The sequence below is a fragment of the Melanotaenia boesemani genome, chromosome 6, assembly GCF_017639745.1.
Source record: "Melanotaenia boesemani isolate fMelBoe1 chromosome 6, fMelBoe1.pri, whole genome shotgun sequence".
Classification (NCBI taxonomy): domain Eukaryota; kingdom Metazoa; phylum Chordata; class Actinopteri; order Atheriniformes; family Melanotaeniidae; genus Melanotaenia; species Melanotaenia boesemani.
Window position 1 is genome coordinate 29135636 of NC_055687.1, and position 288358 is coordinate 29423993.

At 38.3% G+C, this 288358-nt stretch overlaps 5 protein-coding genes and 1 long non-coding RNA gene across 12 annotated transcripts; 2 read left to right on the plus strand and 4 right to left on the minus strand.

Moving 5' to 3' along the window:
* Positions 1–18808: 18808 nt before the first annotated feature.
* Positions 18809–86156, plus strand: LOC121642044 (zinc finger protein 236-like). 3 transcript variants are annotated; one of them, XM_041988511.1, is made up of 32 exons: positions 18809–18907; positions 19963–20102; positions 24043–24207; positions 24290–24468; positions 26448–26578; positions 27524–27696; positions 36942–37064; positions 41844–42017; positions 42849–43026; positions 43140–43412; positions 43958–44161; positions 44388–44517; positions 46806–47066; positions 47492–47724; positions 48922–49023; positions 50748–50890; positions 51458–51561; positions 53542–53693; positions 54275–54451; positions 57389–57689; positions 59671–59774; positions 62233–62670; positions 64038–64174; positions 66104–66353; positions 66466–66657; positions 67636–67794; positions 70997–71154; positions 71327–71455; positions 71594–71788; positions 76166–76295; positions 81517–81690; positions 85607–86156. In XM_041988511.1, the coding sequence occupies exons 1-32, from the start codon at positions 18856–18858 to the stop codon at positions 85726–85728; spliced, it is 5583 nt and encodes a 1860-aa protein (XP_041844445.1). In that variant the 5' UTR covers positions 18809–18855; the 3' UTR covers positions 85729–86156. The 3 variants fall into 3 exon arrangements, with proteins under 3 accessions (XP_041844445.1, XP_041844448.1, XP_041844446.1); XM_041988514.1 differs by having other exon boundaries at positions 66122–66353; XM_041988512.1 differs by having other exon boundaries at positions 50748–50887.
* A 5076-nt stretch (positions 86157–91232) lies between these two features.
* LOC121641385 (myelin basic protein-like) lies at positions 91233–112564 on the minus strand. Of its 4 annotated transcripts, XM_041987488.1 has the most exons (7): positions 112304–112564; positions 100424–100528; positions 100195–100221; positions 99688–99717; positions 98140–98211; positions 97956–97974; positions 91233–92711 (listed from the first exon to the last, which is right to left on the minus strand). In XM_041987488.1, exons 1-6 carry the CDS (start codon positions 112421–112423, stop codon positions 97972–97974), a joined length of 357 nt encoding a protein of 118 aa, XP_041843422.1. In that variant the 5' UTR covers positions 112424–112564; the 3' UTR covers positions 91233–92711; positions 97956–97971. The 4 variants fall into 4 exon arrangements, with proteins under 4 accessions (XP_041843422.1, XP_041843421.1, XP_041843425.1 ...); XM_041987487.1 differs by lacking the exon at positions 97956–97974; XM_041987491.1 differs by lacking the exon at positions 99688–99717 and having other exon boundaries at positions 98140–98202; positions 112304–112436.
* On the minus strand, positions 112560–174966 carry LOC121641384 (myelin basic protein-like). Of its 2 annotated transcripts, none has more exons than XM_041987486.1 (4): positions 174716–174966; positions 156904–156962; positions 139608–139677; positions 112560–112864 (listed from the first exon to the last, which is right to left on the minus strand). In XM_041987486.1, the coding sequence occupies exons 2-4, from the start codon at positions 156946–156948 to the stop codon at positions 112566–112568; spliced, it is 414 nt and encodes a 137-aa protein (XP_041843420.1). In that variant the 5' UTR covers positions 156949–156962; positions 174716–174966; the 3' UTR covers positions 112560–112565. The 2 variants fall into 2 exon arrangements, with proteins under 2 accessions (XP_041843420.1, XP_041843419.1); XM_041987485.1 differs by lacking the exon at positions 174716–174966 and adding an exon at positions 168483–168540.
* Positions 174967–195346: 20380 nt separating this feature from the next.
* Positions 195347–196036, minus strand: LOC121641064. Its single transcript, XR_006010640.1, has 3 exons — positions 195849–196036; positions 195624–195776; positions 195347–195552 (listed from the first exon to the last, which is right to left on the minus strand). It is a non-coding gene; the product is annotated as an uncharacterized LOC121641064 (long non-coding RNA).
* Positions 196037–218677: 22641 nt separating this feature from the next.
* On the plus strand, positions 218678–233808 carry LOC121641923 (galanin receptor type 1-like). The gene is made up of 3 exons (XM_041988308.1): positions 218678–219615; positions 219703–219768; positions 233062–233808. Exons 1-3 carry the CDS (start codon positions 218950–218952, stop codon positions 233380–233382), a joined length of 1053 nt encoding a protein of 350 aa, XP_041844242.1. The 5' UTR covers positions 218678–218949; the 3' UTR covers positions 233383–233808.
* Positions 233809–262542: 28734 nt separating this feature from the next.
* On the minus strand, positions 262543–276757 carry depdc1b (DEP domain containing 1B). The gene is made up of 11 exons (XM_041989277.1): positions 276598–276757; positions 274634–274899; positions 273716–273860; positions 271988–272115; positions 271762–271892; positions 271620–271667; positions 270510–270650; positions 270195–270361; positions 269018–269194; positions 265420–265602; positions 262543–263587 (listed from the first exon to the last, which is right to left on the minus strand). Exons 1-11 carry the CDS (start codon positions 276664–276666, stop codon positions 263426–263428), a joined length of 1617 nt encoding a protein of 538 aa, XP_041845211.1. The 5' UTR covers positions 276667–276757; the 3' UTR covers positions 262543–263425.
* Positions 276758–288358: the final 11601 nt, after the last annotated feature.

Here is a 288358-nt window from a genome sequence, read left to right on the forward strand (position 1 = left end):
GGCTCTTGTCTACAGTAAGGATCTCTTACTTCAGTATTCATTTTGATCTTTTTGACACACGTGTAAAGTTTTCTGACTTCTCCTTCCACATTTACTGTAATCTGCCCATTAAGAGACATATAAACACCCTCTAAAGTACTGAAACCTCCCTCTGTGGTAGCTCTGACACAGTAGGTGTCTCCAGGACCACATTTTTCCATGATCACACACAAACACACACAGTGAAACACTCAGAAAATGAAAACAATGTCAGTTAGAGGGCCGTCCTTTTCCAGGAAAACTACCTTTCCTTGTGCACTAAATTGTTTAGATTTTGACTGCAAAGAATTTATCTTAAAATTACTTCCATGGAATATATTTTCTTTGTATTTAAATTGGACTCATACTGTTTATTGACCTTTTATGAGCACATTTTCAATATATCCTCTCAACACTTTATCTTTATTTGAAGTTGCGAAGCTGCAAATGGTTGTTTTGATGCTCACAAAACAGACATTTTGCATTGCCTTCCACTTATCTTGATCTTGCTAATTATATCCAAGGCATGTGTGTAGATGTGCTTATGTGTGCGCCACAGTGTGTTTGACTTTTCTACTCATGCCACAGACAGCTGTTGTTTGTATTGCCCCCTGAGTGCTGTTACTGACTTTGCAATTAGCCCTGTCTAGTTTTACTTTACTGAAGCGATGAGTACGGATGTTGGAGAAGGAGCCTGAAAAAAACAAAACAAAAAGCAAAAAAACCCCAACACAACAACAACAGCAGCATCCCACTGCACAACACCCACCCCCATTGGCAATCCTCTGTGCAAAGCAGAACTCAGATCAGCCACATACTGGCTGCACACAGCCTTTGACAATAGCTCCAACATAGAAGCTGTGTTCAAAACGGCTGACACCTCTACGTGTCAGCTTGTTTTTTTGGCTAAGTGGTTAAAAAGAAAGAAAAGGAAATTATACCTGGGGTATGTTTGGGAGTGATCTCACCAAATGACATCAATCATGGAGATTTAGGATATGTAACCTGCTTACGCTGAGAAACCTGTTGCCAACAGTGGAAAACTTGTCAACAACTTTACTCGAATTATTGCTACAAACAATGACAAAGCTTGAAGTTGTTCTTGAGTGTTTAGCAATAACTTTACTCTTATCTTGAATGTAGAAACTTAGAAAAACAACAACACAGGCTTCATATAGGAAGGTGAAGGAGGAACTCATAGCAAGGCATGCTTTTTTTTTCTTGCCAAGAGGGGGGGATGGGTTGCTTTTAGATTGTCCCTCCTCCCTCTTTCTCTGTCTTTTTTTTTTCACTCTCATCTTTGTTCAAGGGCTGCCTGGCCCGAACAAGCAACCCATGAACAGTGACCTACAAGAAATGAGTCAAAAGTGGCAAGAGAAATGCTTCAGCATCTGTGAGACACTATATATTATTACTGTGTGGATTGCATGTGTGTGAGTAAGTGAGAGACTATATGTGTGTGTGCATAGGAAAGAGTGGGAGTGGTGTCGGGGTAGTTGAAGTTAATAGGCAAAAATGAATGAAAAAAAAAAAAAAACTAACTAATTGAGCTTAGACTTTACAAAACTGGCTTTTTCTCAATAAACATAAAGAAATCCTCCATCCATTTATTCCGCTTTTGCCAAATCCTCTCTTGATGAAATGAAAGATAAAAAGAAACATTATCATCCTGTTCATCATGTATTTTTTTCCATCTCCCCTTCACCGTCGTAGCAGCTCTGGAGATTGTCTTGGTTTAATGACCACTGATGACGCACAAACACAATTTCCAACTCCATCTATATGCTGTGGGTAGGCAGGGACACACAAAGCTCCTCTCTGAAAAACTCTCTCAGTGTCTCCCTCACAAAGCCCTCATGCCTCTCATTTGTAAATCACTTAAAAGCATGACAAATGCGCATTGGAAGTTTCAGAGCGTCTCTCTCTTGAAAGCGTTTGTAAGTCTCTCATTCACTCCCACTTCTCTGATACACAACCGCATTGTGCTATCTAGACATATAGCTTGGTGTTACACGCACAACCATTGAGGCTTAATTGTTATCAGCTTGGAAATGTAGCAGAATTATTTACTGTAATGAAAAGGAGATTTGCAGTGTGTGTGTGAACCTTATCTTTGTTTGCAGAGAGTAATGAGATATGCAGAAAGTAATGGAGGCAGGTCAGTGCCATTTGGATGATTACAGTAACCATACAGAAAGCAGTTTTTGTAGTTGTGAAATGATTTGAGTGCAGGGAGAATGTAAGGCTGAAATCCAAAACAAAAGGAGTCTTGTCCCACAGCACTAATCCCACAGGAACATTTCTGCCACAGACTGAGAATTACTGTGTTTTTCAATCATGTGATGGCCCATCAAGCAGGGGGTTTACTGCATTTTCTTGTGTGATTGGGTCTGAATGTAATCTAAGTTGATATGCAGTGGTTAGGATTTATATTGCCACAACATTATTTTTTCACAGTTTAAGCACTGAATAAAACTGTATACCAGCATGTAAACACTTTATCTCTTTTAAATAAAAATTCAAGGGGGATACAGGATCATTACCTGGGTCATAATCCACCACTTGGAAGATTTCAGATGGGTCAGTAAGAGGTCAAGACAAAAAGTTTTAAACCTTTATGAAAAGATTAGTATGACTACTCTTAAAACAAATCATATTAGTGTTTTTATATATTGAAATTCTTTAATAATATTTAATATTGTAGCACAATGATTTGAAATACATAATATGTGTGAATAATGTGTTCATACTTGACAAAAACATAATACATACAGCTAAATTATTTGTTGTGCAAGCAGTTCTATTGTTGCAGTATATTAATAAATGAGTGAATGAATCAATAAAAAGTCATTATGCATAACAATAATTATTGTGGAGAGTAACTGTGTAAGACTTATACTTGGTGGGACTGACTTTTTAGAATGCTGCTTATTGCAGGGAGCTGAAGAAACGTCTGTTTAAAGATATTCTCTCTGTGTTATGTATAGATATGCATAGGTATAGATACATATGTATAGGCACTACAGCGGTTGATGGTTCATATATAAAATCAGTGGTGCTTTTTTGATCATCAATCAATAAGATTGGTAGATTCCTAAAGTTAAAAAAGCCATCAGCATTTCCCCAAGTCAAATCTTTTTCAGGAGTCAGATTATGAGTGCAACTGCATGCATTTATTCTGACGTGTTTTTAAAAACGTTTTATTTTCCATTAAAATGCCAAACAAGAAAAACATTCATCGTATTCTTTTCCAGAAAGTAATTTCAGCTTGAAATGCTCTAGATTAAACTTTTGTAGATTATTTACAATATTAGGTAAATGTTTTCTTTCTACTTTTTACTTATTTCATTTAAATTTTGTTCCTCATTCAGCTGTACTCTGTCAGCATGTAAATGAAACCACACACACTGACGTCAGCACGCATAAATGGATGTATGATACATCACGGAAAAAGGTTCATGGGAGATGTAGTGATAGTACTGCTGAGACAAATATCTGCTTCATTAATCATCTGTCAAACTGACCTGTCAGTTTTCATCCATCCAAAATGAATTTTGACCACATTTAGCAAGTTGGTGGATATTTAGAGCCCTGGTGACATACAGCTGTGCATATTATTCTACATCTCTATTTCTACTACATTTCTTACTATATTAAACCTACATTCTGCATTTTTTTCAGATATTATATATATATATATATATATATATATATATATATATATATATATATATATATATATATATATATATATATATATATTTACCAAGTCCTTTAAATGACATATTGTTGTACCATTTCATTTTATACATTTAGGATGTAACTTTGCTCAAAGTTGTTTTATATACAATATATATATATGTGTATATATATATACATATATATATATATATAAATTGTTGTACATAAAATTAGACAGTATTACTTTATAAAGGCACACTCTTTACAAGAAATAGGGAAAATACACTATATCCATTCTTGGCAAATGGCCAGTTTTTTTACTTTCTATGACAATCAGTGAGTTTTTGACCAATGTGAGTGTTTCACTTGTGTAAATGTAATACTGATATATTTAAATATAGTATGTTTTTTTCAGTCAGTTTAACTTTAGGTTACATGTCAGCTGTGAAATATAAAATGTGTAGTATTGCAGTTTTCAGTTAGAGTCAGTAGAGCCTTTCTTTATCAGTTTGTTCAATTTACAATTTACAAAAATACAGCCGCAATAAATAAGGAAAATACTGATGGAACAGGCATGTAAACTGTAAAGCCAATACCAGAAAAAGAAATCCATCCATCCATCCATCATCCGTCCGTCCGTCCATCCGTCCGTCCATCCATCCGTCCATCCGTCCATCCATCTATCTATCCATCCATTTTTTTATCCATTTATTACAGTGCAGATTGATGAGGAGGGCTGGAACATATTCCATCAGTTACTAGCCAAGAGGCCGTGTACACCCTGGATAGGTCGCACATTTGTCACCAGACAAAAATATGTCTATTACAAAAATCATCCATTTCTCCTCAGTATCATTGTGTAATGTGTTTAAACAGCATAACCATGAAACAAATCAGTTTATTTGACTGTGACAGCAAACTGGTACTTTCAGTTCCAGTCTGTTGATTCATGATGTCTCATATTTAAAAATAAAAAAAGAGAACTCAGCAAAGCATGTAGATAATATAAAAATAAGTAATGTTAATCACCATTTAAAACTTTTATTGAAAACTGATTTTCAGTGTCTTTATTGACCAACTTCTTACAATCAAAAAAATTTCACAAATCTATCATTTGATGCTAGCAACACACAATATAACGGGACATGGCATGTTATTCACTGTTACCTTTTAATGAAACATTTTAATAATGAAAACTGAGGATACTAACTGTTGTGAGTACAGCAATTCAACAAAAATGTCTGTAGTAATCTTTTCTAATTTAAACAAACAGATCATGTTTTTCATAACTTCCCGGAAACGGTCATTTTACCTGATAGCAGGACTTTCAGAGTGTATATAACTTTAAAGTTGTGATAGACAGTTGAGATTGATATCACAGGGGGTCAACTTTAACACTCAAGTTGTTTTTTCATGTTTTAATTGCGAAACTAAGCTCATTGCAACAAGTGATAACCTGTTTATCACAGTTATCTGCTCATCTTCACTCATCATTTAAGCTCTATTTCAGTGCAAAACATCCCTGGGATGACCCTGGAGGCTTTTGTTTCACGTGAAAATGTGCTAACCACAAATGTTTTACGACTGATGTGATGCTTTACAGATTTAAAATTCCAGAAAAGCTGGCAACGTGCTGGGAACAGAAGCTGTGAGTTACTCGTAATTTTCAGACACCTAGCCTACTTGGTGAATTCCAAACATTCAGCCAGGGAAAAAAACAAAACACAAACTGTAGGAAGAATAAAAGTTTATTTTTTAACTTCTGGAAACTTTTCCAGTGTATTTCCATTTTCAGAACTACAAAACAAAGTATATCTTCTAGGAAACATTTATTTATTTTTTTATAAAACTTTATTTGAAACTTCTAATGATAAAATTAGACTAAATAAAATGCATAATATAATAAGGATTAAAGCTCTGGATAACAACCATGAAGCAAAATCACTAGAAGCAGCTAATATTAGCTCAACAAGCTAACAGTGTATCAGATTTAGCAATTTGATAACGTGGTAGCTGGCTACATACACTAAGTGCAGGGCTGCACAACAGAGCCACAATTTCATTATACCTCTTCCTTACTAAATGAGAGTAACAAAGTTGCATAATGCATTTATTTTACATTAAAATATTGTTATTGTTTTGACAACTAGCTGTTAGAAAAGCAAGACAAATTTAAACATGTTGTGACATGATTAAACATGCACTTTTAGAACAATGAACTGTCAACAGTCACTGATGTATGGCTGTCTGCCCACAAACTAGGCAGTTATTACAGACGCAAGATGAAATTTTGGTGGGAACACTGGCCAAGCTGACTCCTTCTCAGCAAAACTTATCCTCTGACGATTTTCTCACAGGTAGCAGAGCATCTATGCTGTATGGCTGTCACAGGAATCTAAACACAGGGGGCTGCTGTGTTTTTGTTGTTAGAAGTATTTGCTGCTTTCACAAGTTATGTTTTACTCGCAAAAATAATGTAAATACTGTCTGAGTTGCTGCGTTTCACACAAACATGTTCTCCGTGTTTTGTATATTTCTAATGCTGACACAATCACAAAGAAAATCTTCAATATTTGGTTATCACTTGACTTTACCTTTTATATCTAGTCTGTTAAGAGTACAGTTGATGCCTGAGGTTAAACATCACTCTACTAATCCATTTTGATTCATGTCTTTGTTCAGTTTCTTGTCTATGACCATAGTAACAAAGTTGCTACCAAGCAATTGTTGCCATCCTAGCATAGAAACCTTGACAAAAGTATAACACATTGCCCATAGAGGAAACATTTTCTAGAGCCATTTATTACTGAATGCTACTCCCTCTGCACATTAGTGTGTTTTATTCTCATGAGCCATCAGACCATGCAGTTGCTTTCACATCACATTTTTTGTGTCATCGCTGTCTGTATGCTACATTTAAAACAGAAACTATTATTGGTTTATATATAGAGCTTGAAAGCTTGCAGGAAATGAAAATAACTTGGTCAGAGTTGTAAACTGTCTAAAAGGGAGGAGTAGCTCTTTTCCAACACACCTGACAATTTAAATGGATACAGCGATCACATCTTCATGATTCACTCGTAAATATGCCGTAATGAAAAATTAATGAGGTATACTTTGTCAATGGCTGAATTATTTATCCATGCACCAGGTTTCAACACCTCCATTAAGCGTCTGGTCACTCCCTGCAGTGTTGTGTAACTGCTGCAGGAGCATTTCACAGCACATCAAAGTTTACAGTTCTCGTCCTCTTCTCACTTTATTTCTGCACTTCGATGTTTTTGTCCTCTCAAACGGGCGTACGTAACACACATGAGGACACCTCGGCTAATGCAACGCCACACTTGTGTCTTTGTGTGAGACCCCTGCCTCGTCCCCATTGTTATGTTAATTACCTGTTTGCTCTGTTTTGCAGGGGCTTGCCATCCATCAAAGCTTCTTCCCGCTTTTCATCTCACACAGTGCATCTCTACCTGTAATTAGGTTTGGATGAGGGAGAAGATGGATTTTGTTAGCACTGTGTGGAGGGGAAAGAAGACATTATGTAGTTTCCATGGCTGTTCTGGGACCAGCCTTTAATGGTGTCTAATTGATCTGAGCTGTCACAGGGCCATGGCTCCATGTGGTGGGAGGCTGATTATCCTTATTTACCATCCCCAGTGCATGAGCGTTAGCTCAGCATTCTGGCTTTGACGTTGGGATGAGGTGGCCGCATGCATGTTGCATACAGGTGGCCACACGTATCTGTGTAGATAAATGTGCCTGCAAGCTGTTCTTACTCTGCAAGAAATGGGGGATGGGATCCTGTCTGTGCTTATATTTATATGAGCTCTAAATTTAAGCATCACAGTGTGTGTGTTGGGATATGCATATTTCTACATATAGAAAGGACAGAGAAAGCTGTGCTGTTGGAATAAGTTAACATCCAGATGTGGTGAAGCTGTTAGTAAATCAATACAGACGGTGGCTCTTGAGCAGGTGATGAGCATTCTGTCATAATACAAAAAGGATGGAGATGGATTAATATTTAAGAGTAATCTAGGCTGAGCAGATGGGTGTTTATATGAGTTTATATCGAGGACGAACAAACAAATGAAGAGATGCTGTATCAGTCAAAACAACATGAAATCATAGCCGGAGGAAAGAAAACCTTTGAAACCTGATGGTTAAAGGTTTTTAAGTAACAGCCCTAGTGATTGATACATTACATCTGACATAATCTTTAACGTTATTTGGAATTCATATAATCTGCTTTGTTCTAAGAGCCACAACGTCTTTTTTAAATATAATTAGAAAAATGTCAGTATCTACAGGTGTGGTGTTTAACTATAGTAAGGTCAGATTGTACTACCGTGGTTATTTTAACTAAGTTCTCTAAATGTAATAAGTTTTACACTATAGTCTGCATTAATTTCCACAAACAGAAATGAACTCTTTCAGGCTTCTTTTACATGATGAAGCTAAATTTAGAGAATGTGGTGGTCTATTTTTGGTTCTAAGAACAGATTGTTTTTCATTTAAATGTCTGACGGAGCTTAGAAATAAAGTAATATTTTGATATTTTAGCTGCATTTTGTGATGTGAAATTGTCTCATATTGATCATATTGATCACTGGCTTGAATCAAACTGAATATAAGATCATTGTCAGGGTTGAGGCATGGAGGTGAGGACCCAAGTGCAGGCCGATGAGGCAGGAGGCAGACTGGTGCAATAGTCTGGGTTTATTTTTCAGGAATTGAAGATGAACCAGACTACATGGACTAAACTTGGTGTGAACACTGCAATGGACTGGCACGATGAAAATGAAACCGAGGGGTATATATATACACAGAAGGACTAATGAGGAACAGGTGAAGTGGATGAGCAAATCAAATCAGGAGAGCTAACGAACAGGAAACAGAAAACAAAACAGAATACACAGGGGGAAACAGAAAAAAAGACATGAAAACAGAAGTAAGCATGACAAGACTGCAAAAATCTAAAAAAAAAACTCAGATGAATCAAGGCATAATTTGTAATACTGACAAATACCTTTTTACTGAATAGATATAATATTGATTTTTTTTTTTATTGTAATTTGGAGAGCTAATAAAATTAAACTTGTTGGTGGACTGCTCTGTATGAGCTGATATTAATTATTAACATGTCTTTTCCAAACCTAAATTTATTCTAAAAATCCGTTTTAGTGTGCAAAGACATACGCAAAACAATATTGCTGATTCGTGTAAATACAATATTAAACTCATAGTTGTCTGAGATTAATTGATTCACTCATTTTCTACACCAACTTTATCCTGTTCGGGTCACTGGAGCCAGTTCCAGCTGTCGCTGGTCAACACAAAGACAAACAACCGTGCTGACAGCCTGGGAATCGTAATGTGTTTTTACAAGCACTAATTATTAAATAGTTTATTGTTTTATAGGTAGCAGATCTCTGTAACGCTTCACAGCACATGAGTCATTTATTTGCATAAAGTGAGTCAAGAATGAATGAGAAATATCCTGACTGTTCTCATCTGCTCTATTTTTCTAATAAATCCAATCCAGGATCATACAGTAGATCATGATTATTTATTCAAGAACCAACAGGGAGAAACACTACAAGTGAGTCATTACTTAATGATTAGTCCATCCCTGTATCGATCATACCCCCACTTTCTTTGTGAGTCGTACCTGTTTGAATCTGATCCATGCTGCACCAAACAGTAACTTTGCATTCATTCCTAATTGCTTTAACATAACTCACTACTTTTGTTTCTGCTTAAGTAAAACTGCATCTCGAGCAGTTATTCACTTATTACTTTTCACACACAGGCTGCACATAAAATGGTATCACTTGACTGTCATCAGTGATCATGAATTTGACTTTCTTCTTCAACGTGGGAGGAAGATAAAACACACAGCTGGATCAAGTCAGCTGGCAACAAAGAGCCATGTTTGACCCTTAATCCCGGTTTCTCACATCTGTTTTGCAGAAGTATAACGCGACAGTTATAGTCAACACAAATGACATATATTAGGACACGTACACTGAATATTCACTGGCCACTTTATTAGGTCCATCTTACCAGTAACAGTTAAAACCGCCTTCAGAACTTCATTCAATCTTCATGACATAGATTCGACAAGGTGTTTTGCTCCATATTGACATGACAGCATCACACAGTTGCAACTGCACATCCATGATGAGAATCTCCTGTTCCTCCACATCCCAAAGCCGCTCTGTTGGATTGAAAACTGGAGTGTGTGGAGGCCATTGGAGTATCATGAATTCATTGTCGTGTTCAAGCCAGTTGGAGATGATTTGAGTTTTGTGACATGATGCATTGTCCTGCTGGAAGTAGCCATCAGAAGATGGTTAGAATGTGGTCATAAAGGGATGGACATGGTCAGCAACAATACTTGGGTAGGCTGTGGCATTTAAATGATATTTTATTGGTACCAAGTGGCCAAAAGTGTGCCAAGAAAATATCCCCCCCACACCATTACACCACCAACAACCTGAATTGTAGATACAAGGCAGGACGGATCCATGCTTTTATACTGTAAATTCTAGCTCTACCATCTGAATGTGACGACTGAAATGGAGAACAGGCATTGTCTTTCCAATTTTCCTTTGTCCAAATATGGTGAATCTATGTGAATTGTAGCCTCAGTTTCCTGTTCTTAGCTGATAAAAGTGGCACCTGGTGTTGCCTTATGCTGCTGTAGTCCATCTGCTTCAAGGAGGGACAAGTTGTCCATCTGATGATGGGAGTCTGCATACTTTGGTAATAAGTCTGCTCATTCTCCTCTGACTTCTGATGTCAACAAGGCATCTTCATCCAGACAACTACTTGTCACTGGGTATTTTCTCTGTACTGAACAATTCTCTGTAAACCCTGTAGAAACAGTTGTGAAAATAATAGCAGATCAGTGGTTTATAAAATACTCAGACCAGCCCGTCTGGTATAAGCAACCATGCCAAGTTGAAAGTCGCTTAAATACCTTTTCTTCCTCATTCTGATGCTCAGTTTGAACTGTATCAAGTCATCTTGACAATGTCTACATGTCTAAATACACTGTGTTGCTGCTATGTGATTGATTAGCTATTTGATTGATTAGCGATCAGTTATACCCAATAAAGTGACTGTATGTTGCTTTATTAAAACACTTTTTCTCAACAAGTCAGATAATTTAACAATTATGCTACTAAATGTGGAGATAATTTCATAAACACTGCATAAAAACTTAATAACGGACAGTGAAGTTAATTGTGCAAGTATCACATGTGGTGCAACTTCTCTTGGATAAGAAATATGGGCTACCTATGTTTTATTCTGTTGTAATTAGTCATGATATGCTTGGTAATTAAAGATGACTTGCAGGGTAAGCCTGCTGCCCTTAACTCATTACAAATGCAAATTTGTTAGCTGCTGTTTGCTGGAATTTCTTTGGGAGGTTGCTGATAGGGTTATATACATTACATACATTAAGTGTAATGCTTGCAGGCTCTAATCATGTCATCTTTATTCATTTTCATCCTCTTTTAAATGATTCTGTTTAATTTGTGATCATCTTACATGACTGCCCTCATTACATTGCCAGCACTAAATCAAAGGTTCTCATAATTTAAGATAGAATATATAAACATAGATGTACATATGGAAAGAGCTGATTTAGAATATTTTTTTTTTCTTCTGTTTGCTTCCTCGTGTTTTGCACCGTGGGGACGTCCATGCTGCTACGCTGACCTTCAGCATGAAATAAAAAGTATCTGATGCCTCTGGTGTGTTTGGAAGGCCTTTCTCTTTTCCAAAGATGGACAGACATGCATTATTGATTACAAAAAAACACTCCTGCAATGCTATTTCATCTTTGGAGCACAGCTGACCATGAGCTGAGCTAGGCTTTATATTAAAAGTAGTTGAGATCTGCTTTGTGCCCGTGTGTGCACCTTTACGACTGACTGCTCGGTTTTGTTTGTGTAATCCCACGCCACGGCCCCACACCGCCTTTCCCCATCCTTCCTTGTAACAAGAAGAGGGAGGCTAAATAGTGGATAAGTGGATGCAACTCCCTAATCTTCTCCTCTTTCTGGTACACTACACTGCACAAGAGATGCAGTCCCATGTTATAACACTAACTTTGATGCATCTGGCTGCATTTATTTAAGAACTTCTAATACATATGAATATCTAACACTAATGTTTGTCTCATGCTAATGTTGAAAAAGATCTGTTTGGTTAAGTTCTTGAATTTATTATACTTGTTGACCTCTGCTGATCTGTTGAGCTGCAAACTTTCATGTTACAGTTTGAAATTTTCCCCCCAAAAAAGAATTAAAAAAAATCCTCTACATGCTGGCAAGCCTCCTGCTTCTTTAGTAAAGCTGAAAACTGGTCGTCCAGAGAGCGTTGCTGAGCGATGGCCTTACCTTCACGGTCCCCTGTGTTGAGGATGGTCGCAGGGGAGAACACCCGTGGCGACCATGGCTGTCAGTTGCTGTTACCATGATGCCAAAGAATGATCGGTTTCATGGATCCGGACAGCGCTCTGACAGCACAGGGGGAGACTTAGCCACACCTGGGAGAAGAAACGCTGGCAGGATGTGAAATGTTTCTGAACAAGGTTATACCAGGGGTCACAGCAAGAACTGACACTCGCTCCCTCCCTCCTCTCCAATCATCAAGGAATATGCAGCCAGGCCTTGTGATACATACAAAGAATATTGGGCCTGAATTTATCCTTTGTTTGAGGCTGACTTAGTCATTGTCTTCCTCTGCTTGAGATGGTGGTGTATTTGCAGACAACAATGTAGTGGTGTGAAAAGAGAATCAGCAAGAACACTGTTCAGACAATTGATGTTTGGCTTAATAGTCTGATGTCATTAAAGTGCACTGAAGCCATGACTGCTAAGAAATCAAGGAATAAATCTTTAATTGCACAGGAGTTTTTCACAGGATACCTCATCTGCAAAGTGCTGCAAACAAGCACCGCATTTCCAAGTCTGACTCATGTCTAGCCTCGTCTGTGGAAAAGCGCAGACAGTATCATTGATGTCAGTGCTGCTGGTGAGGTTTGTTAGCATGAATGACAAGGCAAGCGATGGGGCGCAACAACAACAGCAGCAGATCTCACTCACTTGCTTTTTCTCTCAGCGTGGTCTTCTCAACATGAGTTTAGCATGTCTCCTGGAGAGGCGGGCTTCCTGGCTATCCCACTCCCAGAGCTCATGACAATTTTAATGATTGATCTCTCTCCTCTTGACTGCGGTGAGAGGGAAGGCAGAACACTGCAGTGCAAAGAAAAAGGAAAGGGAGGAAAGAGGGGTGTGGGTTGTCCCACAAGGTCAGAGTGGTGTCCAGTCTTTTGTTTTCAGTGGTGAGATCAGCGGCCTATTCGGCTGCGATGGGACGCGCTAAATAACTGCCAGAGAACAGATGCTCAAACAAAATGAACATGCACTCAGATGGTTGCTTATTCGCTAGAAGCTAGGCTGCAGACTTTCCCTGTTTGAAATCAAAGAAACATAAAGAAGAGACTCAAGGCTTCCCACCTGTAGGCATAGCTTGGAGAAAAATGTTGCTGAGGCAGTCACTTTCACACTATGATTTTCATCCTGCAGCAGACATATCCACACAACAGATGGGCATCTGTTCATGGGCCTGATAACAGGTTTCAGATGCATCAGTGACTAAGAGATTTTCAAGACTATTATAAGTTGTTAAGGTACTAAACCACAAATAAAAAGTTAGATTTCTGGGTAAAATATGAACAAAAACACAATCTAATGATGTAAATGTTGTAACCCCATATTTTATTTACAACAGAACATAGAAAACATATAAAAATGCTGAAAGTGAGACATTTAAATAAAGATAGGACAGAGTCGTGTTTGCCACCTTAATTTCTCTCCTTTTAACAGCAGTCTGTAAACATCTGGGAAATGAAGACACCAGTTGCTGGAACTTTTGGAGGGGAATGTTGTCCCATTTGTAAATGATATAATCTATATGTTAGGATCTCAACAGTCCTGGTTCATATTAGATGCATTTTTTTTTATTAAGTAACTATTCTTTTCAGTAGGTGAAAGGTCTGGACTACAAACATACCAGTCTAGGATCTGGACTCTACCACTATGAAGCCATGCTGCTGTGATAGAAGCAGTATGCTGTGCAGCATTGTTTGAATGGGAGCACATCTTGCTCTATAACTACTATAACATCTACCCAGATATGCAGATGTTGGGTTTGAAAAGAGCACTCACAACAAACCGGATTTTATTCTTTTTTTGTCCGAATTGATAAGGGACTAACTCAAATGTTGCATTAAAAAAAAAAAATGTAACTATAGCTATTTGTCATGACATATGTGGTATCATTGCTGATTGACTTCCTTGACGCCCAAAATGTTTCATAGTAGGAAATGTTTGATAGCATCATTGCGTGCATTACTGTATATCAGCTGCAGAAACCTCGGGGAACTCTGTAAGTTTACTTGTGCATAATTATTAAAATCTTCATTGAAAGCTTTTGCTATTACTATTCTATCATAAGGGATTCTGTTTATGGTTAACTGAGTTATTGATTTCTTCTGGCAGGAGTCTTTTTATTTGTTAGTTTATTAATGTCTTCAGAGAGATTAAACACATCTCCCAGACTGTTTGATTGGTTCTGCCAGATAGACTATTCATGCCTTTTCTTAGTTTATTTATGTTTCTTCAAATCATCAAATCAAATTTTATTTATATAGAACTTTTCATACCAAAGAGCAGCACAATGTGCTTTACATAATAACAGCAATTAAATATCAAATTAAATTTATTAAAAAAAAAAACAAAAAAAAAAACATTAAATGTTTCTTAGACATTTCAAAATAATATTATCTGTATTTAATTTTGTATTGTGAGGCTTTTCAGGGCCAAGTCCTTGGTAGTGGTGATTGTTTTCTTTTAACTACATTTAACTGGATTTTTAATGTGTTTTTATTATTATAATTATTATTATTATTATTATTATAGTTACAAGTGATTCCACCAGAATACAACAGCAGATGTTTAAATCCTTTGATTGTATAAGTGTATCCCAGGTTTTGTTACAAATAATTGTATAATTGAGATAATTGTCTGTTGATTATTAAAATTTGTTCTAAAGAAAAATTTTTGCAGCTGTTTCTTTGTCAGTTTTCTAACAATCAGTGTCAGATTATTATCAGACAAACATGAATGTTTTCATATTTTATTAAGACTAATCTCCTTTTTACTATCTTTATAAATCCAGTTTATAACAAAATCCCCAAATAAGAAGGATTTCCCTGCAGAAGTTTTACTGTTTCAACAGTTCCTCTAAGTAATAATAGAAAGGAACATTAAATGATGGAGAATGTCCAACTTAATTTCAAAGCACTTGAGATAATGGACATTCTGTTCACCTGTGTCTTCTTTTACTTGTTTGAGTTACCCTAATTAAGCCCTGCATTTCTGTTGAGAGGACATTCGGGGCTTTGCAATGATTCATCATGTAATGGGTTTGCATGTTGGGAACTATTTTTTTTCAGTCAAAATGGCTCCTTCTTCACAACAATAGACTGATGATCGGTCTGTCAGTCTCCCGCTCCATTATTTCCTCATATGTGAATAAGACCACAAGACACTTGAACTCCTACACTTGGGAAAGGAACTCATTACCCACCCGGAGAAGACAGGGCACTCCACCCTTTTCCACATGAGGATATGGGGCTCTAATTTTGGAGGTGCTGATCTTCATCCCAACGACTTCACATTGGGCTGCAAACCAATCCAGTGAGAGTTGAAAATCATGGCATGATTAATCAAACAGGACTATATCATCTGCAAAAGCAGAGACCCAATCTTGAATCCACCAAACGGGACACGAATATGATTTACTACTACAACTGCAACCCAAGCACTTCTCGAGGGACAAGTCAAACACCTTCTCCAAGTCCACAAAACATGTGTTGACTGGTTAGGTAAACTTCCATGCACCCTCCAGGACCCTGTCATGAGTGTAGCACTAGATTCTGTTCAGAGACCTGGACCAAAACTGCTTCTCCTAAATTTGAGGTTCGACGGAACCTCCTCTCTACAAGCGCTGAACAGGCCACCAGGGGGTCTGATAAGTGTGATCCCTGTAGTTCATGGATGCCCAAAGTCGGTCCTCGAGGGCCGCTGTCCTACAGATTTTCCAATGTTTCCTGCTTCAACACACCTGACTCATACTTTTTCTAAAGTATTCCCTCTCCTTTTCCTTTTTGTCTATCTTCTCAATTACAAACATACTCAGGAATGTCAGTTGTTGTTGGAATATTATTATTCAGTTTCCTTCAGAGCCAGAAAGTCCAGATTAGAGTCATTGTGTAGATGTTGAATCTGCTCAGTCTTTGAAACAATACTCTGAATATTAAGATAACCCCCTAAAATTATATTCAGTTAGGAATTCACATTCTAGATTATATCTTCTTTGCCTGATTTGACAGTTTAAAGGTTCAATCCTTTCTTCTCCATATAACATGAAGAGTAGCTTTCTTGCGTCTCTCCTCATAAGAGTTGAGACTGTTGTGTTGATGCTCAGAGGACTGCAGGTCTTCGGTCCTGGGTCCTCTATGTTTAAACGCATTAAGTTCCTGCAGATCCACTTTTGAGTCTAAGAAAATTATGTGATGTCTCAGGTGGGGCACAGAGCATTGGATTTTGGATTCCTGTCAACACTGAATCCATTTCTACTGTTGGATATACATTCTTATCAGGGTAGAAGATTTAACCTGTATTACCTGTAGCTGGTATAGTATCCAGTACCCACATTTGTGCATCCTGTGTCCCCCAATCAATATAAGCAGAAACAGTACTGTATTTAAGCCATGTGTTTTTTTTCTTTGTCAAGACTACCTTTGGTTGTGCACAATGGGTTAGTTGTCAGAAATAAAAATAAATAAATAAAATAAATAGCCATAAAACAAAGGGAAAAATTCTGCTGTGTTCAGTACTGCAAAAGTTATTGAAAATGAATCCTGAGACTTTAAACAGTAAACTTATGTCCCAGTGGAAAACGCAAGAGCCATGAGAAGAACGGTCATGGGAAAACTAGTCTCTTCACTCCTTGTTTGAGATGTTGTCCTTAAAAATATAAAACACAAAACCAGGCATGGAGCCTAATAACCCACACCTGCTGCTGGCAGACTTCTGATGGTCCTTCTCTTTAGTCTGGAGGATGGGAAGTCCATTATTTCCTAGAATTTCACATTTCAATTCATTTGACTGCTGAACAGTTTCCCTCAGTATATTTTAAATTATTTGTGGTTTAGAGAAGACAGCAGCATTTCAGGATGGTAAGGTCAATTATGTTCTCCAATCATGTTTTCTGGAAGTTTTCCTGAGCCCATGCAATGACTTCCACTGCCTGTTTTTCATGCAGTGCTGCCCGAGAGCCTTCAGATTACAGACATCTGCTTCTTTGCAGCTGCGTCCCTTTGCACACAGAGATGCCTCCAGATTCTCTGAATCTTTTGATGCTATTGAGTACTATACCTAATGGAATATATATACATGTTTATTTACACTGAAGATCATTGATATGAAATTGTTTCAAAATTTGCAGATGTGTTCTTTTTAATCAAACTACTGAAACTCTGCCCATCTTTATTTTTGAGGAACTCTGCCTCTCTAAGGTGCTCTTTTCCTACTCAACCATGTTAATGAACTATTACAGGTTAACCCTAATTAGATGAAACATGTTGCTTCATTTGTTCCTCTTTAATACAATTTACTTTTCTAGCCTGTTCCAAGTTGATTGAGACATGGAAAATACCTAAAGGTCACTTTCAACATTAGGTATGTTTTCATTTACATTTCAAACATTGGCCTAGCTTTTAGTTAATTAATTAATTTACTTATTTTTTTGGAACTAGAGTTCATGTATCCCTCAATATTCTCATTAAGACACATCTTTCAGGAAGTTAAGGAAGTAATAGAACCAGCTTGGAAATCGGGAGCCTATCCCAGCTGCAATCAGAGGAGAGGCTGGGTACACAGTGGACATGTTGCCACTATCCTTGATTTTCCATCATTGTATATATATATATATATATATATATTGAAATGCTGCTGACAATACCAGCACCAGATGATAACTGACAAAGGCAAGCAAATGAGATAGAAGTCTTTAATGTTATCCAAGTCACCCAATGCATATTAGCATAGTTGTGAGCACCACCTGTACATCTTTTATTTTGAAGTATGTTAGATACGAGGAGTTCAACTACTTGCACAATCCCCCTTTATACATGACCTTTGGCACCTGGGATACACGCCAGCCACAACAACTCTGGGGAAAAGACAATGGACTGACTTATTGTTCAATTGCAAGACAGGATATTCTTCATGTAGTCTGAAAGACATTCATCCTTCACAAATATCTCAGTGAAACAACGTGTCCTTTGTGCATTTGTGATCACTAGCACAGTCCTAATTCATCAGCACATTGAGCCTGTTGGCAACTCCTGTATTATTGGTGCTAGGCTATTCATAACTCATTGCCTCCCTCTGCTGGTATCGATGGACAGTAAAGTCAATTTATAACATGCCACATCTGATTGATGTAGTTTTGAAAAAAAATCAACAAGATCTTGTCTGTACCCATTTTTTAGTTTAAGCAAATATTTTAAGATAATGTCAAACTTCTCAAAGTCTGATACTGTGTCATTGGTGAAGATGGCTTTAGCATGTTGTCAGTGATATGTATTTTATTTTAATACATTGTCACTGGTAATCGATGAGAAATATCATGTAGACCTACTCTGTGGCACCCTTTCTTCCTTGAACTGTTCCTGTATCTGAATTGTCTCGTTGCTGTTTATGGGCCAGTGCTTGCAATTATTACTTATTATTTTAAATAGTCTTTTTTTATGTATTTTTGTTTTTTATTTATTTTTATTTTTATTAATGACTACATTTTGCCCCACATTTCCTCATCAGAAATAGATATAAACTTTAGTGTCTAGAAGTACTAAATACTAGAAGTACATTGAACCAGACAGTAGATGTCTCCCTTGTCCGTGCAGATGTGTGTCTTCACGGGCTCGTTGCTTTCTACAGATGACCGAATCGCCATTTTGAAAAGCAAATCGTTCACAGCACACCCGTCTTGAGTACTGGAACTATGCCGCGGGGCCGGCCTCGCAAACTGAGAGTTAAAAGCAACGACGAAACAGGTAACAAGTACCAAAAGGCAAGGAATAAATAATACTGATTATGTGCTATCCAAATAACCTGGTATAATTTTGTCAAGCACCCCCGTAGCTTGAATATTAACACTTCAATGTAGTGTATATAGTCCCCGGATATGGTATTGCGGGTGGGCTTTGCTTTGTACGGCGAAGGAGTGATTGAGGCGGAATGATATTAATAACGTTTCGGTGGCTCTTCTTATTGGCTTCCAGTCTAAATTGGTGTCCATGCGGACAGGAGCGGTTCTGTAGTATACCGTTACTTAATGTTCGCCCTTTACACATAACGTTAGTTCAGGAGTAAATCGTTGTTAGCTTGTTGTTGCTAACTAGCATATTTTGCTACCGTTAGCTCTGTGGCTAACACGCTGAATTGTTTGCCATTGTTATTTTTGTTCGGAGAAGCATCGTAGCGAAGTAGTCTGTGCAAATAGAAATAGATGTGACAGGTGGATGAAGTTTACTTGGTCTTGAAGAGACATGACTTAAATATTTGTTGAAATGCCTTTATATTACATTTAGCCATCAATGTAGTGCAATATATAGCACGTATTTGAATATATTAGCGTTCTAATTTGAGTGGTACATTACCACGTGATTCCAGTGTTTGATGACAGCGAAGTGGACACAACCCAGTATCATGAAAAATAAATAAATTTAAGTACGACTGTATTCTTTAACCAAGCCCCAGTGTCCGAAGCACTGGCAGCGACTATGACAGCGGAGATGGGTGTGTGATAACCAGCTGTTGAAACACTAATATAAAGTTTTATCAGACGACATGAACTCAAATTCAGTCTGTTTTATATACATGAAACTGGATGCATTTCAGCATAATTGTATGCGTTCAGATCCTAATATGTGCAAACGCGTTTGTTCTAGACTTTAAAAAGGCAAAGATGCCAGTGAAAACAGCCTTGCCACCAAAGAGAGTGCTGCAAGATGCACCACATCATATCAGCTTCACGTATTCTCTGCAGCAGAAAGCCCCTTGAAACACATTAAGGCACTCATGCCTCACCTTTTGTACCTCTCATCAGATGCTGAACCCAGTGAAACTAAGGCAGAAAGTTTCAATGATGGAGAACTCAAGGATAAGAAGTGCACAATATGCTCCCAGATCTTCACCACAGACAGCCAGCTGCAGAAGCATCTCAGAGAACATGAGATCAATGATAAGGTAGGTATAACGCAGATGTGTCAGCAAAGCATCCCCAGTCTCCCATATCAGCATCTTTTCACACAATAAGCAGACGATGCTCAGGATATTTTATGAGTCTGTGGTGGCCAGTGCCCTTTTTTATGCTTTTGTGTGCTGGGGCAGCAGACTGAAGGCGGCTGACACCAACAGGGTCAATAAAATGATCTGTAAGGCCAGTCATGTTGTTGGTGCGGAGTTGGACTCTCTGAGAATGCTGTCCAAGCTAAGAACTATACTGGACAGTCCTTCCCACCCTCTCCACAACATGCTGGACAACCTCAAGAGAATGTTCCACAACAGACTCCATAACTCTGCACTGAACCAGAAATTCCAGGCATAACCATTAAATATTTATATATTATTTTTATATATTTATTTTTGTATTTCTGACTCTGATTCTGTGATTATCTGTCACCCGTATCCACCCAGGATAATCACAGTTTTATCATTAGTCTATTAAAAGCTCCAGGGCTTTCTCATGGTTGTCCTCATTATGCTGTGTAAAACAATTATATTCATAGTTATTTAGTAATTGTTGATTTTCCAAAATGTTTACTTGAATTAAATGTGGCTGAGCACAGATGCTTTTACATGTATTCAAGCCTTTACTGGAGCAGAAGGCTGGATCATTAAGGAAATTGACCTCTCAGAGATTACTTATGCAAAACGAAGGCGTGTTGTTTTGTGGAGATGAAGGAAACTTCGTCTGACACGTGAGTTTAAAGCAGATGAAGAATGGAAATAGGCCTGATGTGAAACCAGCTGTGGGGGATGATGTTTCAGCTACAGGCGAAGCAGGAGATACCCTGAAATTTCCACCTCAGCTTTAAAGCTACTTTAGATTAGATGTTGTTGTCTGTGTGGCAGGCTCAACTTCTGTCTCTTTTCAGTCACACTATTTAGATGCAGCTGCTTCCAAAATGTCTAGAACCAGCAGCTTGGTGGACATAGTCTATTTTTTCTCCATTACTATTTTTCTTTCATTCGACATTCAGCAGAAATGATTCCAGAATCTGTTTGTATAAAATTTCTCTCCCTCGCCCACATTTTTTGGAAATTGATCACATTAATAAGAGAATCCATCTATTCCTTCTGACATGCTGTGTATCTGTTGCTGTTGCAACCTGTGTTCGACCAATCAGAGTCATTAACTTGCAACTTGGGGCTTTAGTTATAGCCAAGAGGAATTCCTAAAGAAGTAAATGTAGTTGCTACATTGACAGATGATCAAAGAAACACAGTAAAAGCTTGATTTGACTGCAACAGGACTTTGGTTCTATGAACCTTCTTTACTTGATATGTTTGATTTATCTACCGCACATCAGACAGTGATGCTTCCTGCTCCGTAAGGGGGGATGTGTCTGCTACGCTTTTACATCAAGTGTTTCCCACCTCGGCCTATCTGTCACAGCTCTTTTAATTTGGTAAGAAGTTTGCATTTCCAACATTTCAGGTTTTGTCCCCGTTGAAGAGTTTTTCAGTCTTTTCTTTTTTATTTTTTAAAGTAGTACATAAAATGCTTGAAAAACATTTTTTCAAGCTCTGATAAAAGCCAGAGTACCACTGATGGGGTCATACTCTTTGAAGAAAGTAGCTGGAACAACTGAATGCATTTACTGAAACGTTATGAGCTGATGTAACTTGATGTCTTGCAGCCTGCAGCAGCCTGACGCATCATTTTGAGATCATGATTCAAATGAAATGCCACCGTTTAATGATCCTGATCTATGTTCCTTTGAAAGTCTGACCTTTTAGTTTGGATTTTCTTTTTAAGAACTCCAACTCTTAATCTGCTTAAATGTTTTTACTTTTCTTATTAAATTTAAGCTTTTTTTTTTTTTTTTTTGCTCACAATAAAGCAAAAAGTTTTCTGTAACTCTCCAAAACTGCATCTCTTAATCTCACTCTCACAACTTCAAAGAGCCCCAGGATACTGTGCAGAGCTCTTGTACACATGAAGTACAACTAAAACAAATTGCAACATCCCACTTAATCTAACGTGAGAGATGGCAGAGGCTGCTGCTCTTTCCTGTGCTGCACCTACTCTGCACACAGACTGATATTATCCATCCAGCTAGAGACGTTAGTTTGGTGGAAATTAGTTTGTTTTGGCCTTGCCACTCCTGGCTAGAGTTGTCCGTGTTCGTGTGTTACTCTCATATAGATTTATCCAAGATATTTGAATCTTTTAAAGCAGGTGCGCTGCACTTCCTGCCTCGGGGAAGACAGCTGCTGTGCTCTGCTGGCTCTCTTTTTCCATATTTATAAATTTTGTGTGTGAAATGTCGGCTCAAATTCTGAGCTTTGTGTTTGCTGAGAGTCTCCATGCTTACGACATGTTTGTGTTTCTGTGAGTGGTGGTGATGTTACAGTTTGTGTTTCTGCACACATGAGGGCGAACCCCAGTATCGTTTCTGTGTTTAGGAATTTACAAGCACAGAATTGGAAATGTGTGAAAATATTAATTCTGGTCAGCATCCAGTCGATCGGCGTGTCTCTAAATTGATTTAATTAATTATTGTTCTTGTTTAACTGCAGGTGTTTCTGCATTAATATCACCAGTCTGGTTTATAAACTCTCCTTCTAACAAGCAGTTTACTGGCCCTTTGGATTAATTACCTGATGCAGATCTTCTGAGACTAACATTTCACTGACTATCACAAGTCTGAATATTTGTCTGGTTACCTTTTACCCCAGTTTAGCCAAAGCAGCTCCAGTGCTTGTTCAGATTTGGTTTGGTTTTCCACAGTCAGAACCACCACAAAACCATGGCATTACATTACTTAAATGTCTTACCTTTCAAACTGATGTCTTCATATCATCAGTCTAGTTTACGAATGTTGTTTTAAACAACAGTCAGTGTTTATAAATGGTGCAACAAACAGGAATTATACAAGCTGTATTTATAAACACTAGCTGGTGATATTTGCACATGTAGCTGCAAAAGTGATTTATAAAATTCAGCTACGTGGCACCCGATGCTGCACAATGATAAACGTTCACAAACACGACTGCCTGTTAAACGTAAACAGCAGGAAAATAAGAGGAACTCTGAGTTTATGAGCTTCCGCCATTACTTCTACTTCAAGTCCAATCCAATATGTATTTTTGTCTTTTTATCTTGGATTGAGTAGACTAAACACTACAGTAGTTGTTGAATTTTTAGATATGGCTGAAGATGTTGCATAATGTGATTGGTCTGCATGTCCCCCCTCCAATCCCTGCTGTAAAAGTTTATCTGCTCTAGGCCACATAAAAGTTGGTTGAAGGGTGCCAGCTTTGTTAGCCAAACCTATAAAAAAAAACACTGGTTTTAAGTTCGCCTCTGACTCTATACCAGGACTGTAATGGTTTTAGTGGGGAAAAAAGTCCCTTAAAATCTTTTAAGTTAACTTTATTTTTTACCAACTGTTGAAAGCATATTTTTTTTTTATTTTTAATTTTTTTGGTGCATGCTTTCCATCACATGGCTAAAGGTCTTTGCTCCATTTAATAATGAAAAAAAAAGTTAAAAAGTAGGAAAAGTTTCCTCTTTCTAGCTTTAAAAAAATACAGAAAGATGAACCCTGTAGTTGTTGACCATTTCATTTTAAAGGACTCTGTACTTAGATAGATTTTTTCCAGGTTGAAGAGCCATATCCTCGGGGTATTTCAGTCTAAGACTCACAAGAGCCAGCTTTGTTCTCAGCTGTCACCAAATTTCAAAGTGCAATAGAAATTGATTTTGGAGTACCTTCTGCCTCATGAGGAATATTGTTTTTATGCCTCCTGCTAATGTCTCAGACTGTTTGGGTTTATTTTTCTACCCCCATCTTCTATCCTCCCTTCCCAGTAGAAATGGCAGTGAAAGTATCAGGCTGATTGAGGAGCAGACTTTTAGTGTGTCTACTCTGTTCTTTACCTTTTCCTTTCTTTGCAGCCTCATCGCTGTGACCAGTGCTCACAGACATTTAACGTGGAGTTCAACCTCACACTACACAAGTCAACACACACCACCTCCGACTTCACCTGCCCCGTTTGCAATAAAAAGTTCTCCCGCATCGCCAGCCTCAAATCCCATATTATGCTGCACGAGAAGGAAGAGGTAAACTTTCCTGTTCTGCTTTCATTGTGTTTAACAAATAACGTTTTATTTCCTCTTATGTATTTTGCTTCTTTTCATACAGAATCTCATCTGTCCAGAGTGTGGAGACGAGTTTGTGCTTCAGAGCCAACTGTCTCTGCACCTGGAAGAGCACCGGAAGGAGCTCTCGGGCATCAGCGTCTACACCTGCAAAACCTGCGGCAAGGAGTTCAAGACGTCTGCTCAAATCAAGGAGCACATGAAGAGCCACATCAAGATCAGGTGAGAGGCTGGTCTGTTGTTTTCGACTGAGTCCAGCAGCGTTTGTAACTGCACTTGTCATTAGTTTCCACTGCCATGTTTGAGTCACATGTAGAAGTTCTCATCAGAAAAAAAGTGACTTTAAAAAGCAAAAAAAAAAAGAAAACGATGTTTATTAATCAGGTTTTATGGCAACCACTTCATGAACTGCATCTGATCTGGCTGTTTCCAGTCTGAGTTGGCAAACAATCATTTCACATGACTGACTGACATCTTTTCATGTTTCATGATTCTACATTTTCCTCTGCAGGATGTTCAACACGGTTTTTATTTTTCTTTTCTTCTCTGTTTGCCTTCTTCTGCTGAACTATAGCTGCTCACTACAGTGTGTAGCTCATACTGCCACCATCTGGCGACACAGTAGGTGGTATTTATTTAGTAGTGACAATATACATTAATCAATAAATAAGTTAAAAGGAAACATACATTAGTCAGAAGGTTCAGTAGATTCTTTACCAGATATTAGCAAATATCCAGTAAAGAAAAAAAAATCCTAAATTTTGATTCACAAATTAAAAAATTCTACCTCATATGGAATAAACAGTAAAATCAGCAAAGCAATGATTTTGGATAAAAATACACCAACAGTGCCAGTTCTTCACACCACATTAGAATGAATAAAAGGATGACAGTAGCCTGACTAATGTTGCCTTCACACCTGGAGTGTGGGATTTGGGGATGATTTCAATTCTGGCTCCCATGTTTACAGACTTGAGCCTCCACGCTGGCTGCATAAAATAAAGGCATCAGGCACAGCTCAGGCTGGGCTGCGGATATATTGATTTTTGAAGTTGCAGTTGTACAGGCAGCTGCACTAGAAAGATTACTGGCACGACTACACCAGTGTGAAGCCGGTGTCACAGTGTGGACTTGAACTGATGTGATGCTCTGAAGTAAAAACAGTAGGACTGTAGAAGTGTGAGATAATATTCTGTGGCTGCTTGTGTTGTTGTCCAGTGTACTGTATAGTTGTAGGTTTTTAAAATAAAGCAGCTTTCACAGATCTGGTGTTATTGTCATGGAATCCGAAGGACATCTTTAATAGAAAAAGTTCTCCTCAGATGTTAAGTTAAATCATCCATTGCACACTGTTGTAATAAAAAGAATTACTGTGAAGTCCAGGTATTGTTGAGCATTTAAGCAACACAGTACAATGTATTTAGACTTGAATACCACCTGTTTCTCGCTGTCAGATTAGTTCAGACTTTTTATCAGCTCTGGAAATGCAAACAGAACATAAAAGTCCTCAAAGTTATGCAATCCACAGAGAGCTTTTCAGTTTTAACCACAACAGTTTGGTCTGAGCGTGGCTGATAACTACATGTGGACAGTCTGTCTGGGTGCTCAAGGAAACAAAGGTTAAAAAATTTCTACAATCCCACTTATTTTCAGGCAGGTTTTCAATAGCATTTAGCATGTAAGCGCTCAAGCAATCAAATCCAAGGACGTCCTGCTGTTTGCAAAACCTCAGTAGCTCATTATACCCATAACAGTAAAACCAAGGTTAAAAAAAATAAAAGGAGTCTTGCAGCAGCCATTTCAAAAGTGAATCTCCAGGTTATTTCATGCTTCATATCAGAACTACACTTTTGAAAATGGACTGTACTTCGAAGATATCTAGCCTTAGCTTATCGATTTCTGACTTTCATGTTTTTCTAATTGTTATTAATGGTGTTGGCTTGTGATCTTAAAATAAAAAAAATAAATAAATTGCCTTAAAACATTAGTGTTTTTGTGTACTATAACAGTTCTGGTTAAAATAAAGTTTGTGAATTCCTCAAGCACAAACGTTTGGTTTAAATGTAGAATATGTATCAATCATTAATCCAAAGGTAACAGAAGTACCAAAAAAAAGTAGAAGTAAAGATTTTAAAGTGATTTGCATGGTGGACGTTTATTAATAAGATAATTAGCATTTCTTGTGTTTACCTTCTCCCCAGGCCACTCTCCTCTAGTTCCAGAAACTACAAGAAAAACATAGACCGCAGTGGGTTTACAAACAGCTGCCATCACTGTGGGAAGGCTTTCAAAAAGCCCAGCCAGCTTGTTAGGCACATACGAATACACACAGGTGAGTAAGGACCTCTGAAATGGGATGTTGTGTTCAGGATGTGGGGATCTAATTCATGCACATTCATTTTTAGAGAAACAAATGACAATGTCAGAATCAAAAACAATATGGTACTGTGACATAAACCACTTGGTGGATTGGATCAATACTGGCACCAAGTTGAAACTGAAGGAGGGAGATTTTGCAGGTGGGTGATGAGTAATACTGCCAGAAGCAAGAAAGCTGCCAGTTTGACTCAAATGGAGGATTTTAGTGCTCTCTAAATTGAAATCTGGGCAATTCTACAAGCATGAGTCGCACATTTGTCCCTCTGATGTGGACTCTCTCCCTGACATCACCTTCTCCTGAGTGGCTGGCTCTGTTTTCCCCACCAAAACTGAAAAACTGTATACAACTCATCTCTCATCTGTCATGCAGAGGGGATGTGTGGGTAGCATCTAAATACGCTGTTTAAATTCTAATGCTCTCATGTTGCTCTGAGATTGTTCAGCTGTCTGGGTTGAGGGTAATGTAACCAGCAGCTTTTATCCACATGTTGATTACACATCATCCACATGTTAATTTGTTTGGCTGGCTTGCCGGTTGTATGACTAATGGGGGATGACGCTGATTCCACTGTGCTCTGAATCTCAATCATCCTGTAAGAGGAAGAGATGGGGAGTCGCTTCAGGGACCATACACACTCTCAAAGACACAAACACACTTGTTGTTCCACTTCAAACTTTTGAAGAGAGAGATTTTATTTGGTTTCTGCTTCATTTATTTTTAAAAGTTCCATCTGAGATTATGATGGTATTTGTGGTGTTGTGTGTAAAATTTAATATATTTATCTTGGTATTTCGGTAATATCTTCTCACATTGCTAAGTTTGTTTAAATCAAATGAAGCAGCAGAATGAGAGCAAAATGCAAACCTTCAGTCTAGTTGACTGTGTCCTTCCCTTTAGGTGAAAGACCTTATAAGTGCTCACACTGCAGCAAGGCTTTCAACCAGAAGGTGGTGCTGCAGACTCACATGGTGAGACACACTGGAGAGAAGCCTCATCTCTGCATGTTCTGCCCTGCATCCTTCTCACAGAAGGGGAACCTGCACTCCCATGTTCAAAGGGTTCATTCTGAGGTAACGTCACACTTTCCCAACTTCAGAACATTGTTCCTTTAATTCAGCCTCTCCTGTTTCTCATCTGTTTCCTTCTTACCACCGCCCATGTTTATGTGACATCTTGCTAGGGGGCGATGCCCTTGTGTTGTTTTCATCAATGTTCTTTTTATTCTTAAATCCATCCAAGAGCTGGCCGGCAATTCTTGTTCCATCTTGCATGTCCCTCCGTCATAACAGAGAAATCTCGGATGTATTGGGCTTGTCATGCCGCGCTTGCATTAACTGCAATAAGACTATTAATACAGTTAATTATATTAATTAGTTGCCTCCGGTAAAGCCTTATTTTTGACAGCCTTAGTTATAATGTTAAGTCACGTGAATAAGTGGAATGAAGTAAAACTGTACAGACACTGCAAGATGGACCAGTTTCCATCCTGGGCAACATGCTTGACGTGCATGCTCTACCCCAACAAGGATATGAGCCCTCGCTGCTTTTGTTGAATCTCAGTAACTCACAGGTCCAACGCCAATTCCTCCCCACTGCCCTTGCTCTATGTTGAGTTAAAATGCCCTTAAGTGATCAAGAGGTGGTGGTCATCTGGTCCTTTAAATGTGGCTTTGGGGGCCTTGATCCCAAAAAAGAACAGATTCTCTTTGGTTTTTATGTTATTTTAAAAGCATCATACTTTTTATGACCTGGAACTATAAACAGTTTTTGCCCGGCGGGTGTGTATTTTTTGAGCGCTCACACAAAAGTGGGTGAGCATGTTGCGCTGATTGTTGTTGAATTGAATTCTAACTCAGTGGTGTTCTGTAGGTTGAGGCAGGACAGAGCTACTGCTTCATCTACAAGCTCAGTTTGCTCATCTTAGCTAGCTAATCTCAAGCTAATTACTTGTTTGTTTCTTTTTTTTTTTTGGTTTATAAATACTTTTAGACATCCCCTTATATAGATGTGTTCTCAAATTCTTGTTATTATGAACATATAAACTCAAAATGGACCAAATAAAAAGGCCCATAAAGAAAAATTAAGGAATATAATATTATTGTATTAATCCCCAAATCAAAAATATATATTTTCTATATGAGAGGGAATGATTCATGATTTTAAAGAAAGTAAATACAGAAAAGAAACAAACATATTTTAATTAAAACAGTAATTGTAACACATCATAGTTTAAGGCTTTTTATTTCTGTGGGCATGAATGATCTCCTGTATCTGACCTTATTACAATGGAGCTGAAGAAGCCTCTGACTGAAGACCCTCTGTTTGATCACTATATTGTGTCGAGACAATTTTGTTTTATCTCTTTTGTTTCAGCTTTCTTTAAAATGCTAAAAATATTTGAATATGGCTTGCAATGTGAAGCAGAAAGCAGAAAAGCAGGAATAATAAGAATTACCTCAAGGCACACTACTGATTTGTTCACATGAATAGTTCAGTGTCTCATACAGAATGGAAGAGAGAGAAAAGGGAGCACGAAAGAAAGCCTAAGACACTGATGCGGCTTAGAGACGAACACGAAGAGAGGAGAGGGAGAGTACTAACAAATTACATCACTGTGTTTAGTTCAGGGAAACCTTCAAGTTGGTGAAAAACAACAAAATGCAGCCTAAAGTAAGAATAGGACAGTGGTTAAGTACCCCCTTATTTTGAAAATAATCCGGCCCCTGAACAGAGGAGGTAATTTTTTTTAAGCTGCCACTTGGCTGCATAAAAGAGGCAAACATCTGTGAGGCAGTAATTCCGCTTCTTACTGTTTTCCGGGTGGTCTTTGTACACTAACTGCCCCCACCCACCCACTGTAAATTACCAACCGTCAGGCTTACAGCTTCTTACTTTCAGTGCAACTCGACGCTTTATCATACTGTTTGACTCACATAAAGGAAATCAGGCAAAATTGTGCTTCTTTTTTCCCTCATTTGTTTTTGCCTGCTTTGTAACCATTTCAGGACAGCCTATTTTTTAAAAGCCCCTGTGATTTTTTCAACCTAATTAATTCCCAACTTTGGTCTTTTAACAATACTCTGTCAGCTCTTCCTTTAACTGTGCTTGTGAGGTCAAAGGAATAGCACAGTCCATCCATCCAAGTTTCCCATCAGATAAGAAACTCTATTGAATGAGGATGTTCATTTTGAACTAAGGCCTGTTAACAGGTTGGTAGCGGTGGTACTATCTCCTGCTTGATGGCCACTTTCAATAATGTGGCTAAAGGCTGAACTGATTCAGTTCCCTGTCAGCTGGATTGTAAAAGCAGCACAATGATCTCCAGGTGAGGTGCACTGGGTCTCCCATCAGCGAGTATGGCACAATGGCCACAGCTAGCACATTTTAACAAAAAAGCTAAAAGAGTATAAAGGACACTTTTGTGCCTGCACACCAAGCCCCACACTAATCTTGTTCACCATCCTGTGCCAGCTATGAATTGCATTAGCCAGATTTTTTTCTTATTTTTTTTTTTTTGGCTTCAGTGAGTGTACACCTTTTGAAAATTGGAGCCAAGGAAATCTAAAATGTTTGTCACCGTGATCTATTCAGCTCTGTATCCGTAAAAGCTGTTTTGTAGAGGCAAGGCAGTGCCTTTTATTTGTTTACTTTTTTTTTTTTTTTTGTTATTTTCCCTTTTCTGATTTAAATAAAATGTACAATATCAACTTGTTAAGCTGCTATACCAATAGACTAATAAAGATAAAGATGAAAGTGGTTATTATATATAGATACAGGAACATTTTTTAATAGAAATATTAGCTCCAAATTCACTGTGATGAGAACTAAACAGGTCAGGTGAAATCCACTCTGAAGGGGTCTACATTTGCTTTATTTTGTCTTGTCTTGTCATGTTTAAAAAATTTAAACAAAATGTCATAGAACAATTTTTTTCTGTGGCTCAGGTAATTAATTGGCATCTTTATTTAATTCTCATCTTTTTTGCTTGTTTTTTTACAAAACTAAAATTGAACAAGCTCAAGTGTGTTTGAACAGCAGGCATCATGATTTTTATTCCACTAAAAAATATTTACTAAAACCTGCTAATGGGACGAGGTGACTGGTTTCTGGAAGGGCAAACAGCAGAACCATGTGAATAACACATTTCTTTTTCACAAGTATGCTTCAACTCTCTTGCTCCAGATAGAATTTAAACTTGTGACATAGTGATTTAACTACTGCAATGTGCTCAGGCGTTATTAGCTTTAGTATTTCAGAGCATATTGAGGGGTCAGGCCATTAAAGCTGTTTCCTGCTCCTTCCAGGCATGTTAAGACAATTTACATTTTGTTTCTTAATTGCCTCTAAAACCTCAGTTGAAAACCGGCCATTCCTTGTAGTTTACTGCGTGTGAAGCAAATAAATAGTAAAAGGTCACCTAGATTACTTTCTGCTCTTAAGGTTGCTCTCTTTATCTTATGCTGGATCTTTTCTGCATCTTGTTTTGGCTTCTGCACTGCCTGAAACCATGGCAACCACGTCACAACCTTCCCCCAACGGTGTGGCTTGATTTCTACAATACTTGGCTCAAATGCCCTCTCACTGTCAGCATAGTCAGTACATCTTCTTAAAGAAGGTCATGCTGATGTGGTTGCAGTTTATTCTTTAGCCAGATATTCTTTAAACTAAAACAGCTGCTATAATAAAACAAATGCAGAGAATATGAAATACAAAGCTTTTTCTACAGTTTTTTTGCACAATATCCTTATTTATTGACTTTATTTAATAAGATTTAGATTAAGTTTTTATTTCTGACAATATATTTTATATTTGCTTTATTTCTTCCTATTGCATCAGCTTTCTCCATCTATCCTTAAAATTAATTTCTTTATTTACATTTTACAATTATTGTTTTACTTTAACTATTGTAGCTTTGTCTTTTAGATTTATTTAAAAAATATGTTATTTCCTCTTTGCATTTTCTTACTTTTTCCACAAGCACATTTAATAACCTGTTTTCCTTTTACACCTATCTACGTTTTAACATTTCATTGTACCTTTTTGCTGTAGTATGTGAAATATAAATTTCTTTCACATACTGTAGATTAAATATTCCATACTTTACTTTTGTTTGTATTTAAATTAGATTTAGTAATCATGGATCTTTTCTCACTGCACAAGGTAATTAGGATATTATCACAAAAACATTTTATAAGGCTCTGTCTTGACTATTTTACACAAGTATTTTTTTTTATTAAAAAAAAAGTACACGTCTTCTCAAAGCTTGGTTCGTGTTTTCTTTTTTGTTGAAAGTTTCTAACTGAAATGATCTAGAAGTATCGAAGTAGCAGCAATGACAAGACTTTGTGATAAATGCTACTGCTAAATGCTAGCTGTACATTTTTGCTAAAGCTCCTTAATGCAAAGAGATTATCTTCAGCCTTCCTTCCTTTTAATTTTCTCTGATAGCATGGAAGGTATTTAACCATCTTTTGTGGTATGAAAGAAAGTAATTCAGGTCCACAAATTAGGATTATTTTTTATACAGACCATTGATAAAGGATAATAAGTATGAGTAGCATGTCTCTCACTTTTGTGAAAAACGTTGATTAAAACAGTTCTTTTACATTAACAACACTGCTACAAGATGCTTCATACTGTATTACGGCTTATATGGTAATTTTATGTAATATAGCATTCATGAAACAACATAGGAATGTTTCAGGCAACGCATTAAATTTTTTTTTAAATTTATATATATATATTTTGGCATATCGTGTCTGTAGTTTCAGCACAGCAGATCCAAATCGGTGTAAGTGCAGATGTATTGTTGTTGCAGCACTGTGTTCTTGTCCTTGCACATTTCCTTTACCATCCCTCTTTAACTTCACAATGTTTGACAGCCTGGTCAAACATAGTCTGTAGCAGAAATTATTATTATTATTTTATTTTTGACCATTCGACCATACTCAGTGACTGTTTGAATTAAGTTTGTTCCTTAGTTTTCAAAACAACATACCTTTACTAGTGAAAAATATGAGTTGTATATTTCACATGATTACTTTGTTTAAATCTCACAAAACTTAATTCACTGAATCAGAAATTTAATTTTTAAAATTCATAAATCCTTAAGATTTCTCAAAACCTGCATCTCTTAATATGATACATATAGATGTCTGACATGCATGTAAATAATGCTATTTTAACACAACTAGCTACTGTGGTGCTACCTGAGTCAAATATGCTTTATTATTGTAAGATAGTTGCAATAATGTATGACTTGAAATTCCCCGAATTTGGCTTTATGTTTTATATATATTCTTGAATTTTTGACAAACTCCTTGAAATGCTTTCTTCAATTACACTTCACCTGACTGTGATTGTTGCTCTGTGCCTTTTAGTGTTGCTGTTTAGAACAACCATAAACACTTCAGTGGCTTTGGACTGCTCCTTCTAAGAGCTATTTTTCATGGAGTGCACCCTGGTCAAGTTTCTACGGACACTTCAGCTACAGAATCAGGTGGCAGAAATGATTTGTGGAGCTTTAGGTTCCAACAGTAATCATCCTACGTTGTTGACCAGCTGTCTTATTAACAGTTTTCTGAGGCCATTATATGGCTGAGTTAGGTGACTGTTTCTCTAACTCCTGGAAATCTAATGTGAGTCAGAGGTGAAAAACGAGCCAGGGTGTCGATTTCAAGATCTCTTTAGCTCGATTGTTGAACTTTTGTGTCTAGGGGTGATTTGGTGAAAATGGGTGCTGTTATATTCTCCTTTTAATTGATATCCTGTCCCTGAACTCATCATGTCATCTTGCATATTAAGCAGTTACATTTCAGTAGATGCTGTTTTAGTTTGAATTTAGACACACATCTCCTTAATGTGCCATTTTAAACTTTTTTTTTAACTTGCAATTGTCCGAAAATATCAAGAAAAGTTACATTTTAAGCTAATTTATAATGTTTAACAAACCTGATGTTTTCTCAAATTTCTAGAAATCCCTTAGTGTCTCTCGTGGAGTTCTGGCTCAACTTAAACTAAGATTAACAGCATCAGAACACAACCTCCTGTGCAAAATTTTCTCACAATGTCTTTTTCCATTGTGGCCATTTCCACTCATAAAATGGGCTGTTCTAATGTTCAGCCTTCTTTTCCAGTCCTTCTCCCCTCCAATTTTTGACAGTTTTTGTGTCCAACCACTCTCTCCTTACCATTTGCTTGGCTTTTTTGTCCACTCATTGCAACCCACTGCCACAAACCTACCATTAAGGCAATGATGACACCTGACTGAGTCTCTGCCTTCTCAGACCATCGCCCATCAAGCACATCCTTTTCTATCTCCTGAGTGCGCCCACGTTACTTTAAAATCTTACCCAGTTTCCTGTGAGCAATGTACCTTATACAATGTTCCACTTCACCATCTTATAGAAAACCAGAGAAACCTTTGTTTTTAAATGGTGTGCTCAAAAGCTTCCTTACAAATCCTGCATCCACAGTCACTTCAGGTTGATGTTGAGTTTGGAATAGACTCTGTTTTCAAGCTTTTGTCTCTTGCATCTCACTTACATACTATTGTGGGATTTTAAAGATGGAAACTTAACCTCAAAAATCTGAAAAACAAACAAACAAACAAAAAAACAAAAACAACAAACAAATAAAAAAAAAAACAAATGTCCTGGGAGTGTTCTCCCATGCAGAAAAGTCAACACAGCTTCCTTCCTATTTTAAATTCAGTGGCGGTCGTAGCTGCATTAAATTGATACGATTACAGAGATTGACAGGCTTCACAAACAAGGAAGGAAACTGCAGGCTTTGGCAAACATTTTGTCCTTTGAAATTTATAGTTAATATACATAAACATTACACTTGAGGTGTGACAGGAAATATAACTTTACTGCAGAGAAATTACATAAAATAATGTGTCAGAGCCACCAGGTAATCATATATTACAAAATAACCTTTTCTCCAACATATGAAACACAAAGTGCACACTCTTAATTTCAATGTTTTATTTTTTATGACATAATGTACAAAAAAATATGACATATTACATTGTCAGTAGGTAGTTGAACCACCTTTAGCCACAATTACCTTAAAATAATATGTTTTCTGGAGGTTTATTACACCGTTGATGAGGAATTTTTGAATGAATTTATCATTTGGGATGAACTTGCGGGGACTTCCCTTCAGACAGAGAATTGACTTTACCTGTAAATATCTGTAAAATGAGGACTTTAGAAATGGCCTCACATTTGATTGATTAACAGCAGACAGTAGATGATAGAGATGTTGAGGTTGGTGAACTGAAGCAAGATTTTTAAAAATGAAATCAGGAGACTGCTGATGTATTTATTCCTCTTTATACCACATATTAAAGATGCACTCTAAGATAAATATTTAGATCAGCTGTGTTATTTAGGAATCGTTACCAATTTCAGTTGTAAAGTACAGAAGCCAAGTTAAATCATAAATCAGATTTCTCTGTTGTTAACAAGTCATTCTGCCACCAAAGCCCTGCCCTTCTGAGCACAAAGAAGCATCTGTGATGCTTATGCACATCTGAAGCACCTGAACACATGGACTCTGACGCCTGGAAGCAAGTTGAGTGACGGCTCTCCCACAGTCATGCTCGACATCATCAATATGAGTCCAAAGCACAACTTTACAAAACCCAAGTACCTTAAATAAGTATATAACTTGTGTTTATCTGTTAACCCCTCTTTTTAACTGCTGACAAGGGGCATAATGCATTATTTATTTATCATTTTTTTTAATCAGATATATTAATTCTGTCTGTGTTGATCTTGTTTGTTGGCATGGTTCAAGCTGCTGTACAGCGGGCTAATTGCAATGCATCACCATTCATGAGATGCTTTGTATTGATCTTTTGTTAAATATGTGAAGGGGTGCAAATGAGCCTCCATGGATGCACACTTCCAGGTGGACTGTGATTTGTGAAGAGAATTGCACAGAAAAATGTTTTATGAATCTAATGTACCCTATTTCAGGCTTTTATGTGCCAGTGGGCTGTTAAGGCAGAGAGATATTAGGACTCTTTATTTTTTATAATTTGATACAAAGTCCTAAAATTTTCTGCACAAAATGTCCTGCATGAAATATCAGTGGCATGCTAAGGTCAAAATAACATACGAATATAACACAACATTTTTCTTGCAAACCATGAATTTACAGCTCTTTCCTTGCAAGCTAGTACCGGTTTAAGTACTTGGAGTGGGTGTGTCTAAATTAAAATCCGTCTTCCAGCTTCAAACTACCATGCAAACATAAATTTGGACATAAAATATATTAATAACCTTTGAAGCATACTATTACTACATGGCAGACCATACAACTTGGACTGACAGCTGGTACTGATCAGTTTTTTGGGACAGTCAGGATGTGAGTCATGTGTTAAACTAACTCAACATGATAAAACCTGAAGCTAAAAATCTCGCATATGATTTTTGGTTCTAATTTTTAATCATACAAAGCATTATTTAGTCACTTCTCCTAAACTATTGGCTGCTGTTGAGCAGTAAGTGCTTTGACCTCTTACTTCCAAAGTAAATCAAATGCAACATGGTTTGCTGGAGATAAAAGTTTAGAAAGGCTGAGTAAGTTTCCTTGGAGTTAGGAATGTGGAGAAGAAATCCACTGAAAATCTGAGCCACTTACTGAACGACATGTTTTTGGACACACACAAAGTACCAGAGTTTTGTATTTGCTGAGCTTTTGAGCTCGGCTTGACTTTAAACGCCTAAGTGTGAACTCTCAAATACAGAAAAAGTTCATTTTTAAGTGTGGCTCACACTATTTTACAAATGGTACCCAATTTCTTTGCCCAACTGGAACAAATCACAAGGAAATAATGTATTTTTGAAGTCATTAAAAAGCGCAAACAAGAGGTAAAGTTTAGCATTATTTACTGTTTTCCCTGAAATCTTTGTTCGCTTGGTTCATTTGGCCTCAGACACATGATATACAACTTTTCCTTTTTATGCAGGACTACTGAACTTTGGCAGATTTTCTCACTGAGATGCCCCCTAACGATGGCTGGTTTGGCATCCGTACTGTAGAGCGTCAGTGTGTTATCTAAATGAGTCAGAAGCATGGAGGGTTGGGAAGTTATGCAGTGTTACTGACGACAGACCAAATCAAAACACGCAAGGTGTACAATATCTGCCAATCTATGTGTTTTAAAGGAAATTCAGAATCCAGTACTCCGTAATCTTCTCAGTAGTTGATTTGTATTCTAACAGCAAAGAGGGCTGCGGCTCTGAATCCATATGTGGTAAAACAAATAAAATGTAGCTGATGTGTTTGTGTTCTATTACAGACCAAGGGGGTACCTCTGTTCCGATGCATGGACTGCAGTTGTGTATTTAAGAAGCTGGGGAGCCTGAATGCCCATATCAGCAAGATGCACATCTCTGTGATTGAGGTCCCCTCCAGCACTCCGGTAAGAGAGCAGCCTGAAGAAAAGGCAATAAAACAAGATTGTCACACGTTCTTGGTCTAACATCACCTCTGAGAATATTCAAGTGGCCCAGGTCTGTTGACACTGCTGGATAGAAATAATGAGGCACAAAAGGGTTCTAGCCACAGAATTAGATTCTTCAGTGTCTGGTTGTACACAGAGAGAAAAGAAGAAGTTATGGTACAAATATTTATGAAGCAATGCTTGTGATGGCAGCATTTTGGGGTCGTATTCACCATTTTGTAGCAACTGTTCCTCTTTTTACTGACATCTGGGACCAGAGAAGACCAGCTGCTGAACCTTTGAGAGAGAAATGAACTCATTCTTGTCTGATATAGGAATCATCTTTGCTATATTTTGCATTTCAAGAAGCTTTTCTGCCTTTTAGCATTAATGGTACCTTTCCAGATGGGACCATTGCCCCCCTGTACCATTAGAAATGCAGACTATTGAACTGCCCACAGATAAACCTTTAAACTAATGAAGTAAATAGGTCTCCATGATTTAAAGATTAAAAAAAGCAAACAAAACAAATGTTGACTCTCCTGATAATATAAAATTATTCCTCAATATCTCATTTTAAATGAGCTTTGGCCCGGGGAAGAGGGGCATCTGTTTCTGGATCATTTCTTCAAATACTCCTTAGCTTGGGTTTGAAAAGAGCTCCAATCTGCATTTATGAATTTCACAGCAAAGTTATTCACAGTCAGTGATTTTGAGTCAGTCAGGCGCTTTTTGAGCCCATGCAGTGATTTCCACAACTGAATTATACCTGTTTTTAATGCAGGGCTGCCTGAGGGCCTGAAGTTATGTAAAGCACTTTGAATAGTCTTGTACATGAAATGTGCTATACAAATAAATTTGCCTTATTGCACTGAAAGTTATAAGTTCTAAAGATGATGGAATATTTTCCGGAATAAAATTCTGGAATTGCTTTACAATTTGTAGATGCAGTTTTTACCAGATTTCCCATCTTTACTTCTGAGACACTCTTTCTCCCTAAGGTGCTCTTTTTTATATACCCAGTAATAATACTGCTTGCTACTTATTAGGCCCGAGCACCGAAGGCGGTGCGAAGGCCTGTTGTAATTGCTCCGTTTTTTCCTTATTCTTCTTCTTCTTATTATTCTTCTTCTCAAAAGTAAATCGCATGGTAGGGGACCTGAACATGCGTGAAAACGCGCCTAGTTTTGCGTACCCCCCCAAAGGAATGCGTAAATTTACGTATTTTGGGGTGCTCGGGACTGTTCGGGCAAAATTGAATGAGTGCGCCACCTATTTATGATGCCCCGCCACTGCACGTCATCAGTCTTTATAAAAATTGCTACATGTATTCTAAATGCTCGGGCGAACAAAAAACCCTCTTGGAGCAACAGCCTAAAACCAACAGGAAGTCGGCCATTTTGGGTCAAATTCGCCATTTTGGCGTTTTACTGAAATTTTCAAAATCTATCTCCTCCTAGAGATTTCATCATAACGCTACCAAAATAGCTCAGGATGTTCAGAAGGCATGTGTCTTTAAAAGTTATTGAAAGTTTTCTAATAGGAGAAAGGGCATGGAGGGGGTGGGGCCTCAATGTTTGACGTCTCGCCCTGAAGAACGAAAGTGATATAACTTCCACATAAAACAATATATCTGAACCAAAATGGCCATGTATGATGCCAGTCCCACCCTGAACACATCTACATGTCAATATTTGGGTTATGAATTGGCCACGCCCCCTGGCGACAGTAAATCATGGTTTTTACTCAGAGAGCCACTTATTTGAGGTTTTGAACACAACCAGGTCCAAACTGGGTGAGACAGCAGAAAACAAGTTGGTGATGACATCCAGTGAGAACTATTGCTCTACACTGCAGGGCGAGACCGTGGCGCCATGGCGAACTTTGATAAGACGCCATGACATCATAAATCACTATAAATCCCTCAATTCTGATCCAATCCCCATCAGACTTGCAGGGATTAATCAGGGTCCGGCCCTGAACAGATCCATATGACCAATTCCAGACAAGCCCTAAGCCCCGCCCACTTCCAACAGGAAGTGCTTTTTTTCAGACGCAGGGGTCCATCTCCTCAGGAATAAAACGTGCACACTTGAAAGTACTTCACAACAGGTCAAACCCTTTCATGATACCACAATAAAAATCTCAAGCTCCTTCGCCAAACGTAACCATGGCGAATAGCGGTCCGACGCCATCAAACAGGAAGTACTTGTAACTGACCCATTGTACTGCTGATCTACACCAAACCTGGCAGGGAGGAGCGCGGACCAGCCGAGAACTCAGCCACATTGACATATGTTGGAAAAATTGCAATATGGCTCTATAGCGCCACCTACAAATATTTAATTGATCATATCTGCCCACTACATTGACTGATATGGCTGAAATCCAGTATATTGATAGAACTTGGAAGGATGTACAAAAAAGCCTCTTGGACCTATATGATAACTTCAACAGGAAGTCGGCCATTTTGAAAAAAGTGTCATTTTTGCGGTCATCTTTGCATGTTTCTTTGCCTTGCATTTGAACGAACTCCTCCTACAGATTTTATCGTATTTACCTCAAACTCAGTCTGAACACTCCAGAGGCATGCGTGGTCAAAAGTTATTGAAAATTTTCTAATAGGAGGTGGCGTTCAGCGGCGGCGCCTCATCAAGTTTTGATGTTTCGCCAACAAGCACGGAATCTATTATTTCTGCAATACAACACTCATTCTGTACCAAACTGCATATATTTCTCTTCACTTCCATGCCGACCACATCTACAAGTCCTGATGTTGTCATCTGGACATTGCTCAACGCTGCATGGCGAGACCGTGGCGCCATGACAAGGTTGGATAAAACGCCATGACATCATTATTGAGTATAAATCCCTCAATTTTCATCCAATCAGCATCACACTTGCACTGATTAATCAGAGTCTGCTTCTTAACAGATATATGTAATTACTTCTGGTCTTGGCCTAAGCCCCGCCCACTTGAAACAGGAAGTGCCTTTTTCCTGCAGCAGGGTCCCTCTCGTCAGGGATTAACCTCACACACTCTACAGTGCTTCAGATCAGGTCAAACCCTTTCATGATATAAGAGAAAAAAAACCTCAAGATCCTTCCTCAAGCAAAACATGGCAAATGGCGTCCACCGCCATGAAACAGGAAGTACTTGTAACTGACCCAATGTACTCCTGATCTCGACCAAACTTGGCAGGGAGGACAGTGGTCAGGCCTGGAACTGATTCAAATACACATATGCTGGTAATATGGCTCTATAGCGCCCCCTATCAATATTTAGTCTATCAGCTCCACCCACTGCTTTGAACGACATAGTAAAATGTGGCATATTTATATAACATGCCAGGACAAACAAAAAAGCCAGTTCATGTCCTGATGTTCTCAACACCATAGCCCTGGGAAAAGGAAGTCCCACCATTTTAACCCTTTATCCTCTGTATAACTAATTCTAACTCATTAATATCATCCTTCATGAACTCATGGTTGAAAATATGACTGACTTCTTACAGCATCATGATTAAAATGGCTTCCTGTGATGGTTTAAATCATTCGCCATTATACAGGAAGTGGCACTAACCCTGCTGTCAGTTGACCAATTGAGCTAATATTTTCCTGTTCTCATTAGAGTTCCAATCTGAACATGGTTGTACATTAAAAGAACTTTACCACCACCTAGTGGCCACGTGGAATTTTCCTCTTGATGAAATCATGCTCCAGATTGTGGGAATTCAACACAGTTTGTAAGAAACAAGGTCATGAATGCTTCAGATGTCATCACTGGACAGGCTGACGTGCAAGTTGATCTTCTGATGAGGAAAATCACCTCTTGATGGAGATAAACTCTGGAAGAATGGGTATATGGCTGTGGGCAAGAGAGGCTGTGTTGCTGGAGGGAGGCTCTTGGCCGATGGGGCGGTGCAATAGGCCGAAGCGGCGCCAGAGGTGCGAGGGCCTCCAACGCTGCTTGCAGCTTTAATTTAAATTTGAGGTTGCATTTTTTTTCTCTGTATTAAACAAGGTTCGGCCCTCTGTTAGTACTCAGTTTCTGTAATTACTTTGGAGTTTTATCTAAGATAGCTGGAAATTTTAACTTGCACCCATTGGTTTACAATATTTCTGTATTTGTATATAATTCTCACCTTTGACATTACTTCATTCCTCAGGTGAATTTAGTTTATTTGAAATAAACAAAACAAAACAAAAAAAGGTTATCTTTCTCTTTACTTCTGGAAAGTGATGCTGTATGTTTTCCACTTGCATTTTAATGCTTCCATGTACCTCAGTGTCAAAACTTTAAAAGCTTTAACCATTGCCATGGAGTAGTCTAGCGTGCCTTTTGCCAAATTTGACATGACATATGGGCTTAATGGCAGCATTAAGCTAGCCAGGGTATGGTAGGAATAATTTAGCCTAGTGTGGTCTTTAGTAAATTATCATCCTGCTTTTTAATTTATTTAGTGATGTTAAATTATCTGCCACATATCCACATGCAGATTAACCCTGTATATGTAAACCTAACTCCTGTATACCTGTGGTTATTTGTCACCCAAGTCTAAAAGTGTCAGTGAGTCAGACGTGCACAGACATCTGACATTCTGTTCAGTAATACTCCATCCTTTGCTCATTTTTTGCTGTAGAGAGCACTTCATAAAGTCAGCCTTCAAATTCTGACCTTTTGTCACATTGCTCATCTATTATCATTATTTTTTTTTCACCTCTTCTCCCGCCATTACTTTGCCTGTTTCACTATAGGAGACAGAGACACCAGATCACACTGCAGGGGGTTCAGAAGGAGGCGAGGGGGTGACAGATGTCATCCAGCAGCTTCTAGAGCTATCAGAGCAGGTCAGTGGGGAGACAGCTCAGCCTCAGCCTCCAGAGCCAGCTATTACCATGGAAACTGCCATCAACCAGGACATCCTGCAGGTTAGTTAAAAAAAAAGAAATCACACATCCAAGATCATGATGATGCAGAAAGAAGAAAGAACGAAAGGGGACTCATTTTTATATTACTGGAAAAAAACAGTGGGCATACAGTGATGTGTCTTCATTATAACTGGGTGGGCGAAATAATGTCTTTATCTGTAGACAGTGGCGTCAAACAGATAAAAAATGGGTCAGTTTAGAACACAAAGTTAGTGGAGCCATTTAAGTTTAAATGATTTAAACTTTTCTACTTGACAAACCTTTCAAGTGCAAACAATTCTTCAGAAATGGAGATTAAAAGAGGTGTTTTCTATAAACTTCCTAAAAAAAAGCCTTTGAAAGGTTGCGTGTTGTAAAACCGATGAGATGCTCTGTCAGCCTGCTTTCCTCCGGTGAAAGTGTGGTAAAATTTTTCACTGTAATCGAAACACCTATTCAGAGGAAAGAGGACAATGTAATGAATTTCCACCAGAAAGCTTTATCAATGGGCATGTCAGCAGAGTTGAAACGGCCTCTTCTCGACAACATGACAGGATTTGATTACCACTGAGATTTGGATTTGGATCAAGGCTATTTTTTACAGGTTTCACACTATTTCAAGTCATGCTTGAAGTCCTTGAATTAAACAATGTTACATTTTTATGATTGGAGTTTATTTTCTTAAAAAAAAAGAAAATATATATATATACAATGTATTTGTGTGTATATATATATATACACACATATACATATATATATATTTTATTATTTTACATATTTATTTTATTATTATGTTATGTTATGTTTATTATTATATATACATATTTTTTGATGGGTTTATTATGTCTGCAGCAAGCTCTGGAGAACAGTGGGTTGAGTGTTGTCCAGCCACAGAGCGAAACCACATCCAATGAATCGCAGACTCACAACACTGAATGTGCTGCCGCAGAGAGCAAAAAAGTTCAGGGTCCAGACAAGCCAGTCAGGGAGAAGAAGAGGAGTATTTTCAAGAAACCCATACAAATGCCAGGTATAACATAAAGTTATTTGTTAGTATGAATAAATTAAGTTGGATTAAAGTGCATTTTAATCCAGTTTATTTATTTTAATATTCATAACAATAATTTTTACTTCCCCACCCAGGCTCCATCAGGGAGGAGGACGGCGTTCGCTGGCACGGCTGCCCGTACTGCTCCAAAGAGTTCAAGAAACCCAGTGACCTTGTTCGCCACATCCGCATCCATACCCATGAAAAGCCTTTCAAGTGCAAACAGTGCTTCAGAGCTTTCGCAGTAAAGAGTACCCTCACAGCACATATGAAAACGCACACTGGTATCAAGGCCTTTGAGTGTCGTTGTTGCCTGAAGAGCTTCTCCACTTCAGGCAGCATGAAAGTACACATGCGGCTGCACACAGGTGAGAAGCAAATCAGTAGAACAATAATTTCTCTTGATTGACTTTCTCCTCATGTAAAACTATACAGCTGTTCATCGTGACCAGTAAAAGTTTAAGTTAAAGGTCTTTATAAGCCTCTAGCATTGTGTTTAATTATTTTTTTTTTATGGAGGCTTTCATCATTTGGGATTTTATTGATATACATGAAAATACAGCAATGGTACTGCAGCTAGCTCTTATTTGCATTAATGTGCTTACAATATTTTTCCATATGCTTCTGCTTTGAGGTAATGTTTTTTTTTCCCCTGGGCATAAACATCTGCATCATTGTAATAAATTAAAACTGCAGCACTTTGATTTTGATGTGCATCTGCATTCATTTTCATCTTTAATGGCCGTCTGGTAGCACTCCCTATGTTAAACATGTACTGTAGCTCACAGCTAGACATGTTTGCAGCTGCATTTCTCACTAAGTGTTGTCTCTCAGTGTTGTTCGTACACTGTAATTCGGTCCAGTTTTCAATTACAGTATTACAAAAGTGCTGTTTTTCTGCTCCTTTTCTCAGGTGTACGTCCTTTCCCCTGCCCTCACTGTGACAAGATATTCCGCACATCAGGTCACAGGAAAACTCACATCGCCTCTCACTTTAAAAGCTTGCAGCAGAAGAAGCAGAAATTTCCACGGAAAACCAACAAAGGCAAAGTGTCCAAAAGCAACCTACCTTTGCATGACATCCCCTTACAGGAGCCCATCTTCATCACGGATTATGGTAAAAGCACTTGTTGACAATCACATGTATGAAAATATGGGGTGGTATCACACCTAAGATCAAGATAGTAAACAAGAACTTTTCTGTTTATATTGAGCTGGCGTGGAATTCATTTTGCCATTTAGCTGATATTGATGTTTCTTATCATGTGCACACAAAACGAAATATCTTTTCCCACACATTTCACAAGACCATCAGTCTGATGCCTGCATGTCACTTTGAACAGGTCTCGTCACATCCCAGAACTCCCGCCTGGCGTTTCAACACTACCTGGACGTTAGCAATGAGAGACCGTACAAGTGCCAATTCTGTAGCAAAGCCTACAAGAAATCAAGCCATCTAAAGCAGCATGTCAGGTAATATAGAGGTTTTTTTTTTGTTTGTTTTTTTTTCTTTTTTTAATCAATTGCAGTTTTAAAACTATACTGGTAGTAGAAGTAGGCATTCAAGGAACGAAAAAGGACCAATTATAGGGCCTTGTGGGACACCATCCATCACAGAAGATGCTTGTTCTGTTGATCAGGAATTACTTCAGCTGGACTACAGCTCTTATTTATTTATTTATTTATTTTTTTGAAAGGTCACAAACACTCAAATCTAACCCATAATAGAAAAACAGTTAAAGCCTGGTACACACATAACGATATTTGGACTGTTTTTGTCCTGATTTTGCCTCTTCCCGACCTCGGACGGCAAACACCCGATCACCGTGAGATTTCCCTATAATAATTTGGTCTGTCGTGTGTTACGAGCCGATTTGTCCTGATACTCCGCTCCGAAATGAGTCGTAGCCGACAATTTGGAACATTGAACCGATTTCTGAAGGACGCCGAGGATTCATGCATTGTGACTGCGTGGGTGGTACGTGGAACGTAATGTAGCCAATCAGAGAGCGAGCTGGCTGGGGAGCAAGATAGTAAATAAAGTCTGTGTTCACGCCGTCTCCAGTCTGTTATTTTTTTCAGTTCTGGCTTTTTCTGTTAACAATAGTCCTAAGACCACCATCATTCCCTCATCCTATATTTCCCCTTCCATGCTGCGTGTTTTTTGATTGTTACTATGATTCTTCTTCGTTTTTTGTCGGTTGTTGCTATGGTTCTTCTACGTTTCAACGTTTGTCCGGCTCGGAAGACTAGATTGTAGATGAGTCGCTGGACAGCATTTCGGAGCACACCACACACAGTACGATCAAAACAGATTTTTTTATCTTCACGTGTGAGGTCTCGACCAGATAAAAAATCTCACAAGATTAAAAAAAAATCGTTATGTGTGTACCAGGCTTAAGAACCAAGAAGGATATTCAGATTGATATGCAAACATCTAGCCGATGACATGAATTCATCAACAGAGGAGAAGAAGCATTGGGAAGAACTTCACTTTATATCAAGATTTCAAAAGAACTTTGTCAGTTCTGCTATATTTGCAGAACACAGATAGAATCAAAATGTAGTTTCTCTCTCATCTGCCACAGAATAATATTCTAATATAAAAATAAAAGACAAAAAATATAGAAAGAAATACAATTAACATTAGTGTACATTAAAAAGTTTTAACAATATAACACAATATGCTGTGTACATCAGTACTGAGCTAAAAATAGCCTGTATAAGGCAACGTGGAATATAAAAATATTAGGGCTTAATGCAAATTCCTTTTAACAATACAAATTTTTTTAATGGCCAATTAATGGCTGCGCCGTCTGCGTAGTTTCAGGAAGTAATGCAGAAAAACGTGGCTCTGAAGCAGAAATGGACACAGAATGGGTGTTTTACAGTTTAGCATCAAAATTCTGACAGATGGTCGTCTAAACAAGACGACGGTCATTTTATCTCCTGTCGAACTGACTTAATGTCGTAGTGTGTCGTGTGTCAGATACCACCTGGTGTATGAGCAAACAGCTGATTTGGCGCTCTCGTCCTCTAAAGACAGTCGGTGATGGACAGCATCCAGCGGAGACGTCCTGATAATTCTACCAGCAGCAACCTTTCAACAACTGATCTGGATAAACTAAAGAAGCTGAAAATGCTGCTAAAGCCCTGAAGGCAATTTATTCCTGTATTTATTTAGTATGCTTATTTCTAGATGAAGGTGAAGTGGTATGACTGAGAGCATGTGTGCGTTCATGTCTGAGTATTTATATAAAATCATTCAACCTGAATTAGGTAAATGGAGCAAGTAACCAGAGTGCCTTATTCTATAACTGCAGGTACAAAACTGCGAACAAGAAAATAGGATAAATGTCCTGTTGTGGGACATTTAACAGATCTGCAATTAGTATGTGATTTAATTGTGAGTTAACTCAGGACACTTGTGCAATTAATCGCAGTTAAATATTTTGAATAACCCACAGTTATAAAAAATACAATATAAAGCTGTAAGAAGTGCTGGAATTGCAGTGTCAAGTGTCAGTGATTAAAGTGGCTGGTGGGAAAGTGCTGCTATCGCAAACTGGCTGATGTTCTGAGATGGAAGGAGACTGGATAGGTGGTGCACTGCTGCTTGTTCTGCAGGCTATCTGGTGTTGAATTCTCCTTGAGGGAAGAGAGGGGGTTTCATTTGCTCATACTTGTCACTGGCTTGTGCTTGATGTTTCACTTAATCCCAAAACTATATTATTTATTGTTCTTTGACTTTTTAATTCTAGATCACATACAGGAGAAAGGCCATACAAGTGTGTGCAGTGCAGTCGTGGTTTTGCCTCCTCAGGAGTCCTCAAAGCTCACATCCGCACGCACTCGGGTCTAAAGGCATACAAGTGTCTGATTTGTGACACAACCTTCACCACCAGTGGCAGCCTGCGACGCCACATGACCACTCACAGTGATCTTCGTCCTTACATGTGCCCCTACTGCCAAAAGACTTTCAAGTCATCACCCAACTGCAGGAAGCACATGAAAACACACAGGTGTGGATTTTGCCTGTTTGCTTCATATTGTATTATGTTGTACACTTTAGAGCAGTGATTCCCAACATGGAGTCTCCAAAGAGCACAGGGGGTCCCTGAGGCTTTGAACATTTGACCCATTGTGATTAATGTAAGGGAAAAAGTAAGGATATATGTTGTTCATTTAACTTTGGCTTTATCGAAGGACAGGACCAGAATACATTATATATGGTGAGAATCTAATTTTTGAAAGCCCAAAACCAAGCATGGTTCCAGCACAGGGTGGAGCAGGGGGTCCATGGCATTTTAGTATATGCATGAAGGCTGTCCCCGAGGAAAAAAGGTTGGGAACCACTGCTTTAGAGAATCATCATTGTCCTTAAATATCATCAGTTAGAATTAATAGGTTAAGTCCTGTTTTTCACTCCCCTGTACTGTCAAACCAGGTATGAACTGGCCCAGCAGCTGCAACCCCAGTCAGCAGAGGACCCCTTAGGTGCAGGTGCTGTCGCCCATGACATGCCTGTGGAAATGGAGGAAGAGTCTCTCCAGCAAGGCCCTAATACCGCTGCAGAGCAGCAAAGCATGCTGGGACTGGGCCAGACAGAGGTTGTGAACGGAGGCCAGCAGGTGACACTGGAAGCACCTTTGACTGACCAACCACTAGTACAGGGAGAAGGTAAGAGCAACTCACTGTATGTTAGCAGTGGCAGTCGAAGGTGATGTGGAGCCCTAGGTAAACCTTGACTGTCGGGTCATTGTGTCACTTAGTAGCTGTTGAGGCCGTCTGCTGACTATTTCCGTTCTGTCTATGTCGCCTATATGAAATCCTGCTGCTGGGTTAGCTGTCTTAGCAGGATACATTGTTGTAGAGCATCTTGTAAGAGTGGCTAAAGCTGCTGAACTACCTTCTTTTTGTCTACTAAAAACTTGCTGCTTTCTTCAACAAGTATTGAACATTAGTGGAAGCCTCTTAAACCACTCTGCAGTAGGATTAACCTCTGTCCCAACCCTTCATTTAAAAGAAAAATATATGTCTGAGCACGCATCATGTCAAACTTCAGCGCATCAAGGACAGTAAGAGAATAACATGTAATCCCTCTATTATGAGCAGATCCTGCTCTCTCTAATAGAAATCATCTGAAAGTCATTGTGGATTAAATGACTGACCTCTGACAACTCCATAAATCTCATCATGAACTCCCTGTTGCTGGTTTGGAGTCATCTTTCTTAAAGGAACAGTACGTGGGATTAAATGACATCTATTGGCAAAAATGCTCCAAAAATACCATATCTCATCCTCCCCTTTCAAGCTTGTACAACGAACTTTAGTAGCTGGAAATGTTCTTTGCAGCCTGTTGCAAAATTCTGGACTATAAGGAAGTGAATCTAAAAATGTTTGTAGATATAAACGACTTCTGTCCTAAAAGCAAATGAAAAAGTCTTGGGTGACATTAAGTCTAAGGTTTACCAGCAGAGCTTCTGCAAAATGATGTTTGCAATATTTGCAAATGTACAAATATGTCTGTTAGAGAGCAAATATTGGAAATTCAAACTAGCCCTGCCTCTATCTCTGTTGCTACCTTGCTGCAGGTGCTTATTTTTACTCTGCTAGCTAGCATTGTGTCTTTAAAGTTGGATAAACCTAATTCTTTAAAAACTTTTTCAGTTACAAGGCAGAGCTTTTATGTAAACTGCATTTTTTTCTGCTTAATATCTTTCAGGGTATAAGAAGCACCTAACAGACATGTTAAATTTCATCAGAAGGGCTCTTTAGTTAATCTGCTAAAGAGCAGATTACATCTAATATTCCCATATTGTCCTTGAATAAATTAAACTAACCAACTCCTTTTCATCTTTGTTTTTGCACCAACAGACTCGTATGTGACCACCCAGCATGCTTTACCTCAGAACATCAGTCAGTTTGGAACACCAGCACTTCCCCAGCCTGCATTTGACCAGCAAGCTCTAACGCAAGGTACAAGCTTTCTGTCTTACGAATTTCACCATTTCTGGTATGCATTATATTTATTTATTTATTATTACTTCACAGCATTTTCAAACTTTATCAGTAACACTTAGCAACTACTGCTGCTAAAGAAGATGTCCTTGTGTTTTGTGTGTGCTGTCTTATTATGTGACATTGATAAAAGTGATACTACAAAATCTTTGTAGTATCTCATTATGTGCAAAAATGAAGGTGATTTGAGGCATGGGCATATAAAAGCTGTAGTACAATTATTGTAGATAACCTGCAATTTTTTTTTTAATGCAAGGATGAAAGAGCTGGATCTCTTTTCAACATGATCTAAAGAAATCGATTGCCCTAACGCTTTGCTAACAGAGTATTTTTCTGTCAGCATTGCCGACCCAGGGAAAGCACAGCTGTTAGTCTTTGGAAAAAGGTCAGATTCCCAACATTACCCATGATAACCCTAACAGATAAAATCTGCAAAAGCATCATTTGTTCCCCTCCCCTGCACAACTCTTACTGCAGTGTAGTCCTCTCAAACATATGCTATTCATTAGTGTCGTCAAACTTGCCAAGCTCCCTCCGGGCCAGCCGATTCTTGTTGTTTGCAGTATGCAGGGATTTGGGCAGCTGCTGCAGACAGCATAATAAACGGACATCAGACATGTGGGAGGCAATTCTATCTTATCTGTTCTCCCAAGAGCTGTTATAACCTTCATATCTGACTGGAACAGACCTGTGGTTTTATGTTTTTACAGAGGAAGCCTCGTGGCTTTGATTGTCATCAAGAGTTGATGACAATCAAACACAAAATTAAATGTATCTGGAGAAGGGGGCTCTCAAACATCAAATTATGCTTTAACCCTCAGTGGTGGGCTGTCAGGACTGAAGCGGTATTATGTATTGTGATTGAAGTGCCACAATTGATGTCACTGGTCTATTGGGGGCCTCTTGTGGTGTCACAGTATCATTTACTTACTCATTTGGTAAACGTATCCATGCCTGAATTCACAGGCACTCCTCATGTGTTTAATTTAAGGTCCACACAAAACTACCTGCCATTCAAAACCGTAAGATTATGCAGCAGTGAGTAAATATTCAGAATTAAAATAAATTTAAAATAAATTAAAAATTATTTAAAATGTAGCTTCAGTTGTATAACTGGAGTGTGCTAACTATTTGTTAAAATACACAACTAACAATATTGGCTTTTTTGGTTTATTGAGCATATGAAATGATGAAGCCCTGATTCCAGTGATCATGAACAGTGCAGTTTATTATGTGCGATATGTCCACATGATGGGTTACGGCACATTTTAGCTTTTTCATTTTTCTGTTTGATATATCAGCAGCATGTAAACATTTCAAAAGCTATAATCTCAATAAATTCCCTATGTGGTGTTTTTTCTTCTTTAAGGCTTAAAATAACCCTAACGTAATGTGCAGTCTGACCCTGTCAGTAGTATTATGCTCAGTGTTCAGTAATTTAAAATCTCTGAGTCATCCTCCTTGCTAGTAGTGCTGGAAAAAAACAGAAACAGGCACCTAAAACTACACAAGATTTTTTTTTCTTAGCAGTCTTTGTCATAATCTGGCATTATCCTAACACAAGTGAAAGTAAGAATCTAATTTAAAAGTAAGAATCCAAAATTTTACATTCAGTAATTGTCACCATTGGTTGAGTCTGAAAATATTCAAGGAGCTTATTATTCTCCTTTGGCTCCATTCAGGCTTCACCATCACTGACTCCAGCTACAATCAGTCCCAGTTCTCCACTGTCCAGCAGCTGCAGGATTCCAGCACCCTGGAGTCCCAGGCCCTGTCCTCCAGCTACCACCCCCCAAACCTGCTTCACGTTCCCACTGCCGAGGTGGTGAGTTCAGGGTCCTTCGGCAGCATATGTTTGCTTTCCTTTTTAAACAAAGCTCTGGGTTTTGAATTTGTTAAAAAGGTTTCTTCCTGATTTTTGTGCCTGTAATTGTGTCTTAAAGTTGGTGCATGATGAGGTGACAGTTGGCATACTAGAGTGCAGACTAGATTTTTCATATAGATTATAGATTAGCTGATCATTGTGAATCATAAATGAAAGTACAGTGCAGTTGTTTACTTGGTTTATTTGCTCATTCATGCAAAGATTTGTTGGATGAACTGGCTTAAGTAATGGGATTATTTTATTATTAATTCATTTTCTAAATTACACAATTATGTTATTTTTATAGAGAACATTGATATCACGTGTACGTCTGCATCTTAATTATCTGCATGAACTGTTAGCCTGCCTTGAAACTTTGTCTACTGATGCATTTTAATCTTTTTATTTAAATTTTTCTTTTTTTTTCTTTATTGTTTTGATATTTTTCGGTTTGCAGAATTATAGTGAATGCAGTCCTGTGTGTTTTTACAGTTTGTGTATTTTTCTGCTTTATCTTTGTTCATCAAGACGAATGGACTTCTTCAGCAGAGCAGTGAAAATGATCTCCAGCTGACAACAGAAACACCAGACTACCAGGAAGACAGTGAAGATAACACCAAGAGAGCTTACAGGTGTGTGTCGCTGTGGTTGTTTTGTGCTTATAGATCAAGAAATTGCCATCATCTCGCCTGTGTTTAGATTTAAACCCTGTCAAAGCATCACTACTGGTACTTGCAGCTCCCACCTCCTCTGGGTCGTCCTCTGTTGTAGTTTTTTCTTCTCCATTTATCAAAAGTACTTTCTTCCTTTTAGTCCTCGTCAGAACATTTGAAGTTTCACTTTGTCTGCATTAAGCTAAGTCCCTGTCTTTGCTCCATGCTGCCTTATGATGAGCGGAGCCTTGTTAAAATAAAAAAATATATATATACTCTAGGAAAGCTTAGATTGTAGTTTTGCTAACTCTAATAATTAAGTGATATCTGTTTTTCTGTTGTTTTAATTATATTTTTCAAGTTTAAACCCTTAGAACTGAGTTTTATTTGAAAACTGATATTCTAATGTTTTTTAAGGCTTAGAAATAAATAGTAGCATGCTCTGTTGCATGCATTAACCTCTGGAAATAGAGCTGTACTAACTGCAGTATTTGTAACTGAGTGACCTGATTTTCATATCACTCTTTTTTTAACCGTTTAAAACCTAACCCAAGGAAAAATGCAGACAAAATTATTTTTTTTTTTATCTGAAATCTTTACATAGCTCTTTTAACAAAATGTCATAAAATTATTAACAAAATAATTTTGTTTGTATATTTACAGCTTATTACTGTGTGATACATCAAATTTATTGTAGTGCAAAATATATCCACTAGGGGGCAGAAGACAAGTATCAGATTGTGTACAACAAGGTTTGGAGTAGTTTTTTCTTCTCCTTTTTACCATAGAGTGATGCAAAAGGTCTCACTAACTGTATGAGTCAAACATGATACATTATATTACAGTCATTTAGCTGACGCTTTTATCCAAAGCAGCTTGTGGTTAGGTAGTAGCATTAAGAGATGCTCTGCCAACTAACCAGACGCCTGACATGATACATACGGCATTAAAGGGTTAAAGGTGTAGCATGCAACAAAATCAAAGGTCAATGACAGAAAGATTTGTATATGATTAATATATATATATAATATAATATATAAAATATATATAGCATAATATATAATAATATATAATATTTTATATGATTAAAAACTGTTTCTATTGGCATTTAATCACTCTACTAATATAGCTGTTATGTCTTTATTCTCACAGAATGAGATGTTTATATCTGGCGTATTTCTGCTGTTTTCACTATGGTGTGACTAAAAGGACAGTTTTATGTGTGAAGTGAGAACCCTCTGAGCTTTAAAACTGCAGTATTGGCTTTGTTTAATAGGTGCTAGATCACCGTTTAGGATAAGTAATGTCTTATTGCACATTGAAGACAGTACACATGTACACAGTTTTGAAGTATTTACTTGCAGTTTTAGTTGCTGCACCTCAGGCCACAGGATCCATTCACAAATTAAAGCATGTTTATTTTTTTCTTTTAAAGAACTTAAAAGGACTGTTAGGGTTATATCCCTCTGTGCTGAAGTCGAGACACAGTGTACTACATAATAATTTGTTTGTTTTGACGCTTCAGTGTTACATTCATATGTGTACTTGCAAACAGGCTTAATGAACGGGATGTTAATCTCATCAACATATAAACAGCTCTGTATTCATGAACTCTGTAGCTGTAACTGGTTACCTACATATTACAGCAGGGGTCCTTGAGGTCCTTAAGGGCCGCAGTCCTGCAGATTTTAGATGTTTTGTTGTCAAGTGCTGCCCAAGCATGTTGACCCATTAATCTGGTTCAGGTGTTTTAGCTAAGAGAACATGGCATAAATGATGATACAGGCTGTTGTACATCTCAAGCTGTGTTCTGAGATGTAATAAAGATGAGATTTTTGTATGTATGTGTGTGCATATGTCCTCATATGTTTAAGTGTCTGTTTCACAAATCAGCTCAAGTTGCTACTCAGATTGGTAAGTAATAATCATTTATAATGTTGTTTTCTCCCTTTTTTTTAGGTGCAATTGGTGCAATAAAGGTTTCAAAAAGTCAAGCCATCTGAAGCAGCATATCAGATCCCACACTGGAGAGAAACCGTACAAGTGTCACCTCTGCGGACGAGCCTTTGTGTCAGCTGGAGTGCTAAAATCCCACCTCAATACTCATACAGGTGAGCTTACTTTATGTCAGTGTGTGCAGAGGCTGAGAGTTTCTAAAATATGTTCACAATACCTAAACTGTCCAGTCTCAAACTCTTTAATCACACTACATGTGGCTTGTGTTACTAAAACAGCATTCTGTTATTTATATGAATATGCAAATAGTTCATTTTACGTTTTGCCCAAGTTTGCTTTGTATTGTATTATTTCCCACAGTCTGGCTTGCTTTTCATTTGCATCACAATTACAAATGAAAAAGTTTTAAATGAAACTTGGAAACACTATTACACCATTGCTTTCGTGCACCAATCTGCACCATGTGCTGTAATTGAATATCTGAGCTAGAGCAGCGTAAAAAAAAAAAAAAATCCTTATTGCCTGTATGCTACTGGAAGTCACAGATTCAGAAAATGCAGCATTAAAAATGTATTTCCGGGGACTCACATTGCCAGCATGAGACCAGAAAGTTTTTTTTCTCATTAAAATTTGCAGTTTAATATCTCTCAGTTATTTCCTTCAAGGCTCTAAGTTCAACTTCTTGAAAACTGCAAACACCACATAAAACAGTTTCTATGTCTTCTCTCGCTGACAGGAGTGAAGCCCTTTAGGTGTGATGTTTGCGATGCCTCATTCACCACCAATGGAAGCCTGAGCCGCCACATGATTATCCACATCAAGTCTTTTAAATGTCCCATGTGCAACGAGAGCTTCCGAACCAGTCTGCTGTGTAAAAGGCATTTAAAGAAGGAGCACAGTATTGAAGAGCAAAGTAAGGAAGCTTGCTTATCTATCTATCTATCTATCTGTCTGTCTGTCTGTCTGTCTGTCTGTCTGTCTGTCTGTCTGTCTGTCTGTCTGTCTGTCTGTCTGTCCGCTTGCCTGTCTATCTGTCTGTCTGTCTATCCATCCATCCATCCATCATCCACCCACCCTCCTTCCTTCCTTCCTTCTTTCGCATTAGTTTCTCTACATTTCAAAACAGTTGTGAAGAAATTTCATTAAAACCTAAATTTATCATTACTTTAAGGGAAACTGTATTGTTGCAGTATAAAATAAAAAAAATAGGCAAATGTCATTAGAAATCAGCAGGGTTATTGTTTTGGACTGGAAGGAGCTTTTGTTAGATCAAAGTTGAAGAAGCCTCTGAACATATTTGTTGTTTTAAATGCAAAACCATCGTTACAGATAGAATCTATGAGGACAAACAAAAATGTTTTGGGTTATTTTTGACTGCCAGGTTTTGCTTTGATAACCTGCATCATGGAGATTTTTCAGTAATCTTGATTTATTTTCTCTGCATGCTCAGCATTTGTTTCTGCCTTTTCTCTTACTTTGGGGCTCATTCACTTTGTCAGTTAAACATATTGCAGTGACACTTTTATTGTTCCACTAAGGCCAGAAAAATCACAAATTAGTAATATTATGTTCTCATTTTGTGCAAACTTTCAGTCACTGCTTCAATACAAAGTCGTCCAAGGCTGCATCACTGTACATCTTTAATATGTGACGTGTCCACATAAAAGTCTCAATAACTACATATAGCAGTAAGGTTGTGAACTTTCCTAAATTTTCATAAACAAGATTTTATTCTGAAGTTTCATCTTAACTTTATTGAAAAGAACCAAACAAATAAAATGTACAAAATATTACTTAAACTTTGCTAACAGTCATATCTGAGTGTTAAAAGTATTTGATCAATTGAATTTGGAAAATACACTGCCCATAGGAAGACACACACTCTAATATTTTGTTGGTCCGCCTTTAGCTTTGATTACGGCATACATTTGCTGTGGCATCATTTAGATCAGCTTCTGAAATGTTACATTTATTTCTGTTCAAAGTTGGATTTACGAGAGTCAGACCACTGTCCAAAGCCTTCTCCAGCACATCCAAAGATTCTCAATGGGGTTCAGGTCTGGACACTCCGGTGGCCGATCCATGTGTGGAAATTATGTCTCATGCTCCCTGAACCACTCTCTCACAATTTGAGCCTGATGAATCCTGGCATTGTCTTGGGATAACCTGCTCATTTAGTATATTCAGGTATCAGCTGACCTCATTCTTTGGGCACATTACACTGCTTAACCTAGACCTGAACCTAGGCCTGAACCTAGACCTGACCAACTGCAGCAATCCCAGATCACTGCATTGCCCCTACAGGCTTGTACAGTAGGAACTAGGCATGATGGCTGCATTACTTCTTCTGCTGCTTCCATCACTCTGGAACAGGGTAAATCTGGACTCTTCAGACCACATGACCTCCTTCCATTGAGTCCAATCTGCAGGCTCTCTAGCAAAATGAAGCCATTTTTTTCTATTAGCCTCACTGACAAGTGGTTTTGTTAAGTCTTTAAGTTCCAAACCCTTACGATCCCTTCACATTGTGTGTGTGGACATATTTTTATTTTCACTTTTAAACATAACCCTGAGTTCTACTGTTTTTTTTGTTGTCTTTTTTTAAAAGGGGGGGGGGGGGTTACTATTTAAATTTCAGATTTCACCAAACATTTAAGTGAATACCAATCAAGATCATTCAAGACTTTTTTCTGACCACATTTTTCCTGGAGGATGATGGTTCCCCACTATCTACCTAACTACCTCCAGTTGTTAATGATGTGTTGGACAGTTCTTAACCCAGTTTTAGAAGTTTCTGCATCTCCTTATATGTTTTCTCTGCTTGACCCTTGATTAGCATCTTTTCCATGACCACAGGATGTGTCCTCAGACATATTTATTGAAGAAATATCTGTAGAAGCTACTCAGTGCATTAGTTAGAGTTAAATAACTTGTTGCCAGGTGTAAAATAATTCTTGTAGTAATTATCCAATGAGAGACTCTTACCTACTTTTATTTCCTTAGTTAAACCCGGGTGGTGACTTTTTTTTTTTTTTTGTTGTTGTTTTTGTTTTTTTTTTGTTTTTTTTTTTTTGGACATTGTATTTTGCTATTTTTGTTTGCTTATAATAATCTTGCTGTAACATTTACTCTTTAAATTCCGTTGCAAACATTTTCCTTAGTCAAAAATTCATGGTTTTATTAACAGCCCTTTTCATACTGCCTGTTTCAAGGTGGGTCTTGTATCTTCATTGGTCATTGGTGTTCTGTGTGTAAGTACAGATCATGAATAGTGTGTTAAAGTCGACACACTGTGCACACACCTCTTAAGAACTTAAGAACAGATGAATTGGTGTATGTTTACTAAACAAGGCAGCTCAGAGGAGCATGTCGCTTGTAAAGATGACAGTGTCCTCATGCAGCTAATTCTACCTGCTGCTGTGTATGCGAACTCCAGTGGGCTGTAGATTTGGCTTTATATTTAATAAAGTGTGAATGATTTTTTTTCTATCGTGGCTAGTACACCAGTTCCAAACCATAATACTACCACTGCCATATCATGCAGTTGGGAAAAAAAGTAATGTTGTGGGACATATTAATCCAGAAATATAGAAAATTCTCATGGGTTGAAAACATTTAAAGCACCACTGTGTGCATCCTGTGTAACATCATAGCTTTGATGTCTTCCTTGTTGTTTTATATTATAGAAAATAATACTTAAAATGGGAGCTTACTTACTTGGGATGAGTAAGCATGTGTTTTTTCTGGAATGTGTATTTTAAGGCATATATACCTTATTTGTACCTGACTTGCAGTAAGTGTAATCCAAATAGACATAATCATGTAAACTAACAGAGCCTGGTCATCACAGTTATAGATCTGGGTGGTCATGGCGGGGAAGAGGAAGAGGATGAAATGGAAGGTGATCAAAAAACATCAAAGCGGAGGGGTTTGGAGATCATCACTTTCACTGAAGAGCAGGCAGCAGAGCTAGCCAAGGATCCCGGTGAGGAGGCCTCAGTGTCGGAGCGCATCCTCGCCCAGTCCGCGGCCGAGAGGGATCGCATCAGTGAGATCAAAGACAAAGCCGTGGAGCTGGAAACAGAACCCAAATTTGCCAACTGCTGCAATTACTGCCCCAAGAGCTTCAAGAAACCCAGTGATCTTGTCAGGTAATTGTTACACCTGTTTACTGAACATGGTTGGGGAGAAATGTCTTAGGTTGAATTGATCTGAATGAGTGGGCTGGATATGCCTGGTAGTCCGACAGATGAATGTACAGAAATGGAGGTAATGAAACCCTGTGTCATCATACTACATTTTCTCTTACATGGTTATCAGAAGAATTACATCATGAAATGAAAGCCTTTAGGGAATAAGGGTGAAACAAAAGGGAATCAAGCAGGTTCACAGCTCAGCATCAGCTCCTGACTCTAAAGCAAACTCTTTAAACTTTAACTTTCAGAGTTTTTTTATTTCTTTCCTTCTTTCCTTTCGAATTACTGTTGTTTGGAATATATTTATGTTAGCTATTACACACAACTAACCAGCTTCTTAAGATCTTTTTCACAGTCTTTTGTCAAATTCAAGCTGTTTGTTGTCAACTTAAAATAGGAAAAGTTTGCATTTGAACAGTTGGGATGCAATTATATAAAGTATACATTCGAGAAGAGCAACAGAGGGCTCAGGACACCATTATTGATGTGCCACGTTTGATGTCACATATGAATGTATCTTTTCAACCAGAGAGCTGAATATGCATGTGCAACTACGTTAGGCATGGGGGTAAATCATTCACAATTCAATTGTGTCACTCAACTAGAAAGCAGCTGCACGTACTACTTTTGAATCAGGTTTTGCAGGAGATGGGTTGTCTTAAATTTAGTATGTAAATAAACTGTTAAACTCATACAGACAAAATTAGTTAGTCCATGAATGATGGATAGTCCTCATAAAGTTGAAAGGCTCTTGTAAATTATAGGAGAACTTTGTGGTTTATGAACATGCTGTATGTGCAGAGGGGTGTACTGTGAAGCAGAATAATTGACTTAGCCAGATTTTTTAACCTTAACTTGGTTAAAGAAACCATGGTAACATATACTAAACACGACTGCTCTTGAGCGGTTTATATTCACAGTTTTAGATTAAATCATTGCTGTAAAGCTAAATCAGACTGAAAAAATATTTAGATGTTGTATGACAAAATGATTCAACCCAAGTTGATGCCAAAGATTGTAACAAAATTTAAAATGCTTGATTGAGATTGAATATTTTTTGCATTGTACAATAACTAGCAAAAAAGTCAATAATTCAGCCTTATATAATTTAAAAGTGGATCAATTTATCACATTTAGATGTTAATGAAATGTCTGCATTTTAATAGGCAAATTGTACCACAATGCAATGCTTTTTCAAAGAAAACTTTTTAGCATTTCATATATATATATAATACTTGTATGTCTCCTTCTTTGGCCTGAGGCAACAGTCAATTATTATGACAAAAAGTCTGCATTGTTTTTTCCAGCTGTACAAGTCGACCAGTGTTTCTACATTACTACACATGCAGAAGACAAATGAATGAACATAAATTAAGTGTTGCTGGTTCATTCACTTTCTCCGTTAATATTGTAGATGCTGTTATATGCCAGACTTTTTATTTTAAAATAAACAATGCAAAAATCAGAAAATTCAATGAAGAAAAGCAGGAGTTTACATTTCCTCATTTGTTGTAGTGTTCAGTAAATAGCTTTGAAAATGTGAAGGAAAGCAAAGGTATCTCTCTAGAGAGCGCTCTGTTTTTGCTCGTGTAAAATCCCAAATGCTTATTCCAGAATTTAGCTTCAGGCTTTCCCTCCTCTAAACCACCGGATGCTCACCAGTGAGCCACATTTTTATCTCCTGAGTGGGAGTGAACTTGCAATTTCATGGGAGCTCAGTGAGAATCAGCACAGGAAGCAGGAAGAATGCTTTTATCTTCACGTGCTGGCAAAGCTGTAAATCATGCACTTTATTATTTTATTTAGCCTTTTTTTTTGTCTTGTAAAAAGATATTTTGACATGTACTCGCTGTCTGATTTGTTGCCCTTCTGAAATCTGCCGTTTGTCCTTGTGCTCCTTCAGATTTGACTCTTGACAATCTAATTGAATGTTTAGGCACATCAGGATCCACACGGGTGAAAGACCGTACAAGTGTGATGAATGTGGGAAGAGTTTCACAGTGAAATCAACCCTGGACTGCCATGTGAAAACACACACAGGTTAGTGCCGTATTACCTGATGCTGTAGCTTGATTTAATATGTGTTATTGTTGTTTTATTTATTTGCAAAGGTCCTTCTGGATGTGGAATTATGGTAGTGAGAAAAGAACAGCAGGTCTTGCTGAGTTTATCTTGGCTAACCAGTTTATGGATTTTCTTACAATGACCAAAAGTTGGCTTAGTTTTCATTCCAGGTTTATTTGGAGGATAGAATGTGTGTTAAAGATGGATTCAGATACTACTGTTTGCTCATGAGTTTGTCAGTAGATATCTAGAAGCTGTTTTGTTTTGTTTTGTTTTTTGTTTGACAACTGATAGCAAATAGTTAGCAACAAATGTTTGGTCCAGATATGGCCCACATCTGCGGTTTTGTTTGGGCCATATTTGGCCTTGACTTATGACGTTGACTTTAATGGGAGTGTGGCTGCCAAAACTCACACATGACCTTCAGATGTAGCCCACAAGAAAATAGCTGTAATCTTTGTCCAGGTCGGCTCCTCATATTTGGCCAAAAGTGCCAAAAGGAGCCCGGATTAAGTCCAAACTCGTCTGCTATCCGGGATTTGGCTACTTCTGCACAGGGGGGAGGAGCTAATTCATGACTTCTTATTGGACCAAAATGTCTCTCTTTGTGGGTTTTTCCACCTAAATAGTTTCCACTGCTGGTTTGGACCCAGTCCCCAACTTAGAAGCAGGTATTTCTATTTCAGCTGATGAAGCACTGGCTCCATCACTGAAAAGAGCTAATGTAGACTCAGGATGTATCGATTTCTTAATTTCACAATTAATCGCGATTAAACACCTCGAAAGCTTATGTGCATGTAACAAAAGTAAAGTTATTTGTTGTATTAAATGGGGAAGCCTCTAAATGTAAGGCTTGAAAACTGTCAGAATCTTCATGAATGAGGAGAATAAAGGGGTTTTTGGTGGATTATATCAGCAGCTGTGTCGAGGCGCTAAAATTAGCTTCTCTTGCCAAGACAATACCAAATTTGGATTTTTACAATAGAACCAGTAATAACTTTGTTTCTGGACACCCGATTATAAAATTCTAAATGTAAGACTTTAAAAACTATCAAAAGCTTAATAAACAAGGAGGATAAAGTGGTTTTTGGTGGATTCAGTTCACTACCGTGATAAGTCCCAAAATCATCTTCATCTTCTTCTGATAATGCCAGATGTGGATTTTTAATATGGCATGAGAAAATGCCATAGTATTTTCTCACGCTGATTAATATCTTTGCATTTACACATTCATTTTGATAGCCCTAATTAAAATTTAAAGTCCTATAAGGAGTGTTCATGAGATTTGTGTTGGGAAATTAAATAACGCAGAATACTTGTGGTAATAATAATATCTCTACGACAGTAATCATACCAAGAGAATCTGAAATTTTGACTTACCTAATGCAGACCTCTTTGCTGCCAAGTCATGGGGGTGTGGTTATGGAGGCCAACTATTGAGCTAAATAGTAATTAATTTGCTTATTTCCAGAGAGAACAGTAAGAACAGCAGCAGTGGAAGCACATAAGCTCAATATCCCTCCACTTTTCCTGCTGTCTGTTTTAATGTCATCAATAATGTTTGAACAGCATTCACTACATCATATTTTAAAAGCTGAATTTAAAAACAGCATTGCCAACTTCATTTATAAGAAGTGGTGGTTTGAATATTGTGAGCTGGTGTTTGTAGCTCTTGCTTGAAATTGCATGTACAAATCTTGTAAATACCGCTCTGTGTTTGGAAAAAGCCAGCCAGCGATCCAGAGAGTTTACAAATGCTGCTGTTCAAAAACACGCTCATCTGTGAAGATAAACTCTCGTTACTCTGTGGCCTTTCACAAAATTCAGAGGGAGGTTCAAACAGGAAGCAGCGCTGGACCTGTTTCAGTCAAAACCTTAAAATATCCACTCAAATTCTAAATTGTTCAAATGAGTCTTTTTAATTAATGCCATCATAAATAATTGTATCCTTGCTTGACTATGCAGAAAGAAAAGGTCATGGTAATTTCTGTTAGCATTTAAATCAGGGTTATTTGGCCTAATTTTGTCAATATATCAGACTCAGATTTGTTTGAGTTACTCCTCAGAATATATTTTTATTTCCATCGTCTTTCTGTGACGTGGATCTAATCATGCCGCAGCATTAGACTGTAAATAGAAAATGAATGAGATTGAAGTTGAAAATGGAGAATTATGAAAGAAAGCTTAGCTAAGTTAAATAGCATCTCTGCCCCCAACACAATAGGATGTGATTATCACTGAGCTTTGCTTGTGTGCTAGTGCTGTTACCGTACAAGAGATGGCTTGTAATTGTGTTTTTCATGTATTGGGACAATACTAACGGAGTGATATTACACATAAAAAATAAGAGACCCTCTAGAAGTAGGTTAGAAAATGGTTTGAAACGACAACAATATTCAGCTGATGGTTGATAACCCTTTTACTATCTTTGCAGGTCAGAAACTATTTAGCTGCCACATGTGCAACACCTCCTTCTCCACAAAGGGCAGCCTGAAGGTGCACATGCGCCTCCACACCGGCTCCAAGCCCTTCAAATGTCCCTTCTGCGATCTTCGCTTCAGAACTTCAGGCCACCGCAAAACACACATCCAGTGTCACCTCCGACCGAATTGTGACAGCCGCAAATCCAAGCGTTCTTCCTCGTCTGCCGGTCACATGAGACAGAGTCAAGACCTGAGCGGTGGGCAGACGGTGTCTTCGGGTCGGGGACAGCAGCCATCTGCTTCAGAGTCTCTTCAATCTGTGGGTCTGTTTCAAACGTCCAACTCTGACCCCAGCATTTACCTCCCACCCAATCTGACTGGGCAGTTTGACCAGAACTTACTGCAACCAGGACTTGTAAGTCAGGCCATCCTGCCTGCCTCCATGTCAGGTAGGGATTATGACGTCTTCATCTACAAATACACTCAGTGAAGTAAATGGTTTGCAGAGCTGTATAAGGAAACATTTTTAGCAAGATGAGAATGAGGAGTCTGTTATGAACCCAGTTAATGTGGTCATTTTGAGAGAAGGGAATTATCAGAAACGGTCAGCCTGAAGGCACGTAAGGTGAATTTTCCTGTAGTGACACAGCTGTGTAATAGATATTAACTGATCTTAATTTCAGACTGCTGATTAATACACTGAAACTTTAATATATTAATTTATTATGCTGCAGGGATTGCCATCATCCTTCATATTGGTAATTTGTTGGCTGGCAGTCAAGTGGCATCATCAGCTCTTGCTCAGGACAAGATGATTTACGTTTCAGTCTTATTAGGCCACTGCCAAGGGGATAAAAAAAGGCTTTATCATCATCAGCTGCCTTCCGTGTACCACCCTTTGATCAATTTCAGGACAAATCTTACTTTACATGGCACCAAAAATCAATCGAAGCACCTCCAAACATTCCTTATGATGTTTGTACTCAGCTCAGCTTGTGGTTTTTCAGGGAGCTAAATCTTCCTGGTATTAAAGACGTACTTTTAAGTTTCAGTTAACAGACTTTCACAGCAGCTGAACATTGAAGGGTTCTGTGCTGATGGAAATGTCACAAAGCCGTACCACCAAGAAGATTTTCAGACATCTAGAACTTCAAGATGTAACCTTTAAATGTCATTGTTGGCCTAAACCTCACAAGAAACGTTGTGCAAGTAAAGATAGCCACACTATTAGGTTTTTTTTTGTTGTTGTTGTTGTTTTTTTGTTTTTTTTTTGCATTACAAACAAAAGTGTTTGGACTGTGTACAAGGCTTGATAAAAATTTTACAGTTTGTAAAAGGAAAACTTCTCTATCTCCTTCCTGTCATCATTAGGTGAACGAGGGAATATAATTTTTTTATTGTGGTCTCTTGGTCTTATCAGTGCATGTAGTGTGTTTGAAGTCATGCTTCTAGCCTCTGCTGTCCTTCTCCTTACCACGGGCATCTCTCATCAGTCAAGTTTTATTTTAATGTTGTTCTGCTATGATTCAATTATCTGCTATGATTTGAATCGAAACACATTTTAAAACCTTGCATAAACTAGTATATTAGCTAAATATTAAATGTAATAAAAATAAACAGGGCTCTATGGAAACTATTTTGCTTGTTTTAACTTTATTACCTAAAAGCTTTAAAACTCAAGATAAAGATTTTAACAACTGTGCACCCCCTCTTATGTATCTAAATAAACTTGTGTGTGTGTGTGTGTGTGTGTGTGTGTGTGTGTGTGTGTGTGTGTGTGTGTGTGTGTGTGTGTGTGTGTGTGTGTGTGTTGCAGCTGCAGGGGACCTCACTGTGTCACTCCCTGACAGCCTGACAACCTTGGATGGCATCCACCTGCAGTTGACGCCAGTGTGTCCCAATGTCCAGATCTCTGGCATCGATACAAGCAACATCAACAACATCACGCTGCAGGTAACGCGCACACACCTGCCACTGAACCTTGTGTTTTCACACGTCTTATTGATCTGCTGTCAGAAAGGTTGGGCTCTGTGGCAGTCTCTGCTGTGGATTTCAGTGACTAAAGCATCATGATTAAACCTTAACATAAGAGCAGACAAACGCCCCATTGATGAAACAGATAGATTGATTTGTTAACAGAACAGTTGGATTTGGCTAAAATATTCATGAGATCCTCATCTAACTGAGTAATCCTCTCCTACTACGTATGTACTGTGTGTAGTATGTAATCTAAACAGTTTTATATTAACATATATATTGACTATATACCTTGACCTGGGTGGTTCCTGCGGTGGTGCCCTCTGTGGTTGTGGGTGGGCTGGCTTCCGGTGTGATTGGATCCCCAAGATATTGTTTCCTCTCAGCTGCGTCAAGCCAGATGTTTTCATTCTATCATTATTTTTATACGTACATTCGGTTCAGAGACAGTAATTAATGATGGGACTTCATGTCCGTACAGAATGTGCTATGGGTGGGTGGGTGGAGTGTACATGCACTTTTTGTACGAGTGTGAGTTTGTGTGGGATTGTGTGTGAACTATTATGAGGTGTGCCTTTTTATTTTTTGTTATATTCTTTGTTGTGTGAAGGCTTTTAAATTTTGTTTTTAATATGCATAATTTCTTTTTATTATGTACAGCACTTTGTGTTGGTTTGTGCATGAAAAGTACTCTGTAAATAAAATTGGATTTGATTTGATAATGGTCACATAATCATACTTGATTATTTCAATGTTTTTTACCTCTAAAACTTTTCCAAAATACATCCCCCCTGAATACAAGCAGGTGTTTTCTGTGAAAGCACCTTACCAACGTGGCTCTGTTAAATCCAGTGAAAAAGGTTGTTTAATTGTTTAATAGGTGCTAGAGCACAATTTGGGATAAGTAATGCCTTAAAAGGCACACAGAAGAAGACAGTACACATGTATACAGCCATACAGTACATATGTATGCAGCCATTGCTGCACCTGAGGCCACTGGATCCACTCTTAGATAAAAACATGTTAATGTTAGAAAGGATTTGGGCACTGATGGCCATTATTGTCTATGCCCATCTTTACCACTAGATGTCAGTAATGCACACACAGTGCACCTTTAAGAAGGGTTTTTCTAATTTTATCCAAAGGGAAAAAAATCTATTCATATTAGTATTTAAAACCATAACTAAGTACTTTATTGAAGCACTTTTGGCAGTAGTGACATCCTCAGGTCATCCCAGTAATGACCCCATTGACACACCTTTCCTTTGGAAGCTCAGTTGAGGGAGCATTGAAGCACAAACGTTTTGAAGTCTAGTTTTGTTTTTCTGCTTTGCATTTTCTTTGTTGAAAACTTCACATTAAAATATTTTCGCTTAATTTTAAGGATTTCAGTGTAAAAGTGTATATTACAGAATTAGAGAATGATGCTGCTGTTGCCATGTTTGAATATACGTGGTTGTATTGTGGTGATGCTTTATGTCTGGTGTCCTTTTACACACTTTTGGTAACCGTAGCCAGATCATTTCATTGGGATTTTGACTCTTCAGGTGCCATAAAAAGAATTCCATTGAGCTGTTCTGTTTATTTTACTAACAACTGACTTCTCTCTGACCTCTGTACCAGTTGAGTCCTGCACAAATTGTGACCTTTTGAAAGGTTCTTCTATCTCAACAAAAAGCCTCTGGGTTTCGTTCACACCGACCTTTGAGTTTGTTTCCTGTCTGACCAGAGTTAGTAGAGCAGCCAGATTTCTGAGTTTTTTTTTATTTTTAATTTTTTTATATATTTATTTTAAGATAAGTTTAGGTTATAAAACTTGAAGAAGTACACTTCTAAAAAAAATTAAGAGAACACTCTGTGAACACTCCTGTTCCACTTCATCTTTCTCTCTATTTTAATCTGAAGTGCCTCTTTCCTTCACAGATTGACCATACCCTCCTCCAGCAGACCTTACAGCAGGGTGGTCTCCTCTCTCAACCCCTGAGTGTGGACACCAGCCTTGTACCCCACTCAGGCAGCCAGCTCATGTCTACAACTGACCCCTCGGTGTCTGCCAACGTCATCATCCACCCTCTGACCAGCTTGGCCTTGCAGCCGTCTACGATCACCCCTCCGCAAGTCTCAATGGCTGGACTGTCAGAACAGGATACTACAGGTGCATGAGGCATCATTTGCCGGGGAGAAATATATAAATAAAAAAACAACCTTAATCGACACTCTTTGTTGCGAGTTGAGTAACCACCTCTGCTTGTCTGTGGCTTGTGCAGGCTCCCAGGACCTGAACCATGTCATGGGCAGCTCTGGGTTAGTGGCAGGAGGTAACAGCAGCCAGGAGATAACGCTGACCATCAACAATTCCAGCCTGACTCAAGCTCTTGCCCAGGTCCATGCCCAGGCTTCAGCTGCTGGTTCCACCACAGCTGCAGGAAACCATCAGGAGATTACTCTCACAATATCAGGTGCAGACAGCTGGATAAAAGTTGGCTGAACCTGTTTTTCTACCAGCTCAGAGTCCTACCACAGACCGTCAATAACAAACAAACATGAAAGAGAAATTCCCTCAAGGATCGTGATGTTTATTGATTCCTCACCCAGACAAACATGCTAGCAGGCAGAGATAGAAAGAACTCACAGCCCTGTATCTCTGTTTGAAGATGCTCACAAATCCAGATTTTAAGCCACAACTTTGGTGATTGTGAATGATGTGTCAAGTTTGTCCCTTCCACTGTATATCGGCTGGGGATATATGTTTTATTCTCTGTGCAGAGGAAAGTTTTCAAAGCCCACAATGTGGAGACAGATCATTCCTGCATGAGCAGCTGTGAATTACCTGTAGACACTTCCCAGACTCAGAAATCTGAGTCATTTGTCTTTCTCCTACAGAGGAAGGCTTTGAGAAATCATTTTTCTTTCATTTGCAAACTGATATTATCTATTTTTTTTCTTTGGTGATTGATTTTTAAGTAATTAAAAATCAGGAAGTCCATTCTGTCATAATGAGTGAATATTGCAAAATGTAGATTAAACATATAGATTCATTCCTCCAGACTCTGCCAGTTATTAAAGTTTTGACATTTTTATAAGTGATATTATAATCTACTGGATTTTAATTTGACTTTTGGATAAATAACTTCCTAAAACACATTAACCCAGACAATAGATGAAGAAAATTCTGTTATGAAGGTTTAAAGGACATTTTGTTTTTTATTTTTTGTGAGCAATAACAGTAACAGCAATAGTTATATTGTTAATAATACACCTATTTGAGCCCTGCAAGCACAATGCTTCCACACCTTTTTCTTATTCAGTAGGGGGCATGAAAATCTATTAAGAAGTCCTAAACTTACCTTGGTTGTTGTTGAAAACCTGAAAATAATATTTTATTTGGTCCACGTCTGACAGTCTCAAATATATATTTTCCTGAAAACTTTTTACAGGTCAAGACCTGCTCACCCAGCATAACAATCCCAATGGTGTAGAGATGAACGGGAGTATCCGACTGGCATCTCCACTAACGAGTCAGCCGGGCAACGCGACCCTGACCGTCACCAATGACCACCTTCTACCTCAAAGCCCCACCAATGCTGGAATGACAGGTTAGGACTATAATTGATCTGAATTTCTCTTGGACTAAATGTGTATCTACTTTTAGAGAGAGAGGAAAAGAAGAAAGTTTAGCATTTTCTCCTGATCATGTACTTTATTTGTTACACAGTCCCTGAAACAGCTGTTTGGCCTTCATGCAAGTAGCAGTGCCAGCTTTTGGTGTGAGGAGAAAAAAGCTAGATCTTTAAGTGATACTAGAGGGAATAGAGCAAGGATAGTCTCAAACCTCCATTTGCACTTCAGACATTTTCAAAGTTGCACAAAATAAAAGCTGTTTTGCTTCACTCACTGCCCGACATGCTCCTTTTCAGCTGCCTGGATTCTTCAAGCTTGCCCTACCTTCTGATACTTCTTTGACAAAACAAAGAATAATCTCAAAATGTTTGATCAAAATCTGTGGTTGCATTAAGAAAATAGACTCTTTTAGTAAAATCAGAAACTAATTGAACTCATAATGACTAGTAACATGAATAATATTAACAGTTATAGTATTCTTTATAGTAATTATAAACCTTGTAGAGGCTGGCAGGTAAATGTGTACGTACAATAGAAGAAGCATTGATAATAGCAGGTATAACAGTAACCTTAAACTTGGTTCCTTTGTTGGTTCAAAAGGACCTTACCTTGCCTCCTGGGTCAGGGATAGATCTCAGGATAAAACTAAAGCATTTATGGAGAGGCTCAAAGAGTCTGTCAATCAATGCCCTTTTCATGAAATAACATACTCAGATGCACGGTCCCAGCCTTCAAAGTCTATGTAGGAGGCCATTTTTATTTCTATTTTATTTTATTTGTTTATTTTTATTATTTAAAGCTATTTTAAGTTCCACAGATATTTTTTAAAAGAAGGCACCATATACCAGTCCATATGATGATTAGGGCTGTCCGAGTTAAGAGATTTTAATTAACAATTAAATTTTAATTTTAAACACTGATGTATTTAGTTCCTTCATATGCCTGCTAAGAAGTCATACATAAACACTTTATGAGTAATAACATTTATTAGCAGTAAAAACTGAAAAAAATAACAGTGCAGCTTCTGTTGGCATTCTCTGGCTTTGTAAACATAAAATGTCACTAGCTATTTTTAACAATAACTGGTGTGGATTTGCCTCACAAATAAAACAGTATTTTCTGGAACAAACTGCCTTTTAATTAATCGAGACAACAACTCTGTGAACAGCTGTCAGTTTGACAAAATATGGTGACAGATAATAATGTTTCTATTAGATTATGTGTCTAGCTATTGCAGTGAGAGCTAGTTAGTTGGGGAAAGCTAACTGTCTTTAGCTAACCAGTTAGCATTAGAAACCAGTTCATTTAATTTATTTTATTAAAGAGCCCCGTTAAACATTTTGCTTAGATACATGCTTAGATCAGGGATCTCCAATTCTAGTCCTTGTGAACTACTATCCTGCAAGTTTAGGAGGCTTTTGCACAAGCAAGAATGATGCTAACAAACCATAAAAACAGGTGTTTACTTGGGCATGATACTGCATTACAGTACGGTGCTATTATTAGGTTATTAGTAAGCTAGTTAGCCAAGTATGTTTGGCGTACTAATAAACGTTGTGTCTACAGTTTTAGCTTTTACTTTAATATATGTATTTATAATGGGAAGCACTGATAAATACTACTGCAACATTATCTGTAATAACCAGTAATAATAAATAAATTGCCATTAAAAAACCTTGATTAACTTTTAAATGTTGACATCTTGAATTTAAGGAACCAGAGATAGATCCCAAGATAAACATAAAGCACCGACGGATAAAGAGGTCCAATTTTACCAGTATTCCTCATAAATTTTACCCATATCTGTTAAGAATTGGGTAACTGAAGAAAGACATTTGAAACTTCTTTGGACAAAAATAATGTTTATCTCTGTCGTACCACCCAGCTGCAGCAGACGGCCTCCCTTCCGTAGTCTAATGGAGGTTTTACATCCTGTTAAAAGGGAGATTTGCCTCTTCACTGTCGCCTGTCACTCTGCATGCTGGAAAACCTGGATTGAACCAGAAATAAGATTCTATACTAGATCTTTTTTTTTTTAATCTGTGTCATGTGAACATAATTAATCAGTTTGATTTATTTAGATTAGAATAGGTTTGGACCATATCTTTTAAAGCATCTTGAGATGACTGTAATGAACTGGTGATCTACAAATAAGGCTGGATTTAAATGAACTCAATTGAAGATATATTTATTTAATGATAACGAAGTAAATGGCAATTTTTTTAATTTATTTATTTATTTTTACACACATAACAGCCTTTTTGTAATTAACCTTTTTTTTTTCTTCTTCTGTTTTTTGCAACCAAGTATCCCATATATGTATTCTATATCTATATGTGTGAAGTGCTAGAGCCCCTTTACTGGACATGCATCTACCAAAAGGATTTACATTTTTATTTTGGAAGCTCTAAATGTGATTTGGTCTCCTGGGCGTGGAGACTTGTAATGTGAGCAAAACTGATTTGCATTGTCAGAGAAGACTTCCTGGTATTTACATTGACCGATTCTTTTGTCAACTTCAGGCGTAATCAACTTTCTATTCTCGCCTCCTCTTTTCAATTACTTTTCTCTCTTAACTCAAAACATTTCCACTGCTTATTTAGAGACACTGGGAGCATTTCTTCTTTTGTTGATTAGAGAAAAGCTTTCCTAACACTCTGTATGCAAATGTGATATAACCTGCACTGTGGCAGAGAAGCTGAACTATACTGACTTATTTATTAGATCCAAATCAGAGTGTAACTTACCACTGATGTGTCAGGCGTTCCTCTGACGGGAACGTGTAGCTGTTTAGTTAGAGTGCAAAGCACCAAAAACGCTCTGATCACCATCTGGTTTCAGGCACATGAAGAAAATAAGCAGATATTTCCCATCACCAAAAGAATCCCTGTACTGCAGCCTGTACTGGTTTGACACTCAACCCACATTGCAGTTAACCTCATCAATCATTCCAGTTCAGCGTGGGATTATTTTAATCAACACAATCTGCAAAAATTAAAGAGCTTTTCATTGAAAATTTAGTTGGCAGATTTATTAGCCTAATACAGCTCAGTTAAGCCCAGAGAGAAAAAGAAATATTGTAAGTAATTAGACAGAATTAAAGCTCTCATGCATTTGAAAGGTTTCCAGCTCCCCACCAGTCTCCAGCTGCTGACATTATCTCTCTTCCATTTCCAGTCACAAGTCTGCCACCTACCACCACTCTGTCACACACCGCTGCATCCCAGAGCCTAGTGATGTCACCAGGGGGTGTGGCCAGCGATGGCAGTGTCACTCTAACCCTCGCCGATGCTCAAGGCATGCTGGATGGTGTTACTCTAAACCTCAATACACAGGTATCGTAAAACAGAAATTAACTATTTACCAGTTTTCACTCCCATGTAGCTATTATTTGAAATAGTTTCTGATCTTAAAATGCAGCATTAATGGATCTCAGACTTTGGTTCGGTAATAAACACATATATAGTTAATGTCAGCTGCTTCACCAGGATGCCGTTTGATCCTTAGGGTCAGTCATTTCCTGCAGTGCTGAATGAGTCTGGCATACCAGGACAACCAGTCAGCTCAGACCAGCAGGTCATACTGGTCAGCCACCATTCTCAACCCACAAATGGAGCATCTGATAACAGATATATTGTGAGTGTGTTTATATTTTATGCCTGATTGTTGTCAAAATCTTTGACTTCAATATATTTAGCTTTCTTTGAGACAACAACACACCATGTATGTAACAAAATAAACATGTTAACACTAATATTTATGTCTGTAATCCAGAATTCTGGTGATGGCCATAAAGGTGGGAAGGAGCCCCAGATGGAGGCCGATAGCCGGAATCAGTGTTTCTACTGTAATGAAGTTTGCCAGAACGCCAATTCACTGCGACGCCACTGCAGACAAGCTCATGGGAAGGACCGCTGCCATGTTTGCAGCGTCTGTAGAAAGGCCTTTAAACGAGCTACGCACCTCAAGGTTGGAACTTCTACGAGAACTGATAAACTGATTAAAAATGCTTTTAAATTCAAGCTATAGCTTGATATAGTTTAATGCTTACTTGCATGTACAAATGACGAGTCTCATGAAAGCAACATAGTATTTCAGCTAGAAAATGAGAGTTTTAGAGTCTGAGGAAAGAGATGTCATCTACAAAGTTTATTCTCACTGTTTGATTTAAGCATGGGAATGTTACCAAGTGGCATTTCAGACAGACTCTCAAACTGTCTCTCCTGACGACAAAACGCTGAAACCAAAAGGTGCTTTGCTGCCAAATTATGGAGGGGGGCATGTGTGCTTCTCTTCTGCAGAAACCCTCTTCATGTGGTGGAAACACTCGTTACCTGAAGTCATGCTACTACATAAATGCCAATGATTTTTGCTTCTGTATATGTGCTTCAACACCCTAAGCAGTTCCAGTTTTTTTATTAAGAATAATGATGCTGGGATTAGGTGGGTGTCAGAGTAAACACAACTGAGCTCCTTCTCTCCAGGTCCCCTGGCTACTCATTAGTCTCCCTTCAAAACTTGGATATGAGCTTTAGATTGATGAGAGATAAATTAGTAGAGGTGTTGTTTTTCATTTTGGTAAGAGTGTGGATAATAATTTGACAATTTTATTAAAGTCAGATTGAAAAATTAATGACTAACACTAACTTTAATTTTAGCTCTTTCTTTTTTGCTTGACAGGGAGTGATAGATTAGCTTTGAGAATATAAGCAGCCGGATAAATCACAGCCATGTCTGAGTACAAATGGTGTGGATGCCGTTGTAAAAATTAAGTTCACCCACTTTCAATTCTTAAATTCTTCTTATTTTATTATAGAAGTTTTTTATTTTTATTATGTTATGCTGAGGGATAGAGGGAGAAAGAGAGGAGCATGACATGTAGAAAAATGCCACACAGGGTTTCTGTACATGGGCATTGACTTACCTACTTTCAGTTTCAAGGTTTCATGTAACAGGACATCATAAGAAAGCTCTAAGTAAAATAAAAGCATTGTTAGATTAATAATATATAACGTATCAAATTGTGTCATTACTAATTAAATATAAAGTTAAGCCAAAATGCAAATGTGATGCATGAAAATCTTAATCCACCTTTTAATTATTCTTTAGGAATTAGGATAAGTAGCAGCAATTTACTGCTTATCAAATACACGTTAATGAATTGATCACCATGGAGTGTGAGTACCTCTATGGAAGCTACTGCTTTGGCAGCTTGCTGGTTTGAAGCATTTAAATGTAAAGAGGAAAGGCAAAAGCAAGCAACCGTTGCTGCCTATCAATCTGATAAGGGTTATAAAGTCATTTCTAGACTACTTGGAGTCCATCATTCTCTAGTGAAAAAGATTGTTCTTAAGTAGAAAACATTCAGACAGTTATCTTCCCAGGAGTGGATGCCTTAGCAAGTTCACCTCAAGGTCGGACTTTACAGTCCTCAGAGGAAAGACTCAGGAAATGCACTTAGACTGCAGGCTGCAGTTAGCATGTTAAAAGTTGAAGTTCATGACAGTGCAGTCGTTTCTCAGGAAGAAACCTCTCCTCTTTTAAAAGAACATGGCAAAGCGTAAGTTTGCAAAGTTACAGCTAAGAAAAAAAAAACAAAACTTCTGGAATAATTTATTTTGTGCATGCAGGAACAAAGTGGTGATGTTTGGCTGTAATGCAGCAGCATGTCAGCGGGTGAAAGAGGACGATTTCTGGACATTCACCGTTCTGTTAAATCTCTAAGAAATTCCCCACATTTTAGCTCTTGGTTTTTTTAAACTCTATCTGGTTATTTTCTTTAAAGAGCATCTCTGGTCTGAATGGGTTCAGTACTCCCTCCACAAGTGCAAAAACACGCTCTTGACTTTTTTTCTTAGACTTGATGCTGTGGCAGTGTTGTTGCCTGTTTTCCTGTCAACGCTCTTGTCTCTTTGTTTTGCACCTCTCTTTCCTGACTTAAATACAGCTTTATGATGCCAATTCAATATAAACATTAGTATTCTGGACTCAACTCAAAGCTCATTTAGATCAAGGACGCCATAATTATGATCTGAAAGGACATAAAAAAAGATGAACTAATGTTATTTTCCAAATTATTTTTTCATTCTAAGGCAATTATTTCTTCACATTTATTACCCTTGAGGCCACCCAGTAGGGCCTTTGAAACAACTGAAACCCAGTCTGTTATGAAACATGCACACAGCCCATCTTTATAAAGTATTTAGTTTAGAAAAGTCAAGCCAATATCACTTCACTTTTATTCTTCCCAAATCAGGATGTTACTTTCATAGCTCTAAATCAGAAAAAAAACTGGTGCTATAGTTGCACCAACTCTATGCTGGATTTGGTTATATTACCAGTTAGCACTGCAGTTAAAATCTACATTTACAGCTGAATTTTTAAAAAATCTTGTGCTGCTATGTTTAACAGAGTTTTAATAAAGCTTGTTACTGTTTATAAATTCCTCATGAAACAGCAAGTCTTTATCTGCCACATGTGCTGTCTAGATGTTCATACTTCCACTCTGCCAGCTGTTACCCAAAAACATCTGTTGAGCCTTGCTGAATCTTTCCACTTTATGCTTTTCAGTATTAACCATGAAACATGATGACGTTATTTTGTTCTTGCCACCTCAAGAACAAGAACAAAGATCTCTGTTCTGTATAAAAGCCTTTAGGCATTCATTTGCTGTGAAAATGAGACAAACGTTGTAATCTGTTATTGTTTATGTGAAGATTAACCGTCTCCTTGCACTGAAGCAGTCAATGAAAATTCAGATGAGAGTGGAAGGACGGTCTGACATGTGCTGGAAGAGATGCTGAAGTGACGTAAGATCTGTGCTTTGGAAGATTAATATCCGATGAAGAACCTGAGACACAAAAAACACTAATATATCTGAAATAAACCAGAGAAATCTAAAAACTACGAAATACCCAAAAAATAATTAAAATACAATAGAAGCAATTAAATGATTAAAGTGTTTAAAAGGCAATTAATGATTAAAATACAGATTAAAAAGGTAGATTACACTAAATTCAATTCATACACTAAGAGAAATTAAAAGGCTAAAATACATTAAAAGGAAATTACGAATTAGCCTTGGCTATAAATGTTATGGCGTGATACATGTTTATTGTATACACTTGTCCCTATCAAATAAATGAATAAAATAAAGACCAACAGAGACCACATAATTATCATACAAGATGAGGAGTAAAAGTGTGTTTTAAGATGTGATTTAAAAGTGTCCAGAGTGGGGGCCAGTTTGAGAAGCTCATTCCACAGTTTGGGTCCCAGTATTGAAAAAGCTTGATTGTCTCTGGTTTTCAGTCTGGCTTTTGGAACATTTTTGGAACACCTAGGAGGAGCTTATCTGCCCTTGCACTGACCCTGAACCAGTACTGGAACAACTCTAGATTAAAAGAGGTACGGGAGGTCTTTTCCTCTCTGTGTCAGCCGCAGGAACAGTGGCTAACGTTCCAGGAAATGTCAGCCTTGAACCTTTGGGGTGGAGTTTGCAGCACTGAACATTTCTAATTGGTCCAGAATTCCCAGTACTTTTTATTTTTATTTTTGCCAGCCTTTCCATCTCAGTCATCTCAGTTTCAGGATCCGCAGTAGTTCATAAAATCTTCGTAGCTGGATCACACCATGAGTTTCTACTTGGAAACCGTTCATTCAAACTCAGATGGTCATTTTTGCTGAATGTGGCGAATGAGTTCAGATTTAGACAAGAAAGAAGTGAAGCAATAAAACTTCAAATCTTTGACTCTGGTATTGCTCTGAGGCACAAATGAATATACTTAAAACTGTGTGGAAATGTGTAGCATTAGCAGATTTCACACTGACGCTAATGAGCACTTTCTGTGGCATAACTGGCAGCAGGTGCCTCTGGAAAAACCGCCTCGGGTCAGTCTGAAAGCTGTCAGCTAGTCTTCCATAAAACACATTCAGCTTCACACAACGTCATAGGAAGGCATTCCTGCCAGCAACCATCTCTCTCCGAAACAAGAACTGAAATGAATAATTTTTTAATGATAATTAATAATTTATACGAAAAAAGAAAAACGCTACAGCATCGTTATATAATTAATTCAATTCTTTCATTTCATTTCTTTGTCCTAAACCACTATCATACAGCATAAATGAAATAAATTGAACTTTTTATGAACTATTAATTATATGTTAGACTCTGACAAAGAATTGTAGCAACTACCCCAAATATTTTCCTTCTGTAGTTAAACTTTACATGGTCTGCTGCACTTCCCAAGCTCTTTACTATGAACACTAAACTGACACTGGGTTTGTTTGGTCTTTCAGACATTTCATGGCTGAATCCTGCTTTTCTTTTTTTTCTTTCCATAGGAGCATGAACGAGTGCACCAGCCGGGGCCGTCACCCAGCTCCCAGAAACCCCGGGTCTTCAGCTGTACCTCCTGCGTGAAGGCTTTCGCCAAACGCAGCCAGCTGGAGCGACACAACCGAACACACACAGGTAAGAGGATTATGGGACAATTTTCAGAGTTTTCACACAAGACAGATTTTGCACAGATTATTTCACAATTACTTTTTTTGTGTTGTTTTTTTTAGCTGAATCAAACACTCCATTTAGTTTCTGATAGTTTGGGCAGCAGTAAGATCTCAGATTGGATAAAATATTTTTATTCTTATTTTAACAAGTATAACAAGATTTAAAAGTGCCATCCAATCAATACCTCATATATGAAGTTAATATAAAATGACAAATAAAAGCAACATAAGAAAGGCAGCACCAGCAGAGACTCACACAGGTGTATATTCTGTTATTGCACTCATACCTTAGAAAGAAAGTTGCACATTAGATGTGTTTTTCAGTATTGATTGTGGTGACTGCAGTTGGATTTTCGTGGGCTTGGACTTGGGGTGTATTCACGGGTGTAGAGGTTGTAGACAAAGGGGCTCAACCCTGTAGGGAACCGGTGCTGATGGCTGTGGATGCGTGTGGACCAACTGTCCCCCTCTGACTGCGACTGGAAAGGAAGCTTCTGATCTGAGCATGCTGGGAAACTAGATCCTCACCAAAACAAGACCACTGCACTTTTTATCCCATTATTTCCAGGGCAGCTAGGTTGGCGTAATTCTGAGCATTAATTGTTTTCATTCAGCGTTAACTTGATTTGTTTGCAGTAGTAGGCAGTCTTTCTCTTCGTACACCTTCAGTTATGATACGCTAACAATATACTGACACACAAGCAATTCTCCACTCCCAGGTTACGCCGAAGATCTGTAATGAAGACCGTATCTAGGTCTGAGTGCACAAAAGCTCCTGGATGATTACTGAAAAATGAGAGTGTTATAGAAATATAGCAATTCTATTATTGTACGTGTAGCTTTGATTTGGTAGTATGACACTGTGTGCGGGGGTTTACATTGTATAGACGTGGATATAGAGCAGAGTTTAGATAATAATAGTGTAAAACTGACAGTGTGAAGGGACAGAAAGAGACAGCGACTGAGGGGGGGTAAGGGAAACAGGACTTGACAGAGCATCTAATTTGTGTGTTGTTGTATTTATCTTTAAAGTCACCTTGGGTCATTTTAACTTATGTAGTAAAACTATAAATCTGTCCATTCATTTCAGATAATGACTGTCTGAAAGATGAAGCATGATGAGGTCGTTGTTCTTTCCATTTTTACTGCTGTTTGATGATTAAATATTGCCAGCAGATGATTATATATTATATTGTGGGCAGAGGGCTTCAGACTGCCACATTTAGTCATTTTCTGAGGCAGTACAGATAAGTATTAGAAATTTATTACTTTATTAGGTCTGCCTTGCTAGTATCGGGTTGGACCCCCTTTTTCTTCAGAGCTTAGTGCCATAGATTCAACAAGGTGTTAGAAACATTCCTCAGAGATTTTGCTCCATATTGACATGACAGCGTCACACAGTTGCTGCAGATTTATGGGCTGTATCCATGATGAGAAGCTGTCGTTCCACCACATCCCAAAGATGCTCTGTTGGATTGAGATCTGGTGACTGTGGAGGCCGTTGGAGTCCAGTGAACTCATTGTCATGTTCTAGAAAGCAGTTGGAGATGATCTGAGCTTTGTGACATGGTACATTATCCTGCTGGAAGTAGCATCAGATGCTACACGGACAACAGACAACTGGATATTTTCTCTTCTTCAGACAATTCGCAGTAAATTCTAGAGATGGTTGTGAGTGAAAATCTCAGCAGATCAGTAGTTTCTGAAATACTTGCATCAGCCCGTCTGGTACCAGAAACCATGCCACGTTCAAAGTCACTTACTTTTTCTTCCTCATCTGATGCTGAGTTTGTTCTTCAGAAAGTCATCTTGACCATGTCTACATGCCTAAATACACAGAGTTGTTGCCATGATTAACTATATGTATTAACTAGGAAGTGAACCAGCTGATCCTGTTGACCAGAGAGTGTACAGCACATGAAAAGGAGGAACTGAGTGTGCGCATGTATGAAAACTCTTGACTTAAAATGGGCAAAGGCCCACTCCTTAAAGGTACTGCAAACAAAGGCTCAGCGCGCCACAAAATTACTTCAAAAAACTAGTTTGTCAGCTCAATGTAGAACATAAGAAATAACAAAACAGCAGCAACTTTGAATTCCAGCATCTCAGATCTCACACCTATTTGAAAGAAAATTAAGTCCTAATGAATCCAACTTCTAAAACAACACAGTATGTGCAGGTCATTTATGATCACACAGACACCAAACTCAAAATATAGTGGTTTTCTCAGCCTCTGTAACATTTCTACAGTAGTAAACTAAAATGTTTGGACCAAACTTAAAATGTCACCCACAGACACACCAAAATAACAAAAAATATCAACAGTATTATAATAAAGGGTGGGTGCGGGAGTTTCATTGCTACATGTGGAAAGTTAGTGTTAAACCTTGAAGTTAATTGGATGTTTTCTCCCACAGCAGCCATCATTAACTCATACATAACAAACATAAAGCGTCTGTGGAGCTTTTAATCTGAACGCTGCTCTCTGCGTGACAGCCAGCTGCCATCTTTGTTGTTTACATCGACTCTACTGGCACAAAGGACTGATTAACATCAGAAGAATGTCAATATGTCAATTCATAAAGCTGAGAAAAGAAGAATAAACTGTTAATTAATTTAACTGTGTTTACCAATGCTGACGATATGAATGATGTTTACCAACAGCAGCTGGTCACATCAGGAAAAGTAATTATCCATTCAGCTCACTATAGCAGCGATGACAGCTGGCGCAACTCTGTTAGCAAATATTAAAATATAAATAAGCTTTCAAAAACAGGCTTTTCTGTATATAATTCTAAATAAAGTTCTTATAGACATATTTTTTTTACAGAAACTAACTAGTGAGTATTTAACATTTTTCTTGATAGATTTGTTCATTTATACATCAAAAAATTTTGCCACCAAGGTTTTTTTTTAAATAAGTATTTAAAATATTTTTTGGGCAAACATGTATTTTATTTCATGTTGAATGCAAAAAGATCCATACTAGTATGGATTTTAATGGGCAGAAAGTAACTTTATATTTCCCACCATGAACATCTGTAACATGCACAGATGTTTTTGTAAATGAAAAGAGCATCAAAGAGAATTTAAAGAGTTTATTATGTTATACAACCTTACCGTTACCATGTGTAATTTGAAAAATACTATTCATTTTTATATACTGCAGTAGAGAAGTTTTAACCCCACCATAAATTCATAATTTCCTGTAAATAATCACAGTAATTATCTTTTTTTTTTTTCAGTATTGATGTCATCAGGAGGTAAAATGAACTCCCTAGCCTCCCTTTGGGATTCGCTAATTAAAGCATTCATACAAATGCAGCTAACAAGCAGCAGAAGACCTTGACTTTTTCATTTCCCTGTGAAATGCGGTAGCTTCCAATCCTGATTATAGGTCTTCAACACCTATAGAAATAATCTTACAGAACAGACATTTTTATCATTCTCAGAAATTCTCTCAAAACATGATTGTTTGTAGTTGTTTCCACATACGAGACTCAGATGTGGTTTAACAAGGTTCAGTAGCCTCAGGTTCCTTTTGAATATAGTTCTTTTGCAAGGTTATTTCTTACAGTTTGTAAGTGGAAAGAGTAGTTATTCATGTTTAATATTATCAGAAACAAAGTTAGAGAAGACTTTTGCTGTGTAAGTATGTATGGGTTGTCCTTTTTTTTTGTAAGAGTATATAAAGAAATTGTGGCTTGAGGGAATGAATGTTATTTATAAAAAAAATAGCCCATTACCCCAATAGCATCTGACAGCTTAAGGTTATACCATCCCTGCTGTTTTCTTTCAATAAGAACATGTGAGGAACACTCTTATATAAGCTGATAGCGATGAATCCCAGCAGCTGAACTTGCAGGATTTCAGTATAAGTAGGACACATTCAGTTATTTTATGTTTTCATGTTGTTTTGAGATCATTTGGAAATTATATTAAAAACAACTCTGACATCTTTTCTGGGCTTAAACTTGTTGAAGATGAGTTTGTAGGAAAACTGATGTGATGAGCCAATACTTTTAATTCTGTTTGGAAATCATAGATGCTATGTCCCTTAGGCTAAAGAGAAAAAAGGCTGCTTATTTATGTCTTTGTTTATCTATCTTTCTCTCTATCAGAGTAAAGCAATGATTATCAATCTTCAGTGCACATAAAGAAATCCATTAATGTTAATTGCATTAGAAATCACATCTGTGAGGACCCCATTAATGTTGCATGATAAACAATAGTGGTGCAAACACTCAGAGTAGGTAATTGGTTGGTGAAAAATAGCTGTGACTTCCTGCCCTTAAAACTTTACTAAGGTGATGTGAAGAAATTTGCATGAATAACAGTTGCCAAGCTTGCAGTGTCATTCCCAGTCGGACACATTGAGAGGAAAGCATGACAGCAGCAAAAAGAGTTATTTCTAAATTTTTATGCTAGATTTATGAAACAGTCCAAGAACCGACAGAGGAGAGAAAGGATGAATCAATATTCAGATGAGCCTCAAGTGCAGAATGTGACAAAGTTGAGAAGCTCCCAGAACTTTCTGTGCATAAATCTGCTTAATTATGTGTATTAGAATATAAACACTAAACATTAGAGCTTTGTTCATATATATATAGTAAATCTATACATTTCAAGAACTTGGAAATTCACTTATTACAGTAAACATCTGTTTACTGTAATATTACTGTAAGTGCAACATGTTGATGTGTCTGTTTGTGAATATGTGGAAACGGAGCAGGATCTGTTAAATAAGGTGAACACTACTGAGTATTTTGTGAACTTAGCACTGCTTTTGATCTCAAGGTATTCTGTAGATTGAATAGCATGAAGGTCTTTTTCCACAGGCTGCTGTTTTTGTGTTTGAAGCACCCGTGTCCTCATTTTCAGTGCTACTCTCAAGTGCTTCTTGTTGCTAGGTTACACAAGCTCTTTTGTGACGCAAACAATAAGTTTTATATACGTAAAAAAGAAATGAAAAAATTTCATCTGAAAAAAAATGTACAAGAATGTTTTTGAGTTTATGACCTTTCAAGATTTGTAATGAAACTGGATTCTGCTATCATATGCTTCTGTTAATGTTATGCTTTTATTTAAATCTCTTTCTGAAGTGATAACACCTTGATAATCATCTGTATAAAGTCGACATTTGACATTGCTGCAGATAAATTTAGCCGTGCTGTGTTGTTTTGCAGGTGAGAGGCCCTTTAAGTGCAATCAGTGTGACAAGGCCTTCAACCAGAAGAGCGCTCTGCAGGTCCACATGGTCAAACACACTGGAAAGAAACCCTTCAAGTGTGAGGTGTGCAGCATCAGGTTCACCCAGAAAAGCAACATGAAGCACCACATGAAGAGATCCCACGGCTACGGTGAGCATCTGGGTGGCATTGCACCAACACACACACAAACACCTGAACATGCGGGCAGCTGTTTGTGCAGCTGGGCGAGGAACGACAGTAAACAGTTGTCCCTTATCAGTCTGTGCATGGGATTTGCTTTCACCCAGGAACAACATTTACATGAGAATCCAGGGTTTGTTTTTCTGTTTTGTGATGTTTAATTCGTTTGTGTGTCATAGCCACACTTTCTAAATAACAGATGAAGATTAAAAAGTGTCCTTTAAGTGCTTCAGACTGCTGAGAGGCAGAACTGAGGCTTCTTCTCTTAAAAATTCCCAAATGTAGCTTCTGTTGCTCCTCTTTTTCGTGTAATTATCTGTTCAGAATGAGTCTTTTTATGTTCCAACACTCATCAATGATGCGTTCGGCTCCATCATGAGATATAATTTCTGGACAGCTGCTGACAGATCCACTGACTCAGAGTTTCTTCATGTGTTGACAAGTGCATCGAGTGTCTGTTGATTTATTACCTCTTCTCGAGAGCATCACAGTTAAGGTTGAGGCTCCACTGAAATCCAAGTGTGTGACTAACACGTAGTCATTACTACTGATTACGTTCAAGAAACCCACCTTGGAGTCAGACAGGTTCTGATTGAAGACGACTGCAGGATTGGAGCACTCGGATCCCGTTATGGATGAGTTGGTGTAAATGATATAGAGTTCCTGTTTTCTGGAGTGTTGCTGGAAATGAGGTCCAACCTCCACAAGCATTAAAGCAAGCTGAATTTGTTGTTTTTCCCCCAAATCTAAATCATGCATATGGACTTGCAAAGGTTAAATGGACTGTACTTATATAGCACTTTTCTAGTCATGTTGCTCACTCAGTGCTTTACATTACATGTCACATTCACCCATTCACACACACAGCACTTCTACTGTTATATACTAAGTTCTTTGTTCTATCCCACATATTCATCATATATGGGGTTCAGTGTCTTGCCCAAGGACACTTCAGCATGTAGTCAGAGGAAGCCTGGAATTAATCAACCAGCTTTCAGGTTGGCAGATGACTGCTCTTCCTCCTGAGCTACAGCCGCCCTCCATTATACAGTAATGTCTCATTGGTTAACAAATGTTTCGCAAGCTCACCAGTAGAAAAACCATCCAGTTTTAGATGCATCTCACATCCACATGGCATTTGTTTGTCCTGGTTGACACTTAACAGTCAGTCTGTTTTTGGGTTTCAGATGAGACACAGCATATGCAGACAGCAGTGAATGCTCCCAGAAGGGACAGAATAATGAAGTAGGAATGAAAAGGCAACCACAGGCTGGTTTTATTATTATGAAAGCCTGCTTTCTGCTGAGGCTCCCATACAAAGATTTCCATCAACATGGTTTTACAAGTAAAGGACAAAACAATAGAAGGCTTGTGTTAGATTGAGTGCCATAAAAATTTTATTCATATTCTTGGTTGTTGAAATATGTAGACAAATATTTTCTGGATTGCCACTAAACTTTGTACTATGCTAATACTTGGATGTTTTTTGGTTTAACATTTTCGTTTTTATCAAGCAGCTTCCCACAGTGTGCAAATAACAATGTGATTTATGTTTTTTCTTTGGCAAATCTTGGTCAACAGGTCCATCTTTATAGACTTGTACTCAAATGAACTATATAACCTACTTAAAAACAAACCAAATTAATTTGTTTGACCTTCAGATCATTGGTGTCCTCAATCTCATCTCTGAAAGCCCAATTTTCCCTGAAAAAAGCTGAAACTGACAGAGGTAACTGGGGCACATGCTGCTTTTTGTTCCCAGTGTGACACCGCTTTCAATGGTACACAGAAAAAACCCAGAGCCTTTGAACCAACGTCATCCTTCACACCACTGCTGTAACTGGGACTTTGTAGGTCTCAATTAAACTTCTACATGTCACAGTGAGGCAATTTGACTCCTACAACCGCACACTGACACACAACAAGTCCCATGCTCTTCGTCTCCGTGACAACCTGCCAGACAAAGCCAGAGCTTTCTGACACTGTGCAGATGTTTCCTTCCAGTGCGTCTTGTTAATTTTGGACTTCTATTCATCTTGGAACAGATTCAAGGCACTGAAAGGAGCTTCATAACACACCTGAGTCTCATTGTTTCTCTTTGCAGATGAGGTTTTGTTTAGTTCTTTTTTTCTCTATGAAACCCTTTTTTTTCTTTTAGTAATAGTAAAAACAAAAAGTATTGCTACTGAAATGAAGCCATCATTCAACAAGAAGATGATAAATAGATTAAAAGATTGTTATATTTAATCAGTTTGTACAAAGACAACTTTCTAAATGATTAAAATCTCTTTTTTGTTGTCTTTCTTATGTTTGTGGTTATTTTATGCTAGCAACAAGTAAAAAAAAGAGCCTTGCAGAGGCAGCATATTCAGGAATATGACCCAGACACTCCTCTTCCCAGCAACACTCTCCTGCTCTTCCTTGGGGATCCCAATGTGTCCCCAGGCCAGAAGTGAAGTATAATCTCCAGCAAGTCCTGGGTCTGCCCCAGCATGCCCCAGTAGGCTGTGCCCAGTGCGTCTCCAAGGGGAGGTGACCAGGAGGCATCCTAATCAGATAACTGAACTACCTCAGCTGACTCTTTTAGAGGAGCAACTCCAGTCCCGATCTCTCAGGCTTACAAAGAATACTTATTGTATCCACAGTCTTATACTTTCGGTCCCCCGGACTTAAACTTCTTACATTTAATTTACCTGATTATGAGACCTGATAAGGATCAGGTGATTTTTTTAAATGATGTCCTAATATGTAAAACCTCAGAACTGAAAGATGGTGTACTTACTTTCTTTTTCCTTCTTCGCCATTTACATCTAAATCAGGGGTGCCCAAGCCCAGTCTCCAAGAGCTCCTATCCTGAAACTTTCAGATGCATCCCTTCTCCAGCACACCTGAATCTAATGAATGTCTCGTTACCAGGCCTCTGCAGAGCTGAGTGACATGCGGATGAGGAAATGCAGTCTGTTGGAGAAGGGCTGCATCTAAAAATTGCAGAGTAGGATCAGGACTTGGGCACCCACGATCTAAATATTGTAAACACGTCCTTCTTTAAATTTCCTTCAGCTTATTTGTAATCTGATTTTCCTGTTCTTTAAATACATTTTGTTACATTTTAATAATAAAAAAATGTTCTAATGTTAAATCTAAACAAAATATTTTGGGGAAATATTAACTTCCTTCTGTTGGGAATAAGTTCTTCCCAGTATTTCATCTTTCACTTCACACAATGAGCTCATTCAAAAAAGTTGAATATTTGGACTCGCTTTATATTAATCCATGATAATAATCATTAATCTGTTCCTTTTTTTTGTCTTGCTTTAAAGTTTTTTGCTTCAATAGTAATTTTCTTTTTTTCATGTTGGAGCGTCTCTCTAATGCTGTAGCAACTTAATGAATATGAGTTTGTAGATTTTCACATTCAGAGCAAAAATAAACAGAGATAATTGAATGACTCCCACTGTGAAATTCAATCCAGTGTGTGGCCTGCAGCATCAGTGTACGAACCTTTCCGCATCTGCTCTGTTGTTTGTGCTCAAGTTATTTTAGGCTGAGTGGTCTGCATCATGTTTGGAAGTTAGAATGAGCGTGTTCCACATCAGCCAAGCCGTTCGTATGTGGTTGGTTTAATGGACATGGTAGTTTTTAGAAGAAGGGGAAATGGGAGAATGTGAGATATTAAAACTAATGTTGGAGGAGTGAGGAGCAGATGATTACTTTTTGACAGATGGTCTCATTATTATGACAGCCGATCTAGCAAATTGAATTCAGAAGGAGAGTGGCTGGTGCTGTTCTGTCAATAAGTGTTAATGGACCTGTCCTCTGTTTTAAAGAACTCTTTTTTTTTTTTACACAGAAACCCGCTTCTCATTTTACCTCTTTTACCCTCCAGGTCAAATCCATGACGTTCCCTTGGGCCAAGAAGAGCAAGTGGCCCAGGTTGAGGTGACACCAGAGCTTGACCTCGAGGTGGTCCCTGAATCAGCCGGAGACTGGCACAATGTCTTCCCCTGACAAGAGTCTACACGAGTCCCAAGAGTCTTTAAGCACTTATTAAATTTTGCAACTAAGCAGCAAAGCTTTGTCAAACATATTGTTAAAGAAGACGATCAGATTTTATGAATTTGCTCATCAAAGTCTTGAACTCCAGCTGCAGTCTTTTTCTGCTTATTAAATTGGCAGCAAAGGAAGGGGAGTCTGGTTCTCTGGATCTACTTAATGAATTTCATCTGCTCCTCTCTGCTGTCTGATTGTCATCAGTATGATAACCTCCAGAGAGCTTTGGCTCAATAAACCCATGCATCCACGGGGATTCTCCATACCAACATTAACCCTGTTGGAAAGAGGAAATAGTGGATGACAGGACTGAAGAAAAAAAAAAAACATCCAGAGAACCTGAGTCTTGTCTCTTTATGACAGCGGAGCTGCAGCCAGCTACACTGGTGTCATGGCTTCAGAAACTTTGTAGTAGCACAGATAGAGAGCTTTTTTTTCCCACTGGTTTGCAGGGAATTTGTCACTTTTTATAAATATTTATACTGTACATACTGAATCTGAAAATGAATTGTTATTTTTAGTTGATGGTTAAGTTAGATAATGACACTTAACATGTTGGTGAAGCTCAGTAGTGCCTATTGGGGAAACTGGTGTAGATTTAATGCTGTTCAAGTTCTTCACTAAAGATGTCAGCATTGCGTTTCCTGTTGTAATATCATTTGGACATCAACTTATTTACTGTAGTTCATTTTGTAAATATTGCAGTTAAATTGCATATATTTTCTGAAGAACCACCAGAACATTGATTGTTTGGATAAATGTAATTTTAGCAGAATGTTGCGTTTGTTACAAAGCCAAAATGATAAGCTGTCTTTTTTTTCCCTTCTTTTTGTAGTTGTATTTTTTATTTGTTATGATAAATTATAATTACATTTCTTTTGTACGAATCCTGCCTCCTATCTTTTGTTTGTTTAGCGACTCCAGAAGTAGTCAGATTTCCAACTTTGCTTTACAGTTTTGGATTACAATGGATGCACAGCCACTCTGGGTTTAGATCATTTCACTGTCTTTGTGTTACTGCAGCCACCATTGCTGTTATGCTGTAGCTCAGTGTTTCTCAATCCTGGTCCTCAGGGACCACTGCCCTGCTTGTTTTAGTTCTGTCCAGCTCCAGTACACCTGATTCAGATTAACTGAACTGCTTGTCAAGTTCTTTGCAAGCCTGCTAAAGAGCCAATCATTTGAGTCACGTGTCTTAAAGATGGACACCTCTAAATCATGCAGGGCAGTGGTCCCCGAGGACCAGGATTGAGAAACACTGCTGTAGCTAATTATGCAGTGTAGTAAATATTTTTTCAAAAGTTTAATCATTAAGATATACAGCTGAAACTCAAACAATTAGAATATTGCTAAAAACTTGTATTTAAAACATTTATTTCATTAATTCAACTTCAAAAGATAAACTAATACATAGACTCATATACAAAGTGAGATATTTCAAGCATTATGTGTTATAATTATAATGATTATGGCTTACAGCTTATTAAAACCCAAAAATTTAAATCTCAGAAAATTAGAATATTGTGAAAAGATTCATGTTGTCGCCTCTAAGTGCCACACTCAAATCAGCTAATTAATCCACAACGCCTGCAAATGACTCCTGAGCATTTAAATGGCCTCGACGTCTATTTCAGTAGAGTTCGCAATCATGGGGAAGGTTGCTGACCTGACAGTAGTGCAGAAAATCATCAATGACACCCTCCACAAGGAGGGAAAGCTTCAAAAGGTAATTATAAAAGAAGTTGGATGCTTTCAAAGTGCTGCATCAAAGAACATCAATAAAAAGTTGAGTGGAAGAGAAAAATATGAAAGAAAAAGATGCACAACCAGCAGAGATGACTGCAGCCTGGAGAGGGGGAGTTACACAAGGAGTTAGTGTTTCAAGAGCCACCACACATAGACGGATCCTGGTCATGGGCTCCAAAAGTAGCAGTCCTCTTACCAATCCGCTCCTGAACAAAATACGTCAGAAGCGTCTTATCTGGGCTCAAGAAAAAAAACTAACTGGTCTGTTGAGCAGTGGTTCAAAGTGCTTTTCTGATGAGCAAATTTTGCATCTCATGTGGAAATCAAGGTCCCAGAGTCTGGAGGAAGAACGGAGAGGCAACAATCCAAAACACTTAAAGTTTAACGTGAAGTTTCCACAGTCTGCGTTGATCTGGGGAACCATGTCATCTGCCGGTGTTGGTCCACTGTGCTTTGTTGGTCCAGAGTCAATGCAGCCATCTACCAGGAGATTTTAGAGCACGTTATGCTTCCTTCAGCAGAAAAGCTTTATGGAGATGATTTTAATTTCCAGCAGGACTTGGCACCTTCCCACACTGCTAAAAGAACCAGAACCTGGTTCAATGACCAAGGGATTACTGTGCTTGATTGGCCAGCAAACCCTCCTGACCTGAACCCGTAGAAAATCTATGGGGCATTGCCAAGAGAAAGATGAGGCACATGAGGCCGAGCAATGCAGGAGAGTTGAAGGCCGCTACTGAAGCATCCTGCTCTTCCGTTCCACCCCAGCAGAGCCACAGGCTGATAACATCCATGCCACACTGCTTGAAGCAGTAATTAATGCAAAAGGGGCTCAAACTAGGTACTGAGTTCAAATGCAAACTATACTCTTTAGATGGTCAACATTTCTGTATTCAAAAATATTTATTGATTTCATTTAATATTCTAATTTTCTGAGATATAGATTTTTGGGTTTTCATAAGCTGTAAGCTATAATCATCAAAATCACAACAAATAAACACTTGAAATATCTCACTTTGCTTGTAATGACTATATAATATATTAGTTTACCATTTTAAGTTAAATTGGTGAAATATATTACGTTTTGTGCAATATTCAGATTTTCTGAGTTTAACCTGTATATCAGTAATTTGCATCTCTTTTAACTCATGGTTTGCATCCTTACCCTCTCGTTAATCTGTCTGTTTCTCATATATAACTGCATGAAAAGTTGCTGAAGCTGCAGATCTGCCCATAAATGAATTTTGTGGCGGTTACTGATGTAACCCTATGTGTTATAAAACAGTGTTTCTGAATCTTGATCCTCAAGACTAAATGCCCTGAATGTTTAAGATTTATTCCTCCAACACACATGAATCAGAATGATGGAAGTCCTTGTCAAGTTTTTTTGTAAGCCATTCATTTCAGCTAAATGTGGTAAAATATGTAAACAACTAAAACTTGCAGGATACTGGGTCTTGAGGACACACTGCTTTAGAACACTGGAGTTGTGAATCAATCAGAAAGCAAGGTGTTTTTTTATGGCTTTGTTCTGTGACATGATGTGATACCTGCAGACATATGCTGGGACATTTGGGGAAGAGGAGCCAAGTTTGAGTTTCTGGTTCACAAGCTGTCACAGAGAATTTGAGTATGGAATGACATATAATATGCACTCACTGGCCACTTTATCAGGTCCACCTTGCTAGTAACAGGTTGGACCCTGATTCCTTCAGAGCTGCCTTAAATCTTCATGGCATGGATTCAAGAAAATAATGAAACATTCCTCAGAGATTTTGCTCCATATTGACATGATAGCATCACACAGTTGCTGCAGATTTGTTGGCTTTGCATCCACGATGAGAATTTCCTGTTTTACCACATCCCAAAGATTCTCTGTTAGACTGAGGTCTGGTGCCTGTGGAGGCCAGTTGGAGTACAGTGAACTCATTGTCATATTTAAAAAGCAGTTGGAGATGATCTGAGCTTTGGTCATAAAGGGATGGATGTGGTCAGCAGTAATACTAAGGAAGGCTGTGGTAGTTAAACTTCTCAACTGGTACTAAGGAGGCCAAAGTGTGCCAAGAAAATATCCCCCACACCGTTATACTACCAGCAGCCTAAGCATTAGAAGGAATGATGGATCCATGCTTTCATGTCATTGACACCAACATCTGACTCTACCACCTGAATGTTGCAACTGCAATAGACACTCATCAGATCTGACAACGTTCTTCCAATCTTCTGCTGTGAAATGTTGGTGTGCCAGTGTGACTTACAGCCTCAGTTTCCTGTGCTTAGCTGACAGGCGTGGCATCTGGTGTGGTCTGCTGTAGCTCACCTGCTCCAAGGTTTGATGTGTTGTGTGTTGTGTAATGGTATTGTGCATACCCTGGTGGTAACCAGTAGTTATTTAATTTATTGTTACCTTTTTATCATCTCCAACCAGTCTTCCCATTTTCCACTGACCTCTGACATCAACAATCACACATTTTGGTCCAGACAACTGCTGCTCACTGGATGTTTTTGAGTTGGTGTGATTAGCTGATTAGATATTTGTGGCAACAAGCATTTGAACAGGTGTATGTATTAAAGTGTACATATACCGTTACAGACATGCAAAGTTTTATGTACCATGATTGAAGCATATTTTTAGACTTAACCTCAGAGAGCTGATAATAACCCATGGAAGTTGTGCTTGTTGACCACTCTTTGCTGTCTTCTCAACCCCCAATCAGCTACCCTCCCTGTCTGGCTCTCCTCAAGGTTTCTTCTTGTTAAAAAGGAGTTTTCCTCTCTACGTTTGCCTTGTTCATGCTCAGGATGAGAAATCTGGTAAAACATTGAACTTGAATTAGATTTAATTCATCATTTATTAGATTTTATTTGTTATCGGAGTAACAGGCTGTAAAAGTGTCTGCACTCTTGCCAACATTTCACCTTTTATGCAATAGTTATATACTGTTAATTAGTGATCTTTGGGGAACCTTGGACTCATTCATTCTAGTATTTCTTCCTTGCTTCTAGTCTTCATGATGGCTGGCCTACATATCCCATTCACCTTTTGATTCTGTTTCCATTTATGTATCCTCCACTGAACTACCATCTCCTGTTTCTGTCTCAGATTTACTAGACACGTATAAGTCTATTTTTTTAAGAAGCTGTAATCTTCTTATTTTTATGTAATCCCGGTATTTACAAGATATCTAAGTATGCGGACTTGTGTTTGGTAAGAAAAAAACTCCCTTGTAATCCCCTTTTAGCAATACTATCATTCTTTTTGCCTTCTTAAATACCGTGTATATTTCTGGCAATGTTTAAAGTAGAATTTGCAGAAAAATATGTAGCAATACAAAACCCATTTATTTAGTGGAATGGAAATGTTTTGCACAGTAAAGATGAGATTAAAAAATCATTTCAATTGTATCCTCTCGTACAACAGGGTATAAAAATGTATGTACTCTGATTGCTTTAGGGGCTAGAATACTGAGTGCTTTATCTGCTCCAGTTGGAAAGGCTTGGCATGAATAATGATTACCTAATGAGTAGTCTGGCTCCATGAAAAGAAAAAAAAAAAAGAAAATTACATACTTTTGTAGTGATGCTTTTACCTGACCCAGTTATATCATCTCCCTTCACTGAAGGTTATTTTTTATTATTATTTTATTTTTCTAATGATGCATTATTTCTGCTGGCAAAGCCATGTTAGACAAAAATGACTCAAAACACAGAGAGTGAGTTTGGTTTATATATTTTTTTTTCTTCATTATTCTTTATTCTAAGTTAAGTGGCTGGTCATATCATATTACACATACAATGATGAGGAGGTTGTTTACATTCATTCATGGGATCCATTCAGCAATAAACACTACACAGCACTCACAAGGCTCAAGCACACACTAACACAAGGAGGGATGAATGCTACAGATCACAAATGCCTGCGTTTGGAAGATGGATAGAAACAGCACAACTGTTGGTGCTGACCTTTTCTGTTTCTGACTTTTTTCTATTTTTACATATAAATTGCACATTCTTAAAGACTTTGTAATGTGTCATTATAGTTAGTTAAAGAGCACCTTTTTGAAACTGTGTTTTTTTTCTTTATTATTCATCAGAAGAAAACACAGCACGTTGTTTTTGGTAGTCAGGAGGAAAGGCACTTGTTGACGAGGGTTTTGTGAACTGAATTTGCAGTATGTGCTCTGAGCATGCAATAGAAACAATGGCGACAATAAAGAGACCTACAGCAGACTAAACTAATGCACTGAGGACACGTCTGAATCTGCCATCATGCCTCAGATTCAGATCCTTTTTTAAAATGGTAAAATACACTACGAAATAATTTAGTTATACATGGAAAGGTAAATTAGTAATGTCACAATCTCAAGGATTGAAAAAGAAATCTTACTTTTGTTTTTTAGCACAAACTTCACAGCCAGCCTTATAAAGATGACAAACATAGAACATCACAATCATGACAGGACACGTCACTACAGCTACGACACAAGAGGTGAATGAAATAAACATTATGACCAAAATGGCTCTCGCGATAATTTAAAATATGTTAAACCTTACATAAAAGAATATTTGAGGAGGGGTGCATAAAATGCTAGAGGGAGTGACTCAGACAGTGTGACAAAACAGAAAACCACTCTTATGTAAAAACCAGAAGCGACTTGGTCTTTGCACCCAATCCACATGTGGCGATAACGGTCAAGTCAGTTGTACTTGCACCGGCCTTCACCTTCAGCTGCTCCAGGTCTGCTTCAGTTTAGCCATTATTGTTAGAAAACGTTCAAGGACACTACAGAAACTCAAGCTGGATATAAACAGAGAGCCATGGAGGGTGGGGGAGGAGGTCATTCAGGCTGCACATGTGAGCGGCTTCAGGATCAACTTCAGCAATCAGTTCACACTGGAGATAATGGCTGCAGACTTAGCATGATGCTTGCAGGAAGGGAGGGATGCAGGGGCAGATTGTGTCGCTATCTATCAGCCAAAGGAAAGGGGGCAGTAATATGGGGCAGGAGGGGGTTTAGCTAACATTAGGGTGTTAACAAAGGCAATTGGGAAAGTCAGTGTAAAGGGATGAGAAGATTTCTTCTTTTCTGGTCCTCTTTCCCCCCCCCTGTGCTCTTGAACATCTACCCTCTTGCTGTTGGAAGGGGTTGTAGAGGGGGACTTCAGCGTTTGGCTGGAGAAGCACTCCTGCTTCCCTACAAACAGAAACAAACACATCTGATCAGTGTGTGCAGGAGCTAACACTACTTTAGCCTTACAGAGTATTTGGTGGGTTGTGTGAAGTTGCAGCTGCAGAGGGCTCCCAGTTTGGAGATACAGGGAGCTGTGACAGGTGAACTAAGCTAACGGCTACCCAGAATGAAGAAAAGTGAATTTTCACCATCTAAAACAACTTCAAACTCAGCAACTTAAGTGAATATTTACTTTTGTGTCAGACTTTTAATTACCTTGTCACTATTTTATCAAACAAATGTCTGTGTTGCTACACATTATTGCAGCTATGATAGCCAAGCAATTTATCCGTCCTCTAATTTTCTCTTTTGAAAAGATTTAAAAGACTTTAAGCATGTATTTTTTATGCTTTTCAGTCAATGTTACTGTTTCATAGTTGAATGTTTGCATTATATTGACAAAAGTGCAAGTCACAGCTGTACAGCAGCAGGATGCATTGGGAAGCCACAAAGCTATATAGCAACACAAACGTTCCTCAGTTGAGAAAATGGTGACAAAGTAAACAAGCAACAATCCTTAGTGTTTTTGTTTTATGGTAAAAGAAAAATCCACTTTTTGTGCTCCTCCTCTCAGAAGCTGTTAGCTTAGCCTACCCATCTGATTTCTTTCCTGCTTCTCCAAACTGAGAGCTCTCTGTCTGCTGCAGGTTAGACACCGAGTTCACACAAACCCTTTAATTAAAACAGAATATCCAACAAATCTACTACAGTGATGTTTTTAAGACCGGACCATCGGACATTTCTGTGAAGGCTTTGTCTAAATTAAGACTAAGCTGATAAACTGATAATAACCTGATTGCAGTTAACCTGATCATGATGAGTCACTACCTATTTAGAAATGAGCTCTCTGAAGGCATTGTCACTTACCTTTTGGAGAGAACAGAGAAGACATTTCATCAGGTTTAATTTGCTCTTTCTTAAACTCTGATAGAGTTCTTAAGTTAAGTAACTCAACTATTCTGTCATCTGTTCTCTCAATGACTAATGAGACCAGAGCTTCACACTGAGAGAAGTCAGAGAAGTCATTTCATGTGTGAAATAAGCAGGTTAGTCTGATTCTGTGCATGCAGCTGTAGTAATCAATGGGCACAGATAACAACAAAAGAAGGTTTAATGCTACATCATGCTAAAATAATATGAAGCTAAATTACAACAGACTCAGTCAACAAGTAAAATATACTTAAAAACACAACAAAAGGTCCGAACTATAGAAAACACATGACCTTATTTAAAGAAATAACCTAATCCGGTTTTATTTTAAAGGATAAACGTTAGAGAAAATAAGGAAATTAATCTTGAAAACATTCTTTGCTATTTATCCTTTCTTTTAAAAAAGGTAATTTGGTATTTTATAGGCGGAGCTGTTCATCACCAAAAACCTTTATCAGTACTGATATTGAGGTGAAATAAATATCGACGTGTTAAATATTAATGACAGCAGTTATTTATAGTTAAAAATGTTTTTGAGTCAGACAAGATATTTACTTTAGCCCAGCTTTCCACAGGATTATAATTAAATGTAAAATCTGGTTGGATGCACTGCAGACTGATTAATTCCTGCCTTTAAAATGCTGCAGAGACCAGCTGCAGTTCATCAGTGTGGTTTATGCTGCTAGCTGAACAGTCACTAGGGGTAAGATAAATAGCCCTGAGTTGGCTTTCACTTCTAATGTCAAGTGCCTGCTTGACCTATAACCTACTCTGGGAATGGTGGCAAGTAGGGAGTTTGACAGTGATAACCTGCCACACAGTAATCCGAGTGTCCTAAGGTGAGCTCAAGGAGGAGGTAAACCTCAAAAGGGTGAAAGCTCACTTTATTTTAAGTTTCAGTCATGAAAATGAACCCTCAAAATCATTCTGACAACTTGGATTTTAACAGGATGAGTCAGAAAAGTTAGCACAGGGTAAACCGGCTTGTGGCGGCCAAGCTTTCACAGCAATGTTGCTTTTTAATCCATCAATGTCGGCTCTTCTGTTGTTGCTTGTTTAATGTTTGCGGTCGACTCAACAAGTTAGATTCCTCCTCAAATGTTTGTCCACAGCAAACGGGGTAAATGAAACACACACAGTGTTCTTTCGTTGCAGCTAATTGAACTAAAATACCACATTTCTGCTTCAAGTTGGGAGGAGAGGATGACTTTTTGCTGATTACACCTGCTTGATTCCACATCTTATCGTCATCATTTTTGGACTGTCACCTCACAACACTTTAAAGGAAGAACATTTAGTCTAAAAGACCAGCACAGGCTGATGACAAGCTTTGTAGTTGTAATTGTTCCCATCTGCTTTGTTATGATTACTGAGTGATAGCAAGATGCACCCATATACAGATCTTTGTTCCCTTTTCCCTCCTGATGTTTTGCAAGAAGTTTCCAAAAGTGGTTGCTAAAAGCCTAAATGTGACCAAATGGGTAAGAAGCTCTTAGAACAATAAAAACTATTTATTTTATGCTGCTGCAGTAGTTCAGTACACCTATCAATCAATGCTCTTGCAAATGATATCTAATTATATATTAAGTATATCTGACTATTAATTTCTACTATCACTTCTCTTTCACCACATTTGAGATGAATTGACTGTTTAAAATGGTAACATATATTTACGATTTGTGCTTCTTATTTGACAATTGTTCATTTAATATAAAAACACATGCTTATAATTTCCCTTTGGGGTATTTTTTCATGTGGAGTCTGAGTGTGACATCCTTCACTGAGGTTTTTCTTTTTTTAAATCCAGATATCACAGCCTCAATACAAATCTTCCATATTCATGAAATTTTATCATTTAATTTGGACTTTAAATAATTTTTCTCCCATATAATTCTCTTATTAACAACATATTTATCTTTTTCTTCCTGTGGGATTTTTTAGCATTTATATAAAAATGTTGAAGAAAGTTTTGGCCTCACAGGTCCTTTAAATTAACTTTTTATAAATGCAGTAATTTTTCTCTTTTTTCTCTTTTTTTTAAGCACTTGATCCACTCAGAATAAAAAAATGGCCCTTTTTTATTCATGTTTTGTCCTTAAGAGTTTAGTTTTATCACTAAGAAGTTACGCCCTTCCCACTCTCTCACACTGATCAAAAAGCAGGAAAAGTTGAAGATTCTGAAAGGCAAAAAGATTGTACTAAGGAGACAAATCTTTATAGGCTGCATAAGAAGTTAATCCATTGTGTGTAAAGCTTGTTACTTCTCACTGACTGAGCTTTTGTTCTAGTCATTTAAGATGGAAATCATTATTTGTACTAAAAGAGAAAAAACTTCAAACAAGCGTCAGTTTTTGCATTAAATCTAACACTAAAAGTATAAATGAACCATAGTATACATGGCTGTACTTCCATTACCATTTGGATCACTATGCTGTTTATATGCTGAAGAGACAGAAGGGATGGGCCACTAACGCTAGATTAATTAGCTAAATCAGAGAGATTCAAAACAAGCTTCCCAGAGGTCCATCACCTCCAAGTGTTTACTCTTGTAGCTTAGTGACAACAATCTACTACAAAGAAGATGCAGCCCCAGGGAAATTTGAAATTCTCTCCACCTCCAGTAATTGCTAAACTAACTAATCTATGTTACAGTCAGAGCGGCTGGCTGTTTAAAAGCTGATGGGAAAGAAAATATAAACTGCCAGAGCAAAAAAGCTGACACTCCTTTTATGACGTATAAAAACAAATCCGGCTTATAGTTTCTCTGTAAAATGGGAAGCCAAGATGTTATGAATGCAGCAGTGTGAAGAAATAATGATGCATTGAGAAATTGGCTGAATGTTTTATAGAGTTAATGTCCTGAAAGTTTCAGTGTGGAAGTTTGAAAACTTCAGATCATTTGGTCCTTCCAGGAGCACAGTCATAACTTCCATCTATGCCATATTCAGACAATATTTTTATGCTTTCGGTAAGCAAACAGATGGTGTTGGTTGATATTTTTAACTAACTTTTAAAGTTTCCAGCTCTTAAACTTCTTTTTTGTGGCCTTGAAATCCAGTATTGCCGTTCCTGACATACCTGACTTATTAGTGTTGTTAATGGAGCTTGCTAGCTGTCACATTTTATGCTAACTCAGGACTGTCATGCTTATTGTGCAGCAGTCAATGTATAAGCTGTCTATGAATAAATTCAAGTTCTCTCATGTCACATTTTAATTGTATATTGTAAAGGAAATTATCAGTTTTGTCTTGTATTAGTCTAAGCATGATATTTTTAGGCTAAATACAACATTTTCAAAAAGTGGCTTGCAAAAGTAATCACCCCCTCGGCATTTTATAATTTATTTTTATTTTCATTTTTATTTATTTATTTATCTACTTATTTATATATTGTATTACAGACTGTAATTTAGAGGAAACTTAGTGTAATTTTATGAAAAAATAAAAGAATAAAAAATTATCAGTTTAAACTAGTGAAATAAAGAGGAACAACTCAACTGTAGCATGTTAGCATGTGCTAATAATGTAAATATTAATGTTTTGTGAAGACAGATTAATTGACTGGAAATAGTTTAGCCCTGTATTCTCTCTTTTGACACAGTTTCTTCCTTATCCTCCTGTTATTACAAAAGAAAACCTTCATAGTTGTTCATATTTGACAGTTAGCTACTTTGCCAACAGCTAGCTTGTCTGTTTGGTGTCATATAGAAACCTATAAAAAGTTTGTGATAGATTAGGACAAGTCTCTTTGGGCTGCTGGATAATAAACTTAGTATTTGTTTTACACAACATATATAATTTTATATTTATGAACTCAATAAGTCAAGAAGCTTGCCTTTGACACTTTCTGTCATTTTTACTGAGGATGATTCTGTGACCTTACTTCTGGTCAAATTGTGGTCCCCATACTACTACTACATGTTACGAGTACATTGTAGCTTGTAAACATGTAGAATTAATTTATGTAGATGGGCACAAACACTGGCATAAAGACAGTTTCCCCCCCCAAATAAATAATGCACACTCCTTTTTGGTAATCAAGTACAGATTATTGGATCCAGGCCTGCTGGGCCCTCATCAGTACTGGTTCTACTATATTGAGCATGATTATATCAGTGCCGCCTTGAAGCTTGTTGCATGCAGGATGGTCAAGCTTGTGTCTGAAAGCCTCTTATTATTCTGCTGCTGGCTGCTGTAGCAATGAGATTATGATGTTTTCCAAGCGTATAAATGTTGAGTTAAACGCGAGTTTTTCCTCTTCCACATATCAGTTACTCACTCTGCTGCTGATATCATCACTGAGGCAGAAAAGAAAACAGGGGCAAGAATATGATTAGGAAAGAAATCCATTTTCTGTAGGGTTATATTTTCAGGAAACAGAAGCAGTGTGTGGAAACCACTGGAAAATAACTTGGAATTTCACAAGTAGTTAAAAAGAAATATGAATAAGATTTATATTTTACCATTTTGAAGATCCTAGTCAGGGTCCCTTTGCCATCCCCTGCACTGGCCTTCTTGCTTGACTTCTGTGGGCCCTGGTAAAGGGACAGAAAATGAAAGTATTTTAAAAGTGTTCTAGGTGTTCTTTAAGGGACTGACATGACTGACTTTTCTAAAGGGCACTGCGAATTAATTTTCAGTTCTGTCCAAAGTGGTGAAAAATTCCTCAGAATATGCTCAGGACTGATGTATCTGTCTGCTCTCGAATCACCTTTTAAGGTGGAGCTGTAGTAAATCCAGTTATACCCTCATTTTACACTATAATTGTGTCCAACTCCTGCAAGGTTTCCAGTATATTATGCATGAGTTCGAGACGCTACAATGCAGCATCAAAGGAAAGGTTTTCTTTTTGCATTTTTTTTTTTTTTGCATATATTTTTTTTAACCACAAGGGCAGTTTATCTGTTAGAGCAAAAGAGTTGGAAAAGCTTCCCTACAATATTTTGCTCCTGATAAAATAAAATGGCTATTATTACGATTTTGTGCACATCAACTTTTTCTTTTTTAATGTAAAAAAAAAATTTCAGTTCGGCTGCATTTCACAATGTCAGTTGGATTAACGAGTTTATATTCTGTAGTTAAAAGACATATAACTTTGTACTTTAAAATATTCCTTACGCACCAGTATTCTTGGTTTATTCTTGTAGAAAAGCAAGTAAGGTCTACGTGGTAATTACTGGAGTGGTGACAGGAGGCATACATTACTTTTTATTTTGTTAAAAAAAAATCCAATGAAAAAAAATAAAATAAAATACAACAATTAAATAACAGAAAAATGTAATAAAAAATTTCTGTAAAAATATTTTTTCACAAAAAAAACAATTAAACATGAAATAAAAACAACTCAATTAAAATAATTAAGCTATGTATAAAACTTATTTTTATGAGGAATGTTTGTATTTTAATAAAAAAAAGGCATTTTTGGAGCAGTAAAAGTCATCTAAAAAAGTATTGGAAAAAATAAATGATATTACAGAAGAATAGAGAATATTCCATCACTTTAAAATAATACTAACAGCCCCTCTCTCTTCCTTCTCTTCATGCCAATCATTTTTTTGCAGTCCCTTAGTGAAGTCTTTGCTCCACGTTTTTTCCACAGCCAGCCTTTTCCTGCCTCCCACACATATATGAGGATGTTAAATTAAGTGCTGATAACACTGAAGCGGAAGGCAGCGTCACTTCAGCCAGCCATAAAAGATCTTTTGAGACGAAAAGAGTGTGATGAAGCGGTGTGTAAGGTCAGTGTTATCATGAATGTACAATATATACGCATGATATGAATTTGTCAAAGTCACAAAATGGGCAAGATATACTTGAAAATGGACCGTAATCAGAAATGAGGGCTTTATCACTGATGTATGGGCAGATTATGGAGCCATAAGAGGTTGATGGAGAGCAAATGGAAGGAGAGTCAAGGGCGTCAAGGCAGTTTGAAAGGATGAGCTCACACGCTCCTTTGAGTTTAATTAGGCATGATAACCCTTTTTTGTTGGGTTTTTTAGAGAACCTACCAGGCCTATCTTGGCTGCTAGTCCTCTCCACTGGGGTTGCAGAGAAACAAGAGACATGGACATGATGTTGAAAAGAAAGAAGGGACAAAGAGAAATGTGTGTCTTACTCGGTGCAAAGGCAGGATGGGAAGGAGAGGAGGCAGGTGGGGGAGTCCATCCGATGGGAGGGGAGGAATCACAGGGTAGACAGAGAGGAGAGAGGAGGAAAGCAGACACTCACATTGGAAAGAGTATAAATATGAAATGAAATACCTGTAAACTCTGTGATGTGTTTATGTATATAATTCAGTACAGAGCTTATTAATGCGTCATCATGAAATCATTACCTGTGGAGCTCAGACATTCAAATAAACCATAAAACTTTAGTTCCAGGCAGTCTCACTGGATTATATCTTGCCAACAGTCTAAATAAATCAATTACTGCATAACATTTTAAGGTATTTTGTTGATCTTTATTATGTATGAATTCATTAAATCTTGTCATCTTAAACAATGCAAAGCACTCACCCTAGACTTGGGAGGGGCAGGGGACACCTGAAGAAGAGTTAACAGCAGAAAGTGAAGACATTTTGAAAGCAAGGGGACATCGAAAGACGTAATGAAGGAGCAAGAGACAAACATTGAAGAACAGTGGATGAAAAGAGCAAGCTGGCAGCATTGCTGAAGTGCTCTGAAACGTCTGAAACGAGGATCAGTGGGTGTTAGAGGGGTGTGGCTCAGTCTGAGCATTACTTACGATCGTGCGGAAGAAGTGGACCACGGCATTCTCTGCTCCACGCTTACGTGGGGAGGTTGCGGAGGCTTTCTGAGGGGCCGGAGACAGAGCACCCCTGAAGGAGCTCTGAGAAGAAAAGGAAAGGAGCAGCACACCCACATTTTATAATATATGCAATAAGGGCCTTAAAGTTATAAAGGTGACATACTTGCTTGGGTTATGTTTTATTTGAGCTTAAGGGACACCTTTGCAAATAAATATAAGTAAATTTGGAATAACAAGAGTCATTACTGCTATACAATCTTGCTAAGGATTGGCTGCTTGTCTGACATAGATGTTGACAATAATGAATATTTATGTATGTACCTGAAATACTAATATTTAGTTTAGTCAAATAATGTAATCCACTGCAAATAGAAATCTATGAACTGTTTGATCTAGGCTTTTTACTAGATAAACAACACTTTTAAGCCCATACAGTTTGCAGAGGGTATGCAGGATGAATATATGCAACAACACCATGCTTAGATGTTTTTTTCCTTTGAAGTTTAGCAGCTTTCACTCTGCCTCAACACATTTACAGAAGCCACTCAGCACTCCACTGCATTAATGCAAGAACTTCTTACTCTTGACAAGTTATGTCATAGAATCTGATTCACATGTTACCAGTCCACTGAATAGCTGTTATCACTTGTCTCTCCAGTAGATTTAGCCTGGAGGTGCCCTTTTCTGTCTCCTTGGAGACTCTATAGGCTGTTATCACTTCTAAGTATGGTAAAAATCTCTACACTTGGAGGCAGACAAGGTGGTGACAGCAACAGCTTCATGATTTCCCCAAGAAGATTCGTATTTGACTCCTGTAGACTGTTGTATAAGACTTATTTGACGTTTAACTTTGTTTTTCCAGTTCTGTTTGGTCAAATAGAAGGTTACATTTACACTTTGACCAATGATGCTGCTCATCACATGTGGAAGTGGGCTTCAGTTGTATAGTATTTACTAGCTTTAACTGTGGCAGTGTTAATAAGTGGTCCATTTAACAGGCTGATAACATAAAAAGCCAGTGGTCATAGTCGGAAGAGCAGCTCTGAATAGGAATTTTGCATTTATTCATTCAATCAGCAACATTAATAGCAAACCCATTTTTCAGACATTCCCCTGTTAACCTCCCACAGAAAACCTTTGACCACAACTCATTAAAAAAATCAAAATGGTACAAATGAGCGGTTAAAGCTGTCAGTATTTTCTTGTCAACGGGTTGATCTCAGCAGAAAAGAATAATTATTATCAAACACAAAGCCCAGTCCTTTAAAGTCAAACTCTACAGAGAGTATGTTAAGATGAATTTTTATGAAGGTTGACATTCTCTGACTTTTAGGCTGGAATAAAGGAAAGAAAAAAAAATCTATGAAATTTGCAAATAGCACAAAAATGCTTAGGATAGAAAATCTATCATAACCATCAACAACCTGCAGCCAGCAGCAGAACAAAGCAAGAACTCATTATTCTTGAATATTTTTAATTTTTTTCATGTCACCTTATTCATACATTTCTGTTGCCCTATTGATGGGGCAGGGAAAAGGTGTGTGTGTGTGTGTGTGTGTGTGTGTGTGGCCCAGGTATTTCCTATGCTGTGGGGACTGGTGAACAGTTCTTGCCTTAATTATGAGGACATAATAGTAAGAATTTGGGACATGTGGTGTTGTTAAGGTAAAGCTAGGTCTAGTTTGGAATAGTATATGGGTGAGTTTCCATGAAGTAATGGATACACTAGTGGGTGCATTTGTGTGAGCAAGGTTATGATTCTCATCCATTACTCCACCACCTCCTCACATCAAAGAACTTTATATTGAACAAAGGGGGGAAATTTTTTACTGCCATAACCATTACACAGTGTGACATCCGTGTAGCTTCACCTTTATAGGTGTTTTGAAAGTAGGCCCAGAAAAAAGATGATTCATACACAGAAAAAAAGCTTATTTACTCTTATTAGAACTATTTCAATTATTTCTTTGCCATTGGCGTCAGCAGGGTACTCCAACTCCTTGTCAGTTCAGTAGAGACCTCTGAATGATGTCCTCTTTTTGCATGGCTTTCTCTTTAGATATAAAAAATAATGGTAAATGGAGGCATACACAAAAGAATTTTTAAAAATATTGCAACTTCAGTGATTGCTCTTTCAAATTTGTTTTTAGGGAGACCAGAGGTAAAAGGAAGTGATAAGGGATAAAAGGGAGATTAAATAATTCAGAAGAAATGTTCCTGATAGTATCTCAATTGCAGCCAGTTGCACCTTTGATGTGAATGAATTTCTGATTTCTGTTCTCTCCTTCCACTCTTTTTTTTCCATCAGAGTAGACCGTAAAGATGATGCTAGATTATTAGGTCTTTGTTGGCTTATGGTATAATAGAAGAACTCATAGATGTTTCAGCACTTCATTTAGCAAGAAAACTAGGTAAATCTTGCTAAACTGTTTTATTATTTATTTTTAATTTATGCTCATATTACTAATATATATGTGGTTAATTTACCTAAAATAATATATTTAAAAGTGCAAATATTTTCTGTCATTTAAGGAAATCAAAGTTTTGCTGACAATAAAACTATTAGCAAACTAAGCTAATGTTGGTTTAGCTAGCTCTGCTGTGAAACACTTAGTGTTAGCAACTGGACATCAGATCAAACAATTATCATTTTTGATGTGTCTACCATTCATTGTCAAAAATTAATGTTGCTACTGTGCTGCTTATATTGGCTATGGCATGGCACGTTCTATAGAAAGTAAGTAAGTAAGTAAGTGAGAGCATTTCCGGTTACGTCTCTGGGTAGCGTTGTGGCGGTAGATTGCAGAACTACTGTAAAAATAGAACAAAGGAAGGAGATATTGCTTATAATCTGGACAACATGTAGTTTAGTAGTACAGTATAGTATAGTATAGTATAGTATAAACCAATATCTTAGTATAGTAGTAATATAAAAGTATGAGATGAAGCCAACTTATAAATTTCAGTAGCATGAGGGGTCGATAGCTGAACACTGCTGTGTTCCTTTGTGTACCTCATCAGCTAAATATGAATCGACAGTCAGTTTTCACACATTTCCTACTGACGATCAACTACGAAGAAGATGGGTTGTAAACATTAGAAGGGAAAACTTCATCATCGCACAGGACGTCAAAGACACCCGGCACCGTTCCGGTTTTATTTAATCGGAACAACTATTCTGTTGTTAAGAAAAAACTTTGTGTATGGGAGCGTACAGTTCATGACTACTGCATGGGTCTGGATCCTGCCTTTGTGGACAATGTCCTGGAGGAAAACCAGAGACTGCGAGAGGAAGGCAGCAGCTGGAGCAAATGGCCCTCTTACGTTGTGGGATACAACAATTTGTAGGTTCCAATGTCAACATTCAGTTTTTCACCAGGTATCTGAACTTGCTAGTTATTTTATACTTTTAGACCAGGTATATGTTGAGCCCTTCTAGTGAAATAAAAAAAAAATGTAACATGTGGCTACAGCACGCATTATTTTTTAATCCTATGTTACCAGAGGATATTATATATATATATATGGCAACTATATATAGTGCTGGGCAACGATTAAAATTTTTAATCGCAATTAATCGCATTTTAGCGCACAAAATGTCTCTTTCCTGTAAAAGAAGGCCTATGGCTATATTATCTATCTATCTATCTATCTATCTATCTATCTATCTATCTATCTATCTATCTATCTATCTATCTATCTATCTATCTATCTATCTATCTATCTATCTATCTATGAAAAATGTAAAGCAGCTGCAATAAATGTTTATTTTATAACATTGTGTGAGATGTAATATTTGAAAGCCCATATCAATAAACACTTGGGTAACTGGACTATCATTTTTTGGTCTTATCTAACTTTAATATCTCGTTTTTAATTTTCTCCTTTTCTGTTTCTGCTTATTAATATTTATTAATAATATTATTTTCTTGTTGCTGTTGCAATCAAAAAAGAACAAAAACAAAAATAAATAAATAAAAAATAAAACTGAAAATTATATGCCACCTAACCACCCTAAACGATGTTAGCTAACTTCATCCTAAAGTTAGCTAGCAGCTAATGGATTGAAGAATTTAACATCCAAATAGCTGAATTTCGTGTAAGTTGGACAAGCAAAGACTTTGATAAAAGGAATGAATGTTGAATGTTCTAGGATGATCATGGAAGAAGAACGTCATCGGTATTCAGAACATACGATTTTCATGCCCTTCACTTTAACACAAAGTGCTAGTTAATGATCGTTACCGGCCTCGACTGAGGTTAAAGGTCACAGTCTGACCAGAGGTCTGCTTCATTATGAATGATGCTTAATAATTAATCCCAAGCAAAGAAGAAGACTTTATGGCTGTGAATCTGAATATGATAAAATACTGTTTCAGACTTAACATTTAAATTTCCAGATGTGTGCTACAGCAGTAACAGGAGGCAACTTCAGTTTCCCACCTCCAGTAACTAATTTTCTTATAGTAATTTACAGCCCATCTGTGCATACAAGGTTGTAACATGAAGGAATTTTAGATAACAGCCCCTGAACTGTGCACGATGCTTAACATCCCTCACAGCTGGGCCTCTTATTTAAGCAGAGCAAAGAAGTAATGGAGGCTTTTTTTCAACCAGGAAATTGTGGGGCCGATGGATCTGGCTGACAAACATAGCAGCGATGGTGGCAGCAATGTCTGATCTTAGCAGGTGCAGCTTACCATCCCGTTTGGAAGAAAATATGTCTTTTGCAAATACACAAATCTGAAAAGGAGCCAGGTTAGAATTTATTAAAAAGAACAGATGCAGACAAAATATTTTTCTTGGGGACTATATACAAATTACTAGGAGGGTAAATAGTTCAAATATTAATATATGATTAATATTAATATTTATCTACATTTTATATATCATTTGCATCATACTGGTAATCATGCATGACCGGACAATTTGGACTGGTCTTTTTCTGCAGGTGCTGCTCATACAAGCACTTCTCAGTGTAAGGCTTTCTACTTGAGATGCACTCTGACAGCTGCAAATGCCGCAGCTGAGTGTCTGTCTCTAGTGTTGAGGCAGCAAAATGTTCTACAAAACACATTGTCTGGAAATTTCCGTTTACAATATAATGAAAATAGCTGAGAGCTCCTGGATGACTGTTGTGTTGCTGTCAATACTACGTACATTTGAACTTGATATTAGCAAGGAGCAGCAAACAGGCTTGAAGAAAGGGAAATAAAGCTACGACTGACACTGCGTATACTCCTTCAGCTCACTCAGTAAATACTCTGTAGTGTTTGCTGCTATGTTCGTCAGTTGTCTCACCACTTAAGGTTCTGGACAAATTCAGGTAGGGGACAGGGTGGAAAATCTCTGCATGAAACCTGGAGTGAATGTTGCAGATTTCTGCGCTGCAACATACCACTGATCTGGAGCATCTCTAGAGCATTTACAGGAGCACAGAACACTTGTGGGAAAAGGCTATGTAATGAAACTAAAGGCTGATAGGGGATGGACTGGCCATCTGGCATACCGGGCATTTTCCTGTTTGCCGACTTGGTTTTTTGAGCCGTCAGAGTTGTTTTATTGGTCTGACTGGTTCATAGAACTCAGTAGATCAGAGGCCCAACCAACAGTGGACTGGTATTGTGCTGAAATGAGCACCCTGCCATGATACAGACTCTACCATTCAGACATAGCAAGGGGTGCATATTCTGGCAGAGGGTTTTGCCAGAATATATCCCCCCCCCCCAGTAATTCTGTCCCTGCTGGGCCCAACATTATTTACTTTGATAATTGACTTGTGTTGTGAGTTTGGTGGATGTAGCTAATTTCCAGTCAGAAATAGTATACCATATAGTGCACCCTGGCTCCTAAGGTGGGAGGTTACATAAATCTAAACATTACTTTTAAGACAGTTTAATATATATATATATTTTTTTCTTTCATTAATATGAACAAGATGGTAGCAGTCGTCATTATTTAGTCCTTCTTAAGGATGGTGAAGATAATGAGTCTGTTCATCTCTTGTCAGTTTAGTAATGAATGCAAGGTTTCAGGGGTGCCCATTTCACACTTAAAAAAAAAAACAATTTAATAACTTGATGTGTGCACTAATGGGTGCTATCGTCACGTTGAGTTGATCTACTAATGGTGTGAGAGGAATGCAGCTTTGCTCTCAATTAAACACATTAGTAGTTGAGCGGGCCTTGGAAAACATGTTTGAGAGATCGAGCTGCAGTTTAGATGTACGCTTTAATACAGCTTGATACAATAGAGCAGTGACGTTGGTGAATAGCTGTACGTCAGTTTAAGTGGTGGGAGGGAGGGCAGGTTTGTGAAGCCTGTTATTAGCTGTTCTTTACGCCACATATTTTCCAATACACGCTCTCTGCCTGTCCGCTGGCAGGAGTGTTCTCACCTGCATGTTCACACATATTCTTTATTTCATTATTCTATCTGTGGAAATACAAATAAATGGTAATTTTATTAGACTAGATCCTGTTGAAAACCGTAAGACTTGGGGGGCAGCTGCCTAAGCAGGGAAACCTAGACTTCCCTTTCCCCGGCCACATTTACCGGCTCATCCGGGGGGATCCCAAGGCGTTCCCAGGCCATCCGAGAGATGTAGTCCATCCAGCGTGTCCTGGGTCTTCCCCAGGGCCTCTTTCCGGTGGGACGTGCCCGGAACACCTCACCAGAGAGGCGTCCATGGGGCATCCTGACCAGATGCCCGAGCCAGCTCATCTGGCTCCTCTCGATGTGGAGGAGCAGTGACTTTAATCTGAGACAGTCCCGGATCACCGAGTTTCTCACCCTATCCCTGAGGGTGAGCCCGGCCACCCTGCGGAGAAAACTAATTTCGTCCGCTTGTATTCGTGATCTTGTTCTTTCGGTCACTACCCACAGCTCGTGACCATAGGTGAGGGTAGGAACGTAGATCGACCGGTAAATCGAGAGTTTTGCCTTTTGGCTCAGCTCCCTCTTCACCACGACAGACCGACGCAGAGTCCGCATCACTGCAGACGCCACACCGATCCGCCTGTCGATCTCCTGCTCCATCCTTCCCTCACTCATGAACAAGACCCTGTGATACGTGGACTCCTCCACTTGGGGCAGGACCTCATTCCTGACGTGGAGAAAGCACTCCACCCTTTTCCGGCTGAAGATCATGGTCACGGATTTGGAGGTGCTGATTCTCATCCCAGCTGCTTCACACTCCAGTGAGAGCTGAAGTTTGTGTCCCGATGAAACCAACAGAACCACAACATCCGCAAAGAGAGGAGACCCAATCCTGAGGCCACCAAACCGGATCTCCTCAACGCCCAGAAAGCTGGAATTACTTGCCAAGTGAATAAATAGTTATTAATGAAAAAATCATTTATAGTAATCATATAACTAATTAATAGCAATTCTGGAGAGTACCTTAGCAAGTCATACCTGCCTCCTTCCCTCAACAAATTTATAAAAACCCTTATCCGTGTGAAGCCTGAAAAATGAATTATAATTTCATATGTTGTTATTGGAACTATTTGATTTGATATTCTTTTATGAGCCACCATTGTAGGCTATCATTTTACACAACAGGATTAAAAAAATATCTAAGTGGTGCAGGGGTCTCAGAAACTCATCTATGAAATATGATCCATTTGGAATTACAGGGTTCAGAATGATTGAATTTTAAGTATTTACTATGTGTGCCCAAACCCACACAGGAAATGCAAAGGTCATTTAAGAGCATTTTTTTTTTCTTTTTTTTTACTCAAGTTGCACTGTTGTCTTTCATGTGTGAAAGCCCCAGCAAGTCCATTTATAATTCTGCAGTATCAGTCATTTGCAGCCTGTATTTAAACTACATTAAAATGCATAGCCACCCAAGCTCCTATGCAGTGTTTGTTATTATTGGGCAGTTCTTTCCTGTGCCACAGAGCATGACTGTACTTGTTTCTTTTTAAATCCAAGACAGGAATATAAAGCATTTCTGCATCTTTAATTAGTATAAAAATGAGCCAGAATCTTCCGTATGTCGGAAACTCAAACTTGTGCTCTTCACTTGAACACACTTTAAAGGGCCCATACTACACATTTTTTCCAAAATTTCATATGGCTATCAGAGGTCCAACAATGTTGATTTCAAAGTGTATTACCCCAATTTCAGCCATTCCAAAAGTAGCTCTATTGAGCTGTAATGACAACGGGCTGTTTCTGTGTCTGAACCTTTAAATGTTCATGAGTGGTGCCTGTCCACACCCCTCTCTGGGAGAAGATCTGGCTTTCACTGGCGCCCGTTCGTTGATTTTAAAGGGCAGGCTCAGCTAGCCGGGGGACGGGTCAGTGGCAGTATCTACTACCAGGGACAGTGACCTCACAAAGGGAAATAACCACTGTCCCTCAGACTCACCCGTTTGAGCACACATTTGCTAAAAAGTGGAGCAAGAAAGTGAGAGAGGTGACAGAATTTTCTCATTTTGGGGGCCTCAATCACAGGCTACGAGGACACATGACTGTTGGGAAACCTTTAGAACAGGGTCGTCCAGCTCCGGTCCTCAAGGGCCATAATCCTGCAGGTTTTTGATGTGTCCCTGCTCTGCCCCTGACCTTTAAACTCTAATCTGGAAACACCTCTGTCTGATCAGTCCAAATAAATTTATTTAGACTAAGAGCAACAAGAACAATCAACTTGCGCTGATTATAGGATTCTGAGGCAAACTCCGTAAGTGTTTTCATTTCTTTTTCTGGCAATTTAATCTTCAGGCTCATACAAACAAACCAAGGCAGTCATCCATTACACAGCTCTATCAGAGTAGTGATAAACAGTAGCGTTGCTTTCCATTATACCTTCCCTGATAACTCCTTTTGGTTTGCAATATGTTTATGTGATGACTGAACTGTGGAATATATCAAATTGTCTTTAGGATTATTCTCAACAGCAGAGTGCAGACAAAGTAAAGTTTTCCTTTGAGTGAGGCTAAACAAAGGAAGAAACATTACATATGCATTAGAGGAACAAGACATTTGAGAGGCTGTTACTAGATGTTAGCAGGGTGGTTATAATAATTTATTATACTTTACATCAGAAAAACAAAAACAACACACATTAAGGCACGAGCAAATTCAAACAAAACAAGAAGAGTAAAGGGGCTGTTGTTAAAGAGTTTTAATCAAGCAATAATCCAAAAAGCTTAGAACAGGATCAGATCAGATCAGGAACAGGTCACCGGTCACAACAGATACAAACAGTTACAATAATCCACTGCAGTTGAAGGCGTTACAGGACAGCAGATCATGCACTGATCCACTGCTGGTTTAAATAAACTCTCAGACTGGGTCAAAGACACGTGAACCTGAGGTGAGCAAACCCATGTGAGAGGAGGTGTCACATCTCTCCTCCCCCATCCAAGACACTGGGGTTAGAGTACAGTATCACAAAATTCTGGGTTTTGACATGGAGCTGTTCTGCTAAGAGCCTGATTCATAAACAGTAATCACGTCTGTGCTGCATTGTATGACTGAATCTGTGCACTGCTCAGCACATTAAGATGCAAATTAAAAAAAAAAAAAACATATTCTGTTATTTCTGAGTCTTTAATTTCTGCTTGAATAGATACCGTCTATGCAAACCTAATTTTCATTCCAATTAGCACATCATTATCCCTGCGATTTGAAATGATCAAAAACCCATTAGCATTCAAATGCAGATTTTTCTGCAGTTGCGTTGTGTCCTGAGACCGGCACTCGTCTTTCATGACGTCGTCTCACTTCTTATAAAACATCTGTCCTCATGTTTTCTCCATGCCCAAACTCGGGCTTAGACTGAAACTCATGCAAAATCCGTGTGACAAAAGACATTGAAAAGCGCGAGAGATCAGTGTGTAAATGGCTCCACACCTGCCAAGTATCCAAACAATTCATCATTACTCAAATATGCATGCATATTCATAAGTCAACAAAGAAACACTGACATAATCGCTCTCATTAATACTGCAGTCAAAGTGAGTGATCTGAATGTCTGTGCTAATTCTGTGCACACAGGCAGGCTAGATAATAATAATGCTAAAAAATAGACAAATCAAGTTAAAAATATTTGTTTTCTCGGTGAAATAATGAAGACTAAATGTTTGCAGCAGAAGGTTAGTGCAGTTTATTAATTTCTTTTTGCTAGAGGCAACAAAGGTGGGGTGGGCCTGTCTTGTCTTACTTGAGCACTCATCTTTTAAAGGCAAATCCTTGGTGATCGATATCTATTTGTACAAGTTTGTTTGTTTCAGTATAAACAACACTGAATTTGTGGCAAAAAAAGAGAATAAGAACATCAATAAAATACTGCAGCAAACTCATAATTCATCATTTGTTCTGTTGACCTTTTTCCCTGAATATTTCAAGCACAACAATATCAGATCAGCAGAACAGGCTAAAGCAGAGAGCTTTCACAGAAATATGAAATCATAGCTATCCTAAATCTGAAACTCTGTTTTTATAACGGCATAAGGCGTGTGAGCGATGCATATTTTCATGCTGTTCAGTGATTCCTCTGCAAATGCCACAAAAAACACACCCAGATTAGCACTCCGTAGAGAGCACGCTGAACCATGTGACTCATGATGGATACAACCACAAACAGCTTTCTAATTTAGGCTAACTGGTTGCCGTAGTGTTGCCAGGACAACCTAAACGTCACTTCTTGTCTTAAACTTCATTATTATACCCAATTTGGTGCCAAATCCAGATTTTCTATTTTACCACCACCTACAGAGGGCGGAACTGAGTGCACAGTTCCATGGACTCAAGAGGCAGCAGACCCAGAAGCCTGGTCCAGACCATCATATCTGGAAGTGGATCTCACTGCTGGACTCATTTGTACTGGGAGAACAAATGGAACAGAAGCAAAGGCAAACACTAAACAGACGTTAAAAATAGATGGATTTTTTTCTCTTCTTTTTGTTGTGCCTTGACAGTGAGTTTGGCATGCCTGCATCGGTGACATCCTGACAACACTACAGCACAAATAGTAATAAACAAATGCTATAAGCTGTAAACCAAAATTATTGGTGATAACATTTTCTTTCTTCATAGCATGCAGACTTTTTTATTCTCAAAAAAAAAAAAAAAAAAAAAAATACTATAATATTATAACATATTTTAAATTATATGTATTTATTTCTGTGATCATTTATAGAATAATGTGATAATTAAGTTTGAAAGTGGCTTAGCAGACTGGTGTACTACAAACAGCAGTGAAGTACTTCCCTCTTATAGATGTTTCAACATCAGACAAAGATGCATAAACTCACTGAGGAGGACCCGAGGACCCCACAAATCCAATAATAATAATCTGCCAGTATCACATCTTAATGACAAGGACAGGACTGTCCAAGCTGTAAACATCATCATCATTAAGTGAGGTACTTGAAGGGAAACACAGCTGTTCTCCAGTTTGACAAATGTTCAGACAGACTAACAGCAGTGTGTCAAAAGTAAACCACCTACGGATAGATTCAACCCAAGAGATGCTACTAATGTCAGTACCATTCAAATAAAGACAGAACGTTAGACTTAAATGATTCAAAATCACATCTTCTGTAATAAAAAATAATAAAATTAAAGTAAAATGGAACAAACCCCACCCAAAGTCATCATCTAGAGTCGATTCATCATGTAACAGCTGGTTAATGTGAATCGCAGGGTAATGTCAGACTTCGGTTCAGCATGAAAGCAAAAGAAAACCAAATGCTTGACGAAGATACGGCAACAAAACTTTACAATACGCGTTAAAGAACAAAGTAAAACGTGGTTCTGGGAGTAAATCAGTAGAATGAACTGAAATTGCAGGAGAAGGGTCGAGTTTTTTTTCCCCCACCTCGACCCTCCCTGCTTCCTCACCTTGCCCTTCCTTTTCTTGTCTCCTCCAAAGAACTTTCCAATCTGATCCAAGAGCCCGGGGTTCTTCTTCCTCCGGCCCAGCCCGAAGGCGGCCTGTGCTGAGCTGCTTGCAGATGCCATGGTTGTAGTTGCAGTTGGTAGTTTATTTGTATTAGTCAAAAACGTGGGGTTTGTCTCTCCCTTAAATGAGAGAGCAAAGAGCAGAGGAAGAAAAAGAGAAAAGAGCCGAGAGGGAAGGGAGGAAAAAAAAAAAAAAGCTAGCCTAGTCTAGGTCCTGTTCGGAGCTCTCCGACCCGCACTCTGAAGCCGCTCCGTTGTGCTCCTGGATGGTCTGCAGCTCGTCCGATTCGGAGGGTCGCTCTTTGAAGGTGTTGTCCTCTCTGCCCGGGGCATCTCGGGAGAAGAGGCGGGCCAGGTGGGGGCGTGGTGTGGCGGCGTCAGGATCCTCGCTGCTGGCGGGGGTCCAGAGCTGGTGGGGGCCCTCAGCGCCCGTGGAGTCAGTCACCGCCGGCTTCTCCGAGATGCAGCCATTGTTCTGGTTCGCATCTGCCTCACCCAGGCCTGCGCAGAAACAACAAGGGTCATCTATGGGCTTGGGCCTGCATGGCACACAACAAACCACAGACACACAATGGGCTCTTTTGACAAAACCTGGTCCTTCCTGCTGCAGTGGACACCAGCAGAGCTAATATTTCTTACTTTAGCTGGAAAAAAACTTACCTGCTGAGCTTGAAAACATGACACTTTTGAATTTAAACCACTCTGTGGCAGGTGTACTTACTAATCCCAGTTGGAACACAACTAATGAGAAGTGCCTGCACAAGACGTATATTGATTATTCTGAGTCAAGAGAGGCTGAACTTTTTCCTTTAACAAGAGCAAACTTTAAAAAATGAAATAGGGCTGGACAGCAATCTGTTTGACATGCCTATGTTTCTGAAAGAGAGCCAACCTAGTGAAAACCATTAGAGCCCATCTGCCTTGACTGTCACAGAAATTGTTTTTTGCCTCAACCATGTAAAAAGCACACACACACACACACACACACACACACACAGTTGTATTAGTGCTATAGAAATGGAAATACTGCTGTTGTTGAAACATCCACTTTGACAGCAATCCATTAAACTGACCAGCTCCCACAGCAGAGGACATCCAGTGCATTCCTCCCACCAAAAACAATATACACAATGTACTAACAGAAATGGTGTAGAACTACACCAGAGAATCTGCATGCAAATACTGACTGAAACAGTGGTCTGTTGTCAGAGCTGCATAGTTATTACAGAGAAACAAAGGATCTAGTGTCACTAAAATAACTCCTATAAGTATGGATTTTCAACCCCATGCATGGTGACACTTATCTGATTTGGGAGGCTGCTCTCTGTGGCAACGGAGCTAGATCTAGTTCTCTGCTGTGAAGAAGTTTAATTTTGATGTTTTTGTATTTTCTAAAAACAAATTTAGATGAAATTGCTGCTAAAAGAAACTATGCAATGAGTTCTTATGCCTGCTTTCCTTTTGTCAGATTTTCAAGTCAAATGGGACGGCAGACGAAGATGATGAAGCCGATGGGAATATGACTAGAGAGCGGCCCCACGGAACGACTGTTTGTCACGATATCATACCTTCTAGATCATTATAGTAGTTGATTTTCTTTTGTTGAAACACTGCATGAAAAAGGTTCAGCTCTGTTGTCTCTATTATATTGTTCATCTGGAGGAGAGAGGGAGGGATGATGATTATTTTCTGAGTCATTTAGCATTTTACTATTTTAAACTGTACTTTCTATCATGCACGACATTTATAATAAAGGTAAGGCATGCAAAAATCAAAGATATGGCACATTCAGCTTTTAATTCAGGTCCAATCTCTTTACTTAATGACAATTATTTTACATGGTATGACAGTGGAGCCTCTGGCTTTACAAAAGGAACTAACAATGCTGCTCTTTTGCTACAGTTGTGGATTCTTCTGCCTCATTCAGTACATCTAATTTGCCAATGATTTAGACTTTGTCCAGATGCACAATACGGTGGCTTTAAGAAACTATCTCGAATCTGTAGAAAATTTTCAGGGCTAACATTTGCTTTATAAAAACTATTGTTCTTTATTTAATCATAATCTCGAGATAAGTTCATTTTCTCGTTATCTCAATGACATATATATATATATATATATATATATATATATATATATATATATGATTAGATGATGATTAGATGATTAAAGTGGGCTCACAATTAGTGGTTACTGTGTTTCTGAGGCATCCAAGTAGAAAACAGCTCTGTCCTGGGATGCCTCTTGGACCCACCAGTTCATATCTTGCAGAATGTTTGTCTCTATGTGTCTCTATGTGTTGGTTCTGTGATGAACTAGAAACAGCTCCAGCGAATAATCCCGTTATCACTTAAAAAAAAAAAAGCAAGCATGACCGCTCTCAGCTTCCGTAGCTTCCGTTGCACTTGTTATTGCTTCGTACACACTGCTGTAATGCTTTTAATGTTTTATGTAAATCACTTTAAACTGTTTTGAACATGAAATGTGCTATACAAATAAACTTGCCTTTAAGACAGATATCACATCTAAATTCCAATGAAGATTTTATACAGTTGTGTTGACAAGTAGGATAATAAATAAAATCAGCTATGTAGATCTCAGTGCTACTTTTTAAATGGTTTTGAATTGGTTTGAATTCCATGGGGCCAGTTTTGGCCCCCTATTGTTAAGCAACTACAAGCTTCCATTAGCTTAGATCAGGGAAACAAACAAAATATCTTTCCATAATTATACTGATGACACTGAGCTCTATGTTACTGTCTCACCAGGGAACTCTGGTCCCATACAAAGCTTAGATGTGTGCCTCGGTCAAAGAATTAGTTGGATGTAGCAGTATTTTTCATCTAAATAAAGATGAATCTAAAATATTGTCTTTGGAAACAAAGATGAGCACCCAAAGATTAGTCCTCATCATCAGTCATGAATATTTAAAACAACAGATTAAGCCAGAAATGTTAATGTCATTTTAGATTCTAAACTAAATTTTAACAGCCAGAATACAGCATTAACCACATTAGGCTTTGTCTACTGTAATGGAGTTTTTCCAGGTCTCTCTAAAAACTATTTAGAAAAGTGCAACTAATCCAGAATGCTGCTGCTCGTGTCAGTAAAACCAAAGACGAGTGAACGTATCACTCTGATTCTCAGATCTCTACACTGACTTTCTGTTCACCAAAGAACAGATTTTAAAAATCTGCTGTTGGTGCACAAAGAACTGAATGTTTCTGGTTCAGGATATATATCTGTCTACTGACTGCGTTTGAGCCACCAAGACTTCTAAGATCATCCGAGTTAAGTTTGCTTTCCAATCCTGAGAGTTAAATCTAAACAAGGAGAATCAGCATTTAATTTTCTTGCTCTTAATATCTGGAACAAACTATCAAAAAACCTGAAGTTTGCTCTAAGCCTTAAATCGTTCAAATCAGATCTTAAAAGTCTTATTTGCCACTGCTTTGAATTAAAATAGGGAGGTTTTATTTTTCAGTAAATTTTTTTTAATATGTACATGGACAGCGATGGTGTCGACAATGGTGTATTCTCCCTTCTCTTTCTATTATATGTGACTCACTATGTATTATCTTTATTATCTTACCTGGTTTCTTTTGGTCATGTACAGTAAATAGGGTTGTTTATGTATGCAATGTGCTATATAAATACATTTATCTTGCCCTGCCAAAGATGTAGAATCAAACACAAGGGAACTAGTGTTAAAAACCTCTGAGTGCAGAAAAGGTTTAAAGGAATTGTGACCATGATGAAATCAGCTGTTCTTGGTTCCCATGTGGTGCTTTTCCATTAACCAAAGTGATTTTAAAACTATTTAATACTTAGACATTGATGATCAATGCCATTAGCTGGATGCTATGGTCTCTGTAATGTTTCCTCTTTTGAGGAAGTTTGTGTAGACCATCAACAAAGAACAAAGTTGCTTTACCTTCATCTTCAGTGGTCTGGAAACTTTTTAAATGTGCTTCAAACCAGGCGACTGCTTCCACGTTTCTACCAGCAGTTACTTAGCGAGTAGCATGACCTGCCAGTCACTGGAGGAAAAACTTGCATACGATTTGAGCAGACTGCAGTGTGGCTGATTAAAATAACAGACAGTTCAATGTGTTGCTTGAATCTGTGACTTTTCCACTGGGATCACTGCAGAATGAAACAATCAATCCTGCTCATTTGTATAAAGTGCAACTATGTACACCACAGGGCAAAAGTTTAAGCTGATTTTGGTATTCAATTTCTTCCTCATCAAGGTGTTCTCTGATTGGTCTGGATAATCTTCAGGGACAATAGGCAGTTGTGTTATGTGTGTGTTTGCACCAAATCTGAGCTACATCTGCATGTAGCAAAACACTGCTTATGAAAACTTAAGAGTCAACCACACTGGCATAGTCCCACAAAGCCATCCTTACTCCAAGTCACCTGCTTCCAGTAAAGAATCTGAAACATAATGCAACTCAACGTCTTGTTACCAGCAGTAAATATGTTCCATTACCAAGCTGCCTTCTCAGTGGCTGCTATTTTACCCTAAGGAGAGAAATAAATAAGAGAGCTCTAGTTTTTTTTCTACCCTTTAGTGGCCTCCCCAAAAGGCCTCTTAAATTTCCATCATTCATCTTTTGGCTTTTTTTTTTTTGCCAAGCACTGCTGCTATCTACTACTAGTATACCAATAAAACGCAAATTACAGGAAGAAAAACATCCCAACATAGATTAAATTGAACAGACCTCCAGAGCCCGTAATGCTTCTGCAAAATATCAACTGCATCTGGCTAAAGAAGACAGGTTTTGTACTAATGGCTAAATGTAAATTAGCTGACTACCTGTGTGCACTGAAGTCGGGGATTTGACATTCAAAGCACTAATTGACTGCAGCTGGCGACTGACAGGATTGTTGACCAGTGCCTCAGAGAATCATTCATTTGTGCACTAATGTGCTGACATTTCAGTCTAATCAGAACACACTCTCCAATCCTTCTGTTGAAAAACAACAAAAAATCCCACTCATTTCCTCCCCGACTAATGACAGAAGGTACCGGATTACAGAGACACAAACAATAGTATTGCACAGTCATGTGCAATACTAATATATATGTGATGGTCACCTTTTAGTGACTTTACTATATCCGTAGGGTTGACTTCTTACTAGCCTGTATAGTATAGATAAGACTGTTATTTATAGCCATTATCACCCACCGTACCCTCAATCAGATAATTACAGGTGTTGCTGATAAGCCCTGGTTTTCAGTGAAATTTATCAAATACTAGACAAGGAAATGGGGCAGCTGGGGGCAATGATCAACGCTCCATTCCCAATCCCACCCCCAAATGCTTCCATGGCTCCAAACAAACCGGCCCCTTACTCGGAGTGTGTGTTCCCTCTCCTTCATGCTTGTGTGATGAAATTCCTGTGTGTGCTCATGACTTACTGATGGGTTAAGTATAGAGATATAAATAGTGTTTAAAAAAATAAATAAGAGATTCTTCTTCTTCAGATACTTTATCTGTGACCATGATCAGCTGTTTGTCTACTTTATATATCGGGTTTCACTATAATCTGTTCACAGACCAAATATTCCTTCTGCGTGACTGCTAAATGCTATAGATAACACTTTCCGCTCCAAAAACCAAATAACAGAGTGTGAGCGGACCTAATGGAGATAGTCTGAGAACTAAAGAAGCATCCTGGCAAATGACTACTTGCCTATATCCACAATTAATGTACTCTAACATAACAAGCTTTTTATGGCAGATAATGAAGATGACGGGACAAAATGTCCTCACTGCCTGTTTTCTTGTACCCATTTCCCCTGAAAATCTCCTCACACAGCTGCCTTTTTTCCCAATAAATACAGTACATCACCAATAATCCTGTCAAAAGTTGTTTCCCTGTACAGCTTTGTAGCACACATAAGGCTTCCTATAAAAAAAACCTAATAATACTGAGATACCTTTGAGTCTTCTGAAGCCACATAAGCTGTTTTTACACAAGAACTGTGGACATGTGCAACAAATCAGGTCTGGTAATACGGTCTACAGGGGATTGTACACATGCACTGGGCAATAGGTCAGAAAATGTCAGATGTTTTCTCACAACTAGAAATATGGGAGTAGTCCTGGTTGAAGCCTACAGGAAGCAGACAACTACATGTAACAGTAATGAACCTGTATTTTCACATCAATTACATTACGAAAAAAATAAAAAAATAAAAGGCAATTGTTGAACCATGGATTCAGGAAGAGCAACAGTGGACCCTTTAAACTAACAGAGTTATACTGAGGATGTAACAGGAGTTTGAGTGGAGAGTCTAAGTAATTGTGGACTCGGAAAAGGAAGAGGATGTCTGGTTTGGGAACTGCTCTATGTGCTTCTTTAAACCACTAGAGTGGTTCACAGGCAAGTACAAAGATGACAGTCAGCCCCTCCAAATCTGAGGTTGAGGTGGATCTTTGCTTCACTTTTCGTTCATGTGGGATAGCAGGAAGCGATGGACAAAAGACATCAGAAGTAATGAGGTGTTGCTCCAGTTCATTGTGGTAAAGAGGAAGCTGAGCTGGAAAACAAAACTTTCAATTAAACCTGGGCGATTAATCGATAAAATCGAATAATTAAATTTTCTGTTTCTGAAGATTTATTTTTATGAAAATCAAGATTTTTTCTTTTATATATGCACCGCAAACACTATTTACTAACAGATATACAGGGAAGCAAACTGTCACGCCCAGAATTTAGCTGTGCGTATAACTGTGACAAATGCTGGTCTCTTTCAGATGCAGAGGACAAGTTCAGCCCACAAACTCTCATTAAGAAATGACCAACATCAGGGTAATTATTTCTGCAGTTGATCCCATATGTTAAGGATCCAAATGGAAAGAGATCACAGATGTATTTGTGTTGCACATCTGTATGCAAGATATGAAGCAGTTTATACGGTGGAAAAGGTAAGGTGTTATTTACTTTCTTGCTGTTTTTAATTCATATAAATAAATAAATAAAACAAATTAATTTTAAGTTTAATATTGTTTTTAATAAGTCTAATGTGTATTAGGAAAGAAAATAAAAATCAATTAAAATCGGAAATCAGATTTGGTTTGAAAAAAATCTGATTTTATTTTTCGGCCATATTGCCCAGTCCTACTTTCAATTAACAATTCTATCTAATGTATATTCCTGCTCTCATTTGGTGGGATACGTCCCATCTAGCCTGTAAACATCTCAGCCTATTTATGCTAAATGACTCAAGAACTGCACTAAAAATCGGTGACAACAGGTCTTGTAGAAGGATGAATTCTCCCCAGAGCCTGGACCTCAACGTTACCGAAGTTCTGTGGAATTACCATGATAAAGAAGAGGGGGAAAAGGCAGCCAACATCAAAAGAAGAGCTTTCAGGTGCCCCTCAAGAAGCATGGAGAAATATTCTTGAAAACCACTTAAAGATTTCAAAGAAAACTTCCTTAGGCCTAATGTTTGCATGTTTCAATAAATTGCAGCCCCAGTTTGCTAATTTCCTACTAATATGCCAAGTAATCAAGGGTGCCTCAACGCCTTAGTGCAGTATTGATGTATTAGCAAGACCAATAATGAACTAGCTCTGTTTACTCATTGTCTCATCATTCAGACTTCCTACCAGGCAGGCAAACAAACTTCAGTCCAAATTCTCACAGGCTTTCTCTCACATGCAGCTCCTGGATAAAGACTTTTTTTTTGAGCTTCAGTGTGAAACAGCTCTGATTTCACTGACACCTGTATGCCGGTCAGCGTTTCCCTGGATGCTGAGACTATTGCTTGACTTAACGTCCAAATGAAATCAATCACAGGCCGACTTCTGTCATCCAAACCTCAGATCTTCCCTTTAGTTTAATAAAAGTTGCTGAGCGAAGTGTGAATCAATCAGAACTTAATAAAACCCTCTGAAAAGCCAAACAAATACATCAGTCATAGCTGTCTGTGCTGCTTGGCTTGACAGTTAATACCAGCTTGGTTGTAAATGTTCGAGTGTGATTTAAGGACACAGATTTCAGCGTGGCAGCTAACATTACAGAAAATAAGAAGAATGAAGCAGTTCACAGTCAGGGTTCATTAATGTAGGTTATGTCAGTATATGCCCCTTACATGACAAAACCTACCCTTCCACACACTGGAAACCTAAAACTAAGCACACCGGCAATGCAAAAACACAACTTCTACACAACGATGAGGGCTGAAGCAGAGAGAAGGATGAGTCTCCTGAGAGCTTCCTCACTTCCCTTTGTTGGCTTCTTTCATGAATACTAGATTTATTCATGGGTTGAAAACCCAGGATAATGATAGTCTCTTAAGCTTTTCCATCACTGGCTGAGCAGAGGGGTATTTTAACCTGCAGATAAATCAGTAAGGTCAGAACCTGAAATGCCTGCTGTCAAGTATATTTCTCTGGACTTTGCTAGGGTGGCAAACTTGAGGATTACCATATAATAAACCATTACCTCAAACTGATTAACTCACAACAACTTCAAGATAAACCTTTGACAACATAAGTGCCAAGATGGTCTGATGATACCGGTGAAATTATGGAAGACAACTGACCTGCAATATTTGGGATTCTTAATTATAGTGCCCAGAACAATTGCAAATCAATTTCTCTGTCTTCTGCATGATCTAGGTTCAACAGTTAGGTCAATACACCACAAAATGGTGTTTGATCTGAAATAGACATGAAAAATATCAGCATCTAGAAGGGAGGAGGTATGCAAGGAGTGGGAATCAATGTCATTTTTCCTCCTCCTCCTTCGGGTGAAGAGGATGTGAAGCCAAGCATCTGGGACAACAGCAAGGACTGTGGTGGGGCAGAGGCACGGGAAGCATTCCTCTGAAAAACAACCCATTGCTATGTGGCCTGGGACCAACTCTCCCACCCAGACGCAAAATTCCCTCTGCCGCTGCATTCATGCTGGACCTGATGCACCCACAAGCTCGGCGGAAAAAAAGACCCTCTCTGTTTCTGAGACTCAGCTGGCATTCAGGACGTTAGTCCTCCAGAGATTTCACAGAAAGAGATAAGAGCTACAGCAGAGCTGCTCCTTTCCAATCCCAAACCATGTTCATGACCTGCGACCTTCACGTTAAGCAGTTGTAAGCAATGACTGTAAATGTGGGAAAGGACGTGATTCAGGCTGTTAGCCTGTGGTGGTTAAGTTTTATCTTAACGTTGTACTATGTATGGCAAATCAAAACAAACAAATGCTCGGCTTCCTAAGCAAACAATGAGGTACTTTAACAGTTACTTTGAGCTTCGTTTGCTCTAAGTGTTGCAGGTCATACCCAGCAGTGTCAGAGCTGCTGTCTTTATTCAGGGAGCTGTGAGGCTAAATTTGTGGCCCTGCGAAACAGCTCTGGCTATTTCTTACCAGCTGTGGCTTTGATTTGTTTTCTGACAAACAGCAGCAACATTCTCTCTGCATTGTTTACATCTCTTTGTATATCAGTCTAGTTTTACTTCATAAAACATCAAAGTTTTATATTTTCAATTCAATTACAAAAAGAGAAGTACAAAGCTGACTGGTTTGTGAAAACTTCACACTCCAAAAATTTAGGCAGTATTTCAATGTACATCTGTTTTCCTTTTTTTTTTATTTATTTTTTCATTTCTGTAGTAATTCTGATTTAATATCGACTATGACTTGACTACTATATTTGTCATGATTCACAGTTTATGTTCCGTGGTTTACTTATGTTGTTTCATGTTCTGGGTTTTCCTCATGTTTTTGGTGTTTAGGGTAATGTTTACTTCTGTGTTTTTTGCTTCCTGCTGATTCACCTCACCTGTGTCTAGTTTGTCCATCAGTGTATTTAAGCCACAGGTTTTCAGTTCCTGCTTTGCCAGTCCATTGTTTGTTGCTTCTGTTTGTTACGGTTAGATGTTAGTCCATGCCATCTCAGAACTTTGCCACCATAGTGTTGTTTTTGTAGTTTTTTGTTATTAAAACCTTTCACTGCACCTGTCTACCTTCTGCCTCTTCTGCCGGCACTTGGGTCCTCACGTCCACGGCTCCCTGCCAATATTGACTTTTTGTCTTCAATAATTCTTGTCATCAGGAATATTAATTAACCTGGCTTCTTTTCTCTTTTCTTAAAAATTTTTTTTTTTGCTCTTTAATGTTTTTTTTATTTTTTTGAAATGTTTAACTAAACTAACTAATATTAACTAAAACAAAAACCGTCAATGCAACACTTGACCAAAAAGGAGCAAGAAAATCTTATATAATCTGCCCCACTCACACAAAATGAGTCACATTAAATTAACTAATAAAAGGTCTTTAAAGTAGCACTATGTAACTTTCTGACCTTAAAGACATACTACATAATTTTTGCTGATTTCTCAATCGACTGCTAATTCGGCATCCATTTATTGATACTGTGCTTTCTCTCCAGCCAGTAAAAGACAGGCTCATCTTGATTCTTGTTTTATCTCTTTCGCTCTTTTCCCTCTCCAGTAATGTCTTCTTGCATTTATTTGCTGAATTAACCACACTGCATGTTCAAAATGGCCGGTGTGTTTATATCTGTTTGCTAGCGTGTGACGGCTTCAGAAATGCACATAACAGATGTCACTGTGCCTTCAAACAAGTCCAAACGAGCAGTTTTAAGGTCAGAAAGTTATGTTGTCATGCATCTTTGATGTTTAGTTAAGGTGGTGGTCTTGTATCATTTGAAATTTGAAGTCAACCTGTACTGAAGGATATCCCCCTCCACTAATTAGGTTTCCTCTTGAATTTAATTCAGCAGCACGCTACACTAATCAAACCACTGCTTGAATTTCCCCTAACACACAATGCCTGGGACTTTCCTTAAAAGAAGTAAAAATAGTTTCTGGTACCTTAGATCTCACAAAAACACAATTATCAGCTGCACAACAATACCTGCTCATAATCTGAGTAAGATGCAAACTACCAATATTTTTTACTGAACAAATACACAGAATCCAGCTCGGTGTTAGCTGATTTTCATTATAGAAAACTTTTTTTTTCCTCTCAGAAATTTCCTCTTATAAGTGACCTCCTAACTAAAAGGAACAGGCGCGTAAGCCCCTTAACATATGTTGTCCGGTGGGAAGCCCTTTAGTCTTCATAACATTCAGTTCTCTGACCCAAATGAACCTCTTGTTCTACTATAAATCCTCAAAGGAAAAAAAGGAAGGGCTGGGGCTCACTCATAATTTTTTTTTTTGAGTCTTTAATTTGAAAACAGACCAGTTTTTTCATTGCTATAATATCTTTTGCAGAACTTTGGTAGGGAATAACGGCCAACCTAAAACCAAGATACTTTGTCGTTCTTTAAGTGAAAGACCCTGATTGAGCTACATACTGCTGGAAGATGCATGGAGAACCCGGTTTTCATCAGTTGTACTTCATTGCTGTCATGGCAGACTTGTTTGTGGAGGATGAGGTTTTCACTGGCAACAAGAATGAATGGATGTCTCTAGTATGACAGTGGGACAGCACACAAGAATAATAGAGGCAGCATGGGTTGATGCCATCGGCGTAGTGCTCAGGGACGTTTCCTCACCCAGGGAGACACAAGAGGCCAAAACACATTTATTCATACACACATTTCAACATAACAGTGGACATGACTAATGTCGCAGAGTAAAAGGCCATCTGGATGGTTGCGTCAACCTCCTTGGCTGAGACGTTACATTTTTTTTGTATTATTAACACTTACACAAGAAACCGGATATCCGGACAGCTTAAAGGCCTGACTCCGTATGAATGATCCTGCTAAAAAACAGAACCAAAACCCACCGGCTATTCAGTATAATTTTTTCACAGTGGAAGAGACAAAAAGCTTGTGCCGTGACTTACGTTAATGTAGAACTGCATAATTTGTTGCTGGATTATGGGTCGATGTCAACACTAAAAAAGTCTGTTTATGCTGCCAATGACAATGTTTCTGTCTCCTCAATCTGTACAGCCCTAAAAGCAGGTGCACCTACGAGGTAGAGTTTGCTACAACACTATTAGCATTTCTCCTTCTTCAGGTTGTTTCAGGCATACCAGGACCTTACCAAAACAATTTATGATGTTGCTTCAGTTAAATGAGGTTTTCAGGCATTTGCTCTTCATCATTTAAATATGGCTGAGGACTTGACTTTGACTGGGTCTAGTTTTATTTTTAGCCTTCTGCTGTGGATTTTATGGGATCATTGTCCTGCTGCATGATCTGTTATATGTAAACCAGTAACAAATTAGACAGATGGGTTCACATTTGAGTCTAGAAAACTTTGGAACGCAAATGAGATTTTTCTTTTTTAATGGCTGCAAGGTTCTCCTGTGGCTGCAAAGCAAACCCAAACCATCATCCTTCCACCACCATGCTTTACAGCTGGTATGAGCACTTTGCATTATGACCCAACATTAGCTCTTAGACCTCGTATATCCAAAGGAATTTGTTCTAGAAGTCTTGTGTTTGTTGTTGCTTCTTTATGATCACTGCTGATGTCTTACCTGCCTGGCATGCAATGCTGACATTTAATCTTTCTGGATCTGATTGTAGTCTCCTGGTGAACTGGTTAGTAAATTTGTGTGGGTAACATATTTAGTTGTTTTTTATAATTTCAGCAGTGTTGGGCCTGAACAAGTTCACTGAACGATCGTTCATGAAATCGTTCATATTGTGGGTGAACGTGAACTGAACGTACTGTCTTTCTGCCTGATGAACGTTATTGTGAGCGCGCTCATTCTGGCGTTTGTGAACGACGTTCTCTCACAGTTGAACTTTGTCCAAGAGAGTGCCAGATTTCCATGGAGCCTTCCAGGCAAAATGCTGGCTAAAACCCATCGTAAACAGGCCTTAATATATAGGTGAAAAACACCAAATCTGGCAACACCAGCCACCGCAGAGCCACACCGCACATGTGTCACAAATTGCGAAACATGGAGGCTAAATCCAATGAAGGCAGCAGCACCACCTCTGCTTCAACAACCACTACAGTGTCTTCGTATGATCACGTAAAATCATCTTTTGAAAAGGTCAGTGATGATCCAGGAGGGAGAAATCTTGCCTTTTCTTGTAAACTTTGCCCGCCAGGTCTCAAGAAGCAACTTCGGACATCAACAACGTCAACAGCAAACCTGAAACGGTGAAATAAATCACCCGGCTAGTCTTCCAAGGTATGTGAACTAAATATCACTAAAAACAATCGAAAGACTTGGCAAGAGCGTGCTAAAGCAGATCCTCTACCACCCAAAACTACATAACAACGTACAGTAGCAGCAGCTCCTTCGTCTTCATCTCCAGCCGCAGCTGGAAAACCTTTTGCAGCATATTGTCGGAGACCTGCAGCCTTTGAGGAAAGAGGAACCCTCAGCTTTCATAAACTTGACAAATGCAAGACATATAGTCTTGCATGTCTTTTTTTGTTTTGTACTTATTCATTTGGGCTGAACGTTGCACTTTTATGACCCAAGTTCTAGAACATTTCTTTGGACAAACAAGTCAGAAAAAAATACATTCATAAAAATTTGAAAGGTGCCTTAATGAAAAGATAAATGTTTTAATGTTTTGCACTTTGAGGCGCATCCTTTGTTTCCTACCTCAGCCTGGTTCCTACCTCAGATAGTTTAATAATTCCTCATTAAAAAAAGACCATTCAAGCAAGTTTTGACAAACGGTGACAAACGTGGACTGAACGGGTGGCAACAATAGGAAAATGCTGTATTCTGAGGGTAATAGTAATAATGTTAGTTGAACCACATCAGGTGAAGTTGGTGTTGACCACATCATGTTATTATTGTTGTGGTAAATATTGATGTTAATATATTCATGGTAAATTAAATTATTTACTGATAAAATAACATGTTTCAGAATAACATAATATTGTGATATGAATAATAACAGTGTTGTTATGACTGTTGAATTGAGTCTTTTGATGAGAGTAGGACAGAGAAATGGACTGGGCTGGTGGCTTACAGTTTGTGTTACAGTGTGTGAATGGCAGTCTATGTAGAATATCAAGTTTTCATAATTAATTAGCTTGTGTGTGTATGTGTGTGCATGCATGTGTGCACTTGCTTGTAAGCATATGTGTGCAGTATATGAATTAGGCAGCCTGGGTGAGTGTATGCCTCCCGGCCTTGTATGAACAGATAAAAGATTTGCTCTCTTTGAATAGAAATTTCTCAGTTTACAAGGCCAAGGCATCACAAAGATTCAGCCAGCGTATTTTCTATACAATCTACTGCTGCAAAAATTAATCTTCAGGACTAAAAGCTTTCTGCACTCATAAAGCCCACCAACTGTATAAGTATGCAGGCACACATGTACCGATGGATGGAGCTCATCTTCAACCAGCTTTTCAAATATCAATATATAATCAGTCTGCAAAAGAGACTGAAATCACAGCAAAAGTCAATACACCCTACCAGATGGTAAAGACAGTGTTGCCATTTAATCAGGGGTCACACTAAATTGTTCAGAATGGACAAAGTTCAAATGTAATTAATTTACAACACAGCACATGTGAAATTTTTCAGAGTTCATTCATATTCACTGAAAAATACCAGTAAAAGGAAAAGGACTGCAGTTGTCCGTCCTTTATGGCAAAACCCTGAAGTGTCATGAAATCGCCATGAAACATAACAAATTAATATTTTTGCCATCTTAACGAAGTGAGAAGTTATTTGGGAAAGAATTTACATATTTGTTTATTTATTGTCGGGCAAAGAAATGTATCACATAGTAGATTTAAGTGATCTTCCCAAATTTTGTGCAGATGGTCCTAAATTTTTTTGTGGGGTAAAACTAATTCTGGAGCCCCATCTAATCCATACTGGACATACATATAACTTGGGATGGATGTTCTTGGAGAGGCAGTGCATCTAAACACTGCCAAGGGATAATTGGTGCCTATCCACAGCTCTACTCCATTTTAAGTTGTTTTTCTCCAAGAGGAAGATTTCAGTACATCATGTCTGACATATGGGATGTTGTAGCCATGGTAGTGCACTTGTTCACCCTTCATCCCCCCATCTTGGACTCCCGTAACCGTAGACCCAGCTGCTAACACATGCACACACACACTCAGTGATTGTCCTGCCAGATGGTCGAGGCCAGATGACGTGCTCTCCTGAACTCATGGCCACACTGAGGCACACAAATGCAGTTGGAGCAAGAGGTGCAAGATGTGATAAAATACAGAGAAGTGTAACTGACACATTTCTGAGTGATTCATTCATTCATCTAAGATGAAACTGGAATTAAAAACCGATTAAACAAGAATTAAGATGAGAGAAAGCAAGAAGAGAGAGGGGACTGAGAAGGTGAATCTGAACAATGGTGTCAAACCGAAGAACACTGGTCCAGTGATGGATGCTCCTTTTAAACAATTAGAGCTTTTGAAGGGGAAGGAGGGGAGGTGCTTCGTGTTGGCAGTGCCAGGGCCCGTACCAGCTCGAGTCTGTCTCCGCCACAGAGACAAATGACTGAGCCCCTGCACTTTAAGACGTGCAGGACCAAACTCATACATATTCTCAGTACTGTGTTGTATGCACAGTCAGCAATGCTCACACAATCTACAGTACAGACACATATTGCAGAGGATTTGAACCAAAATCAGTTTGCAAATTTCAAATTAGATGATAAAGGCAATGCAACATCCAGATGCAGGCTTATTTGGCGTGTACAGATCGCTTCTGAGTGACTTACAAGCCATGAGCTCCCATAAGATTATTGTGCAAAACAATTCTACTTTGGATCAAAGAACAACAGAACTTTTATACCTGTATTTAGCTGTGCAGTTTTAAAGAAATCTAATATTTTAGGCTATTTGTCTGGGGCGGTTGGGGTATTTGCTCAAGCCAAGCCAAAAAAGAAGAAAAAAAAAACAAAAAAAAACAATGGAAATTCAGTTGCTCCAGCTTTTTTTATCCTCTGGATAAAAATCATATTTAGTATTTTCATCAAACAATGAAGCCAGCAGAGCAGGGAAGAAAGTGAAGTCATTACCGAGGAAAGCAGGGGGAGCTGTGAGGGCAAGACGAAGGGCATGTCGGTAAATAAAAACCCAGCTGTGTACATCCCACACAATGCGGCTTTAACCCCCATTACACAGAAACCAGACTAGATATCAAATATGCTAAACACTTCATGAGAGGAAATTGAATTTTTAAAGAATATGTTCTAAATCTGTTTTCATTATGGCCTGGTCTCTTTTCAGAAGCTTCTCTACAGTGTTAGTAACGAACAGGCTGGATGAGTATCAGACCTCCTCCTGCTCCCTATCGGCCAGTAAAAAGGAGCACTCTGACTAAACTCATCAGTTTCAAACCAAATCAATGCAATCTGCAGCAGCCTGTTCCTCCCTTAATATTTCAAGAGTAGCCAGTAGGTCCCAAATGCAATTAGAGGGGAAGCACACTGCGTATGAAAAAAGCGATAACTGGCTCATGCCAATATCCATTCATTACACTGATAGAAGCAAGAGTGTGTCTGGACTGAACTGAGCTGTCTATCAGGGGACTATCATGTAATGGTCATAGCTACATCAGCTGCTTGCTTTCTTTAAGCAAATGTTTTGAAATGCTGATTAAGAAAAGGATTATCTTTCTTGTTTGTGCTAACATAAGACTAAAACCTGGTGTAGAAAGACAGAATTTTTTTTTATAAAATCAGCCAAAGCCACTGGGCAGTGTAGTTGTGCATCAGATGGTCCCAGACATTTTTTAGGAACACAGATTTCCTAAGCTGCTCTGCTGTCACCCACCCACTCATGGTGCAATGCAGCCCGAGATGAACTGAATGGTAAAGATATTAATCTTACACTCTGTAAGATTTGTTGATTTTAAAAACTTATTTTTTTTATTTATTAGACGAGTTCTCACATATACCAATTCAATAATATAAATGGCTTATAATATGTGTCTGTAGAAGGAAACATACTGGAGATGTGGAAACGCTGATGCATACATTTCCTACGCTTTTTATGTTTGTTGGTTTTTAAATCAGTATTAATACAACAGAAGATTCTCAGAAAAACCACAACATGGTTCTCTATCATTAAAACATAGACCTAACAGGCATGCACAGTGAAAATAACTTCTATTATTATAACATTCAGAATATGTATCTTCATGATGGGAACAACGGTTATGTAGATTGTTGTGACATTATAATGATCTATGACAGCGGCCATGTTTACATAGACAAAAGTATTGGGATTTAAAGCCAGACTGGAATAAATTTACTTAATGTAAACATACCAATGGAAGATTCTGATCTGAACATGTTCAAGAAACCAGTTGGAGATGATTTAGACTTTGTGACATAGTGCATTATCCTGATGGACGTAGCCATCAAAGGATGGGTACACTGTGATAAAGAATGGACACAGTCAGCAGCAATACTCAGGTTAGGCTGTGGTGACCCGAGGTGCGCCAAGAAAATATCCACCATGCCACTACACCCTCACCAGCAGCCTGAACCGCTGATTCGAGGCAGGATGGATCCATGCTTTCATGTTGTTCATGCTGAATTCTGACCCTACCATCTGCATGTAGCAGATGAATTTAAAACCCATCACACCAAGAAAAGCTTTTCCATCTTCTGTTGTCCAACTTTGGTGAGCCTGTGTGAACTGTCGTGTTGGTTTCCTGCTCTTAGCTGACAGGAGTGGAATCGATGTGGTCTTCTGCTCTTGTAGCACATCTGCTTCAAGGTTGGATGTGTTGTGCGTTCAGAGACGGTGTTTTGCGTACCTTTGTAACCAGTCTGCCCATTCTCCTCTGACCTCTAACATTAAAAGGGTTCTTGGTCCAGATTGCTGCGAGCTAAAAATTTTTCCTTTTCCCGTTTAATAACATACACACACAAAAGTCGCAGACCACAGTGTATGTCATGACATTGTATTCTTTTGAAAAATGGCTTTCATAACTGAGCTCTTTTCAAGCTATAACAAAGATTATTGAGTTTTATGAATCTGGTAAGAGAACTAAGTCAAATGGATCAAATCTGTAATGATTTCTGAAAAAAGAGATTTGAGCAGAAAAGAAACTCTAAAGCAACCAAGACCCTTCCAGTGGGAAAACAATGTGGTATTGATTAAAATAAACACTAAACTGTTTAAACACCCAAAGTTGTCTCAAGTATCTTATAAAACAGTGCCTGATCTTTAAAAAATGTTCATGTTTATGATGACAAAGTGCCATCCACTGGCTATTTTTAGTGTTCTTCAAAATGCAAACGATTCATTCATAAAAAGCAATGTTTCAGCAAAGATGATTACAATCTTGTTTTTGCTTCATAATTACAGAGCACTGAGTTTATTTTAGGCTGCAGCAGCAAAAATGATAAAAACAAAAGTTCTGAAATCCTTGTTTTACAAGTTACTGAATCAAGATGTGTGTTTAGTTTTTCTACACACTGCTTTTGCATTTGGCCTCAGTTTTTGTTTGTCAAGTCTTGTTCGTATGTAGTTGGATTAGTTTGGTTTTAAGACCTGGTAGGAAGCAGAGGATTTTCCTTTTTTTGTATGTTAAAACCTTACAACTGAACTGAGAATAGTGCCCCCCCCCCCAGCCTTATCTCTCCGTGTGAATGAATGCACTGTCAAGTGTGGGAATTATCCATAAAAGTCAGCCTGGAGCTCGCTCACTGATCCATTGCAAAGGAGCATTTATCTACTGACAATCGCTCCTCTCTCTTTCCTGTGGTAAAGCTGCATTTGATACTGTGATGGTTTGACTTGCAAAGCCTGATAAGGACAGGTATATATTTATAGGAAAAATAAGAAACATATTTTTACTTCCCCAAGGTAGTTTTTTTCACCTTTCAAGAGGCAATCTTATGCTATTTGGACCTTCGATTGCTTTCAGTGTTACATATCTTTTTGTGCACATAATAAATCTACACCATTAGAAGCCCAAAATGCATTGCAAAGTTATGTCTCCCCTCCCTAAGAGGAGACTGTTCCTGAACTGTTCACCTTGCTTCTGGTGCAGTTTCTTCCTGGAATTGATGACATTGCTAAATGACACACATTTGCAGAATGCCTGCCTTGTATCTACCATGCTGTCCAGCACACATCCTTTATTGCCCAGTGGGTCCTGGGATAGCCTCAAACCTCTATAACTCTAAATAGGATAAAGCGTGTAAAGAAAATGGATGGATGGTGAGCATCAACCACATACTCCATCAACTTTGGCCAATCAGTTAATTAATCAGAGCAGAGGCAGAGGGAGATAGAAGCAAAACTGAATTAGATACCTTTTAATGAACACAGTATGGACTTTTTCAAACCTATACTATTTGAAGGCATGTTTTTGTCGCCATAAAAATGTGTTTTCTTTTGTTACCTTAGAACAGTGGTTCCCAAACTGGGATGCGTCCCAGAGTTGTGACGGGGCGGCCGGGGGGCAGCAAGGCTAAATAAAACATTGTTTTTGCATTGCAGGCAAAACATGGACAAATTTGTGTGGGGTTGATTTCTGTGATTGATTTTGTGCTGCCTCTCTAGGTGCTCCTCCTCCCAGTAGGTGGTGGCCGCCTCCAGCCAATCAATGTCTGGGACTGGCTTATAAAAGGACAGAATCTGCCTTTCGGCCACGTGCCATTTGCACCGTGTGTCTGTTTAACTTTAGGTTTTGGTTATGTCTGGTGATAGGAGTTATCTTTAGTTTTCCAGATTGGCCTTGTAAGGGAGGGCTGCCATTTTGTTTTCCTTGTTTTTTTTTCTTCTTCTGTTCATGTTGAAGTTACAAAGTAGGTTTGTATTATTTTGTTTCTCAGGGGAGGCAAGTTGATTTTTTTATTTTCAGGTACAGGGTGTGCAGAATTATTAGGCAAGTTGTATTTTTGAGGATTAATTTTATTATAGAACAACAACTATGTTCGCAATGAACACAAAAGACTCATAAATATCAAAGCTGAATATTTTTGGAAGTTGGAGTGGGGCTTTTTTAGTTTTAAGTATCTTAGGAGGATATCTGTGTGTGCAGGTGACTATTACTGTGCATAATTATTAGGCAACTTAACAAAAACCAAATATATACCCATTTCACTTATTTATTTTCACCAGGGAAACCAATATAACAACTCAAAATTTACAAATATACATTTCTAGCATTCAAAAACAAGACAAAAACAAATCAGTGACCAATATAACCACCTTTCTTTGCGAGGACACTCAAAAGCCTGCCATCCATAGATTCTGTCAGTGTCTTGATTTGTTCACGATCAACATTGCGTGCAGCAGCAACCACAGCCTCCCAGACACTGTTCAGAGAGGTGTACTGTTTTCTCTCCCTGTAGATCTCACATTTGATGAGGGACCACAGGTTCTGTATGGGGTTAAGATCAGGTGAACAAGGAGGCCATGTCATTATTTTTTCTTCTTTTAGACCTTTTCTGGCCAGCCACGCAGTGGAGTACTTGGATGCATGTGTTGGAGCATTGTCCTGCATGAAAATCATGTTTTTCTTGAACGATGCTGACTTCTTCCTGTACCACTGCTTGAAGGTGTCTTCCAGAAACTGGCAGGTAGGACTGGGAGTTGAGCTTGACTCCATCCTCAACACGAAAAGGTCCCACAAGCTCATCTTTGATGATACCAGCCTATACCAGTACCCCACCTCCACCTTGCTGGCGTCTGAGTCGGAGTGGAGCTCTCTGCCCTGTACTGATCCAGCCACGGGCCCATCCATCTGGCCCATCAAGACTCACTCTCATTTCATCAATCCATAAAACCTTAAAAAAATCAGTCTTATGACATTTCTTGGCCCAGTCTTGACGTTTTATCTTGTGTGTCTTGTTCGGTGGTGGTCGTTTTTCAGCCTTCCTTACCTTGGCCATGTCCCTGAGTATTGCACACCTTGTGCTTCTTGGCACTCCAGTGATGTTGCAGCTCTGAAATATGGCAAAACTGGTGGCCAATGGCATCTTGGCAGCTTTATGCTTGATTTTCCTCAGTTCATGGGCAGTTATTTTGCGCCTTGTTTTTTCAACACGCTTCTTGCGACCCTGTTGACTATTTTAAATGAAACGCTTGATTGTTCGATGATCATGCCTCAAAAGCTTGGCAATTTTAAGAGTGCTACATCCCTCTGCAAGACATCTCACTATGTTTGACTTTTCAGAGTACGTCAAATCTCTTTTCTGACCCATTTTGCCAAAGGAATGGAAGTTGCCTAATAATTATGCACACCTGGTATAGGGTGTTGATGTCATTAGACCACAGCCCTTCTCATTACAGAGATGCACATCACCTGATATGCTTAACTGGTAGTAGGCTTTCAAGCCTGTACTGGTTGGAGTAGAACAACATGCATAAAGAGGATGATGTGATCAAAATACTCATTTGCCCAATAATTCTGCACACACTGTAGAGGGGGTTTTGTTTGTTGTGTTGGTCTTGGCTCTCCCTGAAGCTACTGGGCCTTCTGTATTTTAGCTGTCACACACTTTATTAACATTAAATTGCTGACAGTCTTAAGATTGTCTCTTCATTGGCATCTTCTGGAGTTGTGTTACTCTCTTCTTCCCCTAGACCTGCCTTAGGGCTGTAACACAAACGATGATGAATCAACAACTGAGATTACCAAAAAAATCTAAGTTACTCTGTTTAAGCCAGGGGCAGGCATGTTCGGTCCTTGAGAGCCAGGTTTTTTGGTTTTTTTTTTCTTGTAACCTGACCTGTCCAGCATGGTGGCAGCAGAATGATGGCTCTTTTTGATAATCTGATTCAATACATGACCACTAAACACAGTAGGGGTAAAAACTAAATTACTATTGTGAATATAGTTGTGCCATAAAGTTTTGTATCAGTTTTGTGTGAAGAGATAATTACGGCATGTCTTCAACTAAGACCAGCAACCTTGAGCTGTCCATAAACTCAAATTTGATGCTTCTGTGTCTGTTTGCATTTATTCATGTGATGCAGCTGAAAATACAGCATTAAACTGTGAAACACTGCTGCATTCAAGAAGTGTGTGAAATGTAATAGCAGTGATCTCAACTCAACTTTATTTATAAAGCCCTTTATAACAACCACCGTTGAGACAAAGTGATGTACATAAATGGACAAAACAACACAGAAAATACAAGAATCAACAGGGAAATAAATAATAAAATATAATAAAATAATTGTTCATTGTTTTAAAAAACAGTTTAAAATCAATACACAATTTTAAAAGAATAAACAGATAAAAACAAACATCTGCCCTGACCCACCAGTTATTTCTCTATATAGTGAACACAATACAGTGAGTTAGTGACAAGCATTTCAATTCATGGCCAGGAAGTCCAAGTCAAGACCAGGAGTCTTTGTGGCTTTCCAAAAACCATTTCTGAACACTTGTTTCAGTGTAATGAGTTTTATTGTCTTACTGAAAGACAACCTGAATCTCAAAGGACTTCCATCTCAGGCACACACACAAAACTCTAATCTCTAAGTTACATGTGGTTGAAAAAAAAGTCACGAAGATGATAAAACCTCAACAGTTATCAAGTGTAAAAATAAATACTGTGATAGCAGTAATAGTGCAGTCTCAGTGGTGGCATCCAGGGAAAAAGGAAATAACACCCACTGTGAATGTTCTGTTTATAAGCAGGATTTTCAGCCTGCATATCAACCTTCCACCGACATGATTAACTTGCACATGTGAGCGTGAATCTTAAATCATAAAAAAGAGAAAAATACTTAAAAAAATGGGCTACATGTGAAGTGGCTTATCCACCCCACTTTCTGTTTGCCAGGTTCCTCTGCAACTGGTTTAAATTTTCTACACTGCACCCTGTAATGACAAAGAAACAGCGACCCAGACCGAGCTGGGATGGAAAAGGTGGACATGCAGATACGGGGGGTCTGTTTTGCTGAGCCAGGGCCTGCTGCCGGCTGGCACAAGTAATGGAGTCATAATGAGCTTTTAGGAGCCGTGCAGTTCTGAAGGTGATGTTTGCCCTTCAGTGGAAAAAAGCAGTGCAGTGCAAACAGGAAGAGCAATGTGCAGACATCCCCTGACGCTGGACACTTAAATATAATAGCAATGAGTTAGAAACTGGCAAGAAAACGGGACATAACACGCCATCAAAAGAAACACCAATTGAGCAAAGGACCAGTTAAACTTTTAAGCATCTGCACCTTAAAACTGAGATGCACAGAAGCAGAACTACTATCAGTAATTATCAGAGAAAATACATGCTATGATAGCTCTTATATATTTTCACTTATCCCTCAGTCATACCGTCATTAAGATGAACTTTTCTTAATCTATAGATTCAATCCTCATTTACAAGATAAATCAACTTAAATAAATGAATTGCTTCTCTTCATGGAGGAGATACGAATCTGATATGTTCCCTCTGTTATGTTCACTTTGAACTTGAAGAGCCTGAAGGAGCGTAGCAGGCATTGCAGTCTGGTCACGCTTATTGCCGCAACTTGCTTGACGTTTTAAAGATATAGTCACTTAAACCAGCATCCTAATTTATTAACGTTCTTATCATGAGGTGCCAGAAGCACCGCCATGGGGGGGGGGGGGGGGAGTTAGTCAAAAAAGATGGAAGGGTAAAACATTATACCATTTCACTCTTGTTTCATCACAGGAGACCTAAAAGTCAAACCAATCAATAATTTAAGCAGCAACCAAGTATGGTGACTGAGCGAGAAGCTGTCGTATCTTATATCATTTCATTCTTTCACCTGACTACTGTCTTTCCCCTACAATCTGTGTAGGTCACTGCTCTGAGTTATGGCTTGTGTCACCGTAGGACCCTCTGAGCCGGTTTCATGCTGATCAATTACAAGTGTTTAACATGGGAGGGGGGAGGGGGGGGGGCATTCATTACTGAAGCTGCTGGGGGGAGGAATGGGGTGAGTGGATAAATTAGATGAAGCCAACATACTGTACAAATTTGCTGCTAATTATCAGTGAGAAGAATCAGAGAGAAGCAAGGGACCTCAAAAAGTTCAGTCACGAATCAGATTAATTTGTTTAGCAAGATATTAAATGAATTAAAGCCAGTTAGTTAGTACCATTCACCCTGTAATTAAGTATCTTAATTTCTCTATTTGTTTGCAAAACCACTCAAAACTAAACTGAGTACGTATAAGAATTAGTGCTCCAGTATATACGATATTCTACACCACCCTGACGCCCCTTTAGCCTTCAGAACTGCCGTAATTATTCATGGCATAGATTCAACAAGATGCTGGAAACAGTCTTCAGAGATTTTGCTCCATTTTGACACGATGGCATCACACAGTCGCTGAGAATGATGAGTTGATGAGAATCTCCCGTCCCACCACATCCTAAAGATGCTCTGCTGGCCTGAGATCTGGTGACTAGGGAGGCCACTGGAGCACAGTGGACTCATTCAAGAAACCAGGAGATGATTTGAGCTTTGTGACATGGTAGCAGTAGAGGTGGGGAATAAAAGATGCAGACATGGATGATTTGGAAATGGTGTAAAAATGTTAAAATAATTGTTTTTATTTTTCTTTTACTGCTAATAATACAATGTTGAGGAAACTTGAAAACTGTGCAGCGTCCGGATAAACTGTACTATGCACATATAACAGACATGATGATTCAGCATAAAATGAGACAAGCCTCATCCAAATTAAAAGCTAGAATGTGAAATTACTTCAGCTTCTATGAAGATGAAAGAAAAAAAAAGGTCCTGAAGAAATGCGACACTATATGCAAGTTGTCAAACTAAAATATTTTGTGAACACGGCAAATATGAGAAAACAAAGTTTCCACCTAACTCAGTAAAGACCAAACAAATCATAAAATCTATTCTGTCTTTTCTTGACAAGGATTTTTGTCCATATTCAGACGTTGAGAATTAAGGGTTTTTATGCTACCTTTGGAACCGAGCTACTGCATCTCATCTTGAAGATATTTTACTGACACAGCAATCCCCGCACTTTACAATGAGACCAAAAATGAAGTCATGGAATGACAGAAGAAAGCGGGAAGAATAGCTCTAACATGTGATGCATGGACATGGAGTTGCAGTTTATAAGACACACACCTCAGTTCACTACAAGAATGCTGCCACAGGCATATTTTCCCTGATAGCTCTTTGCAAATCCCTTTTATTTGCTTTATTAATATTAGATACTGGAAGTAAATTCATTATGTGCGACAAACTTTTTTTTTTTTAAGTGAAAAGTCGTCACAAGGAAAAAGGATGCATCAAGATGCATTAATGATAGTTCTATAATTGCATTGCAGCAATCTGAATCATAATCATAACTGAATTGATTTGTGCCTTAAGATGAAAACCGGGCTCTGTTGTTACTGAGGGATCCAAAGTATGAAAAGAAAATATGCCCCAGGTCATTAGTCCACCACCACCAGCCTGACTTATTCTGGCAATTCCTGCAGGACTTGACATTGTGAGTCTGAGTAGTTTCAGTGTTTTTATGCTAGTGGCAGTGGTGAATATGTTATGAATAGTTTATCATAATCAGTCAATTAGCCAATAGACCTGAATGGTTTTGGGGGAAAATAAATTCCTGACAAATATTGTGATTTGGTTTGTGATTTAATATTTTTCGTTCCACCCTTCAGTTCAAGCAGAAATGTTTTTTATGTAAGAATAAAACGACAGAATGAAAGATCTGAACTGCTCTATATTCTAACACAAAGGCACAAAGTTGACTGCATGATGCAACATGTGGGCTGAGAACTTATTGTCCGTCCTGGAGATGCGAAGGAACAAGCACTTCATCAGGACATATCCACGACTGGACCGTTTTCTCTGTTTTTGTCACAGCCTTTTAGTCATTTATGGAAAATTAGTCCACAGTGAGGTTTGAAAATGTGACATGAATTCACAGCTGAGTGTAGCCGTCACATGATGTTTAAATTACTGTAGGACAAGAAAGACGACAGGAATTATGACGGAGTCGTGTGGATTTGTAAACCAGATTTGGATTTTGTGCCATTAACATGAAAATCAATCGCACTCCTTTGCAATTTGCTGATTACAACGTTTTAAATTGTGATTATTCCTTCGCCCTGTTAGCCAGCTAATGCTGCTGTAGCCCTTTTATGTAGAAGCTATGTGGTAAATTACCTTCTGTAGCGCTGAAGTGGCTTCATATCAAGGCATGTAGACTGATCCCATGCCTTGCATTTGACCTCATTTGGGCCCTGAAAACAATCAAAGCTGGCACAGAGAGAGGAACGCACAAAAAAACTCTTCCATTTTGGGTTTCTTGACTTTTCCTTCCATGCAGTCAAAGCCTAAAACCGTTATCCTGTTGGAGCACGGACTCCCAACCATGGTGTGATTACTGCTTTATTCAAATTCTAATTCTGAACAGGTAGCTGTCACATTGTGACTTTATAGCTAAAAGAAAAGTTATTTCCTTTGCCCTGGGTCATACGTGAATGCTGAGCCTTCACTCTTTAGCATCAAAGTTGAAAAAAGCCAGGGGGAAGAGGCACTGAGTGTGAGAGTCATTTCCACTTGGATGAAACTAATCATGCAATTCAAGATAAACTTGTCATTGAGGGTAAGTTTTCACACAGCTTTATGCATAAGCTACAGAGTAAATCCCAGCAGAGAATTCATTTAAATGGGTCTTTGATAAAAGTACTCAAAAATGGGGAGAAAAAAACCCCAAAATGAAACAAAAAGAAAGACAAATTTGCACAAGTAATTTTCATCTGGCCTCACATATAAACTCACTTCATCAGAAGTACACTTGGTGCCAACAAGTAAACATCTACAAACATGTCATCTAACTCTGCCCTCATCTGCTCGCCAGCAGCATTACAGAGGCATCTAATCCCTGTTCTCTCATGCCACACCAGTCATGTGACTATACAGCCTGAAACTTTATGGTGTTTGAAACTCAAATCATTTAAATTTTCTACCTGGCTTTTTTTTTATTCTGCTGGTATCAGCTACTTTTCATTGGTCAGTCTGTTTCCTCTGAACATACATGACAGGATTAGCAGCCTCTTGAGTCAGTGTGGGGGAAACAGAAGCTGTTATTATTACCAAAGGGAGAAAAAGCACATACTGTGTGAAGATAGCAGAGTTATGGGGAATGCTGTGCCACTGCAGATTAACTTTAGATTTAGCTGTTTTCATGGAAACGCATTTTAGTGCTGTTCACTCTGTTTTACGACTGAAGTTTCAGCAGAGAAACTCTATAAATTCTTTATATTATTAACTTTGTGTCACACTGTGCTCCAGCAAATCCCTTTTGTGGCTTGGGTAAATTCTAATTCAAGATACGTTTTGACATCTTACCAAAAACTTCATCTTGAGGTTCAGGCTCTTCTGCTGCTGCTGCTGTTTCTTTTGGATCAGGTGATGAAGCCTGGAAAATGAACACAAAAACAGATTGAAGAGGTGAGGCGCTGAGGTGCCATGGCAACAGAGCAAAGACAGAGACCCAGAAACAGAACAAGGGCGGATGGGGAGAAAGGATGAGGGGTGTATGGTTACAGACAATAATACTTTTATGGCTTTATTGGCACAGAAACATGCTGAAATGCTTTTAACATTAAGAGGAGGGATGTGTATTTTCTTAAATACATCTTGAGATGTGAAAATTTGTTCTAAATTGAGAATTCTGCCTAATATTTTCATCAGGATTTATGCTGTAAAGTAAGAGAGTTCAGCTGCACAGGCTTATAGTTCTTACTTGAATTAATTTTTGTCAAACTTTTAATGATGTACATAATGCTTTGGCTTTGTTTCGTGTGATTTGTCTCAGCATTCTGCACTGGATAAAGCAAATACAGGCTTACATCATCCACCACACTGTGGATAATTTGGATTTTAGATAGACTGCAAAACAATATCTCAACATGTAGAGACAAATGAGTCATATTTTAAGTAAATCCATATTTAATGCTGGCAGCTTAAACCCTCTGGGAGAACAAGCTACAATAAACATGACCAGAAGATGGGAAAAAGGCAAATGAAATAGTAAATTCAGGCCAGATGATAGCAGCAAGCAGTGTGACAATCCTGTACTAGATGTCAACAAGGACGTCGGATCTCCACACAAAATCTGGGATTTCATCAAAATGTTATCCAACATGATCACATCTGTGGAAAACAATAGTTCATAAAAGAAAATAAGAGTTTGTGGGTTTGATTTTTCTTCAGGTGCTGGCACAGACTCCTGCTCTCCACTCCACTGAAGGGGAAAATGGGGGTTGTGTAAGGAAAAAAAAAAAAAAAAAAAAGATGCACACACAAAACATACTTTTGTTTAACACACTTTACAGAAAACACAAAGCCCCGCCTCGTCTGCATTTTGGTTATACTCCAGTACTGATTCAACTGCAAGTTTTAACAAGCTCGTCTGAACACATATAATCACAACCAGTACGTAAACTCAGCAGTTACAGTACAATCTGCTTCTGCCTCACAGTGAGCTAAATATGCTAACAGCTAATTCTTATCGTTTTATAAATCCTCTAACAGATTCACAACTCATCACTTATAACAATGTGATTTTAAAGCCCCAGCTTCGACTTCTGAGTGGGTCTGCCAACATGGGGGATCAGCACAGGGATTCAGATTGTGGGCACACTGCTTACAGTTCACCGTGCACACAGCAATATCACACTGTGATGCAGTCTTGTTGGTTGAGGGGGAGGTGGAGTGTGATGAGCAAGCACTTAGTAACACATATCGCATAAAGGTTGACAAGCGTAATGTTTTTTGAATTTTGTTTAACTAAACTCACTTTCCTCCAACATGAAGATATTCTGATTTTCCTTTAATCATCGGATTCCAAGTCAAGGCCTTGAGGTCAGTCTAAAGCAGGGGTTTTCAAAGTCTCAGCCAGTGCAGTCTCTCTGAGATGTTTTTAGACCACATAGACTCTTAGCTAGTAAACCAATACAGCTAAACATTACCTAATTGAGTGTATAGAATACATGTGGGGTCTGTTTTAAAATGTTTTGCGACATGGAAGTCCTCCTGTAAGCCAGAGCTGTCTCTTCTGCCAAGTCACACACAAGTTAGTCTGGATAAATTGTCCTATTTTAATCTAATATTTCTTCATTTCTGTCCACTGAGCTGACTCTAAAACGACATGGAGCACCAAAACCTCTGGTCAAAAGAACCGGTCTTCAGGGTAAAAATATCCATCGAATGTGAGAACGAAGGAGGTCTACTTAAGAGCAACCTTTAGGTCTGTAGAAGATAAATTACATGCATATTTCCCCTCTGCCTACGTGGGTGAAATGAACTGGTGATTTAAACTGGTCATAGGCGTGAGTGTGAGACTGGATGGTTCTTTGTCTTGTTTATCTCTGTGTTGGCCCTGTGATGGACTGGTGACCTCTCCAGGGTGTACTCTGGCACTGCCTGATGAGCTGGGACACACTCCAGCAATCCTGTGCTACCCTGAGTTGGATAATGCAGGTTTAGAAAAAAAAGAAGAATCTTGGCATAGAGGAACAGGGTTGGATGATGAAGATACATGAGTAAGACTTGCCAGGTTTTCATTGCCATTTTTGAGTCTTTTTTTTTGTTTGTCTTGAAGAATAAAATAAAATCAAATTTATTTGTGTAGCAGATTTAACGATACACCAACATGACACTGACCAACATCTGGAAAGATGTTGGTCAGTGTCATGTTGGTGTATTGTTTTAATGTCTCAATGTATGTTTTAACATTAACAGATATCATATAACATTTTGTCCTGTGTAAACTTCCTCTTGTTTGTGTTAAGGCTGCCATGTCGACCATAAGAGATCATTTGATTTCAAGCATTTGCCTGAAAGCTTAAATAAATAAAACATAATAATAAAATAAATGCAATCTCGCAGGTATTTTCAGAGGTTAATGTAGTTACTAAAGAAGGTAAAAAAAATGACAGCTCTTCTTTAGTAAGTACTGGAAAGTCATCACTCCTTTTATTAGTTTTATTTTTTTCATTTTACTTTGCGATGACCAAATTCTCACAACCAGCTGTTATTTTTTCTCCCCCTTTTTTCTGAAGCTGGACATTCAGATATGGAAGTTCTGAAGTTGGAAAATCGACGTTCACTTTTATAACTGAATGCAACATCATACAGGAATGCATCGAGGAAAAAAGGAAGAGACAGTAACTTAGGAAAAAAATAAAAAACTGAAGTACTTTTTCGATCAGTTTGGTGTGTGCTAGTGCAACCTTGCTTTCATGTGTGTGCTAGTGTAAGTTCTCAAGCTGGATACTGTAAATAAATGACTCTCCCATAACTCAATAATATGCTGCAAGGGTTGGTGTAATTTTTTATATACTCATAATTTTATAGCAATTTTATAGCATACAGCTATATACCTTTACACACTTAACTAAATTTAGATAAGGGTCAAGATAACATGTTTTGACATCATTAACATTCATAATTACTCTTGTTCATATTGGTGTTATGTCACTTTATGTTATCCTAAAACTTTCAAGCTCATCAAAAATTTCACTTCTTGCAGCGTGACTAATACTTGCATTATGAACGTGGTGCACAGACATGCAGATAATTACTGTAAACAGCGTGATAGCATAAGAAAAGGATCTGCCTGTGGATTTTTGTTCACTGATAAAGCGTACATTATCACTGCATTCCTACAGTCTGGCACATTTGAATCTTTTCTTCATCACAAAAGCACCCAGCATTCATCCTTTGTTGGATTTTGTCCACGCACACCCACACACAAAAGTACAGCTGTCTTATCTTCCCTGGCAGCCTCACACTTTTTAAAATTAGCAATGCAAACAGCAAATCCACATTCCAAGAGCCGAACCACTGGTGATTGGGCGTTTCCTGAAATGATAACATTGGTCGATGAGGAAACTGATAGGGCTACATCTGTCCATTACCAGATAGTTGAAAAAAAAAAAAGAAATAAAACAACAAAAACAAAAAAAAACAACTAAACATTTGTAACTTGATCAAATGAAATGGTAAAAATGTCACCAGCCCAAGTCACCTAGACTTTCAGCTCAGGTATTAAATGCAGCCCTACTCATCAAAACGTGACATGACAGGAAAAAATACAACAAAAAGTAAAAAAGGGGGAAAAGAAGTAGGTGAGCAACTTTTCTAAAGTGGATCAGAGCAGCAGCTTGATACTAATTTTGCTGCCAGCGTGACTTCACACCTACTTGTCAATGGTGGCGTATTGAATATGACTCTTGGCAAGCAGTGCCCACTTACAGGTTGATGCCAGGGACAGTGAAGCATCATCTAACTGACTAGCAAGTAAAAGACATCAGGACAGGAACTAAGCTGGGATGCCACATGAGTTGTTTTTAGGCTTTCCAGAGAAGCTCTTCCTCTGCTCTATACTCACTGATTTATTTGAATGTGACGTTCTTAGAGTTATGCAGAGAATTATTACACTTATGAACATCCTTCTCCCTGAATCACTGCAACCACACTTAGTACTACTTAGCTTCCTTGATCCATCTAGACTGAGTGATGAGTTACATCCCTATGTCATAGGACAAGGAGCTTAAGATGCTGTTCCTCTAAAAGCCGCTACATGCTAGTTTAAGAAGATTGGCTGACAATTGTCCATTATTAGCTCAGTTCTGTCAGAGCCAATGAGGCTTTAGTAAGTGCTCATGCACACTAGACATTTATTAGCTGTCAGTTTTAAGATAAACTGGGATTTTAAATACTGTACACTACTAACCATACTGCTGCTGCAGTATGAACTGAGTTTTAGACCCTGTACACACAAACATGGGGATTTTGATAACTTTTATACATTTGCACCTATAGTCCACAGACTATAGATTTGATTTGATTAGACAAAGATTTGGGTACTAAAAGCAAGCATTTTGGTTCAGGATATCAAATGTTCCCATGTTAGCTCGCCTTTATCGACATAAGAACAACTGACTTAGCTGAGATAGTGCTGGTGTAGCATGTTAAGTAAACGCCCCAGATTTTAGTAAAAGTCTAATTTCCATCCATTATCTCTGGACAGTGGAAGCAGAGTTTAAAAATATAACAGAGGTGAAAATAGTATATAATAATAATAAAAAAGAAATTAACAAAGGCCTGTATAAATAGCCTATTTACACAGTGACATACCATACACACATATGCACAACTGTAATACTATAATAAACCATTATTTCTTTGGTTTTATGTGATTTTTTTTTTTTTTTTTACTTTAGTCACTTTTTCAGTTAATTTTTTCTTATTTGATTCTAACTGTATTGCTGAATTTACATAATAATGATAGACCTGACAGAGGAGACAAAAGAAGGGAGAGCATGAACAGAAGAGAAGAAGAGAGTGAAGAGTGTAAAAGGGAGACAAAGATACAGGAAAGTACAGATACAAACAGGAACTAAGGCTATGTCCACATGGCACCGAAGCTGGTTCAAGTGTGAAAATGGTGGCGAAAATTAGGAGATAGGCTTCAACATCCCCTAAAGAGTAACACCCCAAAACTAGAGCAAAACAACGCATGCGCAGATAAAGGCTCGCTGGTGTTACAGGAAGTACACACTGGAAGCAGAGAAGAGAAGATAGCTGAGGATTCACTGCAAGGCTAAATAAAAACATTTCTTTGGACTAATGAAGAAGTTGAGCTTCTCCTTCAAAAAATGCTTGACTACAAAGCATAAAAATCTTGAGGAAAGGTCGATTGGGAATCGGTGCGTGTTTGTCACATTGACATCATATCCTCCAGTTGTGCGGCTTCGCTGTTTGCACAGCACCGCAGACGGTAGAGGACTCAGACCGATCCACATTGGTACATGGCTTCAGACATGGTCGGTTTCATGGAGGCTAATCCCTGGCTTCGTGGGGATGAAAGGGTGGTTTGCTAAAATACTTTTGCGGTTTTGCTGCAATCCGGCGTCATGGGGACGGCCCCTTAGCTACATCGGACAGAAGGTGCTTTTAATATCTGCCAATTTACACCTGAATATATAAAAAACAAACAAATCTGGTTATAATAAGTTGTCAAAGGTTGGAAAGGAATTAGCTTCAAATTTTTCCCAAAGGTTAACAATTTTCATTTTGTTGGATATTTGACAGTTTTGTCTTCTCTAGAAGTCTAGTCTAGGCTACTGACCAAATGATTTTTATTTTCTGGTCACACTGTTGCCCTATTAAGAGCAAATAATGTTATTTTTCGCAATAATTACAGACATTAGTCATTTATTCTCAGCTACACTCTTAGGTCATTAACAAATGAACTAATGCTAATACAAATTTGCTAGCATAACAAGCGCATCTGGTTGCACCACGTTAAGCTGGCTTTACAGAAACATGGATACACAGAATTTAGTGTCGGATTGACAGTTGCTAGCCGTGTTCTTCACGTTAACTTTTTTTTCCCGCTACTGCTTGAACAGTCAACTAATGTGCAAATATTCAACTAGTGTAAAACCAGAGGATTACAATCAGCTACAAGAGTTAGCATGTGTTGCATCAGTTTTCATTCAGATGTTTACATAATATGCATTTTGAGCCATATTTTACCATTTTTTTTATATCTACCATCATAATTTCATACCAGCCCATGCATATTGTTCATCACTTTGACAATCACCTGTTGGGGAGTTTGGGATCATCTTGTCTCTTGTGTTTTGGATTTGTAAAGCAGCACCAGAATGATCAGATTAAAAAATGCTGTTAATGTTTATTATTAAAATTTAAATTCTTCATATAAGCATATGTTTGTCATAATGCTAGAATTTAAATTTATATACAAGTAGACTTTTTGGAAGTCTTAACACACTAATGGCATAAGCTAAAACTACAAACTGAAATAATATTGCTTGTTTTTTTTTTTTTGTTTAGCTTTTTTCTCTCCACACTCTTCTAGTCTCCATCATTTAAACATATAGACCAATACTGTCTTCTGGACTGCAACAAGGTCAAATGTCAAATGTTCCAATGCACAGGTACATCCAAGCTTGGATTTGAACATGATGTCTACGATATGTTCAAGTGCTCTTTTTATTTCCAGACACAAGCAATGTGCAGAGACACAGTAGGAGGCTTTTTGTTATTGCTGGTTCCTGACGTTGGTTTGGTGTGCAAGACAAATATCTGGCACTTGGTTATGATGGTTATATTTCTTTTACAAAGCTTTCTAAACAAAAAGGAAGTAAAAAGTGGATTAACCAGGTGAAAATTTTGTCTGCTTTTTAATTAATTTGGGTAGCAGTTGAATATTGCGTTTTGTTATGTGACAGATGCATAATAGGATTACGTCTATATCAATGTCTGACACATGCAACTCACTTTAAACAAATTACATGTAAACATTCAAAAGGAAAATAAACAATTAGCTACTTAAGCTTGAAAGATTCAAGCAGACATTGCTTAACGGTATTACATATTTACTATTGTAATGGGTTGAGTAAAAATAGAAAGATATGCACAAAGTATGCACAAAAGAATGAACACTCATTGTCCTGAAGATTCTTGAGTGTCTTGTCTCTCCCTTTAATTCTGCCTGAAATATGCTGAAGCTGATGCTTATAAGCATGCTTGCTTGTTTGATGGTTGTTTTAGACACTTGTAGACGCTGCCGCCTCAGCTCCACTCAGCCCTCTGCTCCCCATTCAATGTAAGAGTACTAGATAGGGTTCAATTTTCCTAAGCACTCAGAGAAAGGTGATGATTAATGCAGCAGTTTAAACATCTTTCACAGTTATATTGGTTTGAGATTTTCAAAAGGGTCCAAGTTCATCTTCTTGTCTGTGATTTAGCGATAGCTGTGCACTTCATTGTTTTATCTTGTCCACTCTTTAGGGATGGAGGGTAAATGAAGCATGCACAGTTATCTCAGTTTAATGATGACATAAACAGACAGTGTTTACTTTGTACTAAGGCGTTTTAGACAAACAATATTAAAAATCACTGACTTGTATAAAATTCTTTGAATACCCCGCCATATCCCTGACAGGTGTTTGATGCTGGCTAACACCATATTGCTGGTGCTGTCATGTACTTTTCCATTTAGTGTTCAGTTCATGGGAAGCATATTTGTAAGCTTTTTCAGCCGGATGTCCCACTGTCATGGCTTTGGTCTGTGCATTTTCCAGTTGACTGTAATAGCATGATGGTAACATACAACTTCACTAAAAGCACGTCTATGAATCTGTGGTGAGAGACAGCTTTTTGACAGCGTTCAGCTCACAGTATCTTTTTTTTGTTTTTCCTCTTAAGGGACTGTAAACTATGGAAGCTGAGTGTGGCCATGCTAGATGATTATTCTTTTTTTAATCGTTCTCTTGAGATAACGAGGTAATTTTCTCGTTACCTAAAGAGAACGATGACCGTATACTCGTGATAAAGAGATGATTAAGGTAGGTTCAAAAGTGGTTACTGTGTTAAACCTGATTTCATTGATTAAAATAGACCCTATGACAGCTGGGGAGGGGCTAAAGTCATGGTGTGCAATTCTGTGAATGAGCGATTGGTAAAACGTAATAGTCAGACACATTGCATTTTCAGCCTTTGTCAGACTTGACAGAAGTAAAATCTGATGTATTGATCGGTGATGGATGTTCTCGATTCGATTTTACATCACCTTGCGTGCATTGCTGGCTTGACTTACTCAGGCATCTCAGTATAGAACAGCTCTGTACTGGGATGCCCCCTGGACCCACCAGTTGAGGTCTTGGAAGAGAAGAAGATAAACTAAGCTCTTATTTATGTTGAAGGACAGTCCCCCTCCTCACCGCCACACATCCTCCTGAACACACTGACCCTCCCACAGAGCTCCTTCAGTGACAGACTGCTGCATCCAAAGCATAAAGGAGCTATTGCAGGTCCTTGATTCCTGCAGCAGTTAGACTGGAAACCAGCACTGCTCCCTGTAGACCACAAACACACTCAATAAAATCCAATATGGTTTATTAATGTACATATTTAATTTTTCTTATTTTATAAATCTTATAAACTTAAAACAAGCAGGTTTCTGGGGGAACCTGTGTGGAGTTTGTATGTTCCCCCTGTGTATGCGTGGGTTCTCTGCCAGCTTCCTCCTACAGTCCAAAGACATGCATGTTAGGCTGATTTGAGTCTCTAAATTCTCACTAGGAGGGGATGCGAGTCTGATTGAATGTTTGTCTCTCGGTTCTGTGATTGAAAAACAGCATCTTAACAGCTTCAGCCCTCGCGATCCTGCATTTAAAAAATCAGTTTGTTTTATTGAGAAAACAAGAGAAATTGTCCAGCTACCACAATAACACAGTGTAAAAGAAAAAAAAACAAAAAAACATGCGAGCATGACAACTCTCTGCTGTCGTAGTAAACTCAGATTCAACAAGTTTCATTAAACTTAGGAAACCTTCAACAAAACTGATTTAAGTATTTATCTTTAGCCGTTATCTTCTAGCAACTAGTCATGGTAGACCTATAATATGCCAGCTTTACCTGGGAGAGGTTAAACTGGAAACCTCACTCCAGTTTATTTTCTTGATATGGCTCCACACAGAACTTTGTGGTGTTTGTCATTGACTTGCTTGTTTAATACATTTGTACTTCATTAACACTAAATCTCACACTTTGCACCAGAGCCTGGTAATAGTGAAGCAGTCTTCTGCTGTCATTTCTTGGTGTTTGGCAAATGGCTTGGTAAACTGATGCCACCTTTTGGTCGTAGGAACTTATCATAGCAAGTGTTAGAACAAGACCGTCACATACTGAGTTGATAGTTATATAAACTATTCAAGCTCTTATAATTAAATGACTGTTTAAAAAAAAAAAAAAAAAAGGATCATTACTAGGGCTGTCAAAAATAATGTGTTAATTAATTTTATTAATTGCATTATAATTTTTAATGCAATTAACACATGCACGGCATGACAAGCCCCATACATCCGTCATTTCTCTGTTATGGTGGTGGGATATGGAGAAGCGCGATGGGAAAGAAGAGCTGGCTGGCTCTATGGATGAACTTGAGAACAAACACAGCAATGGAGCCCCCCATGGACGTTGCCTACGTGGATAATGGGGGTGTTTGAACACACACTCTGTATCTGATGAGATGGTTCCACACCTGCACTTTACCCACATTCTTTTTTAAACTTGCGACAGCCCAGCTGCGATTTGCACCACCATGTCTGCTGTAGTTATATCTCTGGTCGTCTCCGTTTGAGCAGCGATGGTGGTCAGTGATCAGCTGATCGGCTTTTGTTGCATTTGTTTTTTGTTCAGTTGAGAAGGAGGAAACTAGCAGTTTGCGGTTCACATGTTTACCCCAAATCGTTGTTTTTGGCAGGACCTTCTCTAACACAGTGGCTGACGAAAGGATGTAGCTGTAGAAAGGATTTATATTTCAAATATTCAGGGGCGGGTCTAGAAGAGTTCTGATGGGTGCCGGGCAGGAGCACTGACCAGGAAAAAAGTGTAAAAAAAAGTGAAGAAAAACTTGTAAAACAAACAGCCAATGATGTATTTTATCAACAGGTGTTTGCTTTGGGTGATGCTGCTGTAGGACTTTTAATGTTAAAAAGGAAAAACCTGTTTTTATCCAGGTCTTCAGTTTTATCAGAGTTTCTTCATCAATGTCGGCTGTTTGACTTCAGTCATCAGATCTGCATGTTTTATGACAGAAATTATCACCATGGAGATGCTTGGTGAGATGATGATATATAAATTCTGCATTAGGATCTAGAACATGGTAGAGATGATTTAGAACAACATATAGAAGTTAATTACGTGCTGCATTTACTGACCACTGGACATCTGATGTTTACCCAAGAGTTCAGTTAACAGTAAATATTTGTAGCATTGGTTCGTTCTGTTGATACAATACAGTAAAAATGGGCAAATTTCAGGCATATAAAAACTCGCGAATAGTGATTAATCATGATTAATTATTTTAAAGGCTGTGATTAATCTGATTAAAATGTTTATTCATTTGACAGCCCTGATCATTACCCATCCCTACTTTTTACTGCACCTTAAAAAGATCAGGCCTATTCTCACATAATTCACCAAATGCCAAGGAGACAGTCAAATAAATCTAACTGCCCTTTGTACATTGGATTAACAAGTTAAAGAATCTCATAACTTCAAATTTAATGACTGAAACTGCAAGTTGAGAGAGTGAAGCAACAAATTTTCATCAAAGCAAAATAAAAGTATTTCAGTGATCAGCAAAATAACAGGTTTGATTTCTGCATATCGCATTGATACTGTGTGTAAATCTGAAGCTGTGGGGTGGGAGGACTGGCTGTAATTCTGATGTTACTGTCTCTCTCACAGAGGAACAGCAGACACAGGAACAGGCCTGTTAAGCTGGTCACAATACATAAGAGTGCTGCTGGTACAGCTCACGGTTTCTGTGGGCTGGTGGTCTGCTAAATGAGCCTCAAGCTCCCTCATCTGGAGACTTGAGTCTTGAATTCAGTCGTTTCAGTAATAAAAATGCATGACAATCAGGCACAAAGCAGCTTATGAAAGGCAAGCTGATAAGGTAATATATAACTGCACTGATTCAATGAAAGATAATTAATAATTTGGAGCTCCAGCACCACCCAAAGTATAACACACAGTGTCATAAAGTAGCAGCAGTAGTCAGACATGTGAAGTGTGAGTACCTGCTCATTGGTTGCTGTAAATGTGTAATTCTGTGCAGCACTGATAGACAATACATGACTAGGTTATGAAAGGATGTACAGAGACTTGCCACATCCTGATGTTCAAGGATGATGTTTGAAATAAGTTAAAAATAATTTCCTCTTACTGCAGCTGTGCACAGTGCAATCACACATGCATGGGAATAAATGTAATGCAATGTAAATAACAGTAACTAACATCAGTAGACTAAACGGTCTACATTTTTCTAAATGCATGTCTAGGCTTTAAGTGCACTGATGAACAAATCTGACATCTAAGCAAATAACTGCCCTCATGATTGTTATCCATTAAGATTTCTTCAAAACCTTAAATGAGCACTAACAAAGACACCTTTGATCAAAGCATGTTTTCATGCATCTCTGGTAAATATTGTAGGCTAAAGCCGCCATGGTTTTCCAAAGGCATCAGGTTAAAAGTTAACAGGTTCCTTTGATATTTCACAGTTTCACAGTTTCAAAGAATGAAAGGGACAGTTTCGGCAGTTTGCATGCTAAGTCTTAGAAGCAACTCCCTTCGGGATATAAGACAGTATGTAATTCTTCATTTTATTCAAATTTTAGCTTCATTTTTAGCTTTCAAGTCATCATTCAATCCTAAAAGTCCTCTTTTTTTTTTTAGATTTGGTCTTTTTATGCAAATTGGTCTCTATTCATAGATTTTTGATGATGTTGAGGTCAGGGAGATATGTAGACTTCCACCTTCAAGTGGAGCTTTTTTTTTGTTTAAGTTATCGCCCTCAGACCCCAAAAAACATTTGTCATCAAGCCACTATTGAAGAACAACTTAAGGCCCTTTCCCACTATTACCCACTTAGCCCTACCTTAATTCAGTCGACACCACAACATCCCAGTTTCTATTGTTCCCATTACAATAGAGGACAATTGAGGTCACACTCAGTGTGGGTGGGGTTGTCTTAGCGAGGCAGCTAGTAAGTCAACATTGGTATGTTGACTTACTTAATCAGTACTCAGGTTCAAACGGCTAAGTTCAAAACTAACAACCAAGCCAGAAATCTGGGAGTAGTCGTGGACTCAGACCTGAATTTCAGCAGTTATATTAAGACAGTTGTGAAGTCAGCATATTATCGCTTAAAAAACATAGAGGACTGAAGGACTGATGACTCAGCAGAATTTAGAAAAACTTTATCTTTAGTAGACTGGACTTAACACTGTCCTCACGTCTCTCTAAAAAGTCTATCAGACAGCTGCAGCTAGTCCAGAACGCTGCTGCTCGAGTCCACACTAAGACCAGGAAAGTAGCTCAAATAACTCCAGTCCTCAGATCTTTACACTGGCTTCCTGGCTGTCAAAGAATTGGCTTCATATCCTGCTGTTAGTTTACAAAGCACTGAATGGTTTAGGACCAAAATACATTCAGGATCTTCTGGTTCGTTATAAACCAACCAGAACCCCCAGGTCATCAGGGTCAGGTCTACTTTCTGTTCCCAGAGTCAGAACTAAACACGGAGAAGCAGCGTTCAGCTTTTATGCTCCTCACATGTGGAACAAACTCCCAGAAAACTGCAGGTCTGCTGAAACTCTCAGCAGCTTTAAATCAGGGTTGTTTATCAAAACAACTATTAATTCCTCACACTGGAACTTAAATTTTTTTAATTTTATCTAATTTATTTTAGCTTTTACTGTTTGTATTTAATTTCTTTTATGTATTTTTGAAGTTTGTTTTATCGTTCTTTTAATGCTCCGCTGTAATGCTTTAAATGTTTTAGGTAAAACACTAGTACTGGATGAACACTTAATTATGATTGGCTGCAGGGTCCTTGACTAAGGAGTTCTGGTGAAAATGACTGTTTTCATTGGACTAATAACTAGTCACCTGGTACCTGCAATCTAATTAACATTAGAAATAACTAGAAAACATTTTGAATATCCCACTGCAAACTCCATTACCTTATATTGTGACCACCACAGGATGACACCTGTAATGCTGCAGGAAATCTTTCTCTGAAGTTGGTTTTCACTTTAAAGATCATCTCCCAGCTGGTGTGCAATCATGCAACTGATTGCAGCATTAACTCAAACAACAGTTGTCCCACCCCATCCTTAATAGCTGAGATGTTCTTGTCATGAATTTCTGCACCCTTATAGTAAAAAGTTACTCTCTTTTTCTACGTTGTCTACAACATGGAGAAGACGTGTTAAAAAGACAGACTGATTTAAAAGAAAGGAAAAAAAAGTTATTAAAAGTCAATGTTAAGGTGCAACAAAGGAGGTGTTGGTACAGTTCACCTTTCTGAAATGATGAGGGAACGGGAAAAGAAGCACATCTGTTAACAGCATCTAAACACAACTTGCCTTACTCTGTCACGCTTTGTTCCTGCTAAGCTGTCTCTATGACAACTGGCTGCTTTGCAAAACCTTTATATTGACAACTAAATCAATCCAAAATGAAGGGAAAACAGATCATGAAGACAGAGACGTGTACAACATGACAGGAAAATATAAAATTAAATAAATAAATAGAAAAAAAAAAGCTGAGATGAAATGCTGCTTTAGTGCTATATGCTGGCCAAACAGTTTCCTCACCAGCCCCACACTTGACAAATTTATCCACTTCTCGTCTCTCTAGAGTGTGTTTGGCAGGCAAAGGAAACAAACCATCTGTGAGCTGAACCATCAGCCACCCTGCTGGTTTAAGCTCCCCTCTACCTACATGATCAGTGCACCAGCCGGCAGTGAGCCAAAAGCTGGACCACAGAAGTAGCCCACAGGTTTATGCTGCTGCTCACGACCTCAAGAGCAGATACTGAAGAGAGCTTTCATCCTTAGTACCTATTTTTTCTTTCTTTTTGTTCCTCCTTGCTCACAGTCTGGGGTTGGATCCACTCACAACTAGCTCGCAACCTCTTCAAATATGATTGGAGCCTCAGCCATAATGCCTCAAACTCATTACACCCACAGTAATTTTAAAAAAGTGGTGACAAAAAGAACTCAAACAAGGCTGGGGTTAATTATGTGATGTCATTAAATTACATTACTGCTCCAGTTCAGGCCTGATCCTCCTCCATAGTTGGCTAACAGGGGCCGGGTCTGACCTGAAATTAGTGCACTTAGACAGCTGAGACATTAAGAAAATGTGTATTTGTTCTGTCTAATTGTGACACTATCAGTGCCAGACATTTTCTCTCAAGAGCTAACCTTTTCCAATTAAAAAAAGCCTATTTTGAGTTTCCTGACAACTTTTCTACTTATAAAAGATAAAGAGGAAAATTGCCCTTAATTTCCCTCAAGAGCATTGAGTATCTTTAATATCTGATCATAGTTCAGACTTTTGCATGACTGATTGTTTTTGTGTTTACACTGAGAATTCATTAATTTATTCTAATGCTTAAAATGTGATAAATGCTTCTGTTCTAGCTGTTCTTTCCATTTATAACAGCAGCAAACATAATCCATCAGCATCTATTCTGTCTCTGTTTCTAACTTCAAGCCAGTTTATTGCTTTAAACTCCACTTCAGATGGACGGACTTCCAGGAAGATTAATGAGTTATCAAAATTGTGCCCTACTGATCCCGGGGCCAAAGCTTTGGTTGATGAGATGTGTACCAGGAGAAGGTTTATTGTCTGCTCTTCAACATCTATTTACTCTGCCCAGTTCAAAAGGGTTCTTCCATGAAATATTGCTGCAGCAAGGCTCATGATTTCAAGGATTTGTTTTAATCGAGGCAACAAAAATAACCTTTGGAGAGCTATCGAGCTCAAGCTATTTTTATGGCTTCCTGTTTCAATTAAAAATAAGACGCAGACTGCTGTAACTGACTAATGCTTTGTGTCAAATATTATCCTTATCTCAGCAATTCAGTCAAAGCAACAGTGCCTGAAAAAGCCAACTATCAAGAGTGAAAATATGCTGAGTTTTCTCTGACATGGACATTAAATAAAAACAACAGTGTAGAAACATTGTTGTAAAAACTTAAAACAACTCACAATTAAATATCTGGATTCTGGTAAATATCTGTTCTGTTGTGGAGAAATTGTGGTTCAAACTTTGCGTCAGTACATTACGGTTTGCAGGCATTTAATACTGTACAATAACCCCAGCTCAGTTTAATGAAAAACACCTGAATTTTTAGATTTTAGACTTTCAAAGCAATCATTCAAAACACCTTTGTACTTTTCTCCTTACAGGAATGTATCTCTAAAACTAAAATAGATTGTCATGACCCACATTTCAGCCATCCCATGTCTGTGTTAAATGTGTTCTATAATCAGCCTTATTCAGCTCACCTGGACTCTTCCTAAGTCTTTCCCTCTCTCACCTGTGTGCAGCACTTCTTTTTCTCTCTGCTAGATTATTGATAACCTTAGACAGTAGATGTCCAGCATTCTTTCCATGTGCTTGTTTGTTTCTAAGTTACCGACCATGACAAGTTCACATCCCTGCACCATACTCACCTTGCCCTGCTCATGACAGACCTCTTCTGCCTTCTGGGTATCTGGACATCGACCAATGCTCTTGACCACAGATTCTCACCTAATCCAAAGTATCATGAAATCTGTTTTTTTAAAGATTTGCCTCTTTATAAATGTTTCTGGATGTTGAACTGGTGCTTTAACTGTTTTTTCTTCTTCAGTTTACATCTACATCTCCTTCCCTTGTGATCAGGCTGCCATCCCAGAGTCCTCTGCCAACCTTCAAACTCAACCTTCTGTTCACTAAATCCATTCCTTTAAATGTTTACTCCCGTGTTATGACTGAATTTCCAGGTCCTCAGTGTTCCCTGTTACAGAGACTGTTGCAATAACTTGTACAGTGTAAAGAATTATATTTAGTTTTGTACATTTAGAAATGTCTGAGATCAGTTTTGTGTTTTTATTTAGTAAAATGTGACTGAAATGATTTCCGATTTGTGTATTTGTGGCATAATTTCGAGACTTAAGGGGTAGTGCACCCCAAAAATGTGTTTTGAGCTGTAAACAACACAGAATTAATCAATTGTCAAGAAAATGTAAAAAAAAACTTGTTAGACCCTCACCTAGCAGGCATAGAAAACCACACCCACTAACGCATATGAAGGGATGTGAACTTATATGGTGTAGATTTGCTAGTTTCAGACTTCTATTCTTTCACACTCTTCGCTCAACCCCCCCACACACACCCACACACACACACACCCAGACCTTGCAGTTTCAGGCATTTTTCAAATTCGGCAGTGGGTGGAGTTACACAAAAAGTAAGAGGTGTAGTTACACCTTAAGCTATGATTGCTCACTGACTTTCATGATCTTTTTGTTTAAGCTGTACAGATATTAGAAATATGAAGTACTTCAGGATACTCCATGAAATGACACCACTATGCACAAAAATGACAGTTTAGGCACATGCAGACCATTTTATTGCAGTTTTTAAAGGGTTAATTTATCAAATGTTTTTAATTGGCATTGAAACTTAACTCCTTTGGAAACAGTAAGAGTGTACTTAGTTTGTCCACACAGCTTTGTAATTTTTGCCCTATCTGTTAAAAATACTGACAAATGTAGTCATTCATATATAATATAAGACTGCTTGTGGCAGTGTGATTAACAGATTTGTGACCTGAGTACTGGAGCGTTGTAACTAAGAACGCATACTGTAAGTGGCTCAAAAAGCAACATAACACTCATTCTGTGTGAGGCATTGTAGAAAAACACCACCTCATAAAACACTGAGTATTAAGTTTGTACCATGTTAACCAAGATTTTTTTTTTTTTTTAAATGGGATTCCTGACACACACGACTGACGAAAAGCTAAATAACAGTAATAAATCAGCGGCATGAAGGAAAGTGACAGCATGACTGCTATGTGGTCCAAAGTCCTACTGATAAAAGCCAGCACTGAGAACGCTAAGGGTTAAAGAAGAAAATAAAAAAAACCTCCTCACATGTATCATTCACAGATCCCAAGGACCTGACAATACAACATTTTATTATTACTGCTCCCCTGACACCAAACAAGACATTAAAAAGGACTCTTACCTTGCTGTATGTGGGTGACTCCTTTTTTCCTAGATGCTGTCCCATGCTGCTGACAGAGACTGTAAGAAACAGAGAGGGGAGAACTGTAAACAGCATAACATGTGGAGATTAAACCCACCTCCTTATCAGAGGAGCTGAACAAACTGCTGAACATAACGGACAATTCTTCACACCCTCTACACAACGCAGAGAGGAAACAACAGTGTTCAGAAAGAGGCTTCTGCAAGTACGATTATTAATAATTGATCAGTATTTTTATTTTAATTGACACTATTGGCTCACTGAATCGATGGATATATGCAGATGTTACAACCTTAATAACACACATGATTATATTGATTTAAACATCAATCCAAACAAACTAACCTTTTTTTTTAAGAAAAGTGCTAAATATTTATTCACATTTTGATGCACTGAAACTTTGGCTTGTGCACACAAACTTAATGTGGATCCATTTCACTTTTCTCCATTCATTAGCGTATTTTGTAATGTATTGCTCTGTGGCATTGACCACGGCTGCGGCACACAGCCTGCAGTCAATTAGCAGCCACCTCATTCGAATCATCTTCGATTCCGGTTCATTTCTCAACCGACTGATCATTTTGCTGTGAGGCGCCACACATTAGTCACATCCTAATCATAATGTCCTGCTTTGCCATCTGACTAAAGGCGGTCTGGTCATGTAGTAAATTCAAAAAAGTATCTTTGCCCTTTAAAATGTGGCTTAGTTTCCAGCTCTGACTAAGATGCATGATGATAGTCGAGTCAATCATGAAGCACTAAAAGGTGAGATGGTGCTGGTGTTTTCTTGTCACTGTGACTGCTAAACTAAACTCTCCTAAAGGGAAAGAAGAGTAGACAAGATCCAGATTTCTGCTTCTAGAGGGAGCATGAAATGTCTTAAGTTCAAAGCACACAGCATGAAACCAACTGCGAATTACTGGACTCATATGAATGCAAGAAATGAAAGACTCAAGCTAAAGTAATAAATACATGCAGACAGTTGCTTGTGTTCAAAGTTGGAAGCAAGAAAAGGCTTATAACAAAAAAGAAGCTGAAGGGGTGAATGCTACATCAACCTAAATCACAGCCTGCACCCACCATTTCTGGGAATATAAATTTTTTTTCCACTCAAGGACCAGACGCCTTTACTTTCAAATAATCACAGCATGTTTTTTGGCTTTCAGCATAGTTCAGAAGACAACACAAAAGGCTTTCATCATGTCTGAGAGACTGTTCCTGTTCTTATGCCTTTCTTCATTTCACTCGTGGTAGGATATGCTGACAAAAATCTTAAAGCTGCAACATTTTATGCAGCAGAAATGTTTAATATTGTGGTTTTGATGGTCTATTGAAAGTACAGACTGATGATGGAACAGGCTTCTGACATTTTGACTGGAAACAGACAATGAGGCAAAAAAAAAAAAAGAAAGAAAAATAAACATGAATGTCAAAGATGCTGACAAGCAGTTAATTCAAGAATATAATTCTGAACAAATCATAAATATGTTTTACATCCACACACATCACAGCTTGTCTTCCTAATGCAGTGAGGCTAATTAAACATGAGGCATCAACGAAAATCCACTGAGAGAAGTCATTACACCCACTGATCACACACAGCAGTGGTGTTTTTCACCAGCTGGACCAGGCTCTCAGGGTGAACAGGTACGATTAAAATGCAATCAGCTTACATAGATTGAGATTTTAAATAACAGCTGTAAACCTAAAGTTAAACAATCCTGCACTGTAAGTACAACAATTTGAGACAACTACTAAAAGAAAGACTCTGGAACTGAAAACACGAATATTCCTTCTGAAAATCACTCAAATGATGAACTGTGACTTCAAAAGCTGTAAATTAGATTTTTTTTTTTAAATTTATTTTCACTGATATATTTATATGTTCTTTTATTTGTGAACATGCTTTAAACACCTTTCATCGCCACCTAAAGCAGTGATGGTGGACATTAATCATTAGTTTCATAGTTAAAAACAGCAACATTGACTCTCATTTGCAGTTTATTGTAGGGCTGCAACTAATGACTATTCTGATAGTCAATTAGTCATCGACTATTAAAACGACTAGTTGATCAATCGGATTATGTATCTCATAATTATTAAATGGATCTTATTTCACTTTCAGCTTTGAAATCTTGCATGAGGTTGTTATGCAAGTCCAACGTTCCTCCTCTTTAAATGTTTGAGCATTGCAGACGCACTTCTGTGGTACACAAGGTCTGCTTTACAAATCTCACGTGTATTTTATTTATTTTATAAGTTTAACGTGAAGTTATCCCAGATTTTCTATGTCCTCTGCCATCGTTTTATTCCCCGGTCGGTCGCCATATTTTTCCCCCTTGTTGACTTTATTGCGCAAGTGCAACTCTCAGCAGAGATAGGAAAAGAAGATGATGTCTCACTCTGTAGTTTTTTTTGTTTTTTTTTTTGCTTTTTTTTTTGCCGACAATAGATGATGGGTAAATTCGTTGTTGACTTTTTACAATGTTGACTGATCGTTGCAGCCCTAGTTTAAAACCCTTATCACACTGACTGGTCAAGGTAGGACTGATGCATCTCTGTCACTTATGCACAAGCAGGATCCAAATTCATGCATCACTTATTCGCCTCTAGAAATTTATGCTAAGTGTTAGCAAGCTACAAAATGGACATCATCAGTAGGGATCAGTGTAGCATCAACAGCTGTGAAAAAGGCGAAAAATTTCAAAGACAGGACATGGCATGCTTGAATTAGGGGCCTTATATACCATCTATGTGATCTCAACATGAACCAAATGCTAACCTCCTTTATTGCCACTATATTTAGTGTTTCATTTAACACATTTTTGGTCAATTACCTTAGAGGAATAACTCAAGCGTCAATTAGTTTTTTAGTTTTTCTATAAAGGAGTCCTGAGTGATTACCTACAGCAGTTTGAGAACCAATGTTCCCTGAGAAGCCAGCTAAAACTTGCCATCTAAATTAACTCAAATCTCAAAAACTTCACTGTAGCTTACCATGATATATTGCTTTTATATCAGCTGTTATACAAACAGATCCATGATCCCATACGGTGTTGCAACCTGAACTGTGCTGCCACAAACTGTGGACAACACAACCCTAAAGATCATGGAGGAATTCAAACCCCTCCACCATCTTAAGACAGCTGGAGATTCACAGAGGGGACCAACAATTTGGGGCATCATCAGCACTAGTGCCTGCTGCTCTGGTCCATTGTGGGGAAGAGAGAGCTGAGCTGAAGACCAAAGCTCTCGATTTACTAATCTATCATCTTTCCAGCCCTCACCTGTAATCATGACATCTGGGTAGTGGCCAAAAGGATGGGATCACAGATAAAGTGGCTGAAATGAGCTTCCTTCGACAGGTGGCCAGGCTCAGTCTGAGGGCGGGTGAGGCGCTAATACATTTGAAGGGAGCTTGGAGTAGAGCCACTGCTTTTCCATATTGAATTTCTACAGCTGTTGTGCTCATCTTCATTCTTCTTCTGCATTTTTTTCCACCCTTCCTGATCCTCTTCTTCTTCTCTGGTTTGTTTCTTTTGCTGGTCACGTGTCAGCTATTCTGCTCAGCACTGCCCCCACGATTTCCGGTGGCATTGCTCTATCTTCTGCATCAAGCGACGAATAGCTAAGTCCCTGAAAACGGACCGAATTACGCACCTAACCAACGCAGAAGACGGACATAACTGTCCGTCCGTCTGCATACCCGTCTTCTACGTCAAGCTGAAATGGCCGTTAAGACTTCTCCCTAAACATCACAACAGAGATCAGACAAACAAGCTGCAGGTTCAGTCAATAAAAAAAAAATAAAAAAATCTTGTAGTTTGTGACCTCCTGCCACAGATGTAGTATGAACCCAGCAGAACTTCAGAACTCACCATAGGAGGAATACATCGTTTAAACAACGATGACACTGGATGACACTGTGCTGTGTGAACTTTAGGTAGGTAGGTAGACAGTCGCAGCACTGCACTGCGACAGAAAGATCTTTCTCCCTCGTTGCAGACACACATTTCTCTGCTCCCCGTTCTCTGTTTAGTCAGCATTTTATGATTCTATCTGTTAAAGTTCGGATCAACACTGAAACTGATATGTATGTTATTAATGTATTTAGATTCTATATCTACGTCTGTAATGCATACTATTGTTGATCCCCTGAGAGACAGATGAGGCTTAAACAAGGTGAAAAAAAATGTAAAAACATGATGGGGCAAAAGAATCAGTCAGAATCTGTGTTTATATTAATTTCTGCTATTAGAACAAATAAACATAGGACATGCTGCCCGTCTCCTGAAAGGCCGGTCAGTGAGGTAAACAACATGACAGCTAGAGTAACGTTGTAGTTGTCTCCGAGACAAATGAGCAGATGTACCCATAAATCTGAAGTCCGCACATCTGCAGTGGTGCTCACATGGAGGCTGCAAGAGCATAAAAAGAAAGACTCTCTGTTTCTTTTAACTCTAAGTATTAATCAAAGCAACTTGTGCATTAATCAAAGTAATTATCACTTCTACCCCTCCTCACTACCGTTGCTTGTCATTTATATATACTGTTATGTGCTGCCTTTAGTTATCTGGTCCACAATGCATCAACAAGCATGCTGACAGAGGCTCTATCTTAAACACAGACTTTGTTCACTTGAACTCAGTTTCTAAATCTCTGAGATCTGACGATAAACCTCTAATGGTTGACTAACGATTACATATCAAAGTAAAACATGGCAGAGCCTTTGCAGACAATGTTTGATGTGCTGCCTTTGTTTTCAAAGCTCTGCTGATCTGTTCTTTTTTTTTTTAACTAGCCTTTGTAGCTCACAAGTCTTTTAAAAGTATTTTATTCTTAATAATTCTGTATCTGTCAGTGTTGTTATCATTTATATCTGGGATGTCTGACTTAAACTTTTAAAATGTACAGCAATTAGTTGATTATTTGATGACTTTTTTTATGATAAATGGATTTAAGATTTCCCATCAAACAGACTATGTGGATTTAGGGCTATTGATTGAGCCCTGTAGTAAAAATTTACTAGAGATGGGTCAAAAGTAGAGCTTAATTTCAAAATCGGGATTAATGAAGTAAAAATTATTATTATTACTTCACACACATGCTACATAGAATATTTCGTGCTTGATACACACACTAGATCAACAAAAGACCACAAACAGGAGAAATGCTTGTTGGGTCACACTGATCAAGCAACTCAATTTAGCAGCTTTCACACTTTTCATAACCATTAAAACAGTTTTTTTTCCCTTCTCACTTACCAGCACTTACTGTAGAATGTTTATAAAAAACCTAATTACTCTGTCTGGAAGACCATCCCTCTCAGTTTCTCTTGAGGCTGTACTGATGCCTTACTATAATGATCATAATTTGGCTGTGCTCCAGACTTAGCAGCAGCTAATTTGACCAAGTAAATGTTTTAGCTGACTACTTGACCTCAGTCTGGTTGATGAGACATCAGAATGAGCAAGAAGCAGCACATCAGCTAATGAAGAAGTGAATATGAGCAGGAGAAAGGGAAATTAAGGTGTTCTGTCATACATGTAATGACAATGTAGCACTCGTGTTTTTGCACTGTCACCGATTATATTTGTACTGCGATGAGATTACTTTCACACTATCTCTTTATCCATGTGTATGAATAATGCTCTGCAGAAGGTCGTGTCGCGTGCAGATTGCTTATTGTCTTCTGTTGGTTTGCAACAGGGGATACACAAGAAGATTTTCTAAAAAAAAAAAATGGTTTTCTAAATATTTTTTTTCAAAATAATTTTCCTTTTGTTGGTATTAAATAATTGCAAGCAGCTCACTTCGATTCAATCTGTTTCGCCTCCTTATTAAAAAGAAATGTCAGTTTTAAGCTACAGTTTCTCTCTCTAAAGGCCGTCATGATACACAGTGGAAACATCAAAGAGGAGTGGGGGTTCTGGCCAACAGGCCCATTTACAAGCCTTGTAAATCGGGGATGCGCCTTCTTTGCGGATCAGTATGATTTGTGAGAGCCAAAGCTAACTGGGAATCAAAGTAAATTACCTCTGATACACCTCTGAGGAAGCATGGGAAGTAGTATAGGCGGAACAAGACCCCCTTAATGTGTGTTTTCATGCAACAAGCCAGCATAGCTGCGTGAATGAACGACTATCACGCTAGTTTCATGTGGTCATTATGTGTAATGCCTTGTACTATTTACAGCTAACTGGGGAGATATAAGAAGCACACACCACATGCCAACACCACAGAGTAAAAATCAAGTCTTCTCTGATTCCACAGCGATATAATGATTTGTAAAAGGACATTGGCTTAGGATGTTGTAGGCTTGTTTGTTTCACATGTGAATGGGCAAATGCAGCCTAGAGGGGGGCTTATTGTTGCAGCTAGGTGGCAAAACTGATGTAAGAAAGGGGCTAGCATTTAACTAAATTATGAACAGCTTCTTGAACAGTCTGGGCTTTTATTTTATCATGCTCGCTCTCATGTTTGTTATAGGTTTAGCCAAGCTTTCATGTTGGATCAGACTTAGGGCCTGTTTATACTCAGTTTATGTACATAAATAGGTGTTTTAAATGTCAAATCACACTGCTCACATACTCCCATGTGTGCTTTACGTTAGCATGGTTGTTAAGATAATGCATCCACTAGAGAGCAGTGCAGAGTTCAGCATTTACTTCCAAGTTCCGATGTCAGATTAAATAGCAATACAGCAAACATGGTGACAGTGGAGGACATCAGGATAATGCACATTTTGAGAAAGAGATAAAAAAAAAGGCAGCGTAGTGGACAACAGTGGTTAGTGTAGCCATTAAATACACTGCGTCTTCTTCTTATGTGCAACATTGCCTACCAGATATCCAGAGGTACGGCTCTGTTTGGCTACGCATCCACAAGCTCTCTGAAAACAGACTGAAAAACACACAAAACAAAAAGAGAGAACAGACAGAAGCATCCGTCCTTTTGCTTATTTAACGCTGATTGTAAATGAGCCCTTTATTAGGGGTTGAGTTTCTGTTATTTTTACATTGCATGGAAGCACTTTGCTCCAGAAATAAACCGCCAACTTTCAGCTTTTATTAAAGCTACACACAACTGAAATTTCTTGGGACTTCTTAAATTTACTGTCTGAGTTTAGGCTCTAAAACCAAAATAATGAGTAAAAGATAAAACAGCGTGGGGAACATCAAACTTTGATAAGAATTCCTTGTTATTTAATCACTGGAAACAATCCCCCTTTTATCAAACTACAACACTTTATGTTCAGGCAGAACCGAAAGTTTTAATTAGTTTAGGTTTTAATAAGCTTGTTCTTGTTTAACATCCATTCACAGGTTGTCAAACAGAACTGCTTGAAATATGTGTGGAAAAGATGAAACGAAATAATGAAGAACAGGCTTCAGTTTGTATGGAGGATGCATTTAATAATGCACCTAAAATGTGGCCATAAAATACAGCTGGCTTTGGTTTTAAAGCCAACGACTTGAAGGAAATCAGATGGTATAAATTAAACACATTATTTGCAAACGGCTTAAAACTAGTTCTGCAGCAAAAAATTTTTATATAAAAATGCAACAAACACTTTTATGTGAAAAATCTAAATGAATGGAATCACAAATGTTTATGGAAGAAAATGATTGCATAAATGGCCACGAAGTAGAAACAACAAGGAGCTGAAACTCCCAGCTGATTTAACACAAAGACACATTCGTTCTGCCAGTTTCTGTGTACCCAGTTGAGCCTTAAACCATTTGCTGAGGACTGCGATGCTCTGCTGGATGTGGCAAGACATCCCTTGGACTCTGTGGCTACATGTGAGTCCTTCCGGCATGTTTCCCTCTGAGATGTTACACAATCAAGCCTGCGATCCTGCAAGGACTTGCAAGAAATGATGGTTGCATAATGGCATGTGAGAGAGGGGCAGGCAGAGAGCAGGGAGGTGGGGTGTAATACAACACTACACTTATAACCTCGCTGCACTGCTTTTGGACTAAAACATCACCAACAATAGTTTGTGTTGTGTTTTGTCAGACATACCCCTGTAATTTAAAAAAAAGTTAACAGTGATGCAAGGAAAAGTCGGTTTCAATCAACCCTTTCTGGTGTAAGCCTTGTAAGTTTCTGTTAACCACCAGTGGTGCCAAGGAAACATCTTGAAACATTTCTGTTTGTGGAGTTAATAAATCATGATGATATGAGTTCTTATTATAGAGTAGCTACATATACAGGACAGCACCTGGAAGAATCCATTACCTCCCAAAGCAGACACTGTGGTACATAGAAGCAATTATATCTCTCTGAGCTGTCCATTAGCCGAGGCTATTTCAAATAATCATCCTCATAAGCCAATGATGTTTTCTCATGGTTCTGATGCAGGAAACGAATCAAAAAGGGCCTGCATGTTAATATAAAAGAAAAAAAAAAACAGCTACCATGTCTTCTGTTCACAGCTCATGCTAAATTACTCCAATTTGATTTGTTTCCTTGAATATTACAATTATGGGTTGTCACATCTGAATGACAGATGCTCAGAGACAGCCTGTCATGTCAAAGTTGATGTCTATTGCTTTCACATTTTGGAGAAAATGATGTGTGTTGGTGGAATCGTAGCCAGACCAACAGTAGTACAGATGGAAGAACTGGAATGACAATCTTTTCTGGGCCACCAGTTGCAAAACTGGTTCAGGTATCATCTTGTTTATTGGGAAGAAGACAATCTTCCCCTTTCTGAAAGCAATAAGTGTTGTAAAGATTTCCATCTCACTAACTGCAGGCCTGTAAAGATGAAGAGAATATTACCTCATTGCAACATAAATCTCAGGATATGATGAAGGTTTTATAACACTGGAAAAATAATGGAATGAATTGCCCAAGTATGGAAAGAATAATATTCAGAAAAACAAGGATTTATCAACCTGCCTTCGATTTGTTTGCACAACAGCCTTTTTTTTGTACCACTAAAGATGGTTCTGTCTGACACTTCCTCAAATACTGAGGCATTTTATCGTAATAAAAAATATGGCTGTGAGGAGTCAAATAAACAATGTGTTGCAATAAGCTTCCCTTTTTCTGTACAGCATATCAGTGAATCACCATGTTCTTGTCTAATTTTCCTAAAAGACACAAAAATAATCCTTTTGGAATACTTCAGTTCTTTTTTTTTTTGTTTATTTTTGAGAGAGAATAGGTGAAGATGTTAAAAACTTTGAGGTCAGCTCTCCATCAATGCAGAGATTATTAATGTGCCGGGAAACAGTCAAAGTGCTTCCATCAGCTTAGATAACATACAGGTTTACTGTTAATAAATCCACACATACATCTGGGTATTGTGCTGAATGAGTTTATAACGGCCTTTTATTTCAGGTGTCTGAACATCCGCTGGGAGTGATCATAACTACTGAGGGCTGTAGAGAAAAAAACATTTCAAATTTGTGTTTGATAAACGTGCTCATGTTCTCATCAGTCATGCTTATGGTATGAGATCTGTGCACACACATATCTGTAACACAATGTGTGTGTGTGCGCAGTTGTGTATGTCCACCTATCACTCTGCAGTGTTTCAACATCACCGTACAGAATTAGCTGAGCATGACTGGAGCCTCGGCTGAGGTGTGTTTCTCCGTTTTTGAAGATGTATCACGTCTCCTATGAAAGGCTTTTCCAGTTTTAACAAGTCTGTTCATAAAGCAGGTGTCACTGACTCATGATCAGTCTGTTGGTCATTCAGTCTGTTTATTTACCTGTGTCACCAAAACTGTTTTAAGGTTACATCCAAATGAATTCATTTGTATGAGTTTAGATTTTTTTTTAAAGTAGATTTTGCTGTAAAAGCCATATCATGTCCAGTAGCTTAATCCATCATTGTTGCAGTTATTAGCTGTGTCCCAATTCAGGGTCTACACACTTCGAAGTGTGCAGACTACGTAGGCTACGGAGTGTCAACAGGATCCAGAAAGAAAGCTTTGCTTTATGTCAAGACCCAATCCTGTTGTTTTCCTTTAAATATTTACTGACATTCAAAACTTGAACACTGACTCATATTAAAAAAAAAAACAACAAAAATAAAAAAAAGTAAACACTGCAGTCGAGCTGGTTGCTGGGAATTTCCTGCAATTAACACCACAATGTTACAGATGTTGTGATCAATCACACAATAAACCAAAATCTCTTTGAAGATCTAAAAAGTTCCCAGTTTTTATTCCTTTAAAACAGTTTCAATGCTTTACAGCTGACTTCTCAACCACAGGGTGGCTCCAACTAGGCCTTTCACAACTATTACATGATTATGGAACTATAATTACTTAAGATGATTGTGATCATTTTCCATTATCATCATTCCCGTCGTCATTCACCTGGAAGAAACTAACCTCCTGCAACCTTCTCCACTTGGCAGTTTTTAAATGCCTTCATCTTGTGGCAAACAGAATTATTTTTATTTAGGTTTAACCATTTATTTCAAATACTTTTATTCTTTAAGTGAATGTATATTATTCAATTACACTATAATTGCAGCATAAAATGAGCAGCATAAAATGAAGAGAGTAAATTAAATTATTACTTGATTTTAGGACAATTGTATATCAGGTATCATTTTAAAATCATGATGCATCAAAGTGTGAATGACATGCAGAAAAGTCCTGATGTCTCTCCTGGTTTAAATGTTAAATTGAGGATAAGGCAAAGGAAAAACCATCCACCACAGCATTTAATCAAATTATACAGACATTACTGCCATGCAAAGGGATTAAAGGATTATTTCCTTGTGATTATCAATTTACTCTCCTTGTTTTATTGATAAACAGAGTAAGAATCAGAGCTACACCACAATTTATTTTTTCCATTATTGTCACACATGGTGTCAAGTTTCCAAGCGAAAAGATAAACATGTCTATAATTTTCAAAGGGGAAATTGTCCAAACTACTTTACATCTAGACTATAATGAAGTTTTTCTTTAGATACCACATATCAAACCTTCTTCCTAGAACCAACTTCATAAAAACTGCCATCCTGAATCTAAGATAAAACATGTTTAACCAGAAGCTAGGACATAGCATTTACAACGGTTATAAATTTTGCAGGTTACCCTCCTTCTTCTGATGACAGGGAACAGACACATCTTTGCACAAGAGAAAAAGCAAACAATGCACTGGTCTGCAGTTTCATGGTGTGTCACATGTTCTATTTCTTGACAAACAGCTATGCAGCAGCTTTCCTGGTTTTCTGAGTGTGACGGCCAGCTTGTCACTGAGAAACTCTTCAACACACTAACCCTGCTGCCTTCACATTCCTGCAAACCATAATATCATCATTCATTTCAGAAATACCACTGAGTGTAAAGACCAGTGTTTCCTTCCAATTTTAATGCTAAGCTAATCAACCACTTCATCAACATGGTACGATTTATGGGATCCACAGTAAGGAAGCTGTCACAGTTCCCTCTGTGCCCCAGCTATTTTCTTCCTCAAAGTATCACATTCGCTCTGCCTCTCTGGCATATCTCACATATTATCTCGTCTGTGGTGCAGAAATAACACAAACCTACAACTTAGAATCACAAAAGACCTGCAGAAGCCATGTACATATCTTGCATCTATGATCGCAGCATGCATTTCGATTTGACAAAGAGCCTTCGTGGCACAACATGCTGACAAACCCATTTTTCTGTCTGGAACACGTGTGCCTTTCTGCCATTGCTTGGTTTCTTTGTTTCACTTGAGATTTGCTATTGAACACAAGACACAACAGCTTCTTTTAACCCTCCAGCTGCCCGCAGCGACAGCACCGTGTTACTGTGAGAGGTGGTTACGTAATGAGTACGAAGCATGTTTGTATGTGTCTGAGAAGGGAGGGAAGAGGAGGGAGTGAGGATTGTGGTGAGAACTAACAGTACATTTACACTTCGCCTATCTGCCAGTGAAAGTACGCTATTCTTGATTTGAGGTTAAAGGTTAACATCTGTTAAAGCAGGAGGGAAGAGTGAACAGCCTGACATCTTGCTTGACTTCAGTCTCCTTAGTACCTTCATTCTTTCCTTTGCTTTTGGCCATAATTTAACCCTGACAGGACCACCTCTTACTCTCACTTAAAGGTGCCTTTTTTGGATTTCATTCACAAAATGGTGCACATGCAGAACCATGCTCACTTGCAAAAGAGGTTGCAAATCTTCCAGAATATTTACTGACATGTTTGTACGCTGTCTAACTCACTTAAGATCCAAAGATTTTACTGAGTAGAAACAACTGCCCAATAAATAATAATAAAAAAAAAAACACAATCATGGGAGACATTTAGGTTTTCCATTGCAAACGAAACATCTCCATAACATGTCAGGACTCTGGTGCATGTGTAAGAGCAGTGATAGTTTAATGTACAGGTTAGTTCAAGTTTGGATTTCTCCTCGTAACCAAGCAGGAGAAGGAAAGTTAGAATTTAAATCATGTGACGAGAAGTGTTTTTTACTCCTTGACTCTTTTTTTGAAAGCCAAGTACTCAAAAATTGTAGATTTTGAAAGATACGGTATTTATCTGCTCCCAGCATTCCTTCTAAAAGGGCACATTGTAATTCACTGAATTTAACCACTAAAATAAACCACCGTTTCTTTTCCCCACATAAACCCGACAGCCTGAACCCCATCTATCTAAGTTTAGCGTAACATCAGCAGCTGTGTGTTCATTATGGAATTTAGCCAAATCAACACTTTCTGAAACATTATTTGGACTGGTGTTCACCTGCAGATAACTTCTCGCCCTGAGAGATTTAAAACTTGTTTTTAATACTTCGTTTTATTTTTAAAAAATACAATCACGTCAGCTTTGCTAAATCTGCTTGTGAATATATCTTTTAAGTGCAGTCACTGATTCAAATGCTGTTAAGAATTTCAAGTTTAATCTGCAACTTTTATAACTTTGCCTCATTAAAAGGGCTTTATAAGAAGTTGGTTACTTTAGCTGTGTCTGTATTTTTTAATGGAAGGTGTTTCATTCCATAGGTTTGTGAATGAATTCCACAGATTTTTGCAATATATATTTTTTTAAATAACTGATTCCTAAGTATTCTTAACTAATTGTCAGGCTGGTGCATCTGTAGGCAGTGGAGTGTTGTTGCTGTGGAAACAGTAAAAGAAGTGTGGAGCACATCAGAGCACTTCGTGTGTCAATCAAATTACTATGCTGCTGTTACAGATGACGACCTTCAGCTGAAAGTCTAGGTGGCTGTGGGAGAACAAGAGGAGACGATCGTGTTTGTTTCAATAAACTGTTAAGATATACATGTTTATGGGGTCTTGACAGAGTAAAGTGTCACATGCAAAAAATATTGTCCCATTTGTGTCGTTGCAGGTCAACAGGAGCTGCTTAGAGCAAGATGTGAGAGTCCTTCTTGCTGGAATCTAACCTGTCACCTTTCAACAATTAGTTCCCTTAGCTTTGCTTGTTAAATGTAGCTAAGGATAACAGGTCCAAACCAAAGGAATAGCATCTATGATGCTCTTTAGTCATTACCACAGAAGAATTTAGCAAAATATTATGTAATATGAGTAAAAAAAATAAATCATATATTCTGATTACTTAGAACAGAAATCTTTGCTGTATTTTCTTTTAATACAAGAACCAAACTGGTGAGATTATAACATTATGAGAGCGACTTTCACCACAAAACACAAAAAGCAGCTCAAACTATTAATCATATTTTTATACTCGAGCAAACACACAAGCATTTCCATAAATTCTTTATGCTCTCTCCATCTGGTTTTCTCTTTTATTGAAATATAAACTTATTCATTTTTACAGTTCGTGCACATCATGTTGAAACAGCCAATGAGCACCAAAAAAACTATATAACTGGTTAATTAATTAGCCAATTAACTATAATTATTCATTTTGAAGTAATTTTGAAGCAACAATGCCAAAAATCAAAGTCCAGCCTCTAAAATTTGTTTTCCACTGACTTTCAGACATATCAGTTCATCTGGAAAACAATCTGTGGATTAATCATTTTTGAAAATCATTGCTGCAAATGAACCAGCGGGACCTGAAGAAAAAAACTCATCAATAAACAGTCATTTTAGCACGGCTCTTTCTACAGTCGTATCTGCAGATTCTGACAGATTAATCAGCCAGATAAAAGAAACAGGCTGCCGTGTTCGTGTGATAAAAAGCTGTTTAATCAAAAAGTGCCCTGCATCTACGTTTGTCATGCCAGCATCACTTCATCGTCATGGACGTCACCACTTCTAGAGAACAATGGCAATCTGGTTGAAGTACATCACGATGATTAAGTGAAGATAGCTGCTCATGGAACCAAACTGGAGGAGTAGTTTCAGTGTAGTCAGGCTAGTGAGCAGTCAGCCGTGACTATCTGGCTGAACTTACAGCAGCTCCACCAAAGACAGCAGCAATGTTTGCCTTTAGGCTCCAGCTGCCTGACTGGAACATCAAAGTCACTGCTAGCTTCTTCCTCTGTAACCATGAATGGTTTCACAGTTGGGTGATTCATCCAAATAAGTGGTTCTAACTTTGAATGAAATGTCAGACTATGACAGTTTCATTCTTATTCTTGCATACGGTCTGATGATTGCATGTGTATGACTATATACTGTAGAATACTTAAGAAGAATACAGTGAAGAAACCTTGAGAAAGAACATAACGCTGCTTTTTAATTGAACATTTGAGGAAAACATTCATCTCATAAGTTCCAATGCTGTATATAGATATTGTTGGATTATTTCAAGCAGATGTTTGTTCTCGGGTTCTTCTAATAAAACCAGGAACTTTTCGCAAAAGCTATTTTTTAAGAGAAAAGCTACACCTGCTACATTATGATAAGTGGACAGTAATCAGGTAATATTTGTTCATAGTGCCTCTACCAGTCACTGATACACACATAGCATCAATTTCTGAGATTGTGCACAACTAATGCTCCACAGGATAAGCCATCATAAATCTACCAAGTCGTAATTAAAAGCTAGTGCATTTCTAGCCAAATAATTCAAGCCACAAACTCTGAATTTAAATATGGAGGCAAAATAAGAAGGTTATATCATGCTTTTGGCGTTTTTCTTCAGTTTGCATTAAATTAAGAGTTGCTCTGCTCCTGAACAGCCAGCATATCCCTAAATTTTAGTCTCAGCTTTTCTTCCCTTAACATTTTCAACATCAGGCACATCTTTGTAATAAATGCCTAGTTTGCCAGCCTGTTTGAACATAATTATTCGTACCAATCAGTTGACCAGTCAGAGTAGAGAGGACTTTTTGATTGGGGAAGGGGGAACAAAAATGTCTGATTTCAGACAGATCTGGGTGGGAGGTGATGCATTAATGTAGAGAATGAGAAAAATAATGTGCAGTTTAGACATTAAATTACATCAATCTGCTTTATTAGTTATCAAAAGTATTCTTGTTAGAGCATATTATAGGCCATTTAAATCTATAACATGCAGTAGTCTCTAATAAAAAAAAGAAAGAAAGAAACAGCTGTCTGCGCCGCCACCGTGAATGACAAGCTATGATGCCAGATCAACACCCTGAGCCGACTGCCTGCACCACACCTTAGGTGAGACTCACAGAGCTATTGCATTTGCGCTCAGGAGGTGTTCATATGGCAGGTAATGCGACTCAACCTGTCTGCCAAGAACAGGCATAGACAGGAGGGGAAGTGAAACATGAGAGGAAGTTTGTGAGTCTGCAAGCACGGAAGTTGACTAACCTCAGTGTGTCACCTGTAAAACACAGATGTGGCATGTGGATTTAGTGCATTTAGCAAGAAGGATGGAAAATGTCATGTAGTGCAAAAGATTCTGACAGCAGATGAAAATTACACTCAAAAAATTGTCTCCTTAAGTGCAGTGGGTTCAAGACAAAGGAATGTGAGCAATCCCCTTGGCATTTTCCCTTGACTGAGGCAAATCTTATGAAATTCAATAGAATGCACTCCTGTGGCTTTCCCAGTTCAGGTAGTCGCAGGGGAAAATACTCCTCACACTATGTGAAGGTTAGCATGAATATTCAGACACCCTGCTATTTCAAGACTTTGTATACTTTATAGACTCAGTCATTCCTGTTATTCCTCAAAATCCATCAGTGATTTTTATCTCTGTCAAAGCTGAGACAGCTGTACAGCCATACACATGCTGTGACCATGTGGATGTAGAGGATGATCCCAAAGCGTTTCATCTTCTGAAGGATCTAAAGAGGTAAGGATTAAACATACGTGTAATTGGTATCAATCAAGGACAGACGTTATCTTGCTCAGTATTCCCTGGCTAGAGGACATTCAGGGCGGCAGGCTTTAATAAATCTGTGCAGTTCAGACAAAAGCGCCCACTCATGTGTGAGTGCTTTATTTAAAGCCTGTGCATGGCAGCGACACTAAGCAAGCAAGTAATCGCAGCTTTGAGCCTCTATCTCGCCTTTCACATCGAACAGACAATGTGTGATTAAAATAAGTACAGCCAAAGGCGTATTGCGGGATCTTTAGGTGCTGTAAACAGTGTTGTTCTTTTCCTTGACAGTGCAGCGGTGAAACAGTTTTATTTCATTTAAGCTAACAGTTTCTGTTAAAGGCCTTCAGTGTTAAAGTTGGGGAGCAAGTGGAGTTTGCTGCAGACAAACCTGCTTAGAAGGCAGAGTGATGTAATACTACATTTCCCTTGGGCTTTACAGTGAGTGGTTCAGTGTCCTGACAGCCAGCAGGCCAGTTTGTCGACTGGTCGAAACAAAATGGCAACTTATTCAAACCCTAAGCCATGGGAAACAATGATCTTTAGGAAAGTATTTCTAACAAAAGTTCAGACACTGAATACCCTCTAGCTTTAAAAGTTAGCTGTACATGAGAGGGATTTCACATGGACCATTAGTATCTGTGTATTAATGTGGCCAGAGTATTGTATTTTAAACAAAGAACATTATACCCATATATTCAGAATGGTTGGGCAGGATCAAACGCTGGCAAGTCCCGTTCTCAGATTGCCCTGAAATTCATGTGCAAAACTCCGTTAAAAATCTTCTCTTTTAAGGTGGCAAACCTTAAAGCATGACTTTTTGACTCGAGAAGCACGATTTATTTTTCGCACAAATTTCAGATTAATACAATGATTACATCGGCTTGCATTCACCCCACCTTATAATTTGAATATCAGCAATACAGTTTAATCTAAATAGCTACTTTCCATGACCCCTCGGTGTTCCCCTCTTCGTAATACCCACTATTTCCGGGAGTTATGTAGTGTAACTGGCTAACAAAACCTAAGATAAACAGAATTTGAACCTTGCTTCGAGTGTTTCAATAATGCCGAATTTAAGGAAACATTCTAATTATTATGAATGTTGGCCAACTCCAACTCAAAGCAGTTAGCTGTGTTGTCAGAGCGGAAATATGTGTTATATTGCAATATTTGTTAACGGTGATCGGAGCGGAAGAGATGGTGGAGAGTGTGGTGGTGGTGGGGGCTACGCTGTTAAAGCACATGACAAACACTGTGACACACTTTGATGCGGGTGATGCTTAAACACATTTACATCAACGTGCTTTGTTTCAAAGAGTTAAAAAGACTTAGATGAGCACAAAAAAGCTAATTTCCTGGCAGGATTTTTAAACGTCTGATGTCGCAGTGTAAACAAGTCGACGTGGATCATAATGTGTTTACTATCGTTACAACACGTCACCTGAAGGCTTATGAAAAAAAGAAAAAACACAACAAAGTGCCTGAAACGTATCCACCGCGCGTGTCTATGTTTTATTTATTTATTTTTATATTAATTTACCACACATGTGTATTTGTAGAGTTTGACAGTGAACGTACCCTTCTCCGTTTAGTCTGTGTCAAATGCATCCACAGTTCAGCCGTGCACTGGATGTAACCAACTGTCAGTCTTCTTTCAGCGGTGGTCGACGGTGGGCCGTCAGCACCAACGACATAAACGCCTTTTCTTCCCTTTATGGTTCGCTGTTGCTGTAATCATCAAAGTGTCTCCGTTAGAAGAAAAGAAAACGCAAAACAACGTATCCTATGCGTGCTTCCTGATTTAGGTACAGTGGTGATGATGCTGTTTGCGAGGGGTGGGGCGGAATGCAGCTTTTAGTCCGCCAAGAAATGTTCAGAAGCACGTTGGTGCACGTCTGTGCATGATTATAGACTTGTGCTTACTTACAGTGAGGGTTAAATGGACGGCTCTTTTTCACACGATCTCAATCATACATGCTTAGATTAACAATCAGCTGCAGACTTAGTTCAGCCAGAGACTGACAGCAGTAAATCAGCAGGGTTAGAAAGTGCATGACACAAGCTGCCAGCAGGTGTGTGTGTGTAGCCCATGGGAACCAGCAAGTCTTTAAAAAGTCAATTCTCACGCACTTAAGCGATTTAACTTCACGTAATAGTATGCTGGTATAGTTGTTTCCATTCCTACGCATCAAGCTTCCTTTATAATTAGTAAAAAATAGGCTCATTTAATTTTACAAAGGCTTCTTGCAAAGTTATTTTTACAGTATATGTTTGAGTTGGTAGCAGTTTTCCAGTTAATTTGCATCCTTTTCTATCCTATGTAAGGCCTGAGCAGTTGATTTCAACTTCATCTGTTCTTATATCGTCACTTTATTTTATTTTACTTTATATCACTATATTCTCACGTTGCAGTTTTATGTTTTTACTGTTTTATTGTTGGGCAGCAGCAGCCTATTTAGCAAAGAGTCTTATTTTAAGCAGGCTGTTTTAAAATGAGCTTAATTAACCATTTATTTTGTGAGAAATATGTCCCGAACCTAATAATGGATGTATAGTGGAAAGTTCCAGACTGAAGTTTACATGTACTCATTGTTGATTTATGTAAACTGTCCATTTTTATGGGTTGGAATGATTACGCAATATACTGTACATGTTTGATAGGAAAATACTGCTGAGGAAATACAGTCTAAAATGTAAATACAGCTCAGATACTATTTGATTGAATGTCTGTAGAGATTTGCAGAACTGGTTGGGTAGTTGTGGAGTCCCCCAGGGGTCAGTCCTTGGACCTCTTCTGTTCAACTTGTATATGCTCCCTTTGGGTCAAATATTACAGAACTATAGCATTAGTTATCAAAGTTATGCAGATGATACACAACTTTATGTGTCTCTGTCACCAGATGACTGCAGTCCAATAGACTTATTGTGTCAGTGTCTGGAGCAAATAAACACCTGGATGAGGGAGAATTTTCTACAATTAAATGAAGACAAAACTGAGATTATTCTGTTTGGTAGCAAAGAGAAGAGGGTCAGCATTGGCAAACACCTGGAGACTCGGGCTTTTAAAATCACCAACCAAGTTCGTAACCTGGGAGTGTTGATAGACTCAGATCTGACTTTCAGCTGCCACATCAAAGCTGTCACTAAGACAGCTTTTTACCAGCTCAGAAACATCAACAGAATTAAAAATTTAGTTTCCCAGAAAGACCAAGAGAAACTCATCCATGCATTCATCTCCAGTAGACTGGATTACTGTAATGGTCTTTTAACAGGACTTCCTAAAAAGAGCATTAAACATCTGCAGCTCATCCAGAACGCTGCTGCTAGAGTTTTAACCAGGACTAAGAGATCTGAACACATCACACCAGTTTTAAAATCTTTACACTGGCTTCCAGTCAGTCACAGAATAGATTTTAAAACCCTTCTGCTTGTTTACAAATCCCAGAATGGTTTAGGCCCAGAATACATCTGTGATATGTTCAGAGAATATAAACCTAGCAGAGCTCTTAGATCCAAAGACTCTGGTCAACTAGTCCAGACCAGAGTCCAGACTAAACATGGAGAAGCAGCATTTAGCTGTTATGCCTCAAACAAATGGAACAAACTGCCAGTGGAGATTAAACTTTCCCCAAATGTAGACATTTTTAAATCCAGGTTAAAAACATTTCTTTTCTCATGTGCCTATGCATGAAATCTGCACGGTAACTTTTTTTTTTTTTTTTTTTTTATCTTGCTTTTAATCATTTTAATGTAATTTATTATTTTATTGTGATTATGTGTTGATTATGTGTTGATGCCTTTTACTATTCTAAATATCTGTAATATCTTTGTTTTATGTAAAGCACTTTGAATTGTCCTGTACATGAAATGTGCTATACAAATAAACTGCCTTGCCTTGCCTTGCCTAGTTGACCACCTCTTGTCAGAACTGGCAGGTTTTTCCTGCTACTGACTTTCAGGCATATTATTAATTATGTTAAAACAGGACTTTGGAAAGTTAATTACGTTATGCTGAAGAATTCTGAGGTAGTTCTTTTCCGCATTATTACATTAGTTTGTGCAGGCTGGCAGCAAAACATTTCCAGCATGATAGTAACACCACAATGTTTAACAGTTTAGATAGTGTTTTATTAGTCCTATGTCATTGTGACAAGGAATTTTATGTATTTATTTATTTAATTAATTAATGCACTCTGACCGTAACGTCCTTGTTCAGAGAGCTTTTTATTTTCCATCATGTAAACTCCAAAGTTATGATTTTGGAGCAAAGGATTCTCCTATTTTGAACAGCAGCAACTTACTTCACAGCAACGTGACAGACGACAGTCAGCTGTCGGAGGTGTGAGGAGCATATGCCAACATGTGAACGTCTGTCTTTTTGTTACGTAACACAAGACTGCAGCTTAGCTGTTAATGTTGTTTTTCAGCCAGTTTAGCATGGTCAGTGGGTTTCAGGTCTGCCAATGGGAGAAATCCCTCTGATTGGTTCAGTGTACTAAATGATTTCTATTTATTAATGTGAGCATAATTTATTTTTTAATGCATCCAGATAAAACAACTGATATGATGAGTTAGTTTAATCAGAAAAACACAACTTTATATGTAATCTTTACAGTGCTGGGTTTAAAAAATAGATTTATCAATATGAATCTATTCAAACTGAATTATTCCAATATCACTTCGAATGTTGCGTAATTTACCAACGCTCGACAAGATTTTAGCATATAGAGTTATGGAAAATGACGTCACACCAAAAAGCATTGTGGGACTTGTGGACACGCCAGTAAAATCACAGCTAACAGGTCTATAGTCACAACTGGTTTGTAGGGGACTTTTTTCTGATATACACTGCTCAAAAAAAAAAAAAAAAAAAAAAAAGGGAACACTAAAATAACATCTTAGATCTGAATGAATGAAATATTCTTATTAAACACTTTGTTCTATACATAGTTGAATGTGCTGACAACAAAAATCACACAAAAATTATCAATGGAAATCATATTTATTAACCCATGGAGGCCTGGATTTGGAGTCACACTCAAAATTAAAGTGGAAAAACACACTACAGGCTGATCCAACTTTGATGTAATGTCCTTAAAACAAGTCAAAATGAGGCTCAGTAGTGTGTGTGGCCTCCACATGCCTGTATGACCTCCCTACAACGCCTGGGCATGCTCCTGATGAGGTGGCGGATGGGCTCCTGAGGGATCTCCTCCCAGGCCTGGACTAACTCCTGCCAACTCCTGGACAGTCTGTGGTGCACCGTGGCATTGCATTGTCTTGCATTAGGAGGCACCCAGGGCCAACCGCACCAGCATATGGTCTCACAGGGGGTCTGAGGATCTCATCTCTTTACCTAATGGCAGTCAGGCTACCTGTGGCAAGCACATGGAGGGCTGTGTGGCCCCCCCAAAGAAATGCCACCCCACATCTTTACTGACCCACTGCCAAACTGGTCATGCTGGAGGATGCTGCAGGCAGCTGAACGTTCTCCGCGGCGTCTCCAGACTCTGTCACGTCTGTCACATGTGCTCAGTGTGAACCTGCTTTCATCTGTGAGAAGCACAGGGCGCCAGTGGTGAAGTTGCCAATCTTGCTGTTTCTGGCAAATGTCAAACGTCCTGCACGGTGTTGGGCTGTAAGCACAACCCCAACCTGTGGACGTCGGGCCCTCATACCACCCTCATGGAGTCTGTTTCTGACCGTTTGAGCAGACACATGCACATTTGTGGCCTGCTGGAGGTCATGTTGTAGGGCTCTGGCAGTGCTCCTCCTGTTCCTCCTTGCACAAAGGCGGAGGTAGCGGTCCTGCTGCTGGGTTGTTGCCCTCCTACGGCCTCCTCCATGTCTCCTGGTAGCGCCTCCATGCTCTGGACACTACGCTGACAGACACAGCAAACCTTCTTGCCACAGCTCGCATTGATCTGCCATCCTGGATGAGCTGCACTACCTGAGCCACTTGTGTAACCCACAAGTAGACTGAAAGCACCACCAGCATTCAAAAGTGACCAAAACAGCAGCCAGAAAGCAGGAACTGAGAAGTGGTCTGTGCTCACCACCTGCAGAACCACTCCTTTATTGGGGTGTCTTGCTAATTGCCTATAAATATAAATATTTAAACATTTACATAATACATGTAAAATATGTTATTAAAAAAGAAAATGCCAAAAAAAAGAAGAAGCTCCATACCGTTTCTACGCGTTACTAACAACTGCATGAAAAAACTAATTTAACAAGCTTGTTTCCAGGCAAACCAGCATGAGATGTTTGACTATAACCCAGAGTGGGCCTCATCACTTCACCCTGGGTATCAGGAGTCACTGTTAGTCCACTGCTAGTTACCAGACCGCGGGTTTGACATTAGAGACAGTGCTGGACTGGTGTGTGTTGAAGTCAACACTCCTGATACACTGGAGGATGCTGCCAACTCGATGTCATGCATGTGGAGGAGACCAGGCAGCTGGCACACCCCAGATTGAAAGGATGATTAGAGTTGTATGCACCAAAATACACAATAACACAGTACCACTAATCATGGTCGCTCCTTGTGAAGGAGAGAAAACTGTGTTACTTAATAAACTTCATTTATATTGAAACTAATTTACTTTGATGTGATGCTTTGAAATTCTATATATCAATATTTTGTGCAACTAAAATTAGATTGTAAGACAAATGTAAATGTCAGTTATTAAAGTATTTATGGAAATGCATTATTTATTTTTTAACAAAAACAAGCAATATTAAAATTAGTACTATAATATTAAGGCAATCAAATCACTATCGACAGACACCTGTCAGCCACTGCTGTCCAATATCAAGTGCAGTTGCCAGATTTTCTGAAGGAAACAAGAAAAAAAGTCACAGTTGAAAAATATTATACATTACTTTGTTTATTGAACAAATACAGAAATTATTTCCTTAAAATATCAGAATTACAGTTCATTCAGACTGATTGACAGGAACAATATAAGCCTTTTAAAGAGGGCCGGTATTTCAGGAACATACCAAAGCTGCAAATGTGACTAGAGGCGTTTACAGATATGCCTGCTTACATGTAGTACTGTACGCATCCTAGATTTTTGGGACCATTCCCCATGCTCATATGGGCCGATCCTGTCTAATCGTTTTATTTGGTCTAGATAACGTTGCCATGTCTGATTGTTCAGTTTTTCTCTGTATGGAACAGCAGTGCTACGTTTTTTTCTCCATTTATTTATTTAATCATTGTGGTCGCTTTTATCATCCCTGGTTCTTGATCTTGGTTTGGTTTTTTAATGAACTTAAGATGGTTGCACTGATATTCTAGCAGCTTCTGTTCACAGCATGATTATAATGAGCTCCTCAGTATGCCGCTGCTAACATGTTCTTCCTTTCTGATATCTAACAGCGATGGCAAAATACAGTAATAAAGTACTGCAGGAATGAGAGGGTCTGCAGCTCAGTGGATACTTTCCATACTTGGAGTACATTTAGCTGACATCATGACTGTACTGCTACTCAGTATGTTGAACTTGTGAATATGTTATTATTTTTACACATTCGTGCAGGCCTTTTTCACAGCAGAGATTTTGTAATGTCACAGTGAGAAAAGGACTGGTGTAAATAATGACAGCTGATTACCAGCTAGCTGCTTCCATTTCTAGCCCTGGTGTTGTTCATTAGCTCTGTGAACCATTATTAGTGTCATCATTTACACCTATCCCTTTCCCTCCTATCATACTATGTTCAAATGCTGGTATAAAAAATAGGCTCGTCTTTATTTAGCTAAATGGTGTTTTTCTACTTTTATAATTTCTGTTGCTAATAAGCAAATCATGTGGAAATGAAAATGTCTTTAATGGTTGTCATGGGATTTTTAATCCAATATAATTATTTTATAATCCCAAACTGAAATTCACAATCTAGTTACAGTGAAAAAGTAAGTAAAGTGAAGATGGTATACAGAAAAGTAATTTGGAAACATGATGGGTATGGTGTGTTTGTCTTATGAGTTGATTGAGATATCTGAGGTATTCCTCCTTTAAACACTGCAGATGGCTCAGCCTAACATGAGAGCTGTCAGACTATCATGTATGCAGTGAGGCATGTTTTTTATCAGAGGGGAGAACTTGGCCATTATTCTCCTTTCACACACCTCCACTGGGTCAGAAGGGCATCCCAAAGCAGAAACTACCTTCCGAAACATTTGTTGACTTCTTCATTTCTGGAATCTCCGCAATGATAAGGCAAAGCTGGCCTCCATTTATTTGTGATTATTCTGATCATTCAGAAATCTCCTAAGAGTAAGATGAGTAAAAAAAGAAAGAATTCACCCTAATCAAAGCTGTAAATCAAGCAGTAAATCATAACCTCATGATAATGGCTCACTGATAATCTAACAAATCTACCAGGCTGGATAGAACAGGCACAAATTACAACAACATCATTAAGCCAAAACTCAGAAGTAGGAAAAACATTTTAGGCCACTTCCTATTTGAAGTCCATCATTTGCAAACATATTGCCGTTAAAGGTGGTTTTAAGCTCTTTAACTCATAGTCCAAGTGAAGAGGTGGAGAATTGGACCCAAATGCAGAAAAGCGACAGATGGAAAGAAGCCAAGCACTGAAATCTGTTAATAATAATAATAATAATAATAACAATAATAATAATAATAATAATAATAATAATAATAATAATAATAATAATAACAATTATAATAATAATAACAATAATAATTGTAGTAATAATAACAGTAATAATAATAATAATAATAATAATAAAATAAATAAATTTATATATATATATAGCGTCTTTAATGATAAAAGTCAAGTATGAAATAACTGATTAAGTATATTAAAATATAAATTTATTCTGTCATATAATCATGTCATATAAAAATATATTTGTTTCATAAGTTTATTTTTTTAAATAATTCTGTTGAAGCATGATTGAAAAGCAATGTCTGACTTTCATTGGTTAAATTTTATAGAATTTTTATTTATTATTAATTTTGTCAGATTCAAGTTATTTCTGTGACCATTGTGAGTTTTTCTTTCATTAACCGAAGGGTATCAACAATTTTGTCCACATCTGTACCTTACAAAGACAAAAACTGGGAAAATAAATTGGAAACAAGGCTGTAACATGACAATGAACTGGCCAAGTGAAAAGGAAACCAAGGGGTCCCACTAAGTCGCTGCTGGTTGTTAATTTGTTTGGCGTTGTTCTTACATGAACTCAGTTGGGCTAATGATCACTCTTCCTCTGGTGTATAAAATCAGATCAACATTTATTTCCACAATAGTTAATTTCCTTTAGTTTCCATTAAGCCACATGCTTCATAAACACACTATAAAACCCTTTAACTGAGCACAGTAGAAAAACCGTTTTGCTTCTTTTAATTAACAACAACTGAGTCACAGGATGACTGACCATAAATAACCCCAGGCTACTATACCACAGGTACAACACAAAAACTAAACACCACCCCCTAGAGGTTGGGGGGAAACTTAAATGAAAACATGGCTCCTACAGGTATATATATGCATACATACATATATACACACACATATATGGACTTATAAGGAACAGGAGAACAAAGTCAAGCCAGGTGAACTAACGACACAAGCAGAAAGAAAACAGAACACACAAGGGAAAATCTACAAAATAAGACAGTGAAAACAAAATTAAACATGACAAGACTACAAAAACCTGAACCAAAACCCGGAGACCATGACACTGTGACTGTTTCCCTGCACATTAATAAGCTTTGCATTGATGGAGGCACTGACCTCAAACGTTTTAAATCCTTCATGCTCTCTTTTTTAAAAAAAAAAAAAAAAAAAAAAAAAAAACTGAAGTATTACCAAAGATGATTTTTTTTCCATACTGCATGTCTTTTAGGGAAAATTGGACAAGAACATTGTGATTCATTGTATTTGTACAAACAAAACAAAGCTTATTGCAACACATTGTTTTTTTGACTTCTCACAGTCATGTTTTTACAATAAAGTCACTCATTTTTGAGGAAGTCTCAGACAGAACCATCTTAGAGGTAAAAAACAACAAAAAAGCTTTTTTACACCGTTATTGCTTTTCACAAAACTGCTGTGCAAACATACTGATGGCAGGCTGATTTATCCTTGTTTTTCTGAATATTATTCTTTCCATACTTGGGCATTTCATTCCATTATTTTTCCAGTGTTATAAAAACTTCAAACTTCATCATATCCTGAGATTTGTTGCAATGAGGTAATATTCCCTTAATTTTTACTCTATCTATCTATCTATCTATCTATCTATCTATCTATCTATCTATCTATCTATCTATCTATCTATCTATCTATCTATCTATCTATCTATCTATCTATCTATCCATCCATCCATCCATCCATCCATCCATCCATCCATCCATCCATCCATCCATCCAATATCATTTATTAATGGGAAATTAGGTGCTGTATTTCACATATCTGTAGATATACTAGAGAGCAGTGGGCTGCCATGTTTTGGCTCCTGGGGGAGCAGTTGGGGGAGTTGTGGGTGTTACTCAGGGGCCCTGAGTGATTAATCTTTGTTAAAAGCCCTCTGTCTCTTCTAAAAGTTTGGTTAAATTTTAAGTAATTGGTTCTGAGCACTAATTTTAAATGAATATGACAAAGGTTAGAAAACTAATATTGTGATAAATGTTAGTTTTCTAAACATTTCCAAAGCACTTGAAATGGTCATCAAAATGACATCCACTCAATCAAAACTGTCAGATTATCTGATGATATATTGTGGAGACAGCTAATTATATAATGGAAATACAAATTAGAAAATGTATTAATCTAACTGAATAGTTTTGTATTTTTTCTTTTATATTTTTTTTATATTTTTCTGTTTTGCCTTGGATAAAAAAAGCAATCTAGTGTAAAGTCCACACCTTCCAAAGCTCTATAGAATCCTTATTTCACGGAATCGGCCTTGTGTTGTTTACTGAAAAATAAGTTTTTTTTAAAAAACTTTTTTTCTCTGCTAAATCCCCCCTGGCTTTAAAAACTGAAATATAGCTAAGAGCAGACCTCAGGGATGTAACTTTAGGAGACCTCAGTTCCCCCCAAAATAGATTTATTCTGACTTGATGGAGACTCGTACCTGAACAAAATCACACTCTGCTGTCCAAGAATCTGCCATTATGGTAACGTCTGTCTGCTTCTATTTTCTAAACTTAGACAAAACTATGCCAAACACTCCTGCATACACTGCAAACCTGAGCAAAGATATTGGTGTGAGATGAGTGTATAGAAAACAATCTGTGATGCATTCATCTGGTAATGATGATTATGAAGTTTTGGGGGAAGATGTAGCGCTTAACACTTTTTCTGTTGTAACAGTTTAGTATTTTTTGATTTTAAACTTTACTTAGTGATTACTTAACACTTGTTTTTTTACTGTCCTTGCTGACTGATATTTATTTTGTGAGATCAGATCACATCAGGGGCACTTTCATATTGATTTTCTTCTTTTTCATCAAATGTGTTCATTGATTTTTTTTTTTATTATTATTTTTTTTTACTTTATTGGTGTTTGTGTTATTCGAGAATCTCAAGCTTAGATATAATTGAAGCTTTAGTACTTAATACCCGAGTTGGCTATGTGCACATCAGGTAGAGATAGTGTGCTACACTCAGCTGTATCTATCACCTTATAAAGAAGGAAGGTCACCTGGTTTTCTTCTGAGACAACTACGCAGAACTTTAGGGGCCTTATAAACTGAGTCAGAAAACAATTTATTGGGCTTGTCTGAGGCATCAGTGATGGTCTGCCTCATTTCTATTTAGGGTGAGTGCACCCACACATTCTGTGGGCGTCTTATTTTAACTGATTCAACTTGTCAAAAAATGTTCATACTGTCTTCTTGTTCAATTATGATACAAAACTTATTTTCAGTAAGACAGTTCAGAGAATGAGGCGGATGTTTACTTCAACATGTCCTCCTCAGAGGACTCGCATGATGTTGTGCAGTGTATTATAGCCTGTACTTTCTCAGGTTTGCAGACAGCAGAGGATGAAGCCATCTGACATCCTGTGGAGGATGGCATCCCTGTGTGACAAGGTGTATGATCCCTCATCCCTGTTGATGATCCTTGAAGCTCACTTCCATATCTCCATGGCCTCCTTGAACCAAAAATGGTATTTATTGCTTTCTAAGTGAAATCTACTATGTGGTTCTCTCTTTTACTGTGGTTGGATATGGCTGAAGGAGCCTGTTGACATGTACACTAAAAAATCTGATTTTTATTCTGGAGTTATCAGATTATTCAAGTGATCATGTAAATAGCTTCACCAGATAACAGCAGTTATCTGATTATGAAAAATCAGATTAATACACCTAGACTCCTCCCCATCACTTTAACATCTTCATGCATCTATACCCATAAATCTGATGTATTCCGTTCTTTTACATTTCTGCGTGTGTTTAAAAAAGAAAGATAAAATATTGGAAGAAAGGAAAAATGGCAGAAACCTTTTGTGCTAGGACCAAGGGCAGATGCTTGCCTTAGAAGAGCCAACCGCCCATTTCTCCTCATATGGTATAAAGAGAGGATAGCAGCGTGTAGCCTATTAGCTTGCACATTAGGACAGCTAACGCTGAGACCCTAGGTGTCGTCATGTTTAACAAAGCAAGACTGGATGCTTTGAAAATAGTTTTAATCAAATGTCACTATGTATGTACATATTATGAAGGAAATCCAACAACAGACTTAAAATTTCTGCGGTGCATGCAAATGTGTCAGGTTAGATTATTAAAATAATCTGATTACTCACAAATATTGCATTTATATGACCATATAAACATGCTGAGTGAGACAGTGTGCTCTGATTGGCTGGTCAGTGTGGTGCATGAGTGCACCAGAATGGAGGTGGTAGCTATATTATGAAGGCTAACAGCTAAGTTACCCCGTCACAATCCCATCTCATTTCACATATTCTCCTTTTCTACAAGCAACTTTCACAACATACAGAAAAAAAGCATAGATAAAATGTTTTTATCCATCCTGTATTCCACTTTCCCCTAATGTATAACGTACACACCGCTGGCTGCTGCACAAGTGAGCTAATGTCTGTCTTCTAACACAGGCGGAGATTCTGCGTTCAGGCCTGCAGCTGGAAGTTGTCTTATCGGTGATCCATGGGTAATGAGGTTGGATCCAAATGCTGGGTTATGAAGAAGGAGGCCGGTGTGAGAATTTAACTGAGATATTATTTCTGTAAAGATAAATAGAAAGCACTTCCGAGGCAGGTGACTCCAAAAAACTTGTAACAAAAGACCCAAAAAACTCAGGCAATCGTACATAATGAATGGACTGACTGAAATATCTGTCACATGTTGCAATGAACAAAGGAAACAAAGCAGATTAAACATTTAGTGAGCTAATGACTAGGCAGAGCAGGAACAGAAACCAGGCATAAGAAGGAAATTAACTGAATTAACAATAGAAGAGGTTTCACAAAATCAAACAAGCAACAATATGAAACACAGAATATAAAAACAATGTAGACCACTGAAGCCAAAACTGAGGCTAAATATAATTTTGTTTAATTTAATTTGGTTTAAACACTGGCAACACAAAGATAACCACAAGGAGCTTCACACAGTGCTTCCTCTCTTTATAAGTGTGGTTTATGAAATCTTTAAGGGCATTTACAAACAGATTTGTATGCAGTATGGAAGAACTTCCTATTCACATTCAGACTCTGTAAAGGTAAGAAATGCACTTTAACAGTAATAGATGAACATGTTGTAAATTAAGCTCTGTTTCCACGACAATGTTTCCATCAAAAAAAAGTTTTTAAAACAAATACAAAAAAAGGATTCACACGACATCAGAATAAAAACTATGTCCGTGCGGTGTGCACAGCATCCGCATAAGTACGCAAAACATAACAGAACGGAAGCATTATGCGTCAACCGCTAGTTATCTGGCACATGTAACCTATGCGTCTTCACTTCAAATCCAGTTTACACTAACATGACTCGCCATTCATTGTGAGAAAAGTTCACCCTGGAGGCTATTGTCAAATCTTTGCGGTTTTATCCACACAAAACTCTGTTACCGTGTAAACAAGAGGGAGTGACACGGTCGGAGACCGTAGTACCAGGAACCGGACCCAAATGCAGTAACACTCGGAGAGATGAGGTAAGATGCAAACAATATTTATTACAGTGATTGTGAGTGGCAAGGTCCAGGTCCGGTGGGTCTTTCTGTGAAGAGACTGAGGATTAGTGTGGGTCTGACAAAGAGCCTGATGATATCTGTTGTGGCTGCGGCTTACTGAATTCCAGAGAAAGGCTAGAGCTGGAGGGGGTAACCGGGAGGTGGTGAGAGTGTTCGGTTGCAGGCAGGGCGAGCAGGCAGGCAGTCGGCTTGGCAAGCAGTTGGTTAATATCCTGGGTGCTGTGGTTATCCAGGGGATCGAGATCTAGAGCTGAGGAATACAGATATTAAAGAGAGTCTTCACTGAGAACAAGACACAAGACTTGGGAAATGGCCTGGTTACCACGCAGTAAAGTGTGACAATCTGGCGAAGACTGGAGCTCCTGCTTGCCCCTAAATAGCAGGGAGTAGAGTTAGATAATGAGCCTGCTGATGTGAGACAGGTGGCAGCAATTGTGGCTCCAGACTCCGCCCTCAGTCCCCATGGTAACCTGCTCACCCTGACCTGCAAACTCAGACACACACCAAAACATGACAGTACCCCCCCCTCAAGGGACGCCCCCAGGCGGCCCAACAGCCGCCCGCCGCCGGGAACGGTGGAAAGCAGACACCATGGCAGGATCCAGGATGAAACGCCGGGGAATCCAAGACCGCTCCTCCGGACCGTAACCGACCCAATCCACCAGATACTGAAACCCACGGCCGCGGCGGCGAACATCCAGGATGCGACGGACCGTAAAGGCCGGAGCGCCACCAACGACCCGGGCGGGTGGAGGGGGCCCGGCCGGAGGGCACAAAGGACTGGTCAAGACAGGCTTGATCTGGGACACATGAAAGGTGGGATGAACCCTGAGCGAGGAAGGAAGACGGAGTCGAACGGCGGAAGACCCCACCAAGGAGACGACCTCGTAGGGACCAATGAAGCGAGGAGCCAGCTTAGGAGGCATATTCCGCAGAGGGATATCCTTGGCGGATAGCCACACCTTCTGGCCAGGTGAGTATGTGGGGGCAGGACGGCGGCGACGATCAGCCTGGCGTTTGTTGCGCTCAGCAGTGCGCAGCAGGACCGCTCTCGTCCGGGTCCACACCCGCTGCACCCGTTGCAGGTGATGCTGCACAGATGGGACGTCCAGTTCCCGCTCCTCCGTGGGGAACAACGGGGGCTGGTAACCCAGAGAGGCCTCAAACGGGGAACAACCAGTAGCAGAAGAGGACAGGGAATTGTGGGCATACTCGATCCAGCTTATGTAGCGGCTCCAGGAGGCGGGATTATCGGACTCAACACAGCGCAAGGCAGCCTCAAGCTCCTGATTCAGCCGTTCCGTCTGGCCGTTGGACTGGGGATGGTGACCGGAGCTCAGCGAGACCTTAGCCCCCAGGGCAGAGCAAAACGTCTTCCACACTCTGGAGACGAACTGAGGGCCCCTGTCTGAGACGATGTCCGTGGGGATACCGTGGAGGCGAAAAACGTGGTCCACCAGTAGATCCGCTGTCTCCGTGGAAGTGGGCAACTTGGCAAGAGGGATGAAATGTGCGGCTTTAGAAAAGCGATCTATAACCGTGAGAATGGTGGTTTTACCTTGTGAAGAAGGCAAGCCGGTGACGAAGTCCAGAGAGATATGCGACCAAGGCCGGCCTGGGACCTCCAACGGTTGTAGCAAGCCTGACGGGGGTTGATTGGAGGTCTTGTTCCGGGCGCAGACTGCGCAGGCCGAGACGTATTCCTTGGCGTCCGCCTGCAGTGATGACCAACAGAAACGCCTCCTGAGTAACCTGATGGTACGGTGGATCCCGGGATGGCAAGTGAACTTGGCAGAATGAATCCAGTGCAGAACTGCGGAACGAGCCGGTGTCGGCACGTACTGGCGGTTGGGAGGGCCGTGCCCAGGGTCCGGGTCCGCAAGCAGCCCCTGGCGAATCTCATCCTCCACTTGCCATGAAACCCCACCAACAACCACCGATGGAGGAAGGATGCGCACCGGCTCCGTGGTCTCCTTATCTGTGGCATAGATCCTGGACAGAGCATCGGGTTTGGTGTTCTGGGACCCTGGGCGGTAAGAAATAGAAAAGTTGAATCGGTTAAAGAACAGTGACCAGCGGGCTTGACGGGCGTTCAATCTCTTAGCGTTCTGTAGATATGCTAAATTTCGGTGGTCCGTCCATACCAGGAAAGGATGTTTTGCCCCCTCAAGCCAGTGCCGCCATTCCTCCAGGGCTAGCTTAACCGCTAACAGCTCTCTATTGCCCACGTCGTAGTTCTGTTCAGAGTTGGTTAAACGTCTGGAGAAAAAGGCGCAGGGGTGCAACTTGTCCCCCTTACCTGATCGCTGGGACAACACCGCTCCCACCCCAGAATCGGAGGCGTCCACTTCTAGGACAAACTGTCGTTCAGGATCCGGCTGTACCAGGATTGGAGCGGTGATGAAGCGTTCCTTTAGGTTGCCGAAGGCCTGTTCAGCCTTCGGGGTCCAGATGAATGGACTCTTCACTGATGTTAACCCGGTGAGTGGAGCTGCAACCATGCTGTAATTTCTAATGAACCGTCGATAAAAATTAGCAAACCCAAGAAAACGTTGCAGTTCTTTCCTGTTGGTGGGTGTGGGCCACTCGGCGACAGCCTTGACTTTCGTCGGGTCCGTCTTCACCTGCCCGCCCTGGAAGATGTAACCCAAGAAGGAGATTGATGAGACGTGGAAGTCACATTTTTCAGCTTTGACATACAGACGATTCTCCAGCAGTCGCTGCAAGACCAGGCGCACATGTAGTTGGTGTTCTGTTAGAGTTCGGGAGAAAATGAGAATGTCATCGAGATATACAAAAACAAAATGATGCAGAAGGTCACGTAAGACGTCGTTTATCAAGGCTTGGAAAACGGCAGGAGCGTTTGTGAGTCCAAAGGGCATGACCCGGTATTCAAAATGCCCGAGGGGAGTGTTGAAGGCAGTTTTCCACTCGTCGCCCTCTTTTATCCGGACCAAGTGGTAAGCGTTGCGCAGATCCAGTTTGGTGAAGATTCTGGCTCCCTGAATGGGTTCAAAAGCAGATGAGATCAATGGTAAAGGATATTTGTTCTTTATGGTGATATGGTTTAACCCCTGGTAATCTATGCAGGGCCGCAAGGTCTTATCTTTCTTTTGTACAAAGAAAAATCCCGCACCGAGGGGAGAAGAGGAGTGTCTGATGAGGCCTGCCTCTAGTGATTCGTGGATGTAGTTTTCCAGTACCTCACGCTCGGGTTTGGATACGTTATACAGTTTACTACCGGGGAGAGTCGCTCCCGAGACAAGGTCTATGGCACAGTCATAGGGCCGGTGTGGTGGTAGGGATTTAGCTCTGTCTTTACTGAAAACCTCGCCCAGATCGTGGTAGACTGCTGGAACGGATGATAAATCCACCGGACTCTCGGGCGGATGACCTGGTGAATTAGTGGGTGGACGTGCTGATCTAAGGCAGTTGGACAGACAGAAAAGACTCCAGCTCTCTATGCGGTTTTGACTCCAATTTATGTGAGGATTGTGCAAGGCTAACCAGGGGTAACCTAAGATGAGAGGGACATTAGCCACGGGGAACAGGAGGAAATTTACAGTCTCCCTGTGGTTACCAGAAACCAGGAGAGAAAGTGGACCAGTAGAATGAGTAATGGTGGTGAGAAGCCTACCATCCAAAGCCGTAACCGAGATAGGTGTTGTCAGCGCAACGGGGGAGAGGCCGAGTCTTTGAGCCGTTCCTGGATCCATTAAATTCTGTTCCGCTCCTGAGTCAACTAGAGCCTGTAGCTGATGGTCTGCTCCCGCTATCGTGAGTGTGACGGCAAAAATGCAACGTGGAGGATGTGGCTGTTGAATGAATGAATGAATGAATGAAATGAATGAATGAATGAATGAATGAAAAATACTTTATTAATCCCAAAGGGAAATTCAATATTGTAGTAGTAGTAGTAATTTTTTTTTTTTTTTTTTTTTTTTTTTTTTAGTAAAACAATCACATTAATTAATTAAGGGCTTTGTTCTTCAGCCTGATAGCTGCTGGAAGGAAGGATCTTCTGTATCTCTCTGTCTTGCATCGGACTTGAACAAGCCTCCCACTGAACACACTCTGTTGTTTCGTCACGGCGTTGTGTAGAGGGTGTGAAGGATCTTCCATTATCTTCGTCAGCTTGTACAGAATTCTTTTTTTGATGATCAACTCCAGCGGCTCCAGAGTTACTCCAAGCACAGAACCGGCTTTCTTGATCAGTTTGTTAATTCTTTTCAAGTCTCTGGTTCTGATGCCGCTGCCCCAGCAGATTGCTGCAAAGCTGATTGCACTTTCAACAACAGACCTGTAGAACATTTGCAACATTTTGGTGCAGACGTTAAAAGATCTCAGCTTCCTTAAGAAGTAGAGTCTGCTCTGACCTTTCTTGTAAATGTACTCAGTGTTGCTTTTCCACTCAAGTCTGTTGTCCAGCTGAACTCCAAGGTACTTGTATTCCTCCACCACCTCCACCTCCTCTCCCATGATGGAAACACTTCTATGTGTGTTCTTGTTCCTCCTGAAGTCAACAATCATCTCATTTGTTTTCTTGGTATTCAAGATGAGATGATTGTCACCGCACCATTTCACAAACTGACCGACCAGTTCTCTGTACTCTGCTTCTTGTCCATCACTGATACACCCAACAACTGCTGAGTCATCAGAGTATTTCTGCAGATGACAGAACTCAGAGTTGTACTGGAAGTCTGAGGTGTACAGCGTGAATAGAAATGGTGAAAGTACAGTCCCTTGTGGTGTTCCAGTGCAGCTGACCACCATCTCAGACACACAACCTTTCAGTCTCACAAACTGTGGTCTGTTTGTGAGGTAGTCGTAAATCCAGGTGGTTGTGGAGGGATCCACCTGGAATTTCTGCAGCTTCTCACACAGCAGAGCAGGCTGAATCGTATTAAAAGCACTTGAGAAATCAAAGAACATGACCCTCAAAGTGCTGCCTGACTGGTCCAGATGAGAGTGGGCTCTCTGAAGCAGGTATATGATTGCATCTTCAACCCCAAGCCCATTACGGTATGCAAACTGTAATGGGTCCTGAAAGGTGTTCACCTGCTTGCTGAGGTGAGCCAGTAAGAGTCTCTCCAGGACTTTCATGACGTGAGATGTCAGGGCGACTGGTCTGTAGTCTTTTGGTTCAGCTGGTTGTGGTTTTTTAGGCACTGGAACAAGGCAGGATGTTTTCCACAGCACCGGGATTCTTTTCTGGCTCAGGCTGGTGTTGAACAGGTGCTGGAGAATCGGACATAGCTGTTTTGAGCAGGTCTTGAGAACTCTGGGACTGACACCATCTGGACCTGCAGCCTTGTTCTGGTTCAGTTTCACCAGTTGTTGCATGACTTGGTTACAGGAGACAGACAGAGTGGAGGTGGAGGCAGAGGAGGTTTCAGGAAGTCCTGATGTGGAGGGAGATGAGGTTGTGTCCAGGTCCTTGACTGAGCTGCAGGGTGACAGAGTGGAGGTGTGACAGGAAAGCTGTGGGCTCATGGAGGGTGTGTGGCTAGTTGGGGTTGAAGCAGGAGGTGAGCTAAACCTATTGAAGAACATGTTCAGTTCATTCGCTCTGTCCAGACCTCCATCAGTCTGATCCTCCTTTATCCCGAAGCCAGTGATCTTCTTCATTCCTGACCACACATCCCTCACATTGTTTTTCTGAAGCTTACTTTCCAACTTCTTCCTGTAGTCCTCCTTGCACTTCTTCATTTGTGTTTTAAGTTGTTTTTGTGTGGACTTCAATAACTCCCTGTCTCCATCCCTAAAAGCTTTCTTTTTGATGTTCAGCAGCTTTTTCAGGTCACTGGTGATCCAGGGTTTGTTATTGGGGAAGCACCTCACTGTTCTTGTTGGAATGGTGCTGTCCACACAGAAGTTAATATAATCTGTCACACACTCAGTCAAGGCATTGATGTCATCTCCATGAGGTTCACATAGGACGTTCCAGTCTGTAGCCTCGAAGCATCCTCTCAGAGCATCTTCAGCTTCATTAGACCAGGTTCTTATAGCCTTTCTAATGACTGGTTGTTGCTGAACGATGGGCTTGTAGGAGGAGGAGAGAAGAACTAGGTTATGGTCTGATCTTCCTAAAGGTGGCAGGGCAAAGGAGCTGTATGCATTTTTAATATTTGCATAAAATAAGTCCAACGTTTTGTTTTCTCTGGTGGAGCAGCTGACAAACTGTTGGAAAGTTGGTAGAGTTGCAGAGAGGGAGATGTTGTTAAAATCTCCAGAGATCGCCACAAATGCGTTTGGATGTTGTGTTTGAAGCCTGGCCACTACAGAGTTAATGACATCACAGGCTGCGTCTGGAGCGGTACCAGGTAATATATATACCGCTACCAGAATAACGCATGTGAACTCTCTGGGTAAATAATACGGGCGGAGACTCACAGCTAGCAGTTCAATGTCTCTATTGCAGATCTTCTCTTTAACAGTGACATGTTCAGGATGACACCAGCGCTGGTTTACCAGCACCGCAATTCCACCTCCCTTCCGCTTCCCGCTGAGTTGTTTATTGCGGTCTGCACGGACTGTCCTGAAGCCGTGTACAGACGCATTACAGTCTGGGATGTGTTCATGCAGCCATGTCTCGGTGAAGCACATAATACTGCACTCTCTGTATTCTTTAAGAGACCTGGTTAGCACCTGAAGTTCATCAATTTTGTTAACTAGCGATCTCACGTTTCCCATAACAACCGTTGGAAGAAACGGTTTGAATCGCCACCGTTTTTCTCTCTGCCTCGCTCCTGCCCTGCATCCTCTTCTCTTTCTTTTCAACTCCGTTGGGATTTGAAGTGTTGTTTCACTGATAATCTTGAGTTTGGAGAGTTTTATCAGTTGATCCCGATGGTAAACAAGTCTCGTTGCCATGGAGACTCACAATAACAAGTCTTGCAAAAAGAAAAAATATTCAGAAAAATCTCCCATATAGCACAGCCTCTGACCAGCGCGAAAAAATCTACCCGAACAGACACAGATTGACAGCTGATATCTTAAAAAAGACGGCTATATTGCAAAAAAATCATAAGAACCCCGCCCACCAGTACTCCTGCCTCTACTGGCGGGCGCTGTCTTTTGGCCGCAACCGACATCCGGTAACAACGTGCGATGAAGAACCGCAATAAAAGCACAAATGATTGCGGGCTCGGTGTTGGCGTTCTTCGGCTGTTATTCCAGCGCGTCCCAACTGCATCGGCTCTCCTCGTTCGTCTGGTACGGGCAGAGCCGGAAAAGCGCCGCTGGCAACCGGAGGCGGAGCTTCCAGCCCAGCTGCCGTCCTCCTACTGGGCTGAGAATTGCGAAAACCTCGTTCGCGACGTCTCTCGGCTAACCGGTTGTCCACTTGGATCACCATGACAACCAGGTCCTCGAACGTGGCTGCTTCCTCCCGCAGAGCAAGCTGATCCTTTAGTTGATCGCTGAGTGCATTGAGCAGAACCCCCTTCAGAACGTCCGGCGGCCAGCCAGTCTCTGCTGCCAGAACCCGGAAGTCCACCACGAAGTCCACTGCGGGTTGGCTTCCCTGTCTTAAGTTTAGCAGACGTTTGACTGCGTCTGCTCCTTTCAAGGGATGATCGAAGGTAAGGCGGAGGTCTTCTAGGAAGGAGGAAAACAGAGTCGAATCAATGGTGCGTGTTTGGAAATAGGCTAACGCCCATGCAAGCGCTTTTTCACGGAGGAGGGCGATGACGTAGGATATCCTGGCTGTATCTGAGGGAAAAGATCGGGGAGAACGAGAAATGGCTAAGGAACACTGTAGTAGAAAACCTCCACATTTGCTTACGTCCCCGGAGAACGGCTCAGGCGTGGGAAAAGCGGCGTCACGGAAGACTGGATCGGATGTAACAGGAGGTCCAGTCAGGGTGGCAGTAGGAGAAGATCCGGTGGCTGCTGGAGAAGAAGCAGATAGTAATTGGTGAATACACTGCAACTGTTCGGATACTTTGTCCAGGCGATGGCTGCATAGACCCTGTTCTCCGAGGAGGCGCAAAGCTTTTTCGTGCTCTCCCAGGAGTTTTCCTTGCCCTGCGAGGGCAGAATGAAGAGCGTCTGCTGGGTCCATGTTTTGGCCAGATTGTACTGACACGGTCGGAGACCGTAGTACCAGGAACCGGACCCAAATGCAGTAACACTCGGAGAGATGAGGTAAGATGCAAACAATATTTATTACAGTGATTGTGAGTGGCAAGGTCCAGGTCCGGTGGGTCTTTCTGTGAAGAGACTGAGGATTAGTGTGGGTCTGACAAAGAGCCTGATGATATCTGTTGTGGCTGCGGCTTACTGAATTCCAGAGAAAGGCTAGAGCTGGAGGGGGTAACCGGGAGGTGGTGAGAGTGTTCGGTTGCAGGCAGGGCGAGCAGGCAGGCAGTCGGCTTGGCAAGCAGTTGGTTAATATCCTGGGTGCTGTGGTTATCCAGGGGATCGAGATCTAGAGCTGAGGAATACAGATATTAAAGAGAGTCTTCACTGAGAACAAGACACAAGACTTGGGAAATGGCCTGGTTACCACGCAGTAAAGTGTGACAATCTGGCGAAGACTGGAGCTCCTGCTTGCCCCTAAATAGCAGGGAGTAGAGTTAGATAATGAGCCTGCTGATGTGAGACAGGTGGCAGCAATTGTGGCTCCAGACTCCGCCCTCAGTCCCCATGGTAACCTGCTCACCCTGACCTGCAAACTCAGACACACACCAAAACATGACAGGGAGGAACGCAACAAAACCTTTGCGTCTTACCTACTCAGCGTTGTGATGTGAAAAGGTCCTTAGAATACAATGAACAACATGTGGAAGCCTATATTTCCAGGATGATCCAATAATATAAAGTTGTGGAATTTCTCAGCCAGCATCAACACAACTGGGCCGAGGGATTTGACCCGTACAAGACATAAATAATAAGAGTCCAGCTCACTCTGCAAATGGAGGCAGTGTGAATCTGCCTTCTGTAACTGCCAATCGAATGCCCTGAGGTCATGCGGCTACTAGCCCATGTACCGAAATCAAAGTACATTCCAGTGAGAGCCCCCGATTCACTCCCCTGTCACCCTCAGATCAAACATCTTTAAGCCAAGCATTGTGGCCTTATGCACAATACTGACCAGCTTATTATGCACCAGATGTGCTCCTGGTTAACGGCATGTGTGAATTTTAGTCAACTGGCTATCGTCCAAGAAAATGATCCTCTGCCGATGCACTGTCTGTTCAAGTGCCAACAGGCCACACACAGCATATACAGTATACCTTCTCTTCAACAATGATTCGCTTTTTTACTGTCAGCTTGCGGTGCCCAAATACCACCTCATATGCCTCCCTGCATCTCCATTTCTGGTCAGAGAAACTGATACCACTAACCTCACATATCATAACAACCACTGGGTCCAGCATTGGAACATTCGACTTAAGAGGATCATCCATCAACATATAATTCAATATTTTAACAACCTTAATTTCCTAACTTTAAACTTTATTACCAGGGTTAAAGATAACTCTTACAACCCAAATCTCCTCAAATACACAAATACCAGTTGTATTATCTTGCAGTTGGACAAATATATGACTTTCTGAACCCCTCAAATATTCCACCTAGTTCTAGATCTCTGGGATGAGAAGGGAAAGCAGAACTTCTGTACACACACATATTCAATTTTTGTTAACCATATTGCCAGGATGCCATTAAAAATGCTTGTGACCCTCATCCAAATGCCCACTGTTATTAAGTACACCTCTCCACATGACTAAGGAAGAAAAGTGCAAAGCGCTAGTGACTCAGCTCATAAAATATTTAAATGATGCCATTTCCAAAACAAACCTAGGCACGTTTGTTTGACACAAGGCCAAATTTAAATTTGAACTGTCATAATATCTTTATCAGCCCTTTGATCAACCCATGTCTAAATTGTAAGAGACTGAAATAATTAAGTACAGGAAAAGTGGCCAAGTGAAGAACAAGGAAGATGCTGGTGAAATGAAAAGTGCCATATGGCAGCAAACTGTGAACACCTTTTTCAATTAGTAAATTATCCAGTATTCTGAATACCATTATAGCTCAGCTAAGCCATGTAATTGGAGTACTGTCCTCATCCAAAATACAAACATGGGTCAGAAATGGATCTCTTAACCAAAGTATGTTCTTCTCCAGTACAGTACCATATGTGGTAACAAATCACCTCACAGCTTGTTAGTAGTGAGCTTTTTCTGGTGGATCTGCTTTGTCACAGACTGAAACAAATGATAATTTAGCTAGCAAAATAATGGTACTATGTCAGGTTGTGATCTTCTTCCCTTCTTCTATTGAACTGCTTTTTCTATTAGTATACATATATATTTATATATGTATTTTAAAATTGTGGTTTGAATTAACTAATTAGATTTTTTTCTAACTTTACCTAAAATAAAGTTTCCTTATTGTCACTGAGAATACCCCTGTATACTGCTAAACCTCCTGGTATTTGGTTTAATGGGGCTCCTTCAGGAGGAAATACTAGACCTGGCAGGATATTAACTTTGTTGCAACTATGTTTTGATACTGACAGTAAAATTCCATACCATATTATTTTATTTCTAAAGCCCTTTAAAAAACAATATAACAGCTGACCAAAGGAACAATATCTGATGAATATCAGGCATCAGGTGAACAGACAGAACACCAGGATTAGAAACTCACAGCTTCAAGATGGTGAGAGAAAAAAATTTACTTCCATCCATGCACCTTTAGTGCTTCATTATCCAGATTTCTGGCCTATAATTTCTCTAACCTTTCATTCTTAACTTGACTGTTTAGCTTCACCTCTGCACCTGCACCCTCCGCTACCAGGAGTTAAGGGGTTAACATCTCGTTTCCGGGTGTAGCGTCAGGTCTGTAAATGTAACTAGAAACATGTGTGGTATCCACAGAAAGTCCAGAATCTCAGTTACCAGCTCAGTAAAACCATTTCTGTTTAAAAAAATTAGTGGCGTTAATTAATTGTTGTGTTAACGCGTGATTAACACGTATATATATATATATATATATATATATATATATATATATATACACGTGGACAAAATTGTTGGTACTGTTGGTTGATGAAAGAAAAACTCACAATGTTCACAGAAATAACTTGAATCTGACAAAAGTAATAATAAATAAAAATTCTATGAAATTTAATTAATGAAAGTTATACATTGCTTTTCAGCCATGCTTCAGCAGAATTATTTAAAAAAATAAACTCATGAAACAGGCCTGGACAAAAATGATGGTATCCTTAACTTAATATTTTGTTGCACAACCTTTTGAGGCAATCACTGCAATCAACCAATTCCTGTAACTGTCAATGAGACTTCTGCACGTCTCAGCAGGTATTTTGGTCCACTCCTCATAAGCAAACTGCTCCAGTTGTCTCAGGTTTGAAGGGTGCCTTTTCGAGACGGCATGTTTCAGCTCCTTCCAAGGATGCTCAATAGGATTTAGGTCAGGGCTCATAGAAGGCCACTTTAGAATAGTCCAATGTTTTCCTCTCAGCCATTCTTGGGTGTTTTTAGCTGTGTTTTGGGTCATCGTCCTGTTGCAAGACCCATGACCTGTGACTAAGACCAAACCTTCTGACACTGGCCAGCATATTTCTCTCTAGAATCCCTTGATAGTCTTGAGATTTCATTGTACCTGCACAGATTTAAGACACCCTGTGCCAGATGCAGCTAATCAGCCCCAGAACATAACAGAGCCTCCTCCATGTTTTACAGTAGGGACAGTGTTCTTTTCTTCATATGCTTCATTTTTCCATCTGTAAACATAGAGCTGATGTGCCGTGGCAGAAAGTTCCATTTTTGTCTTATTTGTCCATAGGACAGTCTCCCAGAAGTTGTGTGGCTTGTCAACATGTAGTTTGGCAAATTCCAACCTGGCTTTTTTATGATTTGTTTTCAACAATGGAGTCCTCCTTGGTCGTCTCCCATGAAGTCCACTTTGACTCAACCATTGACCGATGGTACAGTCTGACACTGATGTTCCTGGAGCTCAAAGTTTTGCCTTTAATCTCTTTAGAAGTTTTTAAGGACTCTTTTGTTACCGTTCGTATTATCCGTCTCTTGGATTTGTCATCAATTTTCCCCCTGCGGCCACGTCCAGGGAGTTTGGCTACAGTCCCATGGATCTTAAACTTCTGAATAATATGTGCAACTGTAGTCACAGGACCATCAAGCTGCTTGGAGATCGTCTTATAGCCTTTACCTTTAACATGCTTGTCTATAATTTTCTTTCTAATCTCCTGAGACAACTCTTTCCTTTGCTTCCTCTGTTCCGTGTTAAGTGTGTTACACACCTTGTCACCAAACAGCAGAGTGACTACCTTTAGCCCTATATATAGGCCCACTGACTGATTACAAGATTGTAGACACCTTTGACGCTAATTAGTGGACAGACCTTGGATTAGCACGTCCCTTTGGTCACATTATTTTCAGTCTTTTCTAGGGGTACCATTATTTTTGTCCAGACCTGTTTTACGAGTTTTTTTTTAATTATGTTGAAGCATGATTGAAAAGCAATGTTCGACTTTCATTGATTAAATTTCATAGAATTTTTATTTATTATTACTTTTGTCAAATTCAAGTGATTTCTGTGAACATTGTGAGTTTTTCTTTCGTTAACCGAAGGGTACCAACAATTTTGTCCACGTGTGTATTTATACCATGGTCTGGGTGAATACTTGATTCTGACTGGCTGAAGGGTGTCAATTAAAAAGTGATAATGGTCACCTACTAAATACGTTCCGGTCAAATAGACTTATTGTCGTAAATTATTGTACTAACTAAGCGGTAGTTGGTAACCGTGGCAACAGAAACTCAGACGCCGTGCTGCAGATACGCCAGATCATGTCTGTGACGGCGCATTGCTATGAGAGCAGCTTGCAGGCTTATTGGGCTCCGTCAGTCCAGGACAGACAAAAATGTTCGTCCTGCAATGTCCCAACCAGCAGTGGTCAGGGTCCACAAACATTAAATCTCCATCCTTCAAACGCCACTATGGACATGCCATTATCTTTATGAAATGTCACGATCAACGGCAATGTTGCATTTAATTTTAAATAGTTTGTTGCCTGTCTTTCTTTCTTGATTACCTTATGTGGCAGGTAGGGCTGCAATGATTAACATGATGATTGACAAACTAGAAAAGTGTAAAAACATACTGTGCTTGGTTAAAACATTATAGTTTCATAAGAAAATATGGTTAAAAAATGGTTTGATCCCACCGGCCTTTCCCCGACTCTGGTTCTGAGCCTCTGCACGGTAGTGATGGTATACTCGATTCTGTTTACTGACTCGAGTTTGAATGGGTCACTCACCAAAGTGAATCAAGTTTTTGAGTCATTTCAGTCAGCTGCCTGGAGAGTACATTGAAATCTACATGTGCATGCAAGCTTCACCCCATTTCTGACTGATTCATACTGCTAAAACGACTGATTGAAAATATTCTATTAATATAATCTATATAATCCATTTGATGGTGGACAAAAGTGAAAGGTCAACAGATCTCCAAGGGGAACTTTTTATTATTCTTTATCTAGCTCACACATGAAATTAATATATATGAAACTGAATAAAATTGCAATGTTTAAACAGTGCAACATTAGAAAAAATAACTATGAACAACACACTTATTGCTTTGTGTTTAGATGTCTTCTCATATTGGATGTGCTTCCTCCTCAAACAGACAAAACTATCTTGCAAAACTCGTATTTTGCATGTGTTGGACCTTTTATTTCAAAATGCATCCAAATATAACGTATTCTGCAACTATCCATTTTTCCCCTTTTACTGTGGCTAAATAAATAAATACAGACAGTTGTTTTCATTTATAATAATTCTGATTTTTTTCTGTCCAAATATAGCAGAAATTTATTTTCCACCTCAATAACAATATAATAAAAGGCTGGAACTCAACAGAAACTTGCTATTGAGTTCCACCTTTTATTGCATTAATAATTGCAGCAGTAAAAAGTAACAAATCGGACACTGAAGTCATAGTTTATCTTCAAAATAAACAGTGGAGGAACTGGCTAAATATATTTTTTCTTTAGTCTGCTTATTCCTTCATATGGTGACGCTCAGGCTGTCGGAGCAGAGCAGCAGCTTCAGCTCAGTGAGGAAGCGAGTTGCTGAAGCTGAGAGTCGGTCGGGAGGGGGTGAGTCCGTACTGAGCGACTGAGTGATTAGTTCATGCCAGGGGTGGACTTGGGAAAAAAAGTGGCCCTGGAATTTAGTACCTGGCTGGCCCACTAAGAAATACATTCACATACAGTATACATGGAAGACAGAAAAATATGAATGTAAACATTATTGAAGAGATAATGACACATCATGTCACCTGAGGTGTTAGAATGAATATATATTCTCAGAAAGTGAAAACAGCAGCCGACACATTCGTCAGGTGGCCAACAATGAGCTACTTAAAGAGAACAAAGAAACAGAGCTGGAGGTTGAGGTGTAGCAGTACCAGTAGTAGTAGCAGAACTCATAGACAGTAATAGACTTATTACAACTAGACAGCAGCTACAGAAAATTGAGAAACAGCTCATATTTTTCATCTGGCGAAAAATACAACTAAACATTATCAACTTTACCATCATGCCACTGGTGCTGAGCGCTGGCTGTGCAGTATTGTCCTCCTTATTGCTATGATTATCTTCACTCTAGATAAGAGAGAAGCACCTTGTTAGTTACTATCAGTGACACATTAAAAAAGTAGAATTTAACAGCTGTACACAATTATGGTGTTAAGTATCATATACATTTTAATTTTTGTTTTGTTTATATCTTTAGATGATTTTTTCTTATATGTGTATGTATATGCCTTTACCTGGTCAGGTGTGTATAGGCTGCTCTCCTCCCCGACACTTTCCCTTTGATTGGATGGCGACTCAGCCTGGCAGGAGATATGAGTAGAGACATAGCTACAGAAATTTGTAGTTTAACAGATAAGTAAACACAGGTAAAAATGTAATGTACTATGTGAGGTTGACTCTCAAGTAAACAGTGGTGTCTAAACTAGGTTTAGAAAAAGTTAGACCTACTAATTGTTAACAAAAAGTAAATGCATTTGCATGCAATGCTAAAATTTACTTAAATGTATTGAACATTCTCCTACATCATGTTGTTTGCTCTCTGTTTCAAATAAGTATATTTATATATATTTATTTATAATTAGAATGTTTAAATTTAAGTTAAATTGAAAAATATTAAAAATTTTAAGGTATTGTGATGGCGTTGAAAAAAGTACATTTCTTTATGACACTTGGCCGCATCTGCTTGTAGTAAGTGCCTTTTTTTTTCAACTTTCGCTCTCCTCCGCCTTACACTTCTCCATTTTTGCAAAGGTGATTGATTGATAAAAATGAATAAGAGTAGGGGGCCTGTACTCCAGGCCAGGCCGTCGGCTGTGATTGGCAAAGAACCCCATGACTGAGGTGACAGAGGTCTGATAGATACCCATTTAGGCCTATGCTGACTAACCTGACACTTGAGGAACTGCTATCATTGGTTAACACAGGGGTGTCCAACTCAAATACACAGCGGGCCAAAATGAAAAAAATTCGAACAGGTTGAGGGCCGGACTGGTTCAATGTTTATTAAAAAGTCGTTTTAAATGATCTTATTGCACACATTGAACCTGGATCTAACAGAGTCTTTTAGTTGTTGCCTATAAAACAACAATAATCATTAAATAAATTTTTAAAAAGTCTGTGCAAGTCTGTTGCATTTATTTCTTATGGCTCTATATGCATTTTTCTACAAGTATATATTACAGACACAAACACACAAATATAATATATATATATATATATATATATATATATATATATATATATATATATAAACAGCTGGCAGTGCATTGTGGAACTTGTAGTATTATAGTGGTGCGTGCATTCTATCAGTGGGCCAGCTCTAATAGTGATTAAATATGATCATGCTGGTCAAAAATAATTAATTCGAATCAGTGCTGTAGCTTGTAGTCTGTTTCAGCTTTCATTTATGTTCTTTTGGTTGGATTACTGCGGTACAGGTGCTGCTTTATAGGTTTGGCATTTCCAACATCACTATCATGTGTAATGATATAAGTACGATTCAGAATGTCGTTAAACAGATTGGGATATTTAGAAATCAAAAAGACTATGTCATTTTTCTGACTTTCGGTTAAGTGTTGTAAAGTGGTCGGAAGACATTTTAACATCTCAGTATTGGATAACCGGGCAGTTAGTCTAGACTCCAACCTTGTAGACAAACCATCTGCTGTCAAATCCATATCTGAATTTACCACAATAAGAGCAACACTGCCCTGGGTAGTTGGTTTTAGAACAGAAGTAAATGCGTCAGCTACCAACGGCTTGGGATCACATGACACGTATGTCTTCAACACGTTCACATGACACACGCATCTTACACTTTCTCTCTGGGGTAGCAATGACGTAGTCGGTTTCACCTAATCGATTTTGGATCATATAAGGTTCTGAAAAAGGGGCTTCTAAAGCTGTTCCTGGTATGGGAAATAAAGCCAATACTTTATCTCCCACCTGGAAAATGCGTGAAACAGCCAATCTGCCATGACGCCTTTTCATTGAGTTCTGAGCCATCTGTAAGAATTCAGAGGCAAACGCACGGGAGCGGTGTAAACGCTCACAAAATGAGGATATGAAGTTCTACACATTTCTCTCAGGATATGAGAGATAGTAATTTTTCTTTCAGAACTTGGAGCGATCCTTTGAGTTGTGACCAAAGAAACTGCAGGACTAAATCCTAATGATTCCTGAGGAGCGTTGTGAGCTACAAATAATACGGAGGGAAGTCCTTCATCCCAGTTCTTCTCTTCACTAAAGCTATATTTCCGCAGCATTGATTTTAGTGTCTGGTGCCATCACTCTAAAGCACCCTATGCTTGATCCTGACTTGGACGGGTTGTACTGGAAACACAAATTTCCCTGAGGAATTCTAAAGGGATTAATAAAGTATTTCTGATTCTGATGCTTTTACTAGCAGTGATTCGACGCAACGGAATAGCTTCTGGATAGTTGTTGTACACATTAATGTTAGCAGGAACATGTTTCCTGACTTAGTGTGAGGTACGGGTCTGACACAATCTAGAATAAGCCAATCGAATGGTTCACTTGTAACAGGAATTGGGTGTAACAGAGAGCGAGGGATGGCTTAGGCTTAGGTTTCCCCACCATCTGGCAGGTGTGGCAACTACAGATAAATTTAATTACATCCACTTTTAAACTGGGCCAATAAAAGTGCTTCAAAAATGCTTTGATACGTTTTGGTTATGCCGAGATGACCAGACCAATCACCATCATGTGCTAAGTACAACACCTAGTGGCGAAAAGGCACTGGTTCAACTATCTGGTTTGCTACATTCCAGTCAGCATCTGGAATGACAACCGGACACCAGCGTCACATTAAAACACCATCGTGGACATAGAAACTCCTAGCCATCAAAGTTGCTTGCTTAGCACTTACCACCTCTTTAAAGCAGTCCTGTAGAGCAGGATCCTTTTCCTGCGCGGCACCAAGCATGTGAAACCGGAAGTTGAAGGTCAGAAGGGGGTCGCAGAACCTCCTGATATTTTACATCAGGGGCTCTGGTGCCCTCCTCAGGACTCTCCTGTATACCTTCACCTGAAAGTTGAGATACAAGAAAGCTGTCATTTAAATCTGTTTCTTCTGCTACAGCCTCCTTTCTTCGTGCCTGAACACAAGTTAATACACACGTTGGGGGCAACATTATTTTCATTACCACCTTTTTCCTGAGCCTCCAACTGCAATTGGGTGAGATGTATTCTCAGTTAAGCTTCTACTCAAGAGCTGTCAGAACCAGTGCCCGAGAGGATAGGATCAAAGTTAGGGAGCGTAACAGGAGTCATGGGCCTGTCCCCTCTCTCAGTGTCCTCCTCAGGTTTTTCAGAACCAGGTTGAACACAAGGCACAACTTGGCATGCCTCGCCTCCGAGGACGGACCTGCCACCACAGCTGACGCAGCGGTAGCACTCACAGCGCCAACATCAAGTTCATTCAGTACTTGCTTCTCCACCAAGCTTGCCACAATCAAAGCCTTCAGGTCCTTTTTTACCATTTGTGTCAGACATGATATGCCAAAGTGGGCCGCTATCAGGGCCAGGTCGTCTTTGCGACTTAAATCAAGCTGATCCAGAGTGGGATCCACGAGGAACCGCTCCAGATCAAATCTAGCCATTATCAACCGCCTCAATTCTCACACAATGCCACAAAAAGAAAAAAACAGGAAAAAAATGCATACACTGTCACAGGGACTACTATAACCATTCAAACTCCCGGACGAGCCCCCACATTGTTACAACCCCTTGGTGGTCTAGGGGTAAAAGGGGTCGTACCAAAATAAGATCGGAGTCAGATACTTACAATAAAACCAATTGATTTACAATAAGGTTTAAATAAAACAAAACAATCAGGGAAGCCTATAACAAATACAACAAAAGATTCAAACAGCAACCCAAAAGTATCTGTTAAAACAAATAATACAAACTCCGAACCTAAAGTAACTCATTAAACATAAAACAAAACTCAACTTACAGTGTCCTTGAAACAGGTAATGCCCACAGTGTTTTTTGTTTATTATTAATTAATAATAAACAAAACAAAACTCAGTTCATTGTCTCAACTTGAGACAATGAACTCAAACAAAGACAAAATTATAGAATCCCAATACACAAGCTGTCTTAATACAGCAATACGAAAACCCCCACAGGGTAACAAGTTTGCAAACACACACAGGTTTTTAGTCCCAAGTGGTGAGCTGTGCTGCAATCTCACACACCTGCCTCAAATGAAAGTAATCCTAGGCTGTGTCCGAATGTGTACCCTACTCCCTACACAGTGCTCTATATAGGGGTCACGCCATTTTGTCGGAGTGTCCGAATGTCCAGAGAGAAAAAAGTAGGGCACTCAAAATTACCCACAATGCATCTTGAAAAGTAGTGAGCATCGATGGTCACTAGACGGGTCAATATAGACCACAATGCATTGCGGGCAGAAGCTCAACATGGCGCAAGGAGGTGAAAAATCGAGCGCCGCGAAATTACCTAAAGCAAACAAAGAATAAAATACAACATAAGGAATAAAAATAAAAATATTTACACCCAACTTTAGATTGGATTTGGAATGACGTCTTGACCCGCGTTGTGGTTGCCATGGTGACATCTGGTAGTCACGAGGTTTGTGGCGCGGAAAAAATAGGCCGCTTCGTGTCGAATTGCCAAGAGAATGAATGCACTATGTAGTGTGCTATATAGTGCAGCCCTATGTAGTGAATGAGGGGTTAGGGTGGACATTCGGACACAGCCCTAGCCATTTAAAGTGACGGAGTCCTCCTGGTTGGCCATCCACAGAGGAAGCGGAGCAGACGGCGACCAAGCCATAACAGCATTAAACACAAACTACAACTGATCTGGTTGGGATTACAATTAGTTTTTCAAGTACTCATAAGGTGAATATCTTGTGTAAAAATTACCTGAACAAGAATGTATAGCTTGAAGGCAGAGGGTGCCATTATGGCTTAAGTATCTGGGAGGACTGTATAATATTGCAGGGAAGTAGCAATTCTGATAGATTACATAGCAAAGCTCATGTGCTTACCAATATCATATTGTCTTTTCCTCAAATGCTCAATTTAATCAGTTCAATTCCTCAGTTCAAGTAAACAAATAGCTCTTGGATTTTTGTGTTTAAACATTCACACAAATTAAAACAGAGGCTAATGTGCTTAGAACTTACTGGACAATAATCATCTAATTTACATATCACGGCTATTATAATATGCAACCAGGTACATTTCTAATGTTTTGTGTCATTTAGACCCACTTAATGAATGAAGCATCTTAGCATGGTGAAATTTACTAAATGGCATTAAATACAAACAACCGCTAGTTGGGAGTTTAATTAGCTTTTCAATTGCTCATAAAGTAAATATATATTGTGAAATTATAATCTGAATGAGAATATTCAGCTTTAAAGCAGATGATGCCACCATGGCTTAAGACATCAAACCATCCATAGTGATGTATCCTGGAGGATTGGGTCCAATCCATTCTGAATCAGATGCTGTTCGTGACTATACTGTGCAGGTTGTAGGAGCTGGGTAGTGGGAATGATAGTGGGTGGGAGATGCTGGAGGTATCAGCAATTTGTTTACCAGTGAGTTCAGCCTAAGGCATAGAAAATGATTCAACATTTTCAGTCACAGAATAATAACCCATTAACTTAGACTCTGGACTGATTTCAGCAGAGATACTGTAACTCGTTGTCATGGAAATAGCCAGGCCTCAGTCAAGGTAATGAACCTAAACAGCATGCACTGTCCATCACAGAGGGCAGATAGCAATTGTTTCTAATCTATCTGTACTGTGGAAAATGTAAACTCTTACTTGACAAAATGTATGCAGTCGTATTTCCTTTAACATAAACAAGAAATCATGTTATCCTGGACAACAAAACTAAACAATCACAGTGAGTCTGCACTCAGCAGTTGCAGATAGAAACAGATGGTGATTTAATACAAAACAAAGCTTAGAAATATCATGTTTTATGTATTGCAAGATGTTTTGCATGATTGTTTGCATAGTAACAAATCCATGTGTATTATTCACATCTGTATTTGTCTGGACAGTAATTATCTTAAGTGAGGTCCTCATGCAGGTAACAGATGCCTTTCCTCCTTACCACTTTAACATATGTACACAATTTATCTTTTTTTTTCCCTCTCTACTGGTAACTTGAAACTTCAAGTGTGCAATTTAGATGCCAGGAAAAAAAAGGATTAAATGAAAACAGCTAATATACCAACTTATAACTTATACTTATACAGAGAAATAGCTTATTTTGTGTTATACAGTGAGTTGCAATCATCTGTTAGTCGTATACAGTAATAATAAAACAACTAAGCTCAGTTAGATTTTTTCCTACAATCATTGCATTCCCTGAAAGTAAACTTCCCCTTAATATGACTTTTAAATGGATAAAAGTTGAAAATATGACCTATTTACTTATTCTTGTGTTCTATCATTTTTTAGCTGGTCTTGATTCATGAAATCCAAAGTGCTCCAATATTTCTAGTTTTAACTACTTGTGGTGTTCTGTTGATAATATTAACTAAAGGTTTAACATATAAAACCCAAGCCTTGAAAACTCTTTGTGCCTATATTCAAATTGAACGGTACAAAACATTCATAAACTCTTCAACTATTTTGTATAAAGTTTCTAAATCAGACCCACCACCTATAAAAGTGACTGTAACATAAATTATTCCTTAGTAGTTTTAGTATTTGTTCTCAGATACAAAATAACCACCTTGGTCAGGCAGGAAACGCAGACAAGACTAAATAAATTGTTTATATAAAGATATTTACATTAACTTTAAAGAAGAAAGGTCATTTCGCTGATAAAGTGACCAGGATGACTAAAACTGTTTTTAAGAAAGTGAGGTGTTTCAGCAAACAATTGTTTTACAAGCATCCACTAATCTTTATACATTTAGGTAATGAGCTTCAAGATTCCCGATGGATATTCAACATCACTGGGTTTCACATTTTTAGTTTTAATCATGTTAAAACTGGTAAAAGCAAAGATAGCATCGAACACTCACAGCAAAGCCATGACTATGACCAGACATGGAAGTAAATACAGTTCTCCCACACAAAGACACAGTGTCTGACCGATAAGGCTAAATTTATTATGGTTTTGTTATCTTGAACCTGTTTAAAATAAGAAAAGCTTGCCCTGTTCCTACAGTACCTATCTTTTTGTCACATGTTTACTCTTGTCTGAGCTCTCACAGTATACTGTACATTCTATTAGAAACTGGATTCTTGGTGGAGCTTGAGCAAGACTTTAGTCTGTAAACTGTCCTTTAGCATTCTGTTGTGCAATGCCTCAAGCTGGAGGGAACTGCAATGATTTTTGTCTGTTGGTCAGCATTGCCTGTAAACCCTGCCTTCATGCTGTCTCCCTCACCATCTTTCTTATCACTGGGCAATCTGCCAAAAGGCTGTGGTTTATCTTTATTCCATGTCAGTGCTTTTGTCCATCCTTCAGACCTTTTACATCAATTTAGCCTTATTTCACCTTTTGCTCTCTCTTCTTTTTGGTAAAAAACTGATTCCATTTTATTTCTTCCACTTACCGGAGTTCCTCTGTATCTTACTCCTGCTCTGTTGGCATGAAATTATGGTGTGATGACTAACCATCTGTTGTTCGTTAATTGTGATCAGAAGCTCTTAAGTACTTTGTATTTACTAATTTACTTCAAACTCTCATTTTCTAAAATAATAAACTTGTCATTTTTGTCATCAGTCTACTAACAAGGTGTCTAGAGTTTGGCTGTTTAGTTTTTCAGAACAGAAAATGTGTTAAACAGCATGGCGGATTCAGTTAAGGAACATTTGCATGACTGGAAAAAAAGCAACTTTTCATAGAAACAACAAAAGACTGCTTCTCTGATGTCCAGCAGGCATTGCACTGCCTGGATTTGTGTGGAATTGAGAGTTTAGGAATATTCCATATGTGACTGTTATGATTTTATAACAATTTTGAAGGGGCATGTACAATGGTATTTTGAAACTGTGGACATTAACCTGCATGACTTTCAGAAATCAAGTTGGCAAGCAGTGTTCTCATTGTTTTTTATTGAGTACTTATCAAATGCATAGACAGACCACACGGCTGTCTGCATGACTTGAATACACAAACACACTTTTAGCTGTCAACAATATATTCCCATCAGACTTTTTTTTTTTTTTCTTTTTAAGTATATGCATCTTTAAACAGCCACATCTAATGGAACATAATGATTGCATAACCTTTAAATTGTATAAAATGAAAGGACAGCATACTTCAGTTAAGGTCGCTAGTGGGTGTTAATACTGTGTGGTTGCTTTACTTGATGTTGTTGTTGAGCAGTCATCACAGAGACAAATTATTGTTGCTGTTGTTGCAATTTGTCTGGACACCTATGAAACTATGAAATGGCATCACTTTAAAGTTTCCATGAAATCAAAGTTAAGACTAATTTCTGACATCTCTATATGTTGTGTCTTTCACTAAACATCACCTACACACCAGTGCCTTGCTTAAGGGCAACAAAGAGGCTGTAGTTATTCAAAAGGGTATTTTAAGGTTTTTCCTTTTCTAGAAGAATGCAGATGAGTCATCCTGCAATGGAGGGTGTATTCTAATTTATATCCACTTAAATGCTTTCTTGAATTGAAATTGATCTGATGCAGGAAGGTGGGCGGTACCAGCTCAGGCTGAAGGAGCTGACTGAGCAAAGCTGATTAGCCCTCTTTGTGTTATGATGTGTGGGGAAAAGGACCCAAATACAAGAGTCTTCTGTATGAGGGCTAACCTCGCACTAACCTTGCCAACAGGACTTCTTTCATGTTTCCACATAAATGTAAAGTTATCTCTAAAGATAGAGAAGCATCATAATACTTTATGTTGTAACCAGCCACCACCAACAACAACAAAAGAAAAACTAAGGCCAATGCCACAAGTTTCCAACCAGATCTTCAAGTTGGTGGGACAGTTTTGTAAACAAGGGGGTTGTCACTGAATAATGGCGAGAGGGCTTTTGTTCATTCAGAACATTTCACTAAGCTGCTTTACAAAAAGCTTCATGCAACCCGTGTTTGTGCATTTTAGTGTGGACAGATGTTTGTCCACACTGTGTGTAAATCAAGGATCCCCAATCCTGATTCAGACTCAGACTTGTGCAGGCTGATGTCAAGCTCTGCACAAGTCTGCCAGTTACCCATTGATTTGAGTCAGATGTGTTGCAGCAGGGAAACTTCTAAAACCTGCAGAACCCCAGCCCTCGAGGATACCTGGTGTGATGTGGGAGTAGTTTTTTGTTTTTTCTGGGGTAAAAAGGAGGGAAAAATCTTGCTTTTAGAGTACCCATGTTATGCGAACATAACCTCACTCATTATGCAGTACATACTACAGCTATGCTTTTTTTATTTGTCAAACTCTTGTCTTTCATCATCATGTGGCCTTTGATGCTTGGATTTTAAATATTTTCCTGGAAAAATGACTTTTGTGTGCTTTTAAGCTTTATTAAAAGATTAAATACATGCATGGGTTCTCTCCAGGTATTTTGCGTTGACCTTGTGATGGATTGGAGACCTGTCCAGGGTGTACCCTGCCTACGGCATGCTAGGTATGGTTGTGGTTTCTTTATCTGAAAATGCTAAACATTTTTTATTGGCATTGTTTCTCTCCATGTATAGTTGCAAACAATTGCTTAACTTTGTCTTTGCATGCAACACCATTTGCATATGAGTGAAATAATGTGACATTTATGACAAGAATCATCATGAAGACATTGCTTTGCAATTACAAGTTGTCAAAAACTGCAAGAACAAAACATTTTTGCAAGGAGCAGACAAAACAAAATGTTTTGAGCAAAAGAATAAATTTAATTACAGAAGAACAAAGTCAGAAAAGAATGAAGAAGCAAACTAAAGAAACAAGGCATTACAGTATGACATTTAAGAACCATTTTATGTGGAGAATTTAACAATTTAAAAGTAAATTGAAAAGAAAAGCTTGTAAAAAATGTTCAAAATGTGAACATCCTTTTCATTTATTAGTTTTGTATTGGTATTGTCTGACCTTTTAATTACAATTACCCTGACCATTTTAGAGATTACAAGCAATCTAATCATGTCTGAATAGATGACTGATGTGCATGTTCTCTGCATGTTGCCCCTCCAGTTGTACTGGTGCCATTTACTGTGAGGCACAGCAAGAACAGCAATGCACTTGTGGGCTTTGAAAGTTTGACAGGAGCAGAAAGCAGTGGATCATTTGATTCTGACCCTTCCGCATCTATGTCTTTCAGCTCTGCTGCGATCGCAGCCGGCGGAGCTCAATGAAGCTGTAACCATTTCACCTTCTAGCATAGATGAGACGGATGGGACACAAACCAATTTAAAGGATGTCAGTGCTGGAGCGGGGAGGCAAGTAATGGGCAGAGAAAAGAACTGTGGCATCTGGCATAGACACAATCAATGTTTGCAAGAAAACTACAAATACAATCAGAGTCTATTGATGCTGATAATGTAGAATTTGATAAACCTTGGCAACTTCTGAAATAGTTAATTACAGCTTCTACAGCTTATTTGGTAGTATGTCAGTAATCATGTGTGAGACTGAAGTTATAGCCTTTTTAACAATACATCACTATATAACCAAACAGCAAACATACTGAAGTCAGAAAATCCTTTCTGTTAAATGCAGGGAAGGTCTATTAAAGAGTGTGTGTTGGAAAAAACATTTGGTGCGCAGGTTGTATGCATCAAGAAAAAAAATAGATAATAATAATAAAAAAAAATAGAAGAGGTGAGTATGTGTTTGTTTTGTGTGTCTGTGTGCTAGGGCTTGTTCATGGATAAACATGAAACTGCTGCCCCCTTAAACGGTACCAAGCTGTGTGTGTGCCAGCTTGTGTTCAAGCTGCCCAGTGTGCGACTTTTCTGTTGTTTGCTTTCACTCTAAAGAAAAAGAAGTTCCTGACGACGCATCAGAAACCCACTAAACACTATAGATGTCTTCCTTGAAATCTAGCAAAGACCAAAGTCTGAGCTCAGACTTTAAATCTGCTGCACGAGATAAGAAATACAGCTTTGAGCCTGCAAGTGCAAGCAAACAACTGTCTTGCTAAAAATTGTGATTATATGAACAGAATCATAAAGATTGATGGCTCTGTCCTGGGCTCTGCTCTTGAGCTCTTAGATATGATTCTGCAATAAAAGAGTATTTCAGTAGTTGCTAAACATGATGGATAACACTAACAACACAGTCTCACACCTGAATGTATAAACTGACATTGGGCCATAACACAAAATGTAGCAATTTCTTTAAAAGAAAAAAAAAGTATGTTTTTGAGCAACCCAAATGTTTTATGTCGTATGTATTTATCAAAATTATAACTTCCCCCCAAGATTGGCAGCCGCAGCACTAATTTTAGATTATACTGTCACATATGTATAACATCACTTTTTGAATTTTCTTCCGGTCGTGGTTAGTTTATCAGGTATGTCAGGCCGTGACGCATCAAATGCAGCCTTATACAAAACATTTCACAGTTTTTGTGCTTTTATTGGGACTGTAGAAGAAACATACCTGTTACATATTTATTGCAACACTGGACACATCCTATCCAAGAGAGAGATTAAACAATAGTCTTCAGTCAGAGGTTTCTTCAGAACTGCTTTTACGTACTGGTACATGAGGTAATTTCAGCCTTTATATATAACCTCACACAATTATTCTATAAAGACCATTTGTTCTCCTTAAGGTCTGTTTTTATTTAAGCTACAATAACATAATTTCTATTTTCTGATTTATATAGCAGTATATTGAAAATTGTGACAAACGGTCCACACGTTGTCATGATTAGGTCTGCAGAGCAAATTATTAATAAATAATGGTAGAAAAAAGATCAAGAATACCAAAACGAAAGTGCATATATCACTTCACATGACAAACAGCTTGTGGACAGCATGTCTGGTAGCTTGGATGACCATGTTATTTACTGCGAGAGCAGTCAGTCTATTTATGGAGAAAAAAATGTTATTATGCTGTTTCTTCAAAATATCAGTGAACCGTGGCATTGTATGCTCAACGCAGCAAGCTTTCCATCACAGTGAACAATAAGTCAATAGTTCACACATGCAATTTCCATCAACAACTCCGCTTGAACTTCAGTATGACCCTTTGGGTCCGCTGGGAAATCTGCTCTGCTTGGAGGAGCGCGCCAAACTGCTATTGAATTTTGCACTGTTTTTTTCTCCCAAATCTATTAGCATTCCTTTTATTGTAAATATTTCTCATTAGCTAATTCTATAAGTTCAACTTTTGTGTTGTAGTGGAAAACTTAAAGGAGTCTCACATGTGGGAAGGAGGAAGCTATAAAACAGCCACATGTCATTTCTTTATATTTTGATTTAAAGGAGCCTAACTTTCTTTTGAATCAGAGTAGTCTTTAGCAACAGTTCTCCAAGCCATCTGATCATCATTTTCAAGTTTTCCTTTGGCCTTTGGCCAGACACATCAGCTGCTTTTTCATTCAGTTTTAGTCCACTCCTTGTTCATAGGATATTTTCATAGAAATCGCTTTTTTTAAACACTCAACACAGACACAAAACAGAAGAGAGATGTTGTGCTTCAACTTGATAATCCTAGGCGGAGTACCAAACCCATGATTTTAAAAGCTACACAAATGACAAAAATAAATAAATAAATAAATAAATAAATATATAAAAAATTAAAAATAAATAAATAGATAAATAAATAAAAGGGAAAAAAGTAGCACATCTCAATATCTAAATGAAAGAAAACAAAGGAACTTGCATTTGAGTTGTTTATTTGACTCCCACCACATGTCAGTACAAAGCTTTCATCAGAGAGTCTTCAAGTCTGACTTGGTCAATCACAGAATAAATGCAACACTTCTGGGGTCAACTTCACCTAAATAGTCATTATCCAGTCATCTTAGTCACACCAGTCATACACACGGTTCCACTTTCCTTTAAAAACGCAACACTGAAATGAACAATTTCAAGTCAAAAAAACATTTAAGGCTGAAATCCTCCTGAAGTCCATTAGCCATGATAGTGTTACATGTAAAAATGCCATACATCTCTCATTGGGACAACGTCTGATATTTCAATCTTCCTAATTTCACAAAACCTCAACGAGGGGGGTGAGTTTCCTTCAAAATAATGCTTAACAGTTATATAATTTATATTATCTGTGTGGATTGCTGTTTTATGCTCTGATATCTGTTGTTTCAGAGGTTGTTTAGTTTGTCCAACACATGCCAACCTACAGGGACATGATAACATGTATCATATGGGCAGATCTACAACTAATCAATTCTTAAACTGTGAATCGCTTCCCAGTGTGGGGTGATAAAAGATTTAGTGTTTATTGTGTCATTGCAACAAGCTGTTTCCATACCTCTGATGTTAGACATGTTTTCGATATTCTTCTTTACATCACAACAACTTTGGTTGTAAGTGTGTTTCTGAAAGAGAAGATTAATGTAAGAAGATCTTTCACAGTCTGTTCTTCTTTAAGTACATGCCAATGTCTCTTTATTACCTCTACCAAGGTGGAGGTCATGTAGTTGGTGGCGTTGGTCTGTCTGTCTGTTAGCAACATATCTCAAAAAGTTATGGGTGGATTTTGAATACATTTCTAAAAATACATACATTTTGAATATGGGGATACAAGTAATTAGATTTTGGGGGTGGTCTAGACCAACGCCTGGATCCAGGAATTTTTTAAAGGATTATTGAGTATGGCCAGATAGGGATAATTTTCCCATTTGAGCTTCTAACAAAAAAAAAAAAAAAAAAAAAAAAAAAAGAGGTTTGTGCTTTCTAATGCATTCTAGTTATTTCTTTCATTTGTGAAGTGGAATAGTTGTTTTCAGTAGCTAAACAAATGCTGTCAAAAGAAGTCCAAAACGTGGGGTGGTATCAGTGCACAGTATGTCTCTCATTGGTGGAATAACCTATTTCTTTAAACCGACAAGCCATCATAGTCTCTGAAACTCAAAGTCAACTGAATCTGAACAATTGACGTCTGAGTCTCAAAAACTGACCGAAAGGAATATTGTCCTTCAGTTAGGAGGTTAGGGTTTTTAGGTTTTAAATGCATAAAAGAACCACATAAATAAGTCTACTGCATTGAGGCTTTTTGACTTTATTAGGAACCTCTATTTTAACAAAATCCAGCAAACAATTTTTTTTCTCTAAATTGTAAAACATTTCCACTGAAATTATAATCTGTGTGTTGTTAGGGTTGTTTTGACCCATTAGTAAAAATAAGATCATAAAGCAATAATTAGAGAGCTAAAACTGAAATCATTAGTGTACTGTCATCCAACACACTGACAGCCAATCATTTGAGCTTTAGAGGGTTCTTTCTTTTTGTGTTGTGTTCCTGTATATCTGCACACACAAAAACCAAACAAAAACAATGTTCAATCTAGAACTTGCAGAGTGTATATCTTCAATCTTCAATTTACAATATGCAAAAAAGAGAAGAACAACTTTAAAGAGTCAAGTTCTGGATAATATTTTTGGTGAAAATGATGGCTTTCTGAGGAGGAAGACAATGTGGAGTATCATCCAGGAGACACATCTGATGAGGAGCTTACTATTAGTGAAGTTGCTACCTGTGAAAGAGTCTAATCCAAAGATAGTAAATCTGTAGGTCAGTAGCTCATGACGCACAAGGCAGGTCAACTGCTGCAAATGTCATCTAAATGACCCCTGGAGCAAGAGTATGCTTTATTAAGACATGTTTTGAGCTATTTATGTCAATGTTAGTAAAAAGAGGCATCCTTGCGTGTTCAAAAAACCAAAAAAACACTTTTTGCTTTTATCCTGAAGCAAATGGGTCAAAACTGACCTGTAACACCATAGATGTTATTATAGTTAATAATATAAAAAATAAAAATAAATTAAACAAATTTATATAAGAAATGTGTTGTAATACACCTCAGTTATAGTCCAGTAACACTACAACCTTTTATTTATTTATGTGATTCTCTTGAGATTCATTATATATATATATATATTTTTAATTGAAACCAAGGTGCATACTGACCAAAAAATATCCCAGAGTGTTATTACATATAACTATGACTAACGGTTCCAACAAGAATTCAGTTCAGTGTGTGAGTGTAGTGCCACTTTATGAAGGATGCAACCCTACAAATTTTCCACATCTAAAGAAACAAGTATTGTGTCCTGATTAAGAGGTTCAGGCTTTCAAGGGTCTGAGCACATCCGTTTTATAAGATCAAAGGATAAATTCCCCACAAAATCTTCCAGAAAGAAATCATGGCTAATGGATAATGGTTCTGTTACGGAGTCTCTTCCTGAGACTACTGGTCTAAGTGGTGGTTATAGGTTGTTTATGAATCTTGGGAAGACTAGATGATGGGAGTAACTGGATGCTGGTTAGTTAGGAAATATACTTCTTTCTTTGTTATCCACTTTGAATTTAAAGCAACTTCTAACAAATTGACAACCTCTGATTTAAATAGACTCCCTTGTAGTTTTTTGTATGTTGCGCTATTTAGAAGTTCTAACGTTCTCTGATGGCAATATTAAGTATTCAGGAAAACCACTACACCTCCTTTATCTGTAGGACGAATGATAATCTTGTATCTTTATCTGGGGTGTGAGGACGAATAAACGACTGAAATGTGAACACCTATATTCTCCTTAATGTGGATGTTGAGATGTGCTACTGTAATTTTGTAATAAAAAAGACACCCTATAGTCAAAAGGATGCGCTAGCATTGTGTTGACAAATTACTGACAACTTGGTGAAGAACTTGTATTAAATTGTATGTTTTCCACTTTGTTACTAGCAGCCAGTTGCAGAGATTCTTAATTTGTCACCATTTACACAATTTACAAAGATATTACAGTTTGATTATTACAAGTCTAGATGCCTAGACAGAGTCAAAATTTATGAAACCAGGGTTAATTTTCATAAAAAGGTAGGCAGTGTTTTAATAATATTAACAATAATTTAAAGGAATAATTACATTATTATTCATACAGCATGTTTGCTAAGAATCCTTCCCAGAGCCCAGACCTCAACATGACTGAAGCAAAACGGGGATCGTGTCATAATAAAAGAGAAAGCCTGGATAACGTCCACTGTGAAAGATTGAAAAAGGAAAATCTGGTTCCTTGGTAGCAAAATGAAAAGAATGCCGATGGCAGAAGACTTTTAACGGCAAGTATTTACAAACATGAAATTATTTAATATAACATTAATATTCAAATATGGCTTAAAGTTGGAACAATTAAAGTAATTAGACCACATGTGTGCTTGCTTTCCACATATAAAAGTGATTGAGGTAAATTAAACGAAACCAAAGGTATAGCTTTTCTTCAAAGTTAATCTATGACGAGAAAGGAAAAAGTGAAACTCCCCTGAAAGTGTTTTGTGTTTTTAAGTCCACATTTGGCGCTCCATTTGCGCATTAAGACATTATGAGTCTGCCTGAGTAACTGGCATTTATCTCCAGCGTCCAAATTGCACAGAAATGGATTCCGAAACATGAAAAATTATGGGGAAATGTATCCAAATGAATATATTTTCTCTCTCCCAGCATTTCTTGGGAGGTGGTATGGGCGCTGACGTGAACGGCCCAACCCAGTCTCTGCTCAATGTGAGGGAAAAAGTCCAGACACAGAGATCGAGGCTACAGACTGGATGAGCGCGCAGACGCATCAGGTGCGCACCAGGAGACAGAGATACTCCAAGATGCACATGAGCTAAAAATGACTTGTGCTGTACAGAAAATAGATATATCTGGTATATTGGCTGATTTTAACAACACATGTGATGTGTAGAACTAAAGCCAAACCAGGGGAGAGCAAAACACCACAGGAGCGCTTATGGACCATAAGTCTCCGCCGTGAAAACTCCGTGCCATAAAGAGCAGCAGTGGACCACACACCTCCTCTAGGTCAATCTGGCAAATTTCGAGTTCATCTAAAGGGGTAAGACTAAATCATGAACTTGTCAGAGACTGTGTGGCTCCTGGATGAGTCGTTGAATCTGAGCAGAGCGGAAGAAGAGGACCAGAAACTTTTATTCGGGATCGGCACGGATAATTTCATCACGCTCCTGGTTTTCGGGCTCATCTTCACGCTCGGGGTGCTGGGCAACTCTATGGTGATCACCGTGCTGGCCCGGAGCAAACCCGGGAAACCACGAAGCACCACCAACATTTTCATCCTCAACCTGAGCATAGCGGACCTCTCATACCTGCTTTTCTGCATCCCTTTCCAGTCCACCATTTACATGATGCCGACTTGGGTCCTGGGCGCATTCATTTGCAAATTTATTCACTATTTCTTTACCGTGTCAATGCTTGTGAGCATCTTCACCCTGTCTGCAATGTCCGTGGACCGGTACATCGCCATCGTGCACTCCAGAAAGTCGTCCTCTATCCGGGTGGCGAGGCACGCTCTGATCGGCGTGGTGGTGATATGGATCCTCTCTCTGGCCATGGCAGCGCCTATCATGTATTACCAGAACATTTTCCACGGAGGGGAGAATCACACTTTTTGCTGGGAAGTGTGGCCAGATCAGAACCAGAAGAAAGTCTATGTGGTGTGCACGTTTGTTTTCGGTTATGTGTTGCCCCTGTTGCTGATTTCCTTCTGTTACGCAAAGGTAAGAAAAGATGGTCACAGGGTCAGTGAAAAAGCATAAAAATGAATGATCAGATAAAGACACATATTATCTCTATTTTCTTTACAGGTGTTAAATCACTTGCACAAAAAACTAAGAAATATGTCCAAAAAGTCAGAGGCATCAAAGAAAAAGGTATGTATCAAATGGGTTGTTTGGATTAGAGGATGGTTACATCATGGCTTAAACAGCAAAGTTCTTAAGCTGTAATATAAGACAAACATTGGATCTGTTAAAGATTACATACAGACAGATGAAGCAGTTTGTCACCTGTTGAATTAATAGATTAAAATATGACTGCAAAATGGATTAAACATTATCTCACAGCATGTAAATGAAATTCAGTTAAACGTGGTCTATCTTAAAATACTCATCATGTGCTGAATTTCTCTCTCTCAAAAAAACAACAAAAAATAAATAAGTAAAAATACACAATTATCTGATCATTATAATACCAATAACGAAAATTATTACAATTACAATAAAAACATTTAATTTTAGGTTATTTTTCCATTGAATTATCCTCCTTATATTTGGATCAGTGTATTTATGGCTTGATTCAAAACAGAGGTCAGAGTGAGAATGGCCTTTTTTGGAAAAGGTAGGCTATATTTCAGGCAATCCAGCTCACATCCACTGCGAAACCAACACTGCAGATGTCTTCAATCCAGCAGTTAGCCAGAGGGAACCAGCTCTGCAGTTCCTTTGGTTTCAAGTAGTGACTATTAATTCTTTAGTGCGTTCTTTTAACTAGCACACTTGAGCTTAGTGCCCAAAAGGAATGTACAATCAGACCGCCATCTAACCCTCATTATTCTCAGAGGAGGTCATTTGCTGTAGCTTCACTAAGAGGCGGTTATCTGCCGTCGCCTGCTTGATTGCTGATCTATCTATCGTTCTGTCTGGCCATTGCTCTTCACAGTGGGTCAGTTAAACAGCAGTATCTGATAACCGTCCGGTGCTATAAAGCCAGGGGTGCAGACTCCGGGTCCGCTGTGAGAGGAAGGGTTGATGATGTAAATGTGATTTAATGTGACTTTGTAGCTCTCTACAAACATGCTTTATTGCAGCAAGCTTAAAAATAACTGTAGCGGGGGGGTGAAAAGGGAATGTCAGATATTTGCATGATTTACTGAACTTGCTGAGCAGAGTGCTGAGAGAATGCACAGGGGAGATGTTGCAAGGCTTTGTGATAAATCGTAGCCCAACAGAGCATTTAACCTGGACTTTAGTGCATATGTTTCCAGGGTGCACCGTCAAACTGTGACAAATGTTCAAAGTGGTAGTTTAAATCCACATTGTAGGGAAATCCAATCTGCTGACACATTTATATGAATACAAGTCTGGTGAAATGTGTTTTCTTGACAGTGTGTATTTTAGAGTGTGTCAGGAAAAATATTAAATGATACCTTAAGAACATTAATGACCAGAATGTCATAGTGGTCTCCTTCTGGAATGAAAGGGAAATGAAAAATGATGTACATTAGAGCGCAAACAGGTCAGTTACTGTCTTATTTTTAAAACATTGTTTGGGTGTGTACTGAATGCCATTATACAGCTAACTGTGTTGAACAAATAGCAACACTGTCGGTCATAGGATCTGTTGACACTGCTGTCAAACCTTTTGAAATATTTATTTAAAAGGTTTGAAAATGGCTGCAATGAAAGCTCCCCTGCTGCAGACGTTGGTGCCCTCCATGTTGTGGAATTAAGCTAAAGGTGCCAGCTGGTAAACACATTTCCTAGAGAAAGCAAATTGGCACAACACTTGTTCTCTGGCAAGTCCAATGATGGCTCAACTCCCTGGCTGCTTTATCCTCACTCTAACTCAGAATCTTGTCTTGCTGCTGTGTGATACTATACCTGTTTAAATCTTGCTGGATGTGTGTTGTTTGTGTATAAAAAAATGATGACAACGAGTGGCATAATATGAATAATCTGCTTTGGAGGTCAGTGCATAAGAGCAGCTTTCTTTACAAGTAAAAAGAAAAAAAAGAGAGAGAGAGAAGTGGATACTGCTCTTAAATTTACAGCTATTGTATGAAATGGCTTTTTTTGGTGTAGACTCATGTGGGGGATAAAAAGAATTGATATTTTCATCAGCTTTGAACAATCTCTGTCCACACATGGGGCAGGTGTCGTTGCCTGATGTGAGTCAGGAAAATGACACAGTGAGCTAACCTCCACCATACCCCTCACCCTTACCTTAACCAGCCTGACAGAAACACCTGGCCCTGCTCTGTATACTCTCCGTAATTACTATTTTATTTATTTATTTTCATTTTACTGTTGCTGACGTTCTCCAACATATATGGTTGAGGAGGGTGACATACATTGGGATATTTGAAAGCGACTGTTAAATCCTGCTCACTGCTCCTTGAGACGACCCTCTTTCCAACAAAGACCTAGTGGGTCATGTGTTGGTTTAAAACACTGCATGTAGTCTTGGCATTTACATGATTTCCTTCCTTCTTAAGAGGACGTCATAGATAGTTGAAGGAAACACTTTAGAAATATGCTTGTTTTGTTGTGGAAATGCACAGTGTTAGTTTCCTCCAACCACCAGTAAAGGAGGTAGTTGAGATGCCTTTATATGCCATATTAACAGGTGGACAAACAATCTATTTGGCTGTTTCTATTGAAGGACTTGTTTATACTGCCAGAAGATGGTTAGTCATGATGTCATTAAATTAGAAGAAAAAGAACTAACTACAGCGGCCTTCACTCCACAGAGGTTGTAAGAAATTGATTTGTGCAGATACATAATCATAACCCATTTACTGGGTTATCGAACGTCTGCATGAGGATGAAGCACTGCTGTTACACTGAGTAACATTGACGCTGTGCTGTATGGATTTTAAGCAAATTTGATATTTTTTTAATTAACTGACAGTACAAACAACTGACTTATGTATTTTTAATTAAAATGACAAACCCTACAGAAAAAAATGTCTTTCTGCAAAAAGACTAATGTGCCAATGCAAGGTCCCGAACCAAAAAAAATTTAGATCAAAGATGCCTTTAATGTGCAAACTACAGTACAGAGTATTAGTGGGAGCGACCATAAGTTCCACTATGAAATAGTCTGATGTTACCAGTGTTCATGCTTCTCATGAACTGAGGGGGGTCTTGCTGTTTATGGCTATTTTTCATGGTGAGGACTTGCAGATTTCCCCTCAAATGGAACAAATGCTTCAACACCACGTTTCTTCAAATTAGAATTCAATGAGGCTGATGTTCAAACATGCTTTCTGAGTGCAGGCAGACATAATGTTAGATTTTCACTGCTGGAATCTTCTGCAGACAGTACGCAATATTCCCGCTAGTAATCATGAGCACAGGAAGCATGTGATGCATCTCTAGCTTTTCTCCTTTCACCTCCACTTGCTGTTTCAGAGCAGGACTGAGGAGCATTTGTTATGCTAGAGCACAATGCATGGTGGGTGTCGCTGCGTTTTGTTCACTTCAGTATTCACAGAAAAACGAATGCATTCAGTTAACGTGTTCATGCACAACACTGGATTTTACCATATGTGCTTCTTAACATGCCAGTTTGCTTACAGTTTACTCTGCATGTAAATGCACTTTAAGGAGAAATTATGGTATTTTCAGATGTTCCTGTGTACTTAAAGAAATTATAAGTTTCAGGTCTATATTTCACTCTCGAGGCTATGGAGTAAACTGTGATGATGTGCATATTTAAGCTAATTCAGTGTCAAAGGAATTTTTCCAGGGAAATACTAACTTAAAACCTTGGACAGTCAAAGGACAGGCTAATTAGCTAACTAAAGACACAGTTCTATGTTATTATCATATGTAGCGCTACCTACCTGTAGGACCCAGCCTTTAGCATTGTAAACAATAAAGAAAAATAGATTTAACAGGTTGTAAAACAAACCAAGAAGTTTAGTTTTCTCTGTGTGCATTACGAAACTAAGATAAGGTATACATGCTGATCTAACCTGAGGAGCCCAACAGTTTTAAACTAAAACCTCCTTAACCCTAGAATGCTGTAAGGATCATATTGACACATACAGTTTCTGAGACCTTTTGCATCATTTTATGGTAAAAACGTGGCTCAAACCCTGTTCTACACAATCTGATACAATAATGCACTACAATAATCAGTTTTTCTGGATGGAGCCTCGTCATGGACCATTTTTCTGTTTTTATCTGAAGTTTTTAGTTGGATTAAGATCCGGCCTGCTGGCCATGCCATTAAATTCATGTCTTTTCCTGAGAAAGCATTTGGATGCTCTGTGACAAAATGTGTTATGATCTTTAGCAATGACCTCAGCATCACCAGCTCCTTGAAATTCTGGACACTTTTCTCATTCCATCACAGGAAACTTGTACCCAAGTGGTGACTGTCGTATCTCCTGGTCTTTTACCTGACGTGCAGCATGTTTATCATCAGGCAGTCATTTGTACAAAACAAAAGCCTCCTTGCTGATTGTTGGTTAATTATGAATAAAATATCCCTGGCTGCTTGTCTCAAAGTCACTCTAACATTGTTATTTTATACTGAGGCGTTAGTGATGTTTTATGTTTGGCTTTTCTTGATCTAAATCTCATTTCCGTCAACTATTTTCTCACAGATCAGTTGCAAAGATTAACTCCTGCGTCTGCTTTTGCCTGTTTTTGTTTGAACATTTTATAATTTCAAGACATAATGCTTTGAGTTTTCTGTCCTGGTGCTTTTATATTTTCCTTGGTCAACTTGAATGTTTCCCTTTTACAATTTTTTCCTTTCATTTATACTTGCTCCATGTTTTAGAAATAGCTGATTGGGAACATCACACTCCAAGCTGAATTACCTACCTTGAAGGAGTTTTATTATTCTTTCCATTGTTTCCATTGATAGCTGTCCCGTTGGAGCCATGATTCCAGCAGAAAAGCCAGGTGCCAGAGTATTAAAGTCTGCAAGCACTCTCCATTAACTGGAGACACATTTCTGAATTTTCACTGATTAACTGACTCATTTGCATATTTAGACTTCTTGTGCGTGTAATTGCAAAAGAATAGCAAATTACAAGGTAATTCCATAATTATTTTCATCAGACTGAAAGGTTCTTTAATTTTTTCCCACTACTTGATATGAAGAAAAGAAAAAAAAAAGAAATAAATTTTAATTATTTTATTTTTAGGTATGTGTTACGAAGACAGAACGCCCAGCTCTTAAATACAACAGCTTTGTGTCACATATGTATTTTATTTACTTACTTTTTTCACAGAAAGAAACAAATGAACCATTCTCCAAGTGTTTTGACTCCATAATTTTTTCCAGTAGATTTACATAGTTTAAGCCTATACTGGGCTATTGCCATGGAAACTCTGATTGCACTGTGTTCTTATCCTTTAAATTTGAGGTTGGTGTTATGTTTTGTGTAGATCGGCTGTTTGTTAAAAGCATTAGTAGATATGCCACATCAGAAAACGCTTCTGTCTGTGAAAGATGGTAATCAGATGAGACAAATAAATTTTTTGTGGTGAGTCACACTGTGTCCTTGGTGGCAAGTGAGGGGAATTTGTTCCAGTAAGTAAATATTTGTATTTGACAAGTGTCTGCATGGTTCACTTCCAGACCTTTGGCATGTAATGTCAATGCACCTGGAAATAACAAGGTTACTCTCACTGCTGCTGTCAAATACAAACATCTTATCACCTTTAGAGACCCAGGAAATCACACAGCCTTTCAGCTTCACAGACACTAATACAAGCTAAATTTAACAATTTGCTGTAGATCATTAATTTGTCTTTTCACAGGTACAAAGTTGTGAACTAAACAACCAAGAAGCAAATACTAAAGTTTCAGATGTAACAGTCTGAAAATGTTGTAGATATTACAGCTTCTATATAATGTTTTTGCTAGAACAAGATCTTCTGTTCATTTTATTTGGCAAATATGTTTAACTGGATTGTCACAGTTGAACCAGAGGTCATAAAAAGCCAATAATCAGCAGTCAGTCTGAGCCACTCAGGCTACCAGATGGAGAACACAGATGGTTATGGATCATTATGAAAATGAATATTTGGCCACTTCGTCTTTAAATGTTCTAACAGCCTCTGCAAACCAAAACAAGGAAAGCTAATGCTTCGGCGGCGAAACTTAATCACACTGCAAAGCGGAGTGTTATTTTTCCGCAGATGAACTAAGTGACACCAAACATAATGCAGTCATTTCTCTGTGGCTTGTACACATACTCAGCAATGTTGACTGAGTTGTGAGATCTAAATTGTGTATGTAGATGAGTAGCAATGCTTCAAGTAACAAATTTCTTTTTTTCTTTCTTTTCCAGATGTTGTTTTTCCAGATCTGTTGCATAAACAAGCAAACAGACATTTTTCATTCTTAACCTGAACATCAGAACAAAAGCTTTTACCCAAATCTGGCCCAACATTTTCTGAATTAACCAAACTGTTTCGGCTTAATGAACTCTAACAGCACAGCAGTTGAAACTACAGAAAAACTCTGCACTTATATATGAAATGTAAAGCTGGTTCTGAGTGTGAATATCCAGAAAAAATATGAACAAATGTGCAAATGATATTTACAAGTTATAGTCCATGATTTATTTATAGTTATAATTAATCATATGTTGCTTATACTTATTTCTTTATAATACATGTGAAATTTCCCTGTATGGTTACAACTGTGGTTAAATTATTGCACTTCTGCACTAACACACCAAAACGTGATGAATCATCCAATCAAAGACGAGCATTAATCCGTCCATTTTCTCTACCTGTTTTCTCTAAATTAGGGTCCGGGAGGGGTTGTCTCAGCTGCTATCAGGCGTGAGGCAGTGTATACCCCATGTCACAGAGCCCAGCTGAAGGAACTAGGACTGTATTTAAATGCTTGTGGACTCCTCTACATCTATCTTTATGTAGTTTGGAATTATTCGGTTTAAAAGTCGTATCTTAATGCAGTTTAAATTTAAAACCCTGTCTATCTTTCACGCTGTGTACCTGGCTTATACCACTACACTTACAGCCTGTGGAGCATCTGCCATCTTTCCTCTTTCCCATAATGGTGTGAACCTTGTCTGTCCTTGCATCTGATTTGCCATATATGAGGCAAATCAGAGACCACAAGAAATAAAGCCCTGCCTCCGCCTGCATGTGCAGTGGTGGAAAAAAGTTTTTGGACACCCCATTCATATGTGAAATATTGCATTAAGAATCACTCTTATGTCTTCAAGTGCTGTCACAGCTAAAATTTTAAGAAATACCCCCAAAACCCATTAAAACTTAACCTTTTTAATTAAAAAATATTTCATGATAATATTAGTGATTGTGTAAAATTTTAAGTGTCTGAAAACGTTTTTTTTCAACCCCTGTATTCCCAGCAGCAGCTGGAGATTCAGCTCTCCTTGACAGGAGCTGAGTCAGCTCTTTTTGTTCTCTTCAAAGAATCGCCTCATAGAGCTGGCTTGTTCGTGAATGACTCGTCAGTAACAAATGAGGAAAGGTTGTGGTAATTATTAGCAAAGAGAAATTAAGTTAGCAGGAAATAAACTGAACTGAGTACACAAAATGAAACTGGAAGTTAGACTAACTAAAATATGAATTTAAAACCAGAACAAGAAATCTTAAAACATAAGAACATGAGGAAATAACAGAACTAGAAACAAGAACTAAACTAAAGATAGAACCAAAAGCCACAGATCATGACTTGCAGCCACTCGTCTTCACACTCGCTCCTGGAGTTATTGTAGAATCCCCAAAGACTGGCAGGAAGGACAGAATCCATTTCCACTGATGATTCAAAGTCATAGAAATATTGTGAGGTGTGAAGCTCCATCTTTTTTATTCATCAGCACATTCATCATCTTCTGCCATGGAGGTAGACGCTACAATTCAGCCTGAAACCGCAGGTGCCAACATAAAAAAACAAACAAATACACAAAACCAAACAGAAAACATGACTTCCTGTTGCGCCGTACACCTCAATACACCTAAACACATCATTTAATTACTTTAAATGAACTGTAGAAAGATCTGTATTAGCTTAAATTTAGATTCCTTTTTGGGTTATACTATGGAATGTGTGATGATGCATTCTCACTCTTAACCATTAATGATCCCAAAAGCACATTTTATGTGTACATTTGTGTAGTCTCACTTATTGAAGGGAAGTTGGATATTAGAGCCAGGTTTTAGAGGCCACTCAAAAAGTGTCAAAACCCGCATTTGCATGAGTTTAATACAAACGCTGCAATTAATAAACTGAATTTTTATACATGAATGAATAAAATCCACATGTGGATCACATGTACTCTACATGTGAAGCAGATGTGCTTCACGTGTGGTTTTGGGATATTTTCATGGAAAACATATGTGAAACTCCTATAAATTCCCATGTGATCTCACATGAAACCCACACCAGTACCTGTGTAAAACATAGAGGATTATCTCTGAAGTCCATGTAAGACACTAGCAAAACTCCATAATCCTGCAGCTTATCTGATGGAAAACCTATTTAACTTAACTCCCCTGCTGTGCATATTATATCTTGTGCACTGTAATGTATGAATACACCTTTTAAATAAAGCTGCAAAAGCCCTGGAATAACTTCAGATCGTTCCTGAAACTATCAACTTCATATCCAACATAATGCTGTAGTTCTGCTGAGAGAAAATTCGTGCAAACATCTGTATTAGACATCTCACTTCACCAAAATGCTATCTAGAGAACTTAAAAATAAAGAAACATTACCAACTATCAGCACTGATCCAGTTAAATAATGCACATTCAGTAATGAAACATTAACATGCGAACGGATGACTTCCACCTCAGGGTTGGCCTTGCTGCCAGTGCAAGTAGCTGCTAGATAATCATTGTGAAGTGTTCTGTACTTCTGTATTTTATTAACTTGCTTCATGTTGTTAGCTTTAAGGAAACAGTAATGGCTGGTGTATTAAATGAAATTCTCACTAACAAGCTACATGCATCCTGCAGGCCTTTGTCTAGTAACTGATCCTAAAACCGCTGCCTTTCTACACAGTAAATGTCCATCTCTTGTTTCATCTTATGATCAATTTCTAGAAACTAAAAACCTATTAAATATTTCTGAGTATGGGCATTTTTGAAAATGATGGCGAAAATGTTCATCAAAGTTAAATAAGTTCTCAGATTAAATACTAATCTACAGCACTTGTGTCTTCATTATGGAGTTAAGTGCCACTTTCAACATGATTAACCACCATCTTTCACATAGTTATGTGTAGAAACAAGCTTTTCTTTCTGGTACAGCTCTAAACTGGCTTAAATCTCATGTCAGAAACAGGAACAGGTCTCTGAAACGGCATTCATTGTGTGTTAAGAACTTTGCTGATCTCATTCTGCACTCTGCCACTGCAATCTGCTGAACATGGAAGTCATGCAGCCTTTTCACAAATCAATGTTGACAAACATTTTTCCCCTTCGGTGTTCTTGTTTGAGGTAGAAACAAAACGTTTACCAGCTGTTTCTTTTCACAAATATTTTCAGGCTACTTTGCCCTCACACTGATTGGTGGAGTGGCTGGCATTAACGTGAGTAGTATGCATCTATAAGGCTACCAGGGCTACTCAGTTTGGTCCTTCGAGGACCTTCAGGTTTTCAATGTATCCCTGCTCCAACACACCTGACTCAAATTAATGAGTCATTGTGCAGAATTTCATCAGCTGTTGGATCTATTTATTTAGAGTCACATGTGTTGGAGCAGGGAAACATTGAAAACCTGCAGGACTGTGGCCCTGATCTGTACCCTCCAAACCATATTCATGCTTCAAGCTCAAATTTTTTGCTCTGCTTTTGTTTCTGTTTGACACGACTACGTTTGCACACTGTAAAACCGGCCAGTCAGCAGCATTTAGATCTGCACCATGCTGCAGTCAGGGTTGAAACTGAAATGACAGGTCATGTGACTCCTGCCTACTTAACCTTCACTTGCTTCCTGTTTCTGTAAGAAGTGAATTTCAAGTTCTTTGAGGCAGTCATCATGATTTAAAGAGTATTATTATTATTTATTTAAATTACAGAGCTTAGATTTTTATCATTTCCAAAGTGGAAATATCATTGTCCCAAAATTGTGGAACCCTCAGCCTCATACTTGCTGAGTCACTAGACAGTTTACCCCCATCCGTGTCATGATTTTTTTTTCCAGTATTTAGCTTGTTTTAGTGAAAGTTGCTGTAATGTCATCATTGCCTTCTGCCCTCAACACATTATTTCTAACTTTCTTTGGCCAAAACTATATGAAAACAGCATTTTATTCCTAATCAGTTTTCAGGCTTTACAAGTTTGTTTTCTGCGATGCAAACTAATTAGTTCTGGATTAAATCCTCTCCATACCTAGAGTTAAAATGCAAAGAAGGGGATGGGGAGACCAGGCAGCATGTAATTAGTTTTTTTCTTTTCATGATTACACCTTCCAGCTTTAGCCTTTGGCTTTACTGATAGTCTCGCCAGAGCTAATGACGTCCACCACTTCCCTCCTAGATACTGTACTAACTTGTGTGTGTGTTTTTAATGAGGATACAGTATTTAAAGTGGAAGTGTATGATTATATTATACTTTTCTTTTTAACCATAGGACCATATTGCCAGTCACTTTATGCTGTGTGTAATTGAACTACATTGAATTAAACTAGTAAATCATGCTTATCATAGGTTTTCAAGCTTAAATCAAAATAAATTCCAAGCACTTCAGAACAAGAAACCTGCTGTTAATCTTTGTAAGCAAATGCAGGAAACTAGGTAGAAGCAGTTCTTTTCCATTTTACATTATCACTGGTAAATGTACGGTATGCGTAGAGCTCCTAGTCTTTATTAATAACAAGCTTTGACAGACATATAGACCCAGTCTGATTGGTCTAAATTATATAGACTTAAACAGATCTCTCTATAATTTTCCTCTGCGCCTACAAATGTTTTATTATGTATGTACTGTGCACATGAATAAATCTTCACAAGCCCCGTGTTGCAGGTGATTTCTTTAAGAGGATCATTTAAAATTTTAGAGGATTGCATCTAGATCTAATGATATAGTTTTGAAGTGGATGTCATTATTTATGTGCCGCTGGTCAGTTTAATATAATATACTTGAGGTTTTATGAGGCTGGCATGCAAATGGGCCTACTGTGTTGAATTGTAAGTCATCAACTTGATAGTGAATCTATATGACAAAGTATGCAGTGAAACTTGTTAAAAAACCATTAGGAAGCCTGTGTCTTCTCAGCTCTCATCCTTTAGCTCAGTACTTTTTTATTCCATAGCTCTGGTATAACCTTATTACAAACCTCATTTCCAGCCTCAGATGGTGGAAGTTAATAGTGCCAAAGCTGTGAAAAACATGATGTATTAGCTTGGTGCCATGAAGCAGGGGTCTTTAGCCATTAGCTGGTGACTTATAGAGCAGGCAGTAGTCATCTTTAGAGGTGGCAGACCAAACCAGAGAAGAGAATAAATACAGGGCTTACAGTCCTCCCCTTCATTTATTAGTGCAGCTGTAGGGACAATAAGGATGACTGATTCTATGCATATTATAATAACAATAATAAAAATGATTTAAAGATAAATAATTTAATGCACAGTGGCTTATGTGTTACATTCAGGTTAGTTCAGTGGGTGGGGGCGGGTCATCACCACTACCACATGCACCCCAACACTTAGAATAAATCGTATGAAGAAATGCACCATGAAATAGTATTGTTTGGCAGAGAAATATTTTTAGTTTATTGGCTGCTAGCTGAGTTAAAGCCACATCAGTGGCCAAGGGAAGAATTCATTCCTCTGCTTTAGTGTGAAACTTTTAGATGGAGAAACTCTGTAAACTACAGGTGAGCTTAGCATGCGACAAGACGAATGCTGCTTTAATAAAACAGTTTAGCTATTTACAACAGGTGAGTAGTTTATTTCAGAAGTAATCATCTTTTCTTTGTGTTCAGGATGAGACGTCCCCATGTCCCTTGTCTGGTTTCATACTGTCAGATGCCAGTATTTGTAGACATACTGATTGTATTGTATTGTACTGGTAAAGCCCAGGGCACGTTATGTCATGTCATATTTTCTGTTTTTTATTCTTTGTTTATTTTTTATTGTTGAAATGTCTTTTGTTTATTCGTCATTGTTTTTCCACTGATACTTGCACAAATATGTCCATATTTTGCTAGCAATGCAAAAACTGTTTTATTTAGCCTACACTGGATCCCCCTACCATAAGGCTAGGCCCCCCTAGGGGGCAGGCTCCCCAGTTTGGGAACTACTCAGTTAGTTCACTGTTCCATAAGAGTTTATGTGTATTTCCCCCCCCACCCCCCCCCCCCCACCCCCAAAAAAAAACTGCAACATAAAGCTGGAAAGGTTAGTGGTAAAATGAAATGGATGCAGGAACATGTTGCAGATAGTTAGATAACTATCAGCAAAAGCACTAAATCACACAGTTCAGTTATAAGCATATATTAAGTGCTTCTATTCACATTCATACATATTTATACCCCAAGGAAATGTGGGGTTCAGTATCTTGTCCAAAGACTCTGGCAAATAGTCCAGGGCAACCAGGAACTGTTTCACTGATCCAGAGTCTCTCAGAAGTTAAAGTTGTCAGATATCAACACTTAGTGGAGGTATTTTAGAAGGACGCGTCTCAATATAAGATTGTGAAGATTGAATTTTCTGTCATGTACATACAGTACATTTTTTTAAACTCCTGGACACTGCATCCTCTAAACTACAGAAGAGAGGAAGCATTCAGCTTACCAAGCCTCAGTTCAAATGTCTGCATCTATGTTCGCACGGAACTGACACATCTGGAAATGCACCATTTAAGTCTCTACAGTTTTAGAGCATCATATTCTCCCATTCCGACAATGAACCATGCAGGGAATGAATGTATAGTTCAGAAAGACATGAAATGTATAGGGCTTTTATTACAACAGCATGGCATCACAGCAGAAGATGCCAGATTTCACAAAAACATTTAAAATGCTAAATTTTTTTAAGAAGACCCTGGACCTCAGGGGAGCTAGATGTCTGTATCAGAGCAGAAAGGGACAACATTCTTCTCCCAAAAGTCCAGCTGCTGGTCTCTTCAGTTCCCAGATGTTTATGGACTGTTGTTAAAACAAGAGTGGAGGCTACACAGTGGTAAACGAACATGTTGCTCCCATCGGATTAAAAATTAACTAACATTTTTCATTAAACAGTTTAAAGTTTAACTTCTGACATCTTATGTATTTTCTTTAGTACATTTTAAATAAAATATTAGTTTATGAAATTTGTAAATCATTGCATTTTGTTTTAACTTCCCCAAAGAATATTAACAAAGTTATTAAAATAATCTTTCAATGCCTCATTAATAAATAAGACTAAGTACAACATAAAAACACTGTTATTGACTAAATCTCTCCCCTTTTCTGTTTTTCTCTCCTACGGCCTTCAGACTGCTCAGACAGTGCTGGTGGTGGTGGTTGTGTTCTGTCTGTCTTGGCTCCCTCACCATGTTGTTCATCTCTGGGTGGAATTCGGGACCTTTCCGCTGAACCAAGCCTCCTTCGTCTTACGGGTGGCTGCTCACTGCTTGGCGTACAGCAACTCATCTGTGAATCCGGTCATCTATGCCTTCCTGTCAGAGAACTTCAGGAAAGCTTACAAGCAGGTGTTTAAATGCCAGATTGGTTCCTCTGACTACCCACTCAATGACATCAAGGAGATCCGCAGCAAAGTGGACACGCCACCCTCGACTAACTGCACCAATGTTTGACTGGCAACATGAAAATTAGTCATGCCAGCTGTGGGACAAAAACTCACTATGAGTCATGGTGAACGAGTCATCAGACACAAGTGGGTGTGTATTTTTCATGCAGGTAAGTATGGTTGAATGTATTACTCCTCATAATCATTGGTCACTGTTACTGGACTGGAGGAGATCCAGCCACAATGACTGTAGGACATGAGTTCACTTATTTAAGAAGAAGCCTGGTAAAACTCAGGAAACTCAGGAAAACGGACCCCCATCTGCAGTACAACAGATATTTACATATCACATTGTGTCATTTTTTAGGAGAATGGCTTTAAAATGATGGAAGTCACTGACTTTATTAGTAAAAGTATTAATCTCATTAGTAGAAATCTAAAACCACTGTAAAATTCTTGTATATCTAAGGAACAACTGTAAGATTTTGTGAAATTGTTTTTTTTTTTTTTGGGGGGGGGGGGGGGGATGGGGGGGGTGTCTTAAGTAGTACCATTTCAAATTTACTCAACTGTTCATCCCAGTATGTTTCTTTGGATGGCTTATGGTTCTGCTGGGAGTTGGACTTCATGCTACCTGTTACAGCAGAAGAAACTGCTCCAGGAAGATGTGTTAGCTTAGCTAGCTTGACTCAGAAACTTAAGGCTTTTAGCTGCTTTGAAAATGAAGAAATATGGCTACTGGTAACTCTGAAATTGTTCTCAATTCATCTATCACAAAATGGACATTGTTATGACTAGTTTACATCATGTAGATCAAATTTAGCTTGCCGTATTTATCCATTTCAGAGATGGAGGGTGTGTGACTGCTACAGCTGGATACACTGATAGACTATAGCATCTGTAAGCCTGTTTTCCATTGATTCACAAAGTTGTCTAATTCTTGACAAGGCCTTGAATTTAGGGTAAATTCACATCTTTTTTCATAAGGCGAAATATGAATAACCCCCTAAACTGCCAAATTTTCCTATATTTTCTTTTTCAGTGCATTCAACTGCTATCACGAATTGATTCCATGGAAACCGCTAACTCTTGTTTCTACGAGGGTTGGCTGTGACAAAGCTGCCTGAACTGATTGTGGGCTTTATAGATAATTCTTGTGATTCCACTTGGCTTGCTAGTAAAAGCAGCTATCTGTTCTCCCCCACAATAAATATGCACGTTGGTGAACTTTGACAAAAGCTATAAAACTGATTGTAGCTGTGGTCTTAACTTTTGTGAGATGCAACAATACAGGATAAAATGTCAGTATGACACAGCCTTTCTATGAGACAACACATCAACAACCATGCAGCCCCAGCATGGCTGGAAACTCTCTCCCCTGTCCATGTCGTGATGCCATTTCATATAAAGGGGCAGCCAAGTCTCACCAGAAAATGCAAAATATAAATTTTTGTCTGTTTAAAAAAAAAGACGTTTTTAGAATGCAAAGTTTTTTTGTTGTCATGTGACTGTTGAGTGACAGGTAGCAACATGTCACGTGACATGAGCTGCGACAATGAATTATCCACACAGGATTGTGGTGGGGCTGAAACCTAAAGAGACAGGGAACAAACTGGATAGGACACCAGTCCATCGCAGAGAGGCAAACAACCACTTCTCACTCCTAGGTGAGAATTTAGACACATCAATTAATCTAACATACACCTTCTTGGACTGTGGAAGGAAGTCAAATTACCCAGAGAGAACCTATGGAGGCACACAGAAAGGCCCTAGCCAAGGTTCCAGGAACCTTTGTGCTCTGGGTCTGAGGTATTAGTACTAACCACTACAACACCATGCAGTCCCAACATCACAACCTAACCATGTAATTTGATTCTAACTTCAACTAAGTTTAAAGCAGGTTGGAGTTAAGCAAAAATAGTAAGTAATGGCAGAAGAAGAAAAGCAAACAGACTGAGAAAAAGCTTGTGACAAATGGGACTCAAACCGGGAATCTCATGCATGAAGGCTGGGGGCTTTAAATACCTTCTTTCACCTGATTCTAAAACATATTTGTTGTCCTAGTTAAGACTACAACTACTGACACCATCATGTTGCAAACATAATAATATGGATGTGCCACAGTAAAATTCGTTCATCTAAGTCATCACAGAACTTTTTCCTTTCCACCACCCCATGAAGCACGTTGATCTGTGGCCCATAGGGTCTTCTTTTAACAGACACCTGGATCAACCAATCAGATATTTTAAACCACTTTTGGCTCTGAACTGAGGAGAGAAAATGAAGAGGATGTGCAGGGAAGAAAAACACGCTGCCAAATGTACAAAGATGATTGACATTTTTGCCACAGCAGAACCTTCATCACCTGCTGTGGATGATGATGATGATGATGATGATGATTGCAGAAGCTGCACTGCTTTCACATCACAGAGGTTTCTGTTATGGGTAAAGAGACCAGTTAAACTCAGTTACTCTGAGCCATGTAAGCTAGTTAGCGGTGAACATGTTAGCTGCTTACAAAGTTATAATGCGGTGATGATAACACGTCAATAGAAAAGCTGTTTTATTGCCACATCAGTTTGTTTCATAACATTTATTAAATTAGTTGATGACGTCACAGTTTTTAGCTGGAGAACAGCTGGTTAACTGGTTAAGTAAACTAGTGGTTTTGTTCACTGGTTAAAACAGTGTATCTTAAATTTAGTTCTTTTATGTCTTTCTGGGCTAAATCATCTTATTAAAAGGGAAAACATTTTTTATCCATCATTCATCAACATTAACAGTGACTCAGCAGATTTCTGATTTTCTTTATCAGCCTGTTTTTGGTTGTGGGCTGATAGTCGCATACTTTTACGTAGATGAAAATGCTTTAGAAGCTGCTTCTGTGTTGGTGTTTATAGACAACAAATAAGATTTTCTTTTTTGCATACAGCTGTTCGTTCCTTTATGAAATATAGAATAGAATAGAATAGAATAGAAATACTTTATTAATCCCTTTGGAGAGTCCTCAGGGAAATTTGGGTACCAGCAGCAACACCAACAGTAAAGCAGGACAAGCACAATATATATATATATATATATATATATATATATATAAATATCCAGTAAGTCTTGATATGACTGCAACAATATGTTAAAAAGAAGCCTCCATTCAATCATATATTAAACCTGGTAGAGATAACATCTCCAGAGGAGATGGCTACACTTTGTCCACAAACAGTTTTCATCTGATCCATCATTTCTCATATTTTTTGTATTTTATTTCTCCCTCAAACACAAAGTAGGATGAATGCTGCTGTAACATTCATCAATGCACTGGAGTATAGATTCTTAATTTTAAGAAAAAAAATACATTTTTTAGAAGTATTTAACATGTCCACTTTCACTGATTCTTGCTAACTAACTGCATGACTATAGTGGTTTTATAAGTTGGACAGTGGGCCGGTCTAGGCCAAAATGCCAAGGCAATTTTTTTGTCCCAGTCTGCCCCTGGCTGCATACAGTACATTTCTGTGGACCAATGTAGATTTTATCATTTATCATGAGATCACTGAAAGACAATACCCCGTCCCTGCGTTAATCACCCTTCCTGAAGCACTCCCCTCTCTCCTCATTCTTCCAGCTTATCTGAACAAAACATCACTCCATTACAACACAGACCAAACAGGTAGTAAAGGCCCAGCACAATTATTTTAGAAGGCTTTATAGATGGTTTTCCTTAAAATGTCACCTCTGAGGTTTGTTCACAACTAATGGACTGAAAACAGGGCTTGTTATAGTTTGGCAGAGCCAAGTTCTGAAGATGAAGATGAAAAGGCGGCTCTCTGTGCCAACCAGCAGATGGACGGTAATTGTTCAGCATTTAGAGGCGATCACAGCTTTTTCCTTACAGCAGAATATCATAGATGTAGACCAGTAGAAGGGTGAAGTGGGATAGCAGAAGTACATACGGATGCAGATTCTATGCTGCGCCCGCTTAATGTCTCAAAATGCAAAGATTGTTTGTCATAAGACATCTTTCATATTTAAAATAAACACTTAAATCATATCTTGTAGCTCAAGCAGATTAATTCTACTCATCTAAGGGTTCTTTGCATGCAGGGTATAAACAGACCAGCTACTAAACTGGTAAATTGAACCATTTGTTGTTAAGAAAACTGTCGCCTGCTTTCTCTGCGTATTTGCTGACAGATTTTTTGATCATCGAGGTGAGTTAATCACTTCTGTCTTGTTTAGATGTAATTCTTGTAAAATATGGCAGGTTGATAGCACGCTTGATGTGAACATTTTTACCTGTTGATCCCAGAGAAATGAATATTACCACCAAGCTGCTGATATTATCAAATGAGGAGATTAGAAACACAACCAGCTTGTGTGTTTATTAAAGGTCAACATCAGCTGCAGCTTTACTCCACTGGAAAGGAAAACACAAATGGGCAATGTTTAGAGGAGTGAAAGGAGTGGCAAAGAGTGGCATCTTTGTAGAGCAGAAAGGACGCGGGACATGATGCAGGTATGCTACTGAAACGGCAGCTTTCTCATATCAAAGATAGTGGACAAGGCTGCTGACATATCACCTGATACTAGATCAATAAAAATGTAGAAATCAGTGTTGGGACAATCAGAAAATGGATAGAAATCAGTAAATGGCATTAACGTGCCAATTTGCTTTCCAGGAAAATTCCCTGTTTTGTTGACACGCCGGCATTTTCACAATATTTAGATTATCTGCATTGGGGAGCTTGCTGGGGTAAAGTCCACAGTATTTCCTATTTTGTTATTTAGATCATTAAAAGTTTCATCCACAGTGCCTGAAGAAATTGTGTAGAAAATTTAAAGCCTTCAGTTCATGAGTAAAAAAATGTTTACACACACAAATCCTTGATCGTATTCATAACTGGATTTAATTTTATTTATTTGCTTGAATGCTTCAACATTACAGACACAAAAATTATCATCAAACAATGAAAACGGCAAAAAAACAAACTTACAAGCAGGCTTCATATGCTATAGTCACTGTAAATCAGTAGAAAAAATAAAGAAGAATAAAGTCAGCCTAGTCAACAAAGCCAAGCAGAGAAAAAGCTCAGTGTCCGTGTGAAGATGTAAGATCACAGACCGGTTATTTCCAAGTCAACCTATGATAGGCTAAGCTAACGTTTTGGGTTTAAAAAAAACAATTCTTTCTTTTATCAGGCATATGATCAAAATGAAGCGTGGGCTGAGACAGAGAATTTCACAGGCAGTTTGTCCTCTGCAGGCCCCGGATAAGGAGAGTTTTATGTCCTAGTGTGGATGGAACTGGGTGGTTGTTGAACTATATAACATTATTTTGTGAACTACACGGTCTTAAATACAGAAAAAAAAAAAAACAATGTGAATTTTTTGTGTTTTGGAGTTATTAAAAGTTACATGTATGTATTAGTAGACTTCATGTGACCTGTCCACATCTGTTGGTGAAAGAGCCATTGCTGCAGATAAAAAACAACCACTGAAGCATTTTAAGTAGATTTGGTTGTAAATAATGTTCATACAAACCTGTAAAAGCCTCGCTCTATAGTTTGCTGTAAAAATATTCTTTCAACTGTATTGTGCTGTAAAACTGGGCTAAAGTCTTGGTGGCATAAACTTCAGCGCTTGTCTTGCACCCTTTCAGGAAGTCATTTCTAAAATGTTAGAAGTTTCTAGGATTTGAAGTGGAAGTGAAGAACAGAATAATGTGTTATTTGAATGTGTCATTCCTCCACACATATTAAAGCTTTACCTCAGTTTCAGTAGAACAAAACAAGGCGTTTTTACTTAAATCTACACTATCAAGCAGTATTTTATGTTCATCTGTTGGAGTTTGCCACAGAATGTTGCATCCATTCCTGAAAGTTTTACCTGAAAAGGAGACAAAGAATTTTAGCCTGAGGCTGCACAATTGTGTTACTCTGCTGCAGCTGATGTGACTGATTAACACCACCTAATCAGTTTAATCAGCACACTCTCATCCCCCCTGTCAGTGAGGATCTCAGATGTGAGAGTCGAGGCTTTTTCCCAGAGAGCAGAGGAAGTCCAGTTGATGACTTTGCTCAGCATAGGTCTGAAGTGCAGATGGTGATGCAGAGAACAGAGGGTTGCTTTTTTTTTTCTTTTTTTTTTTAAATTTAGTAGGACAGATGCATGACAGCATAATCCTGGAGATGCGGTAAGCATAGCAATTTGAGTATGAACTGTAGACACACGCATCAACATTAAAGAAAAAATCTGTGGCTTAACTGAAGGCCATACATATTAAAAAACATTTTCTTCAACAAGTGAGCTTACATATAAGATTTTCTGAGCAAAAAAGTGACTTTTTAGACCCCAATCTACAAATTATAGAGGAATTTATTTTAATAAATTTGGGCTATCAAAACCTCATTTGCAGAGAAGTTTTTTTTTTTTTTTTCTAAAGTCTAATAAAAACTTTAATCTGAAGTTTGCTAACTGATTTGAAGCTACATTTAACCCAACAAAAAATTATATCTTCACTAATATAGATGTAAAATATTATGCCAACAAGACACTAAAAAGGTTGGTAATTGGCATGTTTACCCTGATGTTACATCTGATTCGTCTTAAACTTTTTACCATTTGGAAAATGCAAATACAGATTTTTTTGTTTCTAAATACTGAATTCTCTTTACGATTCTCCACATTTTCAATAGATCTGGGCTGCATGCAGGACAGGCACACACTCTATGAAGCCTCACTGCTGTAAATCATGCCATGTGGTCCACCATTATCCTGCTGAGACAATCCTGTGTATCCTGGGAAAAGGGATCACCTCGATGAAAAGATTTTTTCTTCTAAAAATTCAATATATGCTTCTGTATGGAGCCATGAAGGGTGATCCACACCCAATCCTCTCAAACATAAATTTGCAGCCTAGATGGCCTTTCTTATCTTATAACACACAGAAACAGATGTCAGTTTCGATCCAAAGCAGCTGAAATGTGGACTATATTTTCTGAATTTTACAAAGTTAAAAAGGGAGGAAACTGGCAGATTAAAGATTTCATTTTAGAAAATGAAAAGAAATGAAAAACACGCCTGCAATGCTTACTATTTTTGTATATTTGTACAAATCAGACCCAACTAAACAACAAGAACAAAGAGAGTTTATGTGTTGTTTAAAAACTAAACTACGTCTGTATTTATTTTAAAGAGTGGATGAGTTGAACTTCTCAGTCAAGAAAGCTTCTAAAGTATTTTAACCCAATGATATTAAACAAAGTGAAAACATAAATTAAGTTGTCCAATAACTTGTTTAACTAATGAATAGTAATGTTTTTGGCTCTTCTTTCAACTTCTTTCAAGTGATTAATTATTAAATGAACAATTGCATTTTAAGGTTATTATTTTAAGGTTTTTTGCTATAAACCGGCTGTTCTTCCTTTATTCTTCTATTATTTATGTATTACTGGCTCATTTTTTGCAGAGTATTCTCGTCGTAATTTTTTAAGACCATATTAATGCCATCCTGTAATTTTGGCAAAATGACTTTGAATTTTTGTTTTTCAATACATAGTAATTTCACTATTAAAAAAAAAAAGCCAAAAAAAAAAAAAAAAACAGGAGAGCTGTGTGTAATCCAATCACAAGACAATGACTTTACAATAAATGTGCCCTTCTTGATGCAAATTTCTTAAAAGCTATATTTTTTCTGTTTTTTTTCTGTTTTTTTTTTTTTTTTTTTTAATTAATTTACAATTCATTTGCACAGTAATGTTAATCTTTTCTGCATCTGATAAAGCTTGCTGTGGTGTCATATGAACTCTGTTTGCTGTTCAGCTGCAGCTGTGATGAAACCAGTTTGACTGCAATGTGGAAAAAAAAAAAAGATTGTTTTTGCGTTTTTTTGTTTGGTTTTTGCTTGAAATGCAACATATGACCAGTATGCTTTTGCTGAAGTACTCAGTATCTGGATTGTGTAATATATTACTAAATTAAATTAAGTCTGTGCATTCCCTCTGAGAAATCATTATTCCTTAATGAAAACATCTGTGGCTTTTCCAAATTCCTGTGTTTTTTCTCAAATGAAAATATATCTTGCAAAGGCTTTCACTTCTATAAAAGGACATTTTTCTATTGCTTACATTTTCCAAAAACTTAACACTGGCCTCATTCATTGTTATAATGGGTCTTACCAAAAAAGTAACAACCAAAAAAGCAAAGTTAAAGTTCCCACCATGCCTCTGAGTTTAATTTTCTTGGATACAAACTCGCGGCCTATAGACATTTCCTGTCATCACATTGACCAAACGATCCCAAAATGAAAAAATACTGCTTTCCCATGGAGCCTTGAGTTGTAAATATTGCTTTTTCAGGCTTTTTCTTTTAAAAGAAAAGTTCACAAAAAGTCTTGAGTTGAATTGTTTCTCACACACATTTTGCTCTATGTGGAGCTACAGTATGTTGGTCCACAGCGAAAACTAGAGTAATTTCATGATGAAAGATAGGGAAAAATAAAATAACAGCTATTTCAATTAACTGATATAGACTGATATATTTAAAATTGCATGGATAGATATGTAAATGTGAAAAAGTACATAGTTTGGTTAGAAATGAAAAAATACATGATTGGGTTAACAATCTCACCACAGGAAGTGCTATATGTGATGGAATCTGTGATTAAACATTACCATATCATAATTTTAGAGAGCTGTTGTGCTGTGTTTAAATAAAAGTAGAACTGCACATTAGGTGTTAGCATGCTAATAGAGTCAGAGGGGACAAGAGACCCTGACTCTGACCATTTACAGATGGATGAACCTGGACAGATTCAGACTGTCAACTTCAAATGTTTTCTTTTTATTTACATTCCAGCAAGGATGAACAGCTGCTCTGTTGTTTATGAGTGTTTTAATATTTTCAGGAGGGACTTTGGGAATTTTTATTTTTGGATTGCCATGAAAATCTGTTTTTATCTAAATCCCTCTGATGACCGATGCAAGTAAGCTTGGCGGATGCCCTGGTCCAACTGTACCGACAAGGCAGAAATTTTTGTCTTGAGGGAAATATTTTAACAGCTATTTGGTGCAGATGCTGATGGCTAGAGGATGGATTCTAACAACTTTGGCAAACGCACAGTTTTTATCCAGGAAAAAAACAACAGAACAAAGCAAAGAAAAAAAACACAAATTTCTGGCAACTTGTGCTGCATTTGTGTTCAGTTCTAATCAATATTAGTAGTAATTGCAGCTTGAATTGTGTTCAAAGTTTTTACTTTTCTAATAAATTCTATTTTTTCTTAGTGAAGCATGAAGCTGTCACCAAAATAAAAAAAATAAAAAAAAACTGGGACCTTATCACGTGATAGTTTTATAGTAAAAACGTAAAATGTATCACGTCATAACGTGATACATTTATTGTAAAAACAAACGTATCATATAACGTGATGGTTTTATTGTAAAAACGTGGATCACATTATAACATAAGTTTTGTGGTGAAAACTTGGGACTATAAGCCATATTTGTCGTTGTATGGGGAAACTGCATGCTACATTCAGAGAAATGCCTAATTTAACAAATGGGATTAAGTTGTACTTCATTGGAGAGATTTGATGAAGGTTGGAGGACATTGTCATATTGTTGATGTGACACCCTTGAAGCACGCAGGACTACGTCTTGGTGTCGGCAAGTTATTTCTCCCAGTACCACCGGTGCATGTAGCCTTTATCATTTTAATTTTTATTTTTAGAAGACAGGTACATGATATTAACTAAAAGCAGCGGACACAGCAACTCAGAAACATGCCCACACCATCTCACTGCGTACAGGCAGGTGACGTACTGTGTTGCTCATAACTGTCCCACATTTCCAGAGTAAACCAGAGTAGAACAATTAATCGTTGACAAAAAAAAGTGAAATGTTTCTGCTTGATGAGAATATTTTCCATAAAATGTATTTTGCTCCACGATAGGTCGCGACAACATCTGCATACAGTACAGGCTACTTTGATTCATGTTCTTACAATAATAGTTTGATGATTTTAAATAAACCGATCACGTTATAAGTTGATAACTTTCACGTTTTTACAATAAACTTATGTTATAACGTGGTACGTTTCCCGTTTTTACAATTGACTTTTAATGTTATAACGTGATACGTTTCCCGTTTTTACAATAAACTTTTAAAGTTATAACATGATATGTTTCACAATTTTACAATAAACTTATCACATTATAACGTGATACATTTCCCGTTTTTACAATAAACCTTTAACGTTATAACAGGATACGTTTCCAGTTTTTACAATAAACCTTTAACGTAATAATGTGATACGTTTCCCGTTTTTACAATAAACTTATCACATTACGTGATACATTTCCCGTTTTTACAATAAACTTAACGTAATAACGTGATACGTTTCCCGTTTTTCCAATAAACTTTTAACGTTATAACGTGATACGTTCCCCGTTTTTACAAATAACTTTTAACATTATAACGTGATACGTTTCACATTTTTACAATAAACTTATCACATAACGTGATACGTTTCCCATTTTTACAATAAACTTTTAACGTTGTAACGTGATACGTTTCCCATTTTTACAATAAACTTTTAACGTTATAACGTGATACATTTCCCGTTTTTACAATAAACTTATCACATTACAACGTGATACTTTTCACATTTTTACAATAAACTTTTAACGTTATAACAGGATACGTTTCCAGTTTTTACAATAAACTTTTAACGTTATAACAGGATACGTTTCCAGTTTTTACAATAAACTTATCACATTATAACGTGATACGTATCCCGTTTTTACAATAACTCTTAATGTTATAACGTGATACGTTTCACATTTTTACAATAAACTTATCACATAACGTGATACGTTTCTCATTTTTACAATAAACTTTTAACGTTGTAACATGATACGTTTCCCGCTTTTACAATAAACTTTTAACGTTATAACGTGATACGTTTCCAGTTTTTACAATAAACTTATCACATTGTAACATGATACGTTTCCTGTTTTTACAATAACTTTTAATGTTATATCGTGATATGTTTCCCGTTTTTACAATAAACTTTTAAAGTTGTAACGTGATACATTTCCCGTTTTTGCAATAAACTTTTAACGTTATAACGTGATACGTTTCCCGTTTTTACAATAAACTTTTAACCTTATAACGTGATACGTTTCCCGTTTTTACAATAAACTTATCACATTATAACGTGATACTTTTTACATTTTTACAATAAACTTATTACATTATAACGTGATACTTTTCACATTTTTACAATAAACTTATCACATAACGTGATACCTTTCACGTTTTTATAATAAACTTATCACATAACGTGATACGTTTCTCATTTTTACAATAAACTTTTAACGTTGTAACGTGATACGTTTCCCGTTTTTACAATAAACTTTTAACGTTATAACGTGATATGTTTCCAGTTTTTACAATAAACTTATCACATTATAACGTGATACGTTTCCTGTTTTTACAATAACTTTTAATGTTATATCGTGATACGTTTCCCGTTTTTGATTTTCTTTACCTATTTAAACTCTGAGCATAAATGATTTATGTGCATTACAATGTTGCAAAAGAAACTACTTCATATTTATATTACATAACTCAGAAAAAGTTTTAAATGATCTAATAATCCTACCACATTTTCATACAACATAATTACTAATTACAAGCTAATATGTCAGTCTGGCATCAGCCTGTAAACCAGAAACTGTAATAATATAGACATCCTTATAAATGAAGCTAAATTTAGCAAATTGTTAAACAATGTTGTAAACGGTTGTTGTCTGTCTGCAAGTGTGTGTCTGCAGGTCCTGCACTCCCAGCACTTGACTCTCCACTCTTGGTCATCATGGAGGTCTACAGCATGCAGCAGCTAAAGAAGACTTCTGGATCTGCTCTCATTGGTCCTCTTGTTGACAACTTTGTACATATATTTTTTTTTTACCACAATTGCACATTATATTGTTTCAGTGCTGAAATTTCCATGCAGAGATGTAAAATTCTCGCTCTTCATTACTTGCAGATATTACGCCACAACTTCAGTGTTTTTATTATGCATATTCTCTATTTTCTTTTATTGAAATATTATCTGTTTACAGTTGTGCTGCTACTGCTACAGTTTATTCTGACTGAGAATTTCAATAAAAACTTTTATGAAAAAGTAAAACTGTCAAGCTTCTCATCTGGTTATCAATCGTATTTTCTATTCAGTGTTTATCTCCACAAGATTTTTTAATGTAATTAAAATTTAATGTAATGTAATTTTCATTATCAAAACTGACACTGGCTATTTATGTGCTTAATGCCTTTGACACACTTTATTGTTAATGTTTAAGTCATATACAAAAACTAAAAAAAAAAAAACTGCACATTTTTGCTGCACTAATATATACTAATACTAATATAAAAAAAAAACTGACTGTACACATACATCATCATCATCATCTCCATCATGTGTCTTATCCTCTGATCAGCTAATCACCATCCTCTCCAGCATCAGGTGTTCTCTTCAAGGTCTGTAGCTCTCCAGTGTCTGCATCCTGGTGGACTCCATCTCTGCTGCTTGCAGTGTCTCTTTCCTCAGCTGATTCGTCTTCTTCGTCTTGCAGAGCGTGCAGCGTTTGTGGGTGTAACTGATGTGTGTCCTAGAAGCAGGGATGGTGCCCAATCTGAGTCAGCCATCATTTCTTAAGCTGGTTGATCTGCAATCACATATTTGTTATTAAAAAACTAGTTAACACTGGATGCTTCCATTACATTTCACAATCTGAACCACTTAATCCAACCAGTTATCAATGCCATCAGATCTCTCAGAGCACTCTTGGTATTTACCTGTATCTCTAAAATCATTCACTCTGTGACGTTTTATATAAAGATGATGAAACAAAATAAATACTGATCAAACACAAACAGATTAACCCCTTTCTATTTCCCTCCCTCTTTGCCTCTAGTTTACTCGTGAAGTTAGTCAAAGTGAATATAGCGACTTTAAAAAGCCAAAAAAAGTATATTCATTAACATTACTTATGCAATAAAAACAACAGCAACAACAAAAAACTCTCCTACTTGCCTTTATGAAAATGCAGAGAGGAAGCACGCATGAAGGGAGATGGTGGTGAAAGTGATGTCCTTCCCTCACCGCTGCGACCCAGGCCATCTGATGCCTCAGTTACATCCTCAACCTGCTGTCCAAAGCCTCTTTTAAAAGTGGGAAACCGAAAAAAAAATGTAACGTTGTGGCCGACTTTTCTACCGTTTTTAATCATGTGACTTAGTGTGGCAGTCTTTCACACAACATGAGACTACCATTTTATCAAAGATTATAACGCAGCAAAGACGACGCACAGTTGTTTACAATGAGGATGCAACCAACATGGCGATCGACTGCGGCTATCCCGAGTGTGACGTCAGCTGACACAGACCGATTAGTGTCATGAAAATACAGATGTCAAACTAAACAGAGCAAACATAGCTGCTATAGTTACTCGAAATATAAAGTCACATAAAATATGGCTAACACAAATGAGCAACTGGCAAGCCACAAGCAAAAAATGCTTAAATGATCTAAAGTAGAGCTGCAAGTATCATTCATGAGGCAACACTGCCACCTACCTCCACAAGTTATGTGCAGGATTTCTACTCAGCCTCCACAAACTGCTGAGTCATAGTCATGTCAAATTAGCTTTACCCCTAAACTTTGGTTGGTTATAATGTCAAAATGTCGGTCACAATAACATAAATGTCAAAGGGAGGCATATGCTAACTAGAACAGTGATAACTTAGCGGCTACAAACAGTTTACCAAATAAGCTTACTTAGCTCTACAGATATTCAACCAGAACATTACTTAGCCAAAATAATTATTACAGTCTGAAACAGTCTCACACTCACTTGCACTAGACGCACTTGCACCAGATGACAGCCGTTATTAACAAATTGTCTCGGACAAGTTGCAGCGTTCCTGTAAAGGAGCAACTTGTTACCATGCAGACTCTGGGCTAATTAAGAAGAAAAAAAAAATGGTGGCGTGCTCTGATTGGCTGGCTGTTGTGTGAAGGCAAGTGGGGAGAGAGAACTTAGGCTGCCTTTCTTATGCAGTATGGCCGCTAGAGGGAGCCTTTTTCACATAATGTGATACGTTTCATGTTTTTACAATAAACTTATCACGTTAGAACGTGATATGTTTCACGTTTTTATAATAAACTTATCACGTTATAACATGATACGTTTCACGTTTTTACAATTAACTTATCGCATTATAACGTGATAAGGTCCCGGGGGGGGGGGGGGGGGGGGGGTGACAGCTCCACGCTTCCGTAATTTCTTACAACTTTTGCTGGCAGAAAATGTTGCTCATGTCAAATTGCCAGATGATGTAGGCCTGTTGTTTTAATAGGTCTGATATGAATTCATTTCAAAAGTTCATGTTGTGCTCTAAATAATCTGGATGTTTTTGGTGATTTCTTAAGTTTTTATGTTGGAACATTTATTAGTTACCATTATTTATTTGACACAATGCGTATAATCAAACACTTAGCCTAATAAATGACTCACTGTCCCATTAAGCTCAGCTTCGTTTTCTGCTTTGAGCTAAAAGGTGAATGTTAGCAGGTTGTTTGGCAACTTAATATAGCAGCTATTGCACACTTAATGTTTTGCATTATGGCTGCTTATGCTTTCTTACACCCTCTGGCTCCATGATGCAGGAATAATTTCCCTCATCCATCATGGCAGATCCTTAAAATCCTTCCAATGAACTTTAAAAGGCCAAAGGCAGAGGAGATTAATGGGAGAACTAACAAATGAATCAGAGTCTGTCTTTTTTTAAGTAGAATGATGTAACAGTGTAGGACCCCTACAAGCACTAAAACTTCTAATAGCCAGCTGACATCTAAAAACTGATGCAATGCAACCAAGGATTTATTATCTTAATGTTATGGTATTTCCAACTTCACACCTCTTCCAAAGTTAACTTTAGTCGTTACTGCAAACTCAGTCTGACAAATGGTTCATGCATTCATGTCAGGTTACTAGAGAAACAGTTTATTTGCATTTATCCAAGTAATCAAAAGGACTTCAATTCATTCATAATGCAGCAGTCAGAGTTTTTACACAAACATGGAAATTTGAACACATCACTCCAGCACTAAATCTCTTTCACTACAGACTAACCTCGAAAACCCTACCAATAGTCCAAACACTTAACGCCCCGGCCCCTTAATACATTTCTCGCTTGCTCACTCTTTATGACCCAACCAATTCTCTCTGGTCAGATGAAGGTATTTTAGTTGCACTCAGATCTGAAATCCAAATGCTTTCAGTTGCTGTTTCCTCTATGTCTGGAATAAATTGTTGCTGGCCTGAGGTTATGCAAAAACTGTGTCTACATTTAAAACTAAACTCAAAACATTGCTGTTTTCACAGGCCTACAATTATTAACTATGAACTTTTAAAACATTTTCCTGTCTAATTTTCTTATGTGCTTTTATTACTGCTGTAAGTCGTTTTAAATACCTCTTTGTTTTTGTTTTGTTTGTATGTGCATGTATTTATGTGAATGTATGTCTACATATATATATATATATATATATATATATATATATATATATATATATATATATATATATATATTTATGCCGGCTAGTCTATGCTTATATATGAATGTTTTATATGTTTTTTCTACTTTGTGCTTTGTGTTCAGCACATTAGGTTTACATGTAATGAAATTTACTATATAAATTAATAAAATTGACATTGTTCCCATAGTTCCATTTACAGTAATGGAAATTTTACTGATTTGGATCAAATACTATTTATCAGTTACATGTAACAAAGCATAATTTAAACTAGGAGCTATGAGTTTCATAAGGTCAGCAAGTCACTTGGGACCCAAGCTACCAAGGCCATCTATAAATTGACCAGTTTACTACAGGGAGGGCATTTTCATTGATAAAAGATAAATCTTGAATTTCATGACCACTCTTGTTGTTTAAGTCAAGATGTAAGAAGTAGCCATAAATAGGACTTTAAACTAAATAATAGTTGAGAAATTTTGAGAAATAAATAAAGGTTCCCGTGGCTGTTGCTGTGGAGTGATGGATGACTGATTCCAGCTTTTCTGATGCAAACATCAAATGTTTAGAATTTATTTTGTTGAAGGTGATGAATGGCACCTGTGTGTATGTATAAGTTGTGTTATTCTCTCTTATGTAAGGAGAGAAATTTTACATTTCTCCTCTGTTTTATTGCAATTATTAAGGCATAATAACAGACACAAATGTTTTACACTGGGAATACATTGCCTAAGTCCCTTGTGGTCCATATGGACCCCAATAACATGCATATGGACCTTGTTATTTGTTACTTTTTGGCCTGTCAGCCGTCAGTATTGGAATCAGCTGTATCTTGTTGCGACCTGACGACTGCCATCAGGAGCCGCTCCTCTTCTTCACTCTCCTCCGCCAGGATTGGTCGCCTGTGGTGTCGGGACTTCCCGAAGGGGCGGCGCCTCTCCCATTAAAGCCCAGCTTCACCATTATTCAGGGCAACTGTGTACTGTGGGCACACAGTTCGCCGGCTTGGGTTAAGACTCTATTGGTGTTGTTTCCCTGTGTGGGTTTAGTATTGGCTGAGAATTGTAAGAGCTTTCGTTTGGCAGAATCTGTGATTTAGAGTAAAGACTCGCTCTGTTTCAGTTTATATTCGGTATTTGTATGCAGACTTTTGGTTTATAGGAAGTTATGTGTTTATTTGCCATTGCAGGAGTTATTCGTACCCTCAATAGGAAAAGGTTTTGTTTAGTAATTCGATCATTTTCGTTCATTGTAAATTAAACCTGAAAAAGGACACTTTTTGTTATTTGTAGCTGGACATGGTATATTTTTGTTTATAGAAATCAATTCTTTGTTCATTAAACCCAGTTTTGTATTTTTGTTTATAGGAAATTGTATTGTTTTAATAAATACCTTTTTATTTATAACATTTTGACTGAGGCTGGTCCAGTTTGTTATTGACCCTTTTTCCCCTGGACAAAAGGTGGTCATAACAAAGTGGGGGCTCGTCCGGGAGTTTAATCAGGTTATTGTGAAAACAATTGTCTGATTAAGTCCCATTTGTGTAATCAGTAGCAGCCGCGTTTGTTCTACAACTAGCGTTGAGCATTGTAAGCATGTGAAGCGAGTGCATCTTTTCTCTTCACTATTCTGCATTGTGAGAGGATTGTGGTAAGTAGGATAAATGGTAAAGTTTGACTTTGAGAGGTTCTATGAGAACCCGATTTTGGACCAGATAGAATTATGTCGCAAAGACGACCTGGCTGTGATCGCTGATCACTATGACATCCCGAGGCCGAAACAGATAATTAAAAGGGAATTGAGGGCTTTGGTGGTGGCAGGTTTGGTGGAGAAACACGTTCTGCCAATGGCAGAGGTTGGTGCTGGGGGTGATCCGGTTGTGCCTGTGGTGGCAGGTCCGTCTGGTGAGGCGGGGCCTTGCAAACCTGAGAGTGGGGATCAGAGTGGTTCTGATACTCCTGAGGAGGAGGACGCTGAGGGAGATGAGACTGAGGAAGTGGCTCAAGTGCCTCTCCAGCTGACGTCTAAGTGAGGGTACGGTTGGCCAGGTTACAACTAGAAGCCCAAGAGAAAGCCCAACATCGGCAAATGCAGCTTGACATCCGCAGGACAAAGCCGTTCGTATGCGTCGCCTGGAGCTGGAAGCTCAGGCCGAATCTGCCACCAAGCTGAGTTCTGGGAATCTGGTTGGATCCCAGAGCTCTGTCACGCCTTCCCTCCCATTTGACATATCGAAATCTATACTGTTTGTGCCGGCATTTCGGGAATCAGAGGCCCTGGCGTTACAGGGGCCACGGGACTGTTGGTCCCTCCTCATACAATGCAGACTGTCTGGAAAAGCTCAAGAGGTACTGGCAGCACTCCCTCTGTTGGACAGCCAAAGGTACACTGCCGTTCAAATGTTTGGGGTCACTTTGCCATGGGATTCAATAGGGAAGTGACCCCAAACTTTTGAACGGTAGTGTATGAAACTGTAAAAGCTACAGTGCTGAAAGCTTATGAGCTTGTGCCTGAGGCTTATAGGCAAAAGTTGTGTATGCATAATAAATAGTCTTTCCAAACCTTGGGAGCAATTCTTCATTTACTTTAGGTAAGTGAAGAGTTAAAAATATGGCCAGCCTATAACAACATATCAATAATCCTACCTTGACTTATTGTTGTCTTTCTATAATCTGGAACCAGTCTGCCCATTTTCTTTTGCCTGAGAGGCACTTGAGCTAAAGACAAACATCAACAAGGCATTTTAGTTCAGACCAGTCAGCAGCAAAGGGCTCCAAGCCGGGATTTGAACGTGAACCAGCTGCATTGACTAGCTGTAGTAGAGGCAGACTTGAGCTTACAGATATATATATGCTTTCTCTTTTCTTCTTTGAAAATTATATATTTTTTTATTGTGTCTCTTAGTTTTTGCTACATTGACTGATAATTTTTGATTTTCTTCAGGACAGCCTCCAGCTGCAGCTCAACATTCGGGGTGAGCGAGTCTGATAGAGGCTGTTTTCATTTTCTGATAATGCTCCTCCTTGTTTGTAATGCTTCTCCAAAAACTGAGGCAGCTTTTTCTTTCTATGGCAGCATTTCTTTATTTCTTGGACAACTTTGGTGTTTCTGTTGGTTTCACTTTCTGGGAGAGACATGAGTCATGCAGCAGTTTGACTTTTGTTGTGCTTTTTCTTATTAATTTGGCCCAGACAACCTGAAACATTAGCAGGGAAGACAGATCAGACCAGCCCGTCTGGTGCCAACAACCATGTCAGATTCGCAGTCACTTAAATCTCCTTTTATCAGTTCTTTGAACTTCAGCAAACTGTATTGACTATTACTCTTATCAAGAATTTAAATAACTCCCCAACTAAGTGGCTGTTATGAATTATTTTCACTACATTACATGCAAACTGCTGCCATTTAGAAAATTAAAAAAAACCTTTGAGGACATCTGATAGATAAAACAATGGAGGGGAGTCGATGAGTGCAAAATAACTACAGGACATTGAAAGGAAAGAAGCCTGAGGAACCATTGGTGGCTGCATCCAGTCTCTAAAGGAAATAATTCCCTGAGTCACATTGTAGGCAGCATCGGTGCTAGGTTTCATGAGGGGAGAAGGAAGTGGAGAACATGCCAGATATTACTGTCTACTGTCTTGATTTTTGATCCCACTATTTAAAGAGAAAGGTGCAACGGTGGAACAATAGTTTTATAGAAACCTCTCATTTGTTTGCTTTTACAAGACACAGTTTTCATAAGGCGCTTATACACCATCATTGATGAACGAAAAGTCTGTACGTGAACCGCAGTTGCTTTCAATAACAGGACATGAGTGTAGACGTGATGAATGCTTTTTAACTTTTGGTTTGATTTTAGTTAAAAACAGTATTTAAATAAAACACTTGTCACTCCCTGTTTGGGTTTAGGTAATTAAATCCTCTGGTTGGGACTAAAAATCAACATATTCAAGGGGTTAAATATTTGTACACCATCACCTTCATTGACACATTGCTATAATCGACACTCACGATCACTATATGATCTTCCTCTGGTGGCAGGTTTGGGCTGAGTCACTGAGCGTGTGATTGAGGAGTTATTCCATTTTTTCCACCTCAGAGCTCAGCCTCAGTGATAGAAAACACGAAGCTGATGCTGGCCAGCAGCTTTTCTGCATAAAAATAGAAATAGTACATCAGCGTGTTAGTGACCATCATCTTTGCCAGGCAAGTTAATCTGCTGCAACAGTCATTTGTTGAATAAATGGAGCAACAAACAAACTATTGTTGTTTTTGCTTATATCAGAGGGATCCTATTTGTGCCTGAGGAGCACATCTGTCGGTGAAAAACACTGCCAAAACTCAAAATGTGCAAAGATCTTTATCTATAAAACCAAAGCTGCTCCTTGGAAAATCTGACAGCTGTGGTTATTTTTCCAAGAACTGCTTTGTGATCAGGTAACGGTAATAATCCATCACAGTCCTTTCAACAAAAACCAAAAAACTACTTTTACTAGAGAGAGACACTCAGGAGGAATACATGAGGTCCACATCGGCTACATAATGCCACTAATTCTTTCTTGTGAAGGAAAAAATAGTCCTGCTAATTTTACAATAACACCTTCAGCACAAAAAGCTGATGCACTAGAGCCCACAAGATGATGTGTTTTTCTGTAAGTAGCAGAAAAACACACCACTCTTTCACTCACTCACTCATAAACAAAGATGTTGCTCAGTCCACCCAAGCATCGACAGTAGAGGCTCATTTCCTCTGAAATGGCTGTTATCTAATTGATATTGATGAGGAAAGAAGTTCAATCTCACAGACTGCAGATGCAATATCAAAATGAGAAGGACAGAAATGGTCATTCTTTGAAACAACATGTTTAATCTTTAAAAGGTTCATTATTCATTCATGTATACTGCTGTTGCTGCAGTATCTCTAACTGCAATCTTGACTGTTTTGAATTAAAATTCTTGCACAAAAATTTATACAAATGGACCAGTTTTGTAGAATAAGAACAATTTACACGATATAGTGCAAGGATACAAGAAAAGAATGTTAAATTCATTTATTGATACTTGCCATCAATGACTGATTGCTGAAGTTTCAGAAACAGTCACAGCCTCAAAGGTTTTCTTGTAGCTGTCCAGAAGCTTCTTTCACATCTGCTGTTGAAAGTGTTGAGCATTGTTACACTGGAATACAGAAGGCCTTCACCATGCATTGGTAATCTTATATTAAATACTAATAACAGAAGCAACAAAGCAGCCTCACAGCGTGTATTATTGTGGGTAAGTTGTTCTTGTTTTTCTTTATTACCTATAATATCCCCGTTGGGGAGAATCAACTCTTCAGTCACTCCTGTTCAGCTCTGGCGACTTTAGTTCATTTGGCACATTATGCGCCTAATCATATGCAAGGACAGACTAAGATAATACCATGATGAGAAAGAAGAAGGAGGAGCAGATGCTCTGAATACCAGGCCAGGTACACAAAGCGATAGAAAAAAAACGGGGAAGACAGATTGAAATCTAAATGTATTGGGGGGCAAAGTGAAGAAATTAACAAAAATCAAATTATCTGTTTGTTTGTTGTGGTTTATTTTCATTTAAAATTTTCATTAAAAACTCCCAGCATGAAGTTTCCTGGTTTGAATGGCTGAGCTCTGTTTGCGTGGAGTTGTGCATACATGACTTCTCTCCTGTTGTTCTGGCCTCCTTCCAGCATTCAAAGACTTGCACATTAGGTAAGAGGTGATTTCAAATTTTTTGTAGATATTTCATATTCTACTGCACTATTTTATTTGTATTCACTTAAGATTATTAGAAACATTTTATTTGTTGCATCTTTGCAAAGCAGGTGAAAATCATGCTGTGAAGGTTTGTGATTATGACTGATACATGCTCAGCTGAAACATAGCACAGTGTCAAAATGAGAATCAATTAAGAATACGTGATTTTCCTGATTTAGCAATACTTGCTTGTTTGGAACACAAAAAATTTGGTTTTTCACAACAAAAGATGATTAATCTGAATGACTTATTGTGACAATGTATGGGGTTTTTTTTGCCATCAAGGCATCAGACGATGTCTTAAATAATTTTTTTTTAACCTCACCTTGAAAACAAAATGGACACAAAATAACTAAGCAAATATGTGTTTATTTGTTTATATGTTATATTTATAACTGTAGGAGACCTGTGTTTCTATCCTGACCTGTTGGCGGGTGTGTGTGCTTCTATCTTACAGACAAACAAGCTTATTGGGTGCATTGATGAACATTTTTGTCTTTTGTTGTATTTTTTTTATTTTTTTTTGTGCATCCCGTTGCCATTGTCAGACTCTGTCTACATTTTTTCAGCCAATTCAGCTTGTAGAATCACTGTTGTGACTGCTGACTTCTAACTGGTTCTGTGCATGATAATGGCAGACCTGTCAGTTAGAAGTAAAGAAACATGAGGACCAACTGATAACCAAGGCCCAAGAGATACCAGCTCAGTATGACTGTATGATTACTAAAACAAACACAAAAAACAACAAACTTATCTCTAGCAATCATCATTACCTGTAGAAACATCACCTTTTGGGATTTGTTTGTATTAAGCTTTTGTCTGAGTGTGAGCAGCTCCATCTGATACTATGTAGGATAAGTTTGAGTTGCCATCTCTCTGCTCTGCTCTGCCTTGTATGTCAATGTCAAACATGCAGAGGGAGTTACACATAACAAATGGCAGTGTGGCACGTTGTGTTGAGATTTAGACATATTAATTTCACCTTTAAATGTTACCCTTTCTTAACATTTGGTAAACAGTTCTAATTCTGTTGATTTATGGATTTGCTTTGCAGCTGACTGCAGTTTGTCTTTCCATTAATTTTGTACTGAGGACAAAAAAAAGGGACCAAGTCTGAACGCTGTAGGTAATAGCTAATAATTAATAATTGCTTAGTATGCCTTAAAGTAAGTATGCCAGGGTGTGCAGGGGTCGGCAACTAGAACAATATTTACATATTTATATACATGTATATATATATATATATATATATATATATATATATATATATATATATATATATATACAGTATCTCACAGAAGTGAGTACACCCCTCACATTTTCATGGGACAACACTACTTCTATAGTGTTGTCCTATTAAAAGATATAATGAAATATTAGCAAAAATGTGAAAGTGCACTCACTTTGGTGAGATAGATATAATAGATGAGAAAGTGGGTCAGGGAGACTTCAGGATTAAACCTGGGGCGGCTTCTTTGCCAGGTGAACTAAACACCACATCCACAGCAGCAAGTTCTTTTCCTTGTCTTCCCGTCGAGTGTTTCTGTCTTTTTACTTCTGAAGCAACAGTGTTTTGACAGCTTAGTAACCATACTGCTCTGGTCTGCTGCCTTCACTATAAGGGAAACTTCGACAGAAACAGCTGCTAAACTTATTAGCGTAAGCTCACTTCAGGGTTAGCTCCCTTCACCTTACCCAGCAGCTAGCTTCAGGCTTAGCTCCCTTTATTTTACCCAGCATCAGCTAGCAGCCACTAGCTTCAGGCTTAGCTCCCTTTATTTTACCCAGCATCAGCTAGCAGCCACTAGCTTCAGGCTTAGCTCCCTTTATTTTACCCAGCATCAGCTAGCAGCCACTAGCTTCAGGCTTAGCTCCCTTTATTTTACCCAGCATCAGCTAGCAGCAGTTAGCTTCAGGATTAACTCCCTTGACTTTACCCCGCAGCTAGGTTCAGGGTTAGCTCCCTTCACTTTACCCAGCAGCTAGCTTCAGGCTTAGCTCACTTTATTTTACCCAGCATCAGCTAGCAGCAGTTAGCTTAGAGATAACCTCCTTTTTTTTTACCCAGCATCAACTAGCAGCCACCAACTTCAGGCTTAGCTCCCTTCACTTTACCCAGCAGTGTTGGAACAGACACAGGACGTTTGCCGCTAAACAAGCATTTTTTCACAGCGACTTTCTCTGCTCTAACGTTCCCTCTCCCCTCCCTACTGCTCTGACTCCTATGCTTTGTGTCTCCTCCTCTTCAGTCTACATTGAGTTTTAGCAGCAAATGTAGCAACATGGCTATATAGTTCAAAAATATAAAAAAGTTTTATTTCAGTATTTCATGATAATGTACATTTTACATAGGGAATCTAGCAAACCAACAGTCCCTCTTTATAAAGTTATGGTCCAATAAAGGCCTCTCAACAGCAGAAAATAAAAATTCTACACAGGACCAAAACTTTAGATCTAAATAAATAAATAAAATAAAATAAACTCCACTTTCTTGAACACACATTAACTCTCTGAATTACACCGACATGATCCCTACAACCCATTTGATGTTCACCTTGCTTGCCACTTTGAGGAAAAAAGTGATAGATATTTCAAGTTAAGCATGCACATTTTACTTTGGCTGTTGTGATGAGCCAGTGGATTTGTCACACTTTGATAGAAATTGTTCTTTTATTGTCTGTTACAGGATATTTTTAACCATTAAAGCCAATGGATTGTGGCTAAACAAATCAAGCAAATATGAGGAGCAAAAAGACTTCAGCTGAGTAAAGTCTTTATTGACATAAATTTGTTCACATTTTTAATATGAAATATAAGAGTTGTTAATACATAAAACATCATACCTGACGCTATTGAAAAACTGATTGTTGAGACAATACACTAATTCAAAGACTCTGTGTATTAACTGAATAAGTTTAAGTTTTGTATTTTATCTGCTGTTGCCTGCATTCAACATGAAAGGAAAAGATGCAGGTTTTCTAAAGATAAGGTCATATCATATAAGGCCATATAAGACCTTTACTACACATTTGCTTTGCAGGATAAACTATAGGGTTGAAAATTAAAAAAAAAAAAAAAAAACTCCCTTTCAGACTTGTTTTTAGAAGAGCTAATATTATGAAAATGACTAAAAGGGTCATTTTTCCAAAGATGAGTCTCAGAGGGTTCCATTCAGTTAATGTTGGCATTGACATATTTCTACACTTGACAGTGGGAAAACATCATACATAAGGCAGGATAGTCTTCTCCTGTGTTGTGTTGCTTTGAGGTCACTGTGATCCTGTGATGCATGGGTTCTGCAAAAACTTCCACAGTGAAAAACCAATTACCACAGCTACATATCTGTTCCCAGAAGAGCATTAGGGTAACAGCATGGGCTTTCCCAACTGGAGATCATGGACTGAGTCACTGACACATAATACCAAAAAATGTTCTATGGGCACATGCAACCTTGATAATTTCAGAAGTGAAGGTGAGGAGGGTGAAAAATAAGCCTGAGTGAGTTTTATATTCTTTCATCTCAGAATGAAAAGTTGCTGCTGCATTAGAGATTCAATCTGCATTTGTGAGTGTAAACATGAATTGGAAAAATAAGACACAAACCAGCCTTGGCTTTAAAAATAACTGCTAGCAACAGGACCTATTCAACATGATTGTGCAGTCAGTGTTAAGAGCACACAATGTCAGATTTATCTATGAATTCAAGGTTCCATCTCAAGTATATTCAGGTCGATTTGTAAAGGATCAGCCTCAGACCACTTAAAGCTCAAATATGTTGAGTTTCCGGGAATAGAATAGACACTATCTCATGTCAGCTTTACAGTCTGATAACTGGATACAAATCGGCTGCTTTGTACTCTGGTCAGGTTTTTTTCACCCATGGCTTTAAAGACTGAAGAAGTCCTGATGGTGGAGTTAATTCTCTTCTCTTAAATCTACTGCTGAGACATTAATTATTACCCATCACCATGAATGAAACACCTACTTTAATTAACCCAATACTAACAATAACATCACAAAGCAGGTACTGATACTCATGAGTTGTCTGTAGTTTAAAAACAAAAACCAACAATGCAATATTAAAGGGGAAGTGCACCCATAAATGTGTCTTTTGAGCTGTAAACAACACAGCATTACTTAATTGTGATGAAAACCACAAATAATGTTGATAATTAATTTGTATTTTTATTTATTTATTTATTTAAAAAACTGAATTTTGTGGGCAAAAAATGGCTCATAACGCCCTCTACAGGATAAAACTAAGTTTTGTTTTTTCTGGATATTGAGCCGTACTGGTGCTTCTCTATGTCAAGAGAAATTTTCAAAAACCTCATAGCCCCCTCTCCCTCCAGATGCAGATAGGCGGACCCTTGCCTTGCAGGCATAGAAATCCACACACACTAACTCATATGAACGGTGAAAAGGCGTAGATTTGCTAGTGTCAGACTTCTATTCTTCCACAGAACTTCTGATTAAATATTCCTGCACTTTATTCTTTACCTGCTGATCCTCATGTGGGGCCTTATTTATAAAACTGTGCGTAGCAAAGCAAACTACTACTGCTCAAAAAGGAAATGCTACGCACTTCTACTTTCAGATTTATATAAAAAAAAAGTGCCCATGCACGTCCTACACCTGTTTCCGTTTATAAATCTGAATCAACTCTAAAGTGGGTGAATGTGAGGGAACGCCTTCCCTTGGCCACGTGGTGGCTATAAATGGTCAGTGTGAATGCCTGTAACACATATTCATCAGATCATTGGCTCGTGAAGGAAAAAAAGGGGAAAAGTGGAATTTTTCAGGGTGTGAGGCAAAGATCCTGAAGGACCACATTGAAAAAAGTAAAAATGTTTAACCCTCTGGTGCATGAATTATTACAAAACAGTACCACATTTTTTAAAATAAAATATTTTACTTCTACAGACATGCACATTGATGTTTTCTGTTTTTAAGTCTTATTTAAACTTTATTCAGTGTATTGATTTTTCTACTTTATCTGTGAAAATATTTAGAAAATAATATCTTGTCATATTAATATAATATAAATTTTCTATGAAAACACCTGGATCATGTTCTTGTGTTGTTTATCACTGAGGCAAACTTGTTAATTACAATTTATGAATATATACTATATCAAATGTAGTTATACGTGGCAGAGTATTGGTGACTCACTAATGTCCAATGAAGTTGATCATTTTTGATCCACACCCATGCAAACATTTAAAAACGGCCTTTAAATACATGCCCACTGTAGTGGACACTATGCACCAAAGGGTTAACTGGTGGGCACGGCGTGGACATTACTTGTGTTACTTGGAGAAAAGCGTCTGCTAAATGACAGTAATGATGCCGGTAATTTAGTCATTTGTTTTAATGCATAAAATAAATATGTACAGATACATCTGAGCTTGGTAGCAGTTAATTTAGTGTTAAATAATATTTCTTTCTAGTTGCTGGGTCCTCGGATGGGCGGTGCAGAGGGACACAATCACTGCTATTAACCAGGTGGACAAGGAGTTGTGGGAAATAAAGACCATCTGGACAGAAATTAGGACAACAATAAAAACGCATTGTGTAAATAAAAGGAAATCCACCTCTTGTGTGTTTTATTAGCGTTGTATCACTTCTAGACCTCCAGCCTCCCGTCTTCTTCCCGCTCTGCTTGAATGAAGGACCAAAGCTACTTTTCACACTGACTGCTACATGCTGGCAGCAGACTGTCCACCTTATTTAGCTGGATGTATTTTATAGCATGTAAGTTTGTTTCACTATGACAGAACATATTTTAGTGGTTGAGGTTCTTATTAATATCATCTCCCTTTTTCCTGAAATTCCTATTGTTCCCCCCTGATGGGTTGTGGTTGAGTGCCTTGCATGGCAGCTTCCACCATCAGTGTGTGAATGTGTGTGTGAATGGGTGAATGTGATGTATGATGTAAAGCGCTTTGGGTATCATCCCAGGTACAGTAAAGCGCTACATAAATACGGACCATTTACCATTTCTGCCTGTGCATCCCAACTTGCCCAGCCAAGTCTTTTCATCAGTCTGCATTGCTTTAGAGAGAAAATAGAATGTAATTGTTACGCCCTTCCATACCCCTGAGTCGGGTCGTAACAGTAATGCATGTAGCTGAGGGCAGATGGATTTGTAAATGGAAATAATTGGAAGCTTCTGAGAGTGCTCTGAGCATGGACTCATTGCGCTCCTCCACCTGTGACCTAGAGGTATTAGTGCCATGTGAACCTATAAACTCTCTTTATGTTCAAACATGGCGTTTTTATGGATATATTGTGACTCACACTAAAGTCCTATCAACTGAACACTACTGGGATTTGGACTGGGGTGGTGGTTCATCCCCAGTCACACCTCTCTAGATTTCACAGATGCTACCAGAAATGTTGTTAAGGTCTTCCAGCAGAATCCCAGATGGCACGCTTTACAACACTCCTCGTTTTGAGGAATTTTCATTTGAAGGACTTCAACACAACTTGTTTTAAGACGTTTCTCACCTCTCTAAAGTCTAGATATTTTTTCTTATTTCAGGAAATCTTACCAAGTGTAATTATCTCACTGCACTGGCAGATTATTTCACGTGATTATAGTCTAAATCTTCTCAATTTAAGTGTTTGCTCAAATTTAGAGAGATAATTTTTGCTTTGACTAACCTTTCCTCCAGGCTGAAGGTCTAGTCTACTTAATCCTACCAAGGTTAACAATTTACTAATTTGGTTTTTAAATTACACAGCAGGCCACTCATCCAGAACCAGGTTTTCTTGGGGATCCTACCAGATGTGAGCTGTCCTAACAACATAACTCTTGACATCACCTGAGCTCTCAAACCCTTCCATTGAGGATTGTAGGGTTTGGACCAGACTGCACAACCATCTACTAACATTATGGAATTAAAAAAAAACAAAAAACAGAACAATATTAAGTTTTTCAGTGGGAACTGTCTCATAGTTACATCCCATCAGTGTTTAAAAACTTGGGTCACTGTGGTTTCAGGACTGAGTCACATCAGTGGGATGACTTGAATGGAAAAGCAAAGCTGGTTTTCTTTCCATCTCACCAGTATGAACCAAGGTTTGCACTGCGTGGGATGTTTGAACTAGTAAGACCATGTGTGTATCTGGTGATGGCTAGCGGCATCTGCGGTCTCACAAAAGAATCTTTTCTTATCAGTGTCCCTGCTAAACATCTCACTATCACTCCACCCTGTATCTCTTTATGCTGTGTGATGGCCAGCATCAAATAACTTTTCATAAACTCACTCAGAACAACTTGATGGAAAAAAGGTAGACTGAATATTATTCATGAAAAAAAAAAAAACAAAAAAAAACTTACTGTCAAATAACTGCCTGAGGGAAACTAAATGTTATTTGCTAAACATCCAAAAAGAAGACAAATTAAAAGCCAATTACTTTTTTAATAGAAAGATCAGCACTCAAAATTCACATCATCCCTTTTTGCTTATTTTCTTTTATCCAGCAGAGTAATTCAAGTGTAACAGTTATTCCAGCATTTCAGACTATTTAAGACAATCCACAAAAAATATCAACACTTATAAAAATAGAACTTTTTTAGTAACGTATTAAGTAAATTACAGTCTGATTGACATGCCAGCAGATGGACCACACTGGTGGCTACATTAAACACAAAGAAAGGAAAATCTTACAGAATTATGTATTATTCAAGGAAATAATTCTTATATACAGAACAAAACCAGCAAGTAAAATCATGAAATGAGCTGTTGCAACAGTGCAGAGAGTTTAAGACTCTTCAAGTTAAAAGGCTCAGGAGAGAAAAGGATGTGAGAGAACTTATAAATCTATCAATACACTTCTTTTTTTAAAAACGTAAACTTATAATTTACATCCACATATTGGTTGTATTAACCTGTTTGTTGCAAATGCATTCATGATCTGAAGTGTAACACAAGTTGTACATTAATAAAGCAATGCCACATGCACAGTACTAGAAAAAGTTGGGACACCCATTCACATTCATTTGGATTGAATAGGTGTCCCCAAATTTTTGACTGGTACTGTAGTACCTTCCTCGGTAAACCCTTGATATGTTTATGGATACTAAGTACTCATTTAAATGATTTAAAAAAGAAAAAATTAGGCTGCCTTAGTTGAAACTCATTACTATTTGACTAAATATTTAACAAATGAAATACTTCTTTGCATTATTAGAAACATTGTTTGAATCAAAATAAAACAACTATCACATAAATATTTAGTAACCTGTTAATACTTTTGAAATGTCTTGCATTCAGTTTAGCTCTTTAGATCTTGTTTTTTTAGACATAGTACATAAAAAAGTACAAATACATGAATACATATCTGATTTTCATTTATTAGTGAGTGTTTGCTATTAGTGGATCATTGTTCCCCTAAAGTTCAAGTTTCAGATCTAGACAATAAGGTGAAATTAATAAAAGGTCGGGTCATCCATTCATATTGTTGCATGCAGGTGATGATGCTCAACACTCAAGGACTACGTTATCTGTATAGAAGGACATCTTCTTCATCTGATTTCAGTCAACAAGGCCATTTAACTTCAGCCACGTTTAACAGTACCACACAGAAAAAGGGGGAAAATGTAGTGATTATTGAAGAGTACCATAATTGTGTCCATAGTGCCGTTACAGTCACATAGTCCTTGTCTCATGAGTCTGAGGTTGAGATGTTTGCGTTGTCTTGTGCAGTAAATGCATGAACTGTGACAGATCAGGCCCTGAAACTCCAGCTTCTCTGAAAAGGCTGAAAAGGTTTCTTGAGGTTGAAAAGCATGAGATGAGGTTTGAGTCGAGTTTTTTCTGGTATGACAGCAGCTTTGCTTTCCTCAGTGGGAAATCTATTGTGGTAGACCTCTGGGTAGGATTTTTGGAACTGACAAGAGGGAAGAAGTATTATAATGAACACCAAAAACACAGCTTTATTGAGGATTTTGTGGTGACTTATGGATATTCCGTGTAGACTACTAGTTAATTCAGTTAGCCAGCATAAAAATATATATTTCTGGACCAAAAGCATCACAATATTATAAGTTAATCCGCACCCATACTAATAACTATCCACAGTTCAATGTATTTTAAATATATTAGTACATACATTTTAAATGAAAAAGGGCACAGAATGGATCACCACAGATACCATATTTTGACATGCTGATGCTTATGGTATTAGCTACTGACAATATAATTAGCATCCAACTCACTAGGAGCTATTATTATGCTAGCCAAAGCAAAATAAGATTAGCTTCTGTGCACTTATTACATCACCTGAAGGGTGTGGTATGAAACAAAATGTCAAGCTGAAAATCAAAGTTTTTATTGACTAATCTGGCTAGATTACTGCAGTAATTTCAGCAGTTTCTGTTCATTTTGGATTAAATCACCTGAAAAAGGTGCTTTTATTTTCCGTAATTCCTGTCTCAAGATATCCCAGACATTGAAAGGAGACTGAAACATTTAGATGTTGTCAGACAGAAGTACTTAAAGGTGATGTCTGACTGAAATAAAACTGTTGGATCATCAAATAAAACGGTCATCGTGATAGTTGTCAGCGCCCCAAGCAAATATTAGCATTTCAATCCCTAATGTGCCACAAACAACTTCTGTCCCTTTTTTTATTCATTCATTTTATTGATTTATTTATTTTAATTTACTCTAATTTATGTATTTATTTTACATTATTTGTCTATTTCTATTAATTCAAGATAAATTTGTTTCACATTTAATTGTACTTCATTTCAGTCTTTATCTTTTTGCTATTTTTTTCAGATTTTGTTTACTGTAATTATTTTGTTTTTCTATCATTGCAAATGAATTTAGGAGTTAAAGAGTAACTAGCAAATTTAACCACTATACAGTGTAGATTCTATGACGACTTTACATGATTAAATCTATCATTCAAGAGTCGGTGCATCAAGGGTTTTTACCTGAACTACAAATCATCCATTTTGGGAAGAACTCTAAAATTCAAAATCCACAACGTAGACTATCAGCTAAAACAAATGTTAACTAAACCTGTTTGATGCTATGCCTGCAGAGAAGCTAAGCAGCTTGGTAACCTTGCATTGAGCTGGTGGGCATTGAACTTTCTGTTTACATATCTTGTCGCTATTTACCAAGTATTTTTTATAGTGCTAATTTATGGATCTAAAAGAGATCAGAAAGCTAATTAGCCTTGTCAGGAATATCAGTTATATAAAATATATAATCAAAGATAAAATTAGTTGTGATTTGGTCAATGACTGATTTAAAGTCCATGTCATCACAGGACCGTGTCAGAACTAAATGAAGTCTTATCCAGGCTGCATGGTGGTGTAGCGGTTGGTGCCACTGCCTCACAGCAAGAAGGTCATTGGTTTGAGCCTGGGCTCTCCTGTTTGGGCTAAATTTAAAATGTTTTATTTCCATGGAAATTCTTCACAACATTGTTTGTGTTCTGGCTTTTTGCCGATTGTTACTTGTCATTATTCTCCTAAAATACAAATGCAGCTGACCAGCTGTTGCCACTACACAACTACACATTAGTGTTCTCTACAGCTTCTCGTCCAGTACATGTGGCAGCCATTAATATATTTTGTTGTACTGAAAATAGGTTGCATCACTTTTGTTTTTTTGGTGGTTGTTTATTTAGTTTTACAGCAACAACTATGCAGTTTTTATTAAACACTTTCACAGCATTTGAATAACTTTAACCTTGCACAAGCCTACCTGTTTGAGCCTTTTTCTTTTGTCTTTAAGAGGGAGTTCTTCGTCTGCAATCAGGCCTTCCAGCAACTGCTGCAGAGGGGTCTGCGTACCTATTACCTTCTGCTCCTCAGACTCCACCCTGTTGATCTGTTTAAAAAAGGCTGGCGAGGCGCTGAAATCTGTATCTGAACCTGCATATTTGATCTGATGGAAGACAGAAGAAATTCTGCATTATTGTCCAAACTGTATTTTCATTAATAAAATTAGGATATTATACAAACAATACAGCTCTGAGGTCAAATATAAAACTTTGAAAGCAACAAACAACCACTAGCTGATGGTTTTCTTTCTCTCCCGATTTGAGTAATTTAATCTAATGATTTTTGCTTTGTGCAGCTGCAGCTGGTCCATCAATTATGAATGAGAGTTCCTTCCATGCCATCTTTCATATTTTCCACTCGATAAACGGAAATAAAAATTACTCTAAGTCTGGTTACCCAGGGATCTCAAGTTCTACAAGCTCAGTTCAGGTTTTTCTTTCTGTTTGGTTTTAAACATTTTAGTTTTATATGAAAAGCAGTCATTAGACATAGAGGCTACAACATTTGCATTAACAGCACATGAAGTTCAGCCTTAAGCATCTTCTATACGACTGAAAGATAAAAATTAGGCCTCCATTTGCAGGCCAAACAATCTTCAACAGTGATCCACTATCCATTCTTTATTTTCTGATTTGTTATCCAATATTGAAGACATACACACATTGATGAAGTGAAATTATTGAACTCAAAGCGATAAAACAAAGCTTTCAAAAACACTACTCATCTTTTAATGAAAACGATCAAGAGAGCAGGAACAATATCTTAGAGAAATTTCCACAATTTTAGTCACACACTACTGAGTCCTTACAGAGCAAAGTGAAGCTGTTTTACAAACCCAGACAGTCAAGCTTCAGAATTATAATAAACTTCCAAGACCCTTAATCCCACGACTGTGTGCATTAGTGGAGATTCTTATCAACAAAAACAGTGTTTACTGGATGTAACTTCAGTTCTAGGAGAAGGTGTTTATCTTATTTTGAGGATGACTGTGCAAAATCTGTCATCACACACACACACACACACATCCCCTTATGACTCATGGGGGTGAAAAAAACAAACAAACAAAAAAGTCTGCAAATGACTTTCTTTTGCTTCGGTATAAAATATGATCAACATACACACGTCTGTAGTTATTGTCCTGCAAGCCAACGATTTTTCCATTTTTCTTACCAATTCCCTTGAATGAAATGTGCTGGTATTGCTGATAAACTAGTAGCTGAGTGGCAGTTTGAATGAAACTAGTCACATGAGAAGGAGAAAACCATCAACTTCTCATAACTTTAAGCCTTTAAGAAGCCGTTTGGGCTCTCCAACTCTGGAGAGCAGAGAAATTTTAATGTTGTGGGAAGGTTTTGTTTGAAGAACATTACTTTTTTGAAAAAGAAAAACAGGAAATTAGCCTGAAATGCATTGCACAGGTGAGGCTTATATGAACGGACATTAAGGCCTGGTTGACTCGGCTGCAGGGAACAGATAAGCTCCGATTCCAAAACACTCAGAAAAAGTGTGATTTCTTTGTCTGCTTAGAACACATTACACCACCAAAACTTAATAGAGCAAATAGTTCACTGTTACTGAACAGTTCTTTTATGAACATTATCTACCAGTTGAAAGTTTGGACACATTTTCCCTTTAAATCTAATGGGAAAGTGTGTCCAAACATTTGACTGCCACTGTGTAGTCGAACCTGGAAGTGCTAAATTTGCCAGATGAATGTCCCACGTCATTTGTGTCAAGACTGAAGCCAGCAGCTGATGCAGGAGAAGCTGGGTGGATGTAACTAATGCAAAAAAAAAGCTTATGAGTCAAACAACCAGAATAGAAAATGAGAACGTGACGTCACCACTGCTTTGTCTGCTATTTTGGGAGAACCCGGCTACTGTTTCCATCAACACTTTCAGCCTTCTCACTAGTAAACTGTGTTGAAAACACGTCTAAAACATGAGGAAAAGAAACATCTTTACTGAGATAACAAGAGGGGAAAAGCTGTTACGATGCAAACACTAATTAATAACTGAAATTCTCTTTAACAACATGCAGTTCAGATTTAGATGCGTTGCCACCTGTTTCAGTCTCAGAAGTCTGTGTTTACCTGGTGTTCCCACACCTGTCATGAATTTAAAAACTACCGATCATAAAATGTTCATCATTTCACAGCCAGATGAATGAAGACCTGCATGTCTGCAAACTGTCGGCTGCAAATACACCAACATACTGCAAATATATGCTAATTTAATACTTGTTTTTCTGATATTTTGATTCTGAAATCAAATATATTATCTGTTCATCTGTGTGGATTCATTTCTAATGAATGAATATTTTTGGAGTAGGAAAAGATAAATGTACAAATGTCCATGATTTACTAGTAAATTTAATACATCTTTAAGCAAATGGAGCAGTTGAAATATGAAAGCAAGCAAAAATATGGGGAGGTATACTCATTACATAACCAATAAAATATACAAAAAAAACCCAAACAAACAAACAAAAAAAACCTTTATGGGATTTGAATTCATATCTACCGTGAAAAACAGTCCTGAATGTTGTGACCAAACATCTGGCAGAACAACACTGGGACTCATAATCAGAGAACAACAAACATCAGTCTGTTGGAGGAAAGTGATTTTCTCATCTGCTCATGGGAGTTTCATCCAGATCGGTACCGCTGCATTTGAAATCATGCACAGTAACTCTTTTTACATGAATTCTCATGTGTACCACCTCAACTGTTCTCTTATCCTGTTCATCTAGCTCAGTGGTTACTAATCTTTTCTCCTCAGGGACCCCCTTCATGCATATACTAAAATGCCATGGACCCCTGCTCCACCCTGTGTTTAAACCATGCTGGTTTTAGGCTTTCAAAGGTGAAATTCTCAACCTAAATCATGTATTTTTGTTGAGTCTTGTCCTTTGATAAAGCCAAAGTTAAATGTACAACATACAGCCTCACTTTTATTCAGCAAAATATGGAAAATTTGTGGACATTAATCTCAATGAATTCAAAGCCTCGGAGACCCCCTTGGGGTGTCCCGGAACCCAGGTTGGGAACCACTGATTAGCTGACATGTTGTACATGCAGCCATCTTTACTTCTGCTCACATAAAGTCAAAACTGTCCTTTATGTCCAACCCACTGTAAGCCAGAATCACCGTGAAAAGTTTCTGCAGAAGTCCGCTGTTCTCTGGGATGCGTTTATCCAACATATTCACTGCACCGAGACGGAAAAGGAGGATGAAAATCTGCTGCTTAATTTCCTTTTTGTGTGCTGATCGTGAAGCTGCTGCTGCAGCCGAGGACACAACTCGGTAAAAAATGATAAGATGAAATACTCCTCAGAAATTGAGAATAAGACGGAGATAAAAAAAAAAAAAAGAAGAGATGTAACAGAACGCAGGTTCCCCTAAAACGGTGAATCAATCCCGCAGTTCTGTGCGTGGTGACGTCAGTGCGCATTCTCTGTAGACCTTTCTTGCAAACTGCCACCGCTTATCAGTTAATCAACAAGAAGATGGACTGACCTGAGCTCGTTTGAGGTGTGACAGATGCTCCTCAACCTGGCGGCGTAGTTTAGCGTTAACTTGGAAGATGGCGTTGTGGTGCTCCATCATGAAGGTCACCAGTTTGGTTGCAAGTAACTCGTCCAGGTCCATGTCGTCTGCCGAGCCCAGAACGCAGTGAGAGAACATCTGCACCATCTGAGACATGATCGCAGTGGGAGATGGACAGGAGGATAATTAACTCTATTGATTAAATATACACAATCAGAACGTCTACAGCCAAAATAAACAGTGTTAGTCGTTTCGTAAATGTTGATTTTTGTCGTTTACAGGCTTTTGTAGCAAGCACAACTTTCAGCCTTCACTTCGTGACTTGGGCCTCATTGTTACACATGTAAACTTTAGGAGCCACAAAGTAAGCAAACACAAACTGTTCGAAAGGCTGAAATTGAACTTTATTACTTATAAATAATAATATGCTATTTATTCTGGACCACAGCTGCCTATGAAATCATATTTCTTTTAAGTACATAACAAAAATACAAGAATGACTCCTGAAATATTCCCAGATGCAAGTTTCACCTTCCTTTAATTTACACTGGTTCTATTTGTGGCTTCTGGTAACGAAATCTACGTTCTTAGGGGTCGTGATACTTAGGAGTGCCAGACACCTGGCACCTATAGCAGGAATGTTTGCAGTGACTGTGAAGTTCATCCTTTGGGACTAGACTGTATTTTATTTTCATGAATAACCTTTTCCTTTATCCACAGCATGCCAAATGTGTTGGGATGAGCAGAAATGTGAAAAACAACCAAACACAATAACTTTCTAACTCTCAACTTCAATCTAACTTGTCAGAAGGTGGACACATTTCTTTCCACGTAAAGGTTAATGAGTGGATTTATCTTTTGGTCACACATGTAAATGAATTTATTTTCAGTAATAACTGCTTCAGGGATTCTCTGATGACAGCTTTAGCTTTTCTTCAATGTGAATACTGAATTCTGTGACAGCCGTATGTGTTTTGACAATATTCCATCCTAACATGTTGGCTAACTGAAAACAAGTAAGTTTGTTAATCTGACTGTTCCTTTTATCAGATCATGCTGGGATGTGGGATGTTACCTAAACAACTGAACTCAGTAAGCCACAGAAGCAGAAAAATGGATATAGTGAATAAACCGTAGTAATGAGTACCAGTGTGCGGGTAGCAATAGTGTCATTAAGTGGAGGCAGCTGGGGATTCTGGCAGACACGGGCCATGAGACGCAGTAAAAGCTGGAGGCGTCTTCGGTTGGGTGGTGGCAGCAGGAGGCAGCTGACTTGTAGTGCCTCAGTGGCTACATCCTTCTCCTGCAGCAGACCTGCAATGATTTAATGAGAGAAGAGTTCTGCTCTCTGAGGTCAAAGCACAAGGCAAAGATTAAATGAACATCAGCAAATATTTATCTATTGCTGTGTTCAAATATTGTAGTGGGTTCACTAAAATATTTAGCATTAACATTCACTTACTGAGAATGTTGACAAAGACCTCATATAGATGGAAAGTCAGCAGCGGCTCTTTGAGTCTCTGGAAATAATCTGCTACTGTCCTCAGAACATCTCTTTCGAAACCAGGGTACACCGGTTGTCTGCTTTCATTGCCATTAGGCCCTGAGGGAAAAGTCAAATGAAGGTTTATTGCTCATCACAAGGATTGTTAAATAAATATACAAAGTAAAAAATTCTGGACAGGTAAATGATAATGGTGGAGGTCAGCCAAAGGGTAATACATGTTAGAAAACTAAATGCATGCAACCACTTTTCCAGCATGATTAAAAATGATGACTTCAAAGAGAAATGATAAATTAAGGTATATACTTGCTTTAATGTTTTATAGAAGTTTAAAGCAAAGTTCACACTACAAGATCTCCAGTGTTGCATAGTTGCACAGTTCAGATCACACTGTGAGCTTCCCCTGTGATCTGGACCTAAACAACAAAGCAGGTTTAACATGTCCAGGGTTTCTTTACGTGGTCTGGGTCAGCTAATCTTGCCAAGCCCAATATGATTGATGTAGTTTGGTGAGTTTGATATGCTGATCACAGCATGATACGACCTGGTAAAAAGTGAACTAGCTTCTTGATACTAGAAATCCCGTGCTGAACCCTGAAGTTACCTCGATAAACCACTAACCCCTCTTCACAGTATTGGCCCCAGGAGCTTTGAAGTCCTGGTGGATTCACACTTCACAAGTGATAAGCAGCAGGGAGTCAAATTTAACCGAGACATCAGCAGTTCCAGCTGTCTTCCAGACATGTCTCAGCCATCATTAAAGTTACACAGGGATATGAGCTTCTCCACAGCCTCTTTGTAACTCCTCACTCAAACTTCTTCCTCCACTGACTGTCCAGAATATCAAGTACTAGGTCGGAGACTGACTTTCCCCACAACATTTGTGATATGAAAAAATTGGCTTTTTAAACTTTATAGTGTGAACTTGGCTTTATTATCTCCTACAGATGTTTTACTCCAATGCTCTTTTTGTGTCTACAGATGTTGAAGAAGTCCTAAACAAAAATTGATCTCTTTTTATTTCATGACAATGATTTAAATCAGCAAAATAAATAAATAAATACTCACATTTAGCAAGACATTTCATCGCTGATACCACCCAATAAGGCATGTCCTCTGGAAAAGCATAGACAATAAATTAATCCTATCATTTTAGGTAAAAAAAAAGAGAGGTAAAATGCCCCTCTGGATGTGAACCAATGCACCTTACCGGCTTTGTTCTCCAGTACAACTACGCCTGTTTTATTAACACTGACGACATTGTGAACAATGTGCTTGCCGTTCACATGTGCTGGGTTTAAAACGCCATCCAAGGTCTTCAAACCCAGAACTCTCTGTAAACTAAAACAGCAGAGTTGGTGTCAAAGCATATAGACAAGCAACAACCTGCATGAATTACTGAAGCGTCTTACAAGTCACAGAAAATAAAAACATACTGTGCGATTGTCATCGACTTCCAGATGTGGTCCACCTGCTTTGGAGTTACTTCTTTCCTGCGGATGAGCTTGCATTCGTGAACATCTCCAATAGCAACGCTGTGTCTTTTATTCCACAGATCTGAAGTCTGAGTGAAATGAAGACAATAAATTACAAACGGAATCCTCACTTGTTAAGCCTGCATGTAGATTCCCTTCACTTTAATTTAATATTATTTGTATAGTGAAAATTCACAACAGCAACATCTCCGGACACTTCAGCTCAGCTCAGTACAATTCATTCCACTCCAACTATAGTCCAATAAATTCCACATTAGTTCAGTTTACAATAACTGTGTTCATATAAGTCAATTCATAAAAACTACACACTATATGTTGTTTTTAGAAGGTATTAGACACTGCACGCTTCTTTCACTGGAAAGCACAAGACTAGCTGTTGACTACCGATGTTATATTCAACTCCACCTCCATCTCATGAACCGGAAAAGCTGCAAGCATTGTTTTAACACTTCACGCGACCACACCAACCCAGGCCTCATTACATCATCTGTGCATCTCGAGCTTTTCAGGGGAATTTTCTACATCTATCACTGCCTTAAAAGGGTTTCTATGGTATTGTCAATCATAGGTTTTTGAGAGATTAGATTAATTCAGAAAACAGATTAAATAAAAACCATCACATTAAAATGATCTTAGATTAGATCACACTTAGTTTAGATACATTTAGCTATATATTCACACAGCGACAAACACACACTTAATACATTCACAGACATACATATACACAGACACACGCACACTTTAGACAGGAATAAATAATTCTACTGACAAGTGTAGAGTGTGAAAGCCACCCCATGAATTATTACAGGAAGTGGAATTCCACATATTTAATGCTGCAGCACCTACACAAGTGGTGTGAACCAGTTGGAGCAGCAGTCATATATCTCTTCACTGATGTCCCCCTCAGAAGTGTCTTGGTATTAAAAGTAATTCCAGATATTCATATAAACTCATGACCATACCATCAGGACTAAAAAATCCCACAGCCATTGAACCGATGCAACACTGCTAAGCTTTCTACAAACAAGATGAAAAGCTAAAAATGTCCATGTCCAGGGCCAAAAATTTTAATACAACTTAATAAACACAGCGACACAATCCCTTTCCTGGTTGCAAAGGACCCCCTTTTCATCTACATTTCAAATTTGAACAAAGAGCTGGAAACTTTAACAGTGATTTAAACACTGACAAATGAAAACCGCAACACGGAGTTGAGAGCATCCTTTATTAAACACTGAGTCAAGGATGAGACAAGAGATAATGAAGTAATGAAGGCTTGTTTACACTTCCCCTCACATGCATCCTACACAGACAGCAAACGAAGCTCTTTTTGAATCCATCAATGTTTTGATGCAGTGAATCGATCTCACAGCAGTCGTGTCAAAGCGACTCTGTGTTTCACGACACAGGACACCGTTTCTCAGAGTGCAACATTAAAAACATTCCCCTGTAGACTGTACTGCACTGGTCCATATAAAATATCCCTGTAATTTCACCATGCTCTGTATAACCTTGCGAGCAGAATCATATAATAGGCAGCAACAGCCAGTAACTGAAATAGTAAAATTACAGATTATCAGTGTCATTTGCTCCCTTTTAATTTGCATATGTATGCCTATTCATAACAAAAACACAGGAGAGGTTGGAGCTCCATTGGTTCCTTCTTACCATGACAGCAGACTTGATAGGTGCAACATTTTCCTGTTGCGGCAGCTCCTCGTAATCATCCCAGCGGATGAGTCTGGGCAGGTCACTGCTGTCTTTCAACAGAGGTCGTGTCGGAAGAGATTTGAGAGGACTCAGTGTGGGAAACCTGGTGAGAAAGACAATAGCTCTTAGTTCAGCTATTTGGGGGGAAAACATAAAAAAATAGAAGCTGCACTCTGTTTAACTGTGTACATTAATTGTCTTCTTGTGTCTTGTGTAAGGATTTGGTGCTCACTGAACATGGTGGAGCCCACGATCTTAGCATTAGCTGCTAATGTAAGACGTAATAAGCTGCTAAAATCGTTTACAAGTGAAGGTAATGAATGAAAAAAAGTTATATTAGTGATATTAGAAGTGACACAGGCAAACTTTCAATTGTGTACACATGCTAATTTCTCGCTGAGCATCTGCAAGTCACGTGAGAGTTGGGTTACTGTTGTCATCAGAAAAGAAAACATAAAAAAAGTCGACCTCCGAGTTTTATGAGTTGATATTGGAATTAATTAAATTTGAACTGCTTCAAATCGTTTAATCCATTTTTAAACCTGCCTATATTTAACCCATAAGAGCCCGACGTAACATATATGTTACATTCAGTTTCTGAGACATTTTGCTTCAATTTATGGTATAAACTTTGCTCAAAATCCTGTTGAACACAATCTGGTACTTGTCTTCTGTCCCCTAATAGATACCCAGAAGCAGAAAACCATATTTAAAAAATTTGTCTTTTCTTACCATTTTTTCATGGGTCGGGCCTTAACGGATTAAAAAACAAAACAAAAACACAAACAAAAAAAAAATAAAAACAAACAAAACATTCTTTTTCTTTAAATAATCATCCTGTACTATCAAAGTGTCAAAGACTGAGTTATTTTGCACCTGTACAGGTGACTGTTGTCTTCAAAGTCCTCTGTCCCATGGCGTCCTTTGATGTCTTCTATCACATGGGCCTTGAGGAACTTCCTGAGCAGCTGCAGTGTTTGGTAGCGAGTAACTTCAGGTCCAAAGTTGTAGTTGTGTCTCAGCAACTCGTGCAGATAATCCACAGCCTCGGATCCTGTGAAACTGCTGTCATAGCAACGGAAGTGCGCCCAGTGCCTTCGTAATGGCATGCCTCCACGAAAAAGTTTAATGGTTTCATTCCACTGCATCAAAGGGAGACATAAACATAGCACTTGAAGAATGTGGTTAAAAAAGAAAAATAAATAAAAAACCAGACAAAAACAATACCAGATGACATGGAAAAAAAAACAAAACAAAACAAAACAAAACAAACAAACAAAAAAAAACATAACCCAACATCTCATGGCTAGCATATTTAGTGGGTGTTTATTTGTAATCAGTTCAGCCTCATAAGATCCAAATGGTTGGGGCTATGCCTATAAAAAGTATTTGTGAGTGCACATTAAAGCCTTGTGCTGAATCTAATCTGCTGTGTCAGAACTGTGATGAATTCGATGTTGGGGAAGAAGTCCCACTGAGGCAGATCTGATGAAAAGAGCAGGTGATGAGCTACAGGGAGGTGGCATTAGGGTTGTTCCAATGAAATGATGATGAGCACAGCGCCTAATGTTCCTCCATATTCACAGTGTAAATAGGAAACTTATTAATTTAGACTGGAGGAAGAGTAATTAGTAACTTATTTGAAGTTTGGGGATTTGTTGCTACTTCATTATGGGTTTTGAATGCTGAGTTCACCATAATATCTAGTGGGCAAGTTTAAAACCGGTAAAAGCCAAGAAGCTGGCCTTGTCTCTGTTGAGGGGAAAAGGAACAGGGTTAATATATGATTGAAAGAAGATGAAAGAAAGAAGGTTGATGCCTTAGAGAAAGCAAAGGAGAAAATTAGCTTCCATCCCCTGGGACCTTATTGCGGAGTAACATGGAAAGTTTTCTCAGCTTTTAATAGTTTTCTCTTGATGAACAATGAGGTTAACCTCGTAACATAAATTTTGTCTTAGCTAAAGTGTATCTGTAATGATTGTTTATGATAATCAGCTTAAAAATACAATACTACTACAATATACAACAGTTGAAACAGACAGATGGAAGCTTGTATGAAAGACCTCAACTGTACCTCAACAGATTAGGCTAAAGACAAGGAAGGTTTAAATGCAGACTGGTCAGTAAGACACAAAGCAGCTGGTAGAAATAATAAAATTAGAGACTGTGAATCAAATTTTGTGGCTTTTGTCTTCCCATTGTGCAGTAAAGCTGATTTCATAAGTAACACCTGTCACAAGAAGTCAGAAAAGAAAAGAAATCAAAATACAACTACAGTCTGGTATAAAGCACATATGCAAGATGTTACATAAACAACAACAAAACATACTATTTAATTTGCTTATGAACAATAGATATAAGAACATAAAAAACTTTAGAGTTCAAGGCTGAACTTGTATGAAAGAAAGAAAATATTTGTTATGTGTAATAACATAACAATACGCATGGTTATATAAATACAATTAATGTAGTTTTAAGCTTGTATATCACAAGGCAATATAATAAATTAAGTTCAGTATTGAAAAATATATCTAAATGGCATCAGGCAAGTAGTTACAATAAAGCCTGCGGTATTATGAAAGTAAGCCGAATATATTCATATGAATCGTAGCTATTTTTGAAAAATTATCATCTAAAGGGTCGACTTTTAAATTAGCAAATAACTTAAATAACTAATTCTATCTATGGTAGATAGTAGGGAGTAAAGTGGTACATGGATGACTCCGTAACAGAGCTTGAAATGCCCATAAGTCACCTAAACTGTGATAAACTGATGACTGCTGAACGGTTACTATCAAGTTAAGCTTTTTATGGTCACATTCCTTAAATTACAGACTCACCAGCTTCGTCGCCCGGTACGGCCCAGGTCCGATAACTTCACCTTCCATTGTGAGAGCGAAAACTCGCATTAAGCGTGTGAAAACATGGAATCAAAAACTTTAAAAAACTACTCGCGAAGGAATGCAGAAAACAAGCGTATCTGACCCCTACACAGAGACGTTGCTGCCAACTTTGAATCTTGTGCGTCACGTCATTTGGACGACGTGATTTGACAGCGCTCTGATCACGTGACCTGCAGCGGCTGTCCCTTCGAAGCAGGAGCACTCACACACGCGCGCGCGCGCACACACACAAACACACACAGTACAGCTGAGCACAAACAAAATTAGTATAATGTAGAATATTTTCTTTAACACATTTTTCTTAGATGGTGTTAATTGAACTGCAGAAGAATATACTTGCACCTTAATGCTACGAAAATGAAAATTTCTACTTGGGAAACTGTGTAGGCTACCCATGAAGGTCCTTAACACCCTCCTGCTTCACCGGCATCGGAATCTGGCATTGCACCCCCATTGGACACACATACACACACACACACACACACACACATATATATATATATGTATATATATATATATACTCTGCCATGCTCTGTTAACGCTATTTGATATTATAGGGCTTGTGAGTGAGACAGATTTTGCCCACACGTGCATGTAAAATTCATTATTATCGCATCCCATGTGTTATTTGTTTAAGACCAATAGAAATTTACGCAGGAATTAAAGTAAAGCAGTAGCAAAGGCAGTATATATATATACATATATATATATATATATATATATATGTGTGTGTGTGTGTGTGTGTGTGTGTGTATATATATATATATGTATGATCAAAAATGATCAAATCAAAATTAATCAAAAAGCCCTGCTGGAATGACCTAATGTTATATTATGACTTGTGTCATAACAGAAAATCTAAAAAAGTATTTTTATGCACTTTATGTGCAGCAGCTTGTTGCAAACACATATTTCCCTGCTGATCTGTGTAAAACAACAAAAACAACACATTTTGTCATAAAATATCATTTTTGCACCAGATGAGATTCCCATTCATTCATTCATTCATTCATTCATTCATTTTCTGTACCGTTTAATCCAATTAAGGGTCACGGGGAAGCTGGAGCCTATCCCAGCAACTAACAGGCGAGAGACAGGGTACACCTTGTACAGGTTGACAGTCCACCGCAGGACCAACAAGTAAGTACAGAACAATGGAAAAATAAATAAATAAATAAATGACAGGCCTAAAAACCAGATAACAGCATCTAAAAGTGATGTTCTTAAGAAATAGGAGAAAAAGAACTTGATAGATTTAGGAAAATCAAAAGACTGAGAGGCACTTAGTACCAGTTCAAAAACAAACAAACAAACAAACAAACAAACAAACAAACAAACAAACAAACAAACAAACAAACAAACAAACAAACAAACAAACAAACAAACAAGAACAAAATAAAAAGGAAAGGAAATGAAAGAAATAAAGTTCTTCATTTGCTGTAAGGAATATGCACACTAGAAAAATAACACCATAAAACTTATTTTTAATGAAACATCAGACAGTTATATTGTCCCCCAGTTGGCAGAGTCTTGCAGACTGAGACAGTGTAGCCTATGAAATGCTATAATTTCTTATGTGTTTAAAACAGGAGCACCTTGTGTTCTGAACTGTTAATCAAATTCCTCTTAAACTCTGACTAGAATGGTGGTATTTTAAATGAAGAAAGGCATGTAATTGCAGAGATGAACTTCATCTGATCCGAGTAAGACTCTATGATAAATAACTGAGGCTATTCAAAGTTACACAGAAGATGACTGCCCCATCTATAAACATGCTGTCCAAAAACGACAGCAAAATTAAACAGAAGCACCACGGGACACATATACATATATATATATATATATATATATATATATATATATATATATATATATATATATATATATATATATATATAGTTTATATATAAACTACACATCAACCATTACACCCAAACCATGTCAGATTTCTGCTGATGCTAACATCGTACCACAAAGGTTCGATAGTTTTGTCCATCAGGTGATAATTGCACTTCTGCTTCTTTTAATCCATCAGCTGCTGCAATGAGCCAAAGTGTCTGATCAGCGGGGTCAGGGCAACTCTGCTTAAAATACCCTGACTGGCCGTGACAGATAACAAAGTGGCACAGTGAAATGAACTCCAACAGTAAAAATACTCTATTAAAATTTATGAGAAAAATCAGCTACCAAAGAATTTTGAACAATTATAACTAAAACAGCTTGAATAAAGATGGTGCAGCATGGCATAATTATTCAGGCTGTTCATTCAAAGTCACTCATGATCTTAACTTTTGTCTTTCTACTCATTATATATTAAAGACAGGCACTGTCAAAGAGCTGACACCACCCTCACCACCAGGGAGATTAGAACATTTTCTGGTCATTAGGTGTCTGTAGGATTTGAAGTAGGTTTAGATGCTCAAAACCACAGCTGAGCCTAATTACCTGAAAAATCTTTACAAACTGTGCCAACATTATATATGAGACAGCCCAGCTTGTTCATTCAAGCCAGGTTTTAATCCATTCGATAAATGTCATTCCTTACCTTCCCTGGCTTTTCCGTTTTACTTTTTCATGATAAGGTCACAGCAATAATGAGAACAATACTGAAGGTTTTACTAACAAGATGGAGAACAAAGGCAGCAATCAGCAGAAACGTCAAGTCAAGGTTGGCCATCATATACAACGAACAAAACATGCATATTTTTATAGAGGAAAAAAAAAACTAAATTGTATACCAGAGAAAGACTAGACTGACTAGACAGGCTGTAACAGGCTGCAAGTATTTAAAATGCAACTTTAAGCTGAGCTGTATGACACTCATAAGGTTGCACAAAGGTAAAGCTTAATTAAGCTAAATTTATGCAAGACAATAACATCAGGAGGTTGATGAGCCGAAGTGAAAAGCTAAAACATGTATATTTTTTTAACTATTGCATAAATATTCAATCCCATCTGCCAATATTTGAGGAAGGAGCAAACCACTTACTACACCTAAAGGGTCCATGGCATGTTTTCCGTGTTTCCTTAAAGCTTATCCCTGTTACATCACTTTATTATCACCTTAAACAACACCCAAAAGCTACAGACATTTTAGCAATAGTAATCTTTTGTATTTCTATGCAGATGGAAGTTAAGGCCAACCTATCTTAAAAGACCCAAAGAGAATGCAAGAGAATATTTGCAGTTTTTCCATGTTATGGATGTAGATTATGTGCACAGGTTGAAATAATTCTGGGAACATTAGATACAAATCATAACAATTTGTTCTCCTTATAGAGATCAAATTATCTTTTCAAGCTAATGTGATTTAAACTGGTGGACTTTTTTGTAAAATACAGTTTTGTTTCTCTCAACACAAAATGTTAAAAATGCATCTGAGACAAGACAGTCCCTTTATTTCCTCATGCAGTTTTTAAAGAAGTACATTTAAACAAACATCACATCATGGCTTGTTCTTTCTTAGCACTTAAAAAACCTCTAAAATAATTTCTCAGATCATGTCTAACTGACATGACAAAATAATAAACATTTATTTCTACTTCAAACCAAACAGTTTTGAATATGTTTCAGGATAATACCAAATATATATTAGTAACTGTGACACCCTTACAACACCCTCTAATTATAACTCCATAAGATGAGCACACAGCTGAATGAAAATAGATGTAATTGGTTTACTTTATTACTTGGAAAATAAAAGGAAAAATGGATTTTGCAGGGAAAAGATCAGTTAGACAAAGTGTGTAATTATAATGTGTGGAGTAGCTCTATAATTGGTGAAAATGTAAATTCAAACAACTGTTTGCCACTAGGAAAAAGACCAAGCAATAAGCTGTTTGCAGCATCATATCTTTATTTATAAATGAAGGGCATTTTATGGTGGCTCCAACCTCCTTAAAAAGGCTTTGTTTCTCATATGAACTTGCATTAAGTAGTTTATGTGAGTAGAAAATTGGAGCTGCGGTATAAAATACATTTAAACCAACATTTACATAAAAACGAAAGCAAAGTTTTTTTTTCTTAAGAAAACTACTGATAAAATGCCAAATGCCTTTTCAAAACTTTGGGCACGGCCTCACAAGCTCGACAATGTGAGCTAACTTTAATTGTGTTTCTATTGAGCTATTTTCAACTCTGCTTACCTTACTTACTCTCAGACCCGTGGCTTTTTAGTATGACTTACAGGTGTTAGAGGAAGCAGAGGGACCATTACAACCAGAGACGTGCTGTCGTTGCACAGCACTCACTTTTCTTGAGTGCTCCTGTGGTGACACAACATGGACCAAAGAGGAGGTATTCATGGCATGGCATCAGCAAGGGAACCTTTTGACATGAGCTTGAAATGAAAATCAGTATAATGCCTTAAACCAGTCTGAGCTGCTCCTTGTATTTTAAGGTCATGGCATCTTTGGAGGTCTATTTTGAATTCAACAGGTCAATTCGAAAAAAAAAATAAAAAATAAAAAAATCTTAAATACCACATGTCGGAATAAAAAAAAAAAAAAAACAGAAATACAAGAATCCTGCCATTTGATCTCTTGCTGTGCTGTGATAGCAAAAACACTGGGACCAGATGAAAACTGCAAATGCATAAGGTCGTTTTAACTCTGCTACCCACAGCCTGGTCAAAATCATTAATCCCTGCTCCTTGGTAACATGGCTTTATTAGATGGTATTTATCCAATCTCATTTTATTTAGCGCCTATTGGATTATTTGTCCCTGAAAGTAAATCACATCGGTATTGCAAAAGCACCCTTTTTAAACCTGTGCGTTCTTATAACCTTTATTATGTGATGACAGAGCAAACTGAGTGGAAAGACAAATCGGTTCAGGTTGAAAGATCACCACTAAACATACAGGCTCACTTTAAGCATGCCATAAAAACACTAGAAAATCCCAGCTTTATTAAGAAGCCTGTAAAATGTCTGTAGCTTTAATGAGCCTCAAGGCCCACTGAGGATAATATAGACCATGAAAATATTGTTTTTTTTTAACTCTTTGCAGGGCTGGAACCCTTTCTAACTTTAACTTGCTATCAGCCTCATGAATACCATTTCCTGTTCAAAGAGCATGTTTTGCTATTTTGTACTTTAAATTAAATGTTACAAAGTCCAGTAAATGCTGCTCTGTTAAAGGCAACTAACATTTTTCAGTATGTTTGACTTCTTTTAGACACATTAAGTGAGACAAAGCACAAGATTTCTGACTATAATAAGTAGTTAAGTTATGTAAACAAGCAACATGAAAAGAAATGTTCATAAAGTGAATGAGCCATGCACAGTACATAGATTGTCCAGAAACTAAATACCATATAACACTGTGTAGATCCCTTTTATGTTGCAAAAATAACATTGACCCATAAAGGCCCATAACTGGGGGTGTTGATAGGATGAGTAAGTAGATTCTTTGGGTACTGGTGGTTTGTAATGTGGTGCTTCTGGGAATTAAACTTGTTCAGGACCAGACTTCTGTGTCTTGTAGATGCCTAATAAGACTGGGATGTGGGGAGTTTGGAGGTTTGTTTTAATGCCTCTGGCTCTTTCTTGTGTTTTAAAGCTGCTCCGAATAGGTTTTGTTCTAATTTTAGGGGAAGCATTGTCCTGCTGGAGGAAGCTGCTGCTGTTCAAGAGAGCAGTTGTTCAGGGGCAGCGTACTTGGGGGTTTGTGTTTGGTCTGTTTATACGGGTGGTACTTACTAAAATAACATGTTTAGCATACTCAAATAAACAAAGCCATTGGTTTGTTCTGACAACGGTTTTGATGCTAGAGTAATCAGCATGGCCATGTGGCCAGTCAGCAGTTCCCAACCTTGTAAAGAGACAATTACTCACAGTATGCTAAACTACAAAATGATTATTATTGGTGTCTTACAATCATAACAGGTAAAACAATTAAAACTTTGCCTGTGCCGTCAACAAAATAAAAAAAAGTTAGCTCTGTTTAAAATCCCTTGTTTAATTCACACACTTCAGTGGGGGTTGATCCTGCTATTCAAGGGTCTTCCAAGAGTGATGTATGTGGGGTGAAGGGTTAAAGATATAGGACAGAAGAGGGACGGGAACGTGGTGGTGAAGTGTGCACTTAGCCATCTGAGGGATTCCAAGTGGGCGCTGTGGTGCTGTGTGCAGGATGAGGGCGGGTTACAAGCTTCATTGGGGTCATAAGGTGGGCACCCTCCGTTAACGGTTTTTTGGTGATAGGCCCACAACACCTCCAGGGAGCTCATCGGCAACACCTAGCATCCCAGGTGTCCCCCCCCCCCCCCCCCCCCCTTCAGCATCTTAGGCGTTGATGTTATCTAGGGACCCAGGAGGAATCTCTCCTCTTCAGCCAGAGTCACCAACTTGCCTGTTTATCTGCACTTCACAGGGCTTTGATGGCTTGGTAATTGACTTTCCCACAAAGCCGTCGCAGCCAACTTCTACTGGGCAGACCATGGCTTTCTCAGCATCAGCTGCAGTTCAACATACTTAAGGCTCTTGAGGTCTCCTCTACAGCATCTTCCCAAGTTAAAAATAATCTCAAATATTTTTCTATTTTTTGAGAAGATTTAAGCTTTTTGGCAGGACTTTATCACTTTAGAGATTACAGAAAGTAAAGTAGATCTTCAGCACTGGCCTGGAGCAGCTCTGATTGCTGCAGATTCATATTGGATTTTCCCCAGATTTTTGGTCCAGTGTAGCTTCTGGCTGTAAATGATATGGTATCTATGATGAGAGCTTGTTGAACTATTGTTAGTGGGTTATATCAGCAGAGGCAGCTCTTGGTGTAAGACAAGTAAAACTGTATTTCATCAGTTGCTTTAACCTTACATGCATAAAGAAAGGAGAGCCTGATTAGGAGTTTTTTTTTTTCTTTTTTGAGCGATTTCTCCATGTTACAGTGGAAATCTTATCTTATCTTATATCTATCTTAATGTTTCTAAGGAATACTGAAATAAAAAACCACATTTATTTTAATTCTAAAGTTTCTGTAGAATAGTTTCAGACTTTATTATCACGTACAAAAGAGGTTCAAAGTCCGCAAAAAGGGACTTCTACTAATTGTGGAGCAATTTCAGAATAATTTTAATGTTCTTCAACATAAAATGGAAAAGACTAAATATTGTAATATATACATGAAACAATATCAACTTTTTTGAAGAATCTGGGGTAGCAGTATTCCATGGATCAAAAAGGAACCAAATATTAACACACCCATCTCAAGAACTTGGAGACATCTCTGTGTATAAGTAACACAATGAAAAATCAGTAACATGATCATCAGCCTCTCTGGCAGCACTTCATCTTAAAACAAGGCTGTTTCTGTCATGGAAATTGCTGCATGGGCTCAGAAACACTTCTGTAGATCATTGTCTGTGAACACAGTTTGTTTTTAACAAATCCAGGTTATAGCTCTATCATGTAAAGCGGAAACCAGATTTGAACATGACCCTAAAATGCTACTGTCTTCGCTGGGACAAAGCTACTGTAAAATACACTGCGGTAATTTGGAACCATGCTACACGGTAAGAGAACTTAAAATTCAAAATTCCCTTTGGAAACCATTGAGGCTTTGTTGTTCATACTAAAAAGTTCAAAGGTTATCATTCAGCTTGTCATCAGTGCACAGTTCAAAAGCCTGCATGTCTGGTGCTATGAGGGTGCATTGGTCTCTATGGAACTGGAAATTGGAAAGACACCATAAGTACCATGAAAAGCATACAGGTTTTAGAGTGTGGATGATCCCACTCAGGAAGGGCCTTGAAAATTTGAGTATGACAATGCTAAACCACAAACTACTGTACTGCCTGCAGTGCAGACATTTCACTAACTGAAAACGTTTGGGGTGAGTACAGCATACAGCCTAAGGGAAGAAGCCTAAGGGCTGTTAAGCAGCTAGAATTGTATATCAGAAACATACAGGACAACTTCCCAAAGGTCCAGCAACTGGTCCGGCAACTGGTCTTCTCAGCTCTCAGATGTTTACTGCAACACAGCGGTAGACCTGGCTTAACTTTTGTAAAGAAGTGTTGATGCCATCCAGAGATAGGGACTCGAGTCTGGGACTCAGACTTGACTGAGATTGTTGCTGAATTAGGAATGTATATTTATTAGGCCGGCAAGTATTGGATCTAAAGGAATTAAAATATAGATGTTTTTAAATTCAATTTTAACATGTTTTAGTTTAATATTTTCTGTACTCATCTCACAGAGTTATTTCAAGCCCTTAAAAAAAATAAGATTTTTCTGATGCACTAGTGAAGGAATCACTAACTGTGGACCCTTTGAGCCGGTGTCCTGCAGATTTTACATATTTACCTGCTGCGATACACCTGAGACAAATAAGCAGCTTGTGCAGAGCTTGGCAACAAGCTGTCATTTGGATTAGAGGCCTGCTCCAAAAAGGAGGTTCAACTAACTCTGGGTCTAAAAGGAAACTCGCAGTTAGGAGGAAGAGGATGGTGAGGAGACAAAGTCTTCTAAGGCCAACAGTAGATCTCTACCCATCGCACACTTATGAAATTATGATTTCAAACGTGTGAGGACTTTTCTAATGACTCGACATAGCATTATCTTTCAAAAATGTTCTCTGTTACCAACAATAATTAAAGGTCCAATTTACAAGAAACATTTTAAAAAAATTTACAACGCAAAGTACCAATATCGCTGTGAAGTCATCTTCTGTTTATGGCGGTGTGCGTGTTGGGTATGTACAGCAGGAGAACCCAAGTGACTGCAAAACAGTAGCTACTGTTTCATGAGATATAGATAAGGAAATTATATCACATATGTTTGAGTTCTAAAATATCTTCTCCCTACATAAATTGTAGAGAGAAGATATTACCAATCCCATTCGCTTTGACACACATCATTGTGTATTAATTCAGCTTCTAAATCTCCAGAATCTCATTGGTAAATCCATTCTCTCAACTCAGAGTTAACATACTGTTGACATAAACTGCTTTCTGAAACAGGCCCCAGGTGTGTTGCTGCAGGGAAACGTCAAAAACCTGCAGGACATGTGGTGATCCTGCACTAAAGTTCAGCACATTGACCCTGCTCTATACGTTCAGGAATAAATGCTATGAAGTGTAGTATTAGCATTTTAATTTCTCTGTGAGTCAAGATGGATTTCAGTTCACATTAAAAACTTTTAGATGAGTTATGTTAAGAACATATTTACTAATCGGAATAAATTTCCATGTTCCTCTCCAGGTTTTCCAAATTCAGCAAAGCAAATAAATGGTCCAGAGGAGCGGGACAGAGCATTTGTCAGTTTAAGCTACAGATCAGTGCTGTTACTGAATGCTAGTAGATAAAGGGTGAGTACAGATTTTAAATTCCTTGGATATTATAATGCAGTCTTCTAAACAGACCAGACAGCAAGCGTCACATAGCAGATTTCTCATTACAACTGAAAGTGACTTGAGACTTGACTTGGACTTGCAATAAAGAGCTTGTGTACATCTCCATCAAATTAAAGATAAGCTAATATTTTAGATGAAATAGAAAATGTCTCACTGCCAACATTCTTTATATAGCTTATGTTCTGTGTTCTATTATGAATACAATGTTTGTTTGTGAGATTTTAGAGTCATTGCATTCTGTTTTATGTATATTTCACACAGTGTGTGGCTGTTGCATCATTATAAAGCATTATCACAAGCTCCTCATTGGAGAGGACTTAAAAGAAAAAGAACAAAAAAAGAAAAAGAAAATTTCCAGGATGTGTATTGAATGTGACGTTTATTGGAATTTGAAAAATACCAAGAGGCTTAGTGACATGTAGCACAACTCAGTTCATTAATCAGAGTCCAAAACACATGGTTAAAAGAAGAAGCAAAATGTAGTTACAGGCCAAGAGCAAAATGGGACTGAGGGACCTCTCTATTTAAGCAAAGTGACAGCCTTATTCCCCACCTCTTCAAAACAGGCAAAAAGAAAAAGAGCTAACTCAGATCTAAACCTTGCGACTAGATGTAGGATATAATATCTATCTATCTAAAAACGACAACATACAGACACTATACACTGGCATCAGAAAAGTCTGGTAATACATCTAAAAAATAAAAACATTTTAAATTTCCACAGTATTTAAAAAACTAACAGGAATTTGTGTTTAAAAGTACAGTATACAGAAAAAGTAGTACCTCTAGTAGCGATCTGTCTCCCTTGCTCTCTCTCTCGCTGAATATACTGTTTAGTAAATAAAATAAAATGCATACAGAAGTGCACATTTTACTTTTGCTTTTTTAGATTGAAAGGAGGATTGATTAAAGGCTTTGTCTGTGTAAGTAATGATGGGTCTTGGCTACCAAAGTTATTGCCAAACTCCATTTAAGTGGCCAGACCTCATTAAGTTCAGACAAATAAAAAAAACAAACGCATGAACTGCCTGCACTCCATATCTGTGAGCTAATGAAATTACATGCCACATTATCAAGAGTAAAATTAAACAAGCACAACCACAGAATTTTGAGCAGCTTGAAAATCTTAAGTTCAGGAAGTGAGGACACAAATGCATTTTTCAAAACTCCTAATTATCAGCATCTTCACTTACCAAACAACTGAAGGATCAAAAGAGTATAATTAATATTGAGATGGCTTAGGATGGATTAGGCTCAGGCCAATCAATGAACTGGATTTTCTTTTTCTTTGTGGACAGTGCTTGTTTGGTGGAATGTAGCCACTAGCAAACAATTGTTCTGACTGCATGATATTGTCCTATTGTAAGGGGGAGTGGTGGACTAGTGGTTAGAGCAGCGGACCTGGAGGACCCAGGTTCAAGTCTCTAGACTTGCAACATAGGTTAACCAATCTGCGTCTCTGAACAAGGCTCTTAACCCCCAACCTCTCGCTGGGTGCAGTAATATGGCAGCCCACTTCTAGGAAGGGTAAAATACAATGAAAAAATTTCTCAACTGGGTTAAATAAAGTATGATATTGTTCAGATGGTTTCGTCTGCTTGTGTAAAGTGCAGTTTGAAACCAAACCAAACCAAAAGAATGTGCTCATTTTTTCAGAAGGGTTAGGGTTAAGAGTGCCCTGGACTACCCTGTTGTGAATGCACCCTAAAATCCTGACCAGCCTGTAGTCAGGATGTCCCCCTGGTTAGCATGCGGTCTCCTCAATTCTGGCAGGCTGAGCATGTTTTTTGTATTTTGCGCTGCATACATCGACATGCACCCATTCATACTTTACACCACTGTTACTGATCCTTACTTAATGTTTCTTTTTGCTAAATAAAATATATTTTTCTAAGCTTCCGACTCACGTTTGCCTCCATTCTTTGCTGCAGCATTGAGCCAGGCTGTAGCAATATGAAGAGTGATGTAACACGCTGAAAATAATATATTTTGTACTGTTTTTATATAAAGGTTTAAACTAACTATAATGATGATGATAAGGATTATTATTAATATTGACAAAGCTGATTGAATATGAGTTCTTTCATTTTATCCATATTCCCATTGGAAAATTATTTTCCTGTAATTTTCAAACAATATAGCCCTTCAGTTCCAAGTGTCTGAACCGTGTTATGAATCTCCCACAGAGTGCAAAGGCTTTTTTTCCATGTATTAAACCTGATTTAATAGGGATCAACATTTTTGGACCATGGTACTGTGTATTTGTTAATAAAGTTTTTTTTATTTTCCTCTGTGTCCTAAATTTATGTCTTGTGTATTTGGTTTCTTGAATTACAGCACTGCAG

Excerpts from the sequence above, each read along its gene's own strand:
- depdc1b (XM_041989277.1), bottom strand. The coding sequence starts at position 276,666 with ATGCGAGTTTTCGCTCTCACAATGGAAGGTGAAGTTATCGGACCTGGG. Across the intron at positions 272,116-273,715 it reads CTATCAAGTCTGCTGTCATG|ACTTCAGATCTGTGGAATAA; the intron begins GTAAGAAGGAAC and ends CATTTCACTCAG. Across the intron at positions 271,893-271,987 it reads AAGTCGATGACAATCGCACA|TTTACAGAGAGTTCTGGGTT; the intron begins GTATGTTTTTAT and ends CTGCTGTTTTAG.
- LOC121641923 (XM_041988308.1), top strand. The coding sequence starts at position 218,950 with ATGAACTTGTCAGAGACTGTGTGGCTCCTGGATGAGTCGTTGAATCTG. Across the intron at positions 219,616-219,702 it reads TTTCCTTCTGTTACGCAAAG|GTGTTAAATCACTTGCACAA; the intron begins GTAAGAAAAGAT and ends TTTTCTTTACAG. Across the intron at positions 219,769-233,061 it reads CAGAGGCATCAAAGAAAAAG|ACTGCTCAGACAGTGCTGGT; the intron begins GTATGTATCAAA and ends TACGGCCTTCAG.
- LOC121642044 (XM_041988511.1), top strand. The coding sequence starts at position 18,856 with ATGCCGCGGGGCCGGCCTCGCAAACTGAGAGTTAAAAGCAACGACGAA. Across the intron at positions 24,208-24,289 it reads TGCTGCACGAGAAGGAAGAG|AATCTCATCTGTCCAGAGTG; the intron begins GTAAACTTTCCT and ends CTTTTCATACAG. Across the intron at positions 59,775-62,232 it reads CCATGTGAAAACACACACAG|GTCAGAAACTATTTAGCTGC; the intron begins GTTAGTGCCGTA and ends CTATCTTTGCAG.
- LOC121641385 (XM_041987487.1), bottom strand. The coding sequence starts at position 112,423 with ATGGCATCTGCAAGCAGCTCAGCACAGGCCGCCTTCGGGCTGGGCCGG. Across the intron at positions 99,718-100,194 it reads CTGCCCCTCCCAAGTCTAGG|TGGAGAGGACTAGCAGCCAA; the intron begins GTGAGTGCTTTG and ends CTGCAACCCCAG. Across the intron at positions 98,212-99,687 it reads TAGCAGCCAAGATAGGCCTG|GGCCCACAGAAGTCAAGCAA; the intron begins GTAGGTTCTCTA and ends TCCCTTTACCAG.
- LOC121641384 (XM_041987485.1), bottom strand. The coding sequence starts at position 168,525 with ATGCATGCTGCGATCATAGATGCAAGATATGTACATGGCTTCT. Across the intron at positions 139,678-156,903 it reads AGTCACCCACATACAGCAAG|GCTTCATCACCTGATCCAAA; the intron begins GTAAGAGTCCTT and ends TTCATTTTCCAG. Across the intron at positions 112,865-139,607 it reads ACCTCAAGATGAAGTTTTTG|GCCTGGGTGAGGCAGATGCG; the intron begins GTAAGATGTCAA and ends GTTTCTGCGCAG.